Source organism: Sphaeramia orbicularis, chromosome 24, assembly GCF_902148855.1.
Source record: "Sphaeramia orbicularis chromosome 24, fSphaOr1.1, whole genome shotgun sequence".
In the NCBI taxonomy this organism is placed as follows: Eukaryota; Metazoa; Chordata; class Actinopteri; order Kurtiformes; family Apogonidae; genus Sphaeramia; species Sphaeramia orbicularis.
This window is the reverse complement of record NC_043979.1, coordinates 28,765,278-29,053,635: the sequence shown is the minus strand read 5'-3', so window position 1 is coordinate 29,053,635 and position 288,358 is coordinate 28,765,278. Positions and strand designations below refer to the sequence as shown.

The 288,358-nt window shown below is 37.1% G+C and overlaps 5 protein-coding genes across 7 annotated transcripts; 3 read left to right on the top strand and 2 right to left on the bottom strand.

The window, feature by feature from the left end:
- The first annotated feature begins 42,541 nt into the window (after nt 1-42,541).
- katnbl1 (katanin p80 subunit B-like 1) lies at nt 42,542-47,076 on the top strand. The gene is made up of 10 exons (XM_030128743.1): nt 42,542-42,698; nt 43,256-43,380; nt 43,523-43,560; nt 43,756-44,038; nt 44,355-44,470; nt 44,561-44,611; nt 44,854-44,943; nt 45,195-45,299; nt 45,422-45,515; nt 46,434-47,076. The coding sequence occupies exons 2-10, from the start codon at nt 43,267-43,269 to the stop codon at nt 46,464-46,466; spliced, it is 924 nt and encodes a 307-aa protein (XP_029984603.1). The 5' UTR covers nt 42,542-42,698; nt 43,256-43,266; the 3' UTR covers nt 46,467-47,076.
- An 889-nt stretch (nt 47,077-47,965) lies between these two features.
- Nucleotides 47,966-51,169, top strand: emc7b (ER membrane protein complex subunit 7b). Its single transcript, XM_030128744.1, has 5 exons — nt 47,966-48,339; nt 49,147-49,266; nt 49,360-49,495; nt 49,925-50,005; nt 50,306-51,169. Exons 1-5 carry the CDS (start codon nt 48,107-48,109, stop codon nt 50,453-50,455), a joined length of 720 nt encoding a protein of 239 aa, XP_029984604.1. The 5' UTR covers nt 47,966-48,106; the 3' UTR covers nt 50,456-51,169.
- A 2,093-nt stretch (nt 51,170-53,262) lies between these two features.
- chrm5b (cholinergic receptor, muscarinic 5b) lies at nt 53,263-74,781 on the bottom strand. Of its 3 annotated transcripts, XM_030128740.1 has the most exons (3): nt 74,470-74,781; nt 73,830-74,386; nt 53,263-56,225 (listed from the first exon to the last, which is right to left on the bottom strand). In XM_030128740.1, the coding sequence occupies exon 3, from the start codon at nt 56,205-56,207 to the stop codon at nt 54,609-54,611; it is 1,599 nt and encodes a 532-aa protein (XP_029984600.1). In that variant the 5' UTR covers nt 56,208-56,225; nt 73,830-74,386; nt 74,470-74,781; the 3' UTR covers nt 53,263-54,608. The 3 variants fall into 3 exon arrangements, with proteins under 3 accessions (XP_029984600.1, XP_029984599.1, XP_029984601.1); XM_030128739.1 differs by lacking the exon at nt 73,830-74,386 and having other exon boundaries at nt 74,429-74,781; XM_030128741.1 differs by lacking the exons at nt 73,830-74,386; nt 74,470-74,781 and adding an exon at nt 66,661-66,690.
- Nucleotides 57,308-115,541, top strand: aven (apoptosis, caspase activation inhibitor). Its single transcript, XM_030128742.1, has 6 exons — nt 57,308-57,560; nt 61,858-62,029; nt 105,476-105,546; nt 108,708-108,803; nt 110,680-110,989; nt 113,483-115,541. Exons 1-6 carry the CDS (start codon nt 57,369-57,371, stop codon nt 113,626-113,628), a joined length of 987 nt encoding a protein of 328 aa, XP_029984602.1. The 5' UTR covers nt 57,308-57,368; the 3' UTR covers nt 113,629-115,541.
- Nucleotides 114,032-287,132, bottom strand: ryr3 (ryanodine receptor 3). The gene is made up of 108 exons (XM_030128736.1): nt 286,964-287,132; nt 269,906-270,025; nt 258,644-258,748; nt 254,744-254,764; nt 248,088-248,102; nt 247,580-247,654; nt 244,731-244,809; nt 244,223-244,335; nt 239,616-239,715; nt 239,212-239,305; nt 238,517-238,591; nt 236,819-236,975; nt 235,233-235,397; nt 230,766-230,887; nt 230,450-230,630; nt 229,390-229,525; nt 227,615-227,710; nt 227,321-227,439; nt 226,405-226,538; nt 225,859-226,100; nt 223,978-224,170; nt 221,780-221,996; nt 220,124-220,228; nt 214,170-214,273; nt 213,386-213,469; nt 212,207-212,366; nt 211,825-211,969; nt 210,841-211,046; nt 210,375-210,549; nt 209,572-209,780; nt 208,058-208,221; nt 206,438-206,486; nt 206,181-206,341; nt 204,470-204,632; nt 202,342-202,428; nt 200,972-201,198; nt 199,495-199,707; nt 196,793-197,402; nt 196,011-196,211; nt 186,696-186,798; nt 186,407-186,541; nt 180,825-181,098; nt 180,603-180,717; nt 178,699-178,831; nt 177,026-177,129; nt 175,359-175,494; nt 174,075-174,258; nt 172,180-172,282; nt 171,885-172,005; nt 169,923-170,092; nt 169,001-169,221; nt 168,737-168,827; nt 168,066-168,206; nt 167,336-167,499; nt 167,056-167,134; nt 166,797-166,886; nt 166,438-166,581; nt 164,845-164,907; nt 164,672-164,747; nt 164,433-164,556; nt 162,760-162,875; nt 162,564-162,631; nt 161,815-161,936; nt 161,612-161,661; nt 161,468-161,528; nt 161,134-161,372; nt 159,303-159,384; nt 156,742-156,872; nt 155,964-156,082; nt 155,681-155,879; nt 153,216-153,310; nt 152,618-152,763; nt 151,791-151,878; nt 151,588-151,680; nt 148,468-148,635; nt 147,641-147,700; nt 147,346-147,480; nt 144,515-144,627; nt 142,512-142,608; nt 140,228-140,340; nt 139,911-139,962; nt 139,765-139,821; nt 137,183-137,282; nt 135,679-135,758; nt 135,518-135,594; nt 135,356-135,429; nt 133,653-133,667; nt 132,718-132,798; nt 132,511-132,599; nt 132,290-132,418; nt 131,706-131,810; nt 130,496-130,577; nt 127,877-129,159; nt 127,725-127,774; nt 127,477-127,642; nt 127,004-127,090; nt 125,327-125,533; nt 125,105-125,235; nt 122,660-122,702; nt 122,310-122,437; nt 121,246-121,306; nt 120,459-120,605; nt 119,169-119,303; nt 118,452-118,608; nt 118,278-118,342; nt 117,265-117,365; nt 117,133-117,184; nt 114,032-115,179 (listed from the first exon to the last, which is right to left on the bottom strand). The coding sequence occupies exons 1-108, from the start codon at nt 287,009-287,011 to the stop codon at nt 115,084-115,086; spliced, it is 14,586 nt and encodes a 4,861-aa protein (XP_029984596.1). The 5' UTR covers nt 287,012-287,132; the 3' UTR covers nt 114,032-115,083.
- Between the last annotated feature and the right edge of the window lie 1,226 nt (nt 287,133-288,358).

Genomic DNA, 288,358 nt, shown 5'->3' with positions numbered 1-288,358 from the left:
CCGTCTAAATAAACAGCTACTTCCCCAGATCGCCAGCCCGACTGAGTGACACTATGATTTAACTGTAACAGATCACTTTAATTGGTTTTGGAAAGGTTCCTTTTCCTGTTTTTGGAGCACCTGAGCTTTAACAGAGTGATCCACAGTTCACACACGGCAAGTGGGAAAGAAAACTGAGCTCTTTACCGATTTGTTCATTTCCACCAGGGAGCCATCATTGCATTTGGACGGTTAAACTTTGATCCTTCCAATATTAAGAAATTTATGCAGCCCTTTACAACACTCGTGCTAGGACAAAGAGCTGCACTACCAGATTTTATATACAGAAGCTTGACTGCCAGATGATGCAAGATGGCGGCTGACAAAGCTATCTGGCTGATCCCAGCAGGATTACATCACTTAGCCTGGCGATATAGCGGACCAGCTCGTGATGCTCATGGAATCGAAGTGCAGCCACTCAAAATCTCATCTCAAAGCTGTGAGCAATGAGTTTGGCCTCTCTGGTATTAGTCATTTAATTCCACTGATGTTGAAATTGTCACACACACTTGGCCATCGCTGTATGTTTTCCAGAAAACAGCTGTTAGTTAAAAACTCACCATCTCTTGTGTCTGGAGGTCTGGGTAGAAAAATTCAAAATGAAGTTCAATAACAGCTTCAACAGAATCCATAAACATCTGCGCAGAATTACAAGATATTTTCCCTTTCATACCAATGCAAATGACAAATATTTTCCAACCTGCCAGCTGTGGTGAGCTTCTGGTGGACATAAGTGACAGATCTGAGCAAGCTGTTTACCATCAGTAAAAGGTGTAAATAACCCTGATATAGGTACAGACAGCTATGAAAAACCTCCTTTCATCAATCTCAGAACACATCCTGCTTCTATTTTGTGGAGCTTTATCTGCCAGAACAGCTTTAAAAGAGAAAATATATAAATGATCAAAACCATACTTGATCTTCAAGGCAGGAGTCTTGGAGACAGAGGAGGTTTACTAAAATCAGCCACAGTTGGATGTCTGACTTTACTTTGGTGTGGTGTTACTCAAAGTACCAAGAATGATTACTGCAAATTTCCTCTAGAATCCAAGAACAATTTGATCCTAGAAAAACAAAGCCTTTAATATCTTAAAAATCAACTAAACCTCCATCTAATTAACCTTATATAATGTGCCATTAATGGATGGACTATTCATAGAATGACTGATCTACACCGGTCCTTTTTGGGTGTTGATACTGTAAACTTTGTGGTTTGACCACCGTGACTCAGCCCGGACAGTCACTGCTCACATTTCCTCATAAAGAAGCTGTGAATGTCTTCTGTAAACGCCAAAGCTGATGGGGTGAAAATATATCAAATTTTCCACAGTATTCTCTATCTCGGTCTGCTCTGGTGTGTCCGTCGACCGGTTCTGGGTGGGGGAGCTGGCGGACTGAAACAAGCTGCAGAATTCAGTCAAGAGGAATGCTGAATCCTTTCCCAGCAGCCTCTCTGATGCCTGTTCATTTGCATAAAATAATATTTAAATTACAAATATCAAATGAAGGGTATAAATGATGCATGCATATTCAGCATAAATGATCCTTCAAAGTAGGCCAGATTTTTTATGATGCGTTTAATTTATGACCATGAGGAAGTCCCTCTATTTAATCCAGCTGAAAAGTTACATAATGTGTGCTCACATAAGGTGGCAAAGAAAATAAGTGCAGGTGTGCATAGCTGGAGTAAAACCTTATTTAAATATAAAAAAGTACGAAAATATTGATATTTCATATAAGAATAGAATAGAATAGAATAGAATAGAATAGAATAGAATAGAATAGAATAGAATAGAATAGGCTTTATTGTCATTACACCAGTTGTGCAATGAAATTACAGGTAGTCTCTGCCAGCGACGGTGCACTTACGTCTAAATAACAACACAAAAGATACAGACCTGTATTAAAAAATATAAAATAGTGTGCAATCAAAAAATATATGCAAATTAGAGATATACTCCATGAAAGGGTATAATTAAAAAATATATAGAACTAGTATAAAAATGTACAAATGTAGTAGTGTAAACAATGTAAATATACATGTATTAGTATAAACAGTGTAAATGTAACAGGGTAAACAATGTAAATATACATGTATTAGTATAAACGGTGTAAATGTAACAGGGTAAACAATGTAAATATACATGTATTAGTATAAACGGTGTAAATGTAACAGGGTAAACAATGTAAATATACATGTATTAGTGTAAACGGTGTAAATGTAACAGGTTTAACAATGTAAATATACATGTATTAGTGTAAACGGTGTAAATGTAACAGGGTAAACAATGTAAATATACATGTACCAGACATGAGGCACATGTTCAGTGATCAGTTATTGTGCATTACGGTGAGGTATGGTGTGTGTTAACGGTCCACATGGCCCAAGGGAAGAAACTGTTCATAAGTCTGGTGATGTGGGATCAAATCAATAATTTACCAGAACAAGGAGAATTCCACCTCAGACTTCTATTATGCGCTTACCGTTTACATGACGTCCTGACAAGTTGGGGCAGATAATTCAACACACTCCATACTGAGACACGTGTGTGTTTGATCTTCAACTGGGGATTTTCTCTTCAATCCTTATGTTACAGAGACATGTCCTCCACGTACAAAAGTAATCTGTTTTTTCAGGGGGATGTATGTTTAGTTCACACTCATCTGCTGCCAGAGATTATTGAGAGGTGTTTTGTCATCTCTGTCTGTTAGAATTATGTTGCATGAAATTATACCTTAAACTGATACCTTAAACATTCCTTCAGTTGTGGTGTCCAGTAAACCATGACTGCAGACAGATCTCAGTCTACAAGAGAGCTTCTCACACAATGAATGTTTTGCATTGAAAAACGTCTTGAAAATGGATGCAGAAATCTGTGTAATTAATGACAGAGTAAATACTCGATTTTTGAGGCTAATATCAATTTCTATGTTTGAAAGTTGTCATGAGCAAGCCTTATATTATAAGATATATTTGAGAAGGTTCTGATTCATAAGTTTGGCCAATAAGATGTGATGAAGATGTAGATATTGATGGAGTGAGGCTGCATTTTCTTCAAATCTCTTAAAGCTCATTTATGCTCGCTTTGCACACGTAAATAGGTATGTCCGATTCTAACGTTGTCATACGTCACTGCCTTCATACTTTTGTGTGTCCATTGTGTTGGAATGAGCGTTTCTCAATCAATCCACCAGAGGGTGCTGTGCCAAATACCACAAAGAAGAGAAAGAACGTTTTTTGAGAAGAAGAAGCAGAAATTCAATAATAACAAACGTAACGATGACAGAGGATGTATTATTAATGTTGATACTAATGCAGGTCGTTGTCATAAATATGTTGGTAGTTTTTCACTAACTCACACAGTTGCTCTTTGAACAGTTCCGCTATTTATGAAAATTATTCTCTTCAAATCTCAACACGGCCTCCATGGTGATAATGCTCCGTATTCTCTGTCTGGGTTCGCATCCGCAAGCTCCCAGAAAACGGAAAGAATTATGTACAGAATGTACAGAGGACGGACAGAAAGCTCTGTCCGTATCTGTTTGCATCTTCAACGTAGAGCATAAATGAGCCCTTAAACTGCAAACAATAGCTCAAGTGTTATATTGAATTTCTACAGAAAAATCACAGGTTTAATATTATTTCCAATGTGGTATATTGTGCAGGGCATTTATCAACTGAGAAATGAATTGGCTGAACTAATTGAGGTGCATGTAGGCAAACTTACAGTCATGTGAATGTAAAGTCTCTGAACAGTATGGTGATGTTGTTATTTAGGGACAAACTGGAAAGTTATGGTGAAATATCAAACCTCTTGAGCCTGAAACACAGATCAGTGCTCATGTCCTGTCTCAAGTCAAATATATCATTACTTTTAAGAATTTGTTTTGCACATTTTAATAATATATGTGGTGCTTTTGTAGACATTCCCTGGCCTCATCTGCCATATTTATAAAAGTCAATGGTGTTCTACTGTTTGCATGTACAGACCCAGTGGCCCAGGGAGCTGGAGGCTGGAGGCTCTGTCTAAAGTGACTTTTAACATTCCCTTTTGGAAAGTGACAGCACTCAGCTAAACATTTAACCTGGAGACAGTCAAGAATGTTGATGGGAGCAGCCAATGTTCCTAAACTCACATGGTTAACAACAAAATAGCTTAATTTCACCACATAATTTTTTAACCTCTATGAATAGATGTATTTACCGGAGAGCAAACCACTGAACAAGAATGTTTACATAGGAAAAACCCTTAAAAAGCATCATGTCTGTGTGATCATCCATGAGTTTTAAGCGACTCTTTGATTTGCCGGTTGTGCAACCTTTTGCCGACGTAGGCTGAATCTCAGATGGAGGATAGAGGGTAAACAGCAAAAGCTGGCAAATAAGCAAGGCTTTGTGTAGATTCAGGCCCAGACAGAGAAGATTAGACCTGCAGACAGAGAGATGTCTTCTGAAAAGGCCTCTTCAGTGGTACAGGGGGCCATGTGCACCACATGAGGATCAGCCAGTGTTTGGAAGATGGGCTAACATGCTGCTTTTAGACAGAGCAGTTCTACATCAGTGGGTTTAGGATGTAACACTGATCAAATGGAAAACTACTCTGAAACAATCCCAGCTAGCAAAGTTAGAACCATGTCAATGTCAACAATGTCAATGTCAAATGATAAACTCTTTTGATTGTAGTAAACAACCAACGAGTATTTGACTGATTGCAAAATTCAACAGATTATACTTTTTTTAAGATGAGAAATTCTAGAAATGGTATCATATATAATAAACTACTGTCATAAAGTGAAATTATATATATATTTATATAAAGTTTGTTTGTTTTTTTTTTATATGTATTTTATTATTTTATTCAGATAAACTGAAGTGAACTGCTTTGAATTACTATATACATTTAAGGTTTCAACCATATTCATATGAGACTAGTATAACCTTGAGACGTCCTGTGATTTGGAAATTAACCCCCACATCTGTTTTATGCATGAATAAACAAAGTCTACTTTTCACTCAGATTTACTGATATTATTCCCTGTTGTGATGTCAAGGCTCCCTACTTACAGATAATTGTTGAAAAATGCAAAAAACTTACATTACAGGACAAACTGTAGATGTCATGCTTGTCATCCATCTCATCAACTTTTAAGATTTTGCTTTTTTAAGGGATTTTAGTTGGCTATCTCAGTAAACAGATCCATATGCCATATTTTTTTATATGACTCCCATGGATTTCCACCGAAACCACTTATATTTGTAATTTAAACCACAATCTCCATAATTTTTGACCAGGATGCAGGTAGAAATAGATGCATAAAGCACAAAGATGTCAATTTGCATGGGAATGATTTTTAACACAAGATCTCTGTGTTTGCTGAAATACCCAAGTTTTTTTTAATGTATTTTTTATTTTACGAAGGACATGTTCTGGTATCCTATGTTTTGCCCAATTTAGATTTATTTTAAAAATAGGTGTGTCTGGCTCAGTAAAATGCATAATTATGTTTTTGGACCAGTGATGGTGTGATTCAGTTGCTGAAGCAAAACAGTAATATCAAGCATCTCCAAAATGGATCCTCTTTAACCTGATAATGTCTGTAATATTAAAAAATAACACCATGTATGGGAACAAAAAGTAGATGTTACATTTATTACACAACATATACTTATGATCATAATAACAAGAAACATTTGTAAAGAAGACATGTTTAGGTGATCAGTTGGGATGTTCCATTCACTTCTGCATGTAATGTATAATTTTTAAATCCTCTTAGTTTGCTTTAAAATTGAACATCTTGCCCTCCTCGTAGATTCTACAGCTTGATATATTTTATGTATAAATATAATGTGTGTAACAGATTTCAAGCAATAGCATCTACAAGGTGGGCAAGAATATTCTTTTAGATTTTAAAAGTCAAACCTGATGATTTTGCTGTATTTTCTAACACGATATTCAAATGAGTTCCAGTCAAAGGTCATGTTTGGTCATTATATGGACCTGGATACATATTAAAGGCACTATTTCAGTATTATATGCATGAATGATATATAAGTTGATAAAATTGCATAAAAGCTTTGATGTGATTTTTAGGGAATATTGCTGGTGCAAGGTGATGATAAATGGTGGTGAGTTCAGCTGCTGCTGTAGCAGCACCTGAAGGTTTAGATAGTTGTAGAATATTAATATATGTCTATGAAAGTCTATGAGTCTATGGAAGTGGGCCAGGTAGGCACAGAAAGGAGACAAACCTTTACAGACATGCCTGATTCAAACAGGATTAAGATCATAGATGAGCTCTGCAAATATTACCAATTACTGGAGGTCCATGATATTTGAGCCAATGGATCAAATCATTTAATGGAAAGAAAAAAAGAGGCAAAAAGGGGTGTAATGTTGTGCTAAAAACTTCAGACCAAGTTACAATTATATTATACAAAATATTGTCCTTTTTGAGAGTGTTTTCCTTGGGTCAGTGTGTAAGTTTTAGTCAATTTCCTGATTCTACTTCGTGATGATTTAGACATCTGTATAATGTCCATGGAATTCCAGTTCTTAGAAATGTTTTATTATGATATTTTAGAATAAATACCATAATAAACCATTTCTAAGAGCTGCTTTACTAGTCTAGACTGTGATAGCAGTAAAGCACAGCCTGTGCCCAGACACATTAACATCATAAAGACCTCATTATTTTGTAGTTTCCAGTTTCTCTTTGCTACAAGCTGCAGACTAAGGTGGCTCTGTTTGCCACTGAGGGTCATGTGGTCTGTGCGCTGTCACCGTTGTCAGTTACATCATGTTTAATCATCAGAAAGGTCGACCTTTCATCAGCTCCTGGTCATGAGTTGATAACATGTACAGTATATGTCACATTCCTTTGGGCCTTACCTGGGTAATGTGATCCTCTGACTCCAAAGATCCCGACTCTGTGAATGTCGCTGATTAAGTCATGTGTGTTTTCGACCCAGAGACCCATGGGGGTGAGAGTAACATGAGATCTGCCTCCCTGATTAGCGCCGCGATAGCTCCCTCTGAGCCCATATCCCTGTTTTTTCAGAGCTTATCAGCAGAGAGCTCTCGACTTTGTGACCAGAAAAGTAATTTTAGTGCCGTTTCAGCACAGTTTGTTGGATTTAGTATCTGTGAGTGACAACGGCAGTCTTGTGTGTGCATGTACATGTGTTTTCTCTGCACATGTGCAAGTGTGGAGCTTGTGGCGGAGGCAACAATAGGGAAATGTCAACGCACACAATCATACTGTCAGTCAATGTTGGGCCAGTTAAGAAAAAATTTTAATGATTGTAATTAAAGGATGGACTCTTTTGGAGGCTATAAACATGTTTACAAGCGTGTCTAGTCTACAGCATAAATGTCAATATACAGGTGTAACTGTGCTCACATGGACGCTTTGATGTATGATTTCATTTTAGCTCCTTTAGGTGTTGAGTGGCAGCCCCTCTGTTATAACTCTAAGGCTATTTTCACTTGAATAATTCCAGGAAAACTGTTAATATTCATAGAACCCGCAAATAACTTCTAACGTGTATGGCTTTCACATCATAATTAATACTCTGATTTTTTACACAAACCACAAAGCGTTCAGTCCACCAGGCTGCAAAACGTTTTAGCCAATCACAATTAGCATGCGCATCGTTAAATGTCAGCCTGTAAACCACAGAGCAGAAACTGTAACCTTTCAACAGGCCCACGTCAGGATGTCCATACCACTCATGCTTGGGATAGCGAGGTAATTCACGGCATTAATGGACAAAACCTAACAGGGGGAATGGGGCGTTCAGAGGGCAGGAATTTGCTGGTGTTTAAGTCTCATGACCTGAGATACTCTTGCAATAATAACAGAGCACAAGGCTTAGTGACTAATCAGGGACAGCAGGAATGTAGAACAGCTAGAAAGTGCAGGCAGAGGGAAAGTGTGAGTTAGCGTCTCAACAAATGAGAGGAAGTGGACGTATTTTAATTTAAGACGGAGGCTTCAGTGAGGCAACAGATGTGGAGGATATTTAAAGGAGTGATATACTGTACTATACTATTTGGGCGGACGTGGTGTATGATATTCTGTTCATGCTTTCTTTTCTTATATTCATCATTTAATAAGTCTTATGTATTTTATTGTACTTTTGTTTGTTTGTTTTGTTTTTTTCTCTCTCTCTTCTGCCCAGTTTACTCAGTTCTGGTTGTAGTTATTGTTACCATTATAATCCTCACCATGGTTGTTACTATTTGTATTGCTGATACTTTCCTGTGAGGGTCTTCGCCACCTTCTTCTTTCTTGTATTCGTTAATGCAACCAACAGCTGAACATTTTAGGTAATCAGCTCGAAGTTTGGACATATTTTCAGTATGGACTACAACTGCTGCTGCTGACAAACAATTATGGCATATTCGGGGAAATGTGGACCTTATATGTGCAAATGTTGTGACATAACTACACTGCCAGTCAAAAGTTTGAACTTACCTGGTTTTTCTTTATTTTCATAACTATTTACATTGTAGATTCTCACTGAAGGCATCAAAACTATGAATGAACACATGGAATTATGTAGTTAAAAAAAAGTGTGACCTAATTCAAAGCATGTTTTATATTTTAGATTCTTCAAAATAGCCACATTTTGCTATTTTTTTTATGGCTTTACACATTTTTGGCATTCTCTCGATGAGTCTCATGAGGCAGTCACCTGAAATGTTTTCCAAAAGTCTTGAAGGAGTTCACAGTGACGCTGAGCACTTGTTGGCCATCTGCAGTCTATCTCATGTCATTTAAATGAGAAGGTGAGTCCAAACTTTTGACAGGTAGTGAGGATATAAAACGTAACAAATTAAGCAGGAATTGAAACTGGTTGTAGAAATCCACTTGATTTTTGCCTGAATGAATATAAAGATAGCTTTGCAGCACCTGGAGGGTTCAAATTCAAACTTTTTGAACTGTTATGGTCCCCAAATACACAAATAAATGAACCAAAGACTAAAAAAAGTGGGTTTAGCAAAACATGCATTAGAGCAATCTGACCAAAGGAGATGCACAAATCTGGTGCAGGTACTAAAGCATCTGTAAGTGGAAAATGCATTGAATGACACCAGCAATAAATGTTCTAGTTGGGTTTCTACATCAAGTCCAATCAGTCAAAATGCATCCTGGGAGTATTTGTGTTACTCGCTGGTTGTTGAGTAGGTATTTGGCTTGACTTAGTAAATGGTTTATGCATTCGGTGACAAACACAAGCTTATTCTAGACTAGATGTTTACTCCTCATGTTCCTAGTGCTCAGATGAACCAGGTCAAGGAGTTGCATGTTTGTTATTCTATACTGGGTCAAAACAGAAGCAAGACATGTTCTAGTCACTGATTTATTCGATGTTCTTTAGGTGCTTCTAATGGGTCTTTGAGGACGGATATTTATCTAAGAATGCATGATATCAAATGAAGAGGCAGTGGACAGAGTATGCAATAGGATATTTTTACTTCCACCAAGGGGGTAATACTGTATAATCGTCTGCATCTGTTCGTTGGTTTGTCATCTCTGCTAAAGGGGTAAGAAAAAAAAATAGGCTGAGGCTAATCGTCAGAAAACTAATGGAGGAGATCTGCATCAAGGACTCTGTATATTTTACTTTGATATAAGAGCATGTTTTTTTACTTTTTACTTCCACTGGTCATAGCAGAGAAATGTAATATCCAAATGTCTTCCCAGTTTGTTCGTTTTGGTTGTACGTCAGTAGGAATGAAAGTTATGAAAGATGAACCCCTTATATTTTGGAGTCAATCCATAGAAATTGATGGATTATTATGTCAATACAGACTGGGGAGCAACAAGCATAAAACGTCAACGTTTTTGCAAGTGGCTTCCTATTTGTGAGATTTTAAGCTATAAAGACACATTGTTACTTTTGTGTCAGTTCCCAAATGTATTTTTTTCTCCATTTCAACCTTTCTTAAGTGATTTATCAGCATTTATCCTAATACTATCCTTTCTATTAGCTTTTTTCCAGTGAAAATCTGATATTTTACTGTATTTAATTCACTGATCATGTAAATATCATAAAAAACTCACATTAAAGTTGAGGGTTATTATATCAAAAATGGAGAAAACTGAAGAAAAGGTGACTTTTTCAGCAAAATATATCAATAACTGAACACACACCAACTGTGTCCATCCACTGTCATTGATCCAACTCCATGGGTTTTACTGGTGAATCAGTGTTGTAGAAGATGACAATGTTTCTATATTCACTACAGAGCCTTGGAACATCCAAATGAGTCATATCTGATGACTGTGAAAGACCCAGACCCCTTTTATGCCAGTTCCCAAATGATTTTTTCTGGATGGTCAACCTTTCTTAAGTGATTTATCACAATTTATTATGATGTTATCCTCTGTGTTTTGCCTCTTTTCAGTGAAAATCATGTATTTTATTATGTTTAAGTAACTGATCATGTAGATGTTCATAAAAGCTCAGATTAAAGTTCAGGGTTATATCAGAAACAGAGAAAACTGAAGAAAAAGTAACTTTTTCAGCAAAAATATCAATAACAGAACATAAAGCCAAGTGTGTTCATCCACTGTCACTGATCCAACTCCATGGGTTTTACTGGTGAATCAATGTTGTAAAAGATGATGAAGGTTCTGCGTTCACTACGGAGCCTCTGAACGTCCAAATGGGTCATATCTCATGACCATGAAAAGACGACAAACTGTATTTTACACCAGTTATTTACATGTATTGATAGGACTAGTGGATCAACAGGTATTAAACATTTTAGATCAGTAGATGGTTTTGATCAGTGATGGATGGTTGGGTCTTTATGGGTTTCACAAACAGAGTGGATGTTAAAGGGTTAAACATTCAGCACTAAACACATTAACTCTCATTGGTTTCTAAAGTGGTAGCATGATGATCACTATCACACGTGATGTGGACGGGGATTTAAACACATGGTTGTGGTGTTGTTTGACTACAGGGACAATGCAGCAGACATTTGGAACTTCAGTCTGAAAGTGATGGAGGTTTGTGTGATGAGCCAGGAGCACTTGGTTGTCCTCTAACTCTGTATCAGGTGACCTTTCCTAGCTTCGGCACAGGAGCTCGGCATGCAGCTGAGAACGTGATCGGCTGTGTTTTTTTTTTCCTCTTCTTCACATGGCCTTGTGTTGATGTGCGGTTGATTGTTATTCCAGCAGCCCGCTGAGCCTCTGGGCAGCGTTCTCACATCTGCTCAGCATGTTGTTGTGTTTTTGCTGCTTGGGTCATTTCGATCAGTAGCTTGTGATGTCTAGAGGAGAACCAGCGCAATGTGCCGGTCACCTGGAGCAACACAGTCTCACCCCTGGTGTGTTGAAGAGGACCCGGTCTGAACCCACGCTCCAGTATTTTTCATCCTCACGCTCACACAGTTTGACAGAGCATTCCAGCTGAAGTGGAGCTACAGTCTGTTCCTGATATTTCTGTGTGGTTTATTGACAGAGCTGTTCGGTCCACATGCTCACATAGTTTGCAAATGCATTCGCCCCCTCTCCCCTCAGCTGTTTACTCTCTTTATCTCTGCATTTCGCCTCAAATTGTAGTCAGATATTTTTTGGTGAAATGGTCCGTGATTCTTGCTCTCTCCAGGTGTGTCCTATTACCTCTTGTTAGGAATTGAAGGGTGAGTGAAAGAGCAATGGAAACCTTGTTACAGTCCAGCTGTGGACGTGTAGTACAGCAGCAAGAGAGGAGGAGGAAGAAGAGGAGGAGTCAGGGGAGTGGAATGTTTAGGATTTGTCATCCATCAAACTAATTAAGAGCCTTTATTGACACATACGTACAGTGCAGCAAAGCAACTTGCATGAAATTGATTTTGGTTGAAGGGACAGAATTTTGCAGGTTCATCCAGAGCTTAATTTCATCCAGATAGTTTTGATGAGGATGGATGAAATTTTACAGAAACATCTCTCTTTTCTTTTTTGTTTTATTCAATAGTGACTGGATGCCCTACAGACAGTGTTGTGCAAGTTACTTCCAAACTGTAATCCATTACAGATTACTTATTTCTGTTATTTGAAAGTAATTCCTTACCTTACAATATTACTGTCTCAGAATTGGAATGTGTTACATGACTCCTGTGTTACTTTTGAGTTACATATAGACTCTTGTCATATGGCATATGTGCAGTAGAATAATAAATAGGGTTCAGTGGCCACAACAACAACAACCTGGAATTATGATGAGGCTACACTGTCTATAAGATACAATACGGTATGATACAATATGATACGATACGACTGTATTTATCCCACCGTGAGGAAATTTCACAGTAAACAGCAGCAACATACAACAAGCAAGTGCAGAGAAAAGACAGGTGGAAAAACCACAAACAAGTGAGAAATGAAATATAAAGAGAAAAGAAAGAAATTTGGTATTTATACAAAAATTAGAATTAGAAAATAAAAAATGTTTAAATTTACAATGATAATAGACTTTCTTTTTTATACACTGTTGCCCCTAATTTTGTTTTCAGACACAATTCCTCTTTTTATTCCTATTTATACACATCAGTAATCACCTTTGACCTGTTGCAATGATTGCATACTGAGCCCCACTTACACTTCCTTTATCAAGAATTAATTACATTTTCACAATCATTTCATGAGAAAGATTAGGGTTGGATAAAAAATATTTTATTACAGCTTTATGGGCATCAATGTATTTTTAAAATTTATTTTTAAAAAAAAAGAGCCTCTTTGAAAAAATTGTTTATCTGTATACAAGTGAAATCACATTGGAAAAACAATGGTTCTGCATGTGATGAGAGATTTAACCCATAAAGACCCAAACATCCACTGTTGACCAAAACCATCTACTGATGTAACTGTTTAATACTGATCCACTATTCCTATCAATGCATGTAAATAATTGGTGTAAAATACAGTTTATCATCTTTTCATGGTCATCAGATATGAACCATGTGGCTGTTCAGAGGCTCCGTAGTGAACATGGAAACACCGTCATCTTCTACAACATTGATTCACCAGTAAAACCCTTGGAGTTGGATCAATAACAGTAGATGGACACACTTGGTTTTCCATTCAGTTATTGAATTCTTTGCTGAAAAAGACACTTTTAACTCAGTTTTCTCCATTTTAATGTAATAACCTTTGAAATGTTTTGAGTTTTCATGAGCATTTAAATAAAATACAGCAATTAAATATAGGAAAATACATGATTTACAGTTAAAAATGCAAAATACAGAGGATAATATTAAAATAAATAGTGATAAATCCCTTAGGAAAGGTTCAATAGAGAGAAAAATTCATTTGGGAAGTGCCACAAAATTAGTACTGGGTCTTTATGGGTTAATATGGGTTAAGCTGTCCATTAAAATCCACACTGTGTTAAAATCTGATCATGATGCCTGTAGCTAAAAATGTTACAGAAGAAGAAGATTTTGAAGGTATATAACATACAGTATTTCTGATGACACTCCCAGAACCCTGCTCAGCTTCTTGCTCTTTGCAGTACGGTAAGATAATTAGAAACTCTAGTGCAGAACATGATACACACATGTGTTTCTTTTGTTATGAGGAGACTTTCCATCAGACTTGAAGGGTTGACAGACCAGTTGCTGACACAATGGTCAGTGTATCTGCCTTCTCTCACTGTAGTTTGGACCAGCGTTGTTTTTAAATGCCTGCGCTGTTTGAGACTAAACTGAGCCAGAGAGATTAGCACCTGAATGTGCAGATGGAAGCGCCCCTCATAAAATGCCGTGGAGCTGTCCGGCCAGGCACGTAGCGCCGGTGGGGAGGCATCCAGAAAGTAGCCAAATGAGATCTTTTTCCAACTGGCTTGCAATGTTTTATGAAGGAAACACACACACGCCTCCCACTGAGGGAGGTGGAGGTCTCTCATGGAGGTGAACACTCTGACAGTACCAGGCTCTGCTATGAATAGCTTAAGATGTCAAAGCTTCTCAGACATGACTCTTCTTTATTACCTCCCCCGGTAAACAACCATCTGTGCATGACTGTCATGTATAACATAAACAATTCATGTAGTATTCTATAGCCACAAACATTCACACATAAATGCATAAAAGAATACATATTTTGTCTCTCACCTATTAATAATATGAATCTTGACATAATATTATTTCATGCAATTTGCTGCTTTTCACAATTTAGGTAATTTGATGTATTTACATATAACAATTATTTTTGGGTTTTCAGTTTTCGGAGGGTGAAAACTCAGAAAAAAAGTCAGACCTTAAAGGGGTTGTATTTTGCTAAACCTACTTTTATTAGTTTTTGGTACATTTGTGTATTTGGGGACCCTAATAGTTCATAAAGTTTGAATTAGAACCCTCCTGGTGCTGCACAGCTATCTTCATATTCATTCTGGCAAAAATCGAGTGGATTTGTACAACCCATTTTAATTCCTTCTTAATTTGTTGTGTCTGTGATGAGTTATGTCACAATATTTGCACATATAAGGTCAAGACTTTCAAATAATTTTTCTCCGAGTACGCCATAACTGTTTGTTGGCAGCAGCGGTTGTGGTAAAAACTGAAACTGAACGGCTGAAATGTGGAAACAGCTGGAGGGAAGCGGAGCAAGCAGAGCTCTGCCTGGCAGCAGCACCTGCAACAAGCACGATGCGGACACGGCTGGAGCTCCGCTTCCCTCCAGCCGTTTCCACGTTTCAGCCATTTCCGTGCCGTTTTTGTTTCATCCATATAATATCATACAGTTGCACTGCCTCTGCCGCTGCCAGGAGGCTGTGCGAACTTCCGCTTCCCACAATGCACGTCGCGACAAAATTCCAAAGATGCCTGAGTTACCTACCGGCTCTGTTTGTAAACAAATGGTTTGTTTATGGTGGATGACACTTCGAAATTGTTCACTGTGAGGAAAGAGATTCAGGTGAGTAATCACAGAAAAACTTACGGATTCGTGATACTTAGGCTATGACTGGGTTTTTACAGATTGGATGAAAAATTGGTGACGAAAGTCTCCCACACCTTTAATGGTTGTCATCCCATCTCATCACTTTCTTTGGTCAAAGGTCTCACGGTGTTAATTTTCCTCACCATGGAAGACCAGCAGAGTGACTCACTACACCCTCTTGTGGTCGCATTAATGTATTGGGCTGTCTGTGTAAATATATTCAGTTCATGTCTTATATCTTTACAATCCGGTGCATCGGCGTCTTTGGCAGATCTTTAGAGCTCTTTATTCTAAACACTGTAATGAGAACTACTGCAGAAGAAATACTACATATAGCTGCTTGAAGTTGTAGCACTTAGCTTTTAACAGTGTGACCATGAGTGAGATCAAAAATTCAACTGTGAACATTGTCATTACAATTCAACATTTCTGTTTATGTTGTTCAGGTGAACTTTAAGTCAGCTCTAATGGGGTTAGAGAATGTCAGGATGGCATTTTTTTAGAAAAATTCTGATGTGCTTTGTTCTAATACCTGCTGTGTTGCACAGTCTGACACCCACTTCCTGTCCTATTTTGGAAATTAAAGACTTTTTAGTGGACTCAGTGATGCACATCCCTCTTTCAGAAGACATTTGTAAAGTTTATTCATGCATGCATAACGTCAGTTGAATATAGATGGGTGGAATATTGACTCCATCTCTGGTTTCTGGGAATTGGACAACTAACCTGCTGTATGCAGCTGCTCTTGCATGTCTCCTTTTGGCCTGTAAGTTTGGATGTAGGGATTCTGGGGTTACTAAAAGTGCCTCAGCTGACTGAGAGCAAAGACGGAATGGGGTTAAAATGGAAATTGCATAGGTCTGACAGTTTCTGTGGAGCCTGAGGCACAGTTATCTTCACTTAAAACAAGTTGCTTCTCCAAACAACCTGTGTGAGTGTGTGCAGAAGTGTATAGTTCAAAGCCTTGGGAAACTGAACGCATTTAAGGATTTCTGAGTCTGAGCAGGATAATGTGTAAACTGTCGACTGTCACCGCTGTCAAGTCTAACTGGTGTTGTTTGGAGACTCTGGAGGTGTGAAGAATTTCAGTCAAGAGACAAGTCTATCCAGTATATACACTACTCCAACAATATAAGAGTCATGTCAGATTAAACTGAATGATTTAATTACATTACAGCTCCAGTTATGAGCTCGGGGCTTACATATTTTTTTCAGGATGCTTTTTGCTTTATATGTCTGTGTGATGTGGCATTTTTATCATCTGCATTGATTCAATAAAAAAAGACTTATTTGTAGATTTAAATATGAATCACAGTAATACTGAATCCCACAAAATAGCATTTTACAAACAAGAACCATGATCTCCAATAAGTGGAAATGATCTGCTTTGATAGTAAAGGATGTATGTATGTATCAGTGGCGGCTGCTTGTCTTTCAGAGAGGGGAAGCTCATTGTCGGCTTACATAAAAAAAATGGTCAAGTTATGTAAACATTCATTCGGCCCTCCATTCCTTTTTAAGAAAATGGTCAGTGACCTTATCATACCAAGTAAACAAGAAAACGCTGAAATTATGTTCAATTGAAACAAGGAAGTACAACGAGTGTGTTTTATTTACAGTGCAAGAAATGAACGAGTAATTTCGTAGTGGTTTCTTTCTCGATTTCACAGCAGAATGTGCGACGGTATTAAACTGAACTGCGTCAGTGAAGGAGTAGATCTCAAAATAGCTGTCAGTCAAACGGGATTCAGCCTTTCAACCGATCCTCCAATCAGCCTGTGGAAGCCCGGTGTCCAGCCCGGCCGAGCTCCGCCCACAGCTCCATTAACCCCCAGAGACGCCGGGCGTCCGGGGGCAGGACAACATCGTGGCATTTATCCAATTACCGTCCAGTTTTGAGGCAATGAAAAAAACTGTTCCACTCAGTCCCATTGAAGTGCATGGACGCTGAGCATCTACAGGCAAATGCACTGAGCAGAGATCGTATGAGAAAACAGCGCAACAAAAATGGATGAGAAGTGAACAAAATCGAGTCTATTGATTTGTGACAAAGCTGATTCTGAACGAACTCGTCCTTGAGATGAACGTGTTCTAACACATTTGTAGTCAGTGAAATGTCAACACAACCGTACATATTTAACCATTTAATTTTCGTAATTTTAGCCAAAGCCGAGCTTCCCTTGCAGTCTATGAGAAATCGCCACTGTTATGTATGTATTTTACTTTTCTGGTATGTCAATATAGGTGTGTGTGTATATGATGATAATAAGTGAGGTTAACTATTTACAAAAGATCCAAGGGACCTGATTTTTCATATATTCTGCTGATAGGAGGCTAAAGGATAGACTGTAGCGTGGAGAAGGGGTGGGATTAAATAAGTTATACTTCCTCCCACTCCTTTTCAAATGTGCGAATGAAGTCATACTTTGTTTTCATGAATATGTATAGATTTTTGTTTTGTTTCCTTGCAAACTGTTTTATTTATAAGGACTAAGTTGAATTACTTTGTTTTGTTGCATATTTGAAATAAACTAAATTCAGACACTCAGACGAATGACGATGATGATTGACATATCTTAATTATTTACATATTTCCATCCAGTTCCATTTTTATTTAAAGTTATATAGTGCTATCTATGCCAACGTCACAGGTCGCCTTATTTTTTTTAGACATATATTCAAATGTATAAATGCTTGCTTCTTTTATGAAACAAAGACAAAATCAGAAGAAACACATGAAGACAAAACACATAGAACTAAATGAGCTCTTCACCCAAACGTCAGTATTCAGTGTGACCTCTGTTGAACTCTCTTGGGTTGTTTGTCTTTTCTAATGTCATGTTGAAATGCTTTAAACCAAGCTTCCTTCAAAATACCTCATGGTTCCTCTATAGATGTGAATTGTCTTTCATTTTTTTCTTTCCACATGATCCCATATAGCTATTATAATATTTATATAGCTGAATGATTTGTATTGTTTTTGTTCCCATAAACAGATATAAAGTTCCGTGAAAAAAACCACACATTACAATTGGAGCTATATAAATAAAACTGAACTGAATTGCATGGGATTTTAAGATGTAGAAATGCTACATATAGTAAATATACTGAAATTAAACAAACCTTAATGGTGGCCTAAGACTTAAACACACAGTTGTACATGTGATGAAAATAACATAAAAGTTAATGATGTAAATGAATAATCAATCACCCCTTAGCCATTTTTGTTAGTTTTCCAAAAAACTAGTCAAAATTAAGTTTTTTAGAATATTTTAAACAATGCTCAAAAATGACACCAATCTCCATTTTGCTTCATACTTTCAGAAAATAATGTTATTAGTCTATGTAAACACCATACAAAATGTTAGCCTTGTATCTTCATTCGTTTTTAAGATACTTAAGCTTTGAAATTGATTTAAAAAAAAAAATAATAATAATTTCAACAATACTTTGAACTTACTTTTGAACTGTTCATGACAAATGAATAACATTTTCAGGAGTTGTTCTCAGGTACATAATGTCTTAAACAATAAAAGATCCACATCTGCATATTTAACAAATTATAGCTTGATCAAAATTTATTAAAAACATTTTTTGCTTGTGCTTCAGAGCAGTTTTGGTGTATCTCTTATTGTTTACAAGGGCTAATATCATTAACATAATTTTCTGAATGTGTGAAACTGAATTGGAGATAGTCATATGAAAAGTTGCAAAATAGAAATGCACAGCTATGAAATATTATGCTCTGTTTATACTTTCCCAGTGCAATAAAAAATGTAAGTAGAATTTTTTTCCCAGTGCTTTTCTATATCTTGTCCAAGATGTTTGTCCAAAGTCTTTATAATTGTGTAACTGCAATTTATAGCAAAACCTCTCAGCAATGACTGAAAATCTGTTCAAAGCTATAAGTTCTCACTCCTAGACCTGTCCTTTCCACACATTTCCTTCATGCACAAAGATGCATCTATTTCCTGTCAGTTTCGTGCTCTGTGTGGCTAAAGTGCAGAACACTTTGAAAGACCTCAAGCCAACACATACAGCACATTTGACAAATTCAATCTATAAATCTTTCGCTAAAATAATATAAATACACCTCGGTGCAGCCACATGTTCCATCCATGCAAAGAAACGTGCCGTACTGCTTTTTAATGTGAGAGCACTTTATCATCATTTGGTCTGTGCATATGCCGTGAAGTTACACAAGTGTGTTTTTACTGGCCTGGGCTGGGCTCCACATCCTGATTTGAAATGGTTAATGGGATGGTTGATGATGCATTTGTTTCCCAGTAGCGCTCAAGTGCATGAAAAGAGACGCAATATCTGAAAATAATTATAAAAATGTAAAATATAAATATGGACATAAAAGAGGCTTGAGTGACTGCCAGAGGTCAAAGGTGAAATGTGAAGAGGACAGCTGAGGCTCAGGGATACCATGCCAGAGTTAGTACTCTTGTGATGGTGTGACGGAGGTTAGGTTCTGAGTTATCTCTTGTCAGGAGGGGGTTTGATGTTGCGGAGCGGACTAATTCAATTACAGAGAATGTTGCCCTTTGTCACAGTTGTAAACGGTAATAGAAAACATCCACATCCTACCCCGCCTTTCACACGTGTCACATTGATGACCTCTCACTCTTTCATGTTCTTAGAAGGTTAAACATAGCCGTCACTGAAGCCACACTTTGTAGATAAGACAAAAATATGAACACAACCGGACAGCAGCTGGAACTAAGCAAACACTGTATTTTTCATTCCACTATATTCAACTGACCATTTAGTTCAAGGGTGTCAAACATACCAAAAATTACCCCCCAAAGGCTCCAATTTGGCTCGTGGGGTGAATTTTTGAGGTGTAAAAATGACACTGAAGATATTAACAGTCAACGGTGTCAAAAAAAAAAAAAAAACCTTATTCGACCTCAAATGGGTTAAACTTATACGTACACATGAAACCTAAGTATAACTTCATCTGCATATTTTTTTAATTTCTTATTAGTTACATATTTCTTCATCTTGACCAGTGTCTGCATCACTGCGTTTGTCTTGTTTCACCAATAAATTGCAAGAAAAATAAAAACAAAGTCAAGCCAAGTTGTCTGTCTTACTCAAGTCTCGAGTCATGAAAATGTGGACTTAAGTCCCCCACCTCAGCCTTCTTGTCCAATGACATTCATGTATTTCCAAAGGTGTTGGCTTTGAACATTTGCAATAAACTGCAGGATTAAGTGTCTCTTCATGGGTTGAGAAAAATTTCCAGCTTTTCATGTGAATTAAACTCTTGAAAACTGTTTTTGGATCAGTTGCATTACTGCGTCCCAAGTATTTCTTATTGTTAAGGCAAACATCCAGTCTGTGGACGACCTGCTCAACCTCCTGAACTACAGCCGCCCCTAAATAAAATAAGGAATTACAATTGGAATACCTGGAATATGCATTGATACAAACCTGAAACAAATGCTTGTAATATATGATGCATTAGAATAAACAATCAACAGTATATAAAACAGTTAAAATGGGTTAAATCTTAAACATCTGCTGCAGTAAAAATGAATCCAAAATCATCATGTATAATAGTAATAAACACTGGCAGGCACTTTTACCACGCATGACTGCAAAATACTTAAATATGTTTACATTTAAGGTCTTTACATTTACTAGAAAATGTAAATACTTCTACTGAATACTTTTTCCACCAATGAATGTCTTTATCAAATCTTTATCTACTAATTTTATTAACTGTATTCATATTATGACATATCTGTACTATATTATTTTCATGCCTTGGATCACTTTCTTACAACTTATCGTCACAAAAGAAGTGCTTGAGAAACACTATGTGCTACTGTTTTGAGGTTTAACATCCGATCACATCTGAGTCCACATGTTCCACCTGCCCTCCATTACAGCGGCTTCCCCTGCCCTTATCATTATATAACACGTGGCAAAGAGAGCACGTCCATTCTTATTAGTCTGCAGACATCTGTAACACGATAAAATTCCCTGCAGAGCTCGGCCAAATTTCATCCTGAGTAGGTCATTAGTAGGAATAACTTCCATACAGGTGTACATTTGATTTTTTTCCACCCCAAATCCATTATAATACTGCACATGCCAGCAATCATACTGTTTTTCTGTAATTATGCTGTAAACATACCACATTTCCCACAAAAGTCAGAAAGTTTCAGCCATTCTTTCCTTAACCCATAAAGACCCAGTGCTACTTCTGTCTGTTCCCAAATGAAATTTCTCTGTATTTAATATTTCTTAAGTGATTTATCACCATTTATTATAATATTATCATCTGTATTTTGCATTTCATCAGTATAAATCAAGTATTTTCCTGTATTTAACCCTGTAAAGCCTGAACCTTTAAATCACTGACAGAAAATTCCAGTTCTTTGAAACTGGAGCCTTTATTGGTCTTTCTGAACAACCCCAATTTTTTTTTTTCAAATATCAGTTTCCATGTATGAGTTTCAATTTTGTACCACATTTGATGCATCGGGTCTCAATGCTCAAGTATTATTATTTTTGACTAAACAAAAACATAATATAACACAAACATTTCTAACAAATTGGTAATTCCTTTTCAAAATTGGCAAAGTTTTGCCTTCTTCCTCATTTATGAAGATCTTGTAGTGTCACTGGAAAGGCCTCAGGTGAATGAATTCCTCCCCCCTGGTGGATTATCCGTGTATTGCATGTATCCAACTATATACATCAGGTTTTTCAAGAAAAAAAATATCACACTGATCATGTAGAGGGCTTCGAAACTCATGTATCAAATATGATATGTTTGCTGTTATAGGATTAATTCACTGATCATGAAAATGTTTGTAAATGCTCAGCTTAAAGTTGAGAGTTATATCAAAAACAGTGAAAACTGATGAAAAAGAGACTTTTTCAGTAAAATCTATCATTAACTGAACATAAAACAAGTGTCTTCATCCAGTGTCCTTAATCCAACTCCATGGGTTTTACTGGTGAATCAATGTTGTAGAAGATGACAGTGTTTCCACGTCCAAATGGGTCATATCTGATGACCATGAAAAGATGACAATCTGTATTTTACACCAATTATTTACATGTATTGATAGGATTAGTGGATCAACAGGTATTTAAAAGTTTAGATCGGTAGATGGTTTGTGTCACCGGTGGCTGTTTGGTCTTTATGGGTTAATAGCCACAGCACGAGGAAGGTGAATTGCCAAACCTTTTGCATTGTTAAATATTAAACCTTTTTAGATTTTTAGGCTCCAGAAAAAAGCCAATAAAGAAACTTAATTGACTATATAAAAACACCCCAGACCACCTTTTCCCTGCCATGTTCTGGGCAGGAGTGTGTTGCCTCTTTCCGTCTACGCACTATGTGACTTTCTTCACATAAGCTTTGGGGCTTATGAGTCTTTGGCAGCTCAGTGACTGTGTAAAAAATCTTTGTGAGACTGTCCATCCATCTCTCTGGAGCCACTGGCAGCGAGAAACTCCAGTCTAGATGTTCAGCCAGATGTTCATCAGCTACAGACAAACACTGCCATCTAGTGTTTGGACGCTCTAACCGAGGATGACTGGATTCATACCTCATTCGGCATCTGTTTGCAGTAAAGGGGCCACCTACATGGAGATATCTGTGTCACGATTCCATTCAACAAAATAGATGTGCCTGCCACTCATCCACACGTGACTCCGAAGCAGAGGAGCAAATAAATCAGCACTTTGGCTTCACATTGCAAATGAACCCGCCAGAAAGAGACCAGACAGACTACATCACGTGCCACTCTCACAAACTCAACACATGACCTGGATGTTTTAGAGCTGAGACACTGGATGTGTGTGTGTGATTCCATTATGAATGACTGTGGCTGATATAAACCTTCAGTTCAGCAGCGACTAGCGGGGCTGCAAAGAGAACGTATAAATCTGTCAGATAACAAAGGAGTATTTGTTTTTGACAAGCAAATGCAAAATTGACTTGTCCACTAGTAAATAAATCAGACTAATTACATCCACATTTGGGGACATTACATTGAGCCAAGGTTTTTCTTTTCCCAAGCAATATATTTTTGTTGCTATGAGGAAATACGAGTCTAAACATAAACTGGAATGAATGAGATAATATCTGAAAACTGAACATGACCAAATCGAAATAACTTCAAACACTTGATTCCCTGAAGTCTCTTTAGTTGGTTTGCTTTATTTGTTAGAATTCAAACATTCCCACACTGAGCTGTACAGCGGATGCATGTTAGACATCGGTACTTCAGTTAAATTACATCAGAATGGTCTGTGATGAGAAGAGGTACGACATAGATTAAAAGGTCTGTGGAGGCTGATGTAAATACAGCCTTCTACTGAGGGTCAGCTGAGGTGAACTTTTAGCTGATGACTCACAACTCTCACTCAGTCTGAGAAATTTGGCAGCTCAGCGTTGGGCATACATCCCTGAATCACATGACGGGAATGTTGAAGTTGCTGCCACCTTTTCCGTTTTTCTTAGTTCTGTGCCTTGCTTTTGATTTCATTTTGGTTTTGCAGATTGAGGGAGAACTCCCTAGATTCCTCAGAGCTGCTCTGAGAACAGAGATGTAGTGTGTGAAGCATCTCTCAAAACACTCTTACATAATGTCAACACAATTACCAACACTATGAGGGCACTCAGAGCACAAACGTCCACCGAGGCCAAAGGTCCACTCTAGTTCTCATATGGCAAAATCATTAACAGGGATGGGACATATCAAAGTACAAGTACCGCATAAACACACAGTTTCCAAGCATGTGCTCCTTACTTTTGAGTATGTTTTTTTTTTTTTTTAATGGTTTTTTTTTTTTCGTTGTGCATCTCCAAATGTACAATACAAAAAAAGAAAGAAATTCACATTTTATGATACAAGATTTTGTGACACACAAAGTGTAACCCCCCCCCGAACCGATTGCGACCCCCCCCCATACCAACCCAACCTGGATCTCAAAATGCGAAAACCACTAATAAAACCAAATACATGTATATAGATGAAAATGAATATAATTTACAGATATAAACAGACAGGTAATCAGGATAGTCACTGACAAATATGTTGCACTCTTTCTTTAACCATAATGTAAACAGAATCCCACATACTAAAGGGTTTTTTGACTGGCTGCATGCATCCAGGCCACTGACCTCTCCATCATAACTATATCTAGAAAATAATTGGTCCATTGTTGGAGTATTCATATTTCTGTTAACTTTTTACTTTTAAACCTCACATTTTAACACAAATATCTGGAGTTTCTAAACCGTATGATCTCAGAACAGGCCCATTACTTTAGTTTTAAAGCACAGGTGTCAAACATACGGCCCGCGGGCCAAAACCAGTCAGCCAAAGGATCCAATCCGGCCCATGGGATGAATTTGTGAAATGCAAAAATTACACTGAAGATATTAACAATCAAGGATGTCAAAATCATTTTAGTTCAGGTTTCACACCCAGACTAATTTGATCTAAAGTGGATCAGACCAGTAAAATACTATCATAATAACCTATAAATAATGACAATTCCAAGTTTTTCTCTTTGTTTTTGTATAAAAAAAAGTAAATTACATGAAAATATTTACATTCAGAAACTATCCTTTCTCAAGAAATGTGAATAATCTGAACAAATATGAACAACCTGAAATGTCTTAAGAGAAGTCAGTTCAATTTTTACCAATATTCTGCCTGTTCCTAAATGTTTGGTGTATTTGTAGATCCACTGTGATCTACAAGATCTGTAAATGTTAAACTGAGGCATAAAAGTGGTCAAATTGCACTTCATTTTTTAAGACAATTTAGGTTGTTCATGTTTGTCACATTTTAATGAAACTTTGTAGATGTAAACATTATTATAATGTTTTGTATTTTTTTTTCCACTGTTATTATTTTTCTGGTCCAACCCACTTCAGGTCATATTGGACTGAATGTGGCCATTGAACCAAGATGAGTTTAACAGCCCTGTTTTAAAGCATTTGAGCTCAGTTACATTGTACAACACCAAACCTTTCATCTATTATTATAGGAAAAACAACTGATTTTGACTAAATCATGGATGTTAATTTCAAATCTGAAATTAGGATTTTGAATTATGTGAATATTTAATTTAACTTTTATTTAACCTGGATGGTCTCACTGAGATGGGGGATCTCTTTTTCAAGGGAGACTTGGTCAAGACAGTAGCAATACAGTCACATCATTACAGTTTTACAATAATAAAAGTATTTGCAAACATAGAAAAACATACAGTCAGTTGAAACATTTACAGACCGACAGTACTGATTCCAGAGTTTTAACGCTCTCTTTTACATGGATGTAGGCGCCATAGCATTTTACTGTATATTCAGAATCTTAAGATACTATGAGCTAAACTGGTCAGATTTACTTAATAATCAATCTCAGTATCAGAGCCCATCAGCTTTGATCAGTTTGTTCCAGGCTGTTTCAGACACTGTCTCCTGTGCTTGTGGGTTCTGACAGTTTCCTGTTGTAAAAATCAAGTGGCAAGTGGAGGAAATTAATTCCGAACAACATTCTGTCGCCCATCGGTTCTATGCACCACTTGCACAAATAAATCCCAAGCTGTGAGTCACTCTGGACTGCATCATTTTTTCCTTTCAGGTGTTGAAAGCATCTGAATTTTGATCATTTAGAATTAATAGAACTGAAGTACAGATACAATATGCTGCTAATGCTTACATATTGGTTTGTGCATGAATTAAAAACCTGATATACAGGAGAAATTCTGATTTCAGATTTGGAATAGTTGTATCTGATTCAGTAAAATTATGTATTTTTATCCTGGTAGCAAAATCATCGTTGTCGATTGTTTTTATTTTGCAACATTTGGTGCCCTCCCAATGTAAACACTGATTCCACCTTAAACAGACTAATACAAAAGGCGATCCCTTGTGTATACATTACTGCAAATTACACACACAATACATAACATAAGCAAAGTAAAGGATGTAACATGTCAAAACAAACATGATAACTTTTTTATATTTTATCTAGGTCAGAATCAATTAATAGTCTATAAATTATTTTATGTTTTATATTATATTATATTATATTATATTATATTATATTATATTATATTATATTATATTATATTATATTATATTATAGAATTCATGATTGGGAGTTTGTGGTACTTCTATTTTACAGCAAGTAAAAAAGCTTAATCAGTACTTTTTTAATCAATACTAGTACTTTTTTATTTTCTGTAAATCAAAGTAAATTAATGAATGATCATTGAGCTACAAACAAACCACTTCAGGTCCTATATTTCCCTCCTTTTTATCCATTTGTGTAAACAGTCTTACTGTAATAATAAAGGTCATAGGTAAAGGTTAAGTTTTGCAAAATTTCATGAAAATCAGTGCTGTAGATTTTGCTTTATCTTTTATTAAATTGACTAAATACAGTAGTGAAAACATTATCTTCTTGTCTGAGGTAATTCACCGTTTTCTTTCTCTGGTCTGAAGGATTTTATAAGTGGATGGCAACAGCGAGGACAGGAAAAGAAAGATTAGCAAGCAGAGTTGATTGGTCTTTCCAACATATCCTCCCCTTCTCCTGATAAAAGAAAAGTAGCAGATTAATTCGCTTGTTTTTCTCATCGGCCTCCGGGGAACGAGCTCCGTGCTTCAACTTGTTAATGACTTCCACTGTTTCACACTCTATGTTGACTTTAGATCCTACTGGATTTGTACTGGCTCGACTTCACTACTTTCAAACAACGAATATTCAATCAGCCCCTTTGTAAACGTCGCAAGCAGCAGAGCAAATAAATCACATTATTTACAAGGCTCCCAAAAAATAAGCATATGAAGGACAGGCCCAGATGATGTTCCTGAGGAGGACGGAACTGCTGAAAGCTAATGGCACTGGTTTCACTATGGATGAAAACAGAAAAAAAACTAATACAAAGACAAAAATAGCAAAAAAAAAAACAAGACGATGAGGAAAGATTAATGTTTGTACTTAGAAATATACTTATTAACAGTGGTGGAATATCCTCCTGAGACCCAGGAAAATGCAAGTTTTGGCTTTTTTACCTTACATAATTGCCTTGATTGGAAACACTATAATTCAGCCATTTTTTCAGAAACTTCTTTTTGTGTAGAATATCCTTTGCAGTGGACAATGTTTTTTTGTTTGTTTGTTTGTTTGTTTTTTGTTTGTTTTTTTAGAGTAAAGCTGTGAAACTTTTGTCCCCTACAGAGGACAAAAATGCATTGCTGGGTCCCAAGAAGATATAACAGGACGAAGACTTTACACAATGAATAATGCAAAATTCAACCCAATGTTAAAGGTTAAACTTGTGAATTCCAATATTTATGTTTTTTGTCGTCTTACAGAAGTAAATCTAAATACAAGGCTCTATTTCCAAGTTGCATGGATAAAAACTAGCTACAGGTTAAGAAGAACTTTATTCCACTCTAAATATACAGCCTTTTGACATCTTACAAAGAGAAATGTGTGCTTGGCTCACATTTCAGAGGTCTATGAGGAGTTAACAGCTCTGATTTCATCACAACAAATTTTCAAACTACAGAAAAATCAAATATTAGAAAAAAAAAAAGTTTAAAAACTGAACATTGTATTTGTATTTATTTATTTAGTTACAGGACAGTGTGTTTTGGCATTAGTTGCAAAGAACAAGATACATGCACCAGATTGAGCAGAAAAGCTCATTTCTGTCTGTTGTCCATAGATTTGTGTACTAGAATATTGTTTTTTCTTCTTTTCTTTCCCCATAATTATCTTGGATTCGGATTTAAAACAGGTTAAAGTAGGTTCACCTTGTGCATCTACAATGGTAATATATAGCTGTGGAAAAAAGTTTTGGGATATTTTTAAAATTGTACGCAATCTCAAATATTAAGATATAGATATGAACTATTTGATGAAGAATCCTTTCTGTGTTTCAAAGGTGTGGCTGAATCAGACAAGCACAAACAAATGCAAATTATTATTATTATTTTTTTTTTTTTTTATTGTTAACAAGATAAAATAACAAAACTAAATTATTGACAGTTTCAAGATGTCTTGAACTGGATGTGTTTCATTATTTTACTGAAACATTCAGTTTTGACCTTGATGGAACAGAGCATGTGCAGAAGGGAGCGTGTGGGTTTAAAGAATGGAACAATACTGGGCAGAGGTCAATGACGTAAGAGTGATTTTAAATGCTATATATCACAAATGCATGGTGTGTCCAAAAACGTTTTTCCCCCACTGTACTGTGACAACACTGATGCTACCAAACTAAGGATATCTACTACTACTACTATTATTTCTATATTTCTATATATTTATATTATATTATATATTTCTTCTACTACTGCATCTTATGACTCTGAAATATGTCTCAGTCTTACATGGATCCTACATTTCCCATGTTGCAACTGGAGATCATCTGTCATTAAGTTGGAGAAAAATAAACTATGAAAAAAAAAAAGAAGTCTACATTTAATTGATTGATTGAAGTATTTATTTCGAATATGAATGTCAAAAAAAGAGAAAATAAATAAACAGACAACAAATTTAAACATAAGACATAAAATACATATTTGAAAAGGAGTGACTTTCTATACTGAGTTAAGTGATATTTAATGGTAAAACTGATTAAGTGACCCATAAGTATTTGGACAGTGACATAAATGTTGTAACTTTGTACACCACCACTGTGGATCTGAAATGAAGCAATCAAGATGTGATCGTAGTGTGGACTTTCAGCTTTAACTCAAGGGGTTTAACAAAAATGTTGCGTTAATCTTTTAGGAATTACAACCATGCTAAAAAGTGATTGGACAAACTACAAACTAGACCTGATTGTATATGATTTGCTTTAGGAATCCTGAAAATCTGTTGTATACCAAAGAGTTCACTTGCCAGAACCAACCTAGTTTCCTTGCCAGATTCTTTGAGACCCTCAAAGCGACCCATAAACTGGGCTGGTTTCATTCAGAATATCTGGCTGGATTATACAGTCCCATTCATGTTTCACAAACACAAAACGCCACTTCTTAGCATTAAGCACATCCTGCTAAGTCAGATTTAGCCTTTTATGAATATGAAGGGAATTTCTGCACCTCAGAGAAAGTCCAGCTTATCATTTTTACACCCGTACATTCTAACAAGGACTCTGTTCTAATGTGGAGGAAATCTTGTCATATAAATCCTCCCCAGCTAATGTAAATCTCCTAATACTCTTACTGACTTTGTGGGTGGTTGCTTTAGTCTGAGAAAATTAGATTTAGCGGCCCATGTTTATCTCTAACTCGTTTTTCGGGAAAGATGTTTACAAAGAGGCTCATGGGACTGAAATGAACACAGTCTGTGTGTTCTCACATTCCTTTGATGAGCTGACATATGGATAATCAAGTTTTACTCATCAAGCACATGCACGCCGTAAAACTGTTGTTTAAATTCATGGATTCTGCAGGAAGGTTTCTCCCAAATCATCACATTTGTATTGTTTTCCTAACAGTGCACATGCTTGAACCTGCAGGTAAATACTTAAGCATCCTATAATTTTTCTACAGCTTTGAAAATGCATATTTCATCAGTCTTAAATGAGTTGTAGCATGACGAATGTGTAAGTGTTTGCCTGTGGTTTATATGTTTTAGGGTTTTTATTGTTTCTCTAATATATTTATTCTTTTAAGTATATAAGGCATGCTTCTTTTTGTACTTGCTGAGGGTAAAAGTTAAATTTCCTTACTCAGCAATGATAATTGAATCTGCCACAAATTTAAGCTGAAACATCTGTATGCTAACAACAAGCAGCGTACTTCATAATGGTTAACATGTGCTCAACTCAATGCCCTGTTTCTGTATATTGCAGAATCAACAGTGTGACATTTATACAGAGTGGACATAATATAACAAACACCTGTGCAACACCCAAGGCTTTATGTGCCATGTGTTACACTTTTGGACAGTTTAGTCATATTTTAATGCACTTTTGGTCAATGAGTTACTATCAGTTTGCAATAATAATATTCATTCATTCAAGCTTTATTAAGGACACAAAAACCCATAAAATAAAATTAAAATATACACAATAAAAAAAAATTGCATTAATCCATATATTACTTACGCATAATGGCTCAATCGTCAGTGAGACCACATTTTAGATGTAAACCTTACAGAACTAATCCTGGGACAGACCAGGGCTATGTACAATTGAGTTAGATAATTTGGTAACTCTACATGTGAATGAATAAATAAAATGCCATATAGCAGCTGCACAGCATCAAACACCACAATCCACAAACGTCTGACTGGCACTATAATGTCTTGGAACCCTCAGCAGCATCCTCATCGAGTGATTATAAGCAGCCACCAGTTTGTGCATGGATGTCTTTTTGTAGCCGTGCCATAAGTGTGCAGTATACAGAGGAGAGCAGAAGGTTCTGAAAAGTGCAGTTTTTATATTGTATTATTACATAGTATTATCTGCAGTTAATACTATACTACACCCACTGTGACTGTACATGTATTTGGGTCAACATCACTATAAGGTGCTTTCGGTGTCCCCAGTCAGAATCTGTCACCGTGAAAAAAATGCAAAATAATGAAATTCTGGGGTTTTATTATGAATGGGCAAACACTTACACATGTTTTAGCCCAATTTTAACCTCCTAAGACCCAGGAAATGTCAGCAAAGTACAAGCTTTTTTTTGTTTTTTATTAAATAAGAGCCCATATTGGAAACATCACGATGCAACAGTTTTTTCAGATGCAGTTTTTAAAATTTTTATGGAATGTCCTTTGTGGTGGGCAGTGTTCTTTTCTTTTTTGTATAAAGTTGTGAAACTCTTGTCCACAAATGTGGACAGAAAACCCATATCTGGGTCTTAGGAGGTTAAACCTCTGTGATTTTTGCACAATTTTCTTTGAGGGAATGATTTGATACATGCTTTGTTCATATCCCTCACACGGCCCTTCTAACTTTAGTGAGATTAATAAGTGTTTAAATGAAAAAAAAAATAAAAAATTAAAATTCTTTCTAGATGTTGTCACTGTACTCAACAAGTTTTTGATTTGATCATATATTTTGTTTTTATAATAATATTTAACATTCTATGTGTGTCCTTGAAATTGTTGTCCACCCTGTTGCTTTGGGGGAATCGCCCCTTAAATAATCTGGTTGATGCATTCACTGATCATCATCATCATCATCATTTTGAGTGTCTTCAATAGAAGTGTAAACATACTTTAAAAGAGCCTTTAGTATTTACATTTACATTTCAAAATTTTCATCATTTCATCATCATGAACATGTGGTCATTAAATGTTAACTTTAACCAAAACTGTCCACCCTGTCACTTATTTTTTACATATATTTGTCAGTGACGGGGTGGACGTTTTCATTTCATATTTTGTGGTCTACTTGTACTTTGTCTGCTTGCAAAAAATGTATTAAAATGTGGGAGCTTGACCAACATGCATATCTAACAGGCTACTTAACACATTGAACATAAAGGTAAGTGGATTTTTTTTTTTTAGTTTCTTTTATATGTATATATATATATATATATATATATATATATATATATATATATATATATATATATATATATATATATATATATTTTTTTTTTTTTTTTTTTTTTTTTTTTTTTTTTTTAATGTAAGTTGGAAAGGTTTTTAGCATTTTTAGTCAATTACAGCATCTGCACAGTGTCCCAAACACCACAAGTGCAGATATTTCTTTTCAATGTAAGGACACTAGAAACTAAACAAGCAACTCTCAAGCAATTCCAGAAGAGGGCACCAGTGCTGCAGATAAACACTGTAAGGTATTAAATGTCCACGATGCACGATTGAGTGGGATTTAAGAGAATCTAATTGCACAAATGGAACATAATATTAATCATTTTGTTTTCATTACCCCTTGGCAATACTGACCATATAATGTATGTGGAGGGGATTATGTAAGATTATGTTTCTGCTATGATCTGAGTGGCGAGGCAGTAGGATTTAAGTGGTGTGGATGTGCTGCAGAGATCTGCATATAAAAAACTAAATAAAGCATCTGTATTCTTTTTTTATAATTCAGGTTTTAGTGGAGTTTTCACTTGGTACATGACAATCATACAATGTTGCTTAATGTTAACAAACAGGGCTTTTATACATAAATGACAAGTATCAAAAATACTACAAGGCGTGGAAGTTCTTAAAAAGAAAAATAAATAAATAAAATAGATAAATAAATAAATACTAGAGCATCCTCAAGCATCTGTATTCTTTAATGAAACTGCAGACATATAAGCAGTGATAGGCTTATTGGTAGTTCGGTTTTGAGAGTCCACCCTAGAGAGAGAAATTGAAAGACAAGAAAGCCGAAACAAAAGATGAGTGATCATGGCTAATTTTTTATTTCTGTGCATCTAAAAAAAAAAAAAAGGCAAATAATGTTGGTTTTAATTGAGGAGTAGAATTCTCGCCTCCTTGGACACAGATATCCCCAAATGAATATGGAACATTCATCTGTGAGATAAAGCAATGAACAAATGTGATAAAAATGTTTTATTGTACTATATTTTAATTCACTCAACAGTTTCAGCATGTTCCTTAGTATTTGTGTGCCTTCCTGCTGATATACTTGCTTGATTTGTCCAAACAAATTCAAAGTTGTTCTTTAAACCTCCATCCAAGAAACAGAAATGATTCAAGATTTACTAGAAATGAATTCGACTTTTAGCAAAAAAACAGGAACATTTTGTTTGGATGCTGGTTTTATATGATTTTAATTTCTTGTTCTTTGGTTTATTTTCCTTTGTATCCATGAGAACTGGTATGTTTGGATTGGTACATTCAGCCATACTATGTTTCTTGGACGTGATAAACAGCCACCAGGCATTTGCATTTTTGCGGTTGTCTGAGAAAACACAAGTTAAAATAAAGATAATTAGAGCTACCTGCCAAAATAAAGGAAATGCTGCAATTAAGTTGTTTTGCATAGTGTTGAGCCACTGTAGACGCCCTCACTGCATATTTTCAAAGTTTCACAAATGACATAGAGGTATAACATCACCTCTAGCAATCCCATCTTTCAGTGTTGGCCTGTAATTGTGGAACATTTTGTTTCTGTTTCAATTCCAGTGTGGTAGATTGACTGAAGATGTGGTGACAGCACCCAGTGAGTGATTACCTGCCGTTATTTCCATTTTTTACCCACCTTTCCTGGGACCAATCGTGGCCTGTGGAGACACCAGCATCCAGAGAAGAGTCTACTCCCAGCAGGATGGAAACGCATCGATAGAAGGTGATGAAGGCAGTCACTCAGAGGCACTTTGTGTTCGTTGGCGTTCGTCACCCTCTAAGGATTTCACTAAACTTAAGGTGTGCCAGGAAATGTTTCTCAGACAGACAGAAACACTGACTCGTCGTTGAGAAATTACAGATATTATGAAAAGAATCTTAAAAGAAGAAATGCCCAATGGCCCTCTGTGGTGGTGAACATCAGTCACTCCATCAATAACTTAATGAATGACAATACGACAGCATGAATGAGTGTAATTTTGGCTCTGCGTGAGTTCTATATAATTCTGTCAATAGTGGAATTTGGTCATTTGCTTATCTTATACTTAAGCCTTTATAGGGCTCTCATAGAAATACTCAAAATTTCAACCTTAGTGTGTTATTGGAGGACCTAAAAAGACTATTACTTTTGTGAATTTTTTCAAAAATTTTTGTTATGTAGAAAATCATGGTCAATTAAGTTACCATATTTGGTTCCATACTCATAAGTGGTTGAAAAAAAAAATCCAAGAAGTTAATATAAAAAATACAAAAAAACCCACATAAAACGTGAAAGGAACATGTATTTCTGAACATTTGAACATGACTTTTTTAACATTCGACCAACGTAAGTGCTGATCCAGACATCCGTCCACATCCACATTATCCCTTTGATCATCATTCCTTACATTACTACCATTACTTCATGGTACCGAACAAAGCAGGTACAACCACGGTTCATGCAGAGATGGACCTTACAGACCCTGTAGACCACATTGGACCTGAGATTGTTGCCTCACTGTCCTCACTGTCCTCACTGTAACTGTTACTGTCTTGTAATATGTGCAGAAATGACCCAAAATAGTCACTTGCCCGATAAAGGGTTAAAGAATAACAATAGGAATCGCATAAAGCCCACAGTATAGTGGTATTATATGACCAAATTATGTAATTTCACATCAGGATAACATGTCGTAAAACAGCATGTTCTCTCTAAATCTTAAACAGTTTATATAAAATGTAATATAAAGCCTTAATATGAAGAAGTTTCTGCACAGCCCAATATTTGAGAGTTTGAGTTTTTCTTATTTTAGAGACATAATTAATTTCGCTATAATGTATTGTAGAAAACTAATGGTGATTGATTTTGACTTAATAATAAAGTTAATGATGTGTAATTTATCCAATAAACCTTTTTCTAATCACATAAATCCCACTCAGGACAGGAAACAGCCCTCATGCTGTGTGATAAAAGTAATTTAATAAACAGATAGTCAGACCACATTTTCATTCGACATGGAAAGGCCTATTTCATATCACATTTTGTAGTATATACTAATATAAGATAGTTACTCATATTGATTTTTTTTTTTTTTTTTTCTTTCACAAACTATTTCCTGATTTCCGTTTCACCCATAAAGACCCAAGCAGTCACTGGTGACCAAAACCATCTACTGATCTAAAATGTTAATACCTGTTGATCCACTAATCCTGTCAGTCCATGTAAATAATTGGTGTAAAATGCAGTTTGTCATCTTTTCATGGTCATCAGATATGACCCATTTGGACGTTCAGAGGCTGCATAGCGAATTTGGAAACACTGTCATCTTCTACAACATTGATTCACCAGTAAAACCCATGGAGTTTGATAAATGACAGTGGATGGAAACATTTGGTTTATGTTCAGTTAATGATAGATTTTGCTGAATAAGTCACTTTTTCTTCAGTTTTCTCTGATTCTGATATAAAAACCTTCAACTTTAATCTGAGCTTTTATAAACATCTACATGATTGGTGAATTACATGTAGGAAAATGCCTGATATTCACTAAAAAAAACACAAAATACAGAGGGTTACGACATAATAAATTGTAATAAATCATTGAAGAAAAGTTAAACATAGAGAAAAAAATATTTGGAAATGCCACAAAAGTAACACTGGGTCTTTATGGGTTAAGCAACTAACACAACATAAAACATTAATGATTGATTAATGATAGAACCTAAGTATTCCATCCTCCAAACCCACATGTTTCCTTCTGTACATGCTCTGTTCGATCGAGGTGAAAACTGGATGTTTTAGCAAGACTATGAAACACATCCAGGGCATGACATGACAAAGCTGTCAAGAATTTAGTTTTGTTGTTTATTCTTTCTAACCATAAAAATATACATATGTTTTGCATTTGTTTGTGTCTGATGCAGCCACACCTTCTTTTTTTTTTTTTTTTTTTAAAGATTTGTCTGCTAATATTTCATAGTAAATATTTGAGATTGTGTAAAATGTGAAGGGTGTCCGAAAACTTTTTTCCACTACTGTAGATAGGTTGATAACACCACTCATTCAAAGCACATTCAGACAGAAGATGAGTTATTCTGGACTTAAATCCATGAAGCAGGACCACAGTTTTTGGCTGCTTTGCTTTTTCCATTTTGTGAGAGCATAAAAGCTGAAAGCAGTAACTCCAAGTTGGGTAAAAACAAACATAAAAAAAACATAGCAACTTGAGAAAAAGAGCCATTTGACTGAGTTCAGTATTATCCAGAACACTGAATAACTAAAGGATGTACATTAATATGAAATGATATTTTTTTTCTGTCAAACTACATATCCCATCCCATATTTTAGAGTGAAATTGCTTCTTCTCTGGTATCTCAGAATGATATCACCTCTGCATCACCGTGTCAGTCATTTCCTCTCAGACGGCTCAGTGTGAGTGTAGTTGAACAGGTGGGTCTTGGCAGGAGTCAACAAGCTGCAAATATACCTGCAGAAATATTTCCAAAACAAAACACTGCTGACAGGAAACGTCACAATTGTTTTAGGAAAAAGTCAAGCACTTTGAACTGACAGGAAACCGACAATGATGTAATCCCAGCTTCAGGTCTTGCTTTTAAAATAATCAAAGTTCCTGAATTAATGAGGTCTGAGCAAGAAGAAAATACATGTAAATCACATTTAGAAACCTAGTGGATTCTATTCCTTTGGTGATTTTCTGACATGATGTGGTTTTATTTACATATAAACATTAAATGGTAGTTATTTTATGACCATTACAGTGAAGTTGAGTAGTAAAAAAAACAATGCACGCAGAAAATGATCATGTAGAGTTTTAAAAGTGTCCTTACAATACTCCATGTATGTTATTTTCCTTTGTTTAGCCTTCTTTCGTTGGACAAAACACAGGGCTTTAAAACTATATCACATTTTTTAATGAGATGAGGACTTGAAGCAGGAAAAATTTGTCATTGTTTAAATTAAGTCTTTTCTTGCTTGAGGAATATTTCTTATGGAGCTAAATTGTGGACTGGACAAAAACAGGACACAAAATTCTGTTCAGTTTGTCGGTAATTTTTTCCAGAATCTTTTTAAATTTGTTTTTATTTACCTTTATTTAACCAGATAAAATCCCATTGAGATTGAGATCTCTTTTACAAGGGTGACCGGGCCAAAAGGCCAAGCAGCACATGCCATACCATAATGAAAAACAGGTTCAAAGATCAGTGATAACAATAAATTAAAGAATACAAAAATATACAAAAATACAAAAAAGAATTAATAAAAGACACTAAATTACATTTTAAAAAAAAGACAGTACTGACTGATTAGGTGTATTCTGAAGCTGCAGATTATTACATCCACCCTTTGTATATATTAAAGAAAGCAGCTCTTTATTTAAAAGCAACCCAGAAATAAAAACCACCCTGTAGTTTCATGAGTAGTTACCTAGTTATATGTAGAAGATAAAAGGAAATAAAAGAAACAAAAACATTTTCAAGTGTTTTATACAAAAAACATATTGTGATCACTTTTATATTTGTTCACCTTTTTTATAAACACACATCTTCAGTTCTTCATCGAAATCATTGATTGATGGATGGATGGATGGATGGATGGATGGATGGATTTATTTTGAATATGAATGTCAAAAAAGAAGAAAAATAAATAAACAAACATTTAAACTTTAGACATACAATATATATTGGAGGTTTAACAGATACTTTCGATATTGATCCTGAACCTTCTTATTTTTTAATATCCCTGTTCCTCTTGGCACACAATGACTCTCTTTAACCTCAAACAACATCTGTATACAATTTGGAAGTGAATTATTTTGTGCTTTACACATTATCTGTGCAGGTTGAAAGTGTCTGTCATGTTCATAAGAGCTGGTTGAAAGCAGGTGTGAAATTGAATGCAGCCTTCCCTTTTTTATATAGATGTATGCTTAATTGCTGGGTCTCAGTTTGCATTGTCTTGTTGAATCCTGACATTTCTAGGTTTGATTTTCCACTGTCAAGAGTTTCCTGTGGCTACCAAGTGTTTGGCAAACTCTGTCTCTATTCACAGAAGTTTCAATATCACTGCTTTGTGACAAAAAATATCTAATATTTAGACTAGATGTAAACACTTCTGTCATTTGTTTATTTTGCGTGTCCCATTCAACATTTTGGTCTAAACTAGTGTCAAGCTCAAAACAGTAAGACGTGTTTTGCTGCCCCCCAGTGAACATCACACAGATTTCAAGTTTTTAGAAGAGGAAAAAAAAGAAAAAGGAACCATAATTATGTCAAGTTTTTTTTTGTTTTTTTTAAAATTAATTTTAGCTAAATTTTCAGTAACTATATTTCCATCTCACAGAACACTAGTTTAGACTGTAGAGGTAAACAGTTTATGGTGTCAGACAATGTTTTTGTGATGAAATTAGCAACCATTTTAAGTACTACTGGGTAGGTGCTGGTGAAAGTTAAGTACATTTTCTACAAATAATGTATTTAAGTACAATTTTCTGAGGTGCTGCATTTTACATATAGGCCTCTTTCACATTACTACACTACAGATTCATATTATTACCATAAAAAATTGCCAAATAAATGATTTATTATTATATATCATTCATTTCAGTAGTGTGTTAACATGATTTCTATCATTACCAACTGCATCATCAAAGATGAACACATCAGTCAGGCCATAATTATACTCAACGATCACTTTGAAATGGGTTTTGCATTTTGATGCTTATATTTTTGCTCTTACACTTCAGCACTCTGAATGGAAGGGTGTCAAACATTTGGTCCACATTTCAAAATCAGCCCACTGAAGAGTCGAATCCAGCCCATGGGATGAATTTATGTAATCCAGAAATTACACTGGAGATTAACAATCAAGGGTGTCACAATGATCTTTGTTCAGGGGTTTCATGAAGCCTAATTTGACCTGAAATGGGTCAAAACAGTAATATACTATCATAATAACCCATATATAATGACAACTCCAAATTAGTTTAAGTGTAAAAAGTAAAATTACATGAAAATGTTTACATTAACAAACTATCTTTTCAAAAAAGATGTGAATAACCTGAACAGATATGAAGAAACTGAAAAGTCTTAAGAGAAGTAACTGCAATTTTAACAGTATTCTGCCTTTTACTAAATGTTTTGTGCCTTTGTAGATCCACTGTGATCTGTAAATTGTTATGCACATGTGTAAATGACAAACTGAGGCACGAAATTATTAAAATTGCACTCATTTTACTTTAACATTTTTGAGAACTGAAAGATACTTTGTCGATGTAAACATTTTTATGATGTAATTTAACTGTTATATATTATATATTATATATTTAACTGTTCTATTTTACTGGTCAGGCCCACTTGAGATCATTTTGGGCTGTAAGTTACGGTGGCCCAGAGGTGAGACAGGCCAAAAAAATTATCCACTAGACGAAAAAAATTATCTACTGCAAGAAAAAAAAAGAGAACAGCCTAAAAAAATTATCCACTAGATGAAAAAAATTATCTACTACAAGAAAAAAAGAGAACAGCCCAAAAAAATTATCCACTATAAGAAAAAAAAAAGAGAACAGCTGAAAAAAATTATCCACTAGATGAAAAAAATTATCTACTACAAGAAAAAAAAAGAGAACAGCCCAAAAAAATTATCCACGATAAGAAAAAAAAAGAGAACAGCCTAAAAAAAATTATCCACTAGATGAAAAAATTATCTATTACAAGAAAAAAAAGAGAACAGCCTAAAAAAATTATCCACTAGATGAAAAAAATTATCTACTACAAGAAAAAAAGAGAACAGCCCAAAAAATTATCCACTATAAGAAAAAAAAGAGAACAGCCAAAAAAAATTATCCACTACATGAAAAAAATTATCTACTAAAAGAAAAAAATAGAAAACAGCCTAAAAAAATTATCCACTAGATGAAAAAAATTATCTACTACAAGAAAAAAAAGAGAACAGCCCAAAAAAATTATCCACTATAAGAAAAAAAAAAAGAGAACAGCCTAAAAAAATTAATCACTAGATGAAAAAAATTATCTACTACAAGAAAAAAAAAGAGAACAGCCTAAAAAAAAATTATCCACTGTAAGAAAAAAAAGAGAACAGCGTAAAAAAAAAATCATCCACTAGATGAAAAAAAAATCCCCTATACGAAAAAGAGACCAGCCAAAAAAATTATCCACTAAAAGAAAAAAAAAAAGAGAACAGGCAAAAAAAAAAATTATCTACTAACCCAAAAAATTATTCACTATAAGAAAAAAAAGAACAGGTGAAAAAAATTATCCACTATGAGAAAAAAAAGAGAGCCGCCCAAAAAAATATCCACTATAAGAAAAAAAAAAAAAAAACATCATCCACCTTTTCAATTACGGGGGCGCTGTTTACCCGAAAGGTGTCTTGCTTTAAAATTAAGACCACCACAAAAAATAAAAGGATAGGCTGAAAAATTTTAAGGCTTTCGGCTAATGTGGCTAATGCTAAGGAAGTACCCCACCGGAAGTGGAGGTCGTGCGTTAAAAAATAAAGTTATTTTAAAATATAGATATTTACATTAATATAGTTTGCAAAGCAGTTAAATGATTAAATACGGTTCCAGTGTCTGCTCAAGGTTAGGCATGGGCGTTAAATGGTTAAGATTAGGGTTAGGGTATGGTTGGGGTTAGTTTTCAGTGGTAAATGGCCCTTGTGTGCACTGTGTGAAGGTTCGTTGCTAAGCTAATGCTAACGCGAAAAGTTGACGGCAACTTTGTGTTATTTTATTTTGAGAGGAGGAGAAGAGGAGCTTCCTGTGGAGCTCCACTATCATGGCATCGCCCATTTTTTTTGCAGGTAGACCTCTCCTCCTCAACTCAAACGGAGTGTCTTCACTAACACTAGATCAAGAAGGACATTTTGTGGAGATAAAGATGTGTGCCGTGGTACCGCAGTGCCTCGGCACCTGGCAACGAGCTGAGCTGTGGTACCGAGCCATGGTACGCGGTGCCGTGCTGGGGTACCTGGCACCACAGTGCCACGGCAAGTGGTTGGCACCGAGCCGTGGTACCGCGGTACGTCGTGGCACCAGCCGAGGTGCCATGGCACCTCGCGGCATCAACCGTGGCGCCACGGCACCAGGTGTCGGTGCCGCAATATGCACTCGCCGTCTCTCAATAAATGGGCGATGCCATGATAGTGGAGCTCCACAGGAAGCTCCTCTTCTCCTCCTCTCAAAATAAAATAATTTTAGAACTTCTTGTAGCGAATATTCATCAAAAATGATGTTGAATGTAAGGCAGTTGAACAATTCAACATCGCAATCACACAATTGTTTATTCGCACTGGTAGTTCACAAAGTTGCCGTCAACTTTTCGCATTAGCATTAGCTTTGCAACGAGCCTTCACACAGTGCACACAAGGGCCATTTACCACTGAAAACTAACCCCAACCATACCCTAACCCTAATCTTAACCATTTAACGCCCATGCCTAACCTTGAGCAGACACTGGAACCGTATTTAATCATTTAACTGCTTTGCAAACTATATTAATGTAAATATCTATATTTTAAAATAACTTTATTTTTTAGCGCACGACCTCCACTTCCGGTGGGGTACTTCCTTAGCATTAGCCACATTAGCCGAAAGCCTTAAAATTTTTCAGCCTATCCTTTTATTTTTTGTGGTGGCCTTAATTTTAAAGCAAGGCACCTTTCGGGTAAACAGCGCCCCCGTAATTGAAAAGGTGGATGATGTTTTTTTTCTTTTCTTTTAGTGGATTTTTTTGGGGGGCTGCTCTCTTTTTTTTTTTTTTTTTCTCATAGCAGATAATTTTTTTCACCTGTTCTTTTTTTTTTTTTCTTATAGTGAATAACTTTTTGGGCTAGTAGATAATTTTTTTTTTTTGCCTGTTCTCTTTTTTTCTTTTAGTGGATAATTTTTTTGGCTGGTCTCTTTCTTATAGGGGATTTTTTTTTTTTTTTTCATTTCCATCTAGTGGATAATTTTTTTAGGCTGTTCTCTTTTTTTTCTTATAGTGGCAAATTTTTTTTGGGCTGTTCTCTTTTTTTTTCTTATAGTGGCTAATTTTTTTTGGGCTGTTCTCTTTTTCTTGCAAGTAGATAATTTTTTTTGTCTAGTAGATAATTTTTTTAGGCTGTTCTCCCCCCCTTTTTTTTTTCTTATAGTGGATTTTTTTTTTTTGGGCTGCTCTCTTTTTTTTTCTCATAGTAGATCATTTTTTTCACCCGTTCTTTTTTTTTTTTTTTCTTATAGTGAATAATTTTTTGGGCGAGTAGATAATTTTTTTTGCCTGTTCTCTTTTTTTTTCTTTTAGTGGATAAATTTTTTGGCTGGTCTCTTTTCTTTCTTATAGGGGATTTTTTTTTTTCATCTAGTGGATAATTTTTTTAGGCTGTTCTCTTTTTTTTCTTATAGTGGCTAATTTTTTTGGGCTGTTCTCTTTTTCTTGCAAGTAGATAATTTTTTTGTCTGGTGGATAAGTTTTTTAGGCTGTTCTCCCCTTTTTTTTCCTTATAGTGGATAATTTTTTGGGGCTGTTCTCTCTCTTTTTTTTTTTTTTTCTTGTAGTAGATAATTTTTTTCATCTCGTGGATAATTTTTTTAGGCTGTTAACTTTTTTTTCTTGTAGTAGATAATTTTTTTCATTTAGTGGATAATTTTTTTAGGCTGTTCTCTTTTTTTTTTTCTTGTAGTAGATAATTTTTTTCGTCTAGTGGATAATTTTTTGGCCTGTTGCACCTCTGGGCCACCGTAGTATGTGAACTAAAATGAGTTTCACCTCTGGCTTATACTTAATCATAGTATTTTTCTCACTGTTGTATCACTGTTGTACTTCCACAGAAGTATCACACCACTGTGTGTCTTCATGATAAACCAAACACACAGTATTTGTGCTTTACTGCCTGTAAACCACTAGGTGGCGCCGTGACGCACTAGAATTGAAATCAGCTTCATGTTGACCAACAGGTGTCGTTAAATATCCATTTCTCTGCCAAATTCAATCCCACAATCCTCTCAGGCCGGCAGTGTATTCATTTGAATGGTAAAAACTGCAGGACGCTAGCGAGGCTGCAGACAAACAGTTGTGCTAAAGTTTAACCAGTTTTTCACGTTTTGGAATTGCACACCCGAAGAAAACTCCAGACACTTCACAAAATGTTTCGGTAAGCATTGGACTTTTTTCTTTGAAATGTAAAGATTGTTCCTGAATGGATGTTCATAAAGGCTTATGTTCACTGAGTTTGGAAGCTAACAAGCTAGCTAGCTGGCATTAGCGGCCCAGCTAGCTGCTCTCTCCGTTTACCCTTCATAACAGGGCTATGAGCTAACACACAAAGTTAGCTGTTAGCTAATGTTTAGCTACGGAACGGAACGAATTGCAGTGCGGCAGTCCTCCATATGTTGTCTCATTTGATGCAACGTAGGTGACATGTTAACTGAACTTTAAAAGCATACAGTGTGTTTATGACAGCAGTGGTAGCTCATAAATCAGCTAGGTAGCGTTAATACTTATATCACAGAAGCCAACGCCTTCCTCACCACAAGGTAGCGTTTAGTTTATCTAATCTAAATGATTCCCTTTTCACTTTGACAGTCGCACTGTATCTCCTTATTTCAGACGGTGTTGAAGTTGTGTGAGGCCGATGAATGTCAAAATGGGGAGCTGTTCCTTTGAGCTTGAATGTGTAATTTGTCTGCACCACAATTGTTTGTCCCACAGTTTCCTTTATTATGGCAGCTGGTAGGCATGTCTGGGAACGGGAAGTCTTTAAGGTCAAACCTGAGAAATCCAATGGCTTTCTGCGACCCTGTCTGCATCTTCCTGCTGAAAAGAACATGAAGAAGGTATGAAAACTAAATACTGTGACTTATTTCGTCAGTAACTGTCCTGTTACCTCTTAAATCCTGCCACTATCAAGAACCATACAGTGGTATGGTAGATGTAGAGAATGTAGTAGTGGCCTCAACCCCTATCCTTTTGTTTTAGGTGGAAATTATAAATAAGGAAGAATTAGATAAAGAAAGGTGAGTCTCTGATCCACATCTGTGGGCTTCATGATCACTCACGCATTATCTGTGTCCCACAGATAATCCCTCAGTTATTGGACCTTTAAGGCACTTTTCCATATCCATTATCACAGTGTTTGTACTTTTGAGTGACAGTGTTCTCTAACTAAATGGAGTTACACAGTCTGTCTATATCAATTTCCATCCTGACAGATTTCAAGTGCATCACAGAGCAAACAGACCAGGCAAAGGGAAGCGATTGTCATCTCTCAAGAGGAAAAGCTGTACATTGGTGGAGGTGGGCGTAAAGCTGCACTGCAAAACATCAGATGTAGGCCGTGTCCATGACCGCGGCATGGCCAACAAAGAAAATGAGCTGACATGCTCCGATGATGTGCGGGGCATTCACTACAATGACAACTGCGGATTCCCTATGAACTCTGCAGAGGCCTCCAAGATGGCTGGGGCCAGCTCGAAGTACAGTGACTTCACAGAGGTGAGACAGTCCTTAAAATGCTCATACTATTAACACAGAAAAACCTAAATAGTCTCAAACTTGTTTATATTCGAGTCCCATGAGAAGTTTTAAAAATATCAAACTGCCACAGAAAGGCACCAGTAAACACTTGCCAAACCTGACTGGATATAAATTTGTTGTTAAATTGCATTCACAGCAGTAATAAAAAGTCATAAAACTACTGTATTGAAGGTTGTAAACACCCTGATGATGAACACCAGGCTTCGTTCTCTCACTGTGTATGTTAATAGTGCAATCATTGAACTACCATGTTGCATTGTTTCTTTTTGTGTAGCTATCAAAGGACCATGAAGCGATGACTCATGTCCTATTTGGAAGGAATCTACGACTAAAAGTAGCCCTAACACTATGGCGAAGAAACGCCAGTGAATTAGTAGCCTACCTATTGAGGTAAAACCAATAATCATAACATTTTTATGTATTTTTTTCCCACATTTAAAGCATGTATTTGTATTTGATTCTCAGTGTGTTTGATTTCAGAATTCAGGATGCAGGGGTGCTACTTGACTGCTTACCTGTCTTGACAAATAAGTGAGTGTTACATCTCTTCCCTTCTTACATAATTCATCTTCTCTAAAGCATCAATGTATGACTTGACCACACTTGTCCAGCAAAACAGCTTGACTTTGTAAATTAAATAAGAATGTGTCTTCACTGTTAAATCCTTTCCATGACCAACAGTCCAAGGCTGAAGTCCTCTATTTATAGCCTGTATGCAGTGTTTGTGTCCACATAACCAAATTACTGACTTTTATTTTTTTGACTCTTTTCAGTCTTCAAACAGAAACACCATGTTTATCACTTGGCTGCTGCGTTGACCTCATGCCCCAAGTGAAAGTGACTCTCACCAGTAAATATGAAGAGTAAGTCTCACAGGGCAGTTAAAGAGAATTAGATTTTCTGTTTTAGTCTTTAAGATGTTTCTCAGCTTATGTAAGAGACTACAGCTGCTCTGATGAATAACTAATAAGCTGTGCTGGATCACTGATGGAATCTCTGTAAGATTAAACAACAAAACCAGGCGCTTTTGACTCAGATCACATAAATATTATATGACCTATTTGACAGACGATCATCACTTGACTAAATGTAACTTAATGTTATCTGTTTTTAGACACATAGCAGTGGGTTTACACTGGGTTCAAGCCGTTATCAGGAAGTGGTGGCCAGAACTTTCTAAGAATGAGAAAAGACTGCAGGACAGTTGTTCAGAAGACAGGTGAGCATTGTTAAAAACACAAATCACTTTCTCCTGATTAAAATAATCAACACTGATAGTAATAATGCTTCAACACTTTGGTGACATTACATATCATGGTAATTTTTAATTGTGTATTATAGGAATATTGAAGTCATGAAGCAGCGGCTAAAAGACTTATGGAAGGAAGGAGCCCGACTATGTTTGATTCCAGGATCCACAGGAGAACTGGCCAAGGTAAAAATGTGATTTGTTTAGTTTGGGTTTTTTTTTTGATTGTTTGTTTTTTTTTTTTGTTTGTTTGGTTTTTTTTTAGAAATTTTATCAGAAAGGAGAAGATGCATTTGTGAGGTGCCTTATTTGTTTGAAGATGTCAGAATTTTGTGAAAGAACATGTTACTTTCTTTTTCTCAATTTATATGTAATACAGATGAATTATATAGATAACAAACATAACCTGTCTAAACTAAACAAATATATTAAAGTAAAAGGGCAATAACAATTATATCTGTTTGGTAATTCAGAGAAGCGGTTAATTGACAATGCCTGTACAAACTTGAATATAAAATAGAAATACTAGTTACAGGATATTTAGGACTAATCTCCCATTTTTATTCATCCTGTGAAAGGAATATTACAAATGTGGAAAAAAAATAGAGCTTTGTAATGAATACTGTCACACAAAGGTTTAAGAGGACACATTTTTCCACTTCTTGTTGATTTTGGCTAACACTCCCCAAACAAACCACACCCATGTACAAAAACAAAAGCAAAAAAAACAAACAAAAACTCAGCTCTAGCATAAGCTTACTAGCATTAGAATATGTAAAACAAATCTGTATTGTGGTTGAGGTTCATTTATTGAATCATGTCATCCTGTTTTGTACTGAAAACACTTTTAACTATGACAGTCATTTATAACAGAATTGCCAGAATTGAAAACAAATCTATGGTACTAATTCTAATCTTTGTAAGACTTTTTATATGATGGAGTGCTTTATGGAAAGAGATAACAAGACCATGTAAAAAAAAATGTAATCGATAGAAATTTGTCATTGTATATGTAGATAATGGTCATTATTTTTTGCCACTATGTAAAGCACAGATGAGTTTTTATTATCTATGCTGTATAATTGAGTCTGTTTCCTTTTGCAGGCCATTGAGGCTTATCTGTCACAGTTGCCCTGACAGATGTCATGTAGTGCTCTGCGACTGTGACCACTACTGCCAGATCATGGCTGTGTTTCACACTGATAGCGATACCAGAGAAATGGACTGGTTCATTCTGCCACTTAAAACTCAAACCTCTTAACTGGGACTGAACTTGACAATTCAGACAACTCCCTCAGTTGGAGCTGGAGACGCTTAAGGACGGCTGAGAGAGTCTTTCTGCTAAATACACAGAAAGTGACTGCTTCACATTGAAGTGGATCGTCTTGTGAAGGGGCACATCGCGGACCTCCATGAGACTGGGTGTACGTCGCTCTATGAAGTGCCAATGCTCTTTCTCACCATACCACTCTTTGCCATGGAATGCAAATGCACTTGTGGATGTAATTAATGCTCCGCTGTTTTGATGTTTTTGCACCTGGATTCTTTGGAATCGGGAACTTGAATCAGTCTTAAGTTATTAGAGCTCCTCTTGTTTTCATTTTGCCTCTTCATATGACATTTGACTGTATAATGTAAAAACAACTGATTCTTTTAATCTTCTTTTAATAAATTTTCTAAAAATCAAAATGTGATTCTTTTGATATTTCAGTTTTTGTACATGCAAAGAAAGACAATAAATTTTGTTTAAATTCCAGTGTAAATGGTCTGAATCACGCTTAAGTGGGAAATGAGACACTAAATTCGTGAACACTTAAAGTTAAAGTATGTTAAAATATAATTACACTTTATACAATTTCAATCTCACAATGGCTTGTCATTTATGTTCTTTCTCAGTGTGTCAAACTAATCATTGATTACAGTTTATGTAAAATGCAAATGTTTATTCTATGTAGAAATATTAGATTAAACAGTTGTGTAAATCCAAAGCAAGTGAAATGTAGTTAGTATCTAATCACTTGTCCTAAGGAATAGTGTTTATAAATAAATACAGATAAACCAAGTACTACAGTATAGTCATAGTTTATATGACTTCATGCAATTAGTTGTGTCTGCAGTATTGATAACCTGAAGAATTGAGACATGATTTTTGTTTAATTTTTGGAGGACAAAAAGCAACAAAAACTGAGTGTGGAATATTAAGTTTATTACTGAAATAATATTTACAAGAGCTAGGTAAAGTAAACATTACAGCAGTGACACTATAGTGCAGAATATAGACTGTTCATATGTACACTGGATTGATTACATACATAGGAGTGCACTCCACAGTGTTGTGAACTGGAGTGTATATACTGCATACAGGGGTTGTGTCTATTACAGATAAATGATAATATGAGATAAGTTAGACTCAAATTAATTCATTTGGATACCTCAATTTACATAAAAAGAACTTAATTTATTAGTACAAAAAAACAAATACGTGATAAATGTAAATAAATGTATTGTTTGATTCTAACAAAATTTTGCAAACTTGAAACCTTAAAATCTTGAGTGAAAGGGTGGATTTGGCTCGTGCATCTTAAATCAACAGTGTTAATGTGGGTTTGTACAATAAAGTTGTTTTCAAAGTGACGTGGTGTTCCGCAGAGACAGCTGGTGTGCCAAGTCTTCCGCTTCTTCTCCAGCCTGTTCCTGAATACATGTTGACACAGCTCCCGTCAGAGCGCTTTCTAATTTTATAAAAAAATATATATATATACATATATATATACAATATGTGGCGAAGGGAAGGGGTACCGCTGTTATGGGCTTTGGTGCAGACTATGCTCGTCGTGGCCTGGGCTTTCACTGACATGGACACGGGGCCTAGTGCAGGTGTATCCTCACAGTCCAACGGAGATCGCTTCAAAATCGAGGGCAGAGCCATAGTTCCCGGTGTGAAAACGCAAGACTGGGTTTCCACAGCTCGGGTGTTGGTGGAAGGTGAAGAATACGTGGGCTTTCTGAGGTAAGACACAGCTGCGCTAACTGTTTGGCTAGGCTAGTTAGCTTTAGCATTAGCCGCTTAGCTATTACCTTAGCCGCTCCTGCTGGGCAGTAACCCGGGGCAGCTGCTGCTGACAGATGGCAGATCACTACTGTCCTAACTAATTTACAGCTTAGTATTTGTGAATTCAATGCCAACAGTGGGCATTAAATAAGTATAAACCTGATAATCTCTACGTTTCCTCGTACGTCTGTTAGCTTCACACTTAGCTCCGGTGCAAATCATTAAGTTAGCTCCTAATGTTACCATAACAAACCATGGCCTCCTGGGATGAGGCTGTTATTGCAGATTTATCTGATGCAAGAGTACATTAAAAAATCACCACACTGGCAGATCACTGTGGATACAAACGGTATATGTTTCATAATATACGTGATTTATATTTTTGTTTATTTGGTTTTACAAGAACGAACAGCTGTGTTCTTTGTACTGTTATAATAAATGTCAGAAAACAGTCAGTTGACTTACTACTAATCACTAAAACAGCTAGAAAACACTAAATAAACTGCAATAATATAGTCACATCTAAACAAGACTGACATATCACATTGTCACATAATGTTAACCTTTATCTGTAGAAGTCACAGATTGACTTGATTTCAGTCACTTATTTTCCCTGATAGGAAACTTGGCTTGTAGTTATGGTCATGGTGATGTTTTATTTTTTTCGGTGTTATTGGGAAAATAACCACATTGAAATGAAATGTCTCAATTGTTAACTGGATATTTGAGTATGTGAAAGTGAAGGCAGACATTCTTTTGTTACAGAACTGATGGGAGTTTTGCCGTGAATGACATCCCTTCAGGATCTTATGTTGTAGAAGTTGTGACTCCCACCTTCAGATTTGAACCAGTACGTGTTGACATCACATCCAAGGGGAAAATGAGGTAAGGTGCTGAAATCTCAATTGGCTCAGTCATGAATGTACATTTCTGCTTGAAGGTCTTGGATTCAGAAGCATCTTGTTATCTGTTTCATAGGGCGCGTCTTGTCAACTTCATCAAGACCTCAGAAGTAATTCGTCAGCCCTATCCACTCCAAATAAGAGGCAGCCCTCAAAGCTACTTTATGAGGCGGGAGACCTGGGGTTGGACAGACTTCCTTATGAACCCAATGGTGAGGAGAAAGAGATTACAGTATTTGTGCTGAATAATAATTGACTGAGAAAATGAATTCCTTTAACAAAGGAGACAGGTGAAATGACTTTAACATTATATTGTTTGTCTCTGTGGTCATCTCACCATCATGGTTAAAGAAATTAGAAAATGTTCAAATTTAAGAACAGAATTCCCATTTTACTTTCACAAATAAATTAATCAAGCAGTTATCAAAATAACTGTCAAGTTAATGTAATGGTTGAAAACTAAGCAATTATCATAGCTCTAATCTGTCATTATATTATTGTGTTTATTCTTTGCATATTGTTTAGCTTTAACTTCGTCCTCCCACCCCTCAGACCTGTTCATCTTTAAGACTCAGTGTAAAATCTGAGTGTCGTGCTTCTTAAATTCTGGTATAACAGCTTTATTTTTGTTGTTCTTACAGGTCATGATGATGGTTCTGCCCCTATTGATTATTGTTCTACTGCCTAAGGTTGTCAACACTAATGACCCAGAAATGAGAAAGGTAGGAGCCAGGGCTCATAAGGCTGTATTGTTTTATTTCATCATATAGTGTCTCTGAACTTAAGAGGATCCACTCCTATTAGTTGGATAAAAGATTAATTTATAATATTTTCTTGTAAGAATTGTTATAAATGTCAACTGTTGACAGAAATATGTCATATGCTTAAGTGTCACAAGTCAGTAAAGACTGTAGTGTGATTCAGTATGTTTTTTTCTTATTTATTTACTAAAGCTTTTGCAGTCTGTTTCCAGCCGTTTGTTTTCTACATACAGCTGTTTTCATTTACTTGTGTCTCTACAGGAAATGGAGCAGTCCATGAACATGCTGAACCCAAATCCCGAGCTTCCAGACGTCTCTGAACTCATGACCAAGCTCTTCTCTGGTTCAAAGGGCTCTGGAAAAGCAGGAGGCAGCAGCAAGGGCACGAGACCAGCGGTGAAGAGGAGGTAGTACTGCACAAAATTGTTGAGCCTGCAGTACCAGTCATGCCATGGAAGCAAGATTTTTAAGCGTCATTTTTTCCCCCTTGGGATCTATTGTACAGTTTCTTTACTGATAGATGTATTGAGCACATTTTGATTTCTAATATTGGAAACTAATCAAAAGTAAGATTTTTTTTTTCATACTGCACTGATGACATTTCTTAGTCTGCAAAAGCTGTTATTCATTTGCTCTTTACTTTGTACATGTGATAATACTACTCATTGCTCAACATTTTCTGTGCTAACCTTCCAGTGTGCATTTTCTCTGCTGCTACTTCCCACTACCTGAAAGAGAACATATATACATATTCAGAGATTTTGTCTTTCAGACTCAGTAATACGACTGTGAATGAAGATGCATTTGAATTTTAAGACTGATAAAATCTTATTTAAAAGCCTAGATAAATAAATTGTGATGGTATATAAAAATGTGTTTTTATTATTTCGAAACATGTCATACAATATGTTTGAAAGTGGAAATAATGGCCTTTTCACTTTTTTGAATTGTATGGTGCGCTTAAAAATAGAAGGTACATTTGTGCCTAAGGTGTATAAATAAAAAAAACAAAAAAACAACTACTGGTAGCTCAAAAGATGAAAGAGCTGCTGCTGCATTCAACATCTCTGCAATGACTGGCTTTATCTTTAATAAAGGGGACAGTAAAGTCCACGGTGAAATGTTTATGTGATGTCCTTGGCTGGTGCTGTACTTACTCATAGGACACAAAACGTTTTCTCAGAAGCATTTCATCTATTTCAAAGAGCTTTCAACCAGATCATGTATCAGTGGGTTCACAGATGTCATAGAGATGCATCAGTGATGGAACAAGTGTTCAGACTGTTTTCAACATCTTAAGAGAAAGCTTGTATTGTCTGTAAAGTATGCTCAAAGGTTTAGTGGTCATTGTGGAGTGAAATGATCCCTGTGGATTGTATATATTTTTATAGCTCTAGATGTTTAAGGTTGAGTGCGTTTTAACATATACTGGTGGTGGTTTAATCTACAGTGATATATCCTATAAGACTGTCATATGTTTGTAGTGGGTATGCCACTGTCCTGTGAGAACCACATCTCTAAAAAGCCTACTTTGTATGAAGCTAATCTTGAGATTTTTTTTTAATTAATTAGATTAAAATGGACAAGAATTTTCTAGACCCACATTCATTCACTTCAAGCACATTTATCTGGATCTCATTGGACAAATGTAGAATGTAATCTACAGCACTGGGGTGAAAAGTAGAATAATTGTATGAAGTTGCAAATACAAAAGTGAAGTGTAAGTACCTCTAAGTTGTATGTAGTTACATGCCACAACTCAAACAGATTGTTGTGCATGTGAGCACTGTAGCTGTTGGCATTTTGTTTGAGACATTAGATATCCTGTTAAATACAGTCACGGAAAAAAATTATTAGACCATCAAAAGTCATCAAAAACAATGGTTATGCAATCAAGCACTAACTCCTGTGTGTATCATGTGACTAAAACAGACAGAAAAGAAAACATGGAATGCCTAAAAGCAGTGTTTTTGTCAGTACAATGCCATAGATATTGATGTAAGAACTGAAGTGACTTTGGTTATTATCAAGAAAACCATGGGAAATGGATAGATACCAGCTCTGAAATTAAACTCTTATGAGCTATTTTTGTTGTTATCATTATATTTGTCTAAACAAATATACATTTAGTGGTACCAGGCATTAAAATGAACAAGAAACTGAGGAAAACAAGAGTGGTCTAATAATTTTTTTCCGTGACTGTATGTGACCTGCATTGAAACAACTACATGAACAGGGAGTCTTCAGACCCTTTATGAGTCCTATAAGGATGTGTCTGTCTTACTGGTGTAATGAATTGTTTTTTTCTGGAAATGAAGTGCAAGCACACATATTTCACTGGGAAAATGCTGACAAAATTCTTATTTGGCCTTTTAAGTTTGTATTTCACTTCATATCAGTACAAACAGACTCACTTTCACAAAACTGCACAGACAAACAGAGCACAGATTCATTCACAAAGTCACTCTGAGCAGAACAGAAGGCACAGAGTTCAGGGAGATAACGTGACGTTACAGCAAAAGTGACAGCGCATAATATACAACAGCTTCACTCATCATCAGAGGAATGTGGTGATCGTCAGGGGTCCATTTCTGCAAACACAAACTGTCTTTTCCTCTTGTTTAATTCATTTTTACACTAATATGAGCATCGACATGGAATGGAGGCATGATTTCATGTCATCTTGTGAAACATAAGCAGCTGGAAATGCACAGAAATGTACAGAGTAGCCCTTGAACGTGTAATCAAATATAAATTGCAACAGCAAAGATAGAAAACAGGAGATAAAACATTCAATAAACACTGATATACACTACGAAATTTACATATTTGAAGTGTAAAATCCAATAGTATTTGTGAAATATGTCCTTTATGCAGAAAGTTATTCTAAATGTGTGAGTGTGCATTATGTCTGTTATATACAGTTCGAGTGAGCAAAAATAAATACATGATGTTTAAAACAGTTGAACTTTTACTCACAAGTTTATATGTAGTTTGAGTCATTTTCTGGTTTCTGTAATTGTTGACCCCTGTGGTTTTTGATTGATTTTATCCCATAAATTAATAAGAAATCTGCACTGATTCCAGAAGCCATCATCAAAAAGTCTTCTCTGTGTTACTGTATCTCCTTCATAGCTCTGATATGAAACACAGTGAAGGAAGTTTCTTACAGAAAAGACGGTAACTTTACCTACTTTCCTCTAAAACCTATATTTTTTCACAGCGCTGTTTGAGTTTCACTATGCAGTATGATGTCTGTGCTGAAGGAGGATCATTTTTCTCTTGTTTATATTAAATTTCAGTTCACCAAATGCTTTCTAAAGTTGTACTTGTTGACTTTATGATGTTCCAATGCCTTAAACTTACTATATTATGTGCCTTGACGTAATTTTTGTTGATATTTGGAACTACATATAAATGAAACTGAATTGAAAATTTGTTGTGTGAACTTACCAGGAGGATTGAAGCCAAACTTTTGGCATTTTAATTTTTTTTTTTACCAAGGTCTTTTCACTTTTATTATTCGATGCAGAACATTATTATTTAGTTTTATAAATTATTTGAAGGTATGAATGGGCAGTATCCTTTCTTGCTCATCACACTACAAACTGTTTTAATCTGTTCATTATGAGCATGTTTCTGCAGTCATTGCGCACAAGTGCTGTTTTAGTTTATTCAGATTTATTTTTCAGCAAATAATGTACACTGACACACTGAAATGGTGTTTTTTTTCTAGTAATTGTTTGATATTGCATGTTTACAGTGTATAGATTTTTTATTTGGAAAAAAAAAAAATCATTTGATCTTGAGTTTATTTAGATAGAAGAAAGGTAGCATGAATCATCTCTACGACCTTTAAAATTTTGATTCTATTTTTAGGTTATTTCACCTAGCCCTACTTGAAGGGGATTATTGGTCAAATATTGTCATACTATTTTCTTTTAGCTATAAATCCACTTGAGGATTTTGTCCGTCATCTTTTCAATGTTGGGACAATATGTAGATCTAGTGTGTGTTAGAGGCACTAAGCTAAGACTCTTTTTTTGTACATCATTTCATCTCAGGTCAAGGAAACTGACACTGCAATGTGGTGAATAAATAGATAACTGCTTTTTGCTTTTTTAGGGCTGCTTTTCCTCCTCCAGCTGCTCAGACATGTTTTGTAGATGATTGTCTTGTAGTGTATCAAGTATCCAGGCAACATATTGTGACAGTACTGTATTGTGTGTTATCAAAGCCAGTATAGACAAGAGGAATGATTACAGTGACCAGTAACTCTTTAAATACACATTGTATTGAATTAAAGTATTCTAAAACATAATCTAGATCTAGTTTTAACATTAAATTATGTGTGAATGTGTAGCCACCTGTATGAGATTTCTTTTCTTTAAAACTGTGAAACAGCAGCTGAGGTGCTGCATCAGGCTCAGCTCATTTTCCAATATGTATTTTACACAAAAATCACATGCAGCGCTTCATGCTGAGGATGACAGCTGACTAATATATGGTGAAAATCCACATGTAAGCAAAAGTAATAAGTCTGTTCTAATACTGCGGCGCCAGATCAAGTCATTTTGTTGTTGATGTTTGGGTTCTGTCCACACCAGTACAACTTGTCCTCGCCCCTCCTCCTCCTCCACTGGCAGAGCAGGAGCATCTTAAAGGTCTTCTGGAAGGTTTTGTTGCAGAGGGCGTAGCACATGGGGTTAATGGTGCTGTTGACGTAGCACAGCCAGTAGCCCAGCTGCCACAGGGATTCAGGGATGCACTCGGCGCAGAATGTGGAGATGAGCACCATGATGTTGTATGGAGTCCACGTGAGGATGAAGGCCAGGAGGATGGCGCTGAGGGTCTGTGCCGCCTTCTTCTCCTTCACCAGCACCATCCGCTTCCTCTTGGTGATCTGGTTCTTCAAGGTGGGGTCCATAGGTTTGGATGCGGTGGAGGAAGCAGGGGAGGGGTTTTTGGCTGTTTGCTCTGTTTCAGCAGGGCAGGGACATGCAGGTGTAGGATCGCTGTTTTTACTCTTTGAGCCTGGTTTGAACTTATAAGAAATGCCCTTTTTACTGTTCTTCTTGGGAGGTGTGGAAAAATACTGATCCTCTACATATTCAGCCACTTGTCCATTCTTACTACTCTGCCTGCTACTTTGATCTTTAAAGGATCCCTGTGGGGTCTCCACTGAAACATGGTGTTCGTCCTCCTCAGATGAGGTGTAGCTGTTAAAGGATGTGATCTGGTCTGCTTTTGCCCAGGCCTCATCTGACCTGGTGGTGGTTTTAGTGGCATTGCTTTGGTTAGATGAAGACCATGATGCCTGGCTCCGCTCTCGCCTCTCTCTAGTGAAATGAAAGCAAGAGCGAATGATAGTTTTTTGTGGTTTAGTTCCCTCTGGAATATTCTCTGTTGCGAGGCCTTGCAGCTCGGCCAGATCCTTGGTCCGTTTCTGTGTCTCCTTGTAGATCCTGCAATACAGGATGGTCATAACAGAGACTGGGATGTAGAAAGCAGCAATGGCTGTCCCAAATGTGATCACAGGCTCAGTCAAAAACTGGATCTCGCACTTGTCCAATGGCACTGTTCTTTTACCTACAAAGTACTGCCAACAAAGAATTGGTGGAGCCCAAAGAATAAAAGACACCAGCCATGCCAGGCCAATCATGATAGCAGCCCTTTTTGGAGTCCTCTTTGCTCTGTATGTTAGTGGCCTTGTGATGGAAAAGTATCTATCAAAGCTAATGACAAGTAAGTTCATAACTGAAGCATTACTGGCTACATAATCCACTGCTAGCCAAAGATCACACGCAAGGTTCCCCAGAGACCAGTATCCCATCAGGATATATGTTGTGTACAGGTTCATGGACAACACTCCTATGATGAGGTCAGCGAAGGCCAAACTCAGTAGGTAGTAGTTGTTCACAGTCTTTAGCTGGCTGTTGACTTTAAAAGACAGCATCACCAGCACATTACCAACAATGGTTATCAAGCTGACAATGGCTGATACCGTAGCGATGGCTATGGCCTCCCAAAGGCTGTGGGGAGCAACATGGACATGTGTTGTGTTCCCAAAAGTGTGGTTTGCAAGATCCACGTCCATGTTGTTGTATTTAATGTCACCAGTAAAGTTGGAGGCCCAGTGTAAGATGCTCCTCTGTGGTTCCATGTAGAAGAAAGAGTACCCCTGAAATGAAAAGAAAAAGTATGTAAGTATAACTACGCACAAAAAGTCCTATTTTCAACATGATTGTTATTCACATTTGTAATATTGGTCTGATTTGAATGTTGCTGTTATTTTGGTTCACATGTCCACAGACAAAATTCAAGCTCTATATTTGATCCATCCTAGTTCACTGAGGGAGCCCTCTGGATCTAAACCAATACCCTTGTCAAGAGAACTGCCATACATGTTTTGATGGCAAGGAAAACAGCAGACTGTAAAAAAAATATACTGTAAAGTATCAAAGTAAGAGTACTCATTATGTGCAGAATGACTCTTTTCAAAGAAACAAAAAAATATTGTTAGGAAACTGTAATATTATATTACTTTTTTTTTCTTTTTTTTTTTTTTTTTTTTTTTTTTTTTTTACATGCAGAGGCATGTTGTGTTGCAATTTGCCATTGCTAGATTTGTGACATATTACTGAATTACATCATGTTAATATGTTTTTTTATGCTATCAAAAAACAAACAATGGGACTAACTGTAAGTGTAAAATAAATATGATGGAGGAAAATAATATATTTTTCCCCTTAGATGTAGTTGGATTATAAAGCAGCAGAAAATGTAAAAACTGTACATGGGTGCAGTTCTTTAGTAAATGTATTTCCACCACCATATGCTAAGTATGTCTATTTACATTAGCCACACTGGATATATTTAAACAGTTATAATGAATTGTATATGTTTAAAAATGTCATATATTAAATTACTGCCGTATTTAAAAATGTTTTTAACATATTATTTATTTTGTCATAAGTAACTGTAATATTAGTCAATGATTGCAATTTGTTTAATTTTACAAAATAGTCAGAAAAGTAGAATGCCAAAAACCCTTGCTTTTGAAAACGTTATGATTATGTGAACTAAAATATGAATATTTATTGTATAATCCACGATCATAATATACTCTTATATGTAGTTTACACAAATATATAATTCTGTTTCTTATTAAAACCAACACAATTAAATGAGTCATCGTAATTGACAGATGTGGTCCGGAACTGTAGAATCCAAACATTGTTGGTCATCGGACGCCATTTGGTGAAACACCCATTCCACTCCTTTGGTGTAACGGGGTAAACTGTCCGCTTAATGTTGAGCAGTTATGGAGGGTAGAATGAACAGAGGTAGAGGAGGCAGCTGGAAAAAAGGTGGCCGGGGAGGAAACGACAGCGACAGTCACGGAGGTGAACTCCGCGGCCGCGGGAGAGGAGGTCACCATCGGGGCCGAGGAAGAAGAGACCACTACCGCGGGCGTGGACGCGGGGGAGGCGGCCACGCAGACTTCAGTCGCCGGGTGAGCAAGCGTGGGAGTGATGCTGCTGTCAGTCCTGTTATCCCAAAACCGCACAGACAGACAGTAGTTTTAGCTCCCACTTAACAGGAAATCGTTTCAGTCAGTTAGACCTCATTTCACTGCGATAAGTTTGTGTTTGTTTTAAACAGCAGATAGTTTAGTTTGTTACGGTGGGAAAAGCACAGGTGTCACTAATCACGGCCCGGTTGTATTCCAGTGTCCCGGAAAGCCGCTGTTAATTGTACCAGGTGCACCTGTGTGTTTACGCTTTAACAAGTCAAAATGTCCGCTGTGAAATGGGTCTAATGACAGCCGGTGGCCTGCACCAAACCATTACAGTTATAATTAGCTGTAAACATCTTTGTTTTGAGTGATTAACACAAGTTTATTGTCTTGCGATGTAAGCCGGTTTGAAAAAGTATGTTGTTGATGAGTTTAAACCAGGGGTTTCAAACTCATTTAAGTTCAGGGGCCACAATTACCCCAATATGACCTTAAACAGGCTGGATCAGTAAAATGATAAAATAATAACCAATGAATGTCAACCCTATTTTATCTGGTTTACAGTGAAATTACAGTATAAAAATATTTACATTAACAAACTATCCTATGTACAAATCTGAATGAGCTGAACAACCTGAAATCTCCTAAGAAAAATAAGTGCAATTTGAATAATATTATGTTTCAGCGTAGCGTTTTTACATGTGCATTACAACCTACATTTCACAGTGGATCTACAAATGCACAAAGTATTTAGAAGAAGGGAGAATGGTGTTAAAATTGCACTTTCTTTTCTTAAGACGTTTTAAAAACAGTCTGCTGTTAAGTGAAGTGGTGGGAGGCACATTCTCACATAGTATTGGTATTTATTGACAATATGTTGCCAGTGGTTGGTATCATGATACAGCATTTCTGCAATACTTTGTACTAGATGTTGACTCAAAGTGAATTTTAAAAGGCTGATTATAATATTGATAGTTTTGAGCTGGGAAAAAAAAATCTTATACCCGTCTTGCATTGACTTTGACATTATTAAAAACCTGTTTAATTGAAAGGCTGTCGCAAAGTAGTAGTCTATAGTAAGTAAAAGGTAATTAACAGGGGTTTGGTATTTATTCACTGTATTTTAGCATTCACTTCACAGAATTTGAACTCTTATGAAATAATGTATAAAATCACTCATGCTTTAGTACCTCTTTAACACATACACACACACACATGCACTGTCTACAACTTCCATGTTCTCGTGTAACATGTGTTTCAATAAAAAAAAATAGAAAAATCAATATTTGGAACCAGTAGGCCTATATCATTGTATTACAAAATGAATCTTCCACAATCCTGAGCATAATCCAAAAACTTACCACCCAGACAAAAAACTTATCACTTGCATTTAACCAAGTAAATAGACAAAAACCTTCCACTGGATTATTATAATTCCAGTGATTAATACTCTATGCCATCAGATTTCTAGAGAGCATAGATATTGTAATGTATTTCAATGGACAAGCCTGTGGGGGCAGTGTTATGATCTGCTGTTGGTTCACTTCAGTTGGTCAGGTCTAGGCTCAGCAGCGTTACGTGTCCATAAAATGACCAGGGTTGCACATGAGCGAATTTTTCTTCCCTGATGATAAAGGAGTAAGATAATGGCAGGATCCATCAGGCTCAAATTATGAAAGAGTGGTTCAGGGTGCATGAGACATCGTTATCACGTGGATTGGTCTCAATATGTGAACCCATTGAGAACATTTGGGATGTCCTGGATAAGACCTTATGCACCAGTCTGATGCTTCCAATCAATAAAAGATCTCCGGAAAAATCAGTGCAGCTCTGGATGAAAATGTGACGTTTGTTGTGATATTGCATATGTACATGTATCACAAATGATGCCATGGCAAATACATCCAGTAAACATATCTAAAAGTGGTCCGGTAAAATATTGTGCGCACTGCAGTTTATGAAACATTTCTCTGTCACCATATTGCACAACTCTAACTTCTATTATGTGTAAGTCGTACAGTGCTTGTCTAGAGGTTGGACAATGAATCAAGGGCCAAGCACTTGAAATAAATATCAACGTTTTTTAATGTTGTCATTGCGTAATATTGGCCATACGTATGACACTAGAAGCTTGATTTTTCCAATGGGATTCTCTGACGACTGATGCCTCTGTCATGGTAACTACAGAATTAGAAGGGAAACAATAGGGGTTCTGTGATTGCAATCATAGAAATCTCCCTTGGTACATAGGGGTGTTTGATTGCAATCAAACATTTCCCCTTCGGTGCATCCATTGCTGCTCTGTCGTCTTTGATGTTACTGGAGAAAAATGGAGCACTGCTTAGTTTGGGGTTTTTTGGTAGGGGACGGGGTTGATTTGTGACGATGCACATTGCAAAGAAAAGTTTACAAAACCATGGCTGTGTTATTGTGACACATCTCACGTCACATGTTTCCATGACAACAATCAAAAGTGTTGTGTAGCTATGTGGCAAAGGAAGAAACGTATGAGTCAGAAAATGTAATGAGTTTTGCCACAGAGGTTTGTTCTCTGTGATACAGTGAAGAATTTGCCTTCAGCCTTTTATTTGACCTAGCTACCAATCATGAATAAAAGCTATGTGTTACGCACTTTACAGAGGGCCCTTTGAATGACGCTTTGTTGACACATCAATAGATTTGGTATTTGTGTTATTAGGAGAGACGTAGATGTAGACTCTCCAAAGGTTGTTTAAGTGAAATGTTTGGTCACTTGTTAATATTAAACACCTGACATGGTAAAATGATATAGTAGCAGCTGTGAAGCGTTCTAAATGCACCCCTTATTGGTGTGAAAAGGATTCTTACACTTAACAACACTTGTAAAGGCTGTTTAATCTCTGCATCCTGTTTTAACATGTTTCAGGATGACACTTCCTACAAGTCGCTTCATTTAAACTTTTATTTCTGGTAATCAATCATGAGTTTTGGGAAACTAGCCACAGTTAACCCACTGGTCCTGGACTCTTTCCTTAGACAGCTCAGGAAAGTGGGTGTGTGCTGCTTTTTCACAGCTAGAGGAATTAACCAAATTAAGCAATTCATGGGCAAGACACACAGATCTTTTTGAGGCCAAGTGTAGATTCCAAAACATTTGCAGAAATGATAGAGTGCCAGCACGGAAATATCAGATGCCTCTGTGCTGCATGAAAAGCAGGTTTGGGCTTAGAACGCTGTAGTCTTTCAAAATGTAATGAAAAAAATAAAATTTAATGGCGCACTCTGCAGTGTTGTGGGTTCTTGTTAACAGAAGTAGATGCACATACATTTGCCAAACCATCCATTTCATCCAAGCTGTAATGAACTAATTTTCACCCCCTTTAAGCTGAGGGCTGAAAACACCCACAATATCTAGGGTTAGTGAGAGCCAGCGCTGGCCACAAAAGCAGCAATTAAACCATTTTACCCTCCAGAACAAACCTGGACAAGCAGCACTAAGGAGAGATTCTATTATGTATCCAAAGTGAGTTTTTTAGAAAGTGAAAAATGTTGAACTTGGTATGAAAAAGAGGACTATGTTATTAACTTCCATTTTCTAGTTTTCTGTTTTGTATATATGAATATGAATCGTATAATGGTACAATGAAAAACAGTCTGCATCATATTAGATATAGCATTACAGTTATCAAGCTGATAAATTCCAATTATGAAATGATGATAGGTTAAAGAACATAGCATCATATAGTAGGATGTTTTATACTGTCAGCAAAAGCAAAATGCTGTATCGGTTAAGAAAAAAAATCAATACAGTATCACAAAACACAATATTGTGGTACTCAAGTGTATCTGGCTTCCTGCAGCCCTATTATGCAGAAGGTCACTAGAGACACACTTTAATTTATGATCAACTAACATATAAAATTAGTTCTGTTTATCAAACTGTTGCTTTTGCACAATGACAAATGCCCAATTCACAAAACTGAGATTAGTGCTGCTGCCTGAAACATAATTGCAGCACAGCGTTTCTCCATTCATTCACCTATCAATGGTGCTTTATTATATTTTATTTTATTTTGATTTTTTTAGTAAGTAATGCATTGACACCTTTGCAAATGCTCGATTCTTGTTCATGCTGATTTTGTTGTTGTTGGTTACACACATAGTTGTAATAAAGATCTACGTTTTGAGTAATGTTTTGTGTTGTCATCATTTAGACAGAACACAAATTGATCAGTGATGAATTGTCCACAATGCTCAATTATTTTTATTTATTTATTTATTTTAACCTCACTTTGTCTACTTTGTTGAATGCTAGGATCAAGATGAAGGGGACAGCTTTCAGGAGGATGATGACAGGATGGAGGTGTTCTCCAGGAGGAAGCTGGAGTCAAACTGGGACCGATATGAGGCATCGGAAATGGAGACACAAGAGGATGACACACCCACTCAGAGAGGAACGGACTACCACGTCCTCCTGGAGTCAGCAGGTAAGGTCCACACATAAGAAACTGTGAAGCTCATGTTTGTTTTACCACGCCTGAGCTGACCTTTCATAGGACAAACATGAGTGAAAATACTGCTTTTAATATGCCTCACATAAGTCAATTATAAGCTGGGTCTCTAATAACATAGAAATATAACCTACTTCTCATTTATAGACTGCGTGAAAAGTGAAATGGATAAAGTTCTGGTGCCAAATAAGCAAAATGTAAACTTGTCAAAGTTAAATTAATGTGTTCTGCTATGTAGTCCAACGGTTTTCAGCATGTTGATCTAGATCACCCACCTCAAGTATTACTGCCTGATTTCAGTCACTGCAGGTGCACATCTTACTTTTTCACCAAACTGAACATGAAGACACAATAAAAGCTCCTTCAACCACTGAATAGGTTCTGTCCGCTTACTGAAAGACAAGAGCGCTTTTATCTTGTATTAAAGTTATGTACTAAATACCATTTTTAGACCATTTATATTTCTTCTGCAGAGGAAATTGGAAATGAAGGCCTCACAGACATAAGCCCTTTTCAAGTAAACGTCCTGGCCACTATTTAAGGAAATGCAGTTTAACATTTTGGAATGATTTTATGTTAGGTTTAGTTGATAAAGATTCATGTTTAATTTCTGTGATAGAGGCAGTAAATTATTGTAGCTGTGAGGTCTTATTCAGACTTGATGGATAAATTATGTGTTTTCTCATGTTCTCTGATATAGCAACCATATATCTATATTACACAAACTCATTGAACTAAGGAATTACATGGTGATTTTTAAAATTTTGTTTCCTTTTTCTCTTCATTTGTGCCACTGTTACACCATTTATTGGCATTAAGTAAGGCAACTTATGAATGGAAAATTACTTTGCAGTTCTCCCTTCAGAAACAAAAAATTGCAGACAAAAATATTTAATTAATCCAATTAATCGAGGTTTTGCTTTCTGAAAATCATGGAAAATGCCTATATCACAAATTCAAGATTATTCCTCTGCAGACCTTTCCTGGTCAACAAAATGTTTAAATGCAACTCATTGGCTTCTTTCAATATTTTACTTGTGATTGACAATAGTGGTGCGTAGTTTTTTGCATCAAGCTTTGTCATCAGGTCTTCTAGTCTTGAAAGCAACTGAACAAAATTGTACATTTCCCGTAACACTGAAAAAAATCAAGATTTCATTTTGTGCCCGTATTACCAGCTCTGAAGCCTAGTAATGAATCATACAAAGTAATGTGTACTAGTGCTAATGCTGCATTAGAGTCATTGACAAGCAGGGTCATAGCACCAATTCTGGGCCCATACACAAAAAGTCCTGACACCCCCCCCCCCCCCTTCCAATCCCCCACCCCAGTGAAAATCACGGACCGCTACCGCGCGCTCTGACAAGGATGGATCGCTAAACCACCCCTCCCCCGGCTCCAAAAGCCATGCCCCCCCCCATGAAGTATTCACCCCCACACAGACACCCATGGCCTTGCACTGCCTGTCTACCTCACGGTTTCATTCTGCAGGCACACCTGGGTGTTAATAGTGTAGGGGAGACTGGGGACAGTTGTAACACAGGTCAGTTGTAACTCTTGCAATTGCTCCAATCAGGAGCAACTTAAGACTCACCTAATTCACTCTGCACATGCTCAGTTTAGTCCTTAGTCCACATAAGAAGTTGTAGTGCCGTGAGGCAGACACATTAAACTCGTGAGTGAACCCATAATTGTGTGGTAAGTAATATTTTTTGCTCTAATTATTTTTGTGATTGCATAGTTTGCATTTGAATGTTGTGTAAATTATATTTGTGAGATAAACAAAGATTTATGCAACTGTTTATTCACCTGTCCACAATTATCTTAAGATTATTATATCCTGTGTAGATCAGTGTTCTTATTTCATATATCGGCAAATATATTGGTTATCGGCCAATATCGGATATCGGCCGATATATTGGATATCAGCTTTTTTAAGCCCCCAATATTGGTATTGGCCCCAAAAATCCCATATTGGTCGGGCTCTAACACTGAATACATTTTAGGATGATAATGTCATAGAAACTTCACTTTTGAGAACTTTGTAATTCTTGCAAAAAATAGACATAAATTTTTTGTCCATCCGTGACACAGTAGTTTTTGATATTTTTCATTTAAAAATATTTGAAACTAAATTTGGCCCTTTGAGTATATTTAAGATGGCATTTATACCTTTCCAATTATGTGTAATATTTGTCTTAAACTTGTCTGGTTCAAAAGTTATGAATCAAAAAGTAGTGGGCTGTCCATCTGTGACGCCCTTGACCTCGCCCAGTAGTAGTTTTTTCCCTTAGTTTTTATGATTAGAATTTCTGTGAGCCTAAATCCAACATTTTCAATCTGACATATATATTTATTGTCATACACAGTTTAAAAAAATCAAATGTGTGTGGATTTTTTTCACTTAATCTGCCCTTTACATATTGAACCACACTGGGAGCATGAAGAATAATCAACATTAGCCTCTTATCAATTATTACCAAATACACTAACGCCCTGTTGTTCCAGTCATTCAAGTCAGAATAGTTTCATGTTGCTTTCATGTTGAACTAGCTCACCTTGTCTCAAGTCTGCATCAGTGGAGGATGAGGGGCTTGCTGCAGGATCACTTTCTTTGACAGTTTCTGGAATGCATTTCACAAATTACGTTTTAGCAGGCAGCTAGGATGGATGATAGCCATTGTGAAGGCAAATATCATGACATCTGGGAACTATCCTCTATGCTATAGATTATTATTTATCATGTAGCCAGCATAACAGCTTAGTAGGCTATTCATTTAATATTTGCTTGCCTCAAATCAGTGGCCTGCTGTTGCAGTATTAGCCTGCCGTTCACTTTATTTATCCTTTACCTTAATAACAAAAGCCTCATTTGAAAGTGTAGCTCTTGCTTTGGATTGCCTCTGTTTATATTAGCAACGATAACGGAGGAGTTAACAGCACCTAATGGTGCCGTTTCATCTTGTGTGTTTAAAAGTTTGTGCTCACCTTTCTTTGAAAAGAAGTTGGTCAGAACTTGACTTCCTTTATTTTGCATTCTCTCCCTTTCTTTTCTGTCCTTTCTTTTCTGAAATCCTGACTTATTTTTTTAAAACTGTGACATCATGATAAGATTTCTTCTATCATAGAGATGCAATGAGTCACCGAAGCCTAACAAGCAAAGTGTGTTTCTCAAACTCCATGTGGAGTGAACCATTTTCTCAAGGGGTGTTCAGAGTAGTGACAGGAGTCTTTACTTTTTTGGAATACAATAATATACCAATTTATAAAATCTAATGCGTGAAGCTTGCATATAGGTCGATATTTATTATGTAATTTAGTTGAACAACAGGGAAAAAAAAATACTTAAAAAAAAAAATCTTAACTTCCCATGGGCCCCCCTCTCCCTTGCCCCCCGCCACAGCTGTGTAGGTTAACACCCCTGATCAACGGCTGTGGTGACAAGTCAGGGTAAAGGTTTTTGGCTTTGCAGCTCGGATGTCTTTAAGTCATCATAGATGAACGACACATCATTTAAGGCTCCTACAGACTATGTGGTTTCAGCAGTCTTATAGTCACATAAGTTTATCATTAGCCATAGTCTGTGACAGGGCTCTACTAAACATGGATATGACACCAATGCAAATGGTGTGATGATAAAATCTCTTTAATTTCAAACTGCAACAAAACTAAAGATGCAACAATTAAATGTCATCAGGGCACATTGTGTATCTGGAGCCTCTACAATCAAGCCTCTTGTGATGGTATGCAATCAAGGAATTAAAATTGTGGACATGAAGCTGATAAGACCACATCATTGTTCGTCATTGTTTTGAAGAAATTGAAGTTTTGAGCAGTTCATTAAATTTGTTAATCTAAAACTCATCCACAAGTGGGTACATAAACAGGCTCTTCAGATGCTCAGGGACGTGGTTCTTCAAGTTCAGTAATACAAGGAGCGTCCGATGGCTGTGTGATTTTGGTGAAATTGTCATTGAGACTGAAATCTATTTTCCAAGAGTGACCTGGTCAGGGAGAATAGTCATATTATCATGAGTAACTCTACTCCTGTTCTATTGTAATTTGGTTGCATTGTATCCTACTGTGATTATTTATGTGTGTGTGTGTGTGTGTGTATGTATGTATGTATGTATGTATGTATGTATATATATATATATATATATATATATATATATATATATATATATACACACTAAACAAACGAATAAATGGAGGTAAACAATGCAGCTAAGGTAATGATGGTCCTGTTACAGTAGTGATATTCATGTGAATGGGAAAAAAAATGCTAGAGTGCAGACCCGCAATGTGATGTCATGAATTGTGTACAGATAACAGGCCACTTTTAATTGGCGGGTAATCTGTACGCATTATAAGTTTTAAGCGTGTATGTTCACGCTGCATCAAATACCACACGGGTAGGGGTTAGGGTTACCTTTACGTTTAGGGTTAGTGGTTACTGATATGTAAACCAGAGATCTTTGTGTACATTGACACGCGATCAAATGGCATTTAATAACATGCGAAAGGATGAAAATGCCTAAGTGCAGCACGCCAAATGCCATAAGAACTGGCATGACACAATGTGATTTCATGAGATCAGTCTGGACCCGATTGTGACTCAGGAAAAGAGAGCAACCTGAGATGACACTTGAGGAAAGAAAGCATGAGTTTAGTAGTTTTTACCAGGCATTAATACACCTATGGCATTGATCAATGTGTAATTTGTGCTGCATTCCTATTTGTTGTTAAGTAGATGTGAGTTGTAGCAGCTTCAAACTGAGATGGTCATCCTAAATGCTGTCAGAATTTTGTTTGACAGTCTTTGGTCATAAATCCAGGGCAACTTCTGTATGTAAATCTTCCTCAGTGTCGTAGGACCATGTTTTTTCCCCACAACCAAAGATATTGCTACATTTTGTCACATTTAGTTTGCAGCAGAGCAACATTGCACAGTTTATACCTGACTGTAGAGAGCTGATCAAATCTCAAATAATGGAGAACGAAGTCGAAAAATTAACGGAAATCATTCAGCTGTCCCTGTGACTCGAATCAATTATGACAAGTTTGCAAAGTGATTATGAATGGCTTCAATAATTATGAAGAGGCGAATATGTAATAAAACATAAGTTCATCTATGTAGCCTTAGTAGAAAAGTAGAAAAGTGTAGATTCACTGTCATTTAGTCCTCTGAGTCTAATTGAACTTCTCTCTCTCAAGTTATCTCTGTTTACTAATTAGTTAAAAGGAGATGTCTGTGGTCTTCAGGGACCTTAATTACTCCGTATGGCCAGTGCTGTCAGATGGTAGCATAGAAGATCTCTGGTAATTTCAGCCTCACTGGTCAGTGTTTGGTCCTCCTGAGTTCCCCATGGTCTCATTTGTGTTGATTTTTCTGTCCCCAAAGGATCACAAGTTGCAGAGCCAGTGACAGTTTATCTGAGCAGTGATTTAGACGTTTTACTATTTAGGAGCAATGCTCTATCGTTTCAGATGACAGCTTCAATGTGGGTCTGTCTCATTTGGATTAAGGGTCATTTCTCAAATCTGTTCAGTGGGTTGCCAGATCTTCTTTTTTTAATGTGACACACGGCAAGATGGTTTTGTTTGAGTGTGCCAAGCATGCATTGAGTTGACTACACAAAGCAGCCCATGTGTGTTACCATTGTTATGCCAGTTCGCTTTACAGCAATTAGCAATTTTGATTGACGCGGGTTTTGCAGCTTCATGCATATTGCTGCCACTATTCATAGAAACTGTCTCATTGTTTCTTACATATTATCAGACGTCGCATAACGTTAAATGGAGTACTTGTTTTTTTTTTCCCCTTGGACTTTTGTGACACATTTACTTCTCATCTCTAATACACTTTATTTGTGGCTTCTGGTTGTAAACACCTGTGTTTTGGCATTTTGACACTGGAGTTTCAGGGCTTTCATGATTGGTCAGTGGTTATAGTTTATGTTTCCCCCATAATTTTTCAACTTAAAGCTTTGGAAGAGCTAAGTAATTTCAATTTGACACAAACAAAACAAATGTTACCAACAGAGACTATCTGCAGTGAGGGAATTAAGTCCTTTTTTTCCCAGATATCCTTTTATATTTGCATTAAGAATGCTCTGGTTTGGTCAACATTGCTGTTTACACGCAAGTCACACAAAGCTCCCACAATGTGAATCAGAGAGGGGACACAGGATGCTGTATCTAGGGTGATAGTTACACATATGTGTCAGAAAAGTCCCAAACCCTGCTGGTGGTGCCTTTATTCTAAATGTGTAGTAGAAGGTTAGTTGTAAACTGTGTCTTCAAACCCTTGGCAGATCATACATAGTATATGTCATTAAACTGTGACAGCCTTATCCTATGGTACCTCCTCTCCTTTTTGAGATGATTTTTAAGTGGGGAGCTCTTATCACTTATCTGCTTCATCAGAGGAGGCAAGGAAAACACAGTCACCAACTGGAGGATGCATTAGCTTAAAACAGGTTTTGCTAGTGCCAAATGATGCTTATAATAGTAATAATAGGACTTTATTTCCAACTAATTTTAAAATATTCCAAAGTGGTATTTAGCCAGCATAAATTGGCTCTGGCTATTTTAGTGCTGGCTTATAGGTGGAATAAAAACACATTTCTGCCTTTAATAGACCGTGGAAAAGGTGCAAAAAAATAAGTTCCTGCTATTATCCAAATCACTTTGTTTTCTTAGTCTTTTATGATATCAATTCTAATACTCTGGGACAATTGGAAGTAGGAAGTAACATTCACTGAACACTTAAGAGTATTAAGGTGATAACTGATTGCAGTGAATATGCAGCTCATTAACTGTCTCTTTTGTCATGATTATTTGACAAATGTGTATTTAGACATTATTTTCAATGCAAACCCTCTATTAAACTGAATGTAAAACCCAGGTGTGTTAAGAATGCTGGACCTGATAATGTTCAATGCATCCATCTAGTGTTGCTGTAGTGAAACAACACAGAGTCATTTGCATTTTGAGCTGTAGACTGCAGAACAGTTTTATTACCTGGATGGAGAATATAGTGTTAGAATAAACCTCAGTTTGGTTTCGCTGCGGTTTGCTCTTGGCATTACTGGGTAGATTTCTTAACGTACAACTTCAGGTTGTGAAGGGCCTCATGCATTGTAATTTTGCTCGATCATATACAATTCTAAAATGAACACAATGTGTGATGGATATTTACATGCAATTATTCAAAACAGGGCTACACCAACACCCAGGCTTTGTATTAATTAACAGATCCTAATTAACCATGTTGTTTCATACAGATGTGATTATGTCAGCTCCTTTGGTTTACAGTTTTAGTGTTACAGCTTATATGCGCATGATAATATTCTTGGGAAAATCACTGATCATCATCTAGAAAAAAAAAGCCAACATTTCGTAGGTTGTACCTTTCAAATTGTGAGAACTGTGTCTTTCTTTTACCTGATGTGACTGTTACTTTCCTGTTATGAATATACAAAGCTCAAGGTTATGCAGAAAACCAAAGCACACATATATTAGATGCTAGATCAGACATGACAATGAGAGCAGCAGTCCTTTATATCTAATTGCAAAATATTGGCCCTTTTATTACAAAAATTACCAAAATCAGTGGTCATTGAGGCATGTACCTTTTTTAAAGAATCTTAATATGTACCTTTATATTATTATTTTTGATTAATAGTTTTAAGAGATTAACACAGCATAAAGATGCTTAATCTACAAAATCTTGAGATTAATAACAAATAAAAATGTTATTTGGAGCTTTGATTGAACTGAATATTGTGCTGGACATGCAAACAAATTACATAAAATGTTAGCACAGCAGACATTGTTAAAATGTGCTGTCTGTTCAGGACTCTAACTTGTTTGTTTTTTAGAGGAAGTAACAAAGGGCTATTTTGAAATCAGGATGAGTTGTTGAAGCATTTAACTGCTGATAGGATTTGTTTTTCTCACGCCATTAGAGGAGAGCTGCAGCAGCGTGTTGCTCTCCCCCCTTCTCTCGTAGCGTAAATGCCAAAGGTGCTCTTGTGAGTTGTTTGACTCGTATCTCTCGTCTCTCTGTTTTGCCCACATTGTCAGATTAGTCATGCTGTACAGCAAGAGGCTTCGCTCTCCAGAGGATACTTAATTGTACGTGGGAGGCGATGCTTTCAAGAGTCGTTTTTCTGGCCAATTAAGGTAGCCATGAATTCAGGAATTTGCTCATAGAAACCTCCCTTTTTCACTCAACTGAAGTTAAAAAGTTAGTGAGGTGTTTTTGTCTGTGTTACTGGCAAGATTTAAATCTCAAGAAGTGTTTTTTTTTCTTGTAACTTTTTCACATGTGCAGATGTTATGTAGCAGTTCAGCTGTTCCATCAGCAGTTCTTCCAACCTTTGCACCATTTCTTGAAACTCTTTCGAGATACAGAATCCCAGAGCGCTGTGGTCAAGAGCAGATTTACCTGCAATGTGGTGGTGGAGGAGGCGTATAGGCTGCAAGAATGTTTTTCCTTTGCAGCGCAGCGTTATGTTAGGAGAGAAATACAAGGCTGCAGTTGTCATAACAAGACTCGTTATAATTTGTTTGATAATTTCTGAGTAGACTGCATACAAACAAGTGAAAACAAAACAATTCTAAGTGACAGACCTTGGCTGAAAGCCTTTGTCATTTCACATTAATTGCTTTACACAGTAATAAACACAATTATTACTATAGGTGAGGAAATGTATGTATTGTGCAGACATTGTATGTATTGTTTACATATTAAGGTGGGTCAGACAAATACTGGTATTGAAAATGTACAGTTGTTTATACTTCAAACGGTCTGATGTTTGAAGCACTTTATGAAGCATTAGTAAATTCATACCTTGACATCTGGTATCAAATGGTGAAAATGCAGTCAATGTGGAAATATTTTGAATACTCAACTGAATACTCAGACCAGTCAATCAATTACCAAAACGGTGAATAATTTAATAATTGCAAATAATAGATAAATCTGAATGTAATATTTTTTTCAGCTAATTGGGTTTCTTCTAGGTCAGTAAATGAGGGTTTGGGTTTCTTAACTGCACCAAACATCAAGGGCTATGCTTAATGAAACTTTTTTTTTTTTTTGCAGAGCTCAAGATATGCTCTCTGCTAAAGGCAGCTGGTAAAGGTATATAATAACAGAATAAAATACAATAGTGAAAACGACAACAAATCAGCATCAGCAAATTGTCAGTACTGTGGTAGACCAGCAGAGTGACTCAGTACTCCTCTAGTGGTCAAACATGTTCATAGTAATGTGGTGGCCCGTGGTTGTGAATAAATTCAGTTCATATCTCTGCAATGCACCGATGCATTTTTTTAAATTGAGTGTTTGTTTGTATAGGGATGAGAATGTAACATAAGCCTAGACTAATTTGCAGTGTCCGTCCCTAGCTGGGCTTTTACAGCCCAGAAAACACAGCATTAAAGCTGTACCAAAGACATACAGTGTCACATCTTTGACATAATGTATTTACAACATAATGCAATTTTAGATTACTTTAAAGTAGAAATACTGCATACTGCTCCTTTTAAATTAAGCAGCACTGATGTACATGTGTGTGATGAAATTGACCGGAAATACAATGGTTGACTTTCCATTTGCGAATCCTCTATTGAAAGCTCTACTGTCCTCAGTTTGATTGTTAAAAATGGAGCCTGATGGGGAAATTATGTAAACAGACTGTTTGATTTGAATCGAAGGCTGTGCTGATTTCTGTTGTTTCGTGACCTCCTGGATAGCTGTTATGTAGCACCACAGCTTGTACAAACATCCCAAGTGCTTTTAGCATTGATGTGCTTTGATTGGCTGTGATTATACCACCTATTGGATTCAGCACTAAAATTCAGTAAGTGAGAACCCAGTCGGTCTGTTTCACGACGCCTTGCTCCCATCTGAGGTTCTTTTCAAGGATCAAACATTGGAGATTTTTACAGTACAAATATTTCATGTGCTTTTTTAAATGGTTTTTGACCAGAAAAGTCTTTCATTGTCTTGAGACCTTGAGCTGCCACAGACAGGAATTTTGTTGAAGTTTTGGTGTATTGATTGTATTAACACACATCAGCTGGCATCAAATGCCCTGAGGAGGGACCTGCTCTCGACTGCTTTGTAACCCCAAGGCGAATTCATTTTGTCAGGTCTCATCTCAGTCCTCACATTGTTGGGGGCTGATTGTGCAGTTGCTATGGGTAATGCACACATGGTGTTTTGTGTGTGTGTGTCCTTGTAAGACTGAGGGAAATAGCTGGGCAGTTATTTACATCCTAACACGGTCATCTATCTGTACACATTAACACAAGGATCAATCCTCCTCCCCTGCAGCCGTAGTTTACCAAGGCCACTAATGGGCACCTATCAAGGCTCAATCATAATGAGACAAAAGGAAATCACATTAAAGCTTCAATGATTCAACTAACTAGATTGACAAACACAAGGACGTTTTCCTAACTGAGATGAATAGCCCCAATCATGCCATGAATTTTATGTTCCGGTGTCATTATGGATACTTGATTAGACATCTACACTCGAGAATGGCGTCAAACCAGAGGAATGAGGTCGGTCATGAACTATCCGGTTGCCAAAAATAGGAAACAAACATTACAGGTGCTTTGTCAGTTTCCTTGCAGTTGCTGATTATGATTTAACCGGTGGAGGATGGAGCAGAGCTAAATAAAGCTGCATCATTCACAATCATAGACACTTCACTGCGATCATCCTGCAGTGCAGAAATACCCACTTTCATCTTCAGATACTTGCTGCTTTGAGTGATAATGTACTAAGGTTCATTCCAGGATTGCAGCTATTATTTTTATTTTCACTTAAATCTACCAGTGACTTTAATTAATCAGTGAAACATTTTGCCTTTTCCTTAAAAGAGGAAAATGGTCAAATTTTGCCCAAACCCTAAGTGAGGGTTTGAAGTGTATTTTTATTTGTCCAAACCCCCCCAAATTCAAAAATAAAATGGTATAAAGTACATGTTCAAATTTGTGACGCTGAAATCAGTGACTTTTAGCATTTTTGCAGTAAATTAAAATGTTTAGAAAATACTACAAATATATTTGCATCTTGAATATTTTTTTCAGTTAGCTGATTTATTATTTCCATATTATTTAGCCTTGATAATTTAAGAACATAGTGAAAATACCCTCAATAACTTCCCAGAGCTGTCACTGAGGCTTCAAATGTTTGGTATAAAAAACATATAACCTCCCAAAGACAGGAACCTGGTAAATCTTAATCTTTAGAAGATGTATTTTCTCTTCATCAGCTTCAAATTTGATCACTTGTATAAACATTTCATGTTAAAAATGTCTCATGAATTTTATTCCTCTAAAAGGCCAGTAAAGCAATAGTTGGTCATGTGACTGTTAAAGGATGCCTTAAATCAGGTCAGTTCTCTCCCTTTACCTCCCACTTTTTCCGGAGTAAGAAATAAACGCACTACACTTGTACTTAAACTTGAATAAACACCAAGATTTAAGATGAACCACTGTACAAAATGTCCAGTGCACTGCTGAGGCTGAACTATGAAGGCACCGCTGACAGCTGATGAAGCCCAGCACTTGTTCCATGATTCATTAATAAAGTAAGTCAGCCTCTGTTAACCTATTGGCAATAAAAATGGATGATGTTAGAATCTATAATATGATTTTACTGGACAGTAGATTCAGCAGTTGACACGCTGCTCCTTTTGAAATGTGTAATATCTTGCTATTATAGCACATCAAACAGAATTTATACCACCCCTATATATCTGTGTCGTCCTTGACAAAACACGATCCTCCAGCATTAAACGGGCATTTGGCCAGTTCTTTGATTCGCTGGTTTTCCTTCAGTCTTGCAGAGTTGTCTCACTTTTTCGGTTCCCAGTGTCTTTCTCTGCTCTTTCTGCCTCTCCTTGTTTCACAGCGTTTGCTTCACACCTTCCCTCACTGGCTCTGTCTTCCCCTCCCCTGTTCCCTCTCACTGACTTGTCTCCTCTACACTGCTCTCTCCAACGAGGTGAAAAACACACTTGTCAAATACAGGTAGATCATCACACCGTCTCGCATCCTCATCAGTTGCTAAGTACGGGGTGCTTTTGATGCAAACAAGAATTTTCAGCATCGTCGGTGTAGTATAGCTCTTCTCTTCTTAGATGAGATGGTGAATGCAACAGCTGTTCAGTGTCCGGTGACAAAGCAGCATAGGTACCTCGTGGGTGCTGCTCAGACCTTTTTCACAGAAGAGTGAATTAACAGGAAAGACCCTCTCGTTGTCCCTCGGTGATGATCAGAAGACAAGTAAGAGACGCTTAAGGTCTATTAAGAAAAAGAGCATTAAAAGACACAGTTTTTACTCACTCTGCAAAGTTTTAGCAACTCTTCTGACTGTGGAATAGTACTGGTTCTTGGATCTCCACGGCTGCAGAACAGGTTTTGTGTCATTAGACAGAAAAAGCTTCTTGGATGGACGCCGCACCGTTTCCTTCACCATGCAGATTCAACCGTGAGCCACTATTAACAGAAATTCCCACATGGCTGGAAGCCTCATCCTGTATCAGGGCACTGAGCAACATGTGAGAGGATGGAGGAGGAAGAGGTGAGGAGGTGGAGGAGTAGGATGAAGCAGAGGGGGGAGGAGCTGGAGGAGGAGTCGATGTGGGTGTCAGCAGCAGTTCAGAGAGGGCTGACTGTTTGCCTGTGCATTGGTAGTGCTTATAGTTGTGCGCATTCACACAGCTCCTCAGCAGCTCTCATACTTCATAGTGACTTCGTTAATCCCTGTTTGGCCCTCCTTAAAAGCAGGGCCACGTCAGTACAAACTGTAACACAGTCAGATTTGTTTTCTTTAAATGCTGTACGACCTCAGCTGTGTCTGTTGGCCTCGCTGTAGGACTGCAACTAGCAATTATTTCCCTCATCTGTTAATGTGCCATTTATTTCTTGCAAATACCTACTGTCTGTCCCGTGGTGTAACTCTATTTTTTCATTCCGTCTGTTTTACTGTTAGGTGTGACCAGATAATTTGGACAAAATAATGCATACAAGTGGGGGGGGTGAAAAAATTGACTAAGCACAGTGGAAAACAGACTCACAAGCTGTAATACTGGTTATTTAAAACTCTCTCTTTTCCCATTTCTGGTGTGTTCTGCGTCACCAAGCTTTCCATCACATCTATCGTCTTGTTGTGCTTTCTTCTTCTGCAGGGGTGTAACTGCTCCTCTTTTTGCATAACAGTAGTGCATGGAAACTTTCATAAATATGTATGCATTTTTGACAGCTTTCTGAAAATTCTGTTGAAATTTCAGATCCATTAGGATAGAAATCCAACTAATTTTTTTCATTTTTAAAACATACTTTCTATTAATATGCTTTGATGGAATAGAAACCTATTTGTCCCTGTGGGATTTAGCGTAAGGCATTTCATCAAAACATTAGAGTCACCAGTAGACACACTCCTACACATACTCATACACCCAAAGTACTTCATCACAATATTACAGAGTCACCAGTAGACATACTTGTACCCTTACACATACCTTTCAACAAATTTGGCAGGCTGGACCAGCTGGACATCCTGCATGCATCATTTGTTTAAAAATTTAATGACTTGTGGAACACATGAAACTTTGGATCTATTTTTGGTGAATGAGGGAGACAGTATCACTGCCCAGATGGCAACAATTCAAATGAAGAGGCAAGAGGTGTCTCTTGTCCACCAAAGTGTTATTATCCTTATTTATCATTCTCTCCTTGTAACCCTCATAGTTCCAATGTTATTGTCACGTGTTAGTCTTTTTTTTTTTTTTTTTTCGGAGCCTCTGTGACATGTCAAATCAGTAGATGATACAAAAGGCCGCAAATACTTTCCATCAAAGTGGCAACAGAGGTCTTAAAGTTTAAAGTTGGTCCTACTGGAAAAAATACCTCTCCAACTTTAAAAACTGTGAAGGAAAATCCGCCTCTCTTTATGGACGTGCTCTAAAATACAAGGATGTGTCCTTGGCCCATGTCCTACCTTTCCACGTGGATCATATTTTTTGCGTCAATCTGCTGACCTGACGTGTGGACTGTCTAAGATGTGCAGATTACTGCTTTTCTTGAGGGTAAATGGAATACTTTGCTGTTATCAATGGTGAAATTAACCCGTAAAGACTCAAACATTCACCGTCGACCGAAACCATCTACTGATCTAAAATATTTAACACCTGTTGATCCATTAATCCTATCAATCCATGTAAATAACTGGTGTTAAATGAAGTTTGCTGTCTTTTCATGGTCATATGATATGACCCATTTGGGTGTTCAAAGGCTCCGTAGTTACCATGGAAACACTGTCATCTTCTACAACATTGATTGACCAATAAAACCCATGGAGGTGGATCAATGACAGTGGATGGATACACTTGTTTTATATTCAGTTAGTGATATATTTAGCTGAAAAAGACACTTTTTTTTCAGTTTTCTCTGTTTCTGATATAATAACTTTTCAATTTACTATAAGCTTTTATGAACATCTACATGATCAGTAAGTTAAATATAGAAAAATACCAGATTTTTGCTGAAGAAATGAAAAATAAAGAGGATAATAACACAATAAACGCTGATAAATCACTTAAGAAAGGGGCAATATAGAGAAAAAATTCATTTGCAAACTGCCGTAAAAGTAGCACTGGGTCTTTATGGGTAAAAAATGGTAATTAAACACATGTTTGGGCTGAACATTTGCAATACTTTTAAATATTTTATGCATGTCAATATTAATTAAATTAGCTTAACCTTAAACATGTAGAGCAGTAAAATGAAGCAACATCAGATCTAACAATAAAAAAACAGACAGGAGCCATTTCACTGCACTATGATATTTGGATTCACTTTACTGAATTTTTGACAAAAGCTATTTGCGTCATATGTCTTTTTTTTTTTCTTTCATATTGTTGTCTTCTTGGTTTTATTGTGATTTTTTTTGGGTTGCATTTTGTTTTGTCATTTGGAATGCTTAATATTTTTACATCTATTTCTATTCTGTTATTTTCATCTTATTGCATTTTTTTTTTGTTGCATCTTTTTCATCAGTTCTTTTCTGTATTCTTGTATCTTTTTCATGTTGTAGCATCTTTTTGTCTTGTGTTTTGTTGCATCATTTCTGTGTTGTGACATTTTTGTCAAGACAAATGGGACCTCCTTGGCAGAGGTAATAAATAAATTCCAAAAATCTTATTAGTAGTGATTTGTCCACAAATGTTCTAAACAATCAATTAATAATTTTCAGTGTACATATGAAATCATTATTTTAGTCTTGGCCCTGAGTGAAATTTAAAGAAATCAGACAGTTATTTGTAGTTTGTCAGAACATGACAAACACTTGCCAAAGCAACAACCTTTCAAAAAACTTTAGGACGAACATTTAATTATGATGCATGATTTTTTTTTTTCTTGTGTTTATTCACTACCAGTTTGTCTGACTTCTTGCTAACACCTCAAGCTGTGTGTAATTATATTTTGAGTAAGAGGAGGTTTCTACATGTTTGTTGTTTGCACTTTTTAAAGCATCTTTTAGCATCATGTTCACATACTGTAGTCCATCTAAAGCATTCATATCGCATAGGCTACATTTCAATAGAATATGATTTAAAAAGCCTGTGTGTTTGCTCTTTGTTTCTACAGTCAAGCCATTTTAATTATTACAGCCTCAAATCCAAAATTTGCCCCAAAGGAATTTACAATCTGTGCAATCTATCCTTAGTCTTGACTTAGAAAAGGAAGCAGCGCTTGAATTAGAAGTGCTGTCCACTCTGGTAGTGAACAGCTTGGTGACTGCTGTTGATGCAATTAGTATCACCATGTCACGTGGTGTCCAACATGTCATCAGCACCTACTACACTGTCACAACAATAAGCTTTGTCCAGGTACAAACCGGTGATAAAGATTGATGTTACTGTGCCATTTTATGTTGTAATACACATTGTATATATTTTTGCAGGTGCTTTTTAAATGTGAAGATTAGGTGGTTCATATCTGACACTAAACTTCATTCACGTACTCTTATTTTTGATTGCAAAAAAAAAAAAAAGAATATAAAGACATCACATTGCGCTGATGCTTAATATAAGGAAAAATTAATGTAGCTAATGATAATTACAGGATAATTTCCTGATGTTTCTAGGGGTTTTGGTGTGATAACTGTAGCATGGGGTTTGGAAGTTTAATATTTGACTGATTGTTGCATGATATTTTCCTGTTGTTGTTATTGTTATTATTGCAATACTTACAAAAACACACAGGTTTTACAGTACTGTGCAAAAGTCTTGGGGCAAGTTTAGCTTTCTTGTTTTTGCAGGATTGAAATAAGCATACATATTTATTTCTCAGTCTCTTTTCTTCAGATGTGACAGGGAAAATCAGGAAATAAATGCACAGTATCGAAAACACACACACAATGCTTAGAACTAAATGACGTCTACAGGCTAAAGACAATGTTTAGTAGGACATTCCTCTCCATGATTAATAGTAGCCCCCACGAAATGTGTTGGACATGTGTTGAATGAAACCTGGTGTAAAATAAACAAAGGAGTTGAAAGCTCTTTTAGGACAAAGGGAGGTCTCTGCTTAATAGAAGTAGTTTATCCCTGAAACTTTTGTTTTTAATGCTACACATATTTCCTGCAAATCCTGGTGGCATCATTGTACAGAGACTAAGAGTTGCATTGGTGTAGTCATTATAACATTGCCAAAACAACAAACCTAATAACGACTCTGGCGCTGCACTATAGATTGTCACTTTATATTCAGATATTAGCAAGAAAAACAGCAAACAAAAATATGCTTTAGAATGGGGATTAAGTACAGTTTCCTTAAGTCATACATTTATGTGAGCCATCAAAATGCTTGTAACAAATAAATAAATGTGGTAAAGAGCTCTCAGCAAACACAGATAAATCACTAATGGAAGTATTTATTCTTTCTCTGTATCTGAAATGATGCATTTTGTCCCAGTTCAACTGTGTAATTATTGTTACAAATGACAGCAGTGTCAGGATGTGATGTTTAATGTGAAAGTGGTCTAAACCTTTAATTTACCTTGGTGGCTGTTTCATCCTCACTGCATGGGATCAAACGGACTGCTCTTCATTTCTTTGAACCGCTTTTCTTTCATATGAATATATCATGCATTTCTGTGGCCTGCTAACCCTCAGGCTCATTATTGATTATCGGTAAAGTGCAATGCAGGGGATATGAGGCATGTTTAGTATATTCCTGAGGGAGTTCATGTAATGAGGCTCACAGATACACAGTGATTGCTCGATTTCCGTAAATTGAACACATCACAGGCTTCCACCTACATAGTTGGCCCCTTGTGACACCAGCACTCTTTCACAGTGATGTTTTCCCCAACTATTGTTATGGATTAAAGGTTCTATAGGCTGTCGTGATTAATTGGAGAACAGTACAGTGGCTTGGTTATGAGCTGTGTTCATTATTGTGGCTCAAAGGGAAGCCCTACGTTTATCAAAAGACTGTGATTTTATTTTCAGTATATGAAAATAGTCAAGGATTCTTCCTACGTAACTGGATGTCTTCGGGGGTTTTTCCCCTATTATTGATCCACCACTTTGTCACTGATTGTCACACAGTGTGTCACAACAGAATCGTTTATTTAACTTGTCTCATGGGAGTTTGTTACTTTACCCCTGTCTACAGTGCAAACTTAGAGTTAGTGGTTCAGAGCTTCCTCGACTTGCAAATAGGCTGACCCAGTTGGATTTTCAGTCGGTCTTAACAGAGCTACACAACCATGATATACAGTATGTCTGTGTACATACTCTGCTTTTAGTGTAGTGTAAACTTAAAGCACAACAACAATGGTGGACCTCATTGTCCCTATATGGTTTTCTCCTGACTCCTTGGCATCTTTCCTGACAGTGTCTGGAAAATATTTTGTTTCCTCAGAAAATGAGTTTGAAATTTCACACATTAAGCTGTATTCAACAATGTGCAGAAAATGAGTTTTCCATTTTCAAGATTTTCAGCAGGCTAAAAGACCGGATCCCTGATAACAGAACATGTAATCCAGGATTGTTTTTACCTACGGATAACACATGTTGCAGTTCTAAAATATTCTTAAGTCTTTGAGAGGTCTTTGCTGTTCTAAATTCTTCAATATCCACATATTAAGGAGGCACATTGCTATTCGAGTAGTTTGCAGTGTCATGTCTAACAGTTTTTGTGTTACGTGTTTCAGGTGTGTTAGAATGTTCAGAAATTATTGCTAACATTTTACAAAAATGTGTGTTGACACAGATCATTCATTTTAAACTCCTTCTAATTGAAAGCACATTGGTGTGGATGTTGCCTTTGGTAGATTTCGTCGGCCCTCCTTAATCTTTTCAGGTCTAGGTTCTCGCCCAGCAAAGTGTTCGTTTAACCAATTATCCTGGTCATAAATTTCAAGTTTCCCTTCTACCCAGCTAATAAGTTTCATGGAAATTACCTAGGTAGTTGTTGCATTAACTTGCTAACAACCAACCAACCAACTACCATATGTTCCCTAAAACACTTGGTCGAGGCAACAATCCTTAATTCCCAAGTATTACAAAGAGTGTGGTTTAGAAAGAAAAAACAAATTAGTCACTTAATGGTGTGATTCTCTGCCTCAATTAAAGATAATTGCTTTGGGTGCTTCACACCTCCCACACTGTATTGGCCTGTCTTGTGGTAAATAACAATTGCAGAGCTGATAATAATGATGCATAAAGCTTTCCACCAGAAACATGGCTTCCAAAACCTGTTGGTTGTCTCTCTTGCCTGAGCATTTTTGCATTTAATGTCAACTCAAGCTGCTCATTAGCTCTGACCAACCAAATGTAACATGTAGGATCAGTCAAACGGCCTATACAAAAACAAACAGGAGTTCTCTGTAAATGACCATCGGTTATGTTTGTAAATTGAGGTGATCTTGCCTCAAGTAGTTTATGATGCAATATTTCCTCCAATGTAGATGTTTCATCCCACAAGCATTTTAATATGGGATCAAAAGAATGTAATAGAAACATTGGCTAGTGAAATGGTGCCTCCTTGAAGTGGCTCTATTAATCAATAGAGCATTTTCCTCCTTCTGTTCTTAAAAGCTTGTGTTTGAAGATGATGTGGCCTGAGATTGGAATATGAGTGACAGAGATAAATTACATTCATTAAAAAAATCCAACTGATACACAAGCATATTTGATTGAAGTTCATTTACAATCTGATACTACCTTATGTAGAAAAAAAAGGCCTCTAAAGAAAAACGGAAGCCGCTTAAACATACTTGAAGGACATATTTGTGCATGCCTTGAAGTTTGTGTTGGAGTCTGCCACTTGTTGACATCAGCCATTACTAAGTTAGCAGTTATTTCAGTTGCCTAAATCAATAATAGCCTCAATACACTGACATCTATAGGTGCGTTTCCACCACATAAATTTAGGGTTACAAGCGGGGGGGGGGGGTTACAGGAACTTCCTCACACTCGGCCCTCTCAGCTGCTGTGTCTCCACTGTAGAGACAGACCACCAGTGATATAATCTGTTACATCATTACGCAATGGATTTGGCTGTAGAGTGCAAGAGTGCCTGCACATCTGCGTTGGTCCACTTATCGTACATTATTCATTCGATTGTAAAATCTGTCGATACTCCTGAATCCTACTAATTACTACTTTTCTTCTGCGGGGCTTTAAAATGCCATGTTTCTTATCCAGCTCTGAGTCTATCCAATCAGCATCAAGTAAACCTTTAAGCTCTGCCCAGGAGTTTTCAGGGCCTTTTGTACTACCACCCCCAAAGGAGGGACTCAGTTAGACCTGGTAAAGGTTGTAATTTGACTCGGGGGCAAAAATCCTTATCTGCATTATTGAGTTTTTTCCACTGCTTTTCTCCTACTCCTATGGCACTAACAATATACAATACAAGATACTGTTATGTTGAAATGCAGTGGCCTAATGTCAGCAAGTGTACAAATCTTGCACAAAGAAAGTGTTATATTTAGTACTTATATTCTAAATTCTCAACAGCAATAGGAAGTCATCTAACAGAACACAGTTAGGACTACCAAAAGCACCAAAGAATCAGCACAATGTATCCACAGATTGTATCACTCACCGAATAAAGTATAAAGATCCTTGTTTGCACACATCCGTATTATGGTAACATTCATTTTTCCTCTTCAAAAAATACACAAAACTCATAGGTGGACAAAATAACACTCGCGTCAGTGTCAGCTGATAGTTTACATTAAAGCTGTTAACTTGCTCTTTTATTTAGCTTTTTGACAGAAAATAGCCACAGTAAAACCACAAATCACCTGTTTTCAGTATAGTTTTTGTCATCAGTAACTGTACAAAAGATCTATTTGGAATCATCCAAAGGAAGCCAGAAGTGTTGCAGTTTAGTCTGAACCACAGGTCAACAAATGGTCATCTTGGTAATGATAATAACATCACAAAATGACTTTATACCTTCATCTGCCTCATAAACAAACACACCCTTTTCGAAGAAATACTGTGATTTCAGCATCAAACTCCATTCTTTTCATTTAGAGCTGTGTCCAGTGGTGAAAACAACAGTCTTTTTAGCCTTTATCACTGTGTTACTTTCTTGGACTCTAAAAGTTGTCTGTACACATATCTGCAATCCAATACACTGGCATCTTGGGTATAACTTCAGAGCTCTTTATTCTCTACAAAAAGTACATGTATTGCATTGATTTGTCCATTTGGACTGTTGTCTTGTTGTTGAACAGTCTGAAAAATGCCTGAATCTCCAAACTTGGATCAGTTATTCCTCTGCTGTTGCTCAAATGCCTGTGCCAGGAGTTCTTTGTAGTTGCGACAGTAATGTAGACAGTTGGCGATTCTTTGGAGATTCCTGCACATGGGAGCGTTCCTGGTCGACAACAGGCCTGAGTAGAGGCAGCTGCAGTCACTGAAGATGAAGAAATTGTACAGAGAAAGGTAGTCATTTTCTTGTGATATGGAGTTGGTGCACTTTTGCAATGTTGGGCCTTGAACAAACGGCCATGCTGTCGATTACAAATAACAGTAAAAACCGCACAACAAACCTGAAACAAAATCAGTATTACCTTTATTATCTGGCAAATAGCTCACATTGTCAACCTTAAAAGTCGTACTTATGGGCAAATGGTTTTAATAACAAAACTATTTCTGAGTCATTGATTCTTGTAGAGAGAAAAAAATCATTAGAAAGAAACACTAAGATTGTATTTTGTGGTTGCATCCAGTCCTAGTATCAGAAAAACACTGACCTTGTGGATAATTACTGTCACTCGACCATTCTTTTACTGTGGATCTGTGGCTGCCTATTGTCTGCTTGTGCTGTGTCTTGTGATGAATATCTAGTAAATACAGCCATTACATCGAATGCTTTCACAAATCAAACGGAAATGGTTCCGCATATCAGTACTGAATAGATGTTAAATCTTTATTGATATGTGTTTGTAATGATCTTCATATCCGTCAGACAATTGGTGACTGATGTCAATATTGCGCAGGTGCACCGTGGCTTGTGTTAATCTAAGGCTGTGTTGGGTAATGTTTCCTCCCAGAGGGCTTATTGACTCAGGTTGTTGACTTTTATGGTGTGACATCTCAGTAAGATGATCGTTGTCTCCTCAAATCGGCTTACTATAATAATAATAATAATAGTGACAGGCTTACACAGAGTTTTATTAAATTTTGAGGCAAGTCAGAGAAAGTTATGAGGTTAATAACGTGGCAAAAGAACAGGAAGTGATGGTAATATTATGAGTGTGATGAATGCATGAAATGAATGAATGCATGCAATGAAAGCAGAGCACTATGCACCCCCCAACCACCACCGCCACTACAGTTTTACAGTACTGTGTGAAAGTCATTAGTTTTGTTGTTTTTTCAGGGTTGTAATGAGCAGGACATATGTGCACCATATTGCAATAAACAAAAAAGTGAATTAAAATGCTTCTGCAGGTAAAAGCCAATATTTGGTGTGACCTTTATTTGGATTTAGTGGAATAGTAGTAATTGAATATTATACCAAATTTATTATACCTGAATTTCTTAGTTTTTCTGAGTTTTTCCTTTACATTTAGGCTATCTTTTATTCTTTACTCTGTCCAGATGATCCCATATAGCCTCTATGATATTAGTATTTTATTTTTAATACAGTACATACGAGGGCTGTTCAATAAGTTCATGGCCTCACCCAGAAATACTGGTTGTTATAATACAGGATGTTACATTCTTTCGTGATGGGATAGTGATGCTTGAACATCGATGGACCAAGTGCATTGCTGTAAATGGAGATTATGTCGAAAAATAAAATATAAATTATCAGTCTGTGTTGTTCTGTTCTGGGTGAGGCCATGAACTTATTGAACGGCCCTCGTATATTCATACAAGGGCTGATACTGCATACTTAAAGGAGTGATATTTTGCTTTTTTAAAAAAATGGGATTATGCATTTTAAAACATTTCCCTGTGGTCTACATAAACTATAAATGCTATTCTTGGGTCTGAATTCTTCATTAATTCAACTCCAAAGGTCCATCTTTAACCCTATTTCTGAGTAATGACACCAGAAAGGTCATTCTGAGTGCTGGCCCTTTAAATGCAAATGAGCCACTTCACGCCCCACCCCCTCCAGGTTGTTGGCCGTGCTGCTCTGTCCCATTCAACCAACAACTGAACATTTTAGGTAATCAGCTCGAAATTTGGACATATTTTCAGTGCGGACTACAACCGCTGCTGCTGACAAACGATTATGGTGTTTTCGGAGAAATGTTTGTCAGAAGTCTTGACCTTATATGTGCAAATGCTGTGACATAGCTAGTTATAAACATAACAAATTAAGCAGGAATTAAAACAGGTCTTAGAAATCTACTCAACTTTTGCCAAAATGAATATAAAGATAGCTTTGCAGCACCTGGAGGGTTCAAATTCAAACTTTTTGAACCATTAGGATCCAAAAATACACAAATAAATGTACCAAAGACTAATAAAAGTGGGTTTAGCAAAATATGACCCTTTTAAAACAACAAACCTAGTAGTGGCCTAAAACTTTTGCACAGTACTTTAGTTAATAGAAAAAGTGACAGATGAATTACCAAAAGACCATAAACACTTTACTGAGTCCTGAGAAAACTTGGCTCAGTATTTGTTCACTTTAATTGCAGGCCTTCTGGTAAAATGTGCTGGTGCACTGGTTTTTGTGCAGCCAGAACAATGAATGGTCTTACAGACTGTATTTGTCTTGTAAGAGTGTTCTTACTGAGTGCAGGTGGTGGTGTATGTTTTGTGTCTGTGAGAGTGCAGCTTCATAATTCAGTCGGACTCAGACAGTTATGAGTGTCCTCTGATGAATTTACTACAAGAACAGAGGAACTCGGGATTTCTGGAGTGGATACATCACCGCGGTGGCTGCTCTGGATATCTTGTTAGGATCTAAGTACTGTATTGGCTGTCGTGTTTCATCCGCTCAGGTCTTCAAAAGGATTGAAACGTCTATGCTATCTGGCGGTTTGATGCTTATTTAAGGCGATCCGCAGGTCTTTATTTAGCTGCCTGTGGGTGCGTTGTTCTTATCTTCCTGTGGCCTTTGAGAGCTTTTTGTGAAGAGAGAAAACAAAGGTGGTCCTTTTGTTCAGCAATAAAAAAAATATGCACACTTTAAATAGAAACACTTTTCCCATCATTCTGTATAAATGCTTCTGTTTGCAAGTTTACCGCCAAGTGGTGGGAATAATATCTACTGCAAGATGAATAATGCTCTATGTACCTTCATAGGCTGCTGCTTTAAAATGATCGATCCTTTGTTAGCACACTTGTAATCGGTAATAGCTGTTAACTGATCCAGTCTGTTAACCTATCAGTTGAGGCTCCATGTGTCTTTATAATGAGTGACCCATATGTCCTTTCACTTTACGCTACACAGTCGTTCTCACCTCATTGTCTGTTGTTTAGCCTACAGATACATTAGCTCTTTTTCTATAGTATAGCTCTTTCACACATTATCAAGTGAACCAGCACCCTGTAAAAGCAATCATAGACTCTGTCTGAATTTATGTGTGTATTGATTATCTTCAAAGATCAAATTGATCATATGTTTCATCTGCACAACTCATTGGGATTGTCAGTGTTAAACACATGGTACTCAATTTTATCATGTATCAGGTCAGTTCGTTCTGTGTCTAATTACCTCCAAGTATAAGTGCTTGCTAGACTACAGAAAAAATTCTGCACAAATTGTCTTGAACCTAAGGCTGCAGCTAACAATTATTTTTGCAGCTGATCAAGCTTGATTAATGAAGTAGTTGTTTGGTTTGTAAAATATTATAAAAATAGTGACCAGTGCTTCCAAAGTCAAAGATGGCAACTTCAAATCTCTCACTGGTCAACAACTCAGAGATTTAGTTTAGAGTTACAGAGTAAAAAATATTCAACAGAGTTAGCAATCAGGGGATTATAACAATTTGTTGTAAATGAAAAGAAAAATGCTGACGTTGATTAATCAGTTATCAGATTAGGTTTAGCCATTTAATAGTTGACAGGTAATCATTTAAGTTCTACATGAAACCTGGGGAAAGGGTTGGACAGACCAAGGACAAACCCCTGATGGTGTGGGGTGGATCTAATAGCTACACCAAGTATAATTGTGATCAAAGGTTGAAATACATTTATAAATTGTGAAATTAACCAATTTTTATATGTATAATAACTAAAATGTCTTTTTTTTTTCCTGTGACACAAAATTGGGAATAAATAGCAACATAAAAAATAACATTGGCATCATCCAAATAGTCATTTAATTATCAATTATCGGCTTTTCGTCCTGAATTTTGAATTTTACGGTGATGACAAAAAGGGATACATTTAACCAACCACAAAAGAAGGAAAATAGTTAAGAAATTATGGTTTGTTTGTGGTTTCATAATAACTTGGAACAAGAAAAAGAAACCACAATCGGCTTTGGTGCAGCCCTGCTACAGTCTTCAGCTGATTTATTTTTCAGTGCTGTCCTGTGTTTTATTCTAAGGAGGTGTCGTAACCATGTAAGAATGACACATACTTTTGTAAGGTGTTAAAATGGACTAGAGTGGTGTTCATTCTTAGGTGAAAAAAAATCTGAGGTTAAATTAAGTCACTGAATCGGAGGCTTTCATTGTGTGGCTTTCAATGTTCACATTCACAAAAGTTTTTAAAATGTTACTAAGCCTGAGGAATGTAAATGAAAGGGCTGCTTCAAGTACATACTGTATTTAAAACACTTGACTATCTATATAACACACCTAAGTCATCACTGGCACTGCAGATTTTTGAAGATTACATAACAAGGTGAATGTAATCAGGATGTTACAAGTAAGTTTTGGTTAAAGTAAGAGCAGTCACACAATATATAATTTTTTCTAACAATGGAAGTTTTACATGGGAGACTGCAGTTCATTCAAACTCTTGAGCAGACAAAATACCATCTGTTCAGTGTTCCAGTTATATAAACAAAACAAAAACAACCAACTGTGGTACGTTGGATTTCTCTTTTCCTTTGGTCAAATGTTATTGAGTATGAATATTTAGAGCAGCTAATTAGAATCAATGTGCGCGCTGTTCTTCAATATAAGCAGAGCTGAAGAACAGGAATTGATTATTGTAGAATATTCCTGTTCATGCCCTACTACTAGGGGATGATTTAGTGCACTAAGGTGTTCACTTTGACACTATTGATTTAACCAGTCCATAATTTGATATGAAACATGTAAAACCACTTAATTACACCTAGAAAAGGGCTTAATAGGCAGATTACTACTGGATGTCTGCGTCAGATGTGTAACTACAGTATGATTGATTAGATTCCAGGTAAGAAGAGCTCCTCTTAGCCTCCAAACAAGGTTCATGCCAATAAAAAACAGACCTAATGAGAACAAGGCCTCGAGTGGATTGGAGCTCTTCTGATATGACTTTGACATAAACATAGCCCCCCACAATTACCATTAAAAGTTAAGAGTAAATAGCTTCTGCCCTCTTTATGGTCTCGCCTGGTTTGCTCGGGATTTTAATTGCAATTAGTGCAGACAGTGATTTATTGTCGCGTAGTGGGTTTCAGCACCGTGTCGTGTTAGGCTAATTGGTTTGGTTAAAACGGCGTGACAGGGAGCACACTGGCGGTTCTGTAGCTATCAGAAAAATGATGAGCTCCACACATCGCAGCAAGTTTGTTTGAGCACTTTTTCTGTGCGTTTTCTCAGTCTTTCTCCCCGTTTCCTGTCTCTTTGCCATCTCATTTTGGCTAAGTGCGACCAAACGCCTATCAATCGGAGCTCTTCACGATTGCAATAACACTCATTGGCTCTTGACTTTTCTGTGAGGTGTCTTGTTCCATCTTCTCTCTTATCAAGTAGGATCTGTCATGATGGCGAGTTTAAAAGAGAAGTAATCACTCACTGATCGCGAGCCAGTACTCTACAAGCAAATGGAGGAAGGAGGAGTGGAGGGGAGTGTGTATTCCCCTTCCAGTCAGATAAAATGTCAACATTTCACTGCAGGTGTTAGAGGAGATTTAGCAGCAGCACCACTGCTCCTTACATGTCCCTCCTGTTTCTGTTCAGCCGCTCGCCTCTGCAGAAAAGGCTAAGCGAGGTTAAGACCAGACTGTAGCCTTGTACATACAGGCTATGCATTGACTCTGTGCAAATTAAGTATACCCAAGGTGTGGCCCAGTCAACAAGGGTGTGCATATGTGACATTTGGTGGCGTGTGCAGACTTGTGCGCAGCGCATGGCAACCAGAGGGCCAACAGCGGCATGCTCCGGTGAATAGTGTGAGTTTCTGCAACATACACCAGGTTCCTGCTGGGATTACTTACGGATGTGCAGGTCGTATGGGAGTAAAGTTGCCTATTGAATCTCAGTGATTTTTGATTATAGACTAATACCTACATGATATTAAGGCCTAGTCAAATCTTGGCTGTGTTCACTTGCTCTTTTATTCAATGGTTGTTTTTTTTTTTGTGAGCTTAATTTAGCAACCACCTTAATTTTAAAGTTTATAGGCAAAATTATGTACTGAATAGTGCAACTGTGATTAGTGATGTTGTCTATTCTGTTAATGCCACGCTACCACTGTCGTATAAGGGTAATAATAAAGTTATGTAAGAAGGTTACATTTACATAACTTCCACAACTTACATACCTTGTCACTGTGCTACTGTCTTTTGATTGTTTTTACACTGCTTTTATATTTATATTGTTCTACTTTTATACTGCTTATATCTGACTTTTATTTGATTGTATCTTTTAACCTTTATACTTGCACTCTGAGAGACCTCTGCATAGTAATTCCCATGTACCTGAATGTGTACAAATGGCAAATAGAACTATCTATCTATAACTTTGACACATTGAAATGAATTATCTGTTTACCCTTTGTTCATTCAGTAAGTGAACAGGGCACAGCACATATGACATAACTTCAGTAGTCTAAATGTATTAGTGAAATATTCAACCAGTAGTAAATTTGGAACATGTACAAATAAATGTATAAAGGCCTTTGGACTAAGTTATGCAGTCAAAATAAACTGTTGCAGCCTCAGCTTTCTATTGAACCAATAGTAGAAGATGAACGACATGCAACAGGATTAAAGGAGCACCAGTGAAATTATATAAAATGATATGGGAATAATGGTAATTCCTATACATTTGAATAAAGGTGATTGTCTAAAATAATCACAGTTCCTTGCAGTGTAGTCACATTTAGGCATATGTAAATACTGTGACAGACCTAGTTACAATCAAATGATATATAAAAATGAATACATCATTTCATGTTAGTCATTGATTATTTTATTGTATTTTGAACCTCACAGCACATATGGAGGTAGGAAATTGTTTTTAACACAACAAACAAACAAACATGGAGGAACATAAATAGAATGTGGGTAATTCTGAATGGGAGAAGGACCCCGACCCACCAAGTCTAACTGATGTGAACTGTGTTTTAAGCGAGTCATTTGGACCAAACAAATCTGGCCACAAATGGCAGTAAGAGCTCCATATATCAGATGAACCAATCTGAAACCTTCCATTTTTGTTTCCTTTTGTTCTCTCTTGTTTATCCTACAGGAAAGTGACAATGCAAGGAGGGTTGCTTTGGTTTGTGGTAAAAGTATCTGGTGGTATTGCAAAGCCCTATTGAATGCTTACGTATTAGAAACTCTCATTCACTTATTTAAGACTAAAAGTGCCCCAAAATGAATAAACTGAAATAAAGTTTTGATAAGCAGCTCATATAGTTCTTTGTTCAGCATTTTGATGTGCTGTCATATGTTTAGCATAGATTTGGCTCTTTTTCTAAAAAGCTTTAAGTTGTTTTAAAAGTAAATCTTCAATTTTGATTACAGCTTGTAAAATTTAGCTTTTTTAATTCTTTTTTTTTTCCAGTTAGGCCCTAATTGTTTTTTTTGTTTTTTTTGGTCAAATTAAGTGGAAAGTGCATATTTTCATGAATACAGTGTAGAGCTTTTTGTTAAACCTGGCACTGCATTCTGTCAAAACACTCTTCCTTCTTAGTTATTGAAAGGAATTTTCATAGGTTAGAAAAAGACGACAAGACAAAGTTTTCTTTTTGCCAGAAAAGAAAAGTATTGCTTGGAAATATCCTCTTTAGTGTACAGAAAAAAAAAGTAGAATAGACACTGTTCTGAGCTTTTGATACTCCTTTGAACAATGTTCAGTCAGCTGTATTCAGTATTTTTTGGATATATTGGAAGCTTAAAAAATGTCAAATGTCAAAGAAAGAGATTTTTTTCCCCTCATGTTTTGTGTCCTTACTTGACTGTGAACTTTAAAACCTGAAATAAGGGTAGAAGGAAATGCAACAAAGTTCATGGGGACTAGGAGTCCGACTAGGGATGTTGCAGTTGCTGCCACCCAATCTTTATCAGTTTCAGCATTGCCTGTGTTGTTAGGAAAGACATGACATAGAAGAACCTTTTAGAACAGACAGGTAGCACATGGGATACAGGGCCTGTCTTGTCGTCTGGTTCTAGTTTCTGTGCTGTTCGTTGTTCATGTGATACAGAGGCAGGATGTCTTATCTCCAGTCTGACTCTGTACCAGTGCTAGACAGTCTCACAGCAGAACAGAGGAAAAAGGTGAAGACGAGCAGCGCTGGGGTGAGAGCAGAGTAGATACGAGTGGAGCAGGAAAAGAACGGAACAGAAAGGCCGGGAGAGAGGGAGCACACAACACATCCCAACATAAAAGATGAGAGCGGGACTTGGCATCAGCGAGCCATAGATAGCTCAGCGGAGCTAGGGTTGTAGGCAAAAAGCCACATTTGTTAATATGGGGTTCAGCCAGCAAGATGTCAAGAGACAGGATAGCATATTATAGAAGAGTTACACAATGCCAGCCCAGCCACTTAGCCCACAGCATGAGTAATGCAGTGTTTATTCACGATGAAAATAACTCTCTGTAGTGTACCAGCCCAATGCTGCCACTGATGAAGTTGGACAATCAGACTCTGAACGGATCTACATTCATATTTATACAACAAGGTCAGGTGCCTCACCTTCAGCTGGTTTTGTCACAGCAGTATTTGACAGAGCTGCACTACTCACCACTGAAATAGTAAACGGTGTGCCATTGTTTTTTTGGAGGGACAGAAGATGTTTGAAAACTTTAAAACTGCTGTAAATGTTAAAATAATAAAATGTTGTATATATCTGCCATTTCACAGAAGGAGAATAAGCAGAATAGAGCAGCAGCTAAACTAATACTATCGTTGTTTATGTGGCAGTTTTCAAGGTAGTGATCTATTTATAAAGTAGTGAAAATGTCCCAAAACTAATTCCAGTCGCTTGTTTTGTCAACTCTCTAAAGCTCATAAAAATTAGAAGTCCCATGTAAATTATTTAGGGGGATTTAGTAGGATCTACTTGCAGACATGGGATTCAGATTTCAGATCACTTTATCGCAAATTACATCAAAGATGCACTGCAGAAGAAAAAGACGATGCAGGATCAACACTAAAAAAAACATAGTAAAAAAAAAAAACACCTGAGATAAAATAAGTTATACAATACTGATGAGGTAGTGTTATTAAATAAATAAATAAATAAATAAATAAAGAGAGAATAAATATATATTTATTGCACAAATAAGTAAAAAGTTATAAAATAGTACAGGATACAATAGTCATAAATGTCATAAAAATTAAAATTGTGTTGTTGTTGGCTTAGAGCAGGGGTTCCCAAATTTTTTTCAGCTTGCAACACATTTGAAAAGCCAAATGTGATGTCTCCTTGGATCCCAAATTAACAAACATGTGTTATCAAGCGCTGTATCATTTACTTTTTTTTTCTGACTCATCTGCCATAAAAACACTGTACAGCACTGAAGCAAAAAGGAAACTTATACTTGAATTAGTCAGAGGTAGAAAACTATAAATATCACAGTGCATAAATACTTAATTACAAGTAAAAGTCCTGAATGCGTAATGTTACTCAAGTAAAAATACAGACATATTTTCAGCAAAAAGTAAAAGTAGAGCATCCTCATTCTGCAGAGTGTGCTTTTGTATAGAATAATATATTGTTGTTTATCACTAATGAATAGATGTGAGTCATTAGGGTCTATTTTAGATCATTTGTGTGCAAGTTTATGTTGGAAGTAAATTTCAGTGTCAAATAAAAAAAAGTTATATTTCTAATTAAAACTTTACGTATAAAATAGCATAACATGGAAGTACATGGTGAAAGGATGCCAAATGTTTATTAAATAGTGTACCTGAGTAAATACAGGATAAGGAGTTACACGGATCAGGAAGTTAATTCACAGATCACAGCATGTTAGTGCATTAATTGGCGGAAAGAAAAAAAACATCTGGGAATCATTTGGGTCCCAACCCTCACTTTGGGAAAGGCATCCATACAGTGAAGCATTTATATCTGCAGAGGAAATGAGTTGCCATTCAGAGTGCACCATGTTTCTACAGTAGCTCAGAATGGATTTCCTCCTCTTGTTTTAGTGTGTTTTATAGTGGGTGGCCTCCACAGTTAAGGGGCTTCACCATCGCTTTCCATGTTTGATTGTAGACCAGAGTTAACATCCTTTTAACTAAAAAGCCCAGAACAGACTAAACAGACATTGGCTGTAAAGAGGGGCCGCTGTGGTTTTATGACCACCGTAGTTGCTAAAGATCACAGACTTAATCTCGACGCGTACAGTGACATGAGATAAACCAAGTCATGTTTACAGTTCAGAATCAGCACTGTCGGTGTTTAGCACCCCTTCAGTACTGCTGGAAAAACATCTTAAAACAGGATTAAGTTTCCTAATGATGAACAGATGAATAGAGTTATGAATAGTGCAGTTGTTTTGTTTGTAGTACATTTTTCTTGTGGTCTGTAAATATGTGTAGATTTTTTTTATTACTATTTTTTTCCCCCATTCTTTGTTTAATCGGAAAAGCAAATCATACAAAACTTACCTTTCAGGTACAATTCAATGTCAATCAATCAATTAATTAAATTTTATTTATATAGCGCCAAATCATAAAAGTTATCTCATGACACTTTACATATCGAGCTGGTTGAAACCAGACTCTAAGCCAAATGTCCACACCTCAAATGTGAGCAAGTTTTTTTTAATTATTATTTTATATGATCTTATATTTCTGTTTTCATATTCTTCACATTTTATTACTTTACTGTCATTCTGCATTTTAATTGTTGCTGAGACACTTTAATTTCCCCTCTGTGGGATCAGTAAAGGCTTAGCTTGTCTTAGTGTTTTGTTTTTTAATTAGGTATGATATCATTTCATCTTGAACATGTCAATAAAATGCCCCTCATCATCATCTTCATTTTTAAACTGCCTGTTTTGTTGACAAGCACATAAATAATCATAGTGTATAATTGTTTTTGAGAAGCTGGAGAATATTTAGTAATGACAGTAAATGGATGCTCTCTGAAGTACACATGTTGTGTAAATTTTCTGTGAGAATGTCGATCTAAATCAGGAGAAAAGTCATTAGAGGAAAAATACACTGACAAATTCAATCCGATGCTTAAAATGTTACTCTGTACAGTTAACACATGCAGTATTTATAATTGTTCTTAACACTAAATGGTGCACTGATATTTAAATATAGTGATAAAAATATTGTGAAATGGGAAAAAAATGGTAAAATAAAGGATGATTAAAAAGCTTTAGAAATAAGTTTATTCTTTTACTTGTTTTTACTCGTTTCTTACACCATTTTCTTCTTGTTCCATCTTTTACATTGTTAGTATTTGTTGAGTAAGAACTGAAATTGCACTCATGTTACTTTGGTTTGTATTCTGGTTTTCATATTATATCAAAATAAGCACTAAATCACAAAAATGGAGGCTACAACTGTGTTTTCATTTTTTTGTTTTATTATTTTTGTCTTGGTTTATTTTTTTTGCCAATTTTGTCAAATGTCATCTCTGGTTATTTTTGTTTTGTCACATAGTTTTTGTCTTGATTCGTCTTTCAATTCACTTTGATCTCATTTAGTCTTTTACGTTATTTTCACCTTGTTATGTTTGTTGTGTGTATGTATATTATGTGCACATATGAATGCGCCAAGGATCATCATTTATTTATATGTCATCGTCCATTTGTGTTGAACTCTTATATGGGTTTATTCTGTTACGCCAGATTGGATATTATTTCTCCTTGCAGTTAGGATGTGCATGTTTGTCAAATTGTTGATGCAGGAACATCTGGACGTATATTAGTGTACATATAAAGGTCAGTGCAATTATTTATGATTTTAATAGAATTAGCGTCTGTAAACAGCAGGAAATTAAAGCACCATGGAGGGAGATTGTTCACTGTCAGTGGTGCATGGTCGGATATAGCAATAGGATGTCAGGTGCATGTAGGTAGTAGCTTCTTGTCAGTAAAAAAAGATCAATTCATGAAAAGGAACCATGAACAGGACAGAAAAGATAACTTCTTGGCACTGGGGTTAAAAATGCAACTTTGGAAGATTTAGGTGGTGCAAAGGACCTATTAGATTGATGAAAATAGCAGTTTAAAACCCTCCCAACAATTATCTGGCATGAATCTAAGTCAGGGAGAGAGGAAAACTGAGAACTCATTAAAAGATAATAATAATTCCCCTCAAATGCAGTAAATCAAAAGCAACAAGCCTGAGTTAAAGTACGACGAAACAGTCAAGCTTAGTGTAAATGCCTGAAAACTCCACTCTAGTTTTGGATCAAGGTGACTGTTTAATGTAAAAAAAAGCTAAACTTTTCACTTTCCTGGGTCTCAGGAGGATAAAGTCTGATCTGAACACATGTTGGAACACACACGGCCTGTTTTTCACCGAGCTCAGCCGGTCTGAGTCTGCGGATCCTCGGTAAATGTTAAAATCTGGTCTCAAAACGGCGTCAGCCAAGAGCAGAAGGGGATTTAAGTCTCAGGTCTGTTTGGACGAGCAGGAATGTTGAGTCTATCTAACCCCGATCCGTTTGCTTTTTCGGTGTCTTCTGGAGGTTTGACAGAAGTTTCTCTCATCCTTACTGGCAGCTGTTGCCACGGTTGTGTCAGCGCCGTCGAACTACCTGGGACGGTATTTCCACGGACACAGATCGGGATGACACCGGGCTCTGTGGTGTAGGAGGGAGGCAGTGTCAGCAGATCTGTGTGTTGGACACCGACCCAAGGAGACAGAGCAGGAGGAGGAGGATTAGGGTCCGGGAAGATATTAAACAGAGGCAGTAGCCGGAAAAAGAGTGAAAATGGGAGTTGGAGACAGAGTGAGAGGCTGGAGTGCTTTATTGTAGCCAGTGTTGAGGGGCACTTTCCGAGTTGTTCAATTTAGACTCACGAGCCACAGCAGGAATGACCCGAGTCACCTCAGGGATGCCGTACCGCCAGTCCTGGAGCTGTTCCATGAATACTGGAGTGGAGATAATAGCATTTGAAATGTATAATTATCTTGGTTTTCCTGCACTTCATAACAAATTGTGGTGGAAATGAGAGCGAGTCTTTGGTGCGTCGTTGTGGATCCAGAGCTCAAGAAGCACAGGCTTGATATTATGTAACCTGCGAATTTACCTTTAAGAGAAATGTTCTCATACAGTGGCCTTGAAGCTTTGAACATCAGTGTTTTCTCTACTGATGACATTAAAAAGCTAGGCCAGAAAGGGCTTCACAGAAATGAAAATTAACAATTCACTTCATTTCAATTCAGCTTTATTTAGACCCTGCAAAATGACAAACCACAGATTCACCTGAAATGGCTTTACTGTCAAAGTACAACACCTTCTGACCTTTAACCTGTGTTTAAGTGAGGAATAAAACTCCAGAGACACCCTTTAACACTTTAATGGTAAAAAAACCCTCTTCAGTTACATGTTAATCAAAGGGCAGTAGAAATAATAAATCTAAAAAGACCTTACCATAAGTAGGAGTGTAAGAAAATGTGCAATATATTGCTATATTTCATTTCACAACACTATAACGATATTAAAAAGTACTGTAACAATATTTTTAGGTATATTCAAATGCAGACATGGTGGAGGTTAATTTTTTTTTTTTTTATTTCTTTTTTGTTTATCAAGCTCTTTATTTATTCACATGAGTATTTTGCTTTGTTTTTGTATACTGAAAAAATATTATTGTGATATTGCTGGTCATACATGTAGTTTTCTTGAAATAGATAACACTGTTTTGTTAAATAGTCTTTATTTCAAGCATCCTAAAAACACTTTTATCCATCTGAGAGCGGCAGATGTCTGTTCCTTTCTTGGGATTGCATAAAAGTAATGTTATGATATTGGATGATTCAGGGACTGTCCACAATGTGTTCTGTTTACAGCTAATAGAATATGAACAGTTGAGCAGGATCCTAAACTGTAGTGCCTGTAAAACATAATTTTATTTATTTATTTATTTTTGTGTGTAGTTTTTTTTTTTGTACTGATACAGCCAGATGTTAAAACGTTATATATCGAAATCCTGCATGAAGGAAAGTTTTGTGACGTAGCATTAGATTCTGTTCTGATCAAATAAAAATTAGTTTAGTATTTGTGCACATTTCTGGTGTAATTCAATTTTTCCAGGAAATAATATATATAAAAAAACAAAACAAAACAAAACAAAAAAAAGAAACAAAACAACACAAAAATCTCGCCTCGTTAATGGTATCGTAATATATCACAATACATCGTATCATGATCCTGGTATTGTGATTTGTATCTTATTGCCAGATTCTTGCCAATACACACCCCTAACCATTAGGATATTACAAGCTCATTATTTCCCAAGAATAAAATTAACATATAATACTTAATATCTTAAAAGAACAATAATGAAAATAGCACATCAGACTCTTCCTCCCACCATCCAAAAACATGTACTTAATAGGTTAATTGATCACTAACAATCGCCCGTAAATGTGAATGTGAGAATGAACAATTGTGCGTCTGTGTATGTCAGCCATGTGATGCACTGGTGACATGTCCAGGATGTACCCGCCGTCATTCAAAGGTAGCTGGGATAGGTTCAGGACCTCAACGAGGATTAGGCTATTCAGAAAAAGGCCCTTAAAACCTTAACAATGGATGAGAACATAGTATTAGGCAGCAGGACGAGAATCAAATTGAGTGAGCTTCCTTTTAAAGATTGCAGATCATTAACTAAATACAGAAAACGAAACAAAAATAAAATAAAAAAAAATTCACCAAATGTGTGTGCACTTGTTATATTTCAGCTCAGCCCGAAACTACTGTGTTTCCTATTACACAGTTTGTCTTCTTCTTTGTTGCTCTGTTTCTGAGTGATTAACTCAACAGCAGCAGAGGCGAAGTGAGGATAAGACAACTTGAACAGTCGACGGTTCGTTATGTTACTGTACTGCTGAGCCATGTGACTGAAAATCTATATCACTGCATTTTTTAAGATAACAGCAGTTTCATGTATGTATTTTCTGTTTTGGCATGACCAAGCCATAGTGGAGTAAAATGTGAGATGTAATAGACTGATTATTTCATGTAATATTTGCATTTGCACTATTATCTGTCTCTTTATCTTATCTGATTAAATAAATGAATTGATCTTAAACTATGTCCCATTTACAGCACTATCTGTTCTGGTACATATTACCAGTAACCGCGATAGTAATGCAGAAATGATAAGAGGAACTTTAATTGATACTGCTCTTATTTATAATTTCTCCAGTTCATTATGAAAAGGGACAATAATATTGTTAAAATGTTGCTGAATTGAACTTTCTTTACTTGATTTAAATTTATTTATTGTTGTTCTTCATCACAAATAAATGGTATTAACTATATAATAAAGGTTTCAGTTAATACAGGGTTTCATTGACCCAGCAGAATAATATACTATATAGACATGTGGGGTCTGTTGGACTCAGGTTTTTCATGGCTGACAGGGGAATGAGCTACAAAAGGACTCTGAAAATTTATAGAATTTTATATTGCAATAAATAGTCTATCATTGCAATAAACGTTTTTAGTTCGTTTTCAGGGTTATCTATATAATACGCTTCGGAGTTAATTTTACTCAGTGGTGATATTTCTGAAATTTTCACTCATTTTATCAATTTATTAATTTCTTACTTTTCTTAATTTTAACTTTATTTTTAATTTCATTTGTCAGGCACAATACATATAGACATGGATACAAAAATTCACAACTGAAAGTGTATATAGGACTTGTAGCCACAGAAGATAATTGGCAGACCTTGTCCCTGTTTAGGTTTTCAAGAAACAACACTGAAGTAAACAAAAACTAACAGTATGAAAGAGCAACATTAAAACCAACAAAGCAAAAAGAGAAAGAAAACAAAAGAAACTAATACAAAACCCAACTGAACAACAGGAGCATAATGCCAGCGGAGATCAATGCTGGATTTCACAGATTTGTGTCTGTTAATAATCAGGCACTTTTGCCTCATTATAGTAAATGTTTGTATGAGTTGATGTTTTTATGTCTGGTGGTGAGGATCTGGTTTTCAGTCTCCACTTGCAGCTCCCTTCATGTTGACTTCTTTACTCTTATATGTTAAGATCATTTAACTAAATATTTCTGGTACAAGACCATTCACACACTTAAAGATCAGTTTCATAAATGGGAAGTTGATAAAATTCTCAAAACTTACCAGATTGTCATATTTATTATCAACATCATAATTGTTATAAATGTTCTACCTCTAGATCTCTGAAATATCAAATAATCAATTTAAACCAGAAGTAACTATGTGGTTTCTTCAATTCTCACTCGGAAAGAAAAGTCTGTCTTTAAATTTGAAAACTAATACTGATTTGACTTTTTTTGTGATAATAAAAGAATGCCAGTGCTACAAAAGCCTCCTGCCTGAATCTAGAAACATATTATTAGGGCTCCAATCCTTTTAACATCAACACCCCCCGACAAGAACAGGTCGAGAGGTTTAAAATGAAATATGGGACGACATGTAAAATATGACTTGTATAAAACAGGACACTTTAATTTTATTTTCTAGGCAGAAGAGTAATAACAGTTATTACCACAGAACTGACCTCCCACCTCCAAAAGTAGTCAAACTAGGATAAACCCTGCATTAATGAAAGCATCAAGGTACAAATATACACATACGGACACTTCATTAGTCCTCAGCTGATGGACAGAAAAGACAGCAAAATAAAAATTAAAACAAGTTATCAGTATATTACTTAAAGAATATCCAGCCCATACAATATAACCTAATGAATAATCTGATTAGTTATATTATTGACCTCATGGGTGAAGGTGGCAGTTGGGTCGAACTATTCTTGGGCTAATTTAACAGAATAGTCATTTAATTTTTCAAGATAAAATGCCAGAATGTCAAAATGTCAACGACTGTCTTTGCCAGTGGCATTTTTCCACTAATTTACTGAAGAAACAACTAATCTATTACTCTTCAAAATAACGAGATTAAGACAGATATGATAGATTAATTGCTAATTCAGATTCATCGTTGCATCCCATGTGGTCATGTTAAATAATTATATTGTAGTTATTATACTGAGTATTTCTACTGACATGTGCATTATTTGTACTGAATCTAGAAGTATGGATGTATACTGTAGATATTTCTGTGTAATGGTTATGTTGCTTTTTCTTGTTTGTTTTTTTTTTTTCTTTTTCTTTTTGCAAATGGAGCTAGCATACTGTTGTAAAACACATGACTGTTGCTCAGTCAGTGGTATCTATAAATATATGTCTGTGCATTTGTATTATTTCGAGTTGCTCCTGTTGATTTCAGTCCAACGTGCCTGTTTGATTAGCTGTCTGGATCATGTCCACCTGGTCGACGCTTTCTTTCTTGGCGTAAAGCTGCTCAGATTATTGTTAGCGCATGTTTAATCTATGATACCAGCAGTCTTGAATCAGTTTTTTCGATTTCACGTCCGCCAGAGTCAGGTTTTACCTGGTCAGATTTTCCCCCAGAGGGTGAAAATCAGTCGATGGTGCAGATAAGTCGCCACAGTGGCACATAAAGGCATGCAGGCCCTTGGCTGTCACGTAAAGCTGACATTCTCATTCCCTTCTCTTATCAATCTGTCTCCCAGTCATTGTAACCTTGATAATGCTCCTTTTCACAAATCATCTTTTCACTGCCCGTGTGACAGCAGGGACTCAGCAGAGGAACAAAAAGCCCTCCCACAGCCTCCGCTATTGACCTCCTTCACTTCCTGTATAACTGGGTAATCAAGGACAGCTGCAGATGGTGCTGAGCGCTGTACCTGAAAGCCTCAAAGCAAGCCTGTTATGTTGTCGTATACTGTGCAGAGGGCAGAGGAGCACAGCGACAGGCTGCGACTGACTGGAGCTCCACTGTCAGCTGTGGGTGGCAGTGGCTGCTGTCGGCCTCCGTTTACGACTCCACCTACTTAAAAAGTCAACGCGGTCACTTCTGCAGTGCCAATTCACTGTTCTGCATCAGTATGCTTTAACCACATAACCTTGTCATTTAATGTTATACAGTGCTGGTCATTTCATCATCTTTTTCAGTATTTTTCTGGCTTCGTGTTCATGAAACTTCAGGCATCAGACTTTAAGGCAGGGGTGTTGAAGTCATTTTAGTTCAGGGGCCACATTCAGCCCAATATGACCTCAAGTGGCCTGGACCAGTAAAATAATAGCATAATAACCTACAAATAATGGCAACTACAAACTTTTGTCATTGTTTTAGTCCAATAAAAACATTAAATTATGAAAATATTTACATTTACTAACTATCCTTTCTCACAAAACATGTGAATAACCTGAAAAAACAGACATTTCATCAGAAAAATAAGTGCAATTTTCACAGTATTATGCCTCAACTTATCATTTACACATGTGCATTACACACATTGTTACATAAACATTTGGTAACAGGCAGGATATTGTCAAAATTTTGTAGCTAAAATAAGAACTATTTATACAATATTACGTCTCAGCTTATTATTAACACAACTTACAGATCAGAGTGGATCTATAAATGTGCAAAACATTTAGTAACAGGCAGAATGTTGTTAAAAATGTACTTAGTTTTTATATTTGTTCACATTATTTACATTTTATTGTGAAAGGATGGTTTGTAAATGTAAATATTTCCATAATTTCATGTTATTCTTTCACATTAAACCAAGAAGGAAATTTGTAGTTGTCATTATTTATAGGTTATTTTATTATTTACTTTCGATCCTATTTGTCTATATGTGGAACCTGAACTAAATGAGTTGGTCACCCTTGACTGTTAATATTTTCAGTATAATTTTGGCACTTCCCAAATTCATCCCGTGGGCCGCATATGATCCTTTGGTGGGCTGGTTTTGGTCCACGGGTCATATGTTTGATACCTGTGCTTTAAAGCATTGTGACTAAGCTAGCATCACCTGCAGGGAAATATGTTGCCAAATCAGATTTTTTGCAACTCAGATTTATTTTCCGCTCAGTCTTTTCCATTCAGGCATGCTCTGCTTCCACGTGTGATCCAAAATAAGACACAGATCGGATGTTTATGCAGTATAACCTCTGACCGGTCGTCTTACGTCACTCCAGATCAACATCTGTCATTCAGCGCTGGCAGGAGTGAAAAAATTTGGCCTTGTTTATCCTCATCCTTGTCCTCATTTTCATCTGGTAGTGCACTGCTCATCAACCTATAAATAAAACTCTCAGTTCCGTTGGAGTTTCCTGACAGCAGACGTCTTATTCTTTTGTAGATGCAGGTCAGGTCATCATCAGGACCAGCTCACATTGGAGATTCATATTAACCACAGTTAAAAAAAAAAATAATAATGTGAACTGCCCTGAAAAAATCTGATCTGAACAATGAATTTAAGGATTTTTCTTTTCAGTTAAGGAAAAGATAAATCATTAAGTTCATAGTAGTTTGAATGACATTTACATTATATGAAGGAAACTGCAGGGGAAAAATGATAGTGTATAAGAAAAAAAACAACCTCTTTAACTCAAATGTACAAACTTGGATTTAGAAAAAATGGGTTTTTGTCCTTTTTATTCATCATTACTGTGGAAAAGTGCTGGAGTACATTAAAGAAAAAAAAAATTACTTGGCCGATTCTTTTTGACAAAACAATTGATTTAAACACATTACTATATATGCAGGTTATACTAATAATACACCAGATCTGGATGAAAAGATGAAAACCTGAAAATTTGAATGGTTGATCATAAATGACTGAATGAATGAACAAATTAATAAAAATGTTGCTACTCAATGACAAATTGGGAGCATGGAATATATGGAATTAATCCAATGACTGGAGGTTTTGCTTTCTGAGAATCAGGAAAAATGCCTAAATTACAAAATTGAGAGTATTCCTCTGGAGACCTCTTATGCTGACCAAAAAATCAGAATGCAACCTTTTTGCTTCTTGTAAAATATTAATTGAATGTCAAAGTGTTTCTCAAGTCATACATTATGTGGCCAAAAGTTTAGGCAGTGATACACAGAGACTCTTCGCATGAATGTGATCTGTTTGCCATTAAAAGTCTTTAAACTCTCTGCCAGTATAAGTCAGAACCACATGCTAAAAAGCCCCAAAACATAAAAAAACATGAAGCAGCAATGCTTGCAATAACAAAATTTCTTTCACTGCCAAAACATTTCACCATGACCATAGTTGTAGTAAAGTTTTGATCTCAGTTCATGTTAGAAATCAGTTTATTAAAATCATAAATCATCCATAATGTTGAAGAACATCATGGTTTAATTTTGTGTCCATATCACTGAACTCTACAACAAATGATTCCTTTAAATCTAAACATGTCACATAAACAGGTTTGCGAAGCAACAAAATAGTTCTACCTGAGATTTAACATAAAATAAAATAAATATTTCCCTCACCTACTCCTGATATTGTTCAAATAAAACCTGTGAATATGTACCAGGTTTTGGAGGTGACCACGTCCTCCAGCATGAGGACTTGTTGTAGTGGTGCTTCTCCTCTGCGTCTGCGTTGTGCTGCATTGGACGTCGTGTTTTGACTCCACTCCTCATGCCTGATTTCTCTCTGCAATGTGCTCGTCCATCCTCTTCATCCATGTCTATTTTCTTTCTGAAAACACAAGTGTAACCTGCGAACAGCTCTGAAAAAGTCTTTATGTGCTGAATGTACCACCACTGTGGTTCTAGTCTATTTATAATGCAATTCACCATCTTTACAGTCACAAAAGTTTACAGCCGTTAATGTTATGGAATCAAAGTCCCGTGTTGGAGATGATTTCACAGATCAAAACTTTACATAAAACTGTTCACTGCTTTCCACAGAAACACTCATTTCAGAGTGAAGGCCGCTCGCTTGGCTCACACGAGTAATATCAATGGATGAATCACACACCGCCTGCAGCTTTTTCTTTATTAATACAGGTTTCCCACAGTCTTAAAAAGTCTTAAAAGTCTTGAATGTACAAATCTGGATTTAATACCTTAAAGTCTTTAAAAGGTATTAAATTTGATATGGTAGGTCTTAAGCTAAGTTGCCATAATCTTGTTTGCTGTGTTGTGTTCAAGTGTGTCTCGGAAATATCCAAGCTACAAAGAAAGTCTACTCAATTCCACCCGACAATTAATAATGAAATTAGGAACCAGTTATCACTAACTTTGCAGCCCCTGGTGAGAAATAACTCAGAACGATGGAAATCAAGCGGCTAAAATTTACTTAGGGGGTCAAATGAGTGGCCATTTTTGTCAAAAAAAAAAAAAAAGCTGTAAGAAATGCATAGAACTGTGTTGAAATAATGCTAATACATTTGTGCACAGACTACTGATATTATTTGACAGTGGAAGCTATATTTTCAGAAATATTGGATTTTGAATAGCACGTGTATGTGAAAACTTTTGCTGGTGGACAGATGTGACATTACCCATGATGATCTGGTCAGTACCAGTACTTTATTAGTAATAAACTTATATATTTACTATTGCTAATTCACCTCTTATTCATAAATGTTAGTATTGTGGATCTAAAACAATAACAGCTGACACAAAAACACAAAATGTGTCAGTGGACGGATGTGACATGGTTCTTACGGATCCCATCATACTGATGCTCGGCAGCCATGTCACCGTTTCCACTAATGATCCCTGTGCAAAAACTAGTATCAGAATTATTTATTGTATAGTTTATCATCATACTAAAGATTAAATAACAATATAGAATTGTTATTTCTTTATAAAAATGCTTATTATTAGAAAACTGCTGATTTAAAAAGTGACGTGTGACATTCTTAATGTATGTATTGGCGTAGCATAAGCAGGATGGATCAGCACCATACTCCATATTGCAACCTGTAAAAATAAAACGTGATATGTAGGATAGAATCTTGTAGGAAAAATTAGGGAATCTAAAAGAATAGAATATTTGTTTTTCAGGTAAATTCAGTTAAACTATAACTTGGCCATTTGTGACATGAAAATATAGCATTAATTGTGATGAAATTGGACATTTTTGAGCTGAAAACATAGTTCATATGACCATCAACATGTTGCAACAGAACTGAAATCCTGTAAATTTGCATAACTTGCATTTACCAACACAAAGTTCCTTTGGGGATTCAGTTAGATTGATTTCTTATGCACAAAGACATAAATAAGACCTCTAAGCAAATTTTAGCCGCAAGGTGTTGGTGTAAATAAATAGATTTTCCTAAATTCTAGGAGTCACATAGTTTTGCCAGTATGGCTGTGAAGTGGGCATTAAATTCTGTTCTAAGTGGTCTTAAAAAGATCTTAAATTTAACTTGCAAAAACCTGTAGGAACCCTGCAATAAGAAATGGTTTGAGCTATACTGAAGCAGGTGGTCTGCAGCAGTTAAACACTGTTTTTCTGTCTGTTTCTCAGGGGATTCCTTCACTCAGTTTCGATTTTCAGAAGAAAAGGACTGGGAGATGGACTCATTTGCTGCCACTCAGGTAAATCTATAAGTACCCATCCTCCATCACTCACTCTGCATTGTTTCTCTGTCTATAAAGGATTTCACCCGCTTGTGTGTGTGTGTGTTTCATGTATAGACTGAAAACAGTGCCGCTAGAAAATGTGGTGTGTTATGGGATCATTCTGGGAAATATTTCTTTCAAGCGCTAAGATGAGATGATCAGTTGCTAAGTTACTGTCTCTGACTCTGTGACCTGAGTAGGAATTTCATCTACTTCATTTTGCAATTAAATCACTTCAAAGGGTAACAAAACTTCATTAGCTATAATATCACAATTATCACCGAGTGGATCTGTCTGATCTGTTTAACGTTGTTGAAAATTTTCAGAATTGCTGATGCTACAGATTAGACATTACTCTGATTAAACCAGGTTGTATTTTTCCTTTTTTCTATTTTTTTTTTCTGTTTTACTTTCCCTCTGTCCCCTTACTCAACTGTCCTTTAAAGATTGATATTTATTTATTTTTTTTACCATTGAAAAGACTTGATTGTGTAAACAAAAAAAAAAAAAAAAGAGGTGATGATGTGTAATTAATAGCATCATGTCACACAAACTGTTGTTACAAACCAGCAGCCAGTTGGAACTAAGGACTCAAAGCAGACGGTCCAAGTCTCTGCTGACTCTTCCTGAGGTCGTTCATTGATATAATATATACTTTCAGTTTAACAGTACATTTTGTTGTTTTTATTGAGAGATGCTGGACTCATTCATTTCTTGGGCCTGTGCAGTTGCTTGGCAACCAGTGGAAAGTGGAGAGGCGTAGTCCCGCCCCTTCCGCTGTGCCCCATGGGACCTTGTTTTGGAAAAGATATGTATTGCAGTCAATGGCAAGAGATGCGTAACTTTTTGATCCCATTTGAAGTGTGTTATCAACTACACATTTGATGTTTGTCTATTTAAAACACACTCCTCCGCCAAAAAAAGCAAATAATAAAATCCACACGCAGTATTTCGTTGGACCACTCTTAGCTTTGATTACAGGACACATTCACCGTGCCATACAGTGCATATGCAGTGTCACATTTTTTACATCCATAATTGCATTAATTTCAGCCAAGATCTTGTACTGATGATGAGAGAGTCAGATCACTGCATAAAGTCCTCTCCAGCACATCCCAGAGGTTGTCATTGGGGTTCAAGGTCAGACTCTTCCACAAGCTGGATGAGCCTGATGATTCCTAGCATTGTCCAATCTGAACTCAACAATTGTTTAAAACCAGTAGGAACCTACTCACTGCATCATTTGGGATTAAAGGACTCATTGCAGCTGAAACATACTAATCACTGCAGTAATTATCCAGTGGAAAACTAGATTTGGCCAGGCTGTAAAGAAGTCATAGTTTGGGTTAAAGATTGCAAAGCACCATCTACACTGATGAGCCGTAACATTTTGACCATGAACGGAGAAGTGGTAATGATGTTGATTACACTGGGTTACAAAAAAATGTTTTTTGCAAGTTGTCTAGGTTTTTTCAACTGAATTAGGACCATTTTGCACCGCTAAGTCCAAAAATGACATCTGTTTTTCTCAATCAGGTCAGGTTTTTTTGCTAATTTGATTTTGAAAAATTTGATCTTCTCACAAAATTGATTTCATTTTTGTGACTTTATCAGTTGATTTTTTATATAGTTCTCACCCAAAATAGGTTTTAAGAGAAAAAAAAAAGTCATTTTCTAACAGGATTCCTGTTAGGTACAATGGTGTATTCACCGCAGATGTAGCAGAATACGTCAGGCTTATTTTTGCAAGATCTTCTAGTCGAAGCCATTTCATTCACCTGTAATATTAAAAAAAACCATTAATCATAAATTGGCAAAAGTAAAATCTTCAGAACTCGTTTATTGCAAGGAATATGAAAGAATTTTGTATCATATGATGTGAAAATGCCCATAAATGTAAGCAAAAATGTTAAAAAGCCAGTATGTAACATAGTTCAGAAAGTTGACCTGATTGAGCAAAATTAATGTGATTTTTGGATTCAGCACACCAAAATTATCCTAAATCAGCTCAAAAAACTTCAACAATAAATTTGTTGTTGACCAGTGATATCAAGCTAGTAGACTTTGATAACAGCAATAATAATAATTTGTCTACAATAATCACAATGAGTTTTTTTTTTTTTTTGCCCAATCATACCGCTGTAAAAATGACGTCTTTTAAAGAAGAAGCTGCAGCTACACACTTGTATTTCACTACAAAACTGATCTTCCATCATTTTTCTGGACTCCAGCAGCACCACTCAAGTCTTTGAATACAAAATGGTGCAGCACAGATTATATAAGTGTTCAAGAACAGTCAGAGCTCCAGCGTTGTTTTGTTTCTCTTGTGCGAGTACAGAGGAGTACTGACCTGCGCTACTTATAGGCAACATATAACCATTTTAAAGGATTTTAACACGTATCACTGACAAACATTAGTCACATCCCTCCACACACACTGCTGAAAACTCCTGTGTGACATCTTGAATTTACAGGGTGGGGAAGCAAAATTTACAATGAACATTTAGTTGTTTTTTCTCAGCAGGCACTACGTCAATTGTTTTGAAACCAAACATATATTGATGTCATAATCATACCTAACACTATTATCCATACCTTTTCAGAAACTTTCGCCCATATGAGTAATCAGGAAAGCAAACGTCAAAGAGTGTGTGATTTGCTGAATGCACTCGTCACACCAAAGGAGATTTCAAAAATAGTTGGAGTGTCCATAAAGACTGTTTGTAATGGAAAGAAGAGAATGACTATGAGCAAAACTATTACGAGAAAGTCTGGAAGATACTATTAAAGAAGAATGGGAGAAGTTGTCACCTGCATATTTGAGGAACACTTGTGCAAGTTTCAGGAAGCGTGTGAAGGCAGTTATTGAGAAAGAAGGAGGACACATAGAATAAAAACATTTTCCATTATGTCAATTTTCTTGTGGCAAATAAATTCTCATGACTTTCAATAAACTAATTGGTCATACACTGTCTTTCAATCCCTGCCTCAAAATATTGTAAATTTTGCTTCCCCACCCTGTACCAACTTAAAACATGCCAGTAAACCGTACAGCAGCAGTCTGAATATACGCTGTACATCAAAGGTACTAATCAGGCGTGTGGTTGTTAACGTCGGTTGTCGTATTTCCTCTCCAGATGTCAGCAGTGTTTGTGGACCTCCCAGCGCTGGCCCAGAGCCTTCAACAAGTGCCTCTTCACCAGAGACTCAACCTGGAGGCTGAGCTGGTTCAGGTACGCTATTAAACCACTCATTTAGAAATCAAATCCTTTAAGCCTCTCCCAGCTGACCCAGCAGTCGGACAGTCTTACAGCCTCTCTTTATGAGACAATTAAGATTGAACTCTCCCTTCCATACCTTCTCGTCTGTTGAGAATCGGGTAGTTTGTGTCTCCGAAATCAATGGGAAAAAAAATCTCCCAGGATTTGACTCATTCCTTTTTTCCTGGAAATCAGCATTTCAGTGTCTTTTACTGCACCACTAAAAATGAAAAATACCAATCTGGTAAATCGTGTAAATCCCAAACCCCGCATACCACTGAGTTTGGAAGAATCGAAATAGCTCTAAAGCTTAATCCATACTTCAAGTTCTTCATCATATCTAACAAAGGAAAGCATCAAATCTTTTAGACGCTGGAATCTGCAATGTTTTGACCCCAGCTGTCTGTTAAAAATTCTAGTTACTGCTAAAATAAATGTTTCTCTGCAGGTCATTGAATACAACAGGTTCATATTGAAACTTGAGCAACTTCTTTATGTATAATGTGCGATCTCTGGGGTGTTGGTATTTCAGATATTTTCTCTCTGCAGCCATCTTTTCTCCTTGGCTTTTGAAACCATGTGAGATGTTTGAATGTATTATTTTTATTCTGTTGTTTTATTGGGTATTGGTTTATTTATTTATTTTTTTTAAATTGTACAGCTTCTTATTTATTTAATTTATTCTTGTATTTTATTCTTTTATTTAGGTTTTATTTATTCTTCTATACAGCACTGCTTTTTTTGTACAGTTCTGTCTTTTAATCTATTCTTGTATTTTACTTTTATCGTGGTTTTTATTATTTATTTTATCTTCTGTACAGCACTTTGGTCCACTGTGGTTGTTTTTAAATGCTTTACAAATAAAGATGGATTGGATTGAATAACTGAAAAACTACACATTATAATCTGAAAGCTATACCCAAGACAATTCTCTTCCACAACTCTTAGTCTGAATCTGTATTCCATATTTTTATTTTTTTATTTTATTTTTTACAGCTACTTCATCATTATGAGATTGCGATTGTGAGAAAAGTCACACACACGTTGCATAACATTATCAACACGATTAAGTTCTTGCTCATCCAGAAGTGAGAGGGTATTTTCATTTTGTTCCCAAATTTGTCATATTTGGTGACCTCAATGTTCAGTCATTTTAGATTTGGTATTTACACTTGCACCTGTTCATACTGGGATAATAGCGCTAACGGTTCTGACACTGATAACAGTAATATTCTATTGATGATAGAAACATGAATCTAAATCCTGGAAGTATGTTTTAAGGGTCAAGGAACTGATTAATGATTTACAGTCACGGAAAAAATTATTAGACCACCCTTGTTTTCTTCAATTTCTTGTTCATTTTAATGCCTGGTACAACTAAAGGTACATTTGTTTGGACAAATATAATAATAACAACAAATATAACTCATAGTAGTTTAATTTCAGAGCTGATATCTATCCATTATCCATGTTTTCTTGATAATAACCCAAATCACTTCAGTTCTTACATCAATATCTATGGCATTGTACTGCCAAAAACAGTGCTTTTAGGCATTTCATGTTTTCTTTTCTGTCTGTTTTAGTCACATGATACACACAGGAGTTAGTACTTGATTGCATAACCATTGTTTTTGATGACTTTTGATGGTCTAATAATTTTTTTTCGCAACTGTATGTGCCTGTGTTTTCACAATTTGAATAATTCCACTAAGCATCTGCAGTACCGGATTATGTAAAAAATATTGTAGTCGGCGAAATGACGAAATCTCGGTACATTGTACACTGATGAAGAGATGAAGACTTAAGTTCTCTTCAAAGGTTGATCCAGTTGTGTTTTGTGTTGTTTCAGGTCTCGACGCCAGTAGACCTGCCCGCTCTGACATCCAAACAGGAAATACCCAAAAAGACCACGTTTACTCCTCCATTCACAACGTTTAAAGGCCCAAGTACCGTCCAAACTGTCCCTGTTGGTCTAAACCCAGCATCAGGAACAGTGTCTCAGGTTTCCTCAAAGACTGCTGAGCTGCCAGGGGATGATGATGATGATGATGGTGATGAAGAACTGGACCAGCTGCTCAATTTACAGAAGCCAGTGTCGGGGGTTTTCGGAGACCAGGGTACCAGCTTCACAGATGGGGAAAAGGACGTCTCAGAAAAGAGTGAGTACATTTAAGATGACCCAGTACTTATGGTCATTATGTAAACAACCCAAACTTAAGATTTAAAAAAAAAAAAGTTGATTATATACATTTTTACTCATTTTTGCTTCCATAGACCCTTAAAAATGTAAAATCCAACAAAGAGAATTTCAGAAAAACCTTAGAATTGGTAAAATACTGTGACTTTGACAGGCTTTCATGATTAATTGGATTTAGTGCCTAGTTGAAACCTTTTGCAAGAAAATCCTCAAATTAGGAACTTAAACAGTGTCTGCATGTATCAGACACTGTTCTGAGTCCAATTCCACCCACTGCGTGATTCTGAAAATGGCAACAAAGTTGGAAAGAGTCTTAGACGGCGGTGATCATTGTGTGAACGTCCCTGTATGAACGTCAGACAGGAGTAGTTCAGGGTCAACCGGATGACGGAATTACAAGAGACGTGCAGAACCATGAGACTGAAAGGTCTGAGGTTTTGTGCTGGTTGTACCACCTGATGAAAGCCCACATAAAAATCTAAATCCATTTATGTGTACTCTATATTTAGAGTATTTATATTTGACACTTCTCCTTGCCGTCATACAGTCCTTTCCCATGAACGGAGTCCTAAACTCTCTTAAACTTATGAGTTCACAGATAAAAAGAGCAAATTTACAGCTTGGGTTTGTGTGTCACCGAGCCAGTTTACTCGACCAAAAAATTCAATAACTGGGAGGACTGTGTACGTACATTGCAACAGAAGACTCAAACTCCTTACTATTAGCTTCCACTGATGTTAGACTATGCGACTTCTGTTTTCCGTGATCTCTATGACAGGGGTATACATAGTAATACCAGGAATTATGTCCGTCTTTCTGTCCGTCCGTCTAAGATTTTTGTCCAAACAATTTCTCAAAGACTATTCACCTGATTGTTTTCAAATTCGACACACATTTTCTTATACCACAAAGAGAGGTGCAGTGCACAGTTTAATGGCGGAATTTCAATGTTTTTGATTTTTTTTTTTTTTCTTTTTTGACAAATTTTTGAAAATTTTAACTCAAATTTTGTCTAATTGATTTCTGAAGACTTCACCCAATTCGATAGACAAAGTACAATCACATTGAAAGTTAAGACTCGAGCAGAACAATGTTTGTCTTTGTTTGACTGAACTACCCAAAAAGGACAGTAATTTAGTTTAATCTAGGTTCCTATTATTATTATTATTATTTGTTTTTGTTTTTTTTACACATGCGCAGATGTAAAAGAATGAATATGCATACATGAAGACATCGGAGTATTGGATAGAAATCTAGGTGTGTTAATCAATTTCTCATAATCAGCTTACTGCCATTATCTGATAAAGAATATCACATTATGCTGTTTTCATGAGCACTTGAATAATTTGATAACCCAGGAAATCTGATAATGATCAGAGTTTTAGCGTGCATGTACACATTCTCACTGTGGTTATTTATTGGATTATTATGGATTCAAATTGACAAACTGACTGAGGCAGTGCTTTCACCAGGCAAAAATCTCCACTGTCCTGCGTCTTTAGATTCCCACAGAAAATTTACAATTGAATCATAAAATTCAGTTTAAGAGTAATTCGGCTTAAAACCATGTTTAGTATCGCTTTAATGCCTTTTAAATCCTGTGAGCCTTTTTCACCAAATTTAAGACAAGTTTCATGTGGAAATATGTTAAGTGGATGAGACTATCAGAAGTTTGTAAGGTGCAAGTGTAAAAGAAAATAAAAGTTACCTTATGAACTCGTAGGTTAAAGTCTTGTAACAAGTAAAATGTGGACTTTGATGTAACATAACTTGAGTTTGGCAAGAAATAAAAACATGGATAGTCAAATTTAATATTTGACTCGTAACGACTAAAATGTGTAAAATTTAAGTGCCTGAAGGTACCCAGCTGCTGTAAAAAGAAACTCTACCATCACCTAATACTGGTCCATATTCACATTAGTAGCATCACCGCAGTGTGACGTGTCCTACAATAAGTTCAGAGTGATACAAAGATTTCAGTTTAACTTGTTGAAACCTGCAGGAACATCGAGTCTGTTTACATGCACATAAAACACTGACCATTATCTGATTTCAGGTGTTATCAGATTATTCAGGTGATCATATAAACATACACTGTGACAAATCAGATTAACACACCTGGATTGCTCCCCAATCCTCTAATATATTTGTGCATGTATACTTGTTAATCTGATTGATTTTATTCTTTTACATCTGCTCACGTGTTTGAAAAAAATAAAAACATCGCAGAAACAGAAGGGACATAGTCAAACATGAGCAGAAGACACAAATAGGAAGTTTGATTCTACACTCACTACGTACTCTGCAAGAAATCCAGCAATCGGTTGAAACATCTACATGAGGGCTTTTCGGTTATCACATTTCTGCAGTGCATGTAAACACATCAGGTCCGATCAGATACTCCCAGTTAAAGTAAAATACACTCTCTCCTTTGACACATTCTTCCAATCTGCAGTGTGTGAGGAAACAGAGGGAAAAGAAGAGAAGACAGAGGAAGAGGAGGTGAAAGACAAAGACGTCACACCACCAAAGCCTGCATCTGTCAAACAGGAAATGACTGAGGAGGACCTGGAGGACTGGCTCGACAGCATGATCTCCTGACCCTCAACGAAGAAACTAAAGGGGTTTATGTTGCACTGCTAAGTTGGATGAAATCATCTGTACGTCTTCTGAACACGCTCGACAGGCACATGAAGGTCTTTTGCATGTCAGACGCTTCTTTGGCCTCACTTCTTTGCCTGATTTAAAAAGTGGCAGTCAAGTTTTTTTTCGATCCAGTTTCCTTGACAGAGAGAGAGAGAGAGACGACATGTTTCGATGAGTTGACAGGACAGTACATCTTGGACGTTTGAGAGAGCATGTCAAAATGTTCCCTCTGTACCTCATGTTTCCGAGAAAGAATCCTGTGTTCCCTGTGAAAGTTACACACCACAGGAGTGTCGCCGTCAGCTGCCAAAGGGACAGACAAAGAGGAAAACATGCTTCGGACAACACGTCAGGTTTATTGCGTCAGTTACTTTATTCATTTCCTCCCTCTCGTCAAAAGAAACGCAGTTTTTACCAAAGCTTCTACATACATACAAATGGCCATACAATAGCAGGTAACCATTTTGTAAGTGTTCAATAAATCCTTAAACCAACTTATTTTTTTCTTAACTTCTCCTCAGCTTGTGGGGTGGGTGTGCTGTGGAAAGAAGTGCAGGCGGGCAGGACACCACAGCTCAGGAACAAAACCAAACTAAGCAACATTTACACAAGGATTATCTAGATTTTATACAACAAATGGTTTCTATTTTTGACTTAAAAGCCACAAAACTAGCTTCAGCTAAATCTGCTTGTAACTAATCCAGAACTAGAGCACTGCTTGTGTCAGGAGGGACAAAAATGTGTTGTTTTTTTTTTTTGCATAGTTTCTCATAAGGCACTTTGGCACTTAAACACCTCTGCAAGTCATCTCTGGTCCTTGAAAAAAGAACAAAAACATCCAAGACCAGAGGTGACTCAACATTTCATTCGACAGATTTCAACCAGCTTTGAAAGGCAAATCAGGTCTCACATTTGATTTGATGATGACGACTGGATCAATACACTAACATCCTGGCATTCATCTAGAAATTGTGCATATTCAGACATTCAGTTGTCATGCTGTAACCCTTCATGTGTATCAAATGTCTACACACAACAAATTGTGCAACAGGTTGGGGTTAAGCAAGTGAAAAGGCAATGTGAGTAAGAAGAATCAAAAGAAGGATTTTGCATAAAAGAGGCGTCGTGGCAAGTGACTGTTTTCTGTTACGTGGAAGAGGATGCACAAACCGGAAATGTCCAATCATCAGTCAGTCAGTCAGTAGCCTTAAAATCAGATCCTTGAAGAAGTTATGTTTGTGTTAGGATTCACGATGATTTGTTACTTCACATTTTTAACACCACAGCAGCAGAGAAAGTCCAGTGAGTGTCCAGGTTCTGTTAACAGGGTGAAGTCGAGTTCAGTGTCTCTTTCAGATCGAAGAATAAGTAGAGAGGGCAGTTCGGGGCACTCACTCAGGGCTGCCGTCTCTAACCCAACTGGTCCTCATATTGCTTCCGGAAGCAGTCTCCGGTAGGGAAGAAGTCCCAGCATCTCTCCTGGTACATCTTCCACACATATGACTCCTGGAGGTAGGAACAGACTTAACGTCACTGGTTTACACTGATTATGACAGTCTTTACCTGTGGCTATGACTGGGTCCTAACATTTACACCCCTTTAATGTTCACCTCAGACTGACCATAGTTCCACAAGTACTGACTGGAGTGTTTGGTCTGTATTTGCATTACTGATGGGCCTTTCTTTCTGATTCCCTGTTTGACTAAGTGTGAACTGGCCTTGTTTATGCTGTTGAAGTTACTGCATGACTACTCATACTCTAATGTGTCAGTGGACAGAAACTTGACCTTTCTCAACAATGCTTTTATTATGAAACATCTGCACTGACTTAAGATTCTGATCAGGCAAGGAAGCTGCAGGAGGATGAAAACAAACTGAAAACCTTCAACGTCTTTTCTCTCGGTCCAAATCAAAAGATAAAATATAAAAGACATCTGAACCGGGCAGCTTTTTATGGAAAAGAGAAGACACTTTTCTGAGCAGCGATAGGTAATTACAGTTATCATTCATGTATTTAACCTCTTACCTGTGTGAAAACCCCTGTGATTAAAGTCTACAGCCCAGAAACGGACATGAAGTTTTGCTGAATAGCTCCAAAAAACTCAGTATTCAATGTTTGTACATTAACAGCAGACTATAATGTGGATTAGATTTAATTACATTTACATTACAGTGACTAAAATCAGATAACACTTCAGATGACCTTTAAATGATTATATGTGGAAATCTACCTTGTACTTAACTGACGGGCACATTATATCAGTTTATGATAAAGGACTGGTTTTGTTTTGTTTGATTGTGTGACCCTTAGTCATTATCTGAGACCTAGATGTGAATTAACTGCTGGTTTTTATTTGAGGAAATGCAATGATTGAATTGATAAACAATTTCCTGGATGGTGTGAGTCACATCTCACACAGTAGGACGTGCCTTAGACCTGGTCCAAAGTGCAGGCCTCACTGTTCACAGGTGTCGTACTGAGTGTCAACAGATGTTTTTTTTTCTTTTTTTTCCCTTCAGAAGTATTTTCTGTGGAATTTACTCAGAATGTTGTGATTTTCAGAGTGAAGAAGACTATTCCTACATTAGGTTGTGTTTCAAGAAAGAGGGTGGACAAAAGTCAGTCCAAGTTGATCACTTAAAAACTATCTTTCATTAGTTCTCATTTTTCTTTCATTTCAATTTAACAAGTACAATTATTACATTATTAGAAGAATTTCTAGTTCTATATAAGTTTTTATTTAGTTTTTAGGTATTACAAGGAAAGCCTTAATTTACAGAAGCTGAAAGAAGTTTACACATTTAATTATAAATGGAATAATTTGTAAATAACATTTGTCATTTTATTGTTTTACACCATGAACTGTTAACATTGAAGAAAACAAAGCTGATTTATCTGTGACTGTATTTTGTAAGTTTGTTTTGGATTGAATTGACAAAATTGTTTTTCATTCCTAATCATAGTTTTAGTTTTCATTAATAAAAAAAAAAAACATTGCATAACTCTGATAACTCACACTTTTGTTATACATTTATCTAATGTCATATAAGTCACCATTAAAGTATTTCCTGAACAGCCAATCTTGTGCATTAATGTAAATGTAACGCTTGTGTCTCAATCTCTGTAAGGAACTTCTTTTTGCAGCCTGAATATCTGCAGGGAAACATCTCTACTCTCTTCACTGAATTTGTGATTTTCAGATGGACAACAAGAAGTTAATATCAAAAGAGTCCAAGTAAACCCACGCATTGCTTCTTCCTTCTGCTAAGCAGTACTTGTGCAACGTTTCAACCCACTTGACATGTTGCATAAGTAAAACATACTGAAGTAGAAGTCAGTGTGCAGAGTATAGTTTTGCTTTGCCGTCTTCAGAGTGATCACACATGTATGAAATTGCAGATGCTTCATTTATCACTACTCCAACTCCAGAGTATATATTTTTAACTCTTTGCACAGACCTGGCCGGTGTGTTCAGTCTCATCCTTGTTAATCAGGTACATCAGGAAGAACCTGCACAGAGGACGACAAACACCAGTGACATGACCATCTGTTTGTAGATTTATTATTCCCCTGTTTGTCGATTCACTCACAGGTAGTTGGCAAGGTTGTGCTCTTGTAAGGTATGGGTTTCAAACCCGTGAGGCGTTCGATCAAAGTAGTCATTCCCAATACCGCAGATGAAGCATTTGGTCTGGAAAAGAAATTAGTTTAGATGTCAACAATTTAATAAACCACTGCAACAGCTCAGCCTCCTTCATGTGTTTGTATTAGTTTAAACATTTGTCTTTTGCAACTAAATCTGCAAAACAGCTGCAGTTCCCTCAGAAAGTTACAAAGTCTTATAGTAAAGTACAATAACACTGGTAGAAATGATCTGCCCCAGATTACACGTGTTAAATCTTGCATACTTTAAGATGAATTAGAAAACAAATGATAAATGTGCTGATTAACTGATGTTTTCAATGTATCTGTTAAATTCTTAACACATATATATTGGTTTATAAACTTCCACTAGAAATAAACTGAAAAAAAAAAAAAAGTTTTGTAATGTGCAGACTGTTTTTGGATCTGGTAGCTTTGAGACAAATGTTCTTTTTGAGTAAAACCCATTCTCTCATTAATTCAGTTTAATTTGTAGAGCCCAATATCACAAAAGGTCACCTCACAGGGCTTTACAGGATTTAATTCACACTTTGATCCAAGAGTATCATGGAAACTACAGCCAACCAGAGTTTTGATTCAAACTTATTTCACTACTTTTATTCTGGAGGCATTTTACTTGTAGACCAGTGGTATTAGATGAAGCTGAAATACTGCAGATACAGAAATAAGGTGACCTCAATCACTTATAAAATCTGAGACAGGGAAGCCTCAGTATTTGGCAACAAGTTCTAACATGTGTAAAAGCATCTTAGTCATGATTTCCAAAACTAATGACCTTACTAAACCAATTATTACTGTTTTAAGGATAGTTTTAATGTCATACAATTCTGTCTCATAACCTTTTTTCTTCTTAAAGTTTTACATTGCATTCATAATGGTGTTTAACTGGTTGAAATGGGTAGAAAGCCTGTTTTTGTGTTCGAACAGACCCAGGTCTTACCTCCATGTCCTCCTTCACCTGCTCCTGCTGGTCTCTCAGTTCACCAAAGGCATCAATGATCAAACCTGAAGGAGGATGTAACAGACTGTCAGAGTACAGACCTATTACACCTACAAAGGCCTGAGAGGAAAACAAACACGCACCTATAGGACGTGTGATTGTGACTGAACGTACCCTGAATGATGGCCAGCAGGATGACGATGACAAAGAAGAAGAAGGTGATGTCAAAGAGGATGCGGTAAAGCTCATAGGGGTCTCCAGCTGGGTCCTCCAACTCGTCTCCAATACCACCTCCAGCTCTCACACCCACATACATGTGGAACATGTAGCACTGTAAAGGAAAAACAACAAAAAAACAGCCAGCTGAAATGTTGAGCAGAGCTGCTTTATATTCTACTACTAGATTACCTCAGATTGAAAGCTTCATTTTTACCATCCCTTTCCAAAAAAACTCTGCAAATTAAGCCCACAGTGCTGCAGAGGAACCATAAAAATGTCAGATTTTCAGTAAGGAAAGGATGTGCCACTTAAAAACTGTAGCATAAAAGCTCTTCAAACTGTTGAAATGTGTAAACAGCTCTTTTTAGTAAAGAGTTAGATGATTTGATAAGGCTCCTTTATTTGAAGCCATTAAACACTTCGGAAAGAATGTGAAGGACTGAGGTACAGCTTTTGGAAATTGAAAGATTTCACTAATGGAAAATATTTGCCTCTCAGCCCACATTGTGTCCTGATGAAGGTCAGCAGCGATGGCGTCGCAGACAGACATCCAAATTAAAAGTCTCAACCATCTTTTCCAGCTCCAGGTGTTTGTCCTTGTTAAATGACTGCAGTCCATTACCGCCCACAGAAAGCCGTCCTCACATTAATTCAGAGGGTGGACAGACGTACCGTCATCATGTCGTCACATTTCATATCGGGCTCGTCCTCATCCTCGCTCTTATTGTAGAACTTCCTGAAGAAGTTGAAGGCCACCACGGTGTAGAGATAGACGACCACGGCCAGCAGACCCACAGTCAGCACAAGCTACAAGGAGGCCAGAAAAGTCATTAAAATGGAGCTCTTACACTGTCTGAAACCTTTTACATGACCTTTATGTAACACTAGTGACAATTTGAACAGAGACTAAAGGAGGAAGCCTTTTCTCAACCTTCTAGTTGGCACAAATAATTGCAGCTCTGTAGTTGTACATTCTGTCAAAGATGGTCGTCTTCTTTTTTTAACTAAACTGGAAAAGTGTAATCCTTTGTAAGATGTCTAGAGCCAAATTTGAGATTTCAGGGCTGCTCTCACAATGTTATTTTCTTTAACTTTTTAGGCCTTTTAAATACTTACTGTTTCTATTTAAAAATGTAGAAAGAAATGTACAAACAGCACAATTCAAATGTTGATTAGAAGAAACAGATATAAAGGAAAAGGAAGGAAAAAGGTGATTATAATGACACAATAAATACATAAGTATTATATAATAGGTATGGTTGGGGCTTCTTATGTACATTACATTCCACTATTGTGGAAATGTTAAACTGCATCCTTTTTTCATATGTTTCAAGGCTTTAGATGTTATATATGTAAATGCTGGTTTCACATTCAAGTATTCTGATTCATGAATAACCAAATCCTATCAAACTACTATTACAGATATTGGCTGTTCATTGCCAGAGTTTAAAAATCAAATCTTTCTTTACTCCCCCTTTCCATATTTGACACGACTGATTTATTTCCAGATAAAAATAAATCATCTCTATTTTCTGACAACAATCCCTTGGAGACACAACAGTGAAAAAGTCTTAATTAAATAACAAAAAATCTAATCCAGTTGCTTTTTCCTCATGGGTTTTGTGTCCTGTGACCTGTCTGTCTTCTGGAATGAATCTCTTTTTTTTTCTCCAAGACTTAATTTGATTACGTTTGTCCCCGTTTCTTTATTTCTGATCACGTCGCATGATAATGTGATTGCAAAAATAGGTATTCAAAGAGCAATTACTATTGAAACCTGACAGTACAGTCTACTGCCTCCACACAGCTGCAAACACATGAAATGGTTCTTGTTATTTTAAGGCTTTCTAGCTCTATGTAATAATAACTGGAGACCCTGAGTCCATGTTATATTAAGTGTAAAGTGACTGCGTTGACTCCCTTTCCTGTTCTCTGGCTCCCTCTGCTGGTCGATTCACGTACCTGTTTGCCGTTGTGAGTGACAGAGGACAGGATGGTGCGGAGGGTCTTGAAGCCCATGGCGATGTCCAGCAGATGAGCAGCAAAGAAGAAGTTGTTGAAGTGTCCAAAGATGGACATGGTAGTGTACCAGATCAGATACAGGAAGGACTGGGAAAAAAAGGGGGTGGGTTTATAATAATATTCAAACATGGTTTGAGAGTTTATTTTATCAGCTTTAATATACAATGTTAAATTCTACAGTGATTGACATGCACTTGGACGGTGACGAAGCATTAAATATGATTAAAAACTATGTGAGGAAACAGGTGTTCTGTGTTATTTTTCTCTTATCTTACTGTTTTAGGTATGACTGCCAATTGGAATGATGCACTTATGTATGTGTATGCGTGTGTACATGTGATTATATGTATATCTATTTTTTTTGTGTGATATCTTGGTTAATGTCTTCACACGTGTATGTAGGTATGTTCAAATTTCTTGTCTGCAGTGACAGACACATTGATTTGCACTTGCTTTCCAGTAAAATAAAAAAATGTTCTAGAAATAAGGCTTTTTCTCATTTTCTTAGAAATATTTTGTGTGTGGTGTTCTAAATCGGTCATCTGAAATGTTATTTTCTGATTTTTAGTCACTGCAGGTGTGTGTGATACTTTTTAAACAATACTGTCATTTGTTTGAAGTGCAACAGGAAGAGAATGGATACACAACAAAGGCTCTGTTAAGAAAAAAATATATATTTATGTGAGGCAACTACAGTTCGCACTAAATAAATATCAAACACACTTACATTATCGGTCAAAACCACGCCCAGTTTCCAGATGTGGTACTTGGTATCGATGGAGCTCAGCCTGGCAGAGAAAAAAACAAGACTCACATGATACGTCCTGTTATAACCATTACCACCATCTTTATCTGACACATCGATTATGATACTTTAAATCTAATGTGTTGAAATGGAAACAGGCCACATGTTGCAGTTCTTTCAGGACACCAATTACTGATTAAATACTTCTGTGTACTTTGTTTCATTTAGCAGTTTCATATTTAATTCTTCACATTATGCTTTAATCATTCCTAAACACTTCAATCTCAAAATTTGGTTAAAAATCAACTGGACGTGTCATCATAGCTCATCGCTTAATGCTCGTCTTGTCTGCTCTTGTGTGTTTCCTGTCCATCTGTGTTACTTGGTACATACTTAGTAGTTGTTTTAGCAGTCAGTTGCTTTGTCTTGCTTTTCTTAGCTTGTTTGATTCTTTTAAACTCATGCATTCTCATATATTAGCATATATTATCATTGTCCTTCCTACAATAATTGCCAAGTAATTTTTTCAGATTTTTCAAGAAAAACAAAAAAAATGAGTAGATATTGAGTACTTGATGATTTACACAAAAAAGTAATTTTGTCACAAATGAATAGGCAATTATTTTTGGAAGGTGACTCTAGTACTCTCCTGAATTCACCTAAATCTGTCTGTATAGTACTGACTGTTTTCTACTAAAGTTTGACATTGTATTCCTTTCCATGCTGCCTGTGTCAGTCCTTTAGGATTTTGCTCCATCTGCTTTTTCTGCGCTGACTTTATTGTTGCTGTCTTGTTTTTGTGGCTAATTCGACATCTAACCAGGGGACAGACATTGAAAATTAGCCATTTGTCCCAAACTGGCACATTGACAGTATAGTCGATGTGCAGCAGTGCTTCAGTATTCAGCCCTCATTGTATTCCTGTAAGTAAAATGATGTTTTTCATTACCGTATTTGGCTAGCAATCTCAACGTCCAAGCCTGTTTTCTGTCTCAACACCACCATCCTCTGTCTAATATTAAGAGAACAAGTGGTGGAGGTCTCACCAGGACAGCAGGGAGGCTTCCTTCTCCACAGTCTCCACAGTGGGGTCAAAGTCCAGAGCGCTCTTATCCAGGCCCAACAGCTCAGCGATACGTTCAGCTCCATACAGGTCACTGTATTTGTTGATCACCTTAAACAAAGGAATAACAGTTAGAATCTCATTTTGATTTCAATTTGAAAATGTCTGAATGTCTTGGTATGACTAGAAATGTAGACAGACTGGATGTAGCAACACATTTAGTTTCATTTTACATATTTCAGCTGGTTAATTGGCTGTCAGAAGTTTGACTTCAACAACACAAAGTCCATTTTATTAAAGGTCACAGTTTCAAAACTGTCAGTTCACTCTCACCTTGCGTTTGATAAACTTGTCCCAGTAGTTGCTCGGGAAAGACCTGCAGTTGAAAAGAAAGCAGTGGAATTCAGTGTAACTGTTAAACCTCGAAGAGGATGCTTGCTCTTTATCCAAATAACTTTTTCAAAATTGCTGTTTTTCCCCAAGACCTTGACTTTATGTACTTTTATAGCTGTGTGCCTACTTTTTTGGTTGAGATTTTACCTGTTGTGTGTAGTAGAAAGTTCATTTTATTAAATGTATGAATGAATGAATGAATAAATGCATAATTATATTTTACTGACAGAAACATTTTCAAAACATATGAAAATCACAAAAGTGCATAGATATCACACAAAAATGTTTCACTAGAGTCATTCCAGTACTGACCGGTTAGTGAAATCATACCAGGTTTTTTATCTGCTTTCCTTGTGTATTTCTTATCTTACAAGATTATGAGCCTTTGAGCATGCTCTAAAATTCAACTATGAGAGAAACCTTTTCCCATACTTTAAGACTTTCACACAAAATTCCAGAGTTTTCAGCGTCTGGAAAACAGCGTTTAGAAATTCCATACCTTTAAAGACTTTCAAGACCTGTGAAGGCACCCTGCTTCAAGTGGACTTCGTTAACAGCCTGTATTATTTTAGATTCAAATCTGGGGCCTGTATTACAAAACTGGATTAAGAGGTTAGCTAAAGATGTTTCTATTCCCTTCACATCTAACACAAAGAGCTCCTGGGTTTGCTGGTACTTGCTCCTGATGTCATCTACAAAAATGTTGACTGATACTACATCTGATCAGGAATGGATTTAGTTTAATCAGGAATGAAGTGTAAATGCAATTTGATTTCAGATTTTGCTGCATTTAAATAGAGATTTTTATTTACATTAAATCTAAGCATTTTTACTCATATGTGTTCAGAAATTAGCTAAAAACTGGAGAAGCTAGGATCTGTTCCAGTATATTAATTCATTCAAGTTGCAAATACAGTTGGATCATAATGAAAATGGATCTCTTTGAAAAGAAAAGTATGAAACATTTTCCCTAAAATCCTAAATAGACTCTTAAATCATAATCCTTTTCAGTCTAAAACACACACAAAGACCATTCAGCCTCTGACCTGTCACCAACAGCAGAAATGAAGAAGCTTGTCCTTCAGTTCCAGGTTGCCTCTATAATTATTCTCCCCAGGACCCAAATTTACATCTTTTCTTTCGTTTGTGTCGTTACCTCTTTGGCATAGTTTTCATCTTGTTGCATCATTTACATCTTACATCCATTCTTTCCACATCCATCATGTAACCCAGCACATCCAGCCACCCACCCACCCAGCACCTCACTCCTGATCCCACTGATTACATCTCATGACCTTTGACGTTTATGTCTATATTTAGGTTTTCAGTTGTAAAATACATTTTATTTGTCTACTTGTTATGTGTTACAGCCTCCGGGCCAAGTTGTGACATTATGCATAAAACAGATGTGGATTTACTTGTGTAAACAAAACTGCTCTGACTGAAAAATAAAATGCTATTTCCTGATTCTTTTTAGCTTCTATTTATTTATTTACACCACTCGCTTTCTCCAGTGAGTTTAAAACTTGCTTGACCATTGCTCCATTTGCAACTTATGTCACATTCTGACACTGATTTCCTCATGAAGAGAAACCAGCAGTGACTCACTACTCCCTATAGTGGCCACATAAATCCACCAGACTGACAGTGTATATAGATTTAGTGCATATCTCTACAATACAGTACCTTGGCATCTTTATCTTTAACCCATAAAGACCCAGTGCTACTTTTTTGACAGTTCCAAAATCATTTTTTCTCCCAATTTAACATTTCTTAAGTGATTTGTGACCATATATCATAACATTATCGTCTCCATTTTGCATTTTTTCCGTGACAAACAGGTATTTTCCTATATTTATTTTGCTGATCATGTACTTTAATCACCATGCTGAGATTACATTTGAGGGTTATCATATCAAAAACAGAGAAAACTTGAGAAAAAGTGTCTTTTTCAAGAAAATATTTTATTAACTGAAAATAAACCCAGCATGTCCATCCACTGTCATTGATCAAACTCCATGGGTTTTACTAGTGAATCAATGTTGTAGAAGATGACTGGATTTCCACGGTAACTATGGAGCCTCTGAACGTCCAAATGGGTCATATTTCATGACCATGAAAAGACAAATAACTACATTTTACAAAAATTATTTCCATTTATTGATAAGATTAGTGGATCTAAAGTTATTAAACATTTTAAATCAATAGATGCTTTTAGTCGCTGGTGGATGTTTGGGTCTTTATGGATTAAATTGATTCTAAAGACTAATGATACTTTTAGGTTATTTGTTTATATTTACATGTAAAAATACTACATATAAACCCCTAAACTTTACTTCTTCAAATCTGAGTATTGTGTTGCAGACTGATGTAACAGTAACTCACGGCGTGTTAATGACGAGTCGATCCCACTGGCCTTTGATGTCATCATCAGATGGCTGCTCGGTGATGTACAGACCATCAAATTCAAGCTTCCTGGCGATCTCCTTCTCCCTCTTAAACACCACTAAAGGAACCTGAATGCACAACATCAGCATGGGTCAAACTGCACAAACATATGGGTAAGTGTTGACCGCCTGTTAAAGCACTCCCAGCAGATCTCCGTACCTTCAGGCAGTAGTATCCGACCAGACAGAGGAGTGAGATGACGGTGTGGAAAATAGCTAGGAAGCGAAGCGTTGGAAACATGTACCCGGTGCTCTCCTGAAGCACAAACTCATCCATGTCGAAGAGCGTGTTCTCATCATCTTCCTCCTCATCCTCACTGCCCCAGCGTTGCTCATCAGGAGCTTCTTCATCAGATTCACCAGTGACCTAAGAAGGAAAGAGTATTTATTAATAAAACACAATAAGGAAGTTCAGTGAATGGTAAATATACTTAGCGCCATTAAAAACGCACAGGTCAGAATAATATGTATATTTGGAGATATATTAAATTAATTGGTTTGGGGTTACCTTCATATTAAAGAGGGAAGCATTGGTCATTCGAGAATGAATTGTGGACAAATTGTGATCAACTTAACATGTTTAAACAGTCACTGAATACAGGTACTTAGAAATTTAAAGTGTCATCATTCAATATCGGATTTATCTACCTATGGCTTCCAAACAAGCAGTGCAGCAACAACGCATAGAACCAAGTCTCATGATCCTGTCCTGAGGGATCCGATCCAGTCTGGCACTCAGACGACTGATTATACTGCCATGCCAGCGCAGACGGTGAGCGACTTCACCACGGCTCAGACCTGCTCGCAACATGGCAATGATACGTTCTCTCTGTTGTATCATAAGTTGTGGCATTTTGACCTGTCAAAAACATTTGGGCGTTTTCTTTGCTGCCTTTATATCGGCTATTGACCACACATAAAGTTACCAGTCAAGTGGGACTGTACAAAAGATTCAACTCAATGTCTGACATTAAGGGATTAGTCCAAACGCTGATGTCACACGTGTAGAGAATGAAAAAAACACAGCTGTTAACTGTGTTACTCATCTCGTGAGCAACATATACAAAATAGGCACCAGAGCAAATCCTTTTCTGGAAATTACACCACATGTTTGGACCGTGCGTTTTTAATGGTGTTAAGTATATAATTGAATAACTTAAAGGTTATAAGTCACAAAGATCAGAGATTTTACTCCTGTCCAAATGAGCTACATCAGTAATCATTACTGCCTAATGTCAGTAAAGATTAACGTGACTTTTACCTTCTGTAAAAGGATCCGGGAAAATGACCCCAGGTAATACTAATCCCTTGCAAACAGACCAGTAGTTAATATGTATGTAGATATTCTGTCATATCCTGTTTACAAGTGGTTTTTCAAGCATGGAGGGTCTTGAAGAAACACCACCCCTCCCACTAGTTTTACTGGAACTGTAATTCTAAGTACTTACAGTCGTGGAAAAAATTATTAGACCATCAAAAGTCATCAAAAACTATGGATATGCAATCAAGTACTAACTCCTGTGTGTATTATGTGACTAAAACAGACAGAAAAGAAAACATGGAATGCCTAAAAGCACTGTTTTTGGCAGTACAATGCCATAGCTATTGATGTAAGAACTGAGTGATTTTGGTTATTATCAAGAAAACCATAGAAAATGGATAGATATCAGCTCTGAAATTAAACTCTTCTGAGCTATTATTTTTTGTTATCATTATATTTGTTCAAACAAATGTACCTTTAGTTGTACCAGGCATTAAAATGAACAAGAAATTGAAGAAAACAAGGGGTGGTCTAATAATTTTTCCGCGACTGTATGTAGCTTTAGCTCCAGATTACCTTGTAGAAGAGCAGAATGAAGTTGATGGCGAAACACACAAACAGAGCCAGGAAACGGAGGTTGTAGAAGTTCCGAGCCAAGTAGTTCTGTCAGGAAAACATTTGGCAACGGTTAAACCAAGTACATTACCATTCATATGAAACACAGTGAGTATAAAACCAGCCAACCTAAAATTTAGATCCCCCATTAACAAAGACAGGGGTTTAGGAATTTTTAAAACATATAATTAAAATCATAATATGGCCAAGACTAACGTCCACATCACAAGAACTGGGATTTTTTAAAATTGTAAAACGTGTTGCAACAGAGGCCAACAAATGCATAGACTACAGATCTAAGGGAAATATACCTGTTTGGCCAAAATTACTTATTGATATTGAATGAAATGCAAAAACTAAAAGTCGTATTCTAATATCTGAATATCAGAATTATTGCATATCACCTAGTTATACTTTGCAGGTGTGGGGCTCACCAGTATCTTGTTCATATAAACATCCAGAATGGCAAAGATACTGGACATGAAAGCAGGAGCCGCCTCCTTGGGCTGACTGGATCGAGCCTTGGGTTTCTCCTCCGCCACCGGTTCCTTGGCCTCCTCCTCCTCCTTCGGCTTGTCCTCCTTCTCCTTGTTCTCCGTGCTGTACCAGTCACAGTTGTTTTACTACACATTTCCTTTTAATATGTACGAAATAATTCTTTTCCTGTGTAAAAGCTACTCACTCTGCTTTTTCTGGTTCGCTCTCTGGGGTTTCAATGGCAGCTTTCTTTTTCTGAACAGAACACACATTCACGAGGTATGAGTTTAAGTGATAATGAAAAGCTAATATTTGTGGTGTTTTTCAGGTATTTATACTCCATATCTGAGTGCATACCTTTTTGTGATCGGTACCAGATGTCTCGCTCAGCTCCGACACGTCGCCCAGACCAGGCTCCACATGTTTTCCTCCTTCCTTCTTGGGCGCTGCTAGTAACTCTAACATCATATCTGCCTCCATGATGTCTCCTGATGGTGCCATAGCGCTGTCCAGGCTTCCCGATGACTCTACAGCCTCCACTTTCTCCCCTTCTATCACATCACCATGGATACCAAACTGGGTTGGGTCGGGCATGTTCCCAAGGATGTCGGTCACCTTAATGTTCTTGGCTCCCTCGACCAAACCGCCACCAAACATGGACGACCAGATGAGGTGGAAGAAGCCAAAGATGAGGCCATAGATGCCCTTAAAGAAACCAGTGAAGAGCATCCAGAAGAAAGAGAAGAACCCAGTGATGACCTCCCTGATGCTCAGTTTCTTGACCTTCTTGAACTGCTTGCGGATATTTTTAACGGAAAACATTTGTCGCACATTTTCGATCTTCTTCTTGACTGAACGGCACGCGGTGGTGAAAGCAGACACAGACTCCAGAGCGCCTTCTTCGTCCCCGGACAGTTCATCCAGGAGGCTGTGTCCTTCCTCCTCTTCCTCCTCCTCGGGCTGTTCCACCACATCCGGCTCAGAGATCTGCGAGGCCAGCTGCATCTCAAAAATGGTGTCCTCGCAGAAATTCACAAACATCTCCATCTTCTCGCTCTCGCCACCCTCGTTCACCACGTCAAAGATGAACTGACGCTTGGACTCTTTGACCTGCGGCTTCTCCCACTGCTCTCGGCTCGACTCGCTGATCTCGAAGTACACCCTCTCGATGCGTTTGGCGCTGCCCATGATTTCAATGCGGCCCAGATACGGCTCGAAGTAGCTCAGCACGCTTTCCGCCAGATCGAGGAAGCTGCCCAGTCGAGAGTCATGTGGCATATGTTCAGACAAGTTGGTGAGCAGCACCGCCACGTTGAAGCCGATGTCTTTGGCCGGTTCGTGGAAGCGCTCCACGAACTCCTTGTAGTTGAACATGTCGTTCTCATCGGCCTCGGCGCAGGAGAGCAGGAACTCGATCTCTGACTGCGTGTACTGCTTCTGGCTCTCCATGGACTTCTGGAACTCCTTCTTTGAAATCAGACCCTTACACTCGGGATCGTACTCCTTGAAGTTGTCCGAGGTGGTCAGGTCCTTCAGCTTGAGGAACATGTCAAAGAACTTGAGGATCATTTCAACATTGTTAGAAGACTCCACCAGAGTGTCAACCATCTGCTTCCCAATCGTCCCATTTACCACATTACCTACGAGAGGAAGGCACATTATTCAGATCATGCACACCTCTAGTCAACAGTCAGAGTATGATATCGATAATGACACTTTATTAAAACTCATAGAACTTATGATCATCATGTGTTTAGTAAAGGGGCACTAAGCTAGCACGAACTCTGTTCACACTGCAAGTAAAAGTGGCCCAACACTGACTTTCTGCCCATATGTGACCCATATCTGATTTTTTTATGACAGTTTGAACCAAGGTTATAATAGTTTTGGATTTGTCATTATAGTTTAGTTTTGACTTTTTTTCTCTAATTCAGTCAGTTTTAATTAGTTTTTAGAGCAGGTTTGCTAGGTTTTTTTTAGTTTTCATTTTTTTCTAAATGCTTAGTTTTAGTATTTGTTTTTTCCCTATCTTTTATCTTCCTTGCCATCATATTCAAAGAAATCCCGTACAGGACTCTACTGCTTTCTCCCAACTTTAGTCTCGATGAGAAGCCAACTCTAAACGATGAGAAATGACGAGTAGTGAAGTGCTGTATGGTGCCGCCTGCTAAAATTGCTCAAGTGAAATAAACTGATTTCATATAAATCTGACATTGACAAAGACGAAAACAAAGGGAATTTTTTTCCATAATTTTTATACGTTTTAGTTAGTTTTGGAAGCACACAATTCAGTTTCAGTTCGTTATTTTTTCTTTTAAGTATAGTTTTTATTTCTTTCAGTTAATGAAAATGTTTTTTCAATTCTAGTTTTCATCATTTCGTTAGTTAGCGTAACCTTGTGCTAAAAATAGAAAAATAGACAATAGGCTAACTCTGGTGCATTTACAATAATGTGAATCAATGTACAATATCCCTGTTAAATAAACCACTTCAGTCTGAATGGTCATATTGCATTTCATCTGACTGGAGGAGGGATGCAAGATTCATATTTACTTCCGTAAATACACTGTGCTGTGTGATGTCATGTCTTCCTCTACCCATGTGGGCCACTTTAGGACCACAGACTGTTCACACGAGTCAGATGACAGTTGCATGTAAATTATAATGTGAATAATCATGCAAAAAAAAAAAGTCAGATTTTGGTTAAAAAATAAAGTGAATTGAGCCTTAAGATCTGCACTGTGAACACAGTGTAAGACCTTTTGCACATTGTTTCATTTCACTTGTGGAAATCTGTAAAACAATGGAGTTTTTCCTTTTTAGGGTTATTTTTTATTCAGTCATCGTCATCTTTCACAGAATATCATCACTAACATAGGCAGTGTTTCATAATAGCCTTATGTTACTCTACCTCTAATTAGCGGTGGTATTTTTACCCTGTTCATATTATTTTTGGCAGTGAATGACAGCTCTTACCCTCTAGCAGAGACAGCAACATGACAACCATGTCCTTTTGTAAATCCATCAGCTCCTTCAGCAGCTCAATCTGACTGGCATCCTACAAGAACAACACAACCTTTTTATGCTTTTACTCTGCAAGACTTTTCATAGACAGGAGCACAAAACTGCTTCTATTCTGTGTTTACTCAGGCATAAAACCTCAAACGTGCAAAGCTCAAGTTTGACTGTGACACACTTGTACAGTTTTAATGTATAATTGCTTGATTTTAAAGTATTCCTTCAATTATTAATGCTTCAGTCTATGGTACTGCACATGATCTAGGTCAGTTGTTTCATAACTAATATATTTGTTATTTTGATTGATAGTATGTAATACTACTATTTTCCCTTCCGTTAATACAGAACTTTATTTGTTCCTTCATTTACTAGTACACTGTGCACACACTTACAGCAGCTTAAAATCATCAAATATAATTGTAATTTTGTAAATTACTGTAAATTAACAGACTTTAGAATCTGAATGTATTTATAATCCCTAAAAGATTAATTTTACATATAAAGTGACAGCCATTTTTTTCTATTTAGACACTATTAGAACACATTTAATATTATTTTACGAGATGAAAGGTTTTTCATACAAGGTTTTTAGCCTCTTTTTGTTGCATCCTGAATCAACTCATCCTTATCCAACTAATCCAAGTGATCCTTACCTACTTTTTAATTTACATTTTGATTGATATGTGCAAAAAACGTTCAAGAAAATAAACAAATTAAGTAAGTACAACTAACAAGAAACACAGAATAGTATACAGAGGCTGCCAAATTTTAAACACAGTAACCAACATTTGCAACAACACAAAACACAGGACGGAGACGTACAACTTAGTGTCAATAATTAAAATAATTATTGAAATACTCTGTTCTAGTCTTTATGAACTGCAAACATGCAATGCATGAGACTTATTGTAAATACTGTTCATGCTTTTTTTTTTTTTTTTACATATATTTTTCTGTACTTATCACTGCTATGTTTATTAAGTGTTATTTTATACATTTTTCTAGCCTTACTTTCAATATTATTATTTTTATGATGCAGTAGCGCTTCAAATTTACCCAAATTTATTCATCATTACCATATCAGCTAGTCATCCCAAACCATGAAGGTCAAAAAACTCAACCCACTTCCTAATTCGTTTCAGTGTTGTTTCAGTAAATATTACTTTACCTGAGACAGCTTCATTTGCATGTTAGCAAACACATGCAAGAAGCCCACAACTGCATCCCACAGTCTGCTGTGAGCCAGACTCTGCTGGTTCCCAATACACGGACCCTGGAAGAGTCAAGACAGACAGACAGGTAAAAAAAAAAAAAAAAATAGAAAGGGATGAGAAAACAAGACGTGAAGGCACTGGAGGTATACACAGGGAAATAATTTTACAGATAGATTGTTTTACTCTTCTCTGAAAAGAAAAGAAATATAGAAAAACAACATTGTAAAATGTTATATTTGTATGTGAATGTAAATCATGTAAATTCTCTGTTACAAAATCAAATAAAAAATTCCTTTTTTTAAAAAAAGAAAAAAAAAGACAAACAGGAGAGATGAGATGAAACGTTATTGATACCATAAAGGGGAAAGTCACTATTTAAGGCAGTAACAGCGCAAGAAAATATGCATAAGACACAAATCATGATGATAAATGTCACACAAAGGGCACACATAGATCCTGAACATCCGTTTAAAACCCCCACATAATGAGTCTTTATACTGTGGATTCAATAGCATGGACCGAAGGATCAGTGTCTTACCTGAATATACTCAGTCAGTGAGTTGAAGATCTGCTTGGCCACATTTAAAGCTTTGGAGAAGTTGAGCTTTCCAGTGTCATCAATGACGTCTTTGCCAGAGTAGTACCAGTAGAAGTCACTGATAGATTCCTAAAGGGTGGTAAAACTAACTGGTAAAAATCATTGACAACAATCATTGGGATTTCTTTCATTTTTGCGGCTAAACATTAATGTTCACACACCTGAAGACGCAGTAGATAGTCCACAGTACTGATGATGATGTTGACTGTGGTGGTGTTTCCAGTTTGGGTTCTTAGGAAGTTCTGGAAATCTAAGGTAGAAATAGACAAATCACAATTCATTTAAATTATATTGAAACAACAGTATTTCAGTACATGAGAACCAAATTAACAATATTTCGAAGTAAAAGGTATTAAAAGTGATCTCACCTCCATTGTGACCCTCACAGAGAAGTTGCAAAAACCGGAACAGATCTTTAGTAAACTCATCATTCTGCAGCACTTTGGAACCTTATGAGAAAAGGGATGTTTCTTAATGATACAGATATAGATGCAGCATCCCACAGAGCAGTTAAAACATATTTATTCAATGTGAGGAGGTCTAAATCCTATGTGAAACTCCCCTCAGAAGCAATTCATATGAGGCAAGCAGGATAGGTTTCATGTTCAGAGTATTTTGAAGTCCAGGGCCTTTAGATTGCAGGTTCAATCCAAAGTGCTTTTTATTTTAAAAAGAAATGCTCTTACATTAATAACAGTGAAACAACAGGACATTTCCATAAGCTGGAGGAAGCCTGATAACTTTCACATGCAGGCCGGACTCAGGCCTGATGAAGGATTTCATTTCAGAAAAGAGCAGAGGACAGACGTAGCTTCATTAATCACTTTAAGAAGTAAACATAGATCAGTCTGCAAAGATATACAAAATGAGCAAAGTACATTTGTATGAACAGATAAAACACATGTGAAAGTTAAATATCTGTATGGAAACCAGCTTTGTGAAATAGGCCCCAAATCCAAAGCAAGACAAAGCTTTGCTTAGGCTGTGGATGAGTCCACAAACCTTCAGTCCTTGAAGGTGGCACTGATAGCCTCAGAACGGCAGATTTGCGCATCAGTAATAGGATTTGCATTAGTAACGGTTAACATGAAGGGAATGGGAACAAATGTCACACAAAGGACAGGCAATGAATAGTGAGGATCCACTTGTGTGTATAGTCTAACAGTCTGCATGCACAGTGTGTCTCTACTGATATCTGAAGGGTTGGGGACCAATAAAGCAGGGAATATGACCACAGATATGGAGAGGGGACATTCAGGGTGGAAGCATAGCCATATCAGGATGATCTAAATTTGCTATTTACCCCGCTGAGTGTGGACTGCCATCGATGGGTTTTTAAAATGAGAGGAAGGAGACAAACAATACACGAAGACATAAGCAAAAAGAGAGGACATTGAGTTACAGTACGAAGAGATATGAATATATTGGCTACGAGTGGAAAACCAAAGTCATGCAGTTAAAAAAAATACTTTGAGACGGACGGGGGAAAAATCATAGGCCTGGGTTGTGTCTGTTTAATAAGATGAATATCAAATAAGAATTCAGTCATGGTAAAAAGTTTTTACAGTAACAGGGACACGAGTAGTAACAGTGAATTGTTAAACATAGAACTCGTTGGAAATGTTCAGCAGAGATGATGAAGACAAACGTAGTTCAGGGTTAAATGCATTTAAGTGTGTGTGAGTTGCACGTTGGAGAGAGAAGGTGTTTTAATGCTGGACCATGCACTGGTAGTTTAATCCAGCGGTTCTCAAACTGTGGGGCGGGCCCCCCAGGGGGGGCACGAAGGCTTGCCAGGGGGGTCATGGGATCACTCCTGAGTTTTTTTTTTCTTCAGGTTAGAACATATAGCAGGTGGAACTAATGTGTTAGCGTTGGAGCACCCTGGACTCATTTTAGGGGTGTACAACAAATCTACTGCCATGGTGATCTGACACTAGACTAAAGAGTCTAGGTTTGGAGAATGGACAAGGATTTGACTGGAAAAGAAAAATGTGCACTGTTACTGTTTTTGCACAGTTTATACAGTTTATACTTTAATTGTTCTGAGATGTGCGATGGAAACAGGCTCAATACAGCCACTGATATTGTTAAAATTTTCATCTTTGTCACTAAAATGTGTTTGTTGTTAAAAAAAAGTAACTTTATTGTCATAGTTGTAAGATAATTGCGCATTAACTAAATAGGCCCAGGTTTCACACTGAAGAAGTAAATTGAGATTAGATTTGCATTATATTTCAATGAATATACTTTTTGTGACATTTTTGTTTGGTGGTGTGCCTTGTGATTTTTCTGATGTAAAATTTTTGCTGTGGCTCAAAAAGGTTGAGAAAAACTGGTGTATGGTATATTTTATTGTCATAGATGCTTAAAGTTGAGCTCAATGTAATTATTTATTATTCTGTTGGTATTTTAATCTAAAGCTACACATTGTATTCTATAAGATCATATGTTTGCTGCATCGTTGAACTGTATGTCATTAAGAAAGTCCATGTTTCATTAGCTCAGAAAACAAGCCTGTGAATTTTGCAGTTCATCCAAAATAGTATAAATAAATACAAATTTCAGTCAAATGAAAAGTAAATTTGCCTCTGAGGTGTTGTGGAGTAGATGGATAAACAAGAAGAGAATGGAAATATTCAAGTAAAATACAAATACCGAAAATCTGTGTTCAATTACAAGACTGTAGAAATGGTAAAAATAACATTCCACAGCTGCTTTTACCCTCTAACACCACCAGCAACGTTGATCAAAACAGACTATTGGGACCATTCACAAGGGCCAAGTCTATGAACATGTATCAGCTTTAAACATTTGTCATGGTTCAGCATTACAAAATGAAGGAGGAGGGATCTCTTTATGTCAGGTAATCAAGACTCAATATTTCTGACATTAACAGAACATGAAAAGAAACTGTGGAGAATCATGGATCTTATGAAGTGTAAAGGAAGAAGCAGGATTTAGACTATTACATAATCCACATAATGGTACTTGTATCTAACTTACTTGAACCTTCCTCTGTCACCATGCCAAGTCCTTCTGCTTTGTTCTGCCTCTCAAATGCATTCAAGTCCAGGACACTAAAAAAAAAAAAAAAAAAAAGGTCAAATGTTAATTTCCAGTGCTTGATTTCTATACTTTTAGAGCAGGTATCATCACAGTTCATACCTGCATGACTGCATCAGTCCTGAGAGACTCTTGAAAAAGCCTGCGTCTCTTTTTTCTTTCAGGTAATCAAGCATTTTCTGTGACATGACAGGAAAAAAATGGTGTGAAATCAGTGAATTAAAGTTATATTAAAGTTCTATCACTGAGCAGTGTGGGCTCACCTGCTGAACTTGCACGTTGCCTCCATTTAGGATGGAGATGCCCAGTTTTAGGGTGCAGGTCACCATGGGGCCCAGTCGACCTGAGGGTGGAGGACATTTACACGTTATGAAACCAGATAAATGCTGTAAAGGAACAGGTGGAACATAAGAAAAAGTAGGGCTGAGGGTGGCACTATGTAGTATTTATACTTTCAAATATTTAAGTGACCACTAGAGGGAGTAATGAGTTACTCTGACGGTCCACCACAGTGAGGAAAACCAACGCCACAGGACCTTCGACCAAAGCACCAGAAGATAATAAGATGGTATGAGAACCACTAAGAAACAACTTCCAGAGTCAAAGAAAGTGACAAAGTGATAAAAGGTAAAAGCACTGTTGTTGTTTTCTCCACTGGACACAGCTCTAAAAGAAAAGAATGGAGTTTGATGCCAAAATTATAGCGTTTGTTCTCTACAGGTGAGTTTAATTATGAGGCTTATGAAGGTATAAAGTTAATATGTGATGTTATTATCTTTGCTAATTTCACTGTTTGTTGATCCATGGTTCAGGCTAAACTGTGACAGTTCTGCCCTTGATTGGACAATTCCAAACAGATCTTCAGTGCAGCTACTGACAACACAAACTGAACAGAAAAACAGAAGCAATATGTGGTTTTACTATGGCTGTAAAAACAGGGCTAAGCTAACAGAGCTATAATGTAAACTATCATCTGACGCATCACATGACGATTATAAGATGAGTGTTATTTTGACTGACTATCAAAATAACCTTAGTTTGAAGATGAAAACTTGATGACACCATTATACAGATGAGTGTAAAAAATTAGCTTTATACTTAATTCAGTGAGTGATTCATTGGGGGTTTTGGTCCTAAGTGTGCTCTGGTACATGACTTCCCACCGCTGTCTAGAGTTTAGAATATAAATATGACATAAAACCCCTTTCATTTTAGATTCAATGGGTGGAAAGTATTACCACCCCTCAAACTTAATAACAAATAAAAACTCAATGTATTTTGCCAAGTTGTGATATTGATTGTTGTTCTGTTTGTGTCATGGTATGATGAATATGTACATGTGGTAACATATAAATAATTTTACACTGTAGTTGTCAACAGCCGTTCTTAGACCAGTATACTTCAAAAAGGCCAACATTAGTCAATTCTTCTTACTACTGTTTTTTAAACCCCTCACTCGTCCTTATGTGCAAAATAAATCCATATATCTGAAAAGAACAGAAAACATTTGACATGATGGAGTGATTTGAGGCTAAAAGCCCCCACTGAGCCTCAGAAATGAAAAATGGGTCTGAGTTCCGCTCCAAGTTATTTAAGGCCTTTATATAGAAATATTTTTGATCCGTCAGCTTAAAAGTTACACTGAACTTGTCTGAAACAGTAGCGAACATGCTGAGCGTGGCATTCAGTGCTTACCTGTGCACTGGTGTAGTGCTACTTTGGCTGTGCGCTTGACAGGTCAAAATGGTTCCATCATCATTATTTTACCTTTACTGGCGCTGATCATCTGCAGCACCATCTCAGCAGCCCCACGGGCGTGCAGCCTCGCCTGCTGATACAGGATCTTCTGCTTTTCCATCTCTTTTTCCTGAGGGGCAAAGCACAGGCAGGCATTGGATGTAGTAAACTGTTAAAAAAAACGGGGCATTTAGAGACATCATTAGGTTATGTAACGCATAAATATGGACATGGACGCTGTTGGAAAACCTCTGGAGTGTGTTCATTTCCAGCCACCAAAGAAATGGACATTAAAGCTTAAATACATGATGTTTATTGGTCATAAATACTGTTCATACTTTGCTTTTGCACATTTATCTTTATTTATTACCTCCGCCAAGGAGGTTATGTTTTTGCCAGGGTTTGTTTGTTTGTTTGTTTGTCTGTCTGTTTGTCTGTCCGTTAGTGTGCAACATAACTCAAAAAGTTATGGACAGATTTTGATGAAATTTTCAGGGTTTGTTGGAAATGGGATAAGGAAGAAATGATTAAATTTTGGTGGTGATCGGGGGTGGGGGGGCCCACGGGGGGGCCCATTTCCAACAAACCCTGAAAATTTCATCAAAATCTGTCCATAACTTTTTGAGTTATGTTGCACACTAACGGACAGACAAACAAACAAACAAACAAACAAATCCTGGCAAAAACATAACCTCCTTGGCGTGGGGGGGGCCCACAGGGGGGGCCACTGATCAGCCTTGGCAGAGGTCTGCGCTCTCCGAGTGCTTCTAGTTAGTACTGTTTTTATTGACTGCCACTTAACACATGTTTGTATATCGTCACTTTCTCAAAATAATGTCTGAAGTCATAATTTTCAGGTTTTTCTAAAAACAAAACAAAACAAAAAGCTCATATTCGGTTCAGTTTTTTTCTGTTTTTGAAAAAAATTTAAAAAAAAAAAAAAAAAACTGATAAAATGAGGACTGTAAAAAAAGGTGATGATATTTTAATATACTTTTTATATCTTTACTTTAAATCTTTACTTTTAATATTACTATCCCTATGCTGCTGTAAAATGTTCCTGTTGTGGGACTACGATAAGATGAACTTTATTGATCCCCCAAGGGGGAAATTGAAGTGTCTACAGCAGCACAAGACAGTATGCGTCAATACAAAAGAAAAAATAGAGATGTAAAAAATGTATATATAAACAAGTTTGTTAAAGAGGCTAAAGTGACAAAAAATAGCAATAATATGATAATAAAGGATAATCTTGTTTTATTAACAACTTTTATTATTGACCGCTGTTGAAATTCCTTTATGAAATAACTGTGTTTTTCATCAGGAATATGAAAACTGCATCACCTCAAATATCTTTACATTTAGTTTTTAGATTTGGACAGAGAGGATAGAGCTGCAGAAGGACAGGATGCATTTCCCTCTGATTTCAGATCTCCTTATTTACACCATGAACACGTAAAAAAGACTCATACATGTCATAGAGTAGATTTTTATTTACCTCACTCCCCCTCCCTTTTCCCATTTTACAGTTATCTCTCTCATACAGAGTCTTTGCCCATCGTCCATTGATGTGAAACAACAGCTATAGTATGGGGTTTAAATATATGCATGTCACTGTGCAATATTTTTAGATTACTGTGGAATAAATGTATGCTTTATGTGGTAAATGTAACAGGGTATATAGTATGTAGTGTAGTTTGTTGCTACTTTATGTTACTGACTCAGAGGGATGCACTGCATGTTTCTATGTATCTGTACTGTCTGCACTTGGGAAAAATGACAAAAAAAAAAAACAAAATTCTTGAATCGGAATTAAGCAGAGGAAAGTCAGGTGAAGGCACATGAGAGCAGTGTCTGTAAATCACCAAATACTTGTTTCTTAACTCTCACCACTTTAAACCCTCTTATCAGTTAAAACACTTATGTTGTGCTTGTTAAAAGTGAATATGAGCCTGTTCTCTTTGCATATAAAGTGCTCATTTTATTTTATCATATGCACAGAAATACAGTCCCAACTAGAAAAGCACTCAGAGACCTCCGCCAAGGCAGATCAGTCCCCCCCACCACCATAATTGAATCATTTGTTCCTTGTGCCAGTATCAAAATTTCCTGAAAATTTCCTGAAAATCCGTCCATAACTTTTTGAGTTATCTTGCTGACAGACAGACAAACCCCGATGAAAACATAACCTCCGTCATTACACTTGGTGGAGGTAATAACACAAACAGACACTGTAGATGCAGTTTTTCACAGATTGGTGAATTTCTACAAATCTTAACTCTCTAAATTGCTGTTGTTATACCCAGTCATATCACTGACCTGTTGTAAAATGTTACTTTTCCAGCTCTTTGTTGCTCTCATCCCAATTTTTTGGAGAAGCGTTGCTGCCATTAAACTCAAAGTAGCCTTATTTCTAAGCTTTTTTTTTTTTTTTTTTTTTTTACATTTGAGGAGTTTTCTACATTTTATTGTGAATAAAATGGGATAAGATTTGCAAATTACTACATTCTGTTTTTATTTACATTTTACATAACATCCCAAGTTTTCTGAAATTGGGACTCCAGTAAATCCAATGGTTTCACTTTTTCCCCCCAACATTTTATGTACAGTACCTCAAATGTCTTCTCTTTTCCTTCCTCCTCTTCTTCTTCCTCATCTTCTGCACAGCTCTGAAGAAACAAAATTAAGCATTATTTAACTGGAAAGGAATATTTTGCTATAATATTGCATCAGTGAAGTCACATTAGAAGTCCACTACCTTTGCCATCATGTCTGCATATGCAATATACAAAGGATCTTCTTCCAAGTGACTGCAAAAGAAAAAATATATGTTAAGGACAATAAGCAAGAAAAACAAAAAGCATACATTTAATATAATTTATGCATCTTTATTCTTACATGCACTATTATACAATTAGTACTATCATTTTTTTATCGGCCTGTTAATATATCCTACATGAATATATGTTCAACAAGTGTGATATTCAGGTTGTAAAGGAGAGTAATGATGATAGAAAATAAAAACAAATGAAAGCGTATACATTCTACTGTACTAATCAGTGGCTGAACTTTCACCTTCTCTCTGTCAGAGCGTTGTGGCTGAAGTGGAGGATGAGCTGTTGCAGAGGGTCTGGCTGGATGTCAGCCACCTCCTCTTCCTCCTCCTCCACAATCTTCATAGGCGTTTTCTGTACAAATCCACATGGGAACCATTAGCGCTGCATCTCACTAGAAATCCACCCGCCACAGCTTCGATTTATCAACATTATATGAATTTTCACAAATGCGACCGTGTCCATTTGCACACTTGGTCAGAAACACTGAAATGAGACGTTAAATCCAACTGTCAGGTGCATGCAGATGTGACTGTCATGTCCCATGAACCATCGAGAGGACATGAACATTAAGAGTAGATGATGAATATAATGTGTTGGAACCGGTTTTCAAATACATGCATGTTACAGCAAACAGATGCAAGCAGTAAGCCATTCGGTGATTATGACTCTGTACATGGAAATGATCCTGACAAAGAGGGACTATCACAACGACAAATCTATCCAAGAGCCCAAACTACTCCAACAGCCTTGAGTTTGACAAAATAAATCCAGTGGCTAACGTCTTCCCCACAGCAACAGTCAAAATAATCAGATCTAGGGCTGTGCGATGTGAACGTGTGTAATGTCTGACTGCAGAAAAAAGGTTTACCATTTTATATTATGCTGTATTGTGTGTTATGTCGAGTCAAAAATCACACATTTACAGCAGTATTTGGACAATGTTTTGTGTTTGTCCACATAGTACAAGTTTTGCATGGTAGTTTGGATGTGAAAAATCTGACACATTAGAAAAATGTACAATACAAATCATGTAGCACTCTAGTCACAACAATGGACTCAACCACAAAGTCAATGTCGAACAATATGGAAAACGCTTTGTCGAAAATTAACCTTTTTACTTCTAGTTAAAACACTGGCTAAGTTTATTTTTGACATCTAAAATATATGTGTACTTGGGGACCTGTTGTAGAAACAAATGTGGATTTTGCTCAAAACAATTTGAAATGATTGTATATAATTCTTAAAATCTGCTAATGTGGAAAGAAATTGGTTATTTTTATGATTTTAGCATCTAATTATCGAGCAAAAGAATGCAGAAGTAATAAAATGCAGACCAACGTATTTAAACAAAAGAAAATGCAAGACAAAAATAATCTTTTTATGAGGACATTCAAATATATATATATATATATATATATATATATATAATTAGAGTTCACAAATGCACCATGTGTTTTTGAGATGCACCTGAACATACCACGAAGGTCCTCACTGTGTCTGTAGTTGTCAAACTTTGCGACTTTGATGTAAATATTTAGCCTTCAGACATTTATTCACCAAAGTTTTCGCACATTTTGAACTCGACCAATTTTTGATCCAGAGACAAAATCACTTTTTGTTTTTTTCTGTTTTCTGCATCAACAATTAAAAATGTAATTACATTTACTATTTAGGTGTTTTAAATGTATATATTAACATTGCATCATTCTGCTGGGTTCTGTAAATCGGCTTGAGAGTCTAGTTTTGACCAGCTCTACATGTAAAGTGTCATGAGATTATTTTTATTATGATTTGGCGCTATATAAATAATATTTGATTGATTATTTGTCACATGCTTACATGAAAATACATAAAAGTTTTTAAATAAAAGAGGGAAAACAATAAAATGCATAAAAGTAAAGCAAATACTTCAAAACAGATTGTAATTGTATTATCAGGCTTTGGGGCCTTGATCATATCGCAAAGCCCTAATCTGAGCTACCATTTGTACCAAACATTTTAAAGTTTTGATGCATCTGCTGCACATCTGTGTACAAAGATCTAATATGAAAGGTGATCTTCACACGACTACGCGAGCATGCCACTGACGCCACGGCCACAGAATGAACTAGAACGTCACCTTCACACTCACACTACAGACTTACAGAGTACAGCGAAAAGACAACTGATGAGTTGGATCCAGATCTGACAGCCAAACAGCTAGTGACAGTCTCCTATTGAAAGGCCCTCCTTACCACTGCTGTCTGAAAGCCATAGCCTGCTTTTCTAGAGCTGAGAGCGCCGGAGCTGGCCCTGTGTCTCCTGAGTTGGTCATGCAGCCTCTGACCCCTGACGGATCTCTGTTTGAAGGGTTTTGCACGCCTAGAGCGAGGGCCCCTGGGCACTTTGGGCGAGGTCCCCACCCGAGAGCGCTCCCAAGGCTCGACGGGCGCGGAGCTAAAGAAGCGTTCGGCGGACAGGACTGGCAGAGAGGTGCCAACGCAGGGCACATGGGGCGAGTGCAAGGCAAGCCCAGTACTTACTGCCAGATCCTGAACTAGCTTCTCCTCAAAGGAGTACTCCTCTGCCTCTATCCAAAGTCTCTGATAGGCCGGGATGAAGAAGTTGATAGCGCGATGCCTGGGGAGGGGGGAGGTGAGGGGAGGTGGGGAGGAATGGAGGGAGTGGGGAGGGAGGTAAAGTGGCATTAGGGTGGGTTCTGGTGAGTTTTTGGAGGAGACAGGAAGGAGAGATGTAGGGGGAGGAACGGGTTACAGGAAGTGCATTTCAGGCAGGGAGATGATTGGTCAATGTGGGACCCACTGGCTCTTCTGACTGGTCATGTTCAGTCTCTAAAATAACTACAGTTTCTTTTGTTGGGTTGTAGAATCATTAGAGCATGCACACTGTGAGGGTAAGCAGAAATAGTGGTGTATCTGTGATCTTCAGATTTCACTGAAACATATGTTGAACAAAGGTTTGTCAAAAAAAATCAGCTACTCACTCTTTTTGTCTGGGTTGCATCAACAAAGATATTTTAAATCACAGTTTAACACAGCTAACTTTAAATTCTCCATGAAACAGCTAGTAACATGCTATTTGCTTTGGGATATTTATGTTTGATGTCAAAACTGAAGGAAAACCCCACTGTGCTCTGCTAATAGATGCACTACATTCAGTTTTATTAGACACTAAATTAGCTTAAGTTGCTACGTGAGGATAAATTATTAAGGTTTTGTATGGTTTTCTGGGAAAAACCAGTAACAATACCTGAAATTTTTTTATCAGGCAGATACAATAGAATAGATGACAAACGGTCCAGGATTTAGCAAAATCTAAGCAATAGTAGTGGATTTTCTTGTCAGCAGTGGAAACAACCTATTGTGTGTTTACAAATAACTCAAAATGGAGAAAATGAAATGGTGAATGATTGCAACTTTAAACTGCGATTGAGTTTTTAGCTATAAATGTAGAATTAAGAGGTCAATATAAAATATTAGCCTTGCTGAGATAAAATGGACAAAAATAATCAAGTCCCCTAAAGGAAATTAAAAGTAGATTTTTCACCTTAATCAATTCTAACAAAATGGTTTTATCGGAGGAGAAAATTGAGCTTCGGCATTTTTTTTTTTTTTTACTCATTTGATCCCAATTATTTATCAGTTCATTTTGATTTGTGGAAGCCAGCATCTCCATTACATTAAACTACTTTATTTGGTTTACTTGAATTTACTAAACATTAGTTTTTAATTGTGTTGAGTTCTGTTTAACTGAAATGTGGATTTGCTTGTGTTTACTCTGTTTAATCAAATTTTTGTTGATGCGACACAGTCAAAATCTGTAAAAATGTCCTGTACATAGCACATTAATTTGTATTATTTTAATGTAAACCTGCTAAAATTAAAATAAAGATGGTACACAACAGACATATGTCCTTTGTCTGTCTTTTCTTTTCTTTCTTCAAAGTATACCTGTAATGAAACAGAGTGGACCTGCTGTGTTTCTCCACTTTTCCACATAACTTTACTGTAATGTTTTAGTCAATTCTCGGCTGAGTCTAGCTGACCAATCAGAATCAACAGTGCAGAAACATTTGGTTGCTAGGCAGAGATCGGTCCACAGCCTGGTGGATGAAGGGGGGGGTTGGACAGATGAAGCATTCGCCTCGTAGTTTCACATTACCGTCAGCAGGGAGAACAGGCGGTCAAAGCTGGAGGCTTTGAATGCCCTTTCCAGCCAAACCTCCCGATAGCCATTCAGGAAGTAATTATTAATTTTGTATCTGAGGAAGGATGAGGTAGTGTTATGCAAGAAAACAACACAGAGGAGAGAATGTCATTAGGGAGGAGATGAGGGGTTTACATGGGCACACAGTCAAGAAGAAAACATCCCACCCCCACTACTACATGATGACCATTTGTTATGCACTGTTAGGCAAAGAAATGTCTTAATTGAGCTGTGTAAACAGAGAATGTCAATACTTTATGATTGACATTTGTGCATCAGTTTCCGAAGTGTGTCGGACATAAAAACACACAAGACTCACCTGGGTAGGTTATAGAGTGGAGCCATGCGGAAACAAGCCACAACTGCACGCTTACGCTGTTTGGACAGCAGCTTGTGCCAAACACACTTCTTATTCCTCAGAGGCTGCTCAACCTGAAGGATGAAAATAAATAAATAAAAGTGAGGCGAATTTACATCCACTTCAATTACATTCACTGAAGCAATTCAACGTGATTTGCATAAATAAAAAGGAACATCCAGAGGAAAATAAAAGTGTTTAAACAATAAAGGTCAGAATATCTTAAAAAATGTCATGAGAAAATAATACAGGATTAGAAAAGAACGAAACAATCTCCGAGCCTTGCATAGCAGGAAGAATCATTAAAGACAGTGTGATAAGAAAAGAGTGTAAGCTATAGAGCTCATTCACTGATATAAAACATCTACAATTGGAGTAAATCTGTTTGCTTGTTCCAGTTGTTTGTAAGGACAAAATGCTGATTCTGATGTTTAGTCTGGACTCTGGGCTCAATTATCTGACCCGAGTCCATAGATCTAATGAGTCCTATTCTGTTTATATTCCTCATGTACATTTGCACTATGGTCTTTTCATACTGTACTATTGTTTTTTTGCTTGTACTATTTGCCTCTTTGTACAGTTTTGTAAAAATTCTTATTCCTTATTCTGTATATTTTTTATACATATACTTATTCTAAAACACATGACAGCTAAGGTTGAACTGGAGTCAAATTCCTTGTTCGTGTGCACAAACTTGTCCAATACAGCCTTTGGAGTCTGAGCCTATTTTGGCTGTCAAATACTTCTGATTTTGCCTTTATATACCACATAAAGAGTGTTGACCACCCCCCCTGTTTGGTATGTTTTTTCCAGCACAGCTTCACCTATTAATCTGATAAGTATTTTTCCACTTTAACCTACTTTATTAACATATTGGGCCTGAAAATACACAAAAATCATCAAATCTGAATTGAAAAAATAGTTGCACTTTACAGTCTGTTCTGTAACTAAGTGAAAGTCTGTGATTTCAGAACTGGTGTAATGTGATCTGTTGCCTGGTTAAATCTCTGGAAGCAGCCATTCAATACTTTTTGGGGGGGGAGGGAGTCCAGTTAAAAGACCATTACAGTAATCAGCTGCTGGTAATGAAGGCCTGGATGAGGTTCTCTTGGCTTCCTTGGAACACAAAACTCTTCACTCTGTTAATATTTTCCAGTTGATACAAAGCGGTCTTGGTGAAGGTCTAATCAGGGTCCATATTAAAACAAAATAACAGCTATAAGGTGAATGGAGGCAGTAGTGGTGCGCAGGTCAGGGATGTTTAAAACCCAATCCAACCGGACCTGTTATCAGAGCTGAGCTGCACCGCCCAATCTGCAAAAGCATAAATCACCCTCCCAAACCACCAGCTTCAGCCTGTATTTACACACATATTGAAGCTGTCTGTCCACATATTGATTGCGAGCCAACTCCATATTCCAGCTTTGTTGAATGACAGTGATGAATGCTTTGTTTTTGCTCTGTCATGGATGGTCTCAATGTGAGCGATAACAGTGTCCATGACCAATGCACCTATAGGCTATTTATTAACCCTTGTGCAACATGTGTAAGCGCAGTACCAGACTTAATATTAGATTTGTGGGGCTGTGGGTCAGCAGGCCCATGAAATGAATGATTCAGAGTTTATTAACGCAGATTATTGACACAAAGGGCTTAAAATGACCTGTATTCTCATGTTTAACAGGCCCTATTGCACACATGCTAATGAATTTGTAATTAAATGCCCAATATGAGTAATTTAGGTGAACTAAGTCTGTAAATTGTTGACGTTGCCATTTTATGTAACTGCTGGAGGACATTGATCATGATCATGTGAATCATTTACACAATTTTCTGAAGTTTTCAGACAAGTGTACTGAAAAAAGAAAAGAAATAGTACAGATATGAGAACAAAAATGTTGTTGAATGTTTCTTTTGTAGTTGTAAATTAATTGGAAGACCAGCCGAACCTGAACCCATAAGTTAATCTATGAATCATTGATGTGTAGTAGTTTACTGTATTATTTATTTTTATTATTATTATTATTATTGACCCCGACTGATCATGCACAAGCTATTACTGGATTATAAACACGACATTAGGACTCCAGGTAACTATCTAAAAACTGAGTATGCTTCAAACATTTCATTATGAAGGAAGTGTCCCCTGTTTCTACTGATCTTCCAGAATACTTTTATATACTACATACATTAAATTATAATGATACAAACACTCATTGTGCACCTAAAACATGGAACAGTAGAAGAAAAAGCTTAAGACTGCATTATTTGTATCTCATTAGCATTTCAGATTTTAATTTTCCCCATATCTTACTCACAAGTATTATAATATTAACTGGTTTTATTGTTTCACAGACTAGCCTTTTGTTGTTTTTGTATTCATCACCATTTTTTAGGTTTTAGGTAATTGTTTTGATCATCACTAATTCCTGTGTTTTCTTGGATATATTGCAAATTCGCCACTAAATAAAGGTTATAACTTTAACTACCAAACTAGTTATTTTATCACAATACCCTAAATTTAAAGATGACTGTTTATTTTTATGTCAAGTGAGGTATCATATCCTTCTAAAACCCTTTTATCTGGCTTTTTTTTTGTTTGTTTTTTTACACTAAATAATTGCCTTAATTGGAAACAGCATGTTGCAACAGTTTTTTTTAGATACATTTTTTATTTAATTTAATGGAATGTCCTTTGCAGTTTTTTAAATAAAGCTGTGAAACTCTCATTCCTTACAGAGGACAACAATGCATTGATGGGTCACGGGATGTAATTGTAAAAATTCTGTTACCTGCTCCAGGTGGAAAACGGCAGCAGAGATGCTCTGAACCCGGTCCACATTGTGTTCTGGGTCTGCAGGTTCTTCACTCTTCACCACCACGTCCTTGTACAGATTCAACTGCCACTGGACTGCGGGGTCATCAGACTATAACACAACAGCCACAAAAACACACACACACACACACACACACACACACACACACAGTTATACTTAACTGAAGTCATACTGTACATCTACTTCTATTACATATTTGTACTTGAATAAATATGTAAAGATTCTGTGATAATTCAGAAACAGAGCTCACCTTGTCCTGGAGATGGAGATTATGACGCAAGTGCTCCTTCACTTCATCATCTGTGTCTTTCTATGAAAATAAAGGATATTTATACCACAGATAAATAAAGCAGCAGAAACACATTACATCCACATATGCAAATTTCAAGCCTTATCTATACAATACTATGAAAAATATTGTCGCTGTCCATTTTTGGTCTTTCTTTTTGTCATTAAATGATTCTACTGGTCAGTCTTCTGTTGGCCTGACAGTTTTAGACGTATTTAACCAATGAAAAGTGTTGAAAATTGTTTGTGACTACATCTCTTAACTCCATTCATTTCTTTAGATTATAAATTGTTTTTCCAGTTTCCTGAAAAATAACTGTTTTGGACATAAGAGGTTTCCACCGGACAGCGACGATATGTAAAATTAGTGCATTGACCTGTGGGGATCCACGGGTTCTAGGTCTGGTAGTTTTTATGCTGTTGTGTATCTGTTGTGCATACTGTACCGCGTTTGTCCAGCAGTCACCACCAAAGCATTCTGGGAGTAAGGCTATTGTATTCCAAAATGACTAATATCTCCCAAAATATGGATCCGATCAACTTGCCGTTTTTCCTAGTCTGTTCCTTGACCACAAATACATAAGTATGCCAAACTGCAGCAGTCAGCTCTTTCCGGATTTTGTGGGAAACCCGAGACACACACACACACACAAACAGAGGCCACTTGGCTTTTGTAATACAGATGCTACATCAGAATGTAATTCAATTGCAAATAAAAAAAAACAACAAAAAAACAAAAAAAACCAACAAACAAACAAAAAAAAAACCCCAACATATTCTCCTGCTCACCAAACTGTAGCGGATCTTGGCCAAGGAGATGAGCTCCTGGTCTCCTGGTGTGCACATGTTGAGGCCAATAGGCAGCATCTTCTTCAAAGCAGCGACAATCAGAGACGTCTGGATGGAGTAGTATTCACCACGGCGCCGCTTGTGTTTCCTCTCCTGGTCACCTCCTGACTACAAAGATCAGCAGGATGAAACCATATCAGTACATCAGTGACAGGAAAAAAAATGACAGGGGAGATCGTCAGTGATTTTATTTAGTTTTATCCATTATGTGAAACAATGGTGCTGATAATAGTAGATGACAGATGTGAACAAATAGAGATGACCAATGTGAGAGTTTAGCTTTTAGAGTGGGAGCTTTATTCCAAGGTTTTCTTTATGGAAAAAATAAAGCATAATACTTTTAAATGACATTAAAATAATAGCAACAGTTTTCCAAAACTTGACACAAAACAATGACCTATGTAGAAAGAACTAAAATGAAATAGAATTGCGGGTAAAATCTGCTTCAACTTGATTCTCCCCCATGATCACACTTGGTAGTTTATAAAATGACATTCCACAATATGAGACATTTAATAAACCAACTAAAATTAAATTCAAATTGGCAAAAAACTGAAAGACACACGTAAAAAATGTTCCCACACAGGTAACATTTAATGGTATCTTGTGTTGTCTCTGGCATCACTAGTAAATGATGTTGTGTTGCCTTTAACTTTCTACTTTGCTTAATTTTGGAGGGCACCAAGCCATATGGCGAAGCTCTAAATTTACCTATCGACCTACATTCCTACCCTCACCTACGGTCATGAGCTGTGGGTAGTGATCCAAAGAATGAGACTGCAGATACAAGTCAGCATCTGTGACTGGGAGGACACCAGAACACACTAGACCAGGAGCCGTCGTATACAACCCGATGTGATCTCAAGTGGACTGGATCAATAAAAAAAGCAACATAACCTATAAATTATGATTCAAAATTTTCTCTGTTGTAGCGTGAAGAAGTAAAAATTACATCATGAAAAGGTGAAGAACCTGAGCAACCATTCACAAGCTAAAATTTCTGAAAGAAAAATAAGTGCAATTTCAACAATATTATGTCTCAGCTTATTATTAACACAACTTACAGATCACAGTGAAAATGCATAAAACTTTTAGTAACAGGCAGAATATTATTACCCCTGAAGGGGAGGCAAGGGGTATTGTCTTTGGTTCGGTTTGTTTGTTTGTTTGTTAACACTCTAGCAGCAAAACTAATGGTCGAATTCATTCCAAATTGGGTTTATACATTGCCAGTGACCCTGAATAGATGTCATTACATTTTGGGAGCAGTAGGTTTAAGTTCACATTTCTAATGAATTAAAAAAAAAAAAAAAAAAACTCCCCATTTACTTATAATGGGTGACATTTCACATGTCTGTAGCAGCAAAACTATTGGTTGTATTCATACCAAACTGGGTTTGCAGATTGCCAGCGACACAGAATACATGTGGTTACATTTTGGGAAAAGTAGGTTAAAGTTCAATTTTTTTATGAATTTTTAAAATCTTTTTTCTTCTCCCATTTACTTAAAATGGGTGAAATTTCACATGTCTATAAAAACATCAATTTTGTTACAATTTACTTCAAACTTGTCACATATATAGAGGCAAGCGGTATTCTGATATCATCTCACAGACATAATGACATCAGCTGGATCGATGCCAAAATAAGCTACAACATGAGTGAGGAGTGGGGTTAGTTGTGCCTGGCACCACTTGTTAATACTGCACTTCTTTTTCTTAAGACATTTCAGGTTATTCACATTATATTGTGACAGGATAGTTTGTAAATGTAAACATTCTCACAGTGTAACTTTACTTTTTTCACATTAAACAAAGAAGAACATTTAACATTTGGAGTTGTCATTATGATATTATTTTACTTGAGATCACACCTTGACTTTTAATATCCTCAGTGCAATTTTTTCACTTTGCAAATTCATCCCGTGGGTCATGGAAGTGGTCACAGAGAAATCTGGCCTTCTCTGCTCAGGCTGCGACCCAGACCCAGACAACTGGTAGAAAATGGATGAATAGACTTTACTTTACAATAGGAAATGCGACTGTAATTAGGGCTTGACCGTGTTCAACGCTCACATTTGATCCAAGCTATAGTGACAGAGTGGTCAGAGCTCAAAGAGATAAAGATGTAAAATACACACGAGGGACTCAAGGTGATTGAACATACAGTAAATCACCTTTACCGTCATCCTTCTGCACACAATAATGTTTTCCAGTGTGAGTAATCATGTCCACCCCTTCTGGAACCTCTGCCAAAATAAATAAACAGTAAACTCTCGCGGTGACTGCAAGCTGGATCAAACATTGTCATCCTCTGAATATATGATCCCACTTCAACACTCCCATGAAATGTTACATGTCGTAAACCATCAGTGCAGAAGTTGATTTGCAGAACACCTTATTCAGCTTGTTCAGCAAATGTCAGATGATCTGTTAAAACATAGGAATATGCTTATAAAGGGCTTTTCTTTTATTAGAGAAGTCTGTGAAATACAGTAGCAAGAGGAGCCGTGTATTCAGTTTGCTTTTCTAAAGTGCTGACAAGGTGAAGGAGATGGAAGGAGTGAAGTGAGATAAGTCTAAATTAAACCTGCAGAGGACTGGTGTGTGCTCGGCTCACACTCAGTTCAACAGGACAGTCACTGACACTCACCTTTAAAAAACATCACTGACAGTAACAATTCCTTCATACTGATCAAAGCTGTTGAATTGTTAAGGAGAAAAAAGGCTAAATGCAAACAACCACTCATTGTGAAAATTCTTACCTTGTGAAACCTTCTAAATATTTTGAGACGTTATATGGCTTCTGCAAGCATATTGTATGTGCTTTATTGCCAGTATTTTAACCTTCTTTGCATTTGTTGGTTTATTTCTTGTGATCAGACTCCAAAAAGTGTGATTTTTTTTCTTTCCTTTTGTCTAAGTTTTCACATATTGAATGTTATATTATGTATGAATCCACCAGTGGAGTATCTCATTATTTATGTTTCATTGCTGAAAATACTCAGTTTAATGTATTAGTTTCAGTATTGGTGTTATTAGCAATCATTTTGATCTTTACCTTCGACATCTTCGTCTTGCCTTCTCCGGTTAAAAAGCCCAAATTGTTGATCTCGTTCTGTACGACAAAGTTTTGCTCCTCACGCTTAAAGTTCTGTAAACATTAAAGAAAGAGCAATATGCAAATGTAATAACTGGCATAATACAGTGATATATATAAAATCCATTAATATGAAATCCTAAATGAAAAATAATGAATCTTACATGGGACTTGCACCAGAGGATGAAGATCTCAGCCACCATCCTGAATAGTTCAGTGGAGTCTGCATCAGGTTCCTTCAGCCATCTGGATCTGCAGAGGAAACACACAAATGCAAATTAAAATGAACCCTCAGAGACTCAAACAACCACAGGCGACCAGAAGCATCTACAGATCTAAAATATTCATTAACTTCTGAACCACTAATCTTATCAATACATTGGAATAATGAAAATAAAATGCACTTTCACAGCTTTTCAGAAGTATGACATCTGTCTTATTTGGACATTCAGAAACTCTGTAGTGAATGTGAAAACATTATCATCTTCCACAACATTAATTCACCAGTAACACTCATGTAGTATGAAAAATGACAGTGGTTGTAGATACCTGATTTTATGTTCACTTAATGATATATTTTGCTGAAAATTCACTTTTTCTCTGTTTTGATACAATGTCTTTGAATTTACTCTGCTTAAATTCTCTTAGCATTCAGTGTGGATGGCAAAATAAGATTTTCATTGTATAGGGAAACCTGTTTCTTTACTGTACACATGAAAATAAAACACTTTGAATCTTTGATATTGAAATTCATTTTCAGCATGTGAGCTTCAGTCCATAACACAATCAAAAAACTTGCACAAAATGTCACCATTGACCCCAAAATACTGAAATAACTGATGTTGCAAACGCTCCTAAGTGAGTACACGACTGAATTGGAGATATAATGTGAGTTAATAGATCATCTGTATACTGTAAGATTACAACCCAATGAAGTTTTTCAGCGGAGGGGGGATCTTTCCGTAAAACCTCATCCTCACTCATATTTTACCTGTTGTTGTCCACGTAACGGATGAGCATGGGGTAGAAAGCGTAAAGGTCCCTGCAGAGCACAGCGAACTCATCCAGGATGAGCAGCTCGGCCTCTTGGTTGTCTCCTTTACTGTCAGCCTTCAGCTGCTCCTCCTCAGCCACAACCTACATTTAGCAAGAAAACAAGTTAATGTCTATGGGATCTTTCATAGCAGCTTCCCAGTCAAACAGATAAAATGAAATAATTACACCTAAATACATTAACAACAGATTAAAAACATGAAAAGATGAAACCCACTGGGGAAACTAACGTAAGACATTAGTTACAACAGAGAATATCCTCAATGCTCCTCTGATGCTTGTCTGAACTAACTGATTTTTCATTTTCAGCACATCAGCACCTTATCGCCTTCATTCATTAATCAGTTCATTAGTGTGAAGTCCTCCCACATGACCTCCTTGAAGCCCTTGGAGATATGCTCAGCTTGTGTGTTTGGGAAATGACAGTCAGGAGGAGATGTGTATGAGCACAACGCTAATAGACTAGCTCCTCCGTCTAATGGCAGGTGTTTACTTGAAGTGAAACAGTGATGATCTGTGTATTTATAGATAATCACCTTCACTGTCTTCTTCCTCAGTTTGTCCAGTGTGGGCAGGAAGTGGCCTTTCAGCAGATCTGCCCCGGCTTTGCAGATGATTGGCTGAGAGTAGACTGGACACACACAACAAAGAATATTTAGTATAGACTGAGGCTGAAGTTTCAGGAATACATGACACTAAGACCACCGTGTCAGGACAGATGCCTAAATCATCGGTGGCAGTGCCATATGCCCGTACAGCTGTCAGACATTAGTGTACTCTTCTATATCAGCATGCTAACACTGGAACGAACAAGTGTTGCCAGGCACAACAAACCCTGCCCCTTGCACATATTGTAGCTTATTTTGGCATTGATCCAGATGATGTCATCATGTCCATGCATGTGTCGATGTCATCATATCAATTGCCTCTATATATGTGCCAAGTTTGAAGTAAATTGAAACAAAATTGATATTTTTATAGACATAAGAAATTTCGCCCATTATAAGTAAATGGGAGAAAAAAAAAAGATTTTAAAAATTCAAAAAAATTTAAACTTTGACCTACTTTTCCCAAAACGTAATGACATCTATTCTGGGTCACTGGCAATCTATAAATCCAATTTGGTATGAATTCAACCAATAGTTTTGCTGCTACAGACAAGTGAAATTTACCCATTATAAGTAAATGGGGGGAAAAAAAGATTTAAAAAATTTAGAAAAAAATTTAACTTTGACTTACTGTTCCCAACATGTAATGACATCTATTCTGGGTCACTAGCAATGTATAAACCAAATTTGGTATGAATTCAACCAATAGTTTTGCTGCCAGAGTGTTAACAAACAAAGAAACAAACAAACTGAACCAAAAACAATACCCCTTGCCTCCCCTTTGGGGGCGGGGTAAAAAGTAACACATCCTGATCTAATTTCCTTGGTGGGGGGCATTTTTTCCAGATTTCAGATCTTCACATTTTCAGATTTGGCATTTCCTGATCTCCCATTAAGAGGGGCAACTTGAGAATGATACTTGATTTACAGAAGTTAGTGCAGGGGTATCCAAGGAGTCCAATCCGACCACTGGAATAAATTTATGAAATGTAAAAATTACACTGAAGATATTAACAGTCAAGGGTGTCAAAGTCATTTTCGTTCAGGGGTCACATACAGATCAGTTCAATCTCAAGTGGGTTGGACCAGTAAAATACCATCAAAACATCTACACATTTTTCTCTTTATTCTAGTGTACCAAAAAAGAAAAATTACATGAAAATTTTTCCATTTACAAACTCTCTTTTCACAAAAAATGTGAATAACCTGAACAAATATGAACAACCTGAAATGTTTTAACAGAAGCAAGTGCAATTTTTACAATTTTATGCCTGTTTATAAATGTTTGGTGGATTTGTAGATCCACTGTGATCTGTAAGTCGTAATGTACATGTATAAATGATAAACTGAGGCAAAAAAATTCTTAAAATTGCACTAATTTTTCTTAAAGAAATTTTTGGTTCTTCATGTTTTTCACATTTTTTAAAGGATAGTTTGAAAATGTAAACATTTCAATAATGTAATTTTACTTTTTTCACTCTAAAACATACAGAAAAGTTTGTAGTTGACATTATTTATAGGTTATTATGTTATTATTTTACTGGCCCGGCCTACTTCAGATCATATTGGGCTGCATGTGGCTCCTGAACTAAAATGCGTTTGACATCCTGGAGTTAAAAACCATATTATTGTGCTCAAGCGCTACCATGACAAAAGAATAGATATTGTCAGTTATAAATATTGACTACTGAACAATAGGGTAAATTCTAGATATTTAAGATGCAAATACTTAAAATTCTTCTGTTTTCAGTGTTTACCTGAAAATTTCGATCCTGTAAAAGAATGGAATGAAGCTGTAGTGAAGGTTTCTTCAATTTACTCATACAAAATCAATCAATCAAACTCAATCAAACTTTATTTGTATAGCACTTTTCATACATGGTACATGTAGCACAAAGTGCTTCACATCAAACCCCCCACTGTCCCGCAGCTGCAACTAAAAATAAAAGCAACAAAGTGAAGCAATGTTTACAGTAAGAGTTTAATTAAAAGCTAAACTACAAAGATAAGTTTTGAGTTTACTTTTAAAAATATGAACACTGGCAGCGGACCTCAGGCCCTCAGGTAGACTGTTCCATAGTTTGGGGCCATAAAAGCTGAATGAGGCCTCGCCATGAGTTTTGAGTGGACTCTAGGAACAGTTAAAACATTACTACCTGAGGACCTGAGGGTCCGAGAGGGCTCATATTTTAAAAGCAAATCAGATAAATAAATAGGGCTAAGACCATTAAGAGTTTTAAAAACCAATAAAAGCACTTTAAAATCGATCCTGAAGCTCACAGGGAGCCAGTGCAGAGACCTGAGCACTGGTGTAATATGCTCTCTCTTTCTGACTAGGATCAAAGGACTCAAAAGACTAGGATATTGTGTATAATAGTAAAACTTATGCTAACCTGCAATCCTCTTCATCCACGGTGCGTCATCAATGCCCAAGTTGTTGTTCAGGATCCTGAGGATGTTTCCCAGGATGATGCTGAGGTGTTCTGAGGTCACCATCGTGCAGCACTGGGCATCCGGAGGCGAGTTCTCCGGACCTTTCTCCCACCAGTATGACAGGTAGTTACACAGCATGGGGAGGATCACCTCAATGACCTGCAGGAGGCGGAAGGAGTATTAAATGGACTCGTTATGAGACTAAAGAACCTGGTTTTACGCATTTTCATCAGTTTTTCAGACCTGTGGCATGTCGCTGTAGCGTGCACCAGATTCTGAGACATCGTGGACATCTTTGAGCAGTCGGTCCAAACGTGGCATCTCTGGACACATCTCCTCCACTGTGTCAGGCATACTGAGGACTGAAAAATGAAGGAATGAATGTTTTATTTAGGATAAAAAGCACAATATAGCCATCAATAAAAGCAAATGCCTGAAGCAAATTAACATAAGACAATCAGAAAAGAAATGTATACTATTTTACAAAAGAAATGTTTAATTAAATCTTAGTGTTATTTACACATCTGAAAAGGAGTGGGAAGAAGTAAACACTTAGTTAATATCACCCCTTTATTACAATACCACACACAAACTATTTAAATCTATATTATTAATACAACATGTTAATATGTCTACATCAATCAATATAATAATAATTACCATATACATATAATTCTACATCATAATCCACTACTTATGCACTAAATATAAACCCATTTAAATACAATTGGCTAAAACTTTAAATTATATCCTCCTGAGACCCAGCAAGAGATAAGAGTTAAAAAAAAAAAAAAACAAACAAAAAAAAAACTATCAACTGCATAGGACATTCCATTAAAAAAAGAAAAAAAAGAGGATATAGAATTTGCTTGTAATTTATATTAATATATCCCTCAACAATATCAGTTTATATAAATACAATAATGAACTAAAAAGGGGTTGAACATTGCAATATTAAAACTAAGCTAAACCTTTGCAGTAATATTTCAATCCTGGCATACAAACTTAAACTGAAACTCACTGGCCCTCTCTCTGGGGGTCTTGGTGTTGAAGACAGAGAGGGGGTTGTGGGCGTTCAGGTGGGGTTCCAGGAATGCCACCGGCATGGCCCCCACCAGAGTCGCTAGGCTCTCACCAATCGCCGGCAGATGTCTGTGCATCAAGACATAAACACACAAATACACTGTTAGGAAGCAAAAACCTCCTTCAGTTTGTTGGGGGTGGGGAGAGGTAAGTACTATTATTGTTGTGCCGTACTTTGGTTTACAGATTATGGACGCACCACCATAAGATGTGTCATCAGCTGATTTCTGATCTCATAAAAAAGTTGACTTCTTAGAGATTCGTGGTTCTACCAGTACAGTAATGTTAAAACATGGAATATGATGCATTGCTGTAATTTAACCACCAGTAGTCTATAATGAGCTCATATTTCAACATATAAAGCAAACAAGGGTATTATTGTTAACAAAAACTAACAAAATGACGAAAACTAGACTTGAAAAAACATTTCCGTTAACTGAAATAAATAAAAACTATAATTCTAAGAAAAAACGATAACTGAAACTGTATTGTCTGCTTACAAAACTAACTAAAATGTATAAAAATTGTGGATAAAATTCCTTTCGTTTTCGTCTTTGTCAATGTCGGACTGATATGAAATTGATTGATTTTGCTCGAGCAATTTTAGTTGGCTGCACCATACGGCTCGGTTAGAGTTGACTTTTCGTCCCCACTCTACCTGGCAACATGGAGCTTAAAGCTGGGAGAAAGCAGCAGAGTCCTGTATGAGATTTCTTTGAATATGACAGCAAGGAAGATAAAAGATAGGAAAAAACTAAAACTACTACTAAAACTAAGCATTTAGAAAAAAGCAAAAATATTGAAAACTTGCAAACCTGCTCTAAAAACTAACTAAAACTAACTAAATTAAGAGAAAAAAAATGAAACTAAACAAAACTAAACTATAATGAACTAGAAGCACTCGGAGAGCGCAGACCTCCGCCAAGGCTGATCAGTGGCCCCCCCCGTGGGCCCCCCCACGCCAAGGAGGTTATGTTTTTGCCAGGGTTTGTTTGTTTGTCTGTCTGTCTGTCTGTCTGTCTGTTAGTGTGCAACATAACTCAAAAAGTTATGGACAGATTTTGATGAAATTTTCAGGGTTTGTTGGAAATGGGCCCCCCCGTGGGCCCCCCCAACCCCACTCACCACCAAAATTTAATAATTTCTTCCTTATCCCATTTCCAACAAACCCTGAAAATTTCATCAAAATCTGTCCATAACTTTTTGAGTTATGTTGCACACTAACGGACAGACAAACAGACAGACAGACAAACAAACAAACAAACCCTGGCAAAAACATAACCTCCTTGGCGGAGGTAAAAATCCAAAACTATTATAACATTGAAAGCAAAAAACACAACATACACATAAATATCATCAGTATTAGTTAAACCCTGACAATACTTTTCCTTCTCATAATGTAAGCGTATGTTGTTGATAATACTTAGACATTACTTTTCTTTTTTTTTTTAAGGTACCACTGTGGTATTCATTAAGTGCTTGGAGTGAAATACTAATTTATAACACGTTGCTTTTTATTGAAATAAAGCAAAATAAAATGCAAAAATAATACAGGTAGTAAAACATACCTCTAATCTTTAATCTATCCTGTTTCAGCCATTAAAATTGTGTTGTTTTCCAATCCAATCCACTTTATTTATATAGCACATTTAAACAATAAGAACATTTCCAAAGAGCTGCACATCATAAAAACAACAAAACAATTAAAGGAAATACACTAGAAACAATAAATAAGCACATAAAACTACAACAATGCAACGAATAAAACAGTAAAATCAAATAGTTAAAAGTAATAAAATAAATAACAGCTCAGTTGGCCCACTTACTTAATAAAGGATCTGAATATCTTATCCACTACTGCTGTTAGGAATGACTAATCTTATTCCAGTTCCTGTAAAATAAGGTTTTCCCATTTCCATTGTACGAAGAGCTAGACATGGTACCAGGGTGACTTAATACCAGACAGACGATCATGATCCAACTGCCCCTGGTTCCAAGGTGAGAACATTTTCATCTCATAAAAATGTTTGATAGATTTATAGGTGTTTAACCGCCAGTGTGGGGAACCAATGAATCACAGGTTTAAATGTTTTCACATCATTCAGTGCTCTGGCTGAGCCCCCTGCAGAAAGCTTTTTTAATAGATTTTCATAAAACATAACCACTGTCTTGCCTGGCCGGGCTCCAACACTGTGCATCCAACAAGTGATTTGATGCATGGAAATTACACTTTTTAATGGGGTACGTGAGGTACTGTACATTATCCCTGAGTGCTGAGTGCAAACATTACTTTAAAAAACTAATTTTCCAGAAAGCAAAAATCGAATTAACACTGACATGCATCATGAAATTACTGAAGTGCTATTTCACGGTACCTTGGAAATTATTTGTGGATCGTTCAAATTACTGTAACTTTACCAGAGATTCACCCTCCATTAAACGAAGCTCATTTGTACAGTGTTATACTTTGTGCTGCAAGGTTTTAATGCAGGTTCCTACCTCTCCACAAAGATGATCTTTCCTGTTCCCAGAGAATAGAAACAGGTGAGGATTCTGTAGCAGGACAGCTGCACATCATTCACTGGAACACAAACCATTTATTGTCAATCATTAGCAATTTGTCAACTTTTGGAGACAACATACATTGAAAGATACAGTAGTACCTTAACCTATGAGTGCACCAACTTATGACTTTTCCAAGTTATGAGCCGTCGCTCGGTTAATTTTTTGCTTTGAGCTGTGAATCAAAATCTGAGTTATGAGCAAGCTTCAGATACGCCACTGCTAGTTGTCATAGCCAATAAAAAGAAAACTGCTGGAGGACAGGTAGTAGGTATTCTGGTGCCTGATACTCCATGTCTTTGCTCACCACAGCATCTTGAGGAGACGGGTTCCTCAACCCCATTTTTATATACCGGGACAAAAATAGGACTTTCATCCCTCTGCTGTGGCTCCCTGTAGCTTTGGAAAATTAATAACGAGCATATAATTTTAAAGTATTTTATTTTAGTTTGTTGTTTGTCGTTAGTTTGTTGTTTATTTTAGTTTTTTGAATGTAATTCTAAATTTGAAGATTATGGTGATACTACTGCATTGGGGAACTACGGGTCATATTAACCCTGTAAAGCCTGAACCATTAATCATTGACAGAAAATTCCAGTTCTCTGAAACTGGAGCATTTATTGGTCCTTCTGAACAACCCCCCAAATTTTTTTTTTTTCAAATATCAATTTCCATGTATGAGTTTCAATTTTGTATCATATTTGATACATCGGGTCTCAATGCTCAAATATTATCATTTTTGAACAAACAAAAACATAATATAACACAAACATGTCTAACAAATTGGCAATTCCTTTTCAAAACTGGCAAAGTTCTGCCTGCTTCCTCATTAATGACAGTCTTGTAGTGTCACTAGAAGGCCTCCAGTGAATGAATTCCTCCCCCCCGGTGGATTATCTGTGTACTTCATGTATCTAATTGTATACATCAGGTTTTTCAAGGAAAAAATATCACACTGATCATGTAGAGGGCTTCAAAACTCATGTATCAAATATGATACGTTTGGCATTAGAGGGTTAATACCGATATCTAGGGACGGAAGTTACTAAATGTGTTGTTCCTGTTTTTAAGTTCATTTCCCATCATACAGCAGGGTACTGCACTTTGTGTTAACTGCCATGGGCAACGAAACGTGATTGTAAGGCTATTGTATTCCAAAATGACTAATATCTCCCAAAATAATGGTCCTATCAACTTGCTGAGATATTTAATGTGGAGATGGGACTATTCCTCAACTGTAGGTATCAAATTGCCAAATAAAAACATCTCAGTTTCACAGAAGGTGCATATATATACACACACACACACACACACACACACAGACGCTCTGAGATCTTCCAGTGTTAGGATACAGATTAAGTATTATAGGTATTATCTCCGGTCTCTGTCCAGAGGGGAGGTGCTGAAACACTTTGCTGCCTGTCTGGAAGAGGTGAAAAGAGGTCATCCAGAACACGCCGAATAAGTCCACAAATTTCAATTTACGTTGGAGATAAGTTGAATATAACTTACACATAGGTTCAAAGCACGTTACTCATAGGTTAGAAATAAGTTTTAGATACACAAGACATTATCTCGACACATTTTGACTTATGAGGCTGGAACTGATTAATGGCATTTCAACCACTTTCAATGTGGAAAATTCATTTGATATACAAGCAAACTGAGTTACAAACTTGGTCACGGAAAGAATTGAACTCGTAAGTCAAGGTACCACTGTATACATTTTTCAAATTAAAAAAAGTTGGGAAAGAGAGTGCAAACTAACACAGTAGGTCTACTCCAAACTCGTATGTTCTGATGTGGTCAAACAGAGCAGTGAGGATGGGCAGCAGCGCCACTGTCACGTAGTTAATGCCCTGGGTCATGCTCTTCATCTGGGCACGTGACTGCATGAACTTCCCCAGTTTTAACATCTCCACTAGTTTCTCTAGATCCTCTGCTGCATTCTCAAAGAATGCCCGAAATCCAGCTTTGACCAGCTCTGATCCAGATTTCATCACCGTTCTAAGAAAAGAGAAGAATCACAAGAAATGAAGTCCCAAAACTAAAGACCGGTTTATTGAGGGAAACTGCGTAGACGGACAAAAATATGAGCTTACCTTGTGTCGAGTGAGCGTGTGAGGATGTGCAGACAGCTCACCATCATAGCAGAGTCGCTTCCTGCAAGAGAAACGTTTACTGTAGATATAGAAAGAAGTTCAAAGCAGACGCACACAGGAAAACAGAGGCAGATACAACCTTACCAAAGAGAGAAATCCTGTGTCTGACAAGAGCTGCCAGCTTACAGAACAGGCTGGAAAACAAAGATAATGAGAAAAGACCTGAACTAAAAGCTGCAGAGGGAGCGAGAGCCAAGTAGGAAATAAGAAAACCCAAACAGAATGACATTAAATCAAGAAAAGAAAGGAAAAAAATAGAGGAAAAAAATGATAACACAGATTGATACCTGGTGACCATCTCCTTCTCTTTGTTGGAGGCACATCCACAGCTGCTCAGGTTTTTGCTGGGCGTGGACAGGAAGTAAAGACAGTGGTTCTTTAAGGTTTGATCTATTAAAGGAAGCAGCACCTGGGGAGGATACAAGCAACTATGAGACCAAAACAGAAGAGAACAGTGGCTGAGTTCACACAAAAGATAAATAACAAGATGAGCAGAAACTACTTGCAATGTGACAACGTGCAACGCTATGAAAATCTGTAAGGTTATAGCAATGCAACGAGGCAGTGTATGAGTTCCTTTGCAACCCCTTTTCTAGTTAAATAGGATTCACAGCCTCTTGAAAAATGAATGAGGATAGTAATCGTGAGTTACTGTGTGAATTAATAAATAGTGAGTTTCTTGTAACAGTTTCTGTAATTTCCTCTTTTCTTGCTAAAAGTGATGAAATTGCCAATACATCAAAAACAAGAAACTTCAAATTTGGAACTGTCCGTAGATTCTTCAAGTAAATACTGTACTAAGGGACTGAAATTTATGACAGGAGACAATTTCTCCCATCTATTCCTGAGCAGTGCCATTGTTTAGAGGAGTTGGTATCCCCATTAATGTGCAGAGAAAATACTGTCAATACAGCATTTAACTTGGGCAACAAGCCAAGCTGTCGGTGATGTCATCAGCCAAAAGAAGTTGAAAATTATTTAATCTTGTTATCAATCTGTTGAGTAATTTCAAACCCATCCCAGTGTTTTAATGGACCTTGGCAAAGAACTTGATTTCCTGGTCGTGAGGTGATTTGTCCGTTTTTCCACTGGTGGCCATAGCCTCTGTAAACAAACACGGCAACAACAGTATCAGAGTCAAGTAGTTTAAAAGTAAACTTTGAGTTGTAACTCAACAAACTCCACAACACCTATTTGTATCCATGTATGCGTTTAGAATTGTCATAACTTACCAAGATGAGCGATGAACTCCTGAGCAGAGTCAACATACTTTAGCAGCCTCTTGAGGAACTTGAAGGCGAAGCGTTTCTCCATGGATGATGAGTCCTGCTCCATGTCTTTCAGACCTCTGTAAATGACACATGTTCAGATATCAGAAAATCATCACATTATCAACATTTTGCTTATAATTTACCCATAATATGCATTAAATGTTGAAGGAGAAAAATAATTTGAGTTGGTTTAAATGACAGATGGTGTTTATGTACTCAGACTTTAAAACCATTTAGTCTTGATACAAAGTTTATAGAGTGGACTTATAAAGGTATATTTAATGATAAGAAAATTATCCTTTGGTACGTTCAGGTTAGATACTCAATAATTAAGTGAAAATTCATCAATGAAATGACAATGCACCTGATTTAACATATTTACAGATGTGTACAAAAAAGTGCTGTTTCAGGAGTATATAATTGTGCAAAAAGTATGATATTCCAGAAAGTACTTTAAAATTCATGCTAAAAATTAATAGAAGAAGAAGCTGGGCTTGGAGATATCTTTCAGCAATTTGGAAAGGTTAGGTGCAAACAAAAACCTCTAGATCCTGTTATGTTGAAAAATAAGATATTTTGCAACACCAAAACAAGGGGTGGGATCAATGCTGGAAGAAGTGCGGTAAATCCATCTCTGACCAGTTCCATACATTCTGTTATTTGCTCTGTAATTGGATCATTCTGGCTGGACAATAGTAAAGAAATAAGTAACGTTGTTATGGTTTTTTTCGTCACAGTATTCCTGGGAAAAGTCCCAGAAAACCTCATGGTACAGGACAAATATATATGCACACTATTTCTGGTTGCAGGCAAGAAAGCTATCAGTGGAGTACAGACAGTATCCCCACTAAAGGAGAACTGGATTGCAACTGCATCCAGAAACTGACATCCTCATTAAGACTGAAAACTGATTGGTATGCAAAACACTGGAAGAAATGGACCACATTAAATATTATGACCTAAATAAACCATGCATGTTTGAGATGTAACCTGTCATGTACCTAAGAAAATTGTACAATACTATTCAGTGGCCTGTATGTTAAAAAAAAAAAAAACACCACCAAAAAAAAAAAAAAAAAATCCAAAATCATTGAACTAAACTACTTTTACGTTCCTCTCTAGAGGAAAATTATTTATTTTGATTATCCTGCCATCTCTATTATATTGGAAAACAGAAATTGTAATTGTATTGTTTGTTTTTAGCACAATTGTGCATTTCATTGCAAGTCTTCAGCTATATTGAAAATATCTTCACCTCATTATATACTCCGAGTCAAAATAAAGTCTAAATACAGAAAGTTGAGCATCAACGCAAGGAACTAATCAACAAATACATGCAAACAAAAGTACTTCGTGGAAATTATAGTCTTAAATATCCTCCTGAGACCCTGTAGTGCATTTTTGTCCTCTGTAAATGACAAGTGCTTCACAGCTTTACTGTGGAAAAAAAAATGTATCTGAAAAAACTGTTGCATCATATCATTGCCAATCAAGGCAATTATATAATGTAAAACATTTTTACTTTCCTGGGCCTCAGGAGGATATACAATTCAATAAATTGTTGTACTTCTTTCTGGATCTTGTACCACTAAAATGTCTGAAATATAAATCACATGCAGTGAGAAGTAGTTCACCTCGTGATGGCGTAGCCGCTGATCTGCAGGAACTTGAAGAGCTCTTGGGCCTTTTCTCGGTCTCTGTACTTCTCTTTAGCGGTCAGGGTGTCATAGGGAACCAGCAGTGGATGGGTCCCTCCTCCTAGACAATCAGTCACATAAAAATATTAATATAAGTGCATTTTTACAGAAATACACAATCAGAATTGCTTCATGATTATCCAAACAAAGTATATGTTCAACGTTAAAATAACAACCTTTGCTAATGAGCTCAGACTTCTTCTTCTTCGCCCAGATGTTGTGGTAATTTTCTGCAACCACCTCAACCATGCCCTGTGGTACCATTAAAAATTCCAACATTAACCACATATGAGCATATTCATACTTTCTTTTCTTCAAATACATGTTAGTCGTCTTAAGAAAAACCGACCTGTAACTCTCTTGACAAAGTGACATTGTGCAGGTCCATTGGAGCAGGACTGAATCCATTAACCTACAAAGTCCGAAAGAGTAGTCAGAAGAGTAAGAAACCACATTTGAATGTAAGACATGAATGCATGCCGTTGTAATCCATAATAATTTCATTTTCATCAACATGTTGGTTAGCATCTGTAACTAGTTTTCACCACAAAATAGCTCAAAACCTGTTCTTCTGTTGAAGAAGTGTTTTCTAAGGTTGTGAGATTTATTCATTCATATATTTTCCAAACGCCATGACCCTCTTGCAAACAAACCACTGCAAACCATACCTCCATCTATTCTGCAAATCTTGTTTTGTAGATTTTATTATTATTATTATTAAAAATAACTATGAGTTAAAATCAAACTAATGCTCAATTCTGAGTGTTGAGCTGTCCGTGGTGCTGAAACATTCTCCTACATTATGTAATTCACTGTTTGAAAATAGAAAAGTTCTAAAATTGCAATGGTTTTCACAAAATACAGGAGCTTACAATATATAGGTATTTTTCATGATACAAATGGCATAATCCAGTGCATTTTTGTGACAACTAAGCTAAATTAAACCCTTTAAATATTAAATTACACTAGTGTTATAGTTCATTCATTTATTCATTTTCTGAACCCGCTTTATCTTCACTAGGGTCACGGGGGTCGCTTGGAGCCTATCCCAGCTACATAGGGGCGAAGGCGGGGTACACCCTGGACAAGTTGCCAGTTCATCGCAGGGCTGACAAACAGAGACAAACAATCACTCTCACATTCACACCTATGGGCAATTTAGATTAACCAGTTAACCTATTAGTGCATGTCTTTGGATGGTGGGAGGAAGCCGAAGTACCCGGACAGAACCCACGCAGACACGAGGAGAACATGCAAACTCCACACAGAAAGGTCCCACCCCCGTCGACTGGTGTTGGAATCGAACCCAGGACCTTCTTGCTGTGAGGCACAAGTGCTAACCACTGCACCAGTGTAATAGTTTATCTTGGTAAAAGAGCCACCCAAAAGGAGTAATAAGCTCATTTTAAACAAATTTATGTTCAAAATAGAGCAAAATCTGTCAACTGTAACAGACAATATATACCTTGCGTATATTTATATACATCCTACATTTACATTATGGTGCTCTTATACTGCATTATTGGTTTTTCATACTTTGGTCTCACACCAAATAGTATACAATTAGGTCTCACAGTATTTGTACATCTTCTTTGTATTGTACACTTTTTACTTTTATGTTATGTTTTTAAACATATAGTATATTTATTCTGTAGTACATGGGAGCTAAAGATAAGCCAGTGTCAAATTCCTTGTTGGCCATTAATGGTGATTGCGTCAATAAATAGAAACATATTTTTAGCTGGTTTGGCAGATGCAAAGCTCCCAAAAACAGGCCGACCATCAAAACCCTGACACTTTCTAATAAATACATACAGCTCTAACTCTCATTCAACTCCTAGACTGTGCACCAACCATGGAAATATATAGGGTTTTTTTTTACATGATACAATAACTTTTTCACTTTTAGCCAATGCTTCTTTCATTAGGTGCAGTACATTACCTGAGACTCTGATATCTTTCTCTGTTTTTCACTTTCTCGCTGTTGGAACATGGCTTCTCCCTCCTTGGTCCTCTCAATGTTCCAACCCATAGCCAGCATGCTCTTCAGTGACTCCTTCACTGGCCAGCGATATGTTTCTCTCTCCTACAACATTAAACACAAACACATTTTAAATTTCGGGGGTTTTTTTTTAGTTTGCTGATTCTTGCCAAAGTCTTTTAGGGAGCCAGGAAACATATAGATTTACAACCTCAGAAGAGATTCTGTGAAGTTATTATTATGTTCTTTATGTGCCAAGTAATCTTTTTCAATTACTAGCTTGTACTCTGAGAAATCTTATTTTATGTTTTTCTGTGTACCTTCTCACTCAGAGCTTTATAAGGCTTCAGCAGAGGATGGCTTTTGGCTTGTTCATCAATGCTGTCTCCAAGTTTCCAGCCTGCTGATACCTGCAACAACAGTTTATCAATGGCTGTGTGGTACGAGGCCTTTCAAGTGCACAGCACACTGCATTGACAAGTTATCATTTTCATTTTTACCTTGCATTTTTTGATTTATGAGGAGTTTGTTGTCATAAATCAGATCTTGTACATGAGTGAGGAAAACTTGGAGACTTACCTTCTCTGAGGACCACTTGTCATGGGAATGCTCTGCATATTTGTTGGCAATGTACTCAAGTTTTTCAGGAAGGGAGATACTGCAAAGATAAATCAAATATTTATAAGTACTTCACAATCATCCAGTTACAGTGGATTTTAAGGATGTAAATGTTCCAGGAAATGCATATGTTAAATTAGAAGACAGTTTTTATACAAGAAGGTGTTATTGATTATTAACTGGTTTCCACTCTGAGCCTTTTAATTTCCTCATCTGTAATAAAGTGGATTACAGGACTCACTTGGCAGTGTTGATGGGTTTGGGGTCAAAGTTGCCCTGTGCATCCACTGATGCCTGCTTCTCCAGCGTTGCTCCAAGGCTAGCGTCCACAAAATCAGGTGGCAAGGCTCCAGCGACGGCACACAGGCATGACTTTGCCATTTTAAAAAGTTCAGCATCATATTTCTACAGATGAGGCAGATAATGATTGAAAAGAGAAAGGTTACAAACAGTTATTTCGACAGTGAGGACTTTGATGCTTATCTATTAAATGGACAGATTGAGCAGAGCAGAGGTAGAGAGAAAAAACAGGAGGCAAAATGAAAGAAAGAGCTGGAAAATTCTGCACCTTGTGACAGCCTGTCAGAGACACAGATAAATGATTCATCTATTTCAGCTCTGCCTCAGCTGCACTTCGAGCTTTCACTTTACCACCTTAGATAACCAAGAACTTTTCTCTCAGGGGAGCAAAGTCAGACTTTTAGTATTTAAAAAAAAAAAAACAAAGCAGCGGGTCAAGAAAAGCTTCTTAAAACGAAGCACCACTAGCCTACTGAAATCATTTTGTTATGCAGCACTCATAAGAAATGGATCACTTCGTCTCCTGGTGGTTCAGATTCAATATCAGAGATGAAACAAGGGCAACGCAAGACGCAGACCATACAAATACACATCACAGCGGTCCAAAATATTAAATATTTACTCAAATTCAGTTGGTAAAATATTTTATATAAAGCTGTTTCTGACTTTACCTTCTGAGAAAGAGAGTCAAAGATTCCCCAGAAGAGTTTCTTAGTCAGGAGGAGCTCTTCCTCTGAAGCTATGCCGAAGCTGCCCATACCAGATGGCAGGCAGTAGTATTTCCAGTTCTGTTCATAGTGGTTGGTGAGCAGCTATTGATCAAAAATACAATGAAAGAGAATTATTCTTCAATTATCCATGCATTTCATCACTGGATGTAGTTTCATCAGTATTAACACAGTAAATTTGTGTCTATTTTTTTTTTTTTTTAATTTTTATCCTATTTTGCTCTATTCTTATCTTACTTATGTAAAATTATATATTCTATTTTATTATGTTATTTTTAGTTTGTGTTATTTGATATTTGCTCTTTTCTTATTTTCTGTAGTACTGGTGTTTTACTATTTTGTTGCACTGACTGGAATAGCATGAAGGGAATTCTATTCTATTCTATTCATTACAAGGGAATATAATATCAGTCACAATAATCACTAACTACCATGTACTGTATGTAGAATGAAAAGACAAAACGTCACATGACTTTAAACTGACATTTAAAACAGAAAATGCTGACTGTCCAGTGCAAAGAAAGTGATGAAGATGAAGGGGTTGTTAAATGTAAAATGCCCTTGTCTGCAAGCTATGACAATACCATAAAGTTTATCAGTGTCCATTGTCTCACCTTGAGTGGTATCTTGCAGTAATCAGTGAGCAGGGGAACATCAAATACCAGCCTTCTCAGCAGTTGTTGCATCATGGATGGACGCAGATGTCTGTATGGTTCAAAATATATATGATTTCTGGGGGGTTTTTTGCAAGAAACTGTGACCAAACCTACATGCTCTGGTCAAGTGGAACATAAATATGGTCATTAAAGTCATTCACAGCAGCAGCGTTTGAAACATCACAGGCTGAACCCACTCAGCTGAGTCAGAGTAAAGCTTACTTGCAGATAGCCAGCAGACATTCCTCAATGGCGTCTCTTTGGGCTTTGGTGAGAGAACGGCCTTTGGACAGTCGGTAGATGGTCTGCAGCGTGGAGTCGACCAGCTGTGCGTGGTGTTCGGTGCTGGCGAACAGAGCGGCGCAGCGGGTCAGCAGAGGCAGCAGAGCAGAACCGATGTATCTGTTCATGGCCAATGCAGTCTCTGTGGTGCTCAACACCTCCTGGGAAACAAACAAACAATAAATATTGCTAAAGGGCAAATCGGCACAGCGCAGTCTCCACATGTCACATAGCACAGGTTTCAGAGGTCTTACATAAGGAAATTTAATACGGTTGGGTCAATACAGGAGAAAAGCTCTTTAAAAGTACAGTTGAAAAGGCCTCTGTTCTCCCCAGTGTCATAGCCAGCCAATGTTTCATCATTCAGCAAAGTCTGAAAAGGGCAGTGGCTGAATAGAAATAGTTTCTGGAAGGTTCTTACACAAGCTTTACTTGTGCATTTGACATTTGGTGGGTGACACATTGTGGTGGTCAAGGTGATGGTGAAGATTTGCAGTTTGCCTTGTGAGTTAAAATGCAGAAACAGTTTTCAGAAAGTTTGCTCCATTTGCGGCAACATTTGCTCTGAATGTAAAACAGTGTGCTGTATCATCAGCTTTTCCCTATCGTCTCTTAATGAGCAAACTAGAGAGTCAAACGAAGAAATATAAAACAAAAATGAAAGAGGAAAGAGAAGCAGAGATTGAAAAGCCACCACTAGACAATAGAGGCTGTATATTGTACAATAACAGAGGATATACAAATGTGCCCTTTTAGGAGACGAGGATAGATTATTTGACAGTTTATCAGTCACATGTATGATACGAAAAGCACTGAAGTTTGGAAAGACATGGTAAAAGTAATTTATAATTCACAATCTCACCGTGTCCAGAGATGCTGAAGCTCGGAGGTCAGGCAGAAAGCCGACCTCCAGCAGTTGCAGCAGGAAGCCCTGGTCCTCGATACCGTACACTCTGTCTAGGAAGAGCACCATGGGAGCCTTGTGGTCCGGACAGAAACAGGCTGACATATCCGGTTCAGTCACGGTACCATCTAAAGGTTAAAATATTTTAGAAAATCTGTTATTAAAATATAAGATTTCTAAGCATTTGCATTACTTCTATGACACCTAATTAGTATTCAAATCCAATATTATAGACATAATTTATGGGATACAAAATAAGAAAACCTTAAACATGAATCATAAGGAAGGGGCATAATGGGATGAATTCATGGAAAAGTTAATTCTAAACATGGTCTAAGTCTGGACAAGCCATAGAAACCAATTTCAAAAGTAATTTAAATCACAATTTGCTTTCTTATTAGCAAAAGCCAGGAACAACTGCTACTGAGAAAGCCCTAAGAAAAGGTAAAATAACTACACACAGATGCTTTGGCACAGTGCAAACTAGGGAAGCATTGTCAACACCCCGGAGGCATTCATTTTCCCCACATAGAAACAGCCAAAATTTACTCCTGAATGATGTCTGGCAGGGAGGGGACAGTCATTTACAATCATACAGCCACAGTTGGAAAGGTTTCAGAAAAGAAATACTGACAAAGTATGGACAAATAACTGTAGGCATGTGTTTGTATATGTCATTTAAAGAAAAATACTTTATAACTGTATTAAATCTGAGTGTAACTTAAGCCTTAAATGAAGTCCAAAACCAGCTTTTTGTTCATTTTAAAATGACTGAAAGGAGTTTTGTGCAGTATTTCTACATTAAAGTATTCCAATATGAAAATGATCACAGTGTTTAGAATAAAGAGTCCTGAAGTTGTGGCAAACATGTCAATGTACTGGATAATAGAGATATGAATTGAACAGACTGGCAAATTTAAGTGACCACTAGAGGGAGTAGTGAGTCACTTTACCGGTTTTCTGCGGTGAGGAAAACTAACACCACAGGGCTTTCAACTGAAGCATCAGAAAGTGACAAGGTGGGATTAGAACAACTAAAATACAACTTTTAGAGTCCAAGAAAGTGACAATGTGATAAAAGCTAGAAGCACTGTTGCTGGACACAACTCTAAATGAAAAGAACAGAGTTTGATGCTGAAATCACAGCGCTTCCTCTACACAGTGATTTTAATTATGAGGCTTATGAGTGTATACAGTTAATATGATGTTAATATCTTTGCTATGTTTGACCGATTCTAAACAGATCTTTAGTGCAGCTATTGGCAAAATCAACTGTGCAGAAAACAGAGGTGATTTGTGGTTTTACTGTGACCTGTTTCTGTCCAACAACAGCGCTAAGCTAACAGAGCTATAATGTAAACCAGGGGTGTCCAAATCTGGTCCTTGAGGGCTAGTATCCTACATGTTTTAGATATTTCCCTCTTCCATCACACCTGGAAGCCATTACGTCATTGTCAGACTTCTGCAGAGCTTGATGATGAGCTGATCATTAATTGAACCAGGTGTGCTGGAAGAGGGAAATATCTAAAACATGCAGGATACCAGCCCTCGAGGACCAGATTTGAATACCCCTGATGTAAACTATCTGTTAACACAGTAACTTAATGAAGATTTGAAGACAATGACCGACTGTCAAAATAAAAAGGCTGTGAGGTTTTTTTAATTCAAGAATACTTAATAATACCTTAGCAGTTTATACTTTATTCAGTAAGTGATACAGTCTGTAGATACATAGTGTTGATTTGTTGGTGGTTTTGGTAGTGTTAAGTGTGTTCTAGAACACGACTTCCCCCTGATGTTGAGAGTCTAGAATATCAGTACTACATAGAACTCCTTTTAGAGTTGGTTTTTGAATCGGCTACTTTTTAACATCCACATTTGTAAGGGAATAAATGAGCCATGTAGCATCAGCCAGCTCACCTTTATTAACCACAGGCATGTTGAGAGGGATACTGATGACTCCAACCAGGTCTGTAGTGGGAACCAGGGAGCGCAGAATGGCTCGAATACGCAGAGCCTCGCCTTTACCCGCATTGATAAGCTGAAAATGCAAATGGACATATATTCAACAACAGACTGTCTTCCTTAAAATCCCTTCCTGTCTTAGTGTAACGCTGGAAAAATTGAGTTGAGTCTACTATGGGCTGGTGTTTCAGCCTCCAGCCCTGCAGGTTACAGTTCACTGCACAGTGGAATAATTGGTCTGGATCCTCACATGCATCTCTGGAGCACAACGTCCCAACAGGTCAATAAGAGCTGAGTAGAAGGACATGATGGCATTGCCCATGTGGATAATTTCTCCCTCCTCCTCACCAGACCTGGACATACAGACACAAAAACATCAATGGAACAGAAGGAAAATCTATCTCCATCACTGCAAAGTATTCGAGTACTGCAGATATACACATGCAAGATATTTTACACAGAAAACTGGCCAACATCAACATTTACTACAATGTTTTGGCACAATACATGATCTCTTTACAGTTCTTGTGTTATACATATTGATTTTTACCAGCTTCGCAGTCCCTCTGCTCTCTTCAGGCAATAACAGCCTTCCCCATTAAAATGCAGCCAGTACATTACAGCTTCTGCATACTGATGTGTGCAAGCAGACGCCAACACTTTCTACAGACTTACCACAGCTTCCATCAATGTCAAACCTCCATTCTGCTTGACTGAGTCTCTAATAAGGCATGCACACTCATATAATGCTGTAACTTTCTCCAGCAAATCATTCAGAAAACTTTATTATTCAGAATGAACAATATAATGTATCAGATTTATACTGGTGCAGCATTATTAAAGATTCAATAAGGACTAATACTTCTGAGGCACTGAATAGATTTTTAGTTTCTTCTAATTATCTAAATGTTAATTCAGAGACTTCTCTACCCTGACGAGAACAGAATCTGTCTAAAGCAGGAGACTCAAACAGCCCAATATAACCTGAAGTGGGTCGGATGAGTTAAATAATAATAATGACAACCTCCTGTATCTTTAGATTTGTAGCACTTTGAGATTCTGCTGAATGAAAAGTGCTTTATAAATGCAATCTATTATTATTATTATTATTATTATTATTATTATTATTATTATTATTATTATTCTATAAATAATATAAAAAAATGGACAAAAATTTGAGGAACATGAACAAAAGCAATAGAAATAAACAAAAATTAAAAAAAAAAAAGATTATGAACAAAATAAACAAGAACAAAACATGCATGCAAATTTGAGAAAAATGAACAGAAATAAACCAAAAATAAAATTTAAAAAAAATGAACAAAAGAAAACAAAACAAAACTTCTCTACCCTGATGAGACCAAAGTCTTTCTAAAGCAGGTGTGTCAAACAGCCTAATACGATTGAATATGAACAAAAATTTGAGAAACATCAACAAAATAATATCAAAATTACATTTACATTTCAGGTTGTTCATGTGTGTTCAGGTTATTCACATTTTTTGTGAAAGGATACTTTGTAAATATAAACATTTTCATGTGATACTTTTTTCACACTAAAACAAAGAGAAAAAATGTGTGTATTATACATGTGTTGTGTATTATGTTATTATTTTACTGGTCTGACCCACTTCAGATCGCATTGGTCCTAATGTGGCCCCTGAACTAAACTGAGACAGCCTTGACTGTTAATGTTTCTGTAAAGTCCTGTTGCAGAAAAAATATTACACCATCAAAAGTTGTCAAAAACAATGGTTATGCAAGCAAGTACTAACTCCTGTGTGTATCATGTGACTAAAACAGACAGAAAAGAAAATATGGAATGCCTAAAAGCACTGTTTTTGGCAGTACAATGTCATAGCTATTGATGTAAGAATTGAAGTTATTTTGGTTATCATGAAAACCATGGAAAATGGCTAGATAGCAGCTCTGAAATTAAACTCTTAGAAGCTATTTTTGTTGTTATCATTATATTTGTCCAAACAAACGTACCTTTAGTTGTACCAGGCATTAAAATGAACATGAAATTGAAGAAAACAGCGGTAGTCTAATAATCTTTTCCGCGACTGTATAGTATAGTTGAACTTCGCAGTCATCGCATGGGTCAGATGGAACCCTTTAGTCAGCTAATTCTAAAGATTCTTACGCTGCAGTGACTCCAGCAGAACTTTTTGGAAGGTCCAGGGCTGGATCCTCAGAGATCTTGATGGCCTCCTGCATGGCAGCCAGCAGACCCTGTCCACCCTCTCCTCTGAGGGCGGGTCCGAAACACTCAGGACGTCTGATCAGCAGCTTCACCACCACGTTAGCGTTTTCCTCCACGCTCTCACCTGGTACATAAGGACAGTGCAAACATCATTCTGTGGTGCGTTAAGGAAATAGTCATAATGTTCCCACTGGTATAAAGAAACGGCATCAATAAGCTACCTCACAGTCATTGAATCTAAAGCATCCCAATATATCAGAAGTTTTGTTAAAGTATTCTCGTCTAAGTCCAGAAATGGCTCATCGGGGTCTATTTCGCACACATCAGAAAGTCAAACACTGCCTAAACACAGACTGATTAGCACTAAGCTGCTTGCACACGAACAAAATAGGCTATCACCTTTTTTATTTGACCAAATTAACTTAATTAAACTGCAGCCTTTTCCAAAAATGTAATTACATAATTTAAAATTGTGTACCTCTACTGTGATACTGTCCTGAAGTTTATTGTACATCACTGCAGCAAGGTAAGAAGTGCCGATGGTCCTCAAAAACAGATTTTCAAAGTAAAGATGCCCTGATTGTAATTTTGTTGGCCAGTCAGACTGACTATCCGAGTCTGGATTATGAGAACTCTTACTGATTTCTTCAATGGGAAATTCATATTAACACACCGACTATTCAATAACTTTATTTCCTGTTTCTTTTTCCAGGACCACCTTTCGCTCACTGAAACAAATCGTCAAAATAAAGACCTCCGTGTAACATGACAGAGATGAAATCCGACTGTAAAAGAGCTGCAGTATATCAAGCTTTATCTCACATGTTACTGGCAGAGCGGTGGCAGATAGAGTGATTACTCATTGCTCAGTTTAGCAGCCTGGTGCCACTGCTGCAGAGACATGTGATTTTCAATTCACTGGCGAGTCACCTCTAATAATGTGGCTCTTTGCGTCTCCATCACTCACAGAATGGCTTCTACTTTGATGGCATGTTAGTGTGTGTTTGCGGCTGTGATGTTGCAGTCTGTCCCGCTGTGTGCATGATGTGAATCATTATACGTTTCACAGCAAAGAAGAGGATGTGTCTGGAATAAATCTGCCAGTTCCAGTCACTGGTGCATCTCTGACTTAAGTTTTGTGTCAATATCGTGGCTTTTCATCTACTCTGTTGTCACCACATAAGCAGAACATATTCCATTTGATCATCGTGAAAGGAAATTTACCGTTGCAGAAGACGGCGAACCTCAGGAAGGACAGGTAGCGCTCTCCCTCGATGGGGTTCCAGCCCAGGTCGGGGTAACCCTTAGCAACCAGCATGGCACAGCTCTGAAGACCGCAGCCTGCCAGGTATGTCACCACCTGCACACACGCACCACCATTTAGTTTCTCCTCTGGGAATTACACAGGAACACTCTGTCGGTTTGACTATCAGTTCAGTAACTGTGTGGTCTTGAAAGCATTTGCTGAGGCAGCGTGTTCAAGTGGCACAAAGTCACATTTCATTTTTCACTGACAAAAACCTGTGTGGCATGATGTTTCTATTCCTATCTGACTTATTTTTTAGGCAAGGCAAGGCAAAATTTTCTGTATAGCACCAGTCATACACAAGGCTATTCAAAGTGCTTTCCAAAGGCACAGAAACACATAACATTTAGTGCTGTCAAACAATTACAATCTTTAACCAGATTAATCACAGGGTTGCTGTGGATTAATTTTGATTAATCACAATTCAGTATCATTAATTTTTAATCTATATTAATCATGGTCCATTTTGCAAGAGCAAACAGACTCAAGAAGGAAGGGAATATATATGCACTTAACGTGTTTATTAAACACGTTCAACAGTTTCAACAAAACAACTGTTGAAACAACTATTCTATCTTGGTTTTTTTTGTACTCATACTTCCAACCAGAGGGCCAATGTGCTGTTTAGTATCTTCCATCTTTATGGGTTGGTTATGCTGCCTGTCACTACAAGATTAACTGCCCATTTGCGCATGCGTGACGGTAACTCTACAAACTGCCAAAAATGCATTGCCAGAGACGTTCACAGTCATTCTGCGCTGTACATGGGTTAATTGTGCAACAATTTTTATTCAAATTAATCATGATGATGGATTAATCCATGTTAACATGTTAATTTTGACAGCCCTAATAAAATTGCATTAAAATCATAGACTAACACCAGGACAATAGCAGAATAAAACATTAAACAAAAGGAAAATGCAGAAAAGATAAAAAAAATAAAGAAATTAAATCAAGAATAAGAGACAGTTAAAACAAAAGCTAAAAACAGTCTTGATTAAAATTAAGAATCTAATCATTTGTACTACAACTCAGTGGAAGTGGAGTTTAATAAAATGTCCCCCGAGACTAATTTCACCTGATTGTCCTATGTGTTTGACGACAAGCCTCTTCAGCATATTTAATTAAACTTACATGTAGTCTTCCCACAAACTATCTGGTTCTCTAATTAATGCCATTTTAGCAGGTCATGAGTAATTTGACTTCACTTTGCTGGTTTCATAAGGCCCGGAATAGCCATTTAACACTGAATCAAGTATCATGTGACTGATTTCGCTGCTCTAATAAAAAAACAGCTAGGGGTAAGCAGCTTTAATGAACAGAATAAACATTGAGTGGTAATCCTATCGGCCTCCAGACCACTGGCCTCAGCGTGGAAGGCCGAGCTAAACAGTTTAATAGTTTCTGTGATGGCATATAAAGTCAGTTTTACCATTAGAAATAGTTAATTACTTTTACATTTCTGCAAACTATAAATAGATGTCAATAAGTTAGACACCCAAACAGACTGACTGACTGTTTTATCCCTCAGTTACTTTGCAGGTATTTTTGTGTCATGTTGTTTTCATTTTAATGCTGAACAAACCTTCTCCAGATCCGGCTCCTCTAAGGCCAGAGCCAGGCCGTTGTTGTCCATCACAGAGGAAGCTGCCACATCCAATGGAGTGGAGCCTCGCATAGCCTCAGATGCTAAACACACACATACACACACAGCATCAGTGTCAAAGCCAATACTTATACTTGCCTACTACTAAACAACAGGGGGCAGTCTGTCTGCATACGTAAGCTTCATTTTCTTTTCTGTTTTCTACCACAGCATAGCAGCTTAAAGACATCAGTTCCAGTCGAAATCTGAGCTATAGACAAAGGTTAATGAATAATACAACGATTATGTGGGTGAATATTAACCACGCATGGCTTTACAGGCTGGGGAAATACAAATACATACACAGTCAGAATTCATTAAAAAAGAAAGAGAATATCAAAATATGATATATATATTTTTTTATTCTCTTTCTTTTTTAATGAATTCTGAATGTGTATGGACTATGGTAGTCTCATAACTTTTATAATGTTTATGTATTTATAAGGCGGAGGCTTTACAATAAGCCATTTTCGCCTTTCTGCCTCTCCCAGCACCTTTACTGTTTTATTATGTCTTTGATCAATGTTATGCATGTGCAAAATAAATCAATAAATTAATATAATTACTATTGCAAAATAAAGAAACAGACAAGACACATATAGTCACCTTCCTGAAATAGTCCCCAAGTCCCTTTTTTTTCCTTTTTATTCTCCTTTTTTTGCCTAAATTATCAAATATGCAAATTCTAGTTTTTTGTGTTTCCTGAAAAATCTGAAAAAATTAGTTATTTATACAATCACTCGAAGAAGGTGACAATATTATGAACTTACAGACTAATATGTGTGATCTTGATCTTATGAGTGCTTTTATTAAATGATGGGGGAAAAAGGCTCTGAACTTAAGGAAAATGTCGATATTCTAAGGTCAGGATAAAGATGAAAAAATAAATGATGGCTGTGACTAAACAATAAATGTTACGTCATATTTTGAGCATATTTATTCACAGTTACAAGACAAATCTGTTAAAATTGTGACTATATCCTTCGTGCACAATAACATTTCTCATGCCTCACAGACACCATTTCTTGCTTATACTGCCTACGTCAGCAGATATAATATGTTTGAGGTTGTCGATCGTCTTTATTTTACAGACAGGTGCTTTGGTTTACAGCAGCTGAAGCTCAGTGACTCATCAGTCCTACACTGCATGACTAAATAACCCCAAACCTTCCCTCCCTCCCTGTGTGTCCCTCTGTCTGCCTCCTCCTCTGCCTGTTTCATTTAAAACTGATACTTTGACATTTTGAATTAGAGGCTGTTATTTCCACCAGCCACTTGTCATAATACGGGTGATAACTTTGTGTCTCTACTTTAATTGGTTGGAAAACTCTTCCAGAAACCGGCGCTTATTGATTTCAGTTAACATTTCGTATTGTTTTGAGGGCAGCAAAGGGGCATGTCTAAGTCTCCTCAAAAACTTCAACTAATGGAAAATGTCACAATATCCCATTAAGGTTCCCTATTATTATGTTTTCTGCTTCTATACCCTTCAACTTCTCCTACCTGTCTCATACCTCAACTTCTCTCTGTTCCCCTTTGTTTATAGCTATTCCTCGTATTTTTATACATCTAGTTTTGCCTCAGATTCTCCGGATCAGTCTGGTTCTACTTACCCAGTCCGACGCTGCTGTTCTCCAGCAGATAACTCAGGTGGTCAAACATGGCTTTCTGATTTTGGCGGCTGATACGGCAGAAGTAGCACAAGAAGCGACAACAGCTGGCGACCATCTTTGGGAAGGCAATTTCCTGTGGACAAAGTCACACATTTAGTTTTTAGAACAAAATTTAAACTTCTTATGTTCCACTTTAATGGTTTTGAAAATCTTATCAAGCCAACCTCAGTAGCAGTGGATTTTGATCAATTTGCATATGTCCAGTGGCTGTTTAATCATCTAAGCTTTGCTGCAACTCTGAGTTCAAAACTATTTCACCTTCATCGTATGCATTTTCATTATGTAAGTTTTATGATGGGTTTAGTCTCCAGTCCAGATGGGTGAAGCAATTTTTGCTCATGCCAGAGTACATTTTGACAGAATCTTTGAGAAAAAAAGAAGGATATTCATCTTCCTCCACTTTTAAAAACTCTTGAAAATTAAAACAATTTTTACTTTCTAACCTGAAAAGTTATGAAATATGAAGATAATAAAGGCATAAATATTAAAATTGTGACGTACGCTTACAGGCCATGCTTACTGCCACTTTATATGGCACTGTAATAGAACTACACATATCAAGTGGCAGTAAACTGGTCTGGAATTTATGCCCAAGACTACGTGATCAGACTGTGAGAGTCAGATGCGAAGGCCTGAATGTCTCCCTGAGGCCTGTCTGTCTGAGGTTCGATTCACGCTTGGCACTGGCTGTGGCATTAAATCACACCCATCTCTTCCAGCTTCTGTCAGCACTGCCCAAAAAGGACAAGCAGAGAGGTATCCCTCTAACCCCTCTCATGCCCTCCCAGGCCTGGTTTACTGCCTTACCCTCTCCATTACACTTGTGGTTTTACTGGGTATTAAGTTGTTGCTCTTGGCTTACTTCAACCTCTTAGCATGACATTCATCAGTGTACGACGGATGAAGTTTTAACACTTTTGCTTCTCTCAGTGCACTTGTTTTAGATGTAGTAGTCCCAGACCAAAAAGATGAACTTTAGTCTCAGCCTGAATCACAACGGTGGTTCAAGATTTTTGGACAGAATACAAGAGGGTACTGTGGCTTATTGTCAGACACTAAACAAAAAAGAATCACAAAAAAGAAAAATGGCTCATGGTGGCACTTGGGGAGAAGACAAGAAAGTTTTGATAGAAACTAACAAAACTTTTAAAAACATTTTCTGACAGAGAGGCAGGCAATACCTCCTGAAGATAAAGATGTGTATGCTTCTGTCTATTAATTTTGCTCCATTCAGACACAAAATACCTCCTGTTGAATGAACACAACATGCCACAATCAGATCCACATCAGTCCATGTAGGGATGGTATGTCATACAACATTCTTTAGAGTTCTTGCAAAATCAAAAATTTGTTGTACTGATGTGAACTCCAAGTTGTGTACATGTCTGCATTCATGTATTTACAATCAATGTCAATTTGACATCCATACATACTCAAAAAGTACCAAACCTACACCAACACCTCCAATGGTTTTCTTCATCTTTTCATTTATTACCACTCATTTGCACCTTCTTTGGCTATTGTCTTGTTTATACTTATTTGGGTGTAATTTTATAAGTTCTTGGGTTGTCTCATGCACAAGTACTTTTTTAATTGCAAAAGTAAAATAAAAAATAAAATAAAATAAAAATGTGTGAAGTGTGAAACCAAAACAAACCAGATCAGATGTCTGCAGTTCAAAACAACATAGGTTGATTTGGACTTTCAGGTATGAAAACCTCCATAAACTAAACCTATGAGGAGCTGAATGTGATATGTGTGTGTTGCCTACAGTTTGCTTTCGTGGTAATGGAAAATGTATTACAGTGAATGCAGATAATCCCAGTAAATGGATTCAGAGATACCTGGGACTTGTCTCCTCCCAGCACATTGACCATGACCTCCATGACCGTCTCGTGCATGCCCAGCACTCTCATCAGGTTCGGATGCTGGTAGAAAACTTTATTGTTCATGATGTCGCTAGAAACACGAAAAAGGGATCGCAAAAGTTATGATGTGTCATTTATTACTACAAAGCAATTTATAGAGACATTGCTGCGTTTCTGTTTTCTTTGTAGTTTTCTTACCCAAGTCCATCGATCATGAGTTTCTCCTCCTCGTTGCCCATACGTACTGACAGTAAAGACCGGATCTGGCCCAAAGACGCCAACAGATTAATAGCATCCTGCACAGACGCAGCGCTGATGGTGTATGACTTCTTCATAGCCCGGAGCAGCTCTCCAATGCCGTCATACTGTCGCCTCAGGAGGCTGAACATCACTCTGACCAGCTCTGGGTCCTGGATGTGAGACTCCTGGGCCCAACTGGTTATGGTCTGGGAGATCAGTTCCTTTAGGTTGGCTGAAATGAGAAATAATCTGGTAGAGGTAGACGAATGCCAAATTTGACACAGTGTTGCTTTGATTTTGGCTGCTGCAGCACTACAGACAGATTTAAGACCTAAACAGAAACCACTAATCCTACCAATACTTTGAAATAATTTAGGTAAAATGCAGTTTCTCAGCTATTCATCATCATCAGAGATCGGATATGACACATTTGATGTTTAGAAGTTCTATAGTGAACGTGGAAACACAGTCATTTTCTGGTAATTAATTCAACAGTAAAACCCATATATTTGACAAATGACATTGGTCATAAACGTATGTTCATTTACACATATATTTTGCTGAAAAATTCACTTTTTCTTAATTTTTCTCTGATTTTATATAATAGCTTTTGAATTTATACTGAGCTTTTATGAACATCTACATGATAAGTAAATTAATTGCAGGAAAATAACACATTTCCACTGAAAAATACAAAATGTAGAGTATAATATTATGATAAAGAGTGACAAATCATTTGGGAAAGGTTAAATGTAAAGAAACATTTATTTGGAAGTCTCCATTGCTTCAAACTTTATAAAATCATCCATAAATGTTACAACTGCCAAATTCCCATAAAGATACTCAAAACAAGATTTTTAGACAGTAAAAAAAAACAAACAAAAAAACAAAACACAGCTTCCAGACTTTAAATTCTGATGCAAATGTATAGTTTTTTTCCTTATTCTTCTCTGATTTAAACAGAAGCTTCTTCTTCCAAGCACAACTACAGTAATTTAACTACAAAGACGAGTAACGTAGAGCAAAATCTGTCACATGTGCAAACCACAGTTGTAGCTGCTACATCACCAACTGCTCCTAAAAACTAAAATATATACTCTGAACTTGTATTATGTTTAAAAGTCTCTTAAATTACTCTGGGGTAAAAACTTTAAAGCACCTGAGAATGGATCTGAGGAGTGTAAATATATAGCTGAAAGCACTTCCCTAGAGAGCTTAAAAAGTTTTTCCATTAAAAGGAAAAGAAGAATGTGTGAAGCCTTGTGTATTTCATCAACATTTATAGCAGAACACACTAGGAAAACTGCACCAAGCTAAAAGTGAGCACAGTAGAAAAATGACACAGATGAAAATTAAAGTGTAGCCACACAGGGCAGATTACTAACAGAGCTGTGAAGTCTGAAGGAGGCTTTGTATTACATTTTGACATCTCATACAACTTTAATCTTACACATGACAACTTACAACCAAACAGGGCTAAACTACAGAGGAACTCAGTGACCCAGAGTGAGGAATTCAAAGGCAGCAGCTCAACGTGATTCACGCATTCTCCCAAAAGATAACATTATTATTCTAAAGCTATCGCTGAACCTTGAGTGTTTAAGTCAAACAGTCCAACATCTGTAGCAAACAGAGGGTCAGATCCGAGCAGAATCCTAATGAGAGCCCAGACAGACACAGAGAGATGGAGGCAGCGGCCCTGAAGGTGAATGTCTCGCAGCGTCACATCTGCTCTGCATATTCTCCAACACTTCATCACATGGGAGTCATCACGAACACAAAAAGAACCCTGTCTGCAAACTAATCTGCAAATGACCATGGTGGAATGTTATTCATCTCATTACAGCCGCAGCTATCTTATCCAGCATAAAAACCCTGAATTCTGCTTATTAAGCATAAATGAACATCTACAAGTATCAGACAATTACATTAAACTGCCATTATAACAAGCCGCGTAGGTGTCTTTATAGTTTCTTTGCAATAAAAGTATCAGAAATGTATTTTTGTGAATTCTTTTCCACCTTTGTTTTAAGGAAGAACTTAACTTTCATCAGGCCATTAATTATCGTTATTATAAAAAATAAACACTTAAAACAGTGCGTTTTCATAAAAAAAGGAAAAAAAAAACAGACAACTGAAAAGTCGACCATTTTTATTATCAGAAAAAATTGTAAATGTTCATAATGAAACTTTTTGAGATTGCAGAGAAATCTTTCAACTATTTTACATCTACGCAAACATGCTTTTTGGTCTTGAACATTCAGTTTTTGTTATTTCCAGGTGTTTTTTAGCCTTTGTGGAAGTCTCTGAAACAGTTCCTTTCTACTTGTAATACAGTCCCATGTTGCTGCTGTAAAGGATTTATATAGTGTCGGAAAGCTGAGGATCTCAGCTTTCTGACAATGCTGTTTGAATTTTGTGGATAGCAGAAATAGATCAGGAGTTAATGATGTGAAGTGCAAAACGCAGCGCCAGAGAGACTGCCATTGTTAAATGGTTAAAAGCTTTATAGGACCTTTTTTGACCAACTTTTTTCCATTTTCAATTCACCAACATCCCCCCACCCCCCAAAAAAAAAAAAAAATCTTTTTATAGGAACTGCACATACAGTGGTGGGAAAAAAGTTTTTGGACACCCTATGCATTTGTGGTGTATTGCAATAAGAATCACTCTTAAGTCATTTACTCAACCCAAGTATTGTTCCATTCACCAAACCCACATGCCTCTTTCTGCACGTGCTCTGTTCCATCGAGGTCAAAATTGGATGTTTCAGCAAGATCATGAAACACATCCAAAGCATGAAATGTTGAAACGGTCAAGAATTTAGTTTTGTTATTTCTTCTTATTAACAAACATAAAAATAATTTGCTGCCTTTTTCCACAAATATTTCATGACAATATTTGAGATTGTGTAAAATTTTATGGGTCTCCAAAAACTTTTTTCCAATACTATAGTCAAGAACCAAAATATACAGATCAATGGGATATCGAGATAACAACCTTACAAAAAAAAAAAAAAAAAAAAAAAAAAAAAAAAAGGAACCACACTGATTATATCAAACTACAACTCTCTGGCACAATAGACACGAAAAACTAAAATCAATGAGAATAGAGGCTGGTCTAGTGTCAGTTAATGAAAAATTACTACTAATAACTGGATCAATTATTCAGAGACATATAAAATATCTAGCTTTTTTACTCATACAAAAGATATGATCCTATCTAGTTAGCAAGGTAAAGGACTTCCTGAAGCCAAACAGGATGTGAGGAAGGACTAGGAAATTTCCACTTGAGCAGTATCAGACATATGGCCAGTGGCAAGTGACAAAGGCTGTGAAGGCTTCTCTAAAGAGGATGGTGGAACTGCAGGTGGGCATAAACTGAAGACTGCAGTCATGGTGTAAGGTTCAAACCATTTAATAAAGACCCGTGACAATGAGCTAAATATTTCCCCCCAGTAAGATTGTAAGTCAGAAAAAGACTGAAACATATGCACATGACTCACTGATGCTTGGTGGGGTTCTTCACAAGCCGGGCTCACATCTCTATAAATCTTAGAGTCTAGCTTTTATGAGGTGGATAAGATACACAGTTTTGTACAGAATCAATCTGTGTTTACCGCAAAATTTATTAACTACTTTAAGAGCATCCTCCAAAACATCTTGATCTCATCTTTCCAATTCAAGCATTGTACTTAAATAGTACATAAATAGACCCACAGAGACTTAAATTTTACGCAGGAATAGAGGCAAGTGGACATATTAAGCACAATACAGTATTTAGGTTCAGGTTTAAAGGTTTCCAGCCAACACAAATATCACCTTTCATATAGAAGAGCAGGACTCACTGACAAAAAAAAAAACATTAAAAGGTGGATACATGAAATTAGATTAATTTAACTAACCCCACAGGTATTGAAGTGTCAGAGTATTTTAATGACTTTAGAGATATGACAGCGAATATTGAAAAAGGAGCTGCTTCATTCAATACGATCTTAAAACATGATATAAAAGAGGTGGTGGAAGTCTACGTGAACCATGCTGAATCACATCTGTCCACTAGTGAAGCTTTTCAATAATACAGTTAGGTAAGGGAGTCCTGAATGAGGCATTAAAATTCATAAGGGCTGTCCATTAGTTTTCTGTTTTTTGAGGCTGAACATGTAGCACCGTTTCAGAAAAGTGCAGTAGAAGAGGATATTCACAGATATTAATGACAATAGCTCAGCAAGGACTTTGTAAAATTAAAAGCTGGATAATATTGTCTGTTCTGTATACATGATAATGGATAACTGTTCCGTTCTAGTGTTTGTATTATCACTGTTATGCATAACAACAGGGCTGGAACGAAATGTTGATTAAGATGCTGATTTGCATGGAATGCAGTGATGCATCACATTTATTACATTTATCCCCAAATGTGGCAAATCCCACTCCTTAGGCTACAGAAAATGCTGACTTTGTTTCAAATAAAAATGGAGGTGTGGGATTTATTGAACAGCAACCAACCAAAATGGTGCCTTGGACACTTTGTAAAACTGTCATGGGTTTAAGTTTATGTTAAGCAACCACTAGCAGAAAAATACTGGTGGATTTCCAAACATAATCAACACCAGCCATTGAGGTAAATCATAGCCAAGTAATTAACCCATAAAGATCCAGTGCTACTTTTGTGGCAGTTCCCATTTGATTTTTTCCTCTAAATTTACCCTTTCTGAAGTGATTTATCACCATTTATTGCAATGTTATCACTTGTGTTTTGCACTGTTTCAGCATAAATCATGCATTTTGTTATACTTAATTCACTGATTATGTAGATGTTCATAAAAGATCAGACTGAAATTGAGGATTATTATATCATAAACAGAGGAAACTTGAGAAAAAAGTGACTTTCAATAAAATCTCTCATTAACTGAACATAAACCCAGTGTGTCCATCCACTGTCATTGATCCAACTCCATGGGTTTTACTGGTGAATCAATGTTGTAGAAGATGACAGTGTTACCATGGTAACTACAGAGCCTCTGAACGTCCAAATGGGTCATATTTGATGACCATGAAAAGATGAATAGCTAGGTTTTTCTGAATACAGTAACAACCTGTGCCTATTTTAGCATTAGAATCACCACAGCATTTTCAAGTGAGAAAAACATGATATCGCACTGTAAATTTGCGCTACTCTTAGTTGACTGATTGTGTTGGTCAATAAACGTGTTCATACATCAGTGCATTGTTAGTATATCAGCAAAGACCTGGACACTCCCATCAGTGTTTTTTTTTTTGGATTGCCACTTTATGCTAATTTATGCTGTTCCATAAATCTGTTCCTTAATGTTTTCTCACTCATCTTACAGTACTGTATATTGGATTGCAATTTGATGTCATGGTAAATGCTTACCTTGCATCTATGCAGTGAACCTGCCTGTCACCCGCAGATACTTGAGAGATTAAATGCTACGTTGGGATGTTTTCAGTAACTAACCCTTAAGCAGGCTTTTAGGTTAATGGGACATTTCCCTCTGGTTTCTCAGAGTTACTTACTGGGATCAGCCTGTTCCTTCTCAGTTGGTTCCTCTTCTTGCTTCTGAGGCGGACCCTTGATCTTGTAGAGCAGAGCCAGCAGTCGGCCTTTTATTGAGGTATCCTGCTCTTCCTCTTCCTCCTCCACTGGGATTCCTGCAAGAGGACGCACATTTCTGTCAGAAAATTAGAATAGTATGTCAAGAGTTGAAGTGTGCAGAATCTGGTGGACTGATGTGTAAACATGCTGCATAATTGCAAATCAGCAACCGTATTTATAAAAATATGTAGTGAGGAGGCAGTGGACTACCACAGTGCAGTCGCAGTTCTTCGTGGAAGGCATTGAGTTCATCTTGGATTTCCTCCGGGCAGGGGCAGTCCTCCCCAGCACTGAAATTCAACAGGATGTTGATCTACAGAAAATAACAACACATGACTTAAGTTGAACCCTAGGCCATTTGTTTCCAGTGTAACACAAAACAATGGATTAGCCGATAGTGGAAGCGTCATTCATATTCATTCATCTTTGTCTTGTTCAGTGAGTTTTATCGGTAGTTGTGCAGGTGGATCTGCTTAGTGTTAGCTTAGCGCTGCAAAATTTGTCACATTGTTCTGTTGTTGTATTAAATTATTCATGGCTTACACTGCTCTCAGACTACTAGCTTGTTTTAGATATTCGCCCATTTAAGTGCTTGTTGTTTGAGTTGTGTTCTGTTTTCTAAGAATTGCTTGGTTTTGAAAAGATGGTAAAGAGGAACGCTTCATGGACCTCCAGTCAGTAATGAAAATGGTAAAAGAGGTGCTCTTTGGTGAAGAGACTGTCAATGCACAAAAAATACAAAAACCAAGGCGCTCTCTTATAATTTTAAAATGCCTTTCTTAATTATGGCATGTCTCAATGGACCTTACTGAGCCCCAGTGCATTTCAGCCTGCTGGCCTTCATCAGGGGAATGATGAAAGCCAGGTATTTTTTTGTGAATTGGTTGGTTTTGTTGAGCTGATGTTCTTCTGGTTATGTGAATATATAGTATAAGTATATTGCTATGTTGCATTGCATTACCATGACAACACAGGTGGAACTATGGCTGATGGGGGCAGTTGGGTTTAAGAGGCTACCAATGTTGTGTTTTTACCTGCATTGTTAACTTTAATTTTTGTTTTTTGTGCAACTATTTGCAGTGTCTGTAGTCCTTGGTTTTCAGGTGTGTATGCCTTTCCTTTGTTTATCATTTTACATCTAAAATTCATTTTAAAAAAAACAAAAAAACATGGCCAAAGTAGGGAAGGGAAGTAAGCAAAGGACCATCTTAAAAAAATAAATAGACAAAGCACAGAATAGCAAAGAGCAGTAGACAAACAAGGGAGATGGTGACATTATTATTATTCCAAGTCCCACTCAGGAGAACCACTAATGTTGTCTCCTGCAGAGCTCTTACACAGGCTTTTGTAGATGGTATCTGTCTGATCAATGCAGACAATAATAGCCTGAAGCCTTTCACGTCAAATCTAGTGACATGTGCAGATTGAAGCCTGTGATGCACACCTTCATCCCATGACATAAAAATAGGCGAAACGATAAGTCGACCGAAATAAATCTGTGAATCTGCTGTGTGGTGTAAAACTGACTAAATATAAATGGTCTGCTTCCTCAGGCTAAGCAAATGCAGAGTCCAGTTCAAGGTATTTTGATGCCTATTTCTGGCAGTCCTTTTTAATAAACCATGTGAAGAATGGACAGAGATCTGGGAGAATGTTGCTTACAGCTCACACCTGCTGCTGGCCACCAATACTTATATAGTCATACTAAGACTGTAACCACAGATCTAAAATTCCGGCCCGCTCTTTAGCACATTTCTGTTTTTTTATGCAACTGCTCTATTCAGCACAAAAGCAGACAACCTGAATACAAGCAATAATACAGCAACTCTGATTTCTTTCTGGCAACAGAGTAAAAGAATAATGATATACCGCCTCTCCACTCTGAGAGAAATGGGTGTTAAACGGAGCTTCGTCATTAGGTACAGCGATCTGAGCCCCTGGCAGTCAAGTATGCTGATGCGGTTATAAAAGCACTGAAAGCATGTAGGGTGAAGGGGAACGAAAGCAAGATCAGTTTAGTTTGTCTTGTAATGAATAACCAAATGATGGATAGCACCATCTAGTACATAACCTCAGCTGCATTAATGTTTCTTCTGCTTATGCTTGTACAATCCATCTGAGAGGTTGGCATTTTAAATGAGCAAAAGATACTAGACATGGTGAAATGTACATTCCTATTCAGTATGTTGGGCTTTAATAGAGTAAGCACATTTTCTTAGCTGTTAGCAGGGCTTCTTTTTTTTTAAATTTGGGTCAAAAAGCTATTAATCAAAATCTAATGAAATTGGGGATTTCATGGACAGTACATGTGAATGAACAATAAGGTTTACACTGTGCAGAACCAGCTCTGAACTATGGCAAAGGACAAGAACACTCAGGTCTGACCTCACCAAGTAAAAGAGGCCAATTGCTTCAACATGTGTTGTGACGGCAAAGAGGGATATTTTGGTCTGAGAAGGATTTAGGTTTCTCAGCAGAGCTGGTACCATACCCTGAAAATATTTACATACAAGAAGCAGATACAGCAAACCTTACTAAAGTACATGTGTGAAAGTTATCATATTCTAAGATCATCACATGTTTATATCTCTAAACAAACCTTTCATGAGCTCATGAAACTTCATAAAAATGCACTTTCTGGTTAATCCAAAGATTTGCTTACCTTAAAAGGGGTCATATTTTGCTAAACCCACTGTTATTAGTCTTTGGTACATTTATTTGTGTATTTGGGGACCCTAATAGTTCAAAAATTTTGAATGTGAACCCTCCAGGTGCTGCAAAGCTATCTTTATATTCATTCCAGCATAAATCAAGTGGATTTCTACAACCCGTTTCAATTCCTGCTTAATTTGTTACGTTTTGTAACTAGTTACGTCACGACATTTGCACATATAAGGTCAAGACTTCAGACAAACATTTTTCCAAGTATGCGATAATTGTCAGCAGTAGCCAACAACCTGGAGGGGGCGGGGTGTGAAGTGGCTCATGTGCATTTAAAGGCCCAGAGCTCAAAATGACCTTTCTGGTGTCATTACTCAGAAACAAGGTTGAAGATGGGCCTGTGGAGTTGAATTAATGAAGAATTCAGACCCAAACATAGCATTTACAGTTTATGTAGACCACAGGGAAAGGTTTTAAAATGCATAATTCCATTTAAAAAAGCAAAATTGTATCCTTTAAGATACAATTAGGAAAACATATTAATTTCATGTGGTGGATTTATAGGACTAGCGGCATTGTACCCATGGTGCCATTGTGCGATAGCGCCCTCTCGTGGTGCAACAGCAGCATTGTACCCTTACGCCCTCCTGTGCTGCAACATCGATCACACATCGAGCAGACATCGGACGGACACAGAACGTGCATTATTATATGGAAGATGGATTAGCAAAGTCTGTTTTTTACAGAACTTACTGACATTATCCCCCAGTTCTAATGACAAGGGAAGATTCATCACTTAAAGACAGAAAAAAAAATGCCCTCACTGTAATGGTTAGACATGTCATCCATCTTATCTGTTGCCACCCTTCTGAAGGATTTAACTTTGCTCTTCAGTAAAAGTCTACGCCATATTGTGACATGACCCTTCTGAATTTCCAACCAAAACACTTAAAATTTTCATTTATCATCACCAGCCCACCCCTCCATTGTTTTCAAACAGAAAACTGGGTGGATAAATGTGAAGAAGAAATAAAAACTGCTGCAAATCCCACCACAGTAGACATATCAACTCGCGTGTTAATAATATCACGGGACCCCAGTATTGGCTGGAAAAGCAGAAGCAATTTGCAGTGGAATTTTTGCAAATTAGAGACATAAGAGATTCACATTTAGATCATAGATGACCTTTGAAATTGTTAAAATTCACCTGAGGTTCACAGGTAGTATTAATCCGCTTGTGAACATGGCTTTACATAGTTATCACAAGGCAGGAAGGCGATGAAAAAATGTAATTTGAAAAGTAACTTAAGCTGTCAGATAAATGCAGTGGAGTGAAAAGTATAATATTTGCCTTGGAAAGGTAGTGCAGTAGTTTATGTCACAGGATGAAATGTGGGAATAACATGCAAAGAGTCACTCAGTAGAAGGATTGTCAGTCTTGTTCCATCTGCTATCTACATGAAGGAAAGACTGAGCTGTAATTACAGGCTGAAAATGGTGAGTTTTGACACGTAATTTTCCTTTAGAGGGATCTAATAATTTTAATACCAAAACATGTTTGAGCAAAGCAACTTGCCTGATACTATTTTGCAACAACTGCTGGCATTGTGGTCCTGCACTAAGCCACAAAGGACTGTGATCTGTTTAAAGACATACAATCACAGGCAAGGGTGTCAAACTCATTCTAGTTCAGGGGCCACATTCAGCCCAATTTGATCTCAAGCGGGCTGAACCAGTAAAATAATAGCATTATAACCTATAAATAATGACGACTCCAAATTTTTGTTTTAGTGAAAAAACTAGAAAATGTATTGAAATATTTGCATTTACAGACTAGTCTTTCACAAAAAGAAAAAGGTGTATAAGGTGAAACAACTGAAATTTCTTAAGAAAAGTAAGTCCAATTTTAACAAAAGTATACCTCAAATTAACATTTATACACTTGCGGAAAAAATTATTACACCACCTTTGCTTTCTTCAATTTCTTGTTAATTTTAATGCCTGGTGCAACTAAAGGTACATTTGTTTGGACAAATATAATGATAACAAACAAAATAGCTCATAAGAGTTTAATTTGAAAGCTGATATCTATCCATTTTCCATATTTTCTTGATAATAACCAAAATCATTCAAGTTCTTACATCAATAGCTATGGCATTGTACTGCCAAAAACAGTGCTTTTGGGCATTCCATGTTTTCCTTTTTGTCTGTTTTAGTCACATGATACACACAAGAGTTAGTACTTGATTGCATAACCATTGTTTTTGATGACTTGATGGTCTAATATTTTTTCCGTGACTGTACATGTGCATTACAGATCAGATCTACAAAAGGCACAAAACATTTAGTAACAGGCAGAATATTGTTAAAATTTTGGAGTTCGGAACTAAAATGAGTTTGACACCCTTGACTGTTAATATCTCTAGTGTAATTTTTACATTTCACAAATTCAGTCCACAGGTGAGATCGAAACCTTTGGTGGGCTGATTTTGGCCCGCAGGCCATATGTTTGACACCCATGATCTAGGGGCTTTTACCCCTATTTCAGAATGACAGTATATATTTAATTTGGGGGCTCGTCCAATTTTTCCCGCGTGTTTTTGTGAGTGTGTGATTTTTCCGGGTAAGTTTTGGTGAGTATTTTTGTACATATTTCTGGTCTGTCGTTTTTCTGGGTGTAATGGATTTCGATTTGGAAGCGTTTGCTGCGTGTCCTACACTGGAGCGGTTAGACGCTTGTAGGAAGGTGGATTTAATGCTCATTTCCACTCGTTTTGGTGTGCCGCTTCCAACTAATGTTAGGAAGGAGGAGCTGAGGCAGCTCCTCATTGAGAAGCTTGGGGGGAGGGGTGTGTTGACAGCAGGAGCTGGTGACGTGGAGGAGGAGCTCCGTGATCCTCAGCCGTCGTCGCCCACCGCATTAGCGGAACCTCCGGTTGTGCAGAGGATGTCGGCGGAAGAACTCCGACTGACTCTGCGCATAAAGGAGGTAGAGGTGAGACACAAAGAGCTGGAGGCCATGCTCCTCAGGGTGAAAGCCCTGGAGCTGGAACGTCAGCCTGTTACTCCCCACTCACCTGTCCAACACACAGCCCCACACTCTCCCCGTGACAGCTTCGATGTGAGCCGGCATATAGCACTGGTGCCTCCGTTCAGAGAGGCGGAGGTGGATTGTTATTTCAGTGCTTTTGAGCGCATCGCAGGCACCCTGAATTGGCCAAAAGATGTTTGGTCTCTGCTGCTCCAGTGTAAGTTGACCGGGAAGGCGCAAGAGGTGTGTTCCTCACTAACAGTTGAACAGAGTTTGGATTATGAGGTTGTTAAAGCCACTGTTCTCCGTGCTTATGAGTTGGTGCCGGAGGCTTACCGGCAAAAATTTAGAAAGTGTGTAAAAACCCCTGACCAGACATATGTGGAGTTTGCGCGGGAAAAAGGTGTTTTGTTTGACAAATGGTGTCACTCCAATAAAGTTACAGATTTTGCGCAGCTGCGAGAACTCGTCCTTTTAGAGGAATTTAAACAGCGTTTGCCGGAGCGCATAGTTGTGTATCTGAATGAGCAGAAGGTTGGGTCACTTTCTGAAGCTGCTGTTCTCGCAGATGAGTTTGCTTTGACCCATAAAAGTGTCTTTATGACTCCGGTGCGCCGTGAGGCTTCTGATGGTGAACGGGTGCGTTCTCCTAAGAACGCCCGGCGTGCGTTTGTGTCTGAAGGTGGTGAGAGCCGGGAGTGTTTTTACTGTCGGCAGCCAGGCCACCTGATTGCGGTTTGTCCGGTTTTAAAGAAAAAAGAGCAAACGAAAACCAGAAATCCCTCTGCTGTAGGTTTAATACAGTGTAAATCTGCGTCTTCCACAAAACCGGCAAAATGTGAAAAACCTATTTTTGATGATGAGTTCCGTCCTTTTATTTCACATGGTTTTTTGTCGTTGGGTGAGGGGGACCAGGTTCCCATCACCATTTTAAGAGATACCGGTGCGAAGTATTCTGTGGTCCGCCGCGGCGTGGTGCCGTTCTCAGATAAATCCTACTGTGGTTCTGATTTGTTGGTGTGGGGAATAAAACTGAGTGTTTTCCGCACGCCGCTGCACTCTGTTGTACTCACCTGTCCACTGGTCTCTGGTACCGTGCGCGTAGGTGTGCGTGATCAGCTGCCCGTGGCAGGGGTTGATCTGATCCTCGGGAATGATTTGGCCGGTCAAAAAGTTTTTCCTGCCGTACTTGAAGTAACCGACTGCCCCGTTGCTGACGAGGGTAATTCCACTGCCGTCGGTGATCCAACCGTTTTTCCGGTGTGCGCCGTAACGCGTGCCCAGGCTCGCCGGCTGGGTGATCTGCCGGATCTGTCAGACTCCTTTTTGTGCGCGCCGTGCGAATCGAACAGCCCTCATTCTGAGTTGAATAAAACTGTGTGTACTGATATAAAACCAGATGTAGATAACTTGCATGTAGATGTTCAATTCTGTCGTTCTTGTTCCGTGGGTCAAGTGTGTGAGAAGCATAACCAGGCCATTCCCCCAGCTCCTTTATATCCGGTCCCAGCTACTACTGAACCATTTGAGCTGGGCCATGTCAGTTCATTCAGACAGCGGTTACCCACTGCTTGTGAGACGGCCCATCAGTCTCTCTCTGCTGCCAAACCTATGTTGAAACAGCATTGTAAGAGTGCGCGTAAGCGCCTGTTTCAGCCAGGTGATCTGTTTCTTGTTTTATTTATTGTTGGTTTAAGTTTTTACACAAGGTTTTCTGGTCCTTATGAGGAGTGTAAAGTGAGTGACACCAATTATGTTATTGAAAAACCAGATAGCAGGAAAAAGTGTGTTTTCCAGGTGAATATGTTGAGGTCTTATGTTGCAGATGGCGCAGATAGGACAGCCATGGCCCCGTTGTCCTGCGTCACCCCTGTTCAGAGGGTGTCCACCCCGTCTTATAGTCCTGAGGAGGACTGTTTGAGTGGACAGTGTGTTTCAGTTCCGTGTGCCCAGTTGAAAAACTCAAAAACACCGAGAGGAGTTTATCTTAGGTTAGAGGGGGCTGCATTACTTTTCCACCCAGCCAAAGGTATCCAAGGAAAAGCCGTTGCCACCTATCTGAGGAGCCGGGTGCGGCTGCGGCAGATGCGCCGCCTGGTGGCGAAAGTGCAATCGGTCATAGACTGCAACAGCTGTACCTTTTGGCCAACTTAGCCAGCTCCTCCCTTTAATTTGATTAGTTCCCTGTTTGTTAGGACTTATTTAAATCCATGGAAGCCCTTTTCTGTTCTGGGTTTTAGGTTTTAAACATTTCCTTAGGGGCGGAAATGTTTAAACTTAGGTGGGGGGGTGTTATGACCCTGGGTCATAATTTATCTATTTTTATGTATATGTATGTGTTTTCTGTTTAGTGTGTGTGCTCTCCCCCGTCCTGTAGGTGTGCTGTGCCCTTTTGTGTCTGTCTATTGCAGGTTGCTGATTGGTGGATCATGATTGCCCAGCCCTTTAAAAATGGCCCTGGAACTTCTGTCCTCGCTCGCTCTTGCCTCCTGTCAGCTCCCAACCCTGTGTTCGTGTGTGTGTGACCATCAGTCTTCGTGCTCGTGGAAAACTCCAATTGTTTGTATTTGTAAATAGTTTTTGTTAAATCGAACCTTTTTCTGGTAGGGGAGGTCGGCTCTTTTGTTTTCCCATTTTCTCCTGTTTTTGGTTAGATAGTTAGGTAAGTTTTCTGTATTTTATTTCTTGCATTTATTTTGGATTAGGAAAGTTAGTTTAAACTCTACAGATATTTTGTTTGTTGTTTTAGCCGCTCCCTCCCCTAACCCTTCCTTAGTTGTTAAAACAAAAGTAGTAATAATAAATATTGTGAATCTTAGTTTTTGACTGACGTGTGTGCTTGGGAGCTGGGAGGGGACAAAAGTTGAGCCTATTATGTTCGCCCTGGTGAACCCCTAGGCCGGGGCGTAACACATTTCACAAATTCAGTCCACAGGTGAGATCGAAACCTTTGGTGGGCTGATTTTGGCCCGCAGGCCATATGTTTGACACCCATGATCTAGGGGCTTTTACCCCTATTTCAGAATGACAGTATATATGCCAGACGCATTCCCTGCACAGGAATAGAGTATAGCGTTAGATAAAATGTAAATGCATAAAAATGTACTTCTAGAGATTCCACCTATGATACTAAGGGGTGAAACTAGTTTTTTTCAAACATCTTACATGTCTGAGTTCTTAGATTTTGCTTCTTTTCTAAAAAAGTGCAATGTTTACAGCTGACCTAAAAATGTGAGTCTTGTGCAGAGTTAAATACTCACATTTCACCCTTGGGATCAATACCAGCTCTTTTGTAATCTTCCAGACATTAACTCTCAGCGCACAATCAACTCACTTAAGTCTTAATTTACAAAACATATGGTCAAAGGAACGATAAAAAAAGTAAGAGGCACCATGAGAAACATAAAAGGTCTATTTTTCTTACAGTGTTTCAGTAAAAGGTTGTTGATTGATTGTTTTTGGGGTGGTTTTTTCAGCAGGCCTAGAGTGCTCATTTACAGGTTTGTTCCAGTGTATTGTCACTGTCAGGTGGAAACCTCTTATGACCAAAATGGTTATATTTCAATCAACTGGAAAACTATGTATATTCTAAATAAATTAATGAAGTTAAGAGATGGAGATATAAGCCGTTTTCAACACTTATCATTGGTTAAATATTTCTAAAAACATCAGGCTAACGTGAAGACTGACCAATAGAATCGTTTTATGACAAAAAACCAAAAAAGACCAAAAATGGTCTCACGAGGTTTCCACCCAACAGCAACAATATAATACCTCAAACATAAACTAGATCTCAAACATGAAGTAAAGTATTTCTTTGTCCAGAGGAGTACCTGCTCCTGCGGGGGGGAACGGAACTCTTTGGTCTTCTTGGCGGTAACAGCGGCGGACATGTTGAGCGCCAGCATCAGTTCATTGTAGCGGAATTTTTGGTTGAACTGCAGCTTGGACACAAAGCTATCGGAGAAGGAGACAATGGACTCAATGCGGTGCTTCAGCTCACAGTCACAGAAGTAGTGCAGCAGCTCGCACATCTGAAAGGAAAAGAAAATCAAGATTCACCTCGTAAAAGTCATTCGAAGAGGTTAATTTAGCAGAAATCTAAATTTAGGATAAAAGTGATCATTCTCTCATCTGTTTTTTTTAATAAATTGACCAAAATTTATTAAGTTCTAGCGAGACATGTCAGATGTCAAAGCCTGTATCTCAGTCATGCACAGATTAAAGTTATCTTTATCGGCTTAATGTTTCTCATTGAGCTGTTTACGTGACCATAAAAATCTGATAACTCCAGAAATCAGACAATCATCTGATTTTTTGTGTGCATGTTAACAGGGTCAATGATGAGGAAATTAGTATTCTGCAGCTACCGCACTTTTCTTTGCTCTCATGCAGTCACTTTTCAGATCAGGATAATTCATAAAAAGTTGACAAATGAGGAATAGTGTACGAAATCATGAACGGAAATAAGATGGATAAAATATGAATGCAATTAAAAACCTGACAGCTAAATTGATGGACTTAGTTTTTGCAGTTATTTTTAATCTCATGTTTCATCACTGGTGTGTGTGTGTGTGTGTGTGTGTGTGTGCGTGCACGCTTTGGTTTTCCTCACCTGGCGTTTGACAGACTCTGGCAGTGACTTCTCCAACAGACCCTTCACTGGAGCTTTACTCTCCTTCGTCTCCTCCTCTCCTGCCTCCACGGCCTTCTCCTCATTCTTGCTTACTTCCTCCTTCTCCCCTGCCACAGCAACCTCATCCCCCTTTGCCTCCTCGGCCTCCTTCGCCTCGCCGAACACATTGGGGTCGATCAGGAGGAGGATCAGTCGGACCTCGTCACTGGTCAGGACTCCCATAATCAACAGTGTTCCGATCAGTTTGAGGATGGGGACGAACTGGTATTCCACGCTGCCACCCACCGGGTCTCGGATGTGGGTGCCTCCGCCCTGCACGGCCTCCGTGAGCATGCTGATGGCCTTCTCCTTCAGCACGCCCAGCGGGATCTGGGGGCTGTAGATGTACTGCTGGCGCTTCATGCTGATGATGCCCACGGGGGAGAAGTTGACGCGAGGTTTGAGGGAGGTGCTCAGGCCGACGCCGGGCAGCGAATGCTTCTTTGACTCATCAGGAAACAGCTTGATGGAGCGCGTCTCGTCCGTCACTGGGATAATAAACTCGTTGTTCATCATAAGACGTGCCTCCTTTGCTGTCTCAAGATGGATACTGGTAATAAGAAGAAAAAACAGCTCAGTCATTACAGACCTCTGGATGCATTTGTCATTAAACCTATTTTAGGTCCAGGTTAACAACAACCTCCCAGAGTGAGATTAACATTCAGGAAGTTATCAACCTACTCACAGCACAGAATTTCCATAATAAATCTGTGGGAGGCGACATAGTTGTTGATCACTTCCATAGACTGTGATTACCTGTCAAGTACTGAGATGTAGTGCACTATCTACATATTGCATCTAAACTCCTCAGCAAAATCTATCCAATTTTAACCCTTAAAGACCTAAAACTATTTTTGTGGGGACTTCCAAGTTAATTTTTCCTCTACATTTAACCTATCTTAATTGATTTACCACTATTTATTACAATATTACCCTCTGCACATTTTATTTTTCATTGAAAAACAGCTGTTTTCCAATATTTCATTTATTGCTTATAGATGTGAGTACTTCTATGAAACTGGGTTCAGTTTCGTACCTGGCACTTTACCAGCTTTTTAGACCCAATAATAAAATAGAAATTTAAACATATTTCCCCCCCAGGACGTACCGAATGATGACCTCAGAGAAATGAAAAAAAATATACTCTTGCTCTGAGCCATCCCAAAATGAATGAATTTTTGATAAAATATTGGGACCAAAATTAGGACCAAAATTGGGACATGAAAAGCTACCTAGGTGTCAGTGCATTTGATCTGGAAAACATTGCTGGAAATGGTCTTATATACCGCTATAAATAAAGACACTGTGTTAAATTTGTCGATCCTAGTGGTTTTTCTCATCTAGGGTGGGTTTTTCATGAAGCAGCAGTCTCATTCTAGGTTTCGCGTGTAACCCATTGTGTCCACTGGCATTACACATCGAACCTGTCCATTTAAACACAAATAAATCATGAGGGATTTTGCAACAGCTGTCATTTTTGTGAAACACTCTGCCTTGCATAATTAGTTCAATTCCAAAAATGTACCTGTGAGAGAATAAAAAGATATTAAAAAAAATTGTAGAGTGTAATTTTCCTGTCCTTTTCACAATATTACATGTGGATTTTTGTATAAAAAATAATATAAAAAAGTATAAATGTGTTTTATCTGAAAAACTGCTTCTCTTTTATCTCAGTAAATATTTATTTTTAAAATAAACCCAAAGTGCTTGCAGACTTGCTTCATAACATTAGTCTACATCTGGTTTGAATTTTTAGCCCCCATTTCCTGTTTTAGGGACCAGTTTCATAGAAGCACCCATGTCCATAATAGAGCTTATTCACTCAGTTCATAAGTCATTATATCAAAACAGAGAAAACTAAAGCAAAAGTGGCTTTTGAAACTAAACATCACTAAGTGAATGTAAAAACAAGTCTGTACAACCACTGTCATTTGTCTGATTACATGGGGTTATATTAGTGAATCAATGCTACAGAAGATGGTGTTTCCATGTTCACTTTGGAGCCTCTGAATGTCCAAATGGGATCTGATGCAGTTGGATACCTGCATTTTACCTGAATTATTTTAATGTATTCATAAGAGTAGTGGATGTAAAGTACTTAAAGATTTTAGATCAGTAGATGCTTTTGGTTGCCAGTGGCTGTTTAGCTATATGACGGTTTTAATAGAGTCAGGAATTGTGGAAATACCAGCTGGTAATATTAATGCCTATGGTTAATTTAAGAATTTATGGACGTAAAGAGAAGAAAAGAGATGTTCAAGTGCACTGAAATATACATAAAAAAGGCATTAGCGTTCTTGTCTGCCTTTCTTTCAGCCTCACACTTAAATCGTATTGAATTTAATGGTCAGTCGTTAATCCATGTTCGATTTTCTGAATCCGATGGTATAATGCCTGCAGCTCTACCTGCAAAGGATCACTTTGTATCGGTAACAGCTGCATTTATTTCACCTCTCCACACCACTTTTATTTCTTTGTCTCTCAGTTACAAACAAATAGGCCAAAGATCAAAACAGCAGGAAGGCATAATGTGTATGTTGTAGTGTCAGTATTGCCAAATCATATCAGCCTATTGTACAGTTTATACTGCTGGTACTATCTTTGAGTCTTTAATTTTAGACATTAATGTTCTCCAAACACACCTCATGAGGACATTGTAGAAGCCCTCCCTCAACATGCCAGACAGATACTGGTTGTCGATGGTGTAGAGGAGCTGTGATTGGTCCAGATGACTGCAGAGGGCATGAGCCACACGGGTGTTTCCCAGGGCACAGAGGGCACAGTACAGCTTCAACGTGTGGTAGTGGAACTTCCTCAAGTCTTCAAGCTCAGATAACTCCAGGATGTCCAAACACCTGGAAAACAGAAAAAGAGAAGAGAAAGGAAAGGGAATAGTCAAAGATTGGTGCTAGACTGGTTCAGGTTCAGGGGATACACTAACTGACTGCATGGCTGATGAGATTCTAAGCATTTGAGAAGGTGAAGTGGTGGCTAAATGCATGTACAACATAAATATACAGTCGAGTTGTTTGCTGATTGTTCTGTCAAATTGCTCTACTGCTGGCAATGAGCCTAAAAAACCTCTCTGGATTGTAATTTTACAACCCTGACCGACGGCATGAATGGTTTCCAACGGTCTCACACACACTAATATTAAGAAAAGTCACCGAAAATATTTTCAAAGCTCACCATCACAAAGCATGTTTTGTCCAAACTTCCAAATTATTGTGCTATTTTCTTAAGTTTGTTTTAAGAAAAGGCAGAAAATTCACACATTTGAAAGACTGGAGTCATGAAAAACAATTATCAAAATATTTCAGTTTGACTTGTATATGCAACTTAATATCCCCAAAAACATTACACAGTATTGAAAAAGATGCTAACACTTTTGTCAAAATCACTAGGCAATGACTGTGGCTTGAAATTGAAGCCAATATCCAAGAATTTTAGGGTGTAAAACCATTGACAGCTGCTAGATCCTGCTCCAAAAAAGAAGGGCTGCCATAGATTTGCATTTATTTGTCTTTACACCAGGTCATGTCACAGTAGCTCTGTCCACATCTATGTATATAATATATGGTCAGAATTCCACTTTTACAACAAAAAGTTCCAGTTCCACTGTTTCTGTAATATGAGACTAGGTAAATACCATGTGTGATATTTGTCAAGTGAGTGTTTAGGCAGATACAGCTAACTATCTAACTTCTAGTCACAGCCAAACATCTCTGTCTGATACAAACTGGAACCACAGTCAAAACTAGCTGATATCAGTATTAAGATATGCTCCCATCAGCATGATTACAGAATGCTTTAGCTGGAAATATACACACTGTTTTCAAACAGTGAATGCATTAATCCTTAGAATTGATCATTGAAAAAAATTTGACACCATATTTTATGATTCAAAGTTCTGCTCTTAAAGGAAGAGCGCATCATTTTGTCGTTGCATGCAAGAACATTTACAAGTAGACAACAAAGTGCAGGCATGAATCCAGCACTGCTAACAGTTAATTTCTTACAGCGTATAAACCCTGGATGTCTGGGTAAAACCTTTACAGTATTACTTTAGATATTTCTCTTCAGCTCCTATTCTTTTAATACATAATTCCTGATTCAGACCTGTTCTCCTCTGGAATATGTACAGCCATCATCTGCAGAGGCTCCAGACACTGGACCACCCAACCGTGTCTCTCGCTGACTCGAGCCGTCTCCACATTGAGGAAGGTGTTCGGCATTCGGCTCCACAGCACAGCCACGATGGTCTGAACATCCAACCGTGGCGGACACTGAGGCACCGGGTTTCTGTGCTCGCTTTTAAATATGGCAGATGAGAGCGGCATGGCATCCTGCAGCAGAGAAAAGACGACAATACAGAGGTTAATTTTTGGTTTTTCTAGCAAGATTGGATTCTCTTTTTTTTTTGTTTTAGAGCAAAAGGGAACAAAGAGACTTTAATAAATGATTTGACTTTTATTTTTCTGTTAGGGTTAGGATCTCAAGAAAGCAAACCTTTTTGCCGTATCCTCCTGAGACCCAGGAAAGTAGAAGTTTTCGCTAGTTTACATGAAATAATGGAAACAGCATGATACAACATTTTTATGAAATGCATTTTTCATGGAATGTCCTTTGCAGTGTAGAGCTTGTTTTTTTTTGTTTATTTTTTAAAGTAAAGCTGTGAAACTCTTGTCCACGACAGAGGACAAACATGCATTGCTGGATCTCAGGAGGATATTGATTAAAAGAATCATTTTTGTTCATCAACTACACAATCAATCAACAATCAATAACTACCAGAGGTGGAAAGTAATGAATTACATTTACTCATGTTACTGTGATTGAGTAGTTTTACTGAGTAATTTGTAATTTTTAAGTAGTTTTTGAAATAGGTACTTTTACTTTTACTCAAGTATATTTTGACCCAAGTATTTTACTTTGCTATGTCAGAAACCCCCCCGTTACACAGTAAAAAATGAAAAGTGGGAAAAACAATGAACTGAAAAGAAATTGTGCAACTAGTGCTGGATTGGATTTATGACCTGTTTTTACATCAAGTAATTGAAAGTAACTACGTTACTTTAACTCAAAGTAAATTTTAAATTAAGTACTTTTTAAAATTTTACTCAAGTAGAATTTAACCAAAGTGAAGACACTTTCTCTTAATTACAATTTTTCAGTACTTTTTCCACCTCTGATAGCTACACAGTCGAAGAAGTTATTAGCATTCATGCAATTAGTCCAAGATGTAGTTTTCAGATACAGACGCACATTCTGTTGTCTTATGATTTTATGTTTTCTGTTGAGTTGAAACAAAAATCTAATTACATATATCTGTTTGACTATGAAATGCTAAATTTAGTATTGTCTAAAATCATGTATAAACTACATGTAACAATGTAACTTAATTTCTGTGAAACATTCATCTGATTATGATCACTGAAACATTTTCAAGCACTGATACACATGAAATTTGCAATAAAAACCAAACAAACCTTGATCTTGACAAATTCGAACTGGAAGAGGTTTGCACTCGTGGGACGTGCAAACACAGCGGGGAACAGCTTGGTATTCGGTTCCACCTGAAAATACACAAAATTCAGTCATTTAAATCAAGCAAAATGTGAATTCAATCCAATTACTGTCAATAATAACAATAAAAGGAATCTATGACATTTGCTGTTTTCTTTAGTGCAGCTCTTTCTTCATGCATAGTGTCAGTTTTGGCACCAAAATCAACAAATACCAGCAGCTATTAACCTTTCAGGTCCATAATTGGGCTCATGTTTTAAATGCCAGTTCAATTAAGCTCACTTGGTGTATTGATGGCAGTCAATAGCTAAATACAAAGCAAAGAAAAACAACCCCAGCAAGACGTGAAGCTTTTCATCAGGGTAAAAGCCTCTCGACTCCCTCAGAAGCCATCCCCTTTTAAAAAATGCCGATTCATGACTCAAGTGAGGAGTGAAACGAAGGGAGAAAAAGGAGAGGCGGTAATGAAGAGCCTAAGTAGAACGAGACTTAGCATAATTTCGATGTCTAGTCAGGTATTCAATAAGATCTGTAAAAAACGGATTTCACTGAGGCGAGACGGGGATTACAGAGCGGATGCAGTCGGTCTTTGTTATGAGTGGACTCTGCCTTGAAAATAGATGAGAATTCAGCTGTATAATTTCCTTACTGCGTTCCTGCAGGTCAAATTTGCACCGATGAAGATTTGCTTTTCTCATCTGAATGGCAGATTGATCTTTTGAGAGTGTGCATGAATGATTCAAATGCATTTGAGGGCAATCCTACCAGATTAAATCAAAGAAAAACCTTTGTCTCAAAAGTCATTTAGTTAATTTTCTTTACTGTGTTATAGGTGAACCAGAAAACAAGAACTCCATGACACTCACAGAAGTTAAAGGTGCAATGTGTAGTAATTCTACTATCAAAGGTTACAAAATAACCTAAAATTATCAGAGTGCTGAGAATAAACAGCTGTGACATTAAATTAAAGATGCCAGTGTATTGATTTGTAGGTAAATGAACTGAAGCTATTCATACTGACAGATTAACCACTAGAGCGGTGGTCCTCAAGCTTTTTACAGTGGAGAACCCCCTGAAACTTTTTTAGCCAAGTACCCCCAATTCTCACTTCACCATTTTTGATTGAAAAAAATTAGGCAAAATTTGTTCTTGTGCCAAAGGTGTCTGGTTTTATTTTCAAAACTTATATTTAACATTAGGCAATGGCAACTGCCACAGTACTGTGGCATGAAATATTGTTTTGTCTATTGCCACAGACCAATCAATTGTTAGCATTTGTACTAGAGCCAATCATAGAAACTGTTACATGAACTAGTTAGCCTCTTGTTGCCTCAGTTCTGTGACGATACATGGCATATACTTCATCGCATTCTTTTGTGCATTTTGCTACCACAGTACTGTGGCAATTGATGGAAGAAACGCCAAATTGACACTGTCTGTGGACACATAGCATTGATTTGTTGGTGGTTTTGGTAGTCCTAAATGTGTTCTGGTGTATATATTATCTCTGCTGTTCAAAGTTTGGAATTTCAATACTAGATTAGATTGATTAGATTAGACTTTATTGATCCCACAACGAGGAAATTCAACTACGTACAGTCACAGAAAAAATTATTAGACCACCCTTGAAACCTTCAATTTCTTGTTCATTTTAATGCCTGGTACAACTAAAGGTACATTTGTTTAGACAAATATAATGATAACCCAAAAAAAAGCTCTAAAGAGTTTAATTTCAGAGCTGATATCTAGCCATTTTCCATGTTTTCTAGATAACCAACATCACTTCAGTTCTTATATCAATGTCTATGGCATTGTACTGCCAAAAACAGTGCTTTTAGGCGTTCCATGTTGTCTTTTCTGTCTGTTTTAGTCACATGATACACACAGGAGTTAGTACTTGATTGCATAACCATAGTTTTTGATAACTTTTGATGGTCTAGTATTTTTTTCTGCTACTGTATAACCCCTTCAATGGAACAGAAACACTGTATTTACCACATGACAGCAGTAAACTACTAACATGCACATCCAGAGAATGTCCCTGTGCTTTACCCTATGTGACCCGCTGCCGACCTCTCTCCTTTGATTTACCTGATATGATGTTGGCAGCTCCTTGCCGTTGGCAGTGAAGGAGACAAGGCCGGTGGCCAGGTCGATCAGACAGCCAATCTCCAGGTCAGAGTTGGAGCGGCCGGAGGACGACTGGCCGACAGCGTCTGATCCACACACCATGTAACAGTTACTCCTCTGGACACTGCAGTAAAATGGAGCAAAAGCACAAAAACAGAGCTTGATTAACAGTTACTTAGCATAACTAAAATCCATGAGCAGAAATTGAAGATCCTACACCGCATATTACTCCAGCGGTCATTATGCACCACATTAATTGATCTGTGTTGACTCTTTGACTCATTAATATTAATTTTGTTGCACAAACAACCTCTGTTCCCCTTTTACTCCCCTGAATGTTGAAGGAGGACAAAAATGGATGATAAAAATCAATATGCATTTGGTTCTACAGCTGCAGAGGTGGCAGTGTCATTGCAACACAGTAAATCAATTCTAGCACAATTGTGTTATCAAATGTGTAATGTGAAGTCATTTAGGAGAGGCGGTAGATCATAATCCATTTGACATCAGTGATGGTCCGGAAACAACAGCTGACGCCAACAGTTTTCTCATAATGGAATAAAATAATGACTTTAACCTTCATTAGAAGAAAAAATGCATTAAAAGAAAATGCATGTGCTTTTTGTGCATTGCAGAGTTTATACCATGGTCCTTGAAAAACTTCATGACTTTACCTAAAATACTGTGAAGGAGGCATTCTCAACCTTTAGTAACTTAAGCGATGCAGACCCAAACATCCATCACCGACCATAAACCATCTACTGATGTAACTTTATAATATCTGTTGATCCACTAATTCTATCAATACATGTACATAACTGGTGTAACATGCAGTTACACATCTTTTCATAGTAATCAGATATGGCCCATTTGGACGTTCAGAGGCTCCATAGTTACCGTGGAAACACCGTCATCTTCTGCAACATTGTTTCACCAGTAAAACCCATTGAGGTGGATCAATGACAGTGGATGGAGACCCTTGATTTCTGATTTTTTATGATAGATTTAACTGAAAAAGTTACTTTTTCTGCAGTTTTTTTCTGTTTTTGATATAATATTCCTCAACTTTAACCTGAGCTTTAATGAACATCTACAAGATCAGTAAATTACAAATTGGAAAATACCTAATTTATACAGATAAAATACGAAGTACAGAAGATAATATTAGAAATAAATGGTGACAAATCACCTAAGAAAGGTTAAATATAGAGATAATTTCATTTGGGAACTAGCGCTAGGTCTTTTTGGGTTAATGAACTGTATGGCCACAACCATAAAAATGAGACAAACACTTGAGAACAAAACATCCAGACATGAGAAAAAAAAATTTAATAAGGTTAGAAATAAATGCAATGTCGCTGTCAGTTGCGACTTTCAAAACAAATTGTGCTCATCACTGGCTGCCATTACAAATCAAAATGTATTTGCAATCATATTTTCTTACAACACATTTTGGTACTTTTTCTGCAGTAATGTTATCACCTGCATGATATTTTTCTTTCCAAAAACAAATCCACTCATATTACAGCAACAAGACACATTTAGAGTTCTGGAATCACCATCTCTCTGCAGATATTTTACATATAAGTAGCGGGTAGTGAATAAATAACTTCCCTCCTTTTCACTTCCACCATAGCCTATAAAGTCCAGATATATAAAGAACAGTGCTTGCCTCTCATGGACGCGTCCTCTCTCGTCTCCCAGGGTGACGGTGACGGTTCGCGTCTTGTTGAGGCTGAAGTTCTTGCTGTAGTAATGATAATCAGGCGTGACCCAGCCCACCCACACAGATGCAGGGTCCTGTCCAGCAAACACTCTCACTGAATGGTAATACTGCCAAGAGAATACAAACAAGAGCAGGTTACTAAGACTGGAGAAAATATACTCATTCACACTTCTTTTATGTCTTAGAAAATGTGGCTGATTTACAGTTGTGATGCTTCCGTAGTCAACACTTCCATCTTCTTTTGGAGGTTGGCTGCAGAGACAGAGGCAACATAAGGCCACATGTTTAATGAGCAATAAAGTGATCGCTGACAAACCATTTATAAGCGTTTAAGCCTACTTTATAGGGCACTCATAGAAATACTCTACCTTAGTGTGTTAGTGGAGGACATAACAAGACTTTATTTTGTGAAATTTTTCAAAATGTTTATTATGTAGAAAATCAAGGTCAATGAAGTTACCATATTTGGTTTCTTACCTGGAAGTGGCAAAAAAAAAAAAAAATTAAAAAAATAAAAAATTCTAGAAGTAAATACAAAAAATAGAAGAAAAACTCATGTAACGTGAAAGGAACATGTATTTTAGAACATCAGAACATCATAAGTAGGGATGGAAATCAATAAGAATTTAACGATTCCGACTCCATTATCAATTTTGCTTATCGATCCAATTCCTTATCGATTCTCTTATCGATTCTCATTGGGTTAGGGAATAAAAGAGTACAAATGGGTGTGTTTGCATTAACTGTGTTTTATATTTCCATCTCTGCACAGAAAATATAACATATACAGTATGTACAAATAATAAGAACAGATGACACCGGGCCCAGTTGGGGGGGGGGGGGCTACAGTGAAAGTGAAACTAAAGACACTTTACTAATTCCTCTATTGCTGCATTTCCACTATGTGGAACCGGTTCCACTCGGCTCGTCTCCCGTTGTTGTGCCCTCATTTCCTTTCCCCTACCTTCGGAAACTTGTATTTGAAGGGGTACAACGTTTGTTGCCCACACCGGAACCGGAACTGGGCCCGGATGATGGCCTGGTGTTCACTCTGCCGCTAGATTCACAAGCGCCGCAAAATAGCGAATCAAATACGTGACATTCCTGTAACTGAATCACATGCTGTGGACAAATGTTTGAACATATTGGAAGGATTCCACCCTTTTGAAGAAATGGAAGCTTTGACAGTGTTCCAGTGGACCTGGTGTTGTCTTTTTAGACCATTTCTGTCTCAGCACCATGTTGGCTACATTCTGACCAAAACAATGCAGCGTACGTGTGATGTCATCGCGGATGCGCAACGATGGCGGAATCGATAAGCAGAATCGTCAAGCGGGCAGGCAAGCGATTCCAAGGAATCGAGCTACCGGGGTCCGGTTCTCAAAAAGAACCGGTTCTTGATTCCCATCCCTAATCATAAGTGCTGATCCAGATACCTGTCAACATCCCCATTATTCCTTTGAACATCATTCCTTACATTAGTACCATTACTTCATGGTACCTAACAAAGCAGTTACACTCACTTTTCATGCAGATGTGGACCTTACAGACCCTGTAGACCACACTGGACCTGACACTGTTGACTCATTGTCCTCACTGTAACTGTTGCTGCCACTGTCTTGTTATGTATGCAGAAATTACCAAAAATAGTCACTTGCCCAATAAAGAGTTTAATTGGCTGCCAAAATAACCTAGTGGCTAATTAATCAGAATGATCAAGTTAATGAGCACACATGACAGCTTTAACCTGATCCAACAGTTCCATTGCTGTTCCGTGCTAGAATAGAATAGAATAGAATAGAATAGAATAGAATAGAATAGACCTGAGTTTCAGCGACTCGTCCAGTATCATGTCGGCAGAGTAGAACTCCACAGGCATGCTCAGTTTGCAGTAAACCATGTCATTGTTGCTGTTCTGGGTGCCGAATGTCTTGTGAGTGACTTTGAGGCAGGGGGGGCTGTCTACTGTTCCGTCGATCCTCGTCACCTGAGGAGTTACAAACAAGAGGAGGAAAATTCCCAAAGGAGGAAATCTATAAACAAAATCAATGTTAGTGCATCGACACCAGCTACAGTGTACCAGTACACGCTGTACATAGTGAATACATTTACATAAGTGGGATTAGTGAGATATTTAAGTCAGTCTGATTCACACTGAGGGTCAACAGGGGTGATGCTGGGTATAATTATTCAAGGCTAAAAAACAATACATATTTGGGACCAATATTTAGTACTGTGCAAAGGTCTTAGGCCAACTGAAGAGTTATAATCAGTTTATCTGAGTTTGTTTAAATTGCAGAAAAATACAGGAAGTATGAGCACAGCATTCTAAACACATGCAAAAAATCTCAAGTAAATGGCTCCAGTCAGTATTTAGTGTGACATTTTGATTTTAGTACATCTTGAACTCTTCTGGGTTGTCTGTCTATAAGTTTTCTTAAAACATCTTGTGTTATATTTATTACGATTCTTTCAGATTGTCCCACAGTTCTTATTTAGACTTGAGCTGCTTATTATTCTTTTCCCTGCTCAGTTGATCTTGTACAGCTTCTATAATAATCTTTTTCTGAAAGTTTTTGTTTTAACGCCATTTACGTATTTCCAGTATATTTTTGTCATACATAGATTGACATAAAGACTGAGAAACACGTATGTATGGTTATTGTAACCTTGTTAAAATGACAAATCTAATGACAGATTGAATCTTTTACACAGCACTGTACAGTTTGTTGGTAACGAAAATTACAAATATCATAATTATATTATATTGGCATAAATATTATTCATTCTTAGTGGTTCGATTTGTTCACATTGTCACCTAAAGAGTTTGTTTTTACTTAATTTCACATAATGATATTTCTTAATCATTATAATTGTTTTAAATGTTCTGCCTCTAGCCTTCTTAAATATTTGTCGATCTGAACATAAGTAGTGACAACTCTCGCTCAGGAAGAAAAAAAATCAGCCTTTAGACATAAAACACATAGTGACCTTTATTGTAATTATCATGGACAACCACCGACATGAGCTTTTTTTATATAATATTCCAAATCAACAGGAAAGTGACCTCCTAGAGGTTTTTAGTGTGATTTGTCCCAGTATATTTGTCTATATAGTGTCAAAAGTAGTTAAGCCTGAATTTATTCTGAAATGTATGCTGCATCAGAGTTAAAAGAGAACATCTCATATACTTGATGTATGAAATTTCAGATTTTTTCAAATAATAAAGCCAGCTGTCAGAAAATTTCAGAATATCTGAGTCGATGAAAACCATCAAGGCAACTCTGAGACTTACTATTAACACAACATATTGATGACAATTAAAATGCCACTTTACCTCTATGTGCATGTGGTCTTCTGGGACATTGACGAAGGTGGGCAGGCGTTTGCTGAACCACATGGTGATCTCTCGGTTCATGTTAACAGCGAAGGGTTCGAAGCCCTCCTGGAGACCACACATGGTGTAGTACTTAAACGTGCTGGCGTCCTTACCCAGGTTCATACGGCCTATCTGTGACAGTCCCATGCTACACACAGGGATGAAACCTTGGGGGGGGGGGCACATAGGTAGGTTTACCACTTAGTAGAGAAACTGAAAGCAAGCATTGAAAATTCTTGTCTTTAATGTTACGAGCCTAGAATTTAGATCCTCTACTCTGAATAAAGTTGGAAACCTGTCTTTGGACATTTAATTATACAGTAGCTCTGGCGCTAACAATATGTCCTTGTCTTAGAGCTACACTTAATTCGTTTAACCTAACCACACTGCAAAATGAGTCCTTGAACACACTGAATGTTTCTTAATGAACATAAAGGATTAAACTTTCTATGCTATTAGAATATGTTTCCATACTGAAGAATTACATCTCATACACAAATATAGCAATTAATTCTAATCAGTTAGCGGTAATTCTTTGTGATTTCTTGCCTGTCCTGCTTTTAAAATGGTTCATTGAGAGAGTAATGGGCCTATGCCATAATGGACTTCATTAAATTGCAACATTGTTAGCATTTGCTTCCACTTTTTCTTTTGACCTCGTGCTGAATGCCAAAACAAACTCTGTCATATCTCTGGAGATGACGAATACAGAATAAATTAATGAATTAGCAGTAAAGCTCAGTGAAGTATGGAGCCCTCACCGTCCTCGGTCTCAAAGTCAGCGAAGCAAAGCTCAGAGCCTTTGTTGGTGATGAGCAGCTCTCCATTCAAAGTGAAAATCATGGATTTGTCCTCCATATTGATCATGCAACCAACCACATCGCCCTTCTTCCAGGGAAGGCCGAAGTAGCGGCTGCCTGCATGCATACGTCGACCCTTAAGAAGAAAAGAACTTTATGAAGCTGGAATTAAATGAAAAATGCATGCTCTAAATGCAATAAAAAACATGTTATATTAAAGAGAGATTAAAAAGAACCCCAGCAGGACAAAAAGTTAAGTTAAGCTTTATTGATACCCTAAGGGGGATTTGTTAAAGTGCCTAAAAATGACAAAAAATAAAAACAATAATAATAAAATAAATAAAATAACAAGTGTGCTGTAGGTGACATTGATAAGTGTGCTAAGGCTGTCCCCTTTCTGTTATGCATCCAGATAGAACTAATTTACCCTGTATCCATCGAAGACATAGGCCTGGTCGTCTGTTCCGAGTTCAACATCAGGTCTGCAGCCTGGTCTGGCCCAGCCGACCCTCATATCACCTCCACTTAAGGCCTCAAACTCAAAATACCATTTCCCCGTCTTCACTGCGTACGTCTGCTCCACACGGAAGAAGCGGATGGTCTCCACGCTTTGATCATCCGTCGCATGAGGAGCTAAGGGTTGGAAAGACGTGAAAAATTAAACATAAATGCTCATATCACTCTTGAACTGGACCATGAGAGGTCAACTAAGCAAACACAAGGGCAGGTTGAGAAGTACTTTAACCCATTGGGGGCGGGAATATATATGTCCATTTTTGCTATACCTGCTTATCACCTTTTTAAGCACTTCATATTACCTGCTACCCCATGTGTTGCATGTCAAAATGTGCAGAACATTCTCATCTATCAGGAATAAAGACTCATCTGTGCTGCGACACTGTGATGAAAATGTTGGGCCCTGAGGCTGAAAAATTGTAATTCCGATTTTGAAAAAAACAGTGAAATAACTTGTCAAGACACACCTTTACCATGTGTAACTGGAGATTACAGATTGATTTAGCACTTTGTTTTATCCACAAAAGTAGTATAACATACAAAAAAATAGCAAAATAAATAGATAAATGCCTAAAACACAGAAATAAGGTTTTTTATTTCATTTTTAAGAAATGTAAAACTGACATGAAATCACAATGTATAATTTTTGTAAACTCTAACCAATGGAGACTCAGAGAAGGGGGGGCCATGCTGCTTTCAAAGGCCAACCAGAGGCTCAATAAATCTCGAAACTCACCTCAAATAAAAGAGACATCATCTGACACAGAACAATGATATGAACTAAGTTTTTTTTTGGCTGAGATATTAACAGAAATGTGTGATTTCTAAGGTTTAAAGAAAGTACTATGTTATGCTCAAAAGAAAAACAAAAAATTATGTACAAAATGTTTCCAACCTTCCTGATCTGGCGGGTCAATGTCATATCCGTATCCAACCAGGGTCCTGATGGCCTCTCTCAGACTGTCTCGGTTAGATTTCTTTGTGCGCTCGTCCAGTAAAGCATATGGCACCAGGCGAGGATTACGCCTGCTCTTCAAATCCTGACACATGGAAAAGATAGTACAATAGAAGGGATACCCACTTGAACTAATGACTATTATATCTGAACAACTAAATAAATAGACATGTCACATTAAAAATTTAAGTAGCAGAATAGGTCGACACTGTAATAAAGATTACTAATGGTTCATAGTAATAACCTATAAAAGGATACTAGTCTAGGATGAAGTGTTAACTATGCTCCAATCTTAAGATGACAAATAGAACAATCATTTTACCTGCTGGATGCCATAGGTCCATCCTTGTTTAATTCTGTCTTTGGCCCACACATTGTGTGCATTCTCGGCCAGTTTATCTACTAGAACCTCCTGACCTGCATTCAGTTTCACGTCAGAAAGTTCCAGTGGCGCAGGCTTGTATCCATTAGACATCATGTAGCTGCAGAGGATACAACATGATACCAAAGGACAAAGATGAAGACGTAGCATCTCAACATTACATATATATTAGTTTTTGTCTATTTAAAGCAGGGGTAGGCAATCATTTTGTGGCGTCACTGTGCAAAAATTCAATGGTAACTTATATATTGATAATAGTATTACAATATTAAAAGGGATTTGAAAGAAATCTACATTTTTTCACCTGCTCTTCACTCTATAGAGTACAGTATAAAGTACTCTATCTGTACAGTATTGTGTATAGTGTAAATAATATGTGCATGGTTGAAATATCTGGCCATTGTATAGAATTTTATAGTTGTTTGTGCTTTTACTGTTTTTTATGGAACATCTTCTGTAGGATAACGGATGGAAACTAGCCTTATATTCATGTGAAAACATTCACGTTCATTAATGCTCACTGTCCCGTTCAAAGAAATAAACTGAAAATTGAAATTGACTCTAATCTGCTAATATGAATTGCAGCAAGTGTAGATAGCAAGACAGCTGATATAAAATACCACAACCATCAAATGTACAACATAGCAGTTGCTAATGTCAGAGTTAATGTTTGGTTAAACTCAGACATTACAACAACCTGATTATACTTTGTATAAGGTCACAGTGATCATATTTAGGGCTAAAATAAAACCATTACATGACAACTAAGCATCATCATGGTTGCAACAACAAATACACAGACATGGTGTAAAAAAAAACAATGAATATTTTTGGTTAGAAAGAAGGCACTTGATATTTTGCCATATATACACTTACTTATTTCTATAAATCTCATTGGACTATTCAATAATTTTATCAGAAAAACAGAACTCATCATTTTTAACACCATTTAGCAATTAAGCAATACTGCTCTTTTTGTAGTGAGCTTAAGAAGGGCACCGAAATAAAATATATAGGTGATTCTACAAAAGAGGAAGGTATGTATTTGTATTTTTTACCTACTGCTGCTTTAATAATTTTGTTAATTAATTACAATCAAGGAATAATAAGAATTCGTACTCTTTAGGCAGTTTGATTTTCTTCAGATCGTCCTCAGCATGAACATTGACCTGGGCAACATGGCATCCCAGTGCCAACAGGGTTCTAAAAAATGGGGAAAAATAAAATATTAGAAAGTTACCTCTGCAATACTTTGGTCTCATTGTAATCAATCAATCAATCTTATTACAAAATGTTCACAAACAGCCATTAAAATCAACAAGTCATTAATAAAGTACATTTCCTCAGCTTATAAATGGGGGCCCTTAACATGTAATCAGAGACATAACACACATTTTAATTTTAAAGACATCAAATGTTCTAGATAACTACAACACATATTTAAAAATATTTGCCTATCGTCCTAATAATATAATTTGTTGGATGAATATGTTACAGCAGGATCCATTTAGCCTCATCTACATGTTCACAGCTCATTAGACATTTATAAATCTCTGGTGTTCCATACATTCACACTGCATATATTTGCCCGATTTGGCTGTTGGGACTTCAGTTTTATGTAAGTGCGTATATGCATACCTGACTTGAGTTCAATGTTACAGGAGCATGCTTTACTGAGCCAAGCTAAATGTTTTTACAGTGAGATGACTCAGTAGCTGGCACGAATGAGCGTTGGACCAGAGATTTCTTAAAAATCAATACTGGTGTTCACTCAGGAGATGCAAGTCATTACAAGTACGGCTTTAATCTTAGCCATAATCCGGCCTCACGCAGCATTCAAGGAGCCACAGTGGAAATTCCATGAATAGGTAATGGGATAATGTAGCGACCTGCCAAGCCTTACTTAAGTGTTTCACTAGACATTTGCAGATTGTAGTTCCTTTCAGTTTCAGGCAGCTTGGCAAAATCCACAAGGCAAGGGTGCTGCCTCTTGTTGTCATCACGAACCTGTGGGGAAAACAGAATGGTGACTTTATCTTCTTCTGGATAAGGATTCTTGTCTGTCTGTCTTCATACCATTCTTATGGCCTCAGCAAAGGTTATTATCATTAAAAAACTAATAAAACACTGAAAATGAGAAAAACTACAACAAAAATAACAATAAGATAAATAATTGAACTAACATAGACTTTTATATTGTGGATAAAATGTTTTAAAGGGATCATATTTCGCTAAACCCACTTTTATTAGTCTTTGGTAGATTTATTTGTGTATTTGGGGACCCTAATAGTTTAAAAAGTTTGAATTTGAACTCTCCAGGTGCTGCAAAGCTAACTTTTATTCCTTCTTGATTTGTTACTTTTTATAACTAGTTACATTTGCACATATAAGGTCAAGACTTCGACAAACATTTCTCAGAATACGCCATAATTGTTTAGCACCGGCAGCGGTTATTCAGAATACGCCATAATTGTTTAGCACCGGCAGCGGTTATAGTCCATACTGAAAATATGTCCAAACTTCGAACCGATTATGCAAAATTACCTAAATCTGAACATTTCTAAAGAATAATAAGCTAAACTAGTAAATCAGGTTTGAAGGAGGTAAAAAGTACTATAATTACAGTCATCTACTTTCATTATACTTGTTATTATTACAAATTTCTACGTATTACAAAAATGACCTAAAATTATCATTAGATTGCTAAAAATATAGAGCTGACATGAGCTGAAAAGACCCAATGGGATGAGAACCACCAAGGAACAAGTTTTATAGTCAAAGAAAGTGACAAAGTGATAAAAACCTAGACGCACTGTTGTTTTCGCCACTGGACGTAGCTCTAAATGAAAAGAATGGAGTTTGATGCTGAAATCACAGCGTTTCTTCTACACAAGTGAGTTTGATTATGAAGCTTACAAAGGTATAAAGTTATTAAGACATGTTGCTATCTTTGCTAAGTTCACTGTTTGTTGATCCACAGTTCAGACTAAACTGTGACAGTTCTGACCTTGCTTGATTGATTCCAAACAGATCTTTAGTGCGGCTACTGACAACACAAACCGAACTGAAAACAGGAGATTTGTGGTGTTACTGTGGCTGTTTTCTGTCTAACACTAGAGCTAGGCTAACAGAGCTATAATGTAAACTATCAGCTGACAGAGCATGTGGAAGTCAAAATAACAGACTATGAGAAAAGAAAAAAACTTGATGACACCATAATACAGACGTGCGTAAACAATGACATTTATAATTTATTCAGTGAGAGATACAGTCTGTGGATACATAGCATTGATTCATTGGTGGTTTTGGTACCGATAGTGTTCCGGTTCATGACATCCCCCTGCTGTCGAGAGTTTGGAATATCAAAACTAGATATAACCCCTTTAAAATTAAAAAACAAATACATATTTTATTTTATTGTAATTCATTTTACTTTATGTATTCATTTTGGATGTGTGCGTTTATATATTTTTGTTGGAATATGAGGTGCATCAGGGTTGGGACTCTGTTAGAGTGGGGGGTACTTAACTATGTTATATTTTATGTGCATTCAATTGTACAGTTATGATTGTTACAATATAAAATTCAATAAAAAAGCTTTGGAGAAAAAAAAAATTACAGAACAAAAATGAAAATAAAAACTCATGAAAAATGCAAAACAAGTCTGCCTATCCATAACTGCAACAGATTTGAAGCCATAAACACAAACAATAACACCGAAAATGAAAATTGGACTGCGGCTGTCTTTATCTGCAGTGGACTCTTGCAGACGCATTTTTGTTTGTTTTTCCTCTCCAATTCAAGCCTCAGGTGTTGATGTTTTAATGAAACTGAGATAAACCCAGAGAAGATGTCGCATTTAGAAGAGGCTCAGCTGTCAATGAGCGAGTCGAGAGAGGAATTCCACCACTGCGCCCAGAGTTTCAATAAGATCCTACCGACAACTCCCCCTTTCTGATAAAACACTATCTACTGTTGACAAAGGCTAAATAAAACCCAGGTGTTTAACGGCAGGACATGAGCACAGGCACAAAACAATGAAGCCATATCCAACTTTATGATCAACCTGCCTGCCAAGTATCTGCCTCTCGTCCGAAGAGGATCCTGTTTTGGATTCAGTGCCATGTCCCTCGGGGCTCATTGAGGCTTGTTACTCCAGAATTAAATAGAAAGCAGCTGTTTGGGCTTCAAGTTTGTCCTTAATAAACTATAAGACCTAGGTTTCTCTCTACGTAGAGCTTTCTCTCAGTCTTAATCATAGTGGATGTCGTATACTTGCAAGGTGAGACACTCATTAATTGTGTTAAACGGCTGCTGTGGTGATGGCCTCAATGGGAAATGGTTGTGTAATAACCACTACAGTACAATTAAGGTGTTGTGTGATCAGACTTTTAGCAGTATCAGATCTGCAGTGGGAAAGCAGATTGTGTGAATGAAATGATGATGGGATGGATTTAAATGTCAAAAAGCCTACAAAATAATGCATTTGTCCTGTGATTAACTGGGTGAAAATCATTCAGGTACAACCAGTATGTTGGATTTTGTACATTTAACAGGTTTTTACCCTTAAAAACCTAGAACTATTTTTGTGGCAGTTCCTAAATGAAATGATATCCCCTGCATTTCTCAGTCAAAATCAGGTATTTTCCAATATTTACTTTACTGATCATGTAGTAGTTCATAAAAGTTCAGAGGAAATTCAAAGGTTATCATATTATGAAAAACTAAGCAAAAGTGACTTCTTCCAAAAATTTTGGAGATGACAAGTTTTATTTTTGCAAATTTTACTGCTATGTTTGATGTTATGATTGACACGTTTCTGAGGTACACTGAAAAATAAGTATAAGTATTATATAGGTTTTAACGTCTTTTATTGACAAATACAGCACATTTAACCAAAGAATCCATTTGTGTCATTCCCAAAATCTTTGGCCACAACTTCATGTCAGTAACTAAACGTAAAAACAAACATCTACGTAAAGTCACAATTATCTGTCAAATTATATAGATTTTTGACCATAAAAATCTGACAACTGGGAGTAATCAGATTATTGTAATATTCAGATCTGATGCATTTATATGCACTTCAGAAACATGATAACTGAAAAATCCTGATTTAGACATTACAGTCCATTATTGGATTTCTTCAGAGAATATACAGTCATGGAAAAAATTATTAGACCATCAAAAGTCATCAAAAACAATGGTTATGCAATCAAGTGCTAACTCTTGTGTGTATCATGTGACTAAAACAGACAGAAAAGAAAACATGGAATGCCTAAAAGCACTGTTTTTGGCAGTACAATGCCACAGCTATTGATGTAAGAATTGAAGTGATTTGGGTTATTATCAAGAAAAACATGGAAAATGGCTAGATATCAGCTCTGAAATTAATGAGCTCTTTATGTTGTTATCATTATATTTGTCGAAAAAAATGTACCTTTAGTTGTACCAGGCATTAAAATGAACAAGAAATTGAAGAAAACAAGGGGTGGTCGAATAATTTTACCCAGACTGTATGTACATAATGATGATACTCAAGTTTCCTATTGTGAAAAGAATGAAATACATCAGACGAACAGGCATAAATGCAAGAAGACATCAGAGTATTGCAGAGAAATCCAGGTGTGTTCATCTGATTTCTTATCATCAGATAACTGCTGTTACCTGATAAAACATATCAAATAATTCTGTTTACATGATCGCTTGTGATTACTCCAGAAATCAAATGATTGGAGTTCTAGTGTGCATGTAAACTGACTCAATATTGCAAAAGATGACAGTGTTTTTAAGTTCATTACGGAGCCTCTAAACATCCAAATGGGTCACATCTGATGCCAGTGAAAAGATGAGAAACTGCTTTTTTTTTTTTTTTTAACCCTGAATTATTGATAGGATTAGTGGTTGAAAAAATATTAACATTTTAGATCAGTTAGATGCTTTTAGTCGCTGGCAGCTGTTTAGGTCTGTTTAGAAAACTGCATTAGACCATAAAGACCCAGTGCTACTTTTCTGGCAGTTCCCAAATGACTTTTCCTCTCTATTTAACCTTTCTTAAGTGACTTATCACCATTTATTGCAATATTATCCTCCATGTTTTGCATTTTTCAGTGTAAATTACATATTTTTCCCTATATACAGTATAACTAGCTGATCCTGTAGATGTTCATGAAAACAAAGAGTAAATTCAAAGGTTACAGGGTGAGTCAGAAAAAATGCTCTTTCCATTTAAATAAATTGTACTGCTAAAATGGAAACACTGATTTTTCTTTTGACCATACAGTCATATTGATGTGGTTATTGAGCATGTCTGGTGATGTAGTCATAGATTTATTGCATTGCATAAGAGAGAGAAGGTCCATTGTTTATTGGGCACTGAAATACCTGCCAACACAATGTATGCCACAGTGAACAAACTTGAAATTGACAACAATTACAGGAGTCGCGGCTTTGCTTTCACACTCAGGACATAGGCCTACATGACAGTGCCCAGGGAGTTTTCATCATGGCAAGACCACAGCGATTGCAGGTATTATTTCCTCATCGAGTTGTCTGTTTGGGTCAGAAGAGAGAGTGGCCACCTAGATCCCCGGACTTGACCCCCCTTGATTTTTTCTTGTGGGGGTATCTTAAAAACCGTGTGTATCAGACTGTTCCACAAACTCTTCAGGAACTCCGAAATCGCATCACGGCTGAAATCCAAGCCCTATGACGAACACGAATGGCAAGAAGAGCTGTGTTAGAGATGCGGCAATGAGCACAGATTTGCATCAATCTGAATGGTAGCCAGGTTGAAGGTCGTGCCGGACGACTTCGTTGAGACAAAACATTTTGATGGCGAGTAAACATGCTGTAATGGTTGACAATTTCAATTTCATTCACGGTGGCATAAACTGTGTTGGCAGATATTTCGGTGCACAATAAACAATGGACATTCCCTCTGTTATGCTATGCCATAAATCAATGATTCAACCGCCAGACATGCTCAATAACCACATCAATATGACTGTATAATCAAAAGAAAAATAAGCATTTCCATTTCAGTGGTACAATTTCTTTAAATGAAAAGAGCGTTTTTTCTGACTCACCCTGTATAATATCAAAAGAGGGAAAACAGAAGAAAAAGTGACTTTTTCAGCAAATCTATCAATAACTGAACATAAAGCAAGTGTTTTCAGTGAAAATCAAGTATTTTCCTACATTTAATTCACTGAGCGTGTGGATGTTCATAAAAGCTCAGAGTAAAGTTGAGGGTTATTATATCAGAAACAGAGAAAAATTGACTTTTATAGTATAATATATCATTAACTGAACATAAACCCAGTGTCTCCATCCACTGTCATTGATCAAACTCCATCGATTTTACTGGTGAATAAATGTTGTAGAAGATGACGGTGTTTCCATGTTTGCTACAGAGCCTCTGAACATCCAAATGGGTCATATCTGATGACCATGAAAAGAAGACAAACTGTATTTTACACCAATTATTTGTATGAATTGAAAAGATTAGTGGATTAAGGTTTATTAAATATTTTAGATCAGTAGATGCTTTTGGTCACCAGTGGATGTTTGGGGCTGTTTGGGCTAAATTAACTGCACCTACTAAGGAATTCAGGTTCTTTTATATTTAAAACCAGTATATTTTTTGTGATGTAGAAAAAAGGCTGTATCTGTTGAGTACAAACACTAAACAGAAACTGCAGACAGACGTGATGTGATGTGTTGCTGTTCATAAGGACGTGCTGCTTAATTGGTGATTAACATACTGTGTACTGAGTTGACCTACTGGATGTCACTGTTTACAGATACACAGAGGGTGTTTGTTGGCCTCAGTGTGATGAAGAATAGCTGCATTACCTTGCCATAGGTCCAACCCAGTTCAATCTTGTTCATCCCCCACAGTTCATGGATATTTTCCGCCAGCTTGTCCCGGACGTTGTCCAGGTGAGGGGGAAGAACAACCTGCAGACAGAGAAGAGAGCAGATGGTACAGTTGGATGATACCAGGCCAAGAAATGAAAACAGTTCTCCTTTTTTTCACTGCTCATCAATTGTTAAACTCCTTGGTGTGTAAGTGGTGTAGAAAATCCATATTTTTACATTAGTGCTTTAGGGCCACCACAGGAGTGAATATTAAATGAAAGGTGTGTAACACAAGGTGAATTTATAAATTTTTGTTCTAAATAGCCCCTGAAGGAGAAGAAACACAGCAGAAATACTATGGAGATGACGAGCAACATAAATGTTAGCTACAGTTGGAAATAGAAGAACCGAATTTATTACCTACAGGAAACTGTGAATCCTGTATAGTATTATCACTAAGGCTGCATCACTGGGGTTCCAACTCTTCCTAGAGATCATTTCAGGATATTTTTAGTGCTGATGTAGCTGGTATGATGGACAGGAATCCAGCCATACAGTGCTATGTTCCACTCAGTGAAAGATTTAAAAGATGTGTGTCTATGTCTATCACTTACATGAACAAGAAACATGTCATTTAAATAAAGACATTTAAGGTTTTTAATACACTACTTTATCTCATTTTTTTTCTCCCCATACCTGCCTAGTTTTAATGCTCCATTTTGATGTTAATAAAAATGATCATTATATTTAATGGTAATCTCTGTATGTTCTCTCAATTGCATAAGACAAAGAACTGTGAATAAAATTTACAATGATCATTAATATTATTCATTTATGACCGGAATCACACATTTTGTTTTGAATTACATTCAATTCACTAAAAACTAAAATAGTAGCCTACAGTTCGGCCTATTTTATTTTATTTTTTTAACATTTTATATATTTTGCTTTTTTGGAACTTTTTTACATAAACAAAATCCACTGCACAACAATGCAAGTTTCCAAAATGGAAACTTGGGAAGGTGAAAATAAAGCAAAATACAAAAATAAAAGAATAAAAATAATAAACAGAAGTGGGGCACACAACTCTTGTTTTAGCTTTTGTCACTGTCCACTGTCCACTATCACTGTGTTGGGTCTGCTGAATATTGACCCATCTTTTTCATATACACAGTCCATTTATGCCACTGTTGGTCCAGGGTCCCTGCTTCATTCTGAGATAGTAAGTCTGTCTTTCCATCGAGTAAATCTCCTCAACAATATCCAGCCCCTGTCCTGGACTTGAAGGGTTACATTTCAGCCAGTTTCTTGTTATGGCCTTTTTAGATGCAGTTTGGCCTATTTTACACACCTGAATACCATACAAATCAAAGTTACAGTAGAGGATTAGAATAAGTAGTTCATTCTCAGTGAGAAGAAAACAGCAGATGTTGAAATAATTTTTCAAAATGACACCTTTTTTCCAGCACATTTGACTTTTTCCTACGTTTCAATGACTGGACAATTGGTGGACTGTTTTTCAGGTTTTCCATGATGTGTAGGAACCCTGAGCACTAGAGTAATGACGTCCATTTTAATGTAATGAAATGTCTTCATCATATATGCAGAAATACGATAACATTTCTTTGATGCTGTTGATGGTGTTTTTACCTGGCTGGTGTCAACAGGAGTGGGGATGTAAGAGGCTTGAGAGAGGAACTGGGTAGTTCCCAGCAGGTCACGGACCCCCTCATGGTCCCTCTTGTACTCCTTCACAGGCTCTACATGCATCTTCTCCTTGGGCAGCAACGCTTCATAGCAAGGAGAGTAACCAGCGGGGGGCAGAAACTTAAAATCTCCATGGCGTCCACCCAGTAGGAAACGAACCCTAAGATGAAGAGTTATATAAGTCGTCTTGATGTTACGCAACAGTATTCCAACTCTTCAATTTACTGTAGGGCTTTAGAAAGTTTCTTTTTTCTGTAGTTTTTCAAAACAGTTTGAAAGCGGCAGTTTTACTTCTATTTCACTGCAGGCATTAGAGAATAGTAAGACTACAAAGTAAATCCACCCAAAGGCAGAGCTTATACAACTTGTTACGGTGAATGAATAATACATTTTTTATGGAACATATTGATTCTAAGTAGTAGTTGTCTCAGGATGTTGACTGACTGGAGATCAGTTCAGAAATTATTTATATCAAATAGGTCTGCAGACAGCTCTGGCACATCCACTATTATTCTCGAACAGAAAAAATAACACTCTGCATTGTTTATATTTCTCCACTCAACATCAGTAAGCACGGGACACACTGTCTTTGGAAAACAGTGTCTGGGAGAATTTGTTTTTGTGGAACATTTGCACATGGAGAAGGGAGCTGTGGTATTAAAATAAACCCCCCACTAAAGAAAATGCCAAAAGGCTGCAACTAAAGGCTGGAAATGGCAGTGGTTGTTTTTTCATATAGTGAGGGGGATTAAGATATAGAAAATGTATAGGGAGGGAGGGAGACTGGACTAAAATAGTTGCTAAATGGTAGAATTATTCCCGCAGAGTATATCCTGAACTAACTATCCTTAACTACCATACCTGTATATACTAACACAGTCTTTCTCAAATGGGGGTACTTAGAAGAAGCTCAGGGGGTGCTTGAAATTTTTTGGGAAAAATACATTAACCCATTAAGACCCAGTGCTACTTCTGTGGCAGTTTTCTCTAAATTTAACTTGTCTTATGTGATTTATCACCATTTATTATGACACTATCCTCTGTATTTTGTGTTTTTTCAGTGAACATCAGGTATTTTCCTATATTTAATTTACTAATCATGTAAATGTTCATAAAAGCTCAGAGTAACGTTGAGGGTTACTATACCAAAAAAATAGAAAACTGAAGAAAAAGTGACTTTTTCAACAAAATATATCATTAACTGAAGAGTGTCCATCCGCTGTCATTGATCAAACTCTATGGATTTTACTGGTGAAGATGACGGTGTTTCCACGTTCACTATGGAGCCTCTGAATGTCCAAATGGGTCATATCTGATGACTGATAGTGGATCACAGGTTATTAAACGTTTTATATCAGTAGAGGGTTTAGGTCGTCAGTGGCTGTTTGGGTCTTTATGGGTTAAATAAGTCATCATATAGGCTACTGAATACAAAATAAATAATGAAAATTAATGCTGAAATATACTGTATAACACACTATATACATTCATATAATAAACTTAACACTCCTGACCTTATTTCATTTCATCTTTTCATTTTTTATTTTATCATCGTCACTCATCTTGTTTAAGTTTTGATAACATTTTAAGAACATTTACACTTATATTTATTATTTTTCTAGATGAATGTATTTGAGTAATTAATTAATTATTTTTTGTTGATGAAAGGTTCAGTTATTCATTGATGACCCCTTAGTTTATTTTTCTTGTCTTATTTTTCTTTATATTTTGCACACAAAATTTGCTTATAAAGATTTGTTCTTTTTAATATATTAAGGCTCAATATATGTTGTTTTGAAAGGTTTTGACACCTTTGGCACAGGAACAAATTTTGCCTTCTTTTTTCAATCAAAAATGCAGAAGAGTTGGGGGTACTTGGCTAAAAATATATTTCAGGGGGTACCCCACTGTAAAAAGCAAACCACTGTACTAATGTATAGATAAATATAACCAAATTAAAACTTGATGACAAGAAACTTTTTTAATTTAACACTACATCACTGCTTGGTGTCTAAATCTTCAGGCTGACAAGCTATAATTACATCCCTAGGAAAACAAATTAAAAGAAAAAAAATGCAGTCTGTTGAGAATAGCTCTTCATACAGTTTTACAGTTTCCAAATTATAAAAGCAGAACCTTACTTAACACCTGCAGAGAAACTGACGACGGGGAAGAAGAACCCTTCGGTGTTGAAGTCCTCGAACATGCCCTGGACAGGCTGGCCGTTGATCCTGAAGGACATGCTGGGAGCGCCCAGATCCAGACAGCAGCTGACCACATCGTCTGAGTTCAGCAGGTGCTGGTTAATGGAGGCCACGGCCCTGGGGATTCGGCCTACACACCACCAGGCGCAGACAGAAAAGGAGGATGGATGGCTGTTAGAGCTGCAAAGTCATTGCAAATGTAGGGCAGGATGATGGGTAAAAGAGATGAGAGGGAGCAGAGAGCTGGAGAGATGGGTGATGAGTGCTTTAAAAAGGGAGTGACATGAAATAGATGAGGGAAGATCTTTAAGCAGATTTACGAGTAAAAGGGGTGAAATAGGTGGTCAAATTAAAAGCTTTTAGGGCAAGAGCAGAGAGGAAGGGGGCATTTAGAGGACTATGCATCAAGTTAACTATTGACTGTTCAGCTACAAATTACTGACCTGTTCTGTGTGAGCTTCTGTCTGAATTTCTGGATATTTTAAACATATCCAATAACCATTTTGCACACACACATTGCCTTATCCAATATAGCCCAATCAGAATCAAAATGGTTCATGTAACACCCCTTGTTTCTCTGATTAAAATATAATCCTCATGCATGTGTTTGCCCTATGTGAAGATAACATTAGTTGATATGAGAAGTTTCCGGAAGGAATAAGAACATGGCAGTAGTAAAACAAAACTATTCTATTTCTTCTATTCTATTTCAGCTTTCTAAATGGAGATGTAAAACAACTGAAGTGGTATTGAACCTCTCATTTGTTGAAAGCCTTGAATAAAGGAGTTGTTCTACAGTGTTCAAAGCCAGAATCAAGTCATGAGGAAGAAAAAAAACAGGAACAACAACAAAAAAAAAACATCTTCTGATATATTTCCAGTCGATTATATGCTTCACAAGAGACAGATCCAATTTGTTCAAGTCAAAACAGTTGGACTCTCAGATCAGAATAATTACCAGTAGACTGCAGATATTGTTTGAGTAGCTGCTGCAATGACACAAGTTTGTAGTCAATAATACATGCAGAATATCTATTGATTCCAGTAAGGTTTCATTTCTAATCAGTTTTATATTTGAGCAGGTGATACAAGCCTATGTCTTTGTTATACATGTGTCTGTATATATTACATCTTTCTGTATGTCAATGGATAAGTAAATGGACCCTTTTGTTTTGTTTTCGTTGCAAAGACAATTACGATGTCAATATGTAAACAAGTGGTGCCAGGCACAACAAACCCCGCCCCTCGGACATATTGTAGCTTATTCTGGCATCGGTCCAGCTGATGTCATCATGTCTGTCCATGTTGTGATGTTAGCATATCAACTGCCTCTATATACGTGCCAAGTTTGAAGTAAATTGAACCAAAATTAACGTTTTTTATAGACATTTGAAATTTCGCCCATTATAAGTAAATGGGAGACAAAACACAAGATTTTAAAAATTCAAAAAATTTTAACTTTGACCTACTTTTCCCACAATGTCATGACATTTATTCTGGGTCATCGGCAATCTATAAACCCAATTTGGTATGAATTCAACCAATAGTCTTGCTGCTACAGACATTTGAAATTTCACCCATTATAAGTAAATGGGGAAAAAAAAAGATTTTAAAAATTCATAAGAAATTTGAACTTTGACCTACTTTTCCCAAAATGTAATCAGATCTATTCTGGGTCACTGGCAATCTATAAACCTAATTTGGTCTGAATTGAACAGATAGTTTTGCTGCTAGAATGTTAAACAAACAAACAAACTGAACCAAAAACAGTACCCCTTGCCTCCCCTTTGGGGAGTGGGGTAATTAAAAAATGCCTACCTGACCAGAGATGAAGCCCATCAAAGCTGTAGGAGTACAAGTCATCCCCGACACCATTTCCTCCCCATCCCTCTCCTCCACCAGGATACGGAGCATAGCCTTTAGTGTTGGCCCAGCCGACTCTCAGGTGGGTCGGCTCTCCAGTGACAAAGTGGTCCACCTGGTCTATCACCAGCTCAAAATACCACTTCTTATACTGAGCTGAGCCTTCAGCCATCCCCAGGAAGATGTTTGGCCTCATACTGGTAATAAAAACAGAGCAAGGAACAACATTTGTTGACCAATGTTTTCAGATAAATCAACATTTACTCGTATTTAACAAAAAATGTGTTAACGTAACCAGCTTATTGGTCAGGAATGTCAGTAAATGTTAGATGCAGACCAACTTATCAGAGTTGAAAATCTTATTTCAAAGTATCAAAGTGAAGCTTTGTCAACATCTCTGGAATTCAGGTGTTCTCTTGGTACTAACGCGATGTTAAAAATACACTCAATCAAAACCTACAAGCATCTACATGGTTTTTGTGTAGATGTGTGTTCATTTACCTCTGAACATCATTAACTAGTCGTGTCTGAAGCAACAGGTCCCTCCTGGGAAGCAGGTGATCACAGATAAGATTCTGATTGGCTCTTACAGCCACACCATTACAAACACAGAGGGAACACAAGACGTCCAAGATCTGCCAGACAGAGGAAAAAATATAAAATATGTGGTATGTCAAACTACACTTTATTAGGTCGATGGGAAACTACGGAGTCATTTTATCATCAGTTAACAATGCCTTTAGTAGATACACCGTTTAAAGGGGGCCTTCACAGGGACCACAGACCACAACTAGACACTTGTATGACAGCAGCTGTTGTTTACAAGCATGCCCTTTCATGCCTGGTGCAATTTAAAGAGTAAATGTTATGGGAACATTTTAACACTGCATGTAAACCACATAGCAGGAATGTTAACAAACCAAAGGCTGGTTATTTGAGATGAAGACTCAATCTCAGCCATGACAAAGATTTATATAGATTGTGTGAAGACAAACAGAAGGAGTTCCAGTTTGCGACCTTAGTTCATTGGCATTTTATGCCTTTTTCAATACCTTATGTTTGTTTCAAGGTTTGGGGAGTAAAAGGGCTTTCGTGTGCATATCTGCTATGGAAAATTTATGGTCAAATTTTGTTTTGTCTGCAAAAATCACTTTTTCATTCACTTTATCTTCAGAATACAGTCCTAAAACATGCCCTGCTGAATGAAACTACACTCCCCCTCATGAAACTTTGTGTCATGGGGAAAAATACTGTTGTAAATCCCACTGGTATTTGTCATTGTACAGGAATCACTTCAGTAGTAAAGTTTAAAGTTACCCTCTTTGAATGCTCCGCTATATTTTTAGTGCTGAAAAGTCTCGATGTTTTAGGAGCTTGTATCAGGACTCAAAGCTATTCAATATTTAGTGAAACCCACCTTGTGGTTGCGCCCATGCTTGTAGAGCAGTGAGATGATGGATTTAATGTGCCCTCTCTGGATGATGTTCAGAGCCTCCGGGCTTTCTACCAAGATACAGTGGAGGACTTCCAGAATTCCTAAAAGGCAAAATTGAAAAATTCAATATTTTCAGAATAAATGTACATTTAAAAGAGCACATTTTAGCACAAGTGGAGCAATTTTAAGCCCTTTTGACACTCAGATAAAGTAATAAAATATTAGGGCTTGAAAATCTCTTGTTCCTCGCCAGGTTTTCAACATTTCCTATAATACCTGATGAAGACTCCAGTCTCTCCAGTTTGCTGACCAACCAGTCCAAGTTCCGGGAAAACTGGGTACAGTTGTTCCTATTCCCACGAATCAGTGCAGCTGGGCAATAGAAAAGACAAAATGCAAACAGTTAATTAAACATAAAGTCATTATCTGATGTCCTGTCAATTCATTCCACAGGTGGTTAAAACTACTAAATCTGTGAAGCCACTTAGAACTTTTGTAAAGGAAAATATATGAGAAAGACTGAAGTCATGAACTTATAAAACTCCTGTAAAAAAGAGGGCGCATTTCTTATGCCCTTCCACTGCCACAGTGGTGACATTACAGAGTCTCCTTATTGCTCCAGCATCTCATTTTTTACCATTAGGATTCAGGGACAGTAGCCTGATAATGTCCATTAAACAATTTAACAGCACTTTGTGCCAAAGGAATACTGATGGGTGTCTAATCTCCTTTAATTCTGCTTTTCAGAGCGCTATCGTTCAATACGAATACACAGACCCACACCACGAGGCAAAGCAAAGGACTGTTAATGATGTGAATGTGAAATTAAAAATCAGAGGCAGAAAGAAAACCCTGAGGCTACACACAAAAAAAGTTTAATGCCAGTTGCTTTGGCATACACTATATTATGTGATAAAAAGCAACTATTTAAAATAGAAGGGAGTGACTGCTTTAGAGCAAATAACAATATCTTAGTGCAGTGTTTAGAAGTAAAATGAGTTCACTGAGACCCAAATACAAGGATTAATGATGGCAAAGAGCATGTACTATATTCCATCCTTTACTCATTTACAGTGGTTTGCATGAGAAGCATTTAGCACTGCAGCTCCAGAACTGCTGATGAACAAACATTTATGACTTTGCTGAACTGGTTCTACACTTATAAAAGGTAAGTTGACCACCAGAACAATTAACTTGCACATATAACTAGGTGCTTTTCTCTAAATAGACTAGCTGTGTTTTAATCGGAAGGAGAGAAGAAAAGGTCAGGACAAACGCGGCCCCTGCACAATTCATCAAGCAAACCCCACTTCAACCACACTGCCTTTGCATCCTTGGGGGTGACCCCTCTGTTGGGGAAGGCTGGAGTGTGCAGCATTGTGTGTTGGGGTTTTTTTTGAGCATGTGTATGTAATGTGTGTGCATGTGTGATTACACGCTGCGGAGGTGATGATTAATATGAGGGCAGTCAAGGTGAGCCGAGGGGAAGCTGGTGACAGAAAAGCACCAACAACAGCAAAACAAACCACCTAAGAAAAACTTTTCCAAAATAAAACTTTTCAGGGTCAAAGCTTTAGCATTCAGGACTCGGTACAGGCCTCAAGAGAGCAGGGTAATGCCAACACCTGTGATGGCTGACATTTTGCTAATGCTGCTATCATTTCTTCAAATACACAGCCGAACGCTTCATAATGTGTCTAAACTGCTCAGACAGAGGGATGTGACCTAAATGAAAGAATGCAGATGATGAGAAAGGTGTTTGTTTATCTAGTCACACACACTAAACATACTACATCAATGTCACGTAAATTCTGTAAAGCAGCAGTGAACTCCAGATGTTACACAGATGAATAAAAAGGAGAATGGACTTTATAAAGAGAGGAAAGCTGTCAAGAGTTTTCCTCTGTTTTATAATGTGGTGTGAAGTGTAAATCAGAAAAGGAGAAAGACACAGCAAGGATTAATATTGTATATCTATCCAGGGTCAACAGATGACAGCAGCGACACGAGATATGGATATTTCATGCGATCCACTGCTTATGCTGACTCACCGAGGAGTTCATAAAGTAGGTTGAGAATATCCTTCCACGCTGCCCCTGCCTCCTCCCCAGCCATCTCCCCAAACTGGGCAGCGCTGTCGTACAGGTTCATCCGGTCAATGCATTTGGACAGCAGGCTTAGCATGCCCTAAGAAAATAGAGAATACCAAGAATTATTGGCAAAGAGAGCGGTGAAAGAAGTATTCAGACCCTTCACTCATTGAAAAATACATCCGCAATTGAAAATAGACCATAGGGAAGTTTTTTTTCGCTTTTTTAAACTTTCATTTAACCGAGAAAAAGCCCCTTGAGATTAAACATATATTTTTTTTAAGAGTATGTAAAACACAATGAAAATCAGTTCTAAAACCATACATAAATCACTAAACTAAGAACATACATATAAAACACCATCAGTAATTTAAAAGGTATTAAAAGTGTAACAATGTTCTGTAAAAGCATCCCAAAGCAGAACCTGATTCAATCAATTAGAGTTCTGCATTTAAAACCTCAGAGAAAGTATAGAAGTATTACCACAACAACTTCAACTATGGAAATTAAAAGTAGGTATTGTGCAGTGAAATAGTCCCAGTTAGTGTTTTATTATTACATATAATGTATTGGGATTCATGTTACAGCTGTATTAATATAATCTATGTAATCTGAACTATTCCAAGAGAGTTTTTAATGAGTTAATTTATATCCTGTACAAACTGATACATGGACATTTTGCAATTTTTTAATTTTTTTAAACACCTTCTAAAGTAATGATTGGAGGAGACTGAGGTCAGAGCTAAGCTAATATCAAAACCTGTATATAGCACATATAGCATATTGCACTATAACTGTATACAAGCTGATACGGTGCCTTTATATAGAGAGAGTTTATATGTATGTACATTTTCATTTTTTCCTTATTTTACTTTCCCTATATTTTTATTATAGCTATTATTTAGAATTTACTGGACACACAACAACTACCGGTGAAGAATTCCTGGTATGCCTTTACGTGCTTGTTGAATAAAGATGATTCTGATTCTGATTAAAACACCTTTCTTTCGACTACTCTCACCTCCTCTTTGAAGAGGTCTTGACGTTTGATGAGTGAACGGAGGAGGCACTGTTTCTCCTCGTGCTCCAGCTCTGAATCTGGCTGCTTGAAGTATTCGATCAGATCGTTCAGCGTCTGAAGCACCTCTTCAACATACCCGGCCACTGCCGTGGACTCCCCCTCAGTTGTGCTGTCCAAAGCTCTAAGGGGAAGAAGGGTGGTGAAACAGGAAGATAATCAGGCTGAATATCATGAACTAATCATCTAATAGAACATAAGCAAAAAGAATTAACATCATGTGGGTGTCGTTTTGTATAAGTGAACCCTTTGCTCCTACTTGATGAAGTTGGTGAAGAGGAACGTGGTGTTGCGGATGATTCGTGCAGCCCGAGACTCCTCATGCTGACAGCGCTGGAGGATCAGCCCATCATCCATGTGGCCTTCAGAATGCAGGCAGGCCTAGACCATATCAGACAGATAGAGCACTTTAGCATCAGTTCAAAGCAAATACATAAACACACGTCAGAGAATGTCAGCTTCTCCAATCAGATTTTTGCTATTTATACTTTACAGTACCTGAGAGATGATACTTTTGATTCACAAGCGTTCAGCAAAGCAACAAATCTATATTGAACATGACCGTGGAGAGTAATTCTCCTGTAGTAAAGGGAACTAAATCATAGGTATACATTGGAGACCTGTATAGGGCATAGACCCGTAGTATAGTGCAGTAAAAAATTTTTATGAAAAACAAAAACAAAGCCTCTTTAAACAACCTTTGTAACTTCAAAATTCTTCATTTGGTGACACATCATGTGAATATCATTAGTTTTGTCACAATTCAAATGAATGTGTACAGATCAAACCCGCTGAGTCATCATATTATATTTCTGTTGAGCTTTCTGCAAAGGAATTAAAACATACCAAGTATAGCATAAGAGGCCAGGATCAATCTGCAAGATCACAAAAAAAAAAAAAAAACTGGTGAATTTCTCAAGGATATAGGTGTAATATCCACTTACATCTATTCATTTGCGCTGCAATGATTAAACAATTAATCAATCAGTTGTGGTCCATTAAATCAACAGACAACTGTTCTCATAATTGATCAATTTGTTTATTCTTTTAAGATTTCAGCTCCTTAAACATGCTTATTGTCTTCTTTTCATGCTTTCTTTCCTCTATTGTGGCAGTAAACTAAATATATTTGGTTTAAGGATATCGTCCTGAACAGTGATCAAGATTTTTCACCATTTTATAGACCAAAAACAAATCAATTAACTGAGAAAATAATATACAACTTGATCGACAATGAAATTAAATTTATAATATTAATTCATTAATTGCCACCTTTTTTGAGTCATTAAAGTATTTTATAGCGTAGGTATTTCAATAAATGACAACTGGATAAAATGCACAAGTAACTGATTAAATTATCTACAAGCATATATTGGTAATTTGAGACTGACCCTCAAACCGAATTTTGATGAACTTGTAGAAATTTGACTGTTATGAAACACTGTAAGCAAAGTATGAACTTAAAGTGTGCTTTAAAAGTGTAATAATGCACCCTCTGTAACAGTATATCGAACCTGTAGGTAATATTCCAGCTAATTTACATTCCCAGGTTTGTTTTCTGTGGTACATTGAGCGACCTAACCCCTCATAAAATGGCGGTGACATAGTGACGTCATGAGAGTGCGCGGTTCCATCTCGTGTTTCTGTATCAATGATCAAAACCACCCAACTAGAGTGAAATGTGACCCGCTGTATTCAAACAACATAATTAAGAAAAGGGAGGCGGTGGAGAAATTAAGATGACCGACACCTCCAACGTGTCGGGTTGTCTGGCTTGCTGCCAGGGCCGCAGGGACAGCCTGGCGCCGGCGAGAGGAGGCATTTGATGTCCCTGGAGTGGTGCCCAGGGATGAGCACCACTCCTCGTGCCACCCTAATCTGCCTGTCTCACCCAAAACTAACTGTCGCCCGTCACATGGTCCATTATCACTTTAAATGGGCTGTTGATTCATGTGCATGCAGCGGTCGCGTGCCAGCCGAACGAGGTTAGCACCACGGGAGACAATGGTTACAGGCAGAGTGGAAATAAACATGTAGGCGGTCGGGGAAGGTGTTTAAATGGGATTAGTACGCAGGCTACTGGTTTCTCGTTTTTAGTTGCTGTCATTTGCTACTGTGCACATGGCTTGGAGGTGTTAGAGAAGAGATACGACACGCATCTTAAATTAAATGCATAGGTACACAGAAGCCACATGCCACATTGGTATTTTTAACACTACGCCACAGTGTAATGATTGACTTGTTATAAACACCTATAAAGTCACAATATAGTATATGCTCCATAATGGTAATTTAGGTCCTTAAGAGAGCAAACACTTGTGAGTTACTGTGATTGGAAGAGAATTTAAGGGAAGAAGAGTACATAAAAACACTGTATGCACAATAAACAATATATTTTTTTATCTGATGTAATAATGTATGCTTACAGCATGCATAAATAAATCACAGAAACCAATTCTTTTATAATTGTAAATCACAGTTTGGAACTCAGAACTACAAATCCCCTTTAAAAGGCAAAATTCAGCTTCAAATAAGGCAGCAAAGATATACTTCCTCTCTTATATGGTGCCTTGGTGATAAAATAACCGAATATTCACTCTGTAGTCTTTAAAACAATGGAATAATTGCATGAAAATAAAGTCAAAACTTTGTAAAATCTTCAGTTTTCAGGAACGAGTTATAGTCCACTGAGTTGGGGAAACTCAACACCAATACGTTTATTGAGTTTATACAGTTATGGATGGTTTAGCTCCTTCTCCTCCTCCTCTTCCAGCTGACTTCATCACTTTCTATTGCATCCATCTACAATCCACTGCAAACAGAGCTGGTAGAGGTGCAGCTACAGGGGACTGAACAATCCCACAGAGTAAACATTTAGTCCAGCCATCCTTTCCTTCAGTATTGACTCAGTGGAATTTGACAACACAATCAGTTGGGAGTTCAAAAAAATTCTATTATTCATTTACACACAATTATAAAAATGGCTCATTGAGAATCAACTGATCTTTTATCTTAAACTGTATGATTTGAGTGAATTATAGACTATATTGCATTTTACTGATCTACTTACGCTTTCACTATAGGGCTATTTTAAGTACTGTGCATCTAATATTATGTTTATATGGGCTCATCTATCTATCTGTCTGTCTATCTATCTTCCACTGAATTTCTGAATTGGCATTTAAAGCCACGCCTTAAATGAGACCTCTGTGAAGTTTTATGTACACATGCAAAAATTGGCCTAAATATGCATGACCCCAAGAATAACCAAAAAGTTGCAGTGGTCACATGACCTCACCTCAACAAGAAGTCCGCCATTTCGTATTTCACACCATTCTTTGATAATTATCCAAATATACTTTATATTTCATCTATCATCTCATATATGCCTTATTCAATACACTACATATTCGGTCAGTATCATCTACAGACATGGATGACAAAAGTTATGAAAATGCTGAGCATAACTCAAACACTGCTGCCATGGCGATGTGTCAAAATTTGATGACTAAATAGTTACTACTCATTGGTACACTGTCCAATCTGCTCCAGATTTGATGTTTCAGTGTTTTATTGGACAACTGCCTTTCCATGACAGCTGTCTGAATATCCCTTGATTCACCATGAAACAGAAGTCATTGTAACTCCAGTATACTTCATCTGAACTTCCCCAAATTATTTGTGCTTACTCACAAAACTGAGCACCTCTAACCATCTATCATAAGACACATCATGCTAGCAACTTCAATATATGATATCATCACCTTCCTAAAGTTATTTTCAGACAAATTACTTTTTTACCTAAACCATCAAATACTCAATTTCTAGGACATTTTTTGTGTTGTCCTGAAAAATCCATAAAAATGACTCATGTAATTACCTTAGGAAAGTGACGATATTTATTTGGTTGCCAACATTTATAATCATTTGAACATCTAGTAATCTATATAGTAGATTAGCATTAAAACTAGAGTTCACAATCCATTTCCTAATAGCAGTCTTAAATAGTAGTGGAAAAAAGTTTACAGAGACCCTTAAAATTTTACAAAATCTCAAAGATTATCATGAAATATTTGCGGAAATTTCTGTGGCTGCATCAAACAGACACAAATAAATGTTTTTTTTTTCTTTATTGTTAACAAGAAAAATAACAAAACTAAGTTCTTCACAATTTCAACATGTCATGCTCTTTATGTACATCTGATTGTGTGGGAGGTGACTAAAAAAGTCTATGTGAATGGTTTGTATGGATGTTTTGTGTTATTATTAAAAAAAAAATATATATATATATATATATATATATATATGTGTGTGTGTGTGTGTGTGTTAAAGTAAAGGAAGCAGAATTAATTAAATTGTTAGTTTGCAAAAAGGGGGTGGGAGTCTATAAGTTATACTTCTTCCCATTAATTTTTGAGCGCCAAAAAATTTTGTTTGACCATGTTGTATGGTTCTTTGTTATCTGATGATTTTATGTGTTCAAAATAGAATTAAACTAACTAATTATCTTGCTGAAACATCCAGTTTTGACCTTGATGGAACAGAGCATGTGCAGAAGACAGCATGTGGGTTTGAATACTTTGCAGAGTTCAACCATATAAAAGTGATTCTTAATGCAATATATCACAAATGCATGAGGTGTCCAAAAACTTGTTTCCACCACTGTATGTATACAAATGGATTCATTAAAACACAACAGCTGGAGGAACAGTTTGGTCCTACTTACCCTTCTTTTCAGGGGGCCCAGACGAGACGATTTGGCATCAGGCGCCTGGTAGGACAGCCACAGTCCCGTCGCCACATGCATGACGAAGCAGACAGAGTCTCCGTACTTGATTTCAGGAACCCCCATGCCATCGATGTCCCGCTTCGGGCCAGAGTCACCTTTTTCCTGTTGTGTTCACATTGAGACAAACATAGCAGATGTAAACACAGAAAAAATGGAAACACACACACACACACACAAACTTGTAAATATGACAAATGGAGATATATTGTGATCAGATGGTAATGGTGATGCAGGTTGTGGGGAGTGTATTCACTGGCTTGTTGGAAGTTTGCCGCCAGCCTCATTAGCTCTGCTATGTTTTTGGCTCGGCAGAGATGAAGTGATAGACCTGATTGCAGTCGACAGCAAGTAGCAGCAAACACATTAATGTCGATGTTCAACACTGCAAAGGACTGACCTTTCTAGATATAAGAACAGACCAGTAATACAGCTGTTTGTATGTGATTTTTTTTTTTTTTTTTTACTTAAACGTTACATACAAGGGGGACGAAGCAAGAAAATTAAGCCTCAGACCGTGAATGCAGTCAGGTGGTGGCGGCTTTTAGTACAGTACATGATACTAATAATGTAGAATTACTTCTCAAGAGATAGCAAACTAAGAAAATCAGCTATAAATACATCTTCCAGTTGAGGTTTGTACAGGTTATTATAGCCCCACACATTAAATTAAAAGTAATAGGAACAGAACAGGTAGAATCTAGAGCAGATACATAACTGAAATACCTGCAAGATGCTTCTTATTCAGAAGACGTTTTAGCAGTAAGTCTACATTTTAGAATATATTAAAAACAAAGCAACAAAATACTTCTGAGTGGGATAAAACAAGTACAAATTGGGAGATAGGAAAATTACAAATGGACAACAAAAAAATGGAAGTCTTATTGAAATATCTAAGTCCATCAAGTTTTATCACAACAATGCTAAATTTCTTTTGACTTATTTCAGTCGGCAATATCCAGGCCAGTAGAAATAAGCCCAGTGGACAATATTTCTCAACATTTACAGCAGTGTCTATTCAGCAACTGTGAGAAGGTCAATTTGTTGTGGTGAGCCATGAGCTCATTAAGGGCTTACACACTTGCCTCAGAAGTCTTTGATGAAGCAGCCAAGGGGAAGATATATAGAGTCTTCTTTTAATGAAGTAAGAAGACTAAGAGCATTTTACATTAACACACATCACAGGTTTAAGTTAGATCTTCCACAAAGGGCACATCAGAGCTAGTTGGATTAACAGAATACGTAAATCATTTCAAGGGATAATGTGCAGAAAGATGGTCATTATAATGAATAAACACCAACAAAGCAATGAAAGACTTTCTATTTATTACAGGTGACTGAAAATTATTTTAGTAGCTCTAAGCAATAAATTAGTGTCTTAGATTGTACAGTTATAAACGCATATAGCATTGCAACAGTCTGTTAAACAGAAATGACAGATGACAGAATGGCGTCAATGACTCGGAATGAATTGGGAATTCAACAAAGCCATGTAATAAGTTTACACATCGATAACGGACACCGACCTTGGAGGGCCTGAAGCAGAACGCGGTCGCCTTGGTGTCGGATTTCTCTTGGTCTTGCAGAACCAGTCCACGGTCCTCTGTCAGGGCCAGGTAATGGCCAGTAGAGAGATGTCTAAGTCGGAAAGCCTGGCCCCAACGGATGTGGCTACCACTCCAGCTAAACACACACAACTAGGGTCAAAAACTCTTGATACAACACATTGTTCTTTAACAATGTAAACACCATTTTTAAGTAATCTTTAATTTTTTTTCTATTTTTATTAAGACAAAGCACCAGTTTTAGTTTAACAAAATAAGACAGAGATGTCATGAAGTGGGGCTGTGTAGAAAATGCCTGTATGAATAATGTTTTGTCAGTTTCTTAGTTGTGTTGACTTGTTACCTTTGCTTGGGCATTTCAATACCAACATTCCTTCTAAGCTCCCCTCGACCTCCAAGTTAATGTAATGGATTTTTATTATTCAGGGACCTTGAAAAGTCCTAACATTCTACTCCAATTAGTGGAATGCCTCAATACTGGTCAATTTTCACTGGATTGGGTTGAAATTTGTGTTGAAAATCCAAGAAACTCTAAGGCTCATTTGCATCTTTTATACATGTAAATAGCTGTTGCTGAAATCAAATTAATAAAAATGTATAATTTGCAACCCAAACAAAATCTGTCATTCAAAAATGTAAATATCCATTAGTTTTCATTTTCTTGTGTGACTCCATGTAGAATTCATATTGTTTTGTCATGCTTAAGAATTAAAAAAAATAAATTTATGGGAAGATGAGTATATAAAAACACTGTATCCACAACAAAATCAACTGAAATGTTTTTTTTATCTGATGTAACAATATGCATGCTCACATCTTACATAAATGAAGAAAAAGACTCATTTTTGAAATTGTAAATCACAGTTTGGAAATTAGAACTACAAACAACACAGAAAAAAAAGAGTCTGTATCGAGGCAAAAATGTTGCTAAATATAGCTGAAAATTGACTGTATAATTTGCAAAGGATTATTTTGACATTTAGCAAGAAGAAAAAGAAGGACTGCGCCAAAAGCATGTTTAGAATCAAAGCCTTAAATAAAGTAAATACTATTAAAATCATACTATTAGATTATTTCTGAAATGCTTATAAAAGGCAAAATGTGTGGCACAACTCTGCCAACAAATAAATGAATCAAAGTCTAACCCTCCTGTTAACTTCCTCTGCATTAATAAGGCAGTGGGAAGCCGCTGATAAAAATTCTCTCCGAAACCAAAAGGGGATCCTGTGCTTTAATAGATGCACCTGCGGCATTTCAAAGTGTACAAACTCTGACAGGCAGTCCCCGAGCGAGCTGAGAGACGAAGCGACTCGAAGGATATTGCGTGGGTGGCCAGTTAAAGAAAAAGGAAGAAGCAGGTGATACTGAGGAAGACAAGTAGATTGAAAGGGATGGAACCCCATCTTCTGGGGGACTCATCCAGCTAATTGGCTGTGACAGCTCAGAGTAGACGAAAGTGAAGTTTATATATAACCAGCAGTACTATAGACGTTACAGTTGCACAAACAGCAACAGTTCATTCTATTCCTCTCAAAGACATCACACTCACATAGGACTTTGTGCTTCTCAGAGGTATCTATGACAAGGTTTTAGATTACTGACTTTACAGAGTTTATTTGATTTATTATTGAGTGTGTGTGTATTTGGGGCTGATCTCACCTGATCCTCAGAGGCTCCAGTCTCCACAATGAGCGGGCCTTTGACGCTCCTTTACCCGCTTCATAGTTGACTATCCTAAAAGCAAAAAGACACCCATGGAGGCTTCTGTTCTTTCACGTTAATGAGAATGTAACATGCAGAGATTCTGCCTATTCTGCAATATTTGTACAGGAGAAACTGTACCTGCTTAAGTTTGACAACAAAAAAGTATGATATGCAACAAAGTTTAACAGCAACATTTGAGATGAATCCATTTTCTAAAACAATAAATGTTAGGTTGAACCAGTTTATAGTACATGCGTTATAAAAAATAAACAAGTGGTACAACAAACCCCATTCGCCCATTGATAGTAAATGGGGAAAAAAAGATTTTAAAACTTCATAAAAAAATGTTAATTTTGACCTACTATTCCCAAAATGTAATGAGATCTATTCTGGGTCACTGGCAATCTACAAACCCAGTTTGGTATGAATTGAACCAATAGTTTTGCTGCTAGAGTGTTAACAAACAAACAAACCAAACCAAAAACAATACCCCTTGCCTCCCCTTTGGGGGGCGGGGGTAAAAGGAGAAATCGATAACAAGGAATCAAGTACATTTGGTGAAGCATCCAGAAGTACCATGATATGACAGTACAGCACTAAAACTACATGCTGAATCGTTTTTTGAAAATATTGATTCTCTAATGACTAACCTCTGCTCCTCTTCACTCTTATCTGCTCCAGGGATGGTCAAACTCTCATCGTGTCCATGACAGAGACGCATGACATGTCCACCAATTAAATACCCTGAAAGGGCAAAAATATGTGATGAAATCACTGTTCTTTAATGCAGAGATTTACCCATCTTTATACAGTATAGTCAGGTGAATTTTCTGTTTCTGAGGAGCTTTTTACTCAATTATAAACACATTAGAGCATATATAGTCTAGTATTACAGTATCAAAAATGTACAGTATCATTTTTAGTATTGTATGTTGTATGTGAGATTGATAACTGTTCTGTTGTTTATAGGTCTCCTTATAGTTACAAGCAATATTTACAATGTCAGTGAAAAAACTGCGGTTGTAGTTGCTGCTTGTTGTTGCCATGAACTTGCCTACAGCCATGTTGCTTGAAGAGCAGGTAGGCTGAACGTTCCACAGGGTCTGCATGAAGGAAGCGTCCACCTGGAAGTTTCCATTGGAGATGGAGAGGTGCTGCAAACAGACGTTACACCAAATGCTATGTTAGTAAGTATCTGTGTTGGGAAAAAGGATGAAACATAGACAAAAAAAAGCAGAATCAGCAGTACTGCACAATGGACAAAGATTTCCCTACATCGGGATATGAAGAGAGATTAAAAACAACCCTGCGTCTCTCCTCTGGTGCTGCCAAACGGTGTTATAACCCCGTGGGCTAAAAAACACTGCTGCATCAGTGTTTCTCTAGGCAGCAATGTCCAGATAATACTCTATAATAATTCCTTTCCAGCAGAAACACTTGGAGCAGCTCCCAATTTCCCTACAGGCAGGATTGTGAAGTGATTGGAGGCTGAAAATGAGCCTGGCCTTCAGCTACAGCGCTGATTGGCAAAAAAAAAAAAATGCATATCAACTACATTTGTTACAGCATATTGAATTCCCCCTGACTGAAGTCCATCCCACATAATCTGTTTTGTGTTTTTTTTTGGAGTTACACAAATGGCCTGTATAGTATGCTAAATTTTTCAGCATCTCCTTGCATGTGGGTTGACAGATGAGACTGATTAATGGAGTGCTTCACTTAATACAAACAGCCGTGGCCTAGATGGCTGGAGAGTCGGCTTGTGACTGAAGGGTCGCCGGTTCGTTTCCCTGGACTGGCAGAGACTTGTTGGCTGATGTGCATTTGAGCAAGGCACTTAACTCCCCCCATTTGTTCCTCTGTGCCTGATATGGTGAGCCCACTGCTCCTAGCATGTAGTGTGTGTGATGCATGATGACCTAGTAATGAGTTAAAGGCAGAAGACAAATTTCGGTGTGTGGTTCATGTGTGTGTGAACCCCTACTGAGAAAATAAGGATTCAGTTCTATACAGTGCAAACCAGTGTGTGGGCAGTAATTGTGTGAGTGAATTCTCCTGAGTACTTTTTTTCCCTAACACCCTGACATTTGGCCACCAGGCTGGCCAGGAGGAAAGGGAAACTGCTGACACGATTCAGTCCATCTAGACGCCAAGAGGCACAGGAACAAACGCCTACGTCCTAAAAAGCCTGAGTCACGACCTCGCTGATTGTTCACAGTAAAGGAGCCCTGATCGCTTTTGCCTGAATTTTTGATGTGTGCCATTCTTCAAAAGCAGAGTTTCTGTCAGGCCTAATCAGGTGAAGATTCCCTCTGGATGGGATGACAGTCTGGCTTTTTGCCATGTTTGCTTTAATTGCACATTTCCCTCCCTGAAGGGACAGAGCAGCCACCATAAGCGACTGCTGCCTTACTATGTGATGCTTGGCACGTCGCTGTGCCTCTCTCACTACCCCCCTCTCTCTTAAAATTCCCCTCATCCGTCTCTTTACCAAGTAAGTTAATTGAGGTCAGGTATATAGCTCTGCATGAGGGACTGTAAACTCAAACAGTCAAACAGATGCTTCTAAAAATAATTTAAAAAATGAAACTGTACACAAACAGCTTTACAGGTAATCAGATTTCCATTACAGATAGCGGTGTGAAGTATTAAAGTTTTCCTCCTGAATTACCTTGTCACTCGTATATTTGCTGAAGCGAGACAAGTATCCAACCTATCCGATGGCTATTAAACTTTCCAAAGTGCCTTCTGAGACAGACAGGAAGGTTCAGCAATGTGGGCTGAATAATGACCAAAATAGCAACAGACTCTACAATTCTGTTGTATGTTATAAGGCAGACACGTCTGTTCTGACCAGAAAATATTTGGCATATTTGGCCCCTGAAGCATAACTCTGATGACAAATCTGAATTGGGATCTGACAAGAAGAACCGGACAAAAGAAAAACGAGACATGATGCATTTAAAAAATAAAAATAAAAGCTGTATTTGAAGCGGCCAGGCTGTTGAAAAGCAGTCTAATATTCATGGGAGAAACACAGTCTTATCTGGAAGTAGAAGTCCTGTTGATTTAATGAGACTTGTTTTAGCTGGAGTTAAAAGCTACTGCAGCTTCAGCACATGGAATGATTGTGTCTCCAATTTAACGGATGTACCACATAAAAAAGATTTGTTACTGGAATGTGAGGGATGCGATGGAGTATTAAGGGAAAAAGCAATTTTCAGGGAGGGGTTTTCTGTACATTTGTTTTGAGAATAAAGTCAAAATGGTGAGAATAATGTTGAAATACCACTTTGATTTTACTCTCACAATGAGGTTTTTTTTACTTTTTATCTCTAGACAAAGGGGCAAAGACCTTGGCTCAAAATTAAATCAAAGCATCAGTAACTTAAGATCCAAAAAGCCATGACTCCCATAGACACACTACACTTTTCTAAAAGTACTAAGTCTGTAATTGTTTTTCCAGGACAGACAGATTCACTGCAACTGTGGGAAAAATTGATTTGTTACACAATGCTCGATGAAGTCAGTGAGCTACTGTTAAGTGTTAGTGCCTATAATTATGCCCCTTTTGTCCACGTATAGTCACTTCCAGCACCAAAAACCTAATATGACGACAGCTAAATCATAAAATACTGGCTTCAAAACAACATTTCATAAAGCAAACTGTGATATCATGGTTCTTCTATCTACCTTTTAGTCTTTACATGCACAGTTTAAAATAAATCCTCCTCCTCTCATGTTTCCCCTGATGTCGCCCTAGTATTCCCATGTGATCGTGGATCCTAACACCTAGTATGAAGATGCACACTGTTTCAGCAGAATCTGGCAAGTTCATCAAACACTTGTCTCTCAGAAAAAGCAAAAATGCCAAAAAGATGGTGCAAAATGTATTCCATCCTTTTAGGCCTTCACTGTCTTACCCGGAATTCTTCGAAATATTTTAACCTGCACAGAATAAAACTGTGCAACTTTTAACCAGGACAAAAAAATTTAACATTTTGCATCTTTTTTAGCTTCTTTACACTGGCCTCCTCTGTTTTAGGTTTGATTTTAAGATTTTATTCGTGACCTGGTCCAGATTATATTTCAGTATACATCAACCAGTGCATGATCTGTGCTCCTGAGGCAGTGGTCTCTTATCTGTACCAGTGTCCAAAATGGAAACTAAGAGGAATCGAGGCATTGCAGTTTTGGCCTCAGAGTCCTGGAATGACCTGCCCGAGGAAATAAGGTTGTCAGAATCAGTGTCTACTTTTAAGTCTTGTCAAAACATACTTTTACCGGAGGGCATATCCTGCTTTTATCTGACCTGTCTGTTTAAAAGGTTAAAAGTTAACTCGTTTTATTATCCCTGTAGGGAAATTTAGTCCCTGTATCTTACCCCTCCTAATAAATTCACAGTACCTAGCATTAGCATTAGCACATCGTTTGCTATGTTTTTTCTGCTGTTGTGCACTTTGTTTTGTCTGTCGAAGCACTTTGTAAACTTAGTTTTTAAAGTTGCTATATAAATAAAGTTATTATTATTATTACTATCATTATTACTATTATTATTACTATTATTATTACTATTATTATTATAGTGCACAGTAGGAGCAGTGAGCTGCCGCTGTAGGCGCTCAGGGACCAACTGCAGATCTTCATCAACACCTTGGTCAGGGCACTAACAGGAGAATTAACCTACATGTACCCGTTATTAATAGCAGGGGAAACCAGAGGAAAGCCACATGGTTCAGAGAGAACAGGTAAACTCAACAGACAGTCTCTGCTCCAACTGAGACCCTTTATTATGTTTGATTTTGAGAAACTTTTATTTATATCCTTGACATGCTTTTTTTCATTTTGCACTTTATCAATGATTACTTTGTTTGAAAAGTGTTCTATAAATAAAGATTATTATATTATTATAATTATTATATATCTCCTTATATACTTTGTTGGCAACTTCATTGCCTAACACAAGGGTGCCAAAAATACAGCCTGTAGACCAAAACCAAAGGTCCCAATCTGGCCCAAGGGATGAATTTACCAAATGCAAAAATTCTACTGAAGATGTTAAAAGTCAAGAGTATCAAAGTCATTTAGTTCAGGGGCCACATACAGCCCAATTTGATCTCAAGGGGGGTCAGACTAGTAAAATAATAGCATAATAACAACTCCAAATTCCGAACTCCAAAAATAATCTAATACTGTTAAAATTGCACTTGTATATCAGAAGAAATTTCAGGTTGCTCAGATTTGTTCAGGTTATTCACAATTTTTGTGAAAGGATAATTTGTAAATGTAAACATTTTCATAATTTTATTTTGCTTTTTTGCACTAAAACAAAGATAAAAATTTGGAGTTGTCATCAAGTTACAATGCTTTTATTTTACTGCTTTGATCCACTTAAGCTTGGACTGTATGTGGTCCTTGAACTACAATGAGTTTGACACCCCTGGCCTACGTATTAAGACATTTTCTGCTGGAGATTAACTAATCAAATACTGTAATTTTGACCTACTCAGTTTGTCTTTTCAGAATCATGCGCCCTCCCACCCCACCCTATCTGGTCCGACAATATTTTTCTGCACCCCCAAACAAACAAAATGCCCACCCACCCATGACATTCTAGTCACACCTCTGCATTGTGGTGAGAATCCACTGGACAGGACCTACCAGGTATCTCTCCGTGGACACACTGACAAGGATCAGGTCATCTCCGATACGAACTTTCTCACCCTCAGATCTCTGCTTGGATGCAGGGTGTATAGTCCACCAGCAGGACTCACCTACTCAAACACACATACTGATCATCTCAGCCCTTAAACAATTACTGTGAATAAAACCATACAATGAAAAACAGTCCTGGCCATTTTTAGCCTTGAATTGACTCAACTGATGAAGCAGCCGTCTCTATTTCAATTGACAAAAAAAAGAAGAATTGCTATTATCTGTAGGAGAACTGGAACCGTAGTCACTTGATTAATAGCCTCGAGCGGTTCTGGAGCTCAAATGTTAAAACGCAGCTGTACTTTACACACAGCACAAATGCAGTTATTTGTCCCGAGGGTACCGTTTCGATCGTGAACTTGGCCCAACGTGAAACGGCTATTCAGGGAAAATTCAATTAAAAGCAGTAAAAGGCCAAGGGAACGGTACAAGGTGCCCGTTAATTGTACTGTACCTATTGAATCCTCTTGTAGTCCAACATCAAATGACAACTTGTCTGTCAGAGACCGCGATGTCTTCAAACAGGTCAGATACTGGGAAGTGGAAAATGGCAGGGTTAGGTCACAGGAAGCTTGTAGACCTAGTACAGTAAGTATGTCAGTTTAGCAAGATATTCACCTTTTATCTGAATGAATAGAGAAAATATACATTTTACATAACTCATCAAGCAAACAAAAGACGATTTCAGATGTACATATGTATTTGGTGGTATTAAGCTAAACATTGCAGTAAATGACAAAACATTCAACAGCAATGTATGTGAAGTTATAAAATACAGGTTATTATGCATTATTAAACTGAATCCGTGTATTTTTCTGACTGACATTTACATTAAGGCTAAGAAAAGTAACCTGATCATTTTATTGTTCATTGAAAAATAACTGATGGATTTCAAAGAAATTACAAATTAAGCACAGTTTGTTCACTTTCTGGGCCAACTAACCTATGATCAGTGTCAAACAGCAATAGTTGAAAGTTGTGTGAATGTGTGGGTGTGTTCATTTGTGTTTTACAATAGTAAACTGTAAAAGTGTTAGAAGATGTATTTTTTTGTTTGTTTGTTTGTTGTTTTTCCACAGAACCAGTCTTTTCTTCCCACTCTCCCTACTACAAACTTCTTACAACCTATGGTCTGATTCTACAGCCACACAGTATACAGAAATAATATATATATACTCTGTGTGTGTGTGTGTGTGTGTGTGTGTATATATATAGAGCATAAGACATATTTACGAACATATAAACAGCTAGAAGTAACATATGTTAAAGTATTTCTCTTTGATGATCATATGACACACCAATGCTGCACAACAGTTTGTACAGAGCCAATTTGCATGAAAAACATTCATCCTTTTGACTTTTAAGCAGAATGTCTTGTTTTTTTCCATGGTTACTCTACTACTGCAGAAATTATTTTGGCCCTTGAACTTGGAACATATTTACTGTTATGATATTGGAATAGGGCTGTGCAATTAATCGAAATTCAATTACGATTTCAATTATTACACGCAACGATTACAAAAATGATGTAATCGAGAAAAAACGATTATTAATTTTGAGTTGTTTTAATTCACGCGCACGCAAGCTACCATGAGCTGCTCTGCCCCGCCCCCCTCTAAGCTACCGCTGTCAGCTAGCTGGCAGGTCCACCCCAAGAGGAAAGTTGGACCTAGCGGTCTGGAAAAACGGCAGGAGAATCACAGCAGAAGTGCTTGGTAAACAAAAAAGGCAAGTCAAATTCAATTGTATGGAATCACTTTGGGTTTGATGAAGAAGACGAAGAGCAAAAACACATCACGTGCAAAAGGTGTTTCGTAGTTGTGTCCGCACCGACCGCTAACACAACAAACCTTTTTAACCATCTAAAGTTTAACCACCGCGACCTTTATCATAATCTTATGAAAAACTAAAACGCATAAAAACAACTTCGTCCGCAATGCAATCTTCAGTCTCCGAATCTCTTTACGCTGTAACTCCCATATTAACCTAACCCTAACCCATATAACCCTGACGTGCATATTCTAGATGGCTGATGTATACAGAAGGCCTGAACTGAAACCTCATGGCACGCCACTGAATTTACTATGTTTCATTCTATATTGAACATACTTGAATTTATAATTTGCACTTTACGTGAGTTTTGTTTTTGTTTTTTTATTGCTACAGTTCTATGGCAAGTCTATAGCAGTTTAATTACAGTGCACTATTTATTTACAAAAGGAAACATACTTGAATTTACAGTACACTTATTTGCATTCAAAGATTTTTTTGTTTCATACAAAAGTGAACATACTTTGTTTTAGTGGTTAAAAGCTTTATTTATGTTTAAAGAGTATATTTTACATTGCTTTGCAAGAAAAAAAATAAACAACTTTAAGGTTAACAAATAATCGTTTTTAATAATCGTGATTTCAATTATTGCTCAAATAATCGTGATTTTTTTTTTTTTCCTATAATCGAGCAGCCCTATATTGGAACATAAGAGACATTTTTGCCTCTAAAGTGAAGTGAAGTCTTTACTATTAATGGCTTTCATGGTTTTTAAATTATACTTGTACTTCAACACATAGACCTGGGTTTTATTCTTTTTCAGTGTAGATTAGTAAAATATCTTTCTAGATGTTGCCCTGTTGTTCACAGGACAAAATCCTGCGTTTAAAAAAGTAGAAATTTTGGTAAAAAAAAAAAAAAAAAGTGTATTGAATATGAATGAATGAATCAAAATACAGTCTTAAGAGGAAAAATGCAATTAATTGTGAATGATTAGAGCAAATTCTGTGATCATTAATTTAACATTAATACAACTAATTTTTATTTATTTTTTGTTTGAAATCAATTAATACCCTGTTTGAAATACATGAAACGCATCCCTGAAATGAAATGCAGTCACTACAGATAAGTCCACTGACTGATGCTATATAATGAAATTAACATTTTTCATATTTGTGCTCAAGTCTTTATTTGTTAGAGATAAACATCAAACAATGTCAGCAACATAGTACAAACAATGTCTGGTAAACATGCCTCCTTCATCCTTAATTTGAGTTTTGTATACTGTCAACTTTCTCCAGTTTTTGTCGACTTGTGCTTCTTATGTTTTTGTCAATATGTGTCAGTTTTTACACTGAAAAAGTGTCTTTAGATAATATCATTCCATTGGTCTTTTGTTGTTGGATTTACACCCAGGTCCTTTCATACTAACTGTACAAAATACATCACTTCCTTTGGTAATTTATTCCATAGAATTCCAAAGATACTGCATTTCAATCTAGTATTTAAAATGATTTGGGGTGTGATACTCACCATACCACTGAAGGAGTGGCGAAGGAGGATTGCGTGACCGTAGAGCAGGGTACGGTGTCCACCCCCTTGACCCGCCTGCCAGAGGATAAACAGATTATCATGTTATCCTCATGAACATCACCAGTGGACCCAGTAAGGTTTACCACTCTTAAAGTTTCTCTAATTGACTTCCATGTCAGTAACTCAAAAGAGTTGCCTCTTTTGACTCTGTGGTCCAACAGCAATAACAAAACATATTTCACTTTTCATCTCCATTCCAAGTGCAAGCAGTCGACATACAAAGAAAGATGAGCGAAACGCACAAAAGCAAACACACAAACGAACCAACAAACATGAATATTAACAGTAACACACTCATGACAAAACTTGCCCATTCTTGTAGCAAACAAGAATAAAAGAGGACATACATTGGTACAAAGTCAGAGGAAATGTGAGAAAATCATTCACGAAAAAAGAAAGTGCATGTGATTTCTTCACCATCAAGATGAACACAGAAAATTCTACTTACCTTTTTAATCAACCTCTAGTGGCAGTAGAAAAAAGAGAAGATACTATAAGCAGTACCATCAAAGTACTCTACTAGTACTCCATGGGTTCCAGAGCAGGCATCTCCGTCTATTTTTAATCTAATTCACAGTGTACTTCAGTGGTCACATGTCTAATTTAGCTACTTTTTGGCTATGTTCAGACCACAGACAAAAGCCCAAATCTGATTTTTTTTTTTTTTTTTTTTTGCTCCAATAGGTCTACTATGAATGGCACAAATCACATGTAATCTGATTTATTCAGCTCTAATTCGGGTAATTTCCATGTGTTCCAACTAATTCATTTCAATGCCACCTGTACTTGATCACTCATGTTGGAATGCATTTCACATTTGTCAGAATTTTGCACCACAGGGAGTTAATCAAATATAATAAATCAGTTCTAATGGGTTCAGCAGTAAAATGTAGCAAACATCTTAACGCAGTACAAAGAAGAATCCAAAAAATATCATATATTAGAAGCCTTTTTACTTTAGATTTTAACTGAAATATCTGAGTACACTCTAAGAAATTATATGCCGGCTCAACATAAAAAAAATGAGGTAAGAATTTGCATGGATCTTTTTAAGTTATTTCAACTTGGCCATAATTGCGTAAATGCCACAAGACTTCTCACTTTAGTACAAACATCATATGTTTTGTACTCTACAAGCTAAATTAAGTCGAACCAACTTATTTCAATTGTGTATAAAAAGTACTCCATTTAGTTATACTAACTTATTCTTTAACTTTTATTCTACTCAAAAATGTCCATCCAAATTGTTACCTTCCTTTTTTGAGTAGGCCTAACGTAGTTACCTCCGCCAAGGAGGTTATGTTTTTGCCAGGGTTTGTTTGTTTGTCTGTTTGTTTGTTTGTTTGTCTGTCCGTTAGTGTGCAACATAACTCAAAAAGTTACGGACAGATTTTGATGAAATTTTCAGGGTTTGTTAGAAATGGGATAAGGAAGAAATGATTAAATTTTGGTGGTGATCGGGGGTGGGGGGGGGCCCACGGGGGGGCGCAGACCAGAAAATTTCATCAAAATCTGTCCATAACTTTTTGAGTTATGTTGCACACTAACGGACAGACAGACAGACAAACAAACCTTGGCAAAAACATAACCTCCTTGGCATGGGGGGCCCACAGGGGGGGCCACTGATCAGCCTTGGCGGAGGTCTGCGCTCTCCGAGTGCTTCTAGTTCTGTATGTCAGAACAAATTACACACTGAAATTCCAGTCTTATGATCAAATTGTTTATTATACACCATGCATCCCAATTGCCAGAACTGACTGCATACTGACATTTCAATAGCACACAAAACTGTAGCCTCCATAAAATAAATGACATAAAACGATATATATATATATATATATATATATATATATATATATATACTACAATTTTAAATTAGAGAGGAGCAAAGTGTGTATTATCCAGTCCTTGCATAGTTAAAACTACTGTTGCAGAAATCTAACAAAATCTAATGACTAATGTTATGGTCGAACTGTTACATCAATTAGCTAAAAAGTCTTACGTTACTAGCTAAAACGTTACCACCCCTAGCTGGGAAAAAGTCTTTAGTGTGGTGTAAAAACGATTTCTTGTCGTGTGTGTTGATAGTTATTAGCTGTTATGAATAAAACAAAGCAAATTTATACTTATCAAGCCTTAAACTTTAGCAAAGTTCTGTGCAAAATCATGTTTCTCCCTTTTCTTTCTGCGCTTCCCTCCATTTCATATAGCCGGCGCGCGACTTTGGGAAAGGATTGTAGGGGAATGTACTGCCTTTCTCTCCTCTGATTGGCTAGAGAGGCTCTTCTCCGATTGGCTACTCGAGCTGGCAATTAACTCCCATGCAGGGCGGTCTGTCACCTACCACAGCCGTCGGGCACCAGTGGATGCATCACTCACTGCTGAGCAGAGGTTATTAATAATAATAATAATAATAATAATAATAATAATAATAATAATAATATTTATTCTATAACTGGTTCTTGTTTTATTCTAATATACATTCATACACTAGGAGGCAGTCAACTAACATTCACAGTCAATTCTCACATACAACAGAGTTAACTTAATATCAAATTCAGAGTTTTTAATGGAACACAAACCCTCCATGATCAATAATTGCACCTTTTATCTCATTATTCAAATCCAGACTCAAATTCTTTCTGCTAAAGAAATAATTCTACATTTCATACCACTAAGCTGTTCATTTTAAACATTCTTCATGATTGTGAAAATGAAATCCTACATGACTCTTGATTGTTTGTTTTCACAGTAATAAAATATTGTGTATTTATTCTGTGTACTTATGATTTTTACAACCTACATGTGAAGCCAAAGACAAATTTCCACATCTGTAGACAGTAAAGTGATGATTATTAATACTATGCTTTCCTTACGGCCGGCTCGTTGAGACTGAAACATAAAGAGGCACACAGACAACAGGGTTTTAAGTTTTAAATCAGATATGTGATCTTAAAGGACATGGACGGTACAAATGAACAGTCTTTCTGTGTTACAAACACATGGACATAGAGGCACATGGACAACACTAAGGAAAGCATAATTAGAAAAACTACATTTCACTCCCATTAAATCTCACACACCAGGACTTTAACTAACAGATCTCATGTGACTATTTCTCACTAGAATCAGATACGGGCCATGTTTTAAAAATTTAATCTCAACAGCCCAGAAACATCTGATGTGGTTATTGGCTCTGGATTAAAAAAATAAACTTTGCAGTGTGAACATAGCCATATATTCATCTCATATTCTCTGTGTATTTTATTTGTGTCACAGTGGAATTTCTTATTAGGGAGGTAAACAGACACTCCAGTATATTCACACTTATTTGTCCAGTCCTATCTTATTCCACCGTCTTATCAGGTAGCAAACAAAAATAAAACCACCCATCGAAACAGCTGTGACTGAGCAGGGGACAGCTATGGTGCTAACCATGTTGCTGTTTGCTTTTAGTGTTTATCCAATAAGTAATACCACAGAGGCTATCCTCTTTCTTGTCCACTTGTCAGTGTTAATTTGTGTGTTTGCTCGCAGGGTCACATTTGAACTGACCTAAACGGAACTCCCAACGGTCCCTTGAATCTGACCTCAAGCTACTTCTCTCTTGGCTCCCAAGTCTCTCCCAGATGGCAGACCAAAAAGGAAAGGGAAAGGTTTGAAAAGAAAAATGGGAAGAGTATCCAGCAACAGCTGGGAGTGAAGGAGGGGGTACAGAAGGATCCAGCCCGGTATTTCAGGCCTGCCGTCATGCTGACACATCACTGCCAGGAACTGTGACCTTTGGTGTGGTGCTGCTGCCCCTCCCGTTGTAAGAACTGTGAGCGACTGTTGGAGACTCAAATCTTGCTTGAATGTGCTTGCATGCGTGTGAGTTAACACAGGAAGGGGGTTAAAACATGGAAGAAAGGAATACACCAAGTTTTTTAACACCAAAGTAACGATAGACAGGGGAAAAAAGCTTAAGATTGCCTCAAATTTACTTCTAGGGACATGTTTAATTTCATCTTTTACTTCTAGCAGGTGTTGTTTTAGCTGATTCATTTAATAACTGCCTATTGTCTCTGTCACCACCATTTTATCCAAGTTTCTCCTTTAAATATTTTTTGTGTACCGAATTACATTTCTTCTGTTTTTAATCACCACTGTTTCAGGTCGTGTTTAGTGGTATCCTTTATGACAATATATTCCTAGATAAAGTAAAGGTTCATTGTCACATTTGATGCTTTAATAATTACACGTTGTTGCTGCATGTTGAGTGTACAGCACTAAGTATAAGCACAGTGGCGTAAGAAAATGGACCCTCAGTCAGCTTTAAACTGGCCAGTAATTAACCTCCAGAGATGAGCAAGAGGGAATATCTATGCGCCATATTGGATTTCACATGTGACAGAGTTTTTTTCCCATGTCATTATAACACTCAGGTGGAGCACTCAAGCGTATTTTCCACTGATGACCGCCTAATGGAAAAGTTTTTAGAGGAAAAAAAGTTATTTTATCACATTTTGCATCATTTAAGACTGAAGCTCAACCTCTTTCACAATAGTTTAAGCACTGTTAAGCTGCTGTATTTTATTTTTCCAATCATTCACCATCAGTTTATGTGGCAACTGATTCTCATTCATAATTAAATAACCATTGTTGTTACTGTTGTCACTTTGTTGTTACTGTATTTTACAGCCCTAAAAACATGAAGGTTTACCCAAGGGGGGGAACAGTTACATCCACGCCTGTGGAATACACTACCTCCAACCCTATGGAGCATCGAGTCCACTGACTCCTTTAAGAACGAGCTCAAAACTTGTCTTTTTAAGCAGATGTTTAGCCTGAATTAATGTTTGATTGGCTTGTGCTATCATCGGTTTCTCTGTGCTACTGTTTTGTTTTTATCCCAGTGTATGTATAACATTTTATTTATTTGAAGCTTTTATTAGCATTTTATTCTGAACTATAAAGCACTTTGTGATTTTATCTGTGAAAAGTGCTACATAAATAAAATTTACTTACTTAATGACCATATCTGTTTCTCTTGTTTCATACTGATCTGAAATATCAGTATGTATATTTGTGTATTTGTTTATTTAATCTTACTCTATTTTATTATCAATTAATTTTGGAGAACTAACTGTAGTGATTGATTCAATAGTGGAAGGAATAAAACGAAACAAAGAAGAGAAGAAAAAACATTGTACAAGTTGAAAAAAGTAGTAGATGTAATTAGTGTACCACTACTAATACTACGATGACAGTACCAATAGTAATGTAGTGATCCAGAGTGTTTTTAAGAAATAATGAAATGATAATAGTCAAATATTACTGGAACACAACCATCCTGAGTGCTACTTTCATTAGAGTATCATAAGAGCAGAAATTTAGCTGCTTTTCATTATTATTAGGATCATTATTAGGACACAGAAGTATGCGACTAACTATAGTAACTTCTGCAACTTCTGCAAATTTTCTAAGGCGTTTCCTTAAAACTTGCTTCAACACTTCATTTTTAATTTGTCATGCTCCTGTACTTTATGGCGTCTCATACAGATTACATACCTTCAAACTGCTGTATTTTATTTTCATCATCTATTCATCCAGCACTGGAATTTTTCCTCAGTCATAAATAAATAAGCTTAAATAGGCCAAAGAATTATGAAAGGCAAGTAGTGATGGAAGCACCTAGAGTTAGCACCAATTAATCACAATAAAAGCAACCTCCGTCAGTTGGGCACACAATTACTCAAAGTACAGAGGATTTCGGTGACTCTTTATTTTTTAAATCACTTAATCGCTTATACCTACAAAAACGATCTCCATTGTCTGTTAATTATCTCGCCTGCTTGGCTTTACAGGATTTGCCTTCAGTCTCTTTGCCAGAGCTTAACACTACTGCCAAGCCATGACTAAGTAATTTACCTAAATGTTCACTTCATATCCAAAACAGAGCCTTACATCGAGTAGCCAGAGCATGAGAAATTGCACACTAATCATTTCTCAAAGCCATGGAGATGAGATTCTTGCCAGACTCATTTGTTAAGTACCATCTGATAAATTGAGTCAGTATTCTATTCAGATCCTTGTTCTGCAAATCATCTGGATGATGAGACAAAGATCATGCTCCATTTGTGTCACGTTTATATCATAACACTCCATTAAAACATCATACATACAGTCAAATATGTGACAGTAAACATTTATCAATGTTATGCAAAAAAAAGTGCAGAGACTTAAAAATAGTGCACTAGCAGTCAAAAACCCAAAAAACAGATACATTTCCAACACTTCTCGTGTGCAAGTCAACCCTCTGAAATCAGAACATTTCCTCGCGTCAGCACCCTTAAACTGTAAAGATGTTAGCGACCAAACCCAGAGAAAACAGAGCAGCACACCCAAACCACAAAGTGAGTTTTCTGCCAACGTGTGGGTTTCAGGTCCTTTTAATTTAGTCTGAGTAAATGGGAGCTTATTACCACTCCTGGTCAGCAAAATTAAGCGGTAGTGTGTCTACTTTATCACTTTTTCCATTTTTTAAAGTTGTCTGAAGTTTTCTGTAATATAGAAAAAAATGAGGAATAATGAATAGCTTAAAGCAAATGAGAAGTAAACACTTTCACTTGAAAGTGCTTGCACACAAAATAGTCTTCAAAGAGGCCAGGCAAAACATTTGACTTATGTGCCCAAGCAGGTGACAGCACCAATGGATGTCTATTTCAAGATTGTCGTGAGTTAAAGTTTGAAGACATCTGTGACAGGAAAATTGATTGTCTACACACGGTTGAGCTATGTGTGGTGAAACATTTATTTTCTAAACAGTCAGTCACTGTAAAAGTAAATGTCTTTTAATATTCATTTGTTCTACATGCATTGAGATGGAGGAAAAAATAAATAAATAAAATGCACCACAGCAGATTGGTATCTCCATGCAGTGCACTAACTGTCATACACTCTTAAATGAAACTGCGTCCACACTGATCAATGAGACTTCGGTGACAATCAAGAAATAGCCATCACTTCAAGTGAAAGAAGTGATGTTAAACTCTTGGGATTGGCAGTCACTACATCGGTCATGCACACTGACAATATGATGGATGAACAAACTGATGGACCTACCCATTTTTCATGGTCAGCACTCTAGTAACACACAAATACAAACGAAAAGAATGTGTTATTTGGATTTGTGGCAGTCAATTACACAGTCTGAGAGCAACAATAGAGAGCAATGGGTTCTTCCTGTGGAAAGTTAGGGGGATGATTTATTAGCCTTGCTAGCAGAGAGTTTGCATTCTGGCCAACATCATGTTGTCTTGCCAGACAAGGCCAGCCAACAACGTTGCACTGTTGAGCTCAAAACAGATCTGCTACCCAGGCTAATAACAATACAGGCTTGATTCTCCAGTGGGGAGGGCCCAAGCGGTTTACAGCGGTAACTTAGACACTTAAGGAACCATCTGTGCCAGAAGGATGTGTTGTGCATTAAAGTACAGTAGTAGTCAGAGCTCCCCAGCACTGCACACATATGAGGCTACCTTGCATTTCTGTTGTGGGATTTTATATTCCATTCATCTTGAAAATAGCTCTAATGCTGCGCAGTGCCAGGGTATCTCTAATCGCTACAACTCTAATGCACAATGTGTCATGCTACCGTAAGCCTTGTTATCTCTGCTCCTAGGATACAAGTGGTCTGACCTAAAAACATAAAGAATATTAAGCTATTGAGAAATGCAACACAGACCAAATGTTTCCTATAGGAATAGCAAGTTTAAAAAAAACAAAACAAAACAAAAAAAATAACAATTCATTCAGTAAAAACACTGCATTATATGATAAAGCACATTTAGTTATAATATTCTACCTTTCATAGTAATAAACAATGCAATACATAATAACTTTTCCCACATGTTGTGATAAATCATTACATATTATGGTGGTTATAACAAAATACAGGAGCAGTAGTGTTTCAGTTGCTGTATTTTGCACAAACTGAAGCTTTTAAAAGATCTTTTTGATAACTCCTGTTAAGAGTCAACCCTGCAACAAATCAGGGAGTTTCATTACAGATGAACCGCTAACATTTTGTCATAAGCCTGGTCAGTTTTGAGGAGCAAGAACACATTACCTATAGTAATCTGTTACAGTTACTGAAAAAAATCTCATTAGATTACAGTTACAAACTAAAATGTTGGTGATTATGTCCAAATATATTCTTTATTTGTGGTATATAACATTTAAGGTAATCACAGACCAGGGGCAGTTTAGTCTGCGAATGTGAAACACTGTATTTTCACCAAGAATGTGAATATTACAGGGTGGGGAAGCAAAATTTACAATGAACATTTAGTTGTTTTTTCTCAGCAGGCACTACGTCAATTGTTTTGAAACCAAACATATATTGATGTCATAATCATACCTAACACTATTATCCATGCCTTTTCAGAAACTTTTGCCCATATGAGTAATCAGGAAAGCAAACGTCAAAGAGTGTGTGATTTGCTGAATGCACTCGTCACACCAAAGGAGATTTCAAAAATAGTTGGAGTGTCCATAAAGACTGTTTATAATGGAAAGAAGAGAATGACTATGAGCAAAACTATTACAAGAAAGTCTGGAAGATACTATTAAAGAAGAATGGGAGAAGTTGTCACCCGAATATTTGAGGAACACTTGCGCAAGTTTCAGGAAGCATGTGAAGGCAGTTATTGAGAAAGAAGGAGGACACATAGAATAAAAACATTTTCTATTATGTAAATTTTCTTGTGACAAATAAATTGTCATGACTTTCAATAAACTAATTGGTCATACACTGTCTTTCAATCCCTGCCTCAAAATATTGTAAATTTTGCTTCCCCACCCTGTAGAAGTGGCATTTTCATTTTTCTGAGCTTTTGCAGCATGAATAGCAGTATCAACCAATTATTTGTCCGAAATGGACATAATGTGATAATAATTACGGAGCCAGACCTGTTATTTCCAGCCACAGTATTTGCACCGTGTCTTTATCTGGACAAAGGACTTAGATGCTGAAGAAGAGAAGACACCAGCTTCAGATGAGGCTCCAGGTAAAGGGGGTTGCATCCATTACTGTTCTTGGCACAAACGTATATTTGACAAGAGTATACAAGAGTCAGCTGTTGCAAAACTTGCATCATCAAAATATTTGCAGTTGCACTGTCATGTTTACTCATCGTGCCCCTGGTGTGTTAAGACCTTTATGCTGTTGCTTTGCATCTTTTTCCTGCACAGTAATTCTTTCTGTCATGCAGGTCACTAAAGCTGTCAGGATTAAGCAAAAGTTAAATCAAATGTCAAAACTTAGAATGCATTTGTGAACTGTTAAGAAACCTGTTACATTTCAATAGCATCCTCCCCATCACTGACAACTGAAAATGATGATTTATGACAAAATGATGGGAAATGTGTCACATATTGTGCCCAAGCTGTGTTCAAGATGTAGGTGTATTTATATAATTGAGAGAAAATGCCATTATTACATAATGCAGTGTTAACTACTATTAACAAGGAACATCTTGAAAGCAGTGGTTTATTTGACTAAAAATAGTGCAGTGATTTATTTCAGAATGAAGCACTGTTTTCTCTCCGTTTTCATCTCAAAAATATGACAAAGAAGAGTTTAACATTCCTCCCAATGGGGCAATGCCATCATTTGTCATCTCTTGACCCCCCTCATCTCTCCCCACCCCCACCCTTCTCTGGATCTATAGCCAGAATTGCTGGGCGATGAGATTAAATGACACATGAAATGACTCCGCTAGAGCACAGCAGCATGAGTGAATATGAGCAACTGATGGGGTTTTGCAGACCACACACAGCTCAGAGGCGTGCTTCAATGCCGTCTATGATATTCCCATGATACTACAGAATACCTGTCCAATCAAAGATTACTTACCTGCTCTAATAAACATAGAAAGAGCCAGAGAGGAGTTGTGAGGAAGAGGAGGAGAGCTGCCATCGCTCTTCCTCTCCCTCTCCACAGCTCAAACCAACATAAATCAAAAATCGAGGAGCGAGGGCGAGCAGAGGATGCTGCAGAGAACTCACAGATAATTTTCCCCCTTCTCTTGACCCCAGACGGTCTTTCATTATCAGAGCCTTCTGATCTCTTTTTGCAAAACAGGAATGTGTAACAGGGAATGAAAAGAGACAGCTCCCATTTAGAATTCAATTACAGCTCTTGGTCTTAAAGTAGCTCAGAGTATTGCAAGTTCTGGTCTGTCTGCCTGCCCTAAATGCTACTGGGATTTAATTTTACCCACTTATTGACTTATGCAAACATAGTTATCAGAGTAAAAAAGAATTAGAAAAATATGTTTAGCAATCTTATCGTTTGTCAGGGTGCATATTTCTTTGGAATGACATAAGGCTCGATTATCTTTAATTTGTCCCTTAAGGGGATCTTGTTGCTGTTTATTACATTTTCATAAATTAAACACACTTTTACTTACAATTTATTAGACTATGCAACCAAGTCTTTTTTTAATATTTAAAATCCCATTATTTGAGGAAAAAATAACTTCATTCTGCTATGTCATCCACATCAGACAATAGGAAGAATATACTCTCGGAACATGCTGTGGATTTGGCTATTATTCAGAAGAGAAAAAAAAACAAACTACGGTTTAGCCAATTAATTGAATTTCATACCAGCGAATAGCATTTGACATGACAAGATAAATAGTGCATTGATTCTTTGTCTGGTATGAGGTTACTTTTCAAGATTATTCATTACATGTCCCTTCAGTGGTTTATGTTAACCAGTAAAAACAGTTGAAGGAAACAGAACAAGACCTCCAACTGTAACTCATGCTGCAAAAAACCTCAAGGGCATCTGAAACGGAGTCCAACTGGGAGACTACAAACTGATTTTTTTCCTTTCTTTTTAGATGTGGCTGTGCATGTGTGTGTGTGTATATGCATGAAACGGAGTGTGTTCGTCTGCAAACAGACAGAGAGGAAAAATATGCGAGATCAGTGGGAGGGAGGGGAAGTACTCACCCCTTCACTGTTCTGCCCGGTGTTCGCCAGCATCTCCTGCAGGGCCCGCACTGACAGGGACTGCTCCAACACAAAGTTACAGATACACAGGTCTGGAGGAACATACTGCAGGACAGGGAAAAGGAAAGCGAAAATGAGGGAAGGACGAGGGGAAAGGGCAGGGAGAAAACCAAAGAAACATCAGTTGAAGAGGCAATGACAAGCTGCTTTGAGCAAAAAATAGTCTGCGTCGACCCAAAATAAAACAAGGTGACAGGACTTTATTCGCCTTCAAGTTCTTTGACTGTGTACTCTGAAGAAAGTGGAAGATTGTAAGACTGAAGGATACTGAAATGCTTAGTAATGACTAATGTTTTGGACCTTTATCACATGCTTTATATGCTCATCCACATTTTGCATATCCACTTAATATTTCGACAGCAGATCTTGGCCTGAAAAAACACTTTGGGTGCATCCAAAAAGTCAAAATATCACCCATTTTCCTTGAATTCGATAGAAAACATCATGGGATTGAGGAGAGATGGAAAGAATTTTGGAAAAGGAACCATAGTGCTGAAAAAATTTGGCTGCACTTATACTAGGCAGATGTTACATAGGTCAGCTGTGATAAAACTACACTGGACTACAAAAAAAATGCATGCTGGGTACTTCCTTTGCACTGTTTAATGCAGGATAAAAACATGAACATAGTCTAAGTGTAACTTCATTATCAGTGGTCAAACAGAAATAGACCTGAATAAACACTAAAAGGTGAGGGTCAAGGGTGTCACGGATGGACAGCCCACTACTTTTTGATTCATAACTTTTGAACAAAACAAGTTTAAGACAAATATTACACATAATTGGAAAGGCCTAAAAGCCATCTTAAACACACTTAAAGGGCAAAATTTAGTTTCAAATATTTTTAAATGAAAAATATAAAAATTACTGTGTCACGGATAGACAAAAAATTAACATCTATTTTTTGCAAGAATTACAAAGTTCTCAAAAGTGAAGTTCCTATGACACTTTCATCCTAAAACGTATTCAGTGTATACCTTAAACCCTCTATTTTACAACCTAGTAATTGGTTAGAGGACAAAACTATTTTGTCATACCTAAACAGAAAGAGTTTTGACAAATGGCAGCATCACAGACGGACAAAGCCAAAAATGTCATGGATGGACAACAAAAGTAAATATCAGATTAAACTTTTTTTTTTTTAAATGTCAACTATCAATATCATATACATTGTTTTACAATATTTACAACATACAAATAATATTAACATTATATTCAAATGTATTTCACATAAATACATGCATTTACTAATTTTAGAAACTGTCTGTTTAGAATATGACATAAATAATATAATAGTCAAATATCAATGTATTTGGAATAAATTTAGTTTATTTATGAGAGTTTACGAAATGAACCCAGAATGATGGCAGAAAACTGTCACTTTCCAAACATTCACACTCATAAAACTCCTTAAATTATTTTTCACAATTTTTTTCTCATTTCAAAATACATTTTCCTGAATATATAAGTAATTACCTACCCAAAAATATAAGTTTGGTGTAGATTATTGCAATTAAATTTTTTTGACCAGATGTTAACCTTCCCTTGACTTCGCCCTAAAGCTACACTAATTGTCATTAACACTCACTGTCCTTTACACTTCTATTTGTCATTATGGAGCTGGTATTGCATGATTCTATTAGAATACTAAATCTATGCAAAAAAATCGGCAAAAAGCAATAAATGGTGTCTCTAAATCTACATGAGCTCACTTGATGAGCTAAAAACATCATCTGCCCACATTTATAACATGTGGTATAAGATACAAAATGCTTGTCCTGTCTGTATATGTTGATGTCACTGCTGTAGTGAATTATGAGACTACATTCTATCCTCTCCTTTGGTAAATTTGACTCTCATCATGGCTGACACTTGGATACTCTGTTAGGAACCTTCCTAAGCAAAAAGGACTATTTGGATGCATCCGCTGACTGAATGTATTAAACTGTGGGTCCTCATGAATAAATCTGATGACTTGTGTCTTTTGGCTGTCCCGGTGTGTTACTAATGAGAAGCTTAGGATGATGTTGAAGCCCTGTCGAAAGGTGGATATCATGCGGCTGCAATAAACAATTATCAGTAAGGTTCTCTCTACCTTTTTCCTTAGCTGGCAAATCTGTGTGGCATCAGATGTGTCTTCTATGTTCAGCACAACAACTTCTTTGTGAGGTTCTGGTGCTTGGTTGTATTTTTCAATACATTAATCAAGATCAGACGTAGGGATGAGGGGTTGAGGTAAATATGAGTAGGGAATAGTTCTATGAGGACAACTGGGGTTTCCTCAAATGGTAAATCCAAATAATGTGAGGCGTGAACTGTGCAGAGGATTTAGTTTAATTACGTTACATAATGCGAGTAAATTATTGTTTACTCAAAAGCAGCCCCAAGGCAGCTCTCGGAGGCAGTATATTAATTGCATCCACTTGTCAATATGAAAAATTAATTACTTTGTGATGTGCTAGATGGCACTGTTGACTAACATTACATTGCAGATATTGTACATAAGCAACAACGCGTAAACAAACACATTAACAGTCACCCGGTGGCTCCTGTTTGGCATCAAAACGTACATATCCCGTATAGATAGATCCTGACTTTACTCGACAATGCTCCACATTTCTGTTAAGTACCAGCTGTCATCTTTACGTAATATCCTACCCAACACAGAGGAACACAAGAAATGATTTAAGGTGTTGGGTGGAAGCCCCGACTCAGTAACACAACCAAATGACCCTTGAACTCTGCAGTGAAGTGAGAAATGTGAGCAGAGGCAAGGGCTGCTGGGTGATAATGAGCATGGCGCTGCTCTGTAACTCAACACAAACATGCATGGGAATCTCCGACACCAGACAAGACAGGAACCCCTTAAAAGTTATTTATCTACTCCCAAACTTAACACAGTCCACTGATTATTTACTTTTACCTGCAGGAGGAAACAAAAATGACACAAAGCAGCTACGTCTGTAGTGTCCTGCGACCTTCTACTGCGATAACTTGCCACCTGCTGCAGATCTAACACCTCTTATGAATTATTCACCACCAATTTTCTGATTATCATACTTCTTGCAGGGTTGGGATGACATGTTGAACATTTTCACTTGCAAAAGGAGTAGACGAGACTCTTTCTGTGGTTAAAGTGACCTTTAAAAAGACTTTTTGGTTGTTATCAAGGTGTTTGAGACAGCCATAAAAATTGGAAACATGATCATACAGGAGGGACTTAAAAGTGAAGCAACTTTTCAAAATTCTCCAACATAATCAAAATATTATCTTGATAGCGAAAGAATTTGAAATATTCCTAGACTTATCCTTTAACCGTCAAAGGCCAAAACAGCCCAAAAGCATCTACTGATCTAAAATATTTGAGCTTTCAATCAATAATCCTATCAATACCTGTAAATAATTCTGTTAAAGTGCAGTTTCTCAGCTTTCCAGCAGCATTCAGTTATGGCCCATTTGGATGTTCAGAGGCTCTGCAGTGTACGTGGAAACACCAAAATCTTCTTCAAAACTGATTCACCAGTAAAACCCATGTCATTTGACAAATGGCAGTGATTGTAAACACTTTTTTGTGCCATCAGTTAATGATATATTTTGAGTAAATTCAAAGGTTATTGTATAAAACTGAAGTAACAATGACTTTTTCAGCTGACATCTTATTAACATCTACATAATCAATAAACTGACTTTAGGAAAATACCCAATTTCCACTGAAAAATACAAAATGCAGAAAATAATATACAAAAAATGCTGATAAATCACTTAGAAAAGGTTAAATGTAGAGAAACTCAGTTTTTAGTCCCCACAAAAATATTTCTACATTTCTGAAGATTAAATATTTAATGTGTAGTAGTGAAAAAAAAAGTGTTTGGACAACCCATGCATTTGTGATATATTACATTACAAATCAATCTTAAGTCACTGAACTCTGCCAAGTATTGTTTCATTCTCCAAACCCACATGCTCCCTTCTGCACGTGCTCTATTCACTTAGGGTCTAAACTGAATGTTTCAGCAAGATAATGAAACACATCCAGGGCATGAGATGTTGAACCTGTCAACATTTTTTTATTATTTATTTTTTTAATAAGCAAAAATTTAATAATAATTTGCATTTGTTTGTGTCTATCTGATGCAGCCAAAAATTTTCTGCAAATATTTCAGGATAATATTTGAGATTTTGGACACCTTTAAAATTTTACACCATGGGAAGAAGAATTACAGACTGAAATCCCAGAGTGTGATTGGCATGTAATGTGTAAAATACAACATAGCAGTACAAGCTCCAGACGCTGGAGAGAATTTGGTTGGAAGAATTTAACACGTGTCTTTGTTACACCTCAGATCGAAAGTAAACAGATTGGAACACAACAAAAATGCTGGAGACAGTGTGGTCACATGAATGCCAGTCATTCATATTTTTTGGACGCGTCAAACTACAGCCATTTTGGGACAATATTATCAGAATTCTGGAGGGTATCTTAAACCATAAGGTCCCCAGGGATCCCAGATCTTGTTTCTGGGATTGATCCCAGAAGGGTTAAGAAAGAAGACATGTATCTCTTCAAAATAATGATTGTGGCCATTAAGAAACTGGTTAAAAAGTGATGCTCAAACTAAAGACAATGGATGGCCATTATGGACAAGATCTACAGTATGGAGAAAATGATTTTCTACCTGCGAATCAAAGCAGGTGACTTTAAACAAAACTGGACGAAACAGACACAAGACACCGACAGTGGTCAATCAACTGCATGATTATTTCTGCCCCATCTTTCTTTCCCCTTTTTTTGGTTGTTTGTCTGTTCATTTTGGATAATATTTCTTGTACATGTTAATATGCAAAACTAAATAAAAAGTTAAAAAACAAAAATTACACCAACATTATTCCACTACTGTATAATCTTTATCATGCAATAGACATACAGTACATAATAAAAATGTGATTATCAAAAATAGGACTATGACAGTGTATGTGCTTTATTTGACTTATCATTTTTCTTTCCATCAAAAGGGTACAGTTGTGTTGTTTTATGTTTTTGAAATTAAACCTCTTTTTAAACAAACACCCAAAATCCTTCCCACGATGCCTCAAAAGGTTTTCTGGGAATGAACCAAAATATTCTCTATTCAACAACTTCAGCCTCATTTCCTCAGTCCCAGCGGCTGCAGACAGCCAGGCTTCGTTAGAGTCTGGGAAGGGAAGTGTCAACACCTGAGAACAGCCAGCAGATGACAGCCCCTCCCCTCATGCCAAACCGACAACCATCACCCCCGACACTCTGCCACATTTCACACCCTGAAGAGGACCGGAGCATTGTCATGTGCACCACAGAAAGGTGAGAGCAGAGGTGTGTGTTTGACAGGTCTGCAGGTGCTTCTGACTGACAACGGCTTCGACAAGTTGAACTAGAATGAGGCTGTTGAGTGTTGTCCCTTAATAACCCAGTTCAATCAGGCTTTACTTGATATGCGCTGCTCGTAAATGCACAGCAACCTTGTGTTGGAGAGTTTTTATAGCCGTCATCATGTCATTATCACCCCGGCACCTAAACTGAGTGTGAAGCCAAGTCAAGCCGACATAAAATGGTAAGGTGTATAAACAACAGTATAGATGCTGCACTGTAACTCCCACTGACTCACAACAATTTGACAAATTTGTCAGGAACATCACTGCAAATGTTGTGACTAATAATGTGAATATATAGCAAAATACAACAATTATGCTGCTATTAAGATGCTAATTCTCCAGGGTACAACCGATCTATCTTCCTTTCAGTATGTTTGTGTTTTTTAAGACCATACAGTACATCTTGTCAAAAAAGATGATAAATGAGACACCTGACAGCATGCTGACAGTTCTGTTGTTTTCTAAAACTGACACATGCAGCAAAAAAAACAAACAAAAAAAACCACACAAAAACACCACAAATTCACATCCTTCACTCACAATATCCTGAAGGGTTTAACCCATAAAGACCAAGTGCTACTTTTGTGTCAGTTCCCAATTAGTTATTTCTCTCCATTTAACCTTTCTTAAGTGATTTATCACCAGTTATCACAATATTATCCTCTGTAGTTTGCATTTTTTCAGTGAAAATCAGTTATTTTCCTATATTTAACTTTCTGATCATGTACTTTAATCATCATGCTGGGATTACATTTGAGGGTTACTATAACAAAAAGAGAGAAAACTGAAGAAAACGTGACATTTTCAGGAAAATCTATTATTAACTGAAGTGTGTCCACCCACTGCCATTGATCAAACTCCATGAGTTTTACTGGTGAAGATAACGGTGTTTCCACATTCACTGCAGAGCCTCTGACCGTCTAAATGGGTCATATCTGATGACCATGAGAAGATGACAAACTGCATTTTACACCAGTTATTCATATATATTGATAAGATTAATGAATCAACAGGTATTAAACAGTTTACAACAGTAGATGCTTTTGGTTGACTGTGTATATTTGGATCTTTATGGATTAACACCATCCAGTATGTTTTATATTTGTTGCTGTTTCGTCTGCTACGCTGAGGTCGCTAAGCAGCCAGCAGGAAGCACCAGTGCAACAACAAATAGATCATCTCTAACTGCCCATAAACACTGCTCAAGTTATTGAAGGTCTGGCCAAGGAAGACCAACCACCTGGAACTAAACTGGGCCTGCTGCAGAGCTGGGCATCTGGTTTAACTCTGCACCACCCAGGCATCCATTTTGGGATTGTCTCTATCTAATTAGCTGGATTGTGAAGTGTGTGCATGTTTTAATTCACTCCTGTTACTTGTCAGGAAAGCGGATCTGATGAAGAGCAAGTGGAAGACGGAATTAGACGACTAGATTCAGCGGAAGAAATCACAAGTGTCTCTGATTTACACACTGTCAAGAAGGGAGTCTGCCAGGGAACATCTAGACTAGAGCCTTTTTTTGGATGCATCTGTTCAACTGTATAGTAAAGCTACAAGTAGAGACAGCAACACATGTCTGTTTTGTCGCCTCCATTTTACTCCACATGCAGTTGTCTCATGTGAATTAAAGCAAGATGACACAACCTTTTGTATTTTACACTGAAGTGAATATTCATCACTTAGCCACTTTCATAAAGTTGAGAAAGCTGCACTCAGTTGATTACATTTGAGGAACATCTTTGTTGGATAGATATTTGTTGTTGTAAATCTTTGATCAGGCATCACACCATGAAGGCAACTTTCCTTTATTAACTTGCCAGGTGTCCACTAACAAATGGCTCTATTCATTTTCTTAAACAGCAAGAAAAACCTTTCAAACCTAAATATTAATTGAATGCGACAGCTGAAGGATCTCAACAGATAAGAATAATGTTTTCATAAATTTGTAGACTGCAGGATACATTTATCACACATCTCACAGTACATTGACATATCATTATCTCTCATACCTGAGTATATTCATGGAGAATAATATACATTTCCTTAATTAACTAAAAAGTTCATGCAGCTAATTTAAATGAGTTGAGGTCTAAAGCAAAACCACAAAAAATGTAGTTACAGTCATGTAGTTGTAGCTATTTTAATACGACAATAATCTCTATTTGACATGTGTCATTTGTATACTCTGAATTAGCCATTTTCAGAATACAGATAAAGAGCTGTGCAAAAGTCTTAGGCTAACGTTAGGTTGTTGGTTTAGTAGAGTTAAAATGACCACACATATTCATTTCTCAGTCTCTGTATTAGGATCCAAGGATATACAGTCGCAGAAAAAAATATTAGACCATCAAATGTCATCAAAAACAATGGTTATGCAATCAAGTTCTAATTCCTGTCTGTATCATGTGACTAAAACAGACAGAAAAGAAAACACTGAATGTCTAAAAGCACTGTGTTTGGCAGTACAATGCCATAGCTATTGATGTAAGAACTGAAGTGATTTGGGTTATTATCAAGAAAACCATGGAAAATGGTTAGATATCAGCTCTGAAATTAAACTCTTTTGAGCTATTTTTGTTGTTATCACTAAATGTGTCCAAACAAATGTACCTTCAGTTGTATTAAAACTAACAATTGCATTAAAATGAACAAGAAATTGAAGAAAACAAGGGTGGCCTAATCATTTTTTCGGCGACTGTATGTGAAGTATGTGCAACAATAAAAACAAAGGTTTCATGGAAAAAACAGCTGCTATAAACCAAAGTCGTAGTATTTAGTGTAACCTTCGCATTTGACATGTCTTTAACCCTTTTGTTCAGACCATGTGAGATCTATTGCAATAATTTTTTTGATGTTTTATACTAGGTTTCATTCAGCACATTCTGTTTGGGTCATATTAAACAGTGACTTTAGCCTTTACAGCCCATAGTTCAATTTTTTGTGTCTTTTCAGGCTGTGCACATATTTCTTGTATTTTTCTAAATTAAGGAGAATGAGAAATAAATATGCATATTCATTTCAGCCCTTCTAAAGGTGACCTAAGACTGTTGCACAGTATAGTATGTGGGATTTGTAGATATTTCTCAACTCTCATGAGGAATCTTTAGATACACACAGGGCATTCAGAATATGCATCTCATTTGCAGATGCATGCTCCAAGAAAAAAAAAAAAGAAAAGAAACAACACGCATTTCCAGTCAGAGAGAATAACACACCTACTTCTTAAAAATATGAAAGACAAAATCAGCAGATTTATGGATCTGAGCTGGATTGTGAAGCTAACTTTTTTTTTAGAGATGGTTTAAAAGGAATTAACAGGAGACTATGTTCACACAGTGGAACATCTGCCACCAATGTAAAACTCTGAAAAAGTTGTACAGCTGCATGTAAACAAGAATTTAATTAACCATGTAAACAGCTTAGTAATTTTGTCTATTTCAGAATAAGCCACAAAAAAAACATGATATTTGTGCACGTAAACATAGTTAAAAAGGTGCATAAAATACACCATCACAATGCAGCCAAAAGTGGGATTGAGTCCATTTTTCAACAGCAATTGTAGTAAATGTGAGCAGATGATAACTAACTCAGGTTCTGTGAAAGTCTGGATTTGTAGTTTGTTCAACATCAAATGTCCACTGCAGAATATAAGCTGTTTCATATAAGCATTATATTTAATGTGTACCAGATAATAAAATGTTTAGGTACAGGTACTCTGGTCTTTGTTCATTAAACAGTTCAGTTGAAAGAATTACGTTGTCACTAGCACATTGATCCTGGACTTCATCACTGTCAATACCGAGGGTGGGATGTGAAAAGGGGGGGTTTAAAATCTGCATCCCAACCCAGAGGGGCAACATCCCGATTCCCCAGCCTTTGTTGTGTATTCATGCATGCTGTACCACATTTGTCCAGCAGTCACCGCCAAAGCATTCATGTGATTCTGGACATAGCAATATCTTGTAAGGCTATTGTATTCCAAAATTGCTAATATCTCTCAAAATACTGGTCCTATCAACTTGCCGTTTTTGCTAGTGTCCTCCTTGACCAAAAATACAAATGAATTACAAACTGCTGCAGTTAGCTCGGAGAGGATTTTGTGTGATGCCCAAGACACACACACACACACACACACACACACACACACACACACACAGACACACACAGAGTCTACTTCCCTTTTATAATACAGATGATTGACACATCATGACCAGTCAATAAAAATGATGCAGGGACAAATAAATAATTAACATTATCATAATTTAAAAATGAAAATTAAATCAGGTATTTTCCTGTATTTAATTTACCGACCACATAGACGTTCATAAAAGCTCAGAGTAAATTCAAAAGGTTATTATATCAAAACAGAAGAAACTAAAAAAAAAAAAAAAAAAAAAAAAAAAGCAACTTTGTTTTAGGAAATATATTAACTGACTTGACATAAAAACAAGTATCAGCAACAACTGTCTTATGTGAAACAGGCATTAACGGTGAATGCATGTAACTCCCGAACTTCTGAACACCCAAATAAGACACATCTGATGCTGCTGAAAAGATGAGAAACTGCATTTTAGCTGAATTATTTCAATGTAATGATAGGATTAGTGGGTCATTAGACGAGTTAGATCAGTAGATTATTTTTGTCACTTTTAGCTGATCCTTGAGGGTTAAATAACTAATACAACTTAACATGGAGGAAAACTTTCACTTTTAAGGCCTGCTACTGCCATGGTAAGTAATCCAGATGTGGCTCTTGCCTCTTTTACACATCTTGGGTCTCATCACCACAAAAAGTTATCCAAGGTATCAAAGTTATCATAGCTCTTCCAACCAGCCTCCTCAGTCTAAGACAGGAACGTCAAACATACGGTCCACAGGCCAAAGCCAACCCACCAAAGGGTCCCGTCCAACCCATGGGATGAATTTGAGAAATGCAAAAATGACACTAAACATTTGAACAATCAAGGATGTCAAACTCATTTTAGATCAGGGGCCAAATTCAGCCCAATCTGATCTCAAGTGGATCAGACCAGTAAAATACTATCATAACAACCTATAAATAAGTTAAAACAAAAAATTATTTTTGTTGTAAAAAAAAAAAAAAAAAAATCAAGTAAAATTACATGAAAATGTAGAAACTATCTTTTCACACACAAAATGTGAATATTCTGAAATGTCTTAAGTAAAATAAGTACAATTTTAACAATATTATACCAGTTACTAAATGTTTTGTGCCTTTGTAGATCCACTGTGATCTGTAAGTTGTAATGCACATGTGTAAATGATAAGCTGAGGCATAATTTTGTTAAAATTGCACTAATTTTTCTCAAAAAATTTCTGGTTGTTCATATTATTCACATTTTTTAAAGGATAGTTTGTAAATGTAAACATTTTCATAACGTACTTTTACTTCTTCACTCTTAAAACACAGAGAACACTTTGGAGTTGACATTATTTATAGGTTATTCTGTAATTATTTACCTGGACTGGCCCACTTCAGATCATATTGAGCTGTATGTGGCCCCTGAACTAAAATGGGTGTGACACCTCTGGTCTAAGACAACCTTCAAGATGGTGCAAAGAGGTTGATTTCCAGGTCACAACTGAGGAAGTTAAGAAGTTGGGAAGGTGAAAAAACAAGGAATTGAAAAGCCTATGATTCTTATAAAGTGACAAAATTTTCCTACCTTCCTAATTTTTCTACCTTGTGGTTCCACACTTGCCCCTTTATTTCAGTACCGTCTGAACAAAGAGCCTTCAAAGCGCACACTACAAACTCTGTGCCATCCTCACCTTAGCTTCCGATGTAGATTCCAGGTAACACAGACGGTTTCCAAGTCCCTCCGCGGCCAGGCAGAACTTGCGATGCTCCTTCTGGATGGTGGCCACACTCTGGAGCACCACCTCATCATCCTGCCAGAGAAGAGAGGAGACTTAAATATTCTTATTGGCTGCGTTTCACTTGTCATTATGCATTCCTGTCTTGGACGCCGATTTGTAGGAGGGGGGGCTTTTATTACCACTGCAGGTGGAAGTTTCAGGAAACAGCGGGATAAATATACTTTGCCTGTTCTGTAGCCTATAGTGATGCTAATAATATACGCTGAATCTGAATGTAATGGTATAAATGAGGCATTTTAACTTCAAAAAACAGATGAAAAGTCTGCAGTGTGGCCAGAAGAATGAGTAACAATAAAGAAAAACCAAGCAAGTACATTTTCTGACATCACTGCAGGAGAGACGAAGTACTCGATACAATCAGTACAACTAATAAATAGACATCTGTATATGTTGGAGTGGGGGGGGGGGGGGGTAAAGTTCTATTTAGCAACGTGCACACATATATTGATTTTGTGTGTTAGCATGTGTGATAGTGTGTGTGCGCCTCCTGCCAGCTCACGTCCCACACTAATCTGGGCTGATGGTTGCCATGGTTCTGGCTCCCACCTCCTTCACAGCAGTATTAATTCAGCAGATTTAGATACAGGCTGTAACAGCACCCACAGACTCAGGAGGGGAGATAACAGACCCTTACTGTTTTCAACAATGGTATTCTACACACTGAAAATAAACCCCCAAAAAACACAGTTCAACAGGGGTTTTCCTGCCCCACATGAGACGATGGTGTATGTCTCGGGAGTTCTACTAACTGTCTAAGTGGAAAGAATTTGCCATTCATGACATTAAAAGCAGCATGGAAATTGCTGTATATAAGATAAAGTAACTGTGGACAAAGATTTACCAAGATCTTATGACCCACAATTTAGATAGACGGCATTATGTAGTGGGGAAAAATGCATTAAATGTGTTAAAACTGGTTTGCTGCCCGTCATGAAAGTTTAATGGGCTTGTTCCCTCATATGTAAAGTTATGAAATAACGTTTTCCATGAAGATACCATCATACTTCTTTAAGCAGAATAAAATCATTGTAAAAAAAGGAATAATAATAATAATAATAATAATTATAAAAAATGGTACCAGGCACAACAAACCCCGCCCCCCGCATGTAGCTTATTTTGGCATCGATCCAGCTGATGTCATCATGTCTATGTGTGTGCTGATGTCAGCATAGACAGACAAATTTCAGCCATTTTAAGTAAATGGGGAAAAAAAAAAAAAAGATTTTTAAAATTCATAAAAATTTGAATTTTGACCTACTTTTCCCAAAATGTTATCAGATCTATTCTGGGTCACTGGCAATTTATAAACCAAATTTGGTATGAATTGAGTCAATCGTTTTGCTGCTAAAGTGTTAACAATCAAACAAACAAAGAAACACACCGAACCAAAAACAATACCTCCCCTTTGGGGGGCGGGGTAATAATACAAATAATAATTAAAATAATAATAGCCTGATTAATGTTCCTAGTTACAATTTCACAGGAATTTGGGAAGATGCATTTTCAGATATACACTTTTGCCCGTAAAGTTGGAATAATTTTATTTTCAGATACATTCTTCTTTTTATTCCTTTTATACTCATCAGTTATCACCTTTGAGTATTTGCAATGATTACATACCGAGTCCAGTTACACTTTGTATATCACAAATAAACACATTTGTCACAATCATTTAATGAGAGGGGGTAAAAAAAAAAAAATGTATTCCAACTTAAATGGCAATAGTGTATATTCATGATGCATATGTATGATGTTTAATGATTTATTATGATTAGAATTGATCATATAGTAATAAATGTTACAGTGACATTGCTATGAGAAATAATCCCTGACCCTGAACAGAGTTTTTAAGATTATGTTGCATCATTTACAAGCAAAGAAGGTGGTTTTGGTACAACTTCACCTTTATCCTAAGTGCACAGAATAGGAAAAAAATAAATAAATAATAGCAGGTCAAGAACTCCAGCAGCGACTCTGGTGCACAACGATTTCATTAAAAATAGCGCTGCACATTTCAGCCTGTAGTGTTGGTCTAACTTTAATAAAGCATCACAAGCAAGCCAGAATAAATCCATTTTAACTGAATTTATTCTATTCTTCACCTCAACTTGCAGCTCTGAAAGTTAATCATCATTTTCTCTACAGAGAAACTACCTAGTAAGGAAAAAAAAAAGCGATTAATACACTGTGGGGCTTTTTAATGATTTATACAACAGGTAATTACTACAAAAGCCAATAAGAGCAGATCCAGGAAATGACAAAGAGCTTGGGTCTTTAAAAATATAGTGTGGTTAGTTAAGGAGTAATAAAGATCTTATTTATTACAAAGCTTTTAATTGATAAAGTGAAGCCTACGGTGGAGTTAAATGTCATGTTAAAGTAGATGAGGAGCCGAGCTGGCACAGCAGCCCATACCAGCAGCATCTTAAACACCCTCCCCACCAGACTCCGGGCTTCAGGAGGTGATTACTGATAGCAGAAAGCATCAATGTTGGTCCTAAATCACTGCTGCCGGTAGTTCAGAGATGGAGGAAACACAGCTTGTTGTTTCAGGCTACCGATAGGGAAACTTAATATGGCCACAGGATGACCGAAGACTTGTCACCTCTTTAAAATCAGTAAATAAACCTGTTTCTTTTCAGCTGTTTGGGATTCTGGTGGCCTTATGAAACCAGCGGGTCCTGGCAAACTTACTGGCAAACTATATTTATGTGTTTGTGCAGCATGCTGTGTTTTAAAGGCAGACTAAACCTCTAACTGTGGGTTATCGGGATCAAAATATTCTACGCAGTCTGACAAACTTCCAGTAGTAGAATGTAACTAAGTATATTTATCCTATTTGTACTTAAGTACTTTTTTTTCCATTTTATATAGGCTTTTTAAACTCCCCTTAGCGTCACTGGAAAATGTTTTGTCACTAAAAACAGGCCTGTTTGTCTGAGCTCATGAAAAGAAGAAAAGTTTTATTTTTCTTGCAATATTCAAGAAGAAATGAAAACATTTTATTTTCTTTAATTCCAGCATTTGTTTTCTTTTTTAGAGTGGTTTCAAGTACTGTCTATTCTTCGGGTGGTTAGAAATTTACTTAAAATGCATTCCTATTTTATGCTGAAATGTGTGCAAAATTGTGCACATATATGCATTTACACAAGAAATCTGACATCTATACATATCAAAAAAGCCCTTAAGGTACACTTAATACATTTCAGTCTCTGTTTTTTATTTGGATCTGCTTATTGGTCTCAACTGCAAATTTTGCTGAATTTTCATGTTCATTTTTCTTTTTTTTTCTCTTTTTGGTTCAACTAAAATAAATAAAAAGAACATATGGCATTGCTGTAGTGCAAACTACCCGACTCGATTATATCAAGTACTTTAAAGGTGTACAACCTTAAACATCTAAAACAGTAAAGCATCATTTATCAATAGTAGAACAATACTTTTCCTTTTCCTACTTTAGGTACCTTTGAATACAGAATCTGGAGTATTTTGACTGTGTTGGATTAGTACTTTTACTTAAATACAGGGTCTAAATACCTCCTCCACCATTCGTCAGAGCTAACTGGAATGGCACCAAGACATCCGAGTGGTGTAAAGCAATGAGAGCAAGAGCACAAAAGAGGAATATGCCAATCTCGTTCTAAATAAAAACAGCAACAGGACTCAAAGTTTCACCTCAAGTGTTGATATGGAACAGTTTGACCTTGTAAAAACACAACCACTATGATCAGATGTAATGAAACTGCCATGTGGACCTGCAGCAAAGATGCCTTCTTGAGACACTTTCTCTCTCTATGTGGCCCTAACTTGATCCCAGGCCAGAGAATCTAGTGAATCTGAGGCAAAGTGATCCTCGCAGCAGCAGTGTGACCATCTGCTAGACAGCTAAAGAGCAGCATCAGTACTATGTATAGGGTCCTGGCGTGCAGCAGGAGGAGGTAAGTGAGGGTTGGGTGGCTGCTTCACCCAACTTCCAAGTGTAGAACAGGAACTTGACCCTCTCTCTTTCCCAACCGACACCACCCGAACTCACTACCCAGTGGTTTGATTGTGTAGGTCACTTTTGCTGTTCAAAACTAAGCAAAAAAAACACACTTGGCACTCCAGTTTACCCGAATACCCACTGACACTGTTGAATGCATTGCTGCACTTCAATATTTTCCTCTGTTTTCTTACCCCTCCCTCATTTCTTTCACCCGGCAGCCAGCCTATGTGTGCCTTAACAGACAGCGGCAGGTGTTCTTGTATGCGGCCCGATGCATCCACCAACCGAAACCCGAGAACTCTCAGTGCTCCGGTGTGCCAAATAAACTCCCACAACTCACCCAGGCGCTGCCACCAATGTGAACTTGAGAAAAGGTGAATCTGTTCAATCCCTCAGCACTGCTATTTTGACATGCATGCTTTGCACATGCTCAGTCCAGATCAACAGGCAGACTTCAGGAAGGCAAAGAAAAGGTAGATGGGTATTAAAGACTAGGGCAAATTAAGAAAATTCCAGCACGTTTTGTCTCCTTGTTCACACGGTCTCGGTGTGTAGTTGGTCTAAATTGCAGTGACTGCTCAGGAGTCATGTTCCTCATAAATGTCTGGCTTGGTGCTAAGTACAGGTTGAGCTGCATGTTTTAGTGAAGCTTAGCTAAGAACAAGGAGAGCAAAGGAGGCACAGTGTGGATAAGTGAGAACTACAACCTGAGAAGCCCGAGGGCTGATGTTTGTGACTTAAAAATACTGTTCCTTGAGGTGAAATTCTAAATAAACATGTTGGTTTTCTGACATGTAATAGAATACTTTTTATAGATGCAAGGACTGTCAGTAAAACTCACTCACATTCTGAGATCAGGCCAAACTATCTGAGCTAACACACAGTTGGATGCATGCACAAGTCATCTGTCATCATGAGCACACGATATAAATAAGTTATTAATGCCATAATGTTTTTAGACTGTAAGCTTAGGCAATGGAAGAAAATAGAGTAAGAAGTCATTAAATGAAGACAATTTACTTATAAGAGGGAGAAAAAATAGACAACCAGATAATGCGTCCAAAAAAATGGTAAAAATGATAGACAGAGAGGGACTGAAAAACATACTTTTCAGTGATTTAACATTTTGTTCTACTAATAAAAGGTCAGGAAGGCCTGCAGGTGGAGGGAATTCAGTGGGCTGAATGGGAACTAATGAGTCGAGTTACACACACCCACAATATTTCATGTTAATAGGGAAGATACATCCAGTCTGGCCCCAGTCTGTCTCCGCTTTGTTTATTAATTGGATTTGATGCAAACTGTGCTTTATCATTAGAGTCGGCTCCACCAGTTGCATCTATTGTAACTGAATCTTTGCAGACCCTGGAATGCATCAGAACCAGGGACAGGAAATATGTTTTTTTTTTTCTGGCCTCAATAATAAGGACTGTTTGTCCAGGGCATGCAAAAAGCTGGACTTCTTAATTAATTAATTAATTAATTAATGTTACAAACAACTGATATTTAGAACAAAAATACATCTGCACTAGCTCTTGAAAATACAAAACCTTTGTGAAACGCCTTTCAGCTGACTGTCAAATCCATAAATACAGTACAATTTCAACAACATTTACTGACAGTTTTGTTTAGATTTTTTTTCACTCTTTTGTCTCATATCAGATTAAGAGAATGATATTCATAAAATGGGTCAACATCAGTCATGGACGAAAATCCATCAATCACTATCTATAATCACTGTTATATGCACAGTCATATGCGCATACTATGCTGTATCATATAGTCTAATTTCTGTCAGATTAAAGTCCATATTAAACTAAATTACGTGCACTATATTATCAACTGTGACCAAGTCTAAGTGGCTTTAAAGTCATGATCGAGGGGGAAATCACAAGCACCAGGAGCAGTAATGGAAAAAGCTTGTTCACTTTTGGACCAGGGCATGGAACAGGGGGAGGGGGGGGTAATTGATCAGATGATCTGAGAGATCCAGACCTAAAATAGAGATTAAGGAATTCAGAGATCTAAGCTGTTGCCACTCTATACAGAACAAACAAGGAAAATAAGTGAATAAATAAATAAATCACGAGTGACATATCGAGTGTAGAGACTTGGCTCCGTCTGTGGAAGGAGCTGCAGATGGGGATGACAGACTCCCACGTCAAGTGAGCTACAGTACAGTCAAGACATGAGGAGGTAAAAAGAATCTCCAGATCTTTAAATGAGCAGGATTTATGTTTGCTTCGAACCTCATGTGTTAACAGATATAACAGAATGCTGCCCACTAGGACTGATTGAACAGATGCTTACCTGAATGACATGTGGTTAACCAAACATAATAACATTACTGCCTCATCAAGAAAAAAATAACATTTAGAATATTTTATCCAAAGATTCTCTATCAGTTTACAACAACGTAACACACATTATGGTATTAAGGTGATTTTTTTCCCCAAATGAAAACCAAACCAAACAGGAAGTCGAAGCACATGAAGAAACACCCTAGGGTAAGTCTTAAGAAATGGCACACCCACTTTTTTTTTGCCATTATGCTGAAACTCCACCTTCATCACTTCAAAAATCTGTTTTTGAGTTTCATCTGAAACTTTCTGTAGGGGATGTTTGTTGTATATTTTAACAAAAGCCTAAAAAATACACACAGTTAAGCCTGTCAATTATTTTCAGTGATCGTACCTGTATTCAAAATAGCCGGATGAAAGTAACAGAATTGTCACATTATCACACATATCCGAATCATTTTCCACTTTCTGTCAATTAATTTCTTTTTATATACCAGTTACAGACTTTCATTATTTATGTTACTTGTGCCATATTCATTTATGGGTTCCAGCATTCAATACCAAAAAACATTTCTTTTCCATTAGGTGTATAGTATACTCATAAATAAACCACTGTCTGCCTTTTTTCCTGACATAAGTAGACTATTCAATTATTATTCCCATTCATTTGTATGAAAACCAACTGCCAACTAAAACGTCACTATTATGAGACCAGTGTTGACAATGTTAATGTTGCAGACATATGAGCAAACATTACAGATTAGAATGTGCAGCTTTGTGTGTGCACATCATGGGTCAAAATGAATAATGCACAACACATCTGAGCTTTAGATGAAAAAAAATGACATAAAAGTCCACAGTCAAGCAAGTTTTGCCCTGCAGTACATTGCTATGGATCACAGGCTCCAAGATTTATATGGTGTTCTTATAACAAATTGGATTTTCTTGGCTTAGTTTGTATGCATATTGCTTTAGAGCAGCTCCAAATAATAGAGGCCCCCATGCGTGCAAGGCCGAGACGCCCACCTCAGCAGAAGCACAGAAAAATAGGGGGGGTGCCGGTCAGGGACAAGCTGGAGCCTCTCTAAGTCCATCATCCTGTCTGATGAGACAGAGCGGACAGAGGCATGATGAAGTGAGGTGTGAAGAGGATCGTGTGTGTCTGTGAAGTGAGACGGTGAAAAACAGAACGAAAAGCGCACAGATCAGGTGAAGTGAAGATAGTCACCTGAGGCTAAGTTAAGTCTTCCTTTCTCCCTTTTAAACTCTCGGCTTTACCTGACAGCTGTTTCCCTCTTCATAGCGCTGTGCTGTGTCCGTCTGATTCTATGCAAACCTAACAATTTGAGTATCTGGTCTAGAAAATCCTCAAAAGACTGCAACTTGATAAGGCAAGCACTTGTTCTTCTAAATAGATTCCACCGAGTTCAATTTTTCAGTCGGCCCTCAGACAGATTAAAAACCCATGGGTTAATAGAGGACATGACACGAGATAAATTCAATGACCATTTGAGTGTTTCGCAATACATCAGTAGTAGTTTGTGACAAGGTAAAGCTGCCTCCGTACATGGGCTGGAAATAGTTTCCAGATCCATCAAGCCACAAGATGTCATTTCTGGACTGTAGCCTCCATGGTTGGATGTGCACAGCATATAAAAATGGTGTTTCTGCTACAGTGGAGGAGCAAAATAAATGTGATTTTCTCACTAAATACAGCATCCTAAGATTTTCCCTTGTCAGAAACCTAATTTAGATGGGATCACCAATTCAAAACAAAGTATTATTTCTTAAAAGTTGTCAATATTTAACTAGAGAGCACCTCAGCTGCCCTTATTGTCCTCACTTATCCCTGTAACTTGATAAGTCACTCATATGATGACGTTAGGAAGCTTCAGGTATGAATGTTTGCAGCTCTGTGTACACGGTGTATGTACATTTAATCTGGACTAAATAAAAAAGTCAATCTTAACAAATGCACAGTGACATAAAATGACAATGATAGACTACAGTTTAAGACACAGCTTAGCAGTATAGCAAGATTGATTGATTACCGGTTATGGGAATTCAAAAAAATAAAATTATAAATAGCACCCTTATGAACTCATCACAACCACCAACTGGATTTCAGTTCCTTCAAATAGGAGTGACGTATTTTCCTACAGTCACAAAAGTGAACAAGACAAAGTATTATCGAAACTGAAACCTCTACAAACCATAAATATCTGAACATTTGGCCAATTTTACCAAATCCTGACACTATTACTGTTACCCAAAATGAAATTCATCTAAATATCAAAGTATAAGAATTCAATGACAGACATTACCGCCCATAAATCCTTACAGTCCTGTGATTAATATGTCTAAAAGCCAGACTAAGTGGTTCTGCAAAGCAAACTGTAATGGTTAAAAAAAAGTGTACAACACGCTGAACTGTGCAGGCATTGAGTGAAAATGGCCCAAGAGACACATAAACTCCAAGAGGCTGATCGTCTGCACTTTTTCAAGTCCTCAACTGATTAATGACAGTAATTACTTTGTGTTAGGAGTTCTCTCACGCCTTCTGCGATTCTACTGCAAACTCTCCATGCACCTTCACACAGAAATCCTGCACCGTCTGATTCTTAAAGTGCTGCTCTGTACAAGTGTTTATACATTTCTACAGTCAGGCCTGTCAAAATAATTGCATAATCATCCTATCATAATTATGTGCATCTTTGTGCGGCGTATATGCATAATTAAACTCTTCTTAGACTCATCCAACAGTGGTGGCATTAAGCCAGAGTTGATAACGTCATTACTTGTGATAAGAAAACTAAGCATCCCCTCAAATTTTTGCATCATGATAATGTGACAACAGAACCAAAAATAGAGCTGCACAAAGAATTAAATTGCAGTCCTCAGGGTCATATTGTTCATCTATAGACACAAAAGGTTTCAATTATAAAGACCCTGTCTGATCAGTGACACAGAAGAGAGAGGTCCTGTGCAAAATGTATGCTTATTGAAGTTTGTCAACTTATGTAAACTAATGAATGTTAGGGTTAAAAAAAAAAATTCACATTTCCATCATTTTTCCTTGATAACTGAGTAGGAGCATTAAAATTCCAATAATGTCCACAATAATCACAATGTAAATACTGCAAATAAAATGTTACTTTATGTGGTGGGGTAATTGTGCAGCTTTTTTTCTTATATCAAACTTTTATTGTAAGTATTTCAGGACTGAACACTTACGTAACACCTGTAGGTGAAGACAAATGCACACCCTGGCTGAAGTGACAAAGAGGCCTTTCTCCAGTGCCTTTATAATTTATGGGTATTTCATAAGCACCACTTTAAGGCTGAAGACACAGAATGAAGCCGAATCAAACCACAGTCCAGCAGACAAAAGAGCACAAATAGCTTTTCTAGGTTTTCTCCAGCCAAAATGAGAAGAACAAAATTTAATCGTGGCTTTGCAAAATCTGTTAAATCCACTTCGCCTACAGGTCCAGTTGAATATTTAAAACCATCATGTCAAACAGTCAGCAAACATTATCAATTAGACTGTTTAACTAAACAGGGTCTCGGGTTTTGTTTATAGATGAAAAGCACTAAAGCGCAGTGAGTGATGTGAGGTCCTGCCACCCCACGTCAAGGTTGTGTAAATGATGAGATGGCAACAGGCTTACTGTCCTTCAGTACTGATGACTGGAGAAAGACGCTGCTGCCAGAGAACACACTGTTGCTTTGCCATCACAGCCCGTTCAATCAATACAGAGGAAATCCTTCTCATTCAATTTGGATCAAGAGGGGGGAGGTTCACCTGACGCCACGGGACAGTACTGCTCCCTCGCCAAAGGGGCAAACTTTGCAAGGACATCGACCAGTGCAAGGTTTTCAATGCTGCATGTAGGAATAATGACTGTATAGATTTCTATTTCACAAAGCAATTATGAGACCACAGCTCCTGATTTTCATTATACAAAGTTGTGTAAAGCTGAGCGAATTTGATGTTTTTGCTTTTTGAACAATGCAATGCATGCAAAAATCAATGGTAGTGCCTCCTCTGGAGACCTATGTTGCTCAGCAAAAAATCATACGTTTCTCCTAGAGATCAACCAAGAGAGAATTTAACCCATAAGGACCCAGTGTGACTTTTGTGGCAGTTCCCCAATGAATTTTTCTCTCAATTTACCCATTCCTAAGTTTTTTATCACCATTTATTTTACTATTGTCCTCTGAATTTTGCATTTTTTCCAATGAAAAGCATCTGTTTTCCTATGTGTAATTGATTGATCATGTAGATGTTCATAAAAACTCAGAGTAAATTCAAAGGTTATTGTATCAAAACAGAAAAAACTAAAGAAAAGTTGACTTTTTCAATGAAATATGCCATTAACTGAACATGAACCCAATGTCTCCATCCACTGTCATTGATCCAACTCCATGGGTTTTACTGGTGAATCAATGTTGTAGAAGATGACGGTGTTTCCATGGTAACTACGGAGCCTCTGAACATCCAATTGGGTCATATCTGACGACCATGAAAAGATGAATAACTGTATTTTGTACATTTTTGTAACTGTATTTTTGTAATTATTGGCATGGAGTGATAGGATTAGTGGATCAACAGGTATTAAACAGTTTAGAACAGCAGATGGTTTAGGTCGACGGTGGATGTTTGGGTCTTTATGGGTTAAAAGCTGATAACTGCTTTTTCCTGCTCCATACTGTTAACTGGCCAGTATCATCCAAACCCATCCCCCAAACATTTTGACACTGAAAATGCAGTATGTGGGTACAAAACTAACTTTCACTACAACAGCATAAGGGTGTAAGGTACTGGGAAAAAATGGGACTTTTTCATTCAATCTGTGGACAGTAAACAGTCTGTAAATGTGTGAATGTACCTGTGACCTGTGACCGTTTTTCTCTTTTGTTTTGTATTTTATATGAAAAACAATAAAAAATAAAGTACAAAAAAAAAAAAACAACTAACTGTCACATTAGCTGAAACAAATATTGCTAAATTTAAAAAAAATCCGAAACAGAACACAAACAAACTCAGAGTAATGTATAATTAGATATAGAAATGATCATCAAACACTGGAAAAAACAGATGGTTATGACTTGTTTTTACATTTTCTAAGGTATTCTTTCCCCTTGAAGCCTTTACTTTTATTTGAGAAGCCCAGCCTTCTGTGTGCCAACTTCTGCTGATACCAGTAGTTTGTAGTAGATTTTATTTTATCCCATAAATAATGCACAGACATCCTTACAAGTGCTGATTTTGGCTAGGTTTCTGAGTTTTACCAAGGCGAAAAATGTATGTTTATGATGTAGCTTTCCTCACTGTGTCTGTATGTGTGAGACGAACAGGTTAAAAATCAGAGCTGCTTTCATTCAATTGCTTGACATCTGCAGAAAGAAATGGAAAGCACTGCTAAATAATCCATCAAAACATATTGACCACTGTCTAAATTAGAGAGCATCTTTTTTTAAAATCTGATTTATATGCATGTCTGACACCATGAGCTTGTATTCTCACATTTGACTCCCCTTATGTCACACCTTGCCGAGCCTTCAACCAGTTGCATCAGATAGCCTTGCCCAACCTACTGCGATCACAACAATATTCACACCATGGTGTTACTGTGCTTATTTCCAGTAAAATGCATGTCGGAATGATAAGACACTGTTGCATCATCTGTGAAAACTTGACGACCAAATCAGAAGAACAGTAATTAAAAATGGGAAAACGGCTGAATTTATTAGTAAAGCTGTAAAAATGTTCATCAAACCAACATGACATATTAATATGACCATTACTTTGACATACTAAGCTAGAGAAAATGCGGTAATACAGTGTGGTATCAAGCATTACATTTCTAAATACTACTTTATCCCCATAAAAATGGTGTTAAAGTGTCACTGGTCTTGTCCTGCTTTGACTGAGGCTCTGCTGCTGTGGTGTAGTGCCAGGGGAGCTGAGCTGTATGTGCTGTGGAAGCATCATCTTTAAAAAGGCTAAATTTAAACCCCCAGAGTCCTCGCCTTGGTATGCAGAAGGCTTCCAGAACAACATAAACTCCAAATAAGCCCAGAGGAGCTACTGGTGGACTGCAGGCATTCAACACCTGGTTTTTAAGGTGCAACAAGTGCTCACCTGGATAACTATACACAAGACAAGCTTCCGGACTCATTAGGACTACACAAGTAACAACAAAAATATGTAAAAAACTAAAAAAAATAGCATCACTGACAACCTTTTTTTTTGACAATCAAGAAACATTCCAAAACACTTTTCCAGTGCCTAACTAAATGTAGCCCACTGTGGTATAGAAATTTAATAGGAGAAGACTGAAACATTAAATTCTGTACACACAACCAGAAAACCAAACTGCTCCAACAACATCTTACTTAGAACTTGCGGTAATAAATAATGACTTATGGCCAGTGCATGCCTATCTGAGCAAGCTATCTGACAAAGTTAGCATTAGCTAGCTAATATACGACCTGTGAGCAAGTCATATAACACCTCATCCAATGCTTACTAAAATGATCAACATAGTTTATTATTAAACATAGTAAAACACACATATATATATATATATATATATATATATATAATATTAAAAAAATATATAGAATTGGAAAGAGTTTACTTTAGTAATCCAAACTAATAAAAAAACACAGTTAGCTTAGTTAAATTCTTAAATAGTCATAATTAATTCCTTATCTTGAGCTAAATGGCATTTTGTTTTTATTGTAGGTATACATAATAAAACAAAATCATAACTACATTCATTAATGATTTCCCTTTGGTTCTTTAATTTTCCCTAAACCAGCTCTTTTGTGCAGTATTTTACCATCATTTCTGTTTAGCTAGCATGACTTCCTGTTTACAACACTGGTTGATTTTGATTGGGTGATGCCATCAATGTCTCCTAGTAACCGACTTATGCCAGACTTCAGCCCCTAGTAGCTAAACTTTTATCAAGTTTCGGTGAAAAACAGAAAGCAAGAGGGAAAAAAAATTTAAAAAAAACTTTGTAAAACACCTTTTATAAATAGCCAGAAAGAACTTAGGAAGAGCTTTAAATAGAATCGTAGATGCTACATGAGTTCCCCAAGCCATGGAATCTGCAACCTTATACTTCTACTCCACTACATCTCAGAGGTAAATATTCTACTTTTCACTCAATTACATTTGTCTGACAGCTTTCGTTATTTTCCCACCTGTCCAGTGAAAATCTCCAGATGTGTGGATTTTAAGTGTTTGTTACAAATAAAGGGAATAAATGTTCCTGGTCCTTCATAAGCTAAACAAACTCTTTAAAACCCCTCTTGGATTTGTCACTAAGCTGAAAAAGGGGCTGCATGAAAAGTTTACTCTGATACATCATGCCCAGAGAACAGATATGCAACAAATGTGATGATCTTATAGACTATACAAACCATACATGGGCAATACAGGAAGGAAATTAAATCTCTAGGTCCTTTTTTGTTTAGTTTTTTTCAATGTTGTGAGTGATTTGTGATTTTAACCAATGAATTTCTGGCTACATGATCTAAACACAAAATACAACTAAAAAACACACTTCACTACATGGATTATCTGACTGAACAAACACATTTACATTTAATATTTTACTAGAAGCAAACAGGTTATGTTACAATTTTCTATTGAGCAAGGAATGTCTAGAGAGGAATAATGTTTGATTGTGTGATTTAGGCAGTTTTCATGACTTTCATAAAGAAAAACCTCAACACATTACCCAGCCCTAAAAGAAACACAACCAATTATATATAGTATTTTAATTTAACTTCACCTTAAGCCCGCAGAGCATTAAAAAGGCAACATACAATGATACTGATAGCAATAATATGAATCTAAATAATTGCAGGGGCTATTATACTACATGATGGATGACTACATACTTTAGAATGCAGAACTTTTACTTGTGGCCACACATTTTCAGTGTAGTGTTAGCACTTTCTACAGTAGTAAAGAATCTCAATACTTCTTCCATCACTGTGACAATAACATTGAACTATAGCGTCACTTTAGTGAAGCACCAAGCAACTGTAGTCCCATCTTTGTTTACCATAATTGCTTCATATAGCACACAAAATCAATAGGCAGCATATGGCAAATTAAACAGGTTACTGCACATTTTCTGATGACACTGCAATTACCACCAGTCTTGTAACACTGCACTTTGCAGATTGAGCAAATTACGTGCAGATTGTGCAATTCCTGTTATAATCAAAAGTCAAACAGTGTTGTTTGAAACTCCAAAGCTCAACAGTCATCACACATCAGCATTTGGTTTAGTGGTAAATAAACTGGATCCTAAGCTGAGAGAATCCAACCTAGAGAAAATAACATACCTAATGAGCAAGCGCAGTTCTTTGTACTCATTTTTTTTGTGCCATAGATGCTGACTGTTGAGTAATTTAAACTTTTTCAGTTCAGACAGAGCGTTGAAGTGTGCGACTATAGAGTTACAAGAGGGGCATCTGTCTTGACTTTGCAGTAGAGGCGAAACATTTTCATCCTCTCACTTGTTTTTCGTTGCTATTCCCTTTGACAGAGAATCTCTCATCACTGCCAGGTTTCCCACTGTTACACATCAACAGCAAGGTGAGACTGTGTCCACGCTGAAATTGAATCAGAATGTCTGGACCTCTGTCACCACCTGACAAATACCAATGTGGCTTAAATTAGTGATGCGCAGTTGACCAATTAAAAAACACATTTTTAACATATCCAGACTTAAGAATAGCTGCTATTTCGACCACAAATCAAGTTTTCTTTACAAAAACACAAACAAACAAAACAGCTAACGCATTTGATGACAACATCAATTAAAGTCTTACAACCCTCTTCTTCACAAAACACATTCCAGCTGTATGCAAGCTTTAGATTGTAATGCAATTTCAATTAGCGCCCTTATTTTACCACCCACTCTTATTTCCTATGAATGGCCCTTCCTCTCACCACTGAGGTTTGATAACAAGGCTCTGTGGACCCCAGGGAAGCCCCCTCTCAAATCGCTGTTGTCATCAGATAGCCAGGATGCCATTGTGACAGTTGAATCCGAGAGGCATGGGTCAGCATATCATTGGCATCACAAATAGTAGGAGCTGTTAAGTCCAGGGTCCCGCCTGCTTCTAACAACCAGCCAAGCTTCCAGAAGCTATACAGACCAACAATAAACAGTAGCTTCTCAGGCAGAGAGAGTGGAATCTTACAGCCTGAGCCGTCATGACTAAACCACAACACTGAGAACAACATTTTAAAAGATATCAGAAGTCATTTACTCCTCTTCTGACCATGATGCAATAACATAATTAGATACTTAATGGTGCACAGCAGTTTGCAAGTGCAATCAGGCATGCCAAAAAGTTGTTTTTTTGCTGTATTTGTCCTAAACTTCCTGGTTTCCTTTCATTTCAATACACATTTTTTCCTGAAATGACTGAAAGCTGAGTTATAGTCCGCACACCAAACCTGCATGAATTAATATAAATCTTCCACTAGTGCTGTATATATTTGGAGAAAATATGTGCAGATATGATGTGCACAGCAATTTCTTACATAAAAACTGACTGAAGCATATCCAAATGTTGTATAAGAAATAAATAAATGGAAATGTAGACAGATACATATCTCAAAAGTTCAGCAGCAGAGGTTAAAACTGGTCACTTGTAATGTACTACTCAAAAATGCAGCAACACATAGGAAAAATAGCCTTGTAAGAACATAGTGTTGTGTTTTATCATAGCCTGGGTTTGCAAGAAGAATTTAACAAGTCAACCAACACTTTCAACATGTAACCACATTATATGTCAACGCTTGCATGGCACATTGGGGCAGTAGATGCATCTGAAAAGTAAATATCATGAAAGTAGCCCTGCTGTGCATGGAACCTGAGTCACAACTGAGCCTTAATGCTCTTCATGCATCCTGGGTCTAAAAGAATACGTGCTCGGTGCATATCCCCAGCACACCAACACACAAGCTGTCATATCATTTACAAGGATAACTGCTGTGCATAACCACCGAAACCAATCTGCGTCAAACAACTAAAATAGTAATCACAGAGGGCTTGCGTGTGAGCACAACTTATTGAAACTCCCTGAGCAGGAGAAAATACATCCATGAAAGTAAAAATAGCAGCGGCTGATCATGGAAAACAGGCATGACATGAGGAAAACAGACTACATGCTTTTTTTTTTTTTATTTTATTTTTTTTTAGCAGATGCAACAAAAATGGATTAGATCGGTTATAGATGAGGACTCAAAACGGGACGGAGCAGGGATAATGTGAGCTGGTTTTGCCCTTGCACCTGCAGACGGACTCTCATTGAGATTCTCCACATCTAGAGTCCTGCCGACAGGTGTGCCACGGCTGGGGGGTGCAGCGTGCAACCTGCGGCAACTTCCAAACATCACAATTCATGCAAAAGCAACCCCAGAATATCAATATCTAACGCGTAACAGTGCATTTTCTCCGAAAAAAAAAAAAAAAAAACTTCCGTATTGACGCCACTTTCGAGCATGGATCGACTTAATTGATGAGCGTCCGCTGCGTCGTAACGCGTTAATTGGCGATTGGAAACTGAAGCGCAACGGCACCAAAGCGCACCCCCTCCGATGAAATTATCATTACTTACAGTTCTCAAGAACTGGATCTCATCTTCCCCTTCTCCGCCCTCAGCCATGGCTGTGAAGGAGCCTGCTCAGACTCTGGAAGCCACCACTGACTGCCGGCAGAAACGCGATGCTGTGCCTCTCAAGCCGATATTAGCAGAGAGCTCATCCACAGCCATATAGGGCAGCCCGGCCGAGCCCCCCCCTCCCCTTCACTTCTCTTCTCCTCTCCTCTCCTCTCTTACCAGCCTACCCCCACACCCTCCCTTCCTCCTCCCCCTCCTCCTCCCTGTTCCTGAGCCCCGACGCCAGCAGCAGTGCGGACCAGCGGACGGACACAGCATCAGAGGACGATGCTGCTGCTGCTCCTGGTGGATCATCCTGCACGGAGGAGGAGGAGGATGATGATGATGATGCCCAAATAATACTACTTTGAACGTTTTAGTCCATAGTTTGGAGTCTTCTATCTGTGACGCATGGTGTTGAATGGCATCAGTGGGGCTTCATGTAAAGTTAGGACTGAACCCACATCTCACCCTGATGTCTGCCCACTTGGAAACTTCATTATTTACACACACATGCACGTTTACCTCATAGACAAGAATAATTTAAGATCAATTTTTCTACTTGGCCACACTGTCTGAAACTGATCTTGCTTTAAATTCATGTGTTTAACACACTGCAGCAATTTGCAATGGACTTAGAGGATTTTTAATAATGAAGATTCTGTCATATTATTGTCATATAAAATAAATTTCATTGTTAAATAGTTCATTCATTCTTTGTCACACTGACCTACTGATCCTTAGATGCACATTTTAATACAGTCAGTTAAACTGGATTGTATAGAATAACCTTTGCAGATTTTCCAGAAGACAAATCATCTTCACAGATCAGGGTTGCAAAGCACTATATATTATGGACATTTAAATGAAATAGTATGGATTAATATCTGTTTTTTAAGATACACAATTCCCATTATTCGCCACGTCTGAAATCCGCTTCTCATGGTTTGTGACATGAGAAAAGTCAGCCGCAGTATCTCATAAAAGGTGATCATGTTTTCTTCCAAAGACATTACTGACACCTAGTGGTCAAATAGTGAACTGCAACGGAATTACATACTGTACACACTGCAACAATATGAGCTTTGGGAGACTTAACCCCTCCAAGACCCAGAGGACAATAACAGACACCTGACTCTTCTGTATTTATTCTGTTAAGTTAAGTTACAGCAACAATTTTACATTTGATTTGTATAGGAATGGGTTGAATTTAGTGTGATTTTTTTTTTTTTTTACAGTGAACATTTGTACATTATGTTTTAGAATCTTGTACTTTAGTGCACACAGTTATATGTTTTCTGAGTAATTCCCTGTATTTCCTTAATGAACTAATGCTACAAATGCCCAGCTGAG

What these genes read in the sequence shown, in the direction of transcription:
- emc7b (XM_030128744.1), top strand. Translation starts at nt 48,107, where the DNA reads ATGTGGCGAAGGGAAGGGGTACCGCTGTTATGGGCTTTGGTGCAGACT. An exon ending in ACATCCAAGGGGAAAATGAG is followed by an intron (nt 49,267 to 49,359) that starts GTAAGGTGCTGA and finishes TCTGTTTCATAG; the next exon opens with GGCGCGTCTTGTCAACTTCA. An exon ending in ACTTCCTTATGAACCCAATG is followed by an intron (nt 49,496 to 49,924) that starts GTGAGGAGAAAG and finishes TTGTTCTTACAG; the next exon opens with GTCATGATGATGGTTCTGCC.
- ryr3 (XM_030128736.1), bottom strand. Translation starts at nt 287,011, where the DNA reads ATGGCTGAGGGCGGAGAAGGGGAAGATGAGATCCAGTTCTTGAGAACT. An exon ending in CTGGAGCCTCTGAGGATCAG is followed by an intron (nt 236,976 to 238,516) that starts GTGAGATCAGCC and finishes GTGTGTGTTTAG; the next exon opens with CTGGAGTGGTAGCCACATCC. An exon ending in AAACCCATCAACACTGCCAA is followed by an intron (nt 167,135 to 167,335) that starts GTGAGTCCTGTA and finishes TTATCTTTGCAG; the next exon opens with TATCTCCCTTCCTGAAAAAC.
- katnbl1 (XM_030128743.1), top strand. Translation starts at nt 43,267, where the DNA reads ATGGCAGCTGGTAGGCATGTCTGGGAACGGGAAGTCTTTAAGGTCAAA. An exon ending in TTAGTAGCCTACCTATTGAG is followed by an intron (nt 44,471 to 44,560) that starts GTAAAACCAATA and finishes GTTTGATTTCAG; the next exon opens with AATTCAGGATGCAGGGGTGC. An exon ending in TTACCTGTCTTGACAAATAA is followed by an intron (nt 44,612 to 44,853) that starts GTGAGTGTTACA and finishes GACTCTTTTCAG; the next exon opens with TCTTCAAACAGAAACACCAT.
- aven (XM_030128742.1), top strand. Translation starts at nt 57,369, where the DNA reads ATGGAGGGTAGAATGAACAGAGGTAGAGGAGGCAGCTGGAAAAAAGGT. An exon ending in CGTCCTCCTGGAGTCAGCAG is followed by an intron (nt 62,030 to 105,475) that starts GTAAGGTCCACA and finishes TCTGTTTCTCAG; the next exon opens with GGGATTCCTTCACTCAGTTT. An exon ending in TGGAGGCTGAGCTGGTTCAG is followed by an intron (nt 108,804 to 110,679) that starts GTACGCTATTAA and finishes GTGTTGTTTCAG; the next exon opens with GTCTCGACGCCAGTAGACCT.
- chrm5b (XM_030128739.1), bottom strand. Translation starts at nt 74,512, where the DNA reads ATGACACAAAACCTGTTCTGCAGCCGTGGAGATCCAAGAACCAGTACT. An exon ending in AGTTGCTAAAACTTTGCAGA is followed by an intron (nt 56,226 to 74,428) that starts GTGAGTAAAAAC and finishes TTTTCATTTCAG; the next exon opens with GGGTACTCTTTCTTCTACAT.